The 228,591-nt window shown below is 46.7% G+C and overlaps 3 protein-coding genes and 1 non-coding gene across 9 annotated transcripts; 2 read left to right on the top strand and 2 right to left on the bottom strand.

The window, feature by feature from the left end:
• The first annotated feature begins 15,171 nt into the window (after nt 1–15,171).
• Nucleotides 15,172–159,471, top strand: GAB1 (GRB2 associated binding protein 1). 6 transcript variants are annotated; one of them, XM_060179030.1, is made up of 12 exons: nt 96,851–96,869; nt 98,390–98,471; nt 113,622–113,916; nt 128,109–128,334; nt 136,074–136,654; nt 139,540–139,625; nt 139,819–140,122; nt 151,575–151,664; nt 153,419–153,512; nt 153,935–154,058; nt 157,254–157,376; nt 159,259–159,471. In XM_060179030.1, exons 3-12 carry the CDS (start codon nt 113,859–113,861, stop codon nt 159,415–159,417), a joined length of 1,845 nt encoding a protein of 614 aa, XP_060035013.1. In that variant the 5' UTR covers nt 96,851–96,869; nt 98,390–98,471; nt 113,622–113,858; the 3' UTR covers nt 159,418–159,471. The 6 variants fall into 6 exon arrangements, with proteins under 6 accessions (XP_060035009.1, XP_060035010.1, XP_060035012.1 ...); XM_060179026.1 differs by lacking the exons at nt 96,851–96,869; nt 98,390–98,471 and adding an exon at nt 15,172–15,809; XM_060179029.1 differs by lacking the exons at nt 96,851–96,869; nt 98,390–98,471 and adding an exon at nt 37,931–38,085.
• Nucleotides 97,204–97,338, bottom strand: LOC132534794 (small nucleolar RNA SNORA70). The gene has a single exon (XR_009546495.1). It is a non-coding gene; the product is annotated as a small nucleolar RNA SNORA70 (small nucleolar RNA).
• Nucleotides 159,472–177,002: 17,531 nt separating the features above from the next.
• On the top strand, nt 177,003–208,251 carry SMARCA5 (SWI/SNF related, matrix associated, actin dependent regulator of chromatin, subfamily a, member 5). The gene is made up of 24 exons (XM_060179025.1): nt 177,003–177,615; nt 180,827–180,901; nt 184,389–184,555; nt 185,938–186,038; nt 186,546–186,646; nt 187,308–187,487; nt 189,343–189,498; nt 189,589–189,720; nt 190,933–191,001; nt 191,765–191,874; nt 193,121–193,347; nt 195,207–195,328; nt 195,402–195,554; nt 197,367–197,499; nt 199,460–199,608; nt 199,795–199,914; nt 200,873–200,983; nt 201,338–201,451; nt 201,993–202,115; nt 202,764–202,896; nt 203,894–204,012; nt 204,459–204,671; nt 205,898–206,005; nt 206,995–208,251. The coding sequence occupies exons 1-24, from the start codon at nt 177,460–177,462 to the stop codon at nt 207,058–207,060; spliced, it is 3,138 nt and encodes a 1,045-aa protein (XP_060035008.1). The 5' UTR covers nt 177,003–177,459; the 3' UTR covers nt 207,061–208,251.
• Nucleotides 208,252–219,135: 10,884 nt separating this feature from the next.
• Nucleotides 219,136–219,547, bottom strand: LOC103118114 (small ribosomal subunit protein uS15-like). Its single transcript, XM_060179199.1, has one exon. The coding sequence runs from the start codon at nt 219,524–219,526 to the stop codon at nt 219,137–219,139; it is 390 nt and encodes a 129-aa protein (XP_060035182.1). The 5' UTR covers nt 219,527–219,547; the 3' UTR covers nt 219,136.
• Nucleotides 219,548–228,591: the final 9,044 nt, after the last annotated feature.

The following is a 228,591-nucleotide window of genomic DNA, read 5'->3' as shown; positions in this document are numbered from 1 at the left end:
TCTCCCTCTCCCTCTCCCTCTCCCTTCTCTCCCTCTCCTCTCCCTCTCCTCTCCCTCTCCTCTCCCTCTCCCTCACTCTCTCCCTCTCCCTCACCCTCTCCCTTCTCTCCCTCTCCTCTCCCTCTCCCTCACTCTCTCCTCTCCCTCACCCTCTCCCTTCTCTCCCTCTCCTCTCCCTCTCCCTCTCCCTCTCCCTCTCCCTTCTCTCCCTCTCCTCTCCCTCTCCCTCTCCCTCACTCTCTCCCTTCTCTCCCTCTCCCTCTCCCTTTCCCTTTCCCTCTCCCTCTCCCTTTCCCTTTCCCTCTCCTCTCCCTCTCCTCTCCCTCTCCTCTCCTCTCCCTCTCCTCTCCCTCACTCTCTCCCTCCCTCCCTCTCTCCCTCTCCCTCACCCTCTCCCTTCTCTCCCTCTCCCTTCTCTCCCTCTCCCTCCCCCTCTCCCTTCTCTCCCTCTCCCTCCCCCTCTCCCTTCTCTCCCTCTCCCTCTCCCTCCCCCTCTCCCTCTCCCTCTCCCTCCCCCTCTCCCTCCACTCCCCCTCCCCCACCCCCTCCCCCTCTCCCTCTCCCTGACACTAGGAATACACTGTTCCTGGTGGTTATTCCCCCTCCCCTCATTTTTTTCTTTCTCTTTTATTTGACAGGATAGAGAGAAATTGAGAGAGGAGGGGAGATAGTGAGAGAGAAAGAGAGACACCTGCAGGCCCCCCTCTCCCTTTTCCTCTCCCTCTCCTCCCTCTCCCCTCCCCCTCCTCCCCTCCTCTTCCCCTCCCCTTCTTTCTCTCCTGCTCCCTCCCCCTCCCTTTCCTCATCTTCCTCTCGCTCTTTCTCCTCTCCCTCTCCCTCCTTTCTCTCTTTTCCTCTTCTTCCTTTCCCCCCTCTCCCTTTTCCTCTTCCTCCTCTCCCTTCTCCCTCTCCCTCTTTCTCTTCCCCTTCTGCTCTCCCTCCCTCCCTTTCCCCCTTTCTCAGTGGGGTTAAGATGAGGCTCAGAGGGTAGAGAACCTTGAAGATGGTCTTCTGCCACCTGGAGTGAAGATTCTAGTCCCAGATCTGCCCAGATGCCACCACCCATCAACTCCCAGCTCAGACTCAGCCTTCTCTATGGAGTCCACAGCCAATGCTACTCCCCAGAGCACTGAGTCCCAGCAGTTCCACAGTTCCACGCTCATTGCCATGATCTTCTCTCCTCCCTGTCCCTGCCCCAGGGGAAGCACACAACCAGCCTGAGCCCTGGGCACAGAGAAGAAGCAGGAAAAAGGCCAGCTTTGAGCTGTGACTCCCCTGAAGCTGCACTTCCACAGGGCTTTTCAAAATGAGATCAAAGAGTGGGAGAGATGAACAAAATGGTCCCCAGGGCTGGCTTGGGGCACTGATGCATGGTCAGAAGGACACAGGGATGGCACAGTCCCTGCCAGGGTGACACTCAGACTTGTGAAGTGTGGGCTAGTTTGCATCCATTCCAGAAGGGGCGGAGTGAGGCTCTGATAATCTTGTCTATTTGAGGGTCCTTCTGGGTTCAAATTCCATCCCCAAGTTTTTACCCAAGAGAAAAAAAAAACTAGATTGGGTTGGAAGGAAAAGTAGGCCCCTGACCTGTGTGTGTGTGTGTGTGTGTGTGTGTGTGTGTGTGTGTGTGTGTGTATGTGCCTAAGGCTCTAAAGTCACAGGTTCAATCCTCAGCACCACCCATGAGACAGTGCTCTGATAAAATGGATGGATGGATGGATGGATAGATGAATAGCACTGTAGCCCAGGAGGCAGCTCAGTGGATAAAGCATTGACCACTTCAGCTTAAGGTCACCAGTTTGATCCCCAGCATTGCCTTTGCCTGACTGGTATTCTGGTTCTCTCTCATAAATAAATAAATAAATCTTTAAAAAAAAAATCAACAAATTGCACTCCCTACTCCACCATCAGCATTCTCTCCATGTCCTGACCCTACTTACTTCCCTTTCTTCATAGCACTCATTCCTTCCAGCATCCTGTATGAATTGCTTTCTTTTTTTTAATATTTATTTATTCCCTGTTGTTGCCCTTGTTGTTTTATTGTTGTAGTTATTATTGTTGTTGTTATTGATGTCATTGTTGGATAGGACAGAGAGAAATGGAGAAAGGAGGGGAAGACAGAGAGGGGGAAAGAAAGACACCTGCAGACCTGCTTCACCACTTCTGAAGAGACTCCCCTGCAGGTGGGGAGCCGGGGGCTCAAACCAGGATCCTTAAGCCAGTCCTTGTGCTTTGCACCACGTGCGCTTAGCCCGCTGTGCTACTGCCCGACTCCTGTGAATTGCTTTCCTGTGTCCTTATTTATTACCTGTTTCTTCCCCCTTGAATGTAAACCCCGTGAAGGCAAAGGTCTTTCACTCTTTGGGGGGAGAAGGGGTCTGGTATGTTTAATTCCAAGCACCCAGATGAGTAGACATCCAATAAACATTTCATGGAAGAAGAGAGGGAGGTAATAAGGGAGAAAGTGGAGCAGAAAGACGTCCAGTGATGGAGCCATCAAGGAGGGGCTCTGTCAGAGGGTAGAGCTGACATGGGGCAGGAGTTTGGCTCAAACAACTGTGTAGTTTCACTGTCAATCTAAGATGCTCTGACTTTTGATCTATCATTTATCTATCTATCATCTATCTATCTATCTATCTGTCTATCATCAGCTATCAGCTATCACCTATCTAATAGCTATCTATCTAATATTTATTTTTCTAATATCTGCCTATCTAATATCTATCTATCTACCTACCTACCTACCTATTTATCTATCTACTCGCTAGCTATCCATTTTCTATTTTTTTATGAGAGAGACCTGCACTGCTGAGCTCTGGCAGATGGTGGTGCTGGGGCTCCAAGTTGGACATCCCAGCGTTCAAGTCCTGCATTCCAACGTGGTGCGCTATCTACCTGGGGCCCCACATATCTTTGGAAACATTTGGGTGCAGGGCAGAGAAGCCACCCCGGGGAACTGTAGTGAAATGGGACATTTTCACAGAATGCATGGAACCTCACAGGTCCCCAGGACAAGACTTCCAGGGTGACCCTAAGAGAGGGTGAAGCTAAGTCTGTTCCTTGCTCTGTGGGAGGTCCCGCACACCCCCCTCAGCAAGGGGCTCTGCCCTCTTCCCCTGGGAAGCCCTCCCAGCCCCAGGGCTCATCGCTGAGATATCAAGCACTGTTTGCAGTCCCAGGTCTGCAGGGGTGAACCTGACCAGCTTGACACTGCTTGTCAATCACCTTCCCATTCTTCAGGCGGTTCCATCAGCTGGCCCCAGACACAGGCCTCAGAGAGCGCCACAGTAACCCCAGCCCCCCAGCCCAGGAGCTCCACAGGGCCCCCTGGAATCTACCCACATTCACACACTGAACAATTTGATTTCATTTCCCCAGCAATTTCCTGTCTGGGAGAGGCTGTTGATTTCTTTGAAGCTAAAATAGGCACATCCCTCCCTTATAAAAATAATAAACAGCTTTCTGAGAAACTTGGGAGGAAATGTTTCTACCACCTGGATAAGCATGGTGTTGAGGGGGTACTAAAGGGGGATTCATCTCCCAGAAGGAGAGAGAGAGGCAGAAGTTTCACCCTGAATTCCAACTACAGCTTGTCAGAAAATCCTGCACCATGATCACGGATGTGCAAAGAATTGTCTATTTTAATTATAAATAAACTCCCCTTAAAAAATGAACTATAACATAAATACAGAAATGAGCACAACTCACAAAGGTTCAGCTGGATGGATTTCCACAGTGAAACAGCCCCCGGATGAAGCAGTGGACGTTGCCTTCCGATGGGATCTCTCCTCCCCCAGAGCCCTCCAGGTGGCCATTCTCCTGACTTCCATAGATCAGCTTTTCTGAGATTAGTCTTCGCTTACCTTTTATTTTCCTCTTGGGTTGGCGATCCTTTTATTTATTATTTATTATTTCTTGTTAGAGAGAAACTGAGAGGGGAGAGGAAGATAAAGAGGGAAAGAGGGAGTCGGGCTGTAGCACAGCGGGCTAAGCGCAGGTGGTGCAAAGCACAAGGACCGGCACAAGGATCCCGGTTCTAACCCCGGCTCCCCACCTGCAGGGGAGTCGCTTCACAGGCGGTGAAGCAGGTCTGCAGGTGTCTCTCTTTCTCTCCCCCTCTCTGTCTTCCCCTCCCTCTCTCCATTTCTCTCTGTCCTATCCAACAACAACAACAATAATAATAACTACAACAATAAAACAACAAGGGCAACAAAAGGGAAAAAATAAATAAAATAAATATAAAATAAATTTTTAAAAAGAGGGAAAGAGACAGAGAGACACCTGCAGCCCTGCTTCCCCACTCATGAAGCTTCCCTCCTGCAGGTGGGGACCAAGGGACTTGAACCCAGGTCCTTGTGCACCGTAATGTGAGCATTTAACCAGGTGCGCCATGCCCTGGCCCCAGTAGGGTTGGTGATCTTGTTGACATTTTTTTTTCAGTCATGGAGCAAGTGACTGGGGCACAACCAGCATGCAGTAAAGCACACAAACTCAAGAGCTGTGCTTTGGAGCTCCCAGTTGGTGATACATAGAGGTGCTAGGTCAATGTCCCCTCTGAGGGGGCATGGAAGCCCCTCTTTGCCCACACCTTGCCCTGCTCATCTTCTGGCTGGCTGGCTGGCAGCTTGGAAGGATGCACTTGGAGAGGATTTCATGGGAAAGGACGTGGCTTTGTCTAGGGTTGGGAATAATCAGTAGATTGTTCAGTCACCAGAGTGTGGTCTTCTCCTATCACCACCAGGTTCTAATGTCAAGAAGCAGCATGTATAGGGCTGGGCTGTGGTGAACCCTGTAGAGCACACATGTTGCAATGTGCGAGGATCCAGGTTCAAGCCAGAGGTCCCCACTGGTGTGTAGGGGGAAGCTTAACAAGTGGTGAAGCAATACTGCAGCTCTCTCGCTCTCTCTCTCTGTCTCTCTCTGTCTCTCTCTCCCTCTTTTTCTCTACCAGAGCACTGCTGAGCTCTGGTGTATGGTGTTGTACAGAATTGAACCTGGGACCTTGGAGCCTCAGGCATGAAGATCTCTTTGTATAACATTAAGCTATCTACCCCCCACCTACAAGTCTCTCTCTCTTTTAAAATTTTATTTATTAACATTTATTTTCTCTTTTTGTTGCCTTTGTTGTTTTATTCTTTCAGTTATTATTGTTATTGATGTCGTCATTGTTGGATAGGACAGAGAGATATGGGGAGAGAAGGGGAAGACAGAGAGGCGGAGAGAAATTCAGACACCTGCAGACCTGCTTCACCGCCTGTGAAGCGACTCCCCTGCAGGTGGGGAGCCGGGGGCTCGAACCTGGATCCTTATGCCGGTCCTTCTGCTTAGTGCCACCTGCACATAACCCGCTGCGCTACCGCCCGACTCCCTGCTTTTATTTTGTATAGTGGAGTGTATAACATTTCCTTGTTCCTTCTTTCAAAGAAGATTGCATTGTGTGTAATGGCATTGTGTGTAATAGAGTCCCCCGCTTCCTCCCACACACACCAAGTTTACATTTTTAAATTCATGGAATTTGGGTGGATTTAGCTGCCATTTTCTTTTCCTCTAGGATATAGAGAAACAGAGAGGGGAGGGCTAATGCTAAAGCATGCTCCGCTATTTGTGAAGCTTCCTTTCTGTGTGATGCTCATACGCAGTGACCAGGAGTTTAAATGTAGTCATCAAGCGTGGGAAGGTGTGCACTCTATGTGGTGAGCTGTTTCCTCACGCCTTGTCCACTTCTCTCCCTCACAGCATGGCCCTTATTCCCCTAATATCCAAATGCACACACCTTTATTATCTTATTATTACTTTTTGCCTCTAGGGCTATTGCTGGGGCTCAGTGCCTGCACTGCAAATCCTGGAGGCTATTTTATTTCTCCTTATGTTCCCCTTGTTGTTTACTGTTGCTGTTGTTATTATTATTGTTATTGTTGGATAGGACAGAGAGAAATGAAGAGAGGAGGGGAAGACAGAGACGGGGAGAGATTTGCTTCACTGTCTGTGAAGTGACTCACCTGCAGGTGGGGAGCCGGGGGCTTGAACTGGGATCCTAACTGGTCCTTGTGCTTTGCTCCATGGGCGCTTAACCCGCTGTGCTACCGCCTTTTTGGAGGCATTAAAAAAAAAAGAAAGAAAGAAAGGAAGGAAGGAAGGAAGGAAGGAAGAGAGAAAGAGAAAAAGAAAAAGAGAAAATGCAAACATTTCTAAGCCCTTTAGCGGTGACAGCTTGGGAACTCTGGATAAACAGGCAGAAATGCACAGTCTAGTAAATCTTGCCCTATGCATATAGCAGGAAATCATTACCACAGTCAGAACCTTTCCATCCCTCCCAGCCCCAGCCAAGCACTGACCTGCCTTCTGTCTTTGGAATTTGCTTTCAGTTCTTAGACTTCCACACGAACAAAACCATCCGGTGTGACTTCATTTGTGTCTGGTTTCTCTCATGAGCCATACTCATTTATAGATTCTTCCATGTGGTTACAGGTATCATTTACTCATTCCTTTTCTGTACGGAGTAGTAGCCCGCAGTACTTTGTTTACCCACTGGCCCATCCGTGGACATCGGAGTCATTTTCAAGAGGAGACAATTTCAGGTAAAGCTACTAAGACCACTTGTGCTCGAGTCTTTGTGTGGGCACTGCATTCATTTATCAAGTAGAGTTGTACTGATCGCATAGGTCCACTTGTGGGAAACTGACATCACAGAATCTTTTACTTCATGAACTCAGTCCAACTTACCTGGGTCTTCTTTTTTTTTTTTTTTAATAATTGATTTATTTATTAATCAGAAAGATAGGAAGAAAGAGAAAGAACCAGACATCACTCTGGTACATGTGCTGCCGGGGATTGAACTTGGGACCTCATGCTTGAGAGTCCAATGCTTTATCCACTGCACCACCTCCCGGACCACGTGGGTCTTCTTTAATTTCATCAGTGTTGTGTCTTGGATCTGTCAGTTTACATTTGAAACAAATTTGGAAAATTTTAGGTCATTGTCTTTTAAAATAGTTTCTACCCTACCTAACTTTGGAAACTCCAGATCCAAATATCTCAAGTTACCAGAAGAAGTCCCATTTTTCTGTTTTTATCTTTTGTTCACTTCCCTCTCTCTTATTTTCATAATGCTGTGTGCTCAAATTCTTCCATCTTTTCTTCTGCAATGTCTAATCTGCTGTCAATTGCATGCAATCTATTTTTCATGCCAGTCATTGTATTTTTTTCATCTTTAGAAGTCCAATTTAGATTGCTGTAATATTTTCCAAGCCGCTCCTTAACATGTTAAGTCACTTCTCAGAGTTCTTGAACATATGGGATACAATTATAACAACTGTTCTTTTTGTCAACTAAGTTTACCATCTGTGTCATTCAGGAGCAGGCATTAGTCACTTTTTCTTCTCATATTGGGTCAGAGTTACCTGCTTCTTTGTCATGTCTGTCAAACACTGCAAATTGTCCACCCTTATTATTGGATATTTTGATATTTTATAAATATATTGAGTCTGACTTGGAACAAAGCTAAGTCACTTGGAAACAGCTTGATCCTTGGGGATGTTGCTATTCATTTTTCTTACTGAAAAGCCAGGAACATACAGTTTAGGACAAGATCCTTTAAGACACTGCAACACCCTGTGACATGTGATGTTGTCCACTCTGGCTACAAAAGGAGGAATTATTTCCACTCTGTGAGAGTCTAGGGTGACTTTCTCCTGTGATTCCTTCCAATGCTGCTACTGCTTTCCATTCCACTTCTCCTCCTCCTCTTTCCTCCTCCACTTCTTCCTCTTCTCCTTCCCCTCCTCCTCCTCTTTGTTATTAGTGACTTAATACGTATTTACAGAATTGCAAGGTAAAAGGGGTGTAAGTCCATATAGTTCCCACCGCCAGTGTTCTGTGTCCCATCTCCTCCACTGGAAACTTGGTGCTTGCAAGGTCACTGATAACAAGCGAATTCTATAACTGTATCTACCTATCTATCTATTTCTGTATCTATATCTATAGATATACAATTTCCCCATTTTCTCCATGGTCCTACCTTCACTTCCTTTCTAGTTTACCTCTACATCTATTACTACTGCCTACTGTCTTTCCCTTTTCCCTTTTCTTACTCAGATAAGTGAAACTGTGCCTGGATTCCTCTGGTGTTTTCCAAATTTGCTTCTTTTCACTGATGGTATAAAAACATGCTTCTCTCAATTCACACCAAATGATATTGCATCCGCCGATCCCAACCTAATCAACGCAAGGAGTACCACCTCAGCATGCTTCACTGCAGACTGTGTCCAGAGATGCCAGTCATGGAATGTCAACCCTTCAGCCTCATTACACGGGTGAGACCTTTCCTTTCATAAGATTCTCTAATTCCATTCCAGGAGGTTCACTTCCTAACAAAGTCCCAAAACCTAGATATAGACCATAAGATAGAGCCTATGTTCACATGTATCCATAAATTAGGGCAAAATATATACCTGAAAGCATAAGTACACAATAGTCTGCAGTGAGTCAGTACAAGTTCCTAATGAAATAGTGTCTACTCAGACTACTCCTCACCTACTTCCTATTATAGTTCTCTCACTCACTCCAAGCTAACCTCATCAAAGCAAGGGCTGCAAAAACTGAATAAGGGCAAGAGACTGGCATACTTTAACGATGACTCTTTAGTCACTATCAGGCCACCCCATCAGCTGGGGCCCTAATCAGGGAGTCTGGAGATTCCCAAACAGACAGGATAGGCCTAGACCTCGAATAAATCCTTCTCTCCATTGTTACCGGTCATTTCTATCAGGAACAACACAGTAGACCCGTTTGTAGGCCCCCATACGACCTTGCCCTCAACTTGGATCAACAATGGTAGAGAATGTTCCATCCTCCAAAGGGAGGCTGGACAACATCCTCTATGCTACACCTGAGGAAGATGGGTCCTGATATTGGGGCAGCTTGGAACATTCCTACTCATGACCACAGAATGTGAGCTCAGATCTACAGGGATGCAGAGGTCACACAGGCTCCTAAGCTAAATATGGACCCCAGATCACATCAAATGGATGGGGTTTACAGTCAACAATATTTATACACCTTTCCCATATTAGGGATCTACTCTCTTCCCTGATTCAGCTTTCTGATCCTTTTTCCAGCCATGATATCATCTTCCCAGACAATAACTTGGATCCACATGCATATCAGATTTCAGGCTCAGGGGAAAGAAAGAAAAAGAAAAAGAAAAAAAAAATACTAGTATAGCCACAGGCCCTTTGGAATATAACTAAAATATGCCTACTAGCTATCTACAAAACAGACCCGCCCCCCCCCCCCCCCCCCCCCGACTCTTAATCTGCGCTATTCCAACCTTTAGGTCCATGACTGGTCAACAATTTGCTTGGCTTTGTATGTTAATTCTCTTTTCAACCACCAGGTTCCAGATGCTAGCAGGATGCCGATCAGACTTTCCTGGACAGACAACCCCATCAATGTGTCCTGGAGCTCTGCTTCCCCGGAGCCCTTCCACACTAGTGAAAGAGAGAGACAGGCTGGAAGTATGGATTGACCTGCCAATGCCCATGTTCATCGTGGAAGCAATTACAGAAGCCAGGCCTTCCACCTTCTGCACCCCACAATGACCTTGGGTCCATACTCCCAGAGGGATAAAGAATAGGAAAGCTATCAGGGGAGGGGATGAGATACAGATTCTGGTGGTGGGAATTGTGTGGAATTGTATGCCTCTTGTCCTATGGTTTAGTCAATATTTCCTTTTTATAAATAAAAAATTTAAAAAAAAACAGGACTCCTGGTGACCAACTCATCTGGTCCTGATGGCATTGGGGTACAAAGCTCTCTGGTTTACTTCTCTTAGAGTTTATCTCTCTGGGCGTATGGACCTTCCAATGTGTCTTTCCCTAATGCTAGATCCTTTTTTTCATTATATCTGCTCTGTAGGATTCAAACCAGGGGACCACTTGAATGGAGAGCTGCATACCTTTTCTGTACCTCCTGTAACTATTTCCTGTCTGGTGCCCTGTGTTGAGTTAGGAATTAGTTTCTCCTACTCCAAGACCCAAGAGAAAATGGTGTGTTCCCAGTAGTGTGTCTTATGGTCTCTGCAGAGCAAGCTGGGACAGTGGTTGAGCTCCCCTTGTCTGTTTCCTGCCTCTAACTAGCCTTGCCCTTTATTGTAATGTTCAAGGTCATGGACACTTGCTGAGGCACAGTTGGCAAATCTAGTCTCTTTTACTTAATCTCAGTTTGTTGTTTATTCCCTCATCCTAAACTTATAGTCACTTTAATTGTGTGCTCTATACCGAAACTGCGAATAACATTGATGCGTTCAACATCGCTTCCTTATTAACGTTGATGAGAAAAACAAATTGATTCTGGCCGGGCTCACTGTCTGTGTGAGTTGGCACCCTCTCCCTATGTCTGCCTGGGTTTTTCTCTGGGGACTCCGGCTTCCTCTCAAACCCCAAAGATGTGAGGTGCATTTGTGTCTCATTGATTCCAGCTAGAGTCTCTCTCTCTCTCTCTCTCTCTCTGTGTCCCTGTCCTCTAGAGAAAGGAATCCTATCCCAGGCTGGGTGTCAAATTAATATATTCACATATATGTTATATATAATTAATATATACTAATATATTCATATATATGTTATATAGAATTAATATATATTAATATATTCATATATATGTTTTCGGGGTCTTTATTTAGGAGTCTGCTGATGTCTTTATGATGCTGTCACAATCTGACTCTTGTTAGATGCTGCTGGAATCTAACTCTTGCTCACCTCAATGAGCCTGCAGTCAAGCTGGTGGTGTAGAGTTTCACCTAAAGTCACAGTTTTCCAGAACCTACCCAGCACAAGAAATGAGGACTTAGTCCACTCATTTCCTGAGGATTCTTAAGACTACAGCAGCGTTAGGTCCCTAGAGTCAAGACCTGCCCCAGTGATGGCAGAAGAAGTCGCCCAATGCCACCAGACAGGAAGGTCTAGCAAAGCCACACTGCAGTGTCACATGCTTCAAAAAGACTTGGTGGCTGGATGTGGAAGAAATAGTCAGGTGCAGCCCGACTGGGGGTTTGGGAGTGGAGAGCATGTTCTTAAAACTGAGGACCATAGAGTTGAAACTGAGTAAGAAGGGGTGGGGGTGAAGGCGGGAGGCAGGCAGGAGGCTGGTGAATCAAGAAAGCAGACATGCCGACAGGCACGAGCAGCTGATGGGAAGATTAGAGGGGAGCCTGGAAGATGCAGTTCAAAATGGAGAGATAGATGGTGAAAGGGAATGCTGACACAGGCCAGAGGGACGACTGTGTGGGGGTGACGTAGAGGTCACAGGTGATGACATGGTCATTTGCTCTGAGGAAAGGTCTGGACTTTAGACTTCAAGCTTCTGCACCTAATCTCACTGGGCCTGCCTTTCTCTCTCTCTCGCTCTCTCTTTTTTCTTCCCACCTTCCTTCCTCTCCTTTTCCTTCTTCCTTCCTTCCTTCCTTCCTTCCTTCCTTCCTTCCTTTCCTTCTTTCTTTTTCTTGCCTCCGGGGTTATCGCAGCCAGCACTACAAATCCACTGCTCTTGGGGGCCATTTTTTTTTTCCCTCCAGGGTTATTGCTGGGCTCGGTGCCTGCACCATGAATCCACCGCTCCTGGAGGCCATTTTCCCCCCTTTTTGTTGCCCTAGTTGTTGCAGCCTCGTTGCGGTTATTATTGCCATTGTTGACATTGCTTTGTTGTTGGATAGGACAGAGAGAAATGGAGAGACGAGGGGAAGACAGAGAGAGAGGGGAGAGAAAGACAGACACCTGCAGACCTGCTTCACCGCCCGTGAAGCGACTCCCCTGCAGGTGGGGAGCCGGGGGCTCGAACCGGGATCCTTATGCCGGTCCCTGCGCTTTGTGCCACGTGCGCTTAACCCACTGCAACACCGCCCGACTCCCTTGGGGGCCATTTTTATTCCCCCATTTTACTGGATAGGATAGAGGGGACTCAAGAGAGAAGGGGAAGATAGAGAGGGAGAGAGAAAGATAGATACCTGGAGACTTGCTTCACTGCTTTTGAAGAACCCCCCTCCCTGTGTAGGTGGGGGACAGGGGGCTCGAACCAGGATCCTTGAGCAGCAGGTCCTTGCACTTCGTTCTATGTGTGCTTAGCCCGGTGACCTGGTGAGCCACCACCCAGCCCCCTGCCTGCTCCTTAGGCATCTCCCTGGTGCCTTCCCTCACAACCTCAGAATCTCACTCCACCCAAGGACTCTTATCTGGGGCTTTGTCTCTATAACTTTGCAAGGATATTTCTACTCATCCAGAGTCCTCAGTTCACAGCTTTTCCTTAGGAAGTCTTCCTCCCACCTCCCCACTCTTCTCCCAAAGGGTAGCTTCTCCAGCTAGTTTTCCCAATCACACTAGTTTCATAGCACTATCTTGTGACAGTTGTGGGGTTTGTTACTAATATGTCTGTCTCTGGGAGACAAGAGTGCACGGCCTGGGTTTCTTCCCTAAAGAATCCTGTATCCAGAAGCCTTGCACATTCTAGACATTCCACAGATATTTGCTTAATGAGTGAAGTTTATGAGACAATATTTTATTCCAGTAAGCCTTTTAATATATAAAGACAGAGAATGCAACTTAGAAGGCTACTTAGTAGTGGCATATGCTGGAGAAATAATACAGGTTTCCTGTGCCAATGTTTGTGTCCCCTCAATCCTGGCTTGATCCCTAAATATACAAATCGAGAGGTCTTCGAGGTGGCATTGTGGATGGAGTGTTGGGTCCTCAAGTATGAGGGAGAGGAAGTAAGGTAGGAAGAAAAGATAGATAGATAGATAGATAGATAGATAAAGAGAGAGAGATAGAGAGATAAAGGCAGGCCCAGTGAGATTAGGTGCAGAAGCTTGAATCAATCCCTGGCCACACAAATGCCAGAGTGATGCTCTGGCATTTTATCTGTCTCTCTTCCTGGTGAATAAATATTTAAAAAACTAAATACAAATATCTTCATTTTGTTTTATTTTTTTTTTATTGCCAGCAAGGTTATTGCTGAGGTTTGGTGTCTTTAAAACAAATTCACTACTCCCTGTGGCCTCTTTCTTTCTTTCTTTCTTTCTTTTTTTTTTTTTTTTTCTTTTCCCTTTTTGATAGGATGGAGAGAAATTGAGAGGGGAAGATATGGAGAGGGAGAGACACAGAGGGAAACCTGCAATACTGCTTCAGCGCTTACGAAACTTTCCCCCCTGCAAATAGGGACTAAGGGCTTGAACCTAGGATCTGGTGCATGCTAGTATGTGCACTCAACCATGTGTGACAATGCCTGGTTCCAGAATTACAAATCTAAAACAACACAATAAGAGATGGGGATAAATACTTCAAGATTTCTTGTATGGAAATGAGACTATAGGATCTCTTATTTCAAAGGAAGAAATAAATCCACTGGAACCTTCAAAAGCTAAGTATCATAGAGAATTTCCAATGGTCACAATAACACATTTGCAAAAGCTAAATGTTAACTACACAAAGCTGGACTAGTCTCACTAATGCTGTTCATGAATATTTTTTATTTGGTGTACAGACGCACTGCTGTGGGAGAAATGGAAAGAAATGCCATGACTTAATTACATTTGGTTTTGTTTTGTTTTTTAAATATTTATTTTCCCTTTTGTTGCCCTTTTTATTATTGTTGTTGTTATTGTTGTTATTGATGTCATCGTTGTTGGATAGGACAGAGAGAAATGGAGAGATGAGGGGGAGACAGAGTGAGGGAGAGAAAGAGGGACACCTGCAGACCTGCTTCACCACTTGTGAAGGGACTCCCCTGCAGGTGGGGAGCCTTGAACAGGGATCCTTAAGCCGGTCCTTGTGCTTTGTGGCCATCTGCGCTTAACCTGCTGCGCTACCGCCCCGCTCCCACTTAATTACATTTGTATCACTGACACAGGATAAAAATAGTAGAGGTCTCAGGTACATAGCATTATGATTCCACCCCTGTGCGCCTGATAGCTGAGGTGTGGGTCCCATCCTCTACCAGGCAATTGGTTCCTCTCTGTCAATTTTCCTGCCTTTCACCCGCCCTTCTGGTAGCCAGCACTCAGTTCTAGTGTTCTTCATGGCTCCTTTGGTTTGATTTGGTCTTAGTTAGTTTCCACATTGGAGTGACATCATACTGAACTTGTCATTCTCTATCTAACCGGTCTCACTAAGCTTAATACTCTGAAGGCCAAAGGGCAAAAGCAGCCTATCTTTTTCCTTCTCTAGATTTACTGCAAGTGCAGAGACTAGAGCACCTCTCTGGCCAAATGTGGTGCTGAGGGTTGAATCTAGGGTTCAGACTGAATCTGAATGTCCTGTTAATTAAAAAAAAAAAAGTTACTATATAATAATATATATGTGATTTATTGCCATCTAAAATTTTATTGGGGGACTTTGCCACTCATCAATGGGAAAAAGTCACTTCCAGTACAAGAACATGTCCCACTCCGGGTCAGGTAAACTGCAGAACGCCCATAAATCAGCAACAGAACTAGGACACCCAGCAAAGTCTCCCTTTTCTAGTTCAACACCCCAAGGGCGGATTTTAAACAAATACAAAGTCCAGGCCACACAGAGGGAAACTGGGACTTTACAATCTTCCAGAGGGACTCAGTGGAGTCCGTTGGCCCAATGGGCTCCGCCCGCTGAGCAGGGCAGCTCCGGTGTGTGTGTGGGGGGGCGGTTTCCCGGGTGGGAGGGTCCCCCTTGTCCGCCTGTGTCCCCCGCGCCCTCCCCCGGCCGCTCTGCTCTCCTCCGTCTCCTTGTGGCCGCCTCGCGGGGCTTCCTCCTGGCGGCTTGGCTTTGCGGGCTGGCCAGGGAGCCCTCTCGGAGCCCCCAAACGGGCGATCCAGTGCACCGCACACACTGGGGCGAGGGTGTCACCCGGCTGAGCCAGGACGACCCGCCCCCCAGCGACCCCCGGGAGCGCCTCGCCCTCCCCGCGCGTACCCGCACCCGCACCCGCACCCGCACCCGCCCGCACCCCGCCGCCACCCGCGGCCGGGGGACCCCGCTCGCCTCCCGGACTACAGATCCCAGGGTGCCTCTGGCCGGCCGCCCCTCCTCCCGGCCCTGTTGTTTGGGCTGGAGGCGCCCCGCCGGAGTTTCTGAGAAAGTCTGGGCAGAAACCCGAGCCGCGCCGAGCGCGGGGAGGGAGGCGGGGAGCGGGAGGAAGGGCGCGCGGAGGCCGCGGGCGGAGCGCGCGGGGCGGGGCGAGGAGCGGGGAGCCGCGGGCCGGGGCCCGGGCCGCCCAGAACCCGCCGCGCCGGGCTGGGCAGGGAGGCGGCCGCGGGGCCCGGACAGCGCCCTCGGACCCCGAGCCGAGCAGCCGAGCGCCCCGGTTCCTGCGCGCTCCCCGCCGCGGCCGGAGCGGACCCACCCTGCGCGCCCCGCCTGCCGATCGGGGGGCGCCCTCGGGCTCCCGGCGGGGCTCCCTCCCCACCCCGGCCCCGGACGTCGCGGGCGGCGACCCACCCTCCCGGGAGGCGGCGGAGGCGAGCAGCCGCGGGCTTTGTGTGCGAGCCGCGCCCGGGACCCCGCAGCCCCGCGCCCCGCACGTCCCCGCCCCGCGGAGCCCGAGCGCTGCCCCGGCGGCCCGCTGGACGGACGGCGCGCGGCAGGCGGGCGGGGACACCCTGGGCCCGGCCGCCGCCCCCGGACCGGCGCGGGGAGCAGCCCGGAGCCCGCCCGCCCGCCCCGTCGGCGCCGCTCGCCCGAGCAGCCCGGCCCGGAGCCCCGGCGGCGCGCACCATGAGCGGCGGCGAGGTGGTCTGCTCGGGGTGGCTGCGCAAGTCGCCCCCGGAGAAAAAGTTGAAGCGTTATGTAAGTAGACGGCCCGGGGGACCCCAGCCGGGCCCCGCCTCCTTCCCCTTCCCGGGCGCGGGACCCTGGCGGCGGGCGCGGGCGCGGGCCGGCCTCCCTTCCTCCGCGGGGCCGGGCAACTTTCTTCCTGCAGCGGCCGACGACCTGGCGGGGAGCGCGGGGCCCTGCAGCCTGCGACACGCCCGCGGGACGGGTAGCCTGGAGCCCAACCCCGGGGTCCCCCGGGAGCCCCCTGCAGCCCCCTGCACCCGGAGGCGCCGAGCTTGCAGCGCCCCGCGGCGCGCTGGCACCCGCACCCGCACCCGCACCCGCACCCGCACCCGGGGCAGCCCCGCGGGGAGCTGCCTTCCCACCCGCGCCGCCCGCGGCGATCGAGCAAAGTTCTCAGCGGTCTCCTCGCTTTGCAGCTGGTTTGGCCCCAGAGCTTGGGGTTGGGGGGGACCCGGGGATCGGGGTTCCGGGCGCCCAGGGCGCTCTGTCACGGCGCGCGGGAGGGGACCTTGGGGACCAGGAGGGGTTTTTCTGTCTGGCCGCCCTCTCCAAGGCCTTCAGAGTGTTGGCTTCATTGGCTCTTTGTGTCATTAACGCAAGATGCTGATTTTTTCCCCCCGACCGTTTCAACCGTTCGGCAGAAAAACACTCTTGGAAGAAGGGGCGTCTCTTACTTGGGTGACAATCTGGGAGGTCCTCTTCCCGGGATCGTCTCTCCTCTGTCCTCACTGGGCTTTTTGTCCCTGATCCCCCTCCCGTCTGCCTCCTCCCCACTTGCAAAGACATGAAGGCTATTTTCGCCCCCTCTCCCTTGATTGTGGAGCAAGCAACTTTCCAGTAAATACCTTTTTTTTTTTTTTGCTTGTGTTATGTCTTGTTTGCTAAAGCAGAATTTCAGCCTCGTTGGATATTAATTTATTACCAGGGGCGGCTGCTTCTCGGGGGGAACTCGCTTCTGGTAGGATATCTACACCCAGCCTCTGAGCTCAAGTTAATCCCATTAGTCACTGTTTGCTTTGATAGTGCAGGCAGCGGTGCAGTATTTAAATTCACCTGAAGACTCAGAAGTGAGCTTCTGCTTCACTTTCTGCCAGGCTGTGTTCTAGACAAGCAATTCTCACTTAAGGACTTGATGCCACACACCCCGAGAAAGTTCTGCAGAGATCTTGAACCCTTCCAGATCCTGTCTCTCCACCTGCCTCGGGTTGCCCGGAGATTCTGAGAAAGATGGTTAAGCTCATCCCAAAATGTTGTACAGTTGTGATTTTGTTTGCTTCTAAACTTGTGGTTCTAAAGGGCAGGTTGTGTGGGTGTAAGAAGAGAGAGTAGGAAATTCTGAGAAGATTCAGTTTAGGAAGAGGCTAGACAAGGTGACTGACTGCGTTCTTGGAGTAACTTAATAATCTCTTTGCCTGAGCAGTGGGTAATGATCGCAGTGGTTTAGCACATCCTTTTACATGGCTGGTTTATAACTCTCTAAATAAAAATGTCGACCTCTGGATTACACACTGTGACAATAGAAAACGCAGTAGACAAAAAAAAAAAAAGCTGTGCTTCTTAATATGCAGTTTATTATTTTTTTCAAGTGCAATTGCATTATTTTTTTAACTTTCAAATATTTATTTCGTTCTTTGAGGGAGAAGGAGGGACAGACGGGAGGGAGGGAGAGAGAGAGAGAGACACGCCAGGTGGTGGTGCACTTGGTTGAGCAGACATGCTACAGTCTATAAGGGCCTGGGTTCAAGCCCCTGGTCTCCCACCTGCAGGGGGAAGCTTCACAAGTGGTCAAGCAGCGCTGCAGGTGTGTCTCTCTGTCTCCAGCTCTGTCTCCTTCTCCCCTCCTGATTTCTGGCTTTCTCTATCCAATAACGAGAATTTAAAGAGACCAGGCCACCTTCAGCTCTGCCATCTGCAGTTCCAGGGATTTGAACCTGGGGCCACAGGCACGCAGACCTTACACTTTACCACTAAACTCTCTCCTAGACTCCAAGACATGCAATTTAATATGATATAAACCAGAAAGAACATCAGCCCCAGAGACTGTCTTAGCAAGATCCAAATTAAAAACAAAAAAGGGAATCTAAATAAAAAATCCCTATGGTCTCATTGGATCAGTACAGTTTTATGAGATATGCATTACCTCTGGTTTACTCATGGGAAGACCGTGTGCTTACGTGGAGTGAGCCAGAAGCAGGACTTGAACCCAGACCTGCCTGCCTGGGCTCTTGGGCTCCTGAGCTATAAAGGTTAATGACGCATCAGCTCATTTCCAGTGGAGCCTGGACTGGACCGTGCCTGAAGACCTTCTGGAGGAGATTACAGTTCTGGGAGCGGAGGGTACACGGGATGAGGAGGGGCCGTGGACCACAGCATAGTGCCGGAGACTTACTTGACCTTTATGTTCCAGCATCCTGAGTCTTATTTTTTTATTTTTTCTTACCAGAGCACTGCTCAGGTGTGGGGGGATTGAACCTGTGATTTCAAAGCCTCAGGCATGAGAGTCTTTGCATAACCCTTATGCTATCTCCCCAGACCCCCCACTTGTTAAAAATATTTATTTCTTTAAATTATTGGAATTTCCACTGGAAGGGGATGGTGGACAGATCTCTGGTGGTGGGAACAATGTGGAATTACACCCCTGTTATCTTATGATTTTGTAAATCACTAATTTAAAAAAAAGATTGATTTACCCTTTTTAAAAAAATATTTATTTATTCCCTTTTGTTGCCCTTGTTGTTTTATTGTTGTAATTATCATTGTTGTTATTGATGTCGTCATTGTTGGATAGGACAGAGAGAAATGGAGAGAGGAGAGGAAGACAGAGGGGGAGAGAAAGATAGACACCTGCAGACCTGCTTCTCCGCCTGTGAAGCGACTCCCCTGCAGGTAGGAAGCCGGGGGCTTGAACTGGGATCCTTATGCCAGTCCTTCTGTCTTGTGCCGCATGTGCTTAACCCGCTGCGCTACCGCCCGACCCCCTGATTTACTCTTAATGAAAGAGGGAGAGTGAAAGAGAGGAAAAAGCAGAGCATCATCCTGGCACTTGCAATGCCAGAATTCGAATTCAGGACCTTGTACTTTCGAGTCCAGTGCTACGTCCAAGGACACCATTCTGAGTCTTAGGGAAGACCTTGCACTCCCGGGATGAAGAGGTGAACCCACAGTGCAGCCCGTTGATGACCGTGTGTGCAAGCTGAGTGATAGAATTTTTACAAAACATTTTAAGGGCTCAACTCAGTGTAAATTACAAGCATGGGAATACTTCAGAGAGAGAGAAGAAAAAGAGAGACGCTGAATTTGTTTGCAAGAAGGGTAAGAACATGCTTAACAGCTGGGGGTGGAGTGGGGAGGGAAAATTTGTCTTGCCTGCCTGAGCCCTGTGCTTCTTTCACACATGGAGGTGGCCCAGGAGTGCAGTGGGCGGGGTGGGCTGTCAGAGCAGCGGAGGGATGCAAGGAGTGTGTGATGTGGGGTGGAGAGGAAGCCTGCGTTTCCGCTGTCAGTCTGGCTGTCCAGAAGATTCTGATTTTCTGATCACTGACCCTTTGGCTTTGCTGTCCATCTTTGACCTGCTTTTGCAGCTTTTGAGTTCCAGAGACCCAGGCATGCCTGCATATGCTTCTTATGCCTGTTTTCTGTTCATGTAGTATCTTTCTTTTCTAGAGGGGAGGAAATATGGCTGACCCTCCCTGATCATCTAAAGGCGGCTCAGTAGTGGTTTTTGTTTTTTTTTTTGCCTCCAGGGTTATCGCTGGGGCTCAGTGCCTGCACTGTGAATACACTGCTCCTGGAGGCCATTTTTCCCATTTTGTTGTAGTTATTGTTGTCATAGCTGTTGTTGTTGTTGGATAGGACAAAGAGAAATGGAGAGAAGAGGGGAAGACAGAGTGGGGGAGAGAAAGATAGACACCTGCAGACCTGCTTCACCACTTGCGAAACGACCTCCTGAAGGTGGGGAGCCGGGGGCTCGAACTGGGATCCTTATGCCCGCCCTTGCGCTTTGTGCCACCTGAGCTTAACTCTCTGCGCTACCGCCCGACTCCCAGTAGTGGTTTTTGTTGAATGAATATGCCATGAAAAAAAAATTACCTGGAAACCACGGCCCTTCCAGGAGACCTCAGGGAGTCTGGGTCTTGAATCTGCCAGGAATCATTGGGATGGCCGGCTGAGCCCAAACCATGAGTCAGGTGATCCTTCAGGGCTTCGAAGTGCTAACCAGTACCTGCAGCTTCGCTGGAAAGTGCTGTCTGGTTCAGGGCCCCAGACTTCTCACGTCCAGCAGACTCCTTTCTGAGCTTTCTGCTTGATGGACATCTGAAGTGTTGTTTTTCCCGTTGGCACGGTCAGCTGATAGAGAAGCTTCTCTTGAATTTCCTAAAAAGAGTGAACGTGGGAGAAAGGCTTGACTAGGGAGTATCCAGTAGCCTTTGTCTTTAGTCACCATACTGCTTGGTTCTAGTTTATAGTGGTTCTGGGACTGAAATTATTATTATTTTTTTGTCTCTTAGATAACCACTATGCTATATCCCTGGCCTTAAAATTTCCTAGTCTGTCTCTGTCTGTCTGTATGTCTGTCTGTCTCTCACTCCCTCTTTTCTTTTTCTTTTTCTATTTATTTATTTATATATTTATTTATTCCCTTTTGTTGCCCTTGGTTGTTGTTGTTTTTTTTTTTGTAATTATTATTGTCGTCCTTGTTGGATAGGACAGAGAGAAGTGGAGAGAGGAAGGGAAGACAGAGAAAGGGAGAGAAAGACACCTGCAGACCTGCTTCACCACTTGTGAAGCAACTCTCCTGCTGGTGGGGAGCCAGGGGCTCGAACAGCATCCTTATGCATCCTTAGGCCCCCGCTGCGCCACCACCCGACTCCCACACTCCCTCTTTGTCTGTCAGGCCTTCATTGGGGCTCCATGCCACCATGATTCCGCTGTACCTGGCAATCTCTTCTTTTGTTTTTTTCAGGTAGAGGGTGAAATGCAGAGAGGGAGGGAGGAGGGAGAGAGAGCGAGCTGGAGAGACACCACAATACTGTTTAGCCTATCTTGAAGCTCCCATGTGGTGGCCAGGGGCTTGAACCCAGGTCCTTGCACATGGTAAAGTGTGTATTCTAGCCGGTGAGCCCTCTCCCAGCCCCCACTCACGTTGTCACTTTATTTCCTTTTTTTTCCTTAGAAAAGGTGAGAGCATCTTGTCTGCTGCAGGTGGGGGTGGCAATGCTCATGTTCCTTCTCAGTTTTGCTTCTGCGTGTTGCTGTTTTGGTCAGGTGCTATCGATGAGACTTTGTGAAAGACCTGAGTGAGATTGTAGCCTGTGCCTGCAGGGAGGCTGGGGTGGGGGCGGTCTGGGGAGCGGGCACTCAGGATCACGTCGCTCATTGAGGTGGCACCACATCTGCCCAGCCTGCAAGTTTCAGCTCAGCATCCTAGACCACGGCACGTCTCTCTCGAGTCTATATGTCAAGGTGCTCGGATTTTTGAAGACTTATTTGGAGGAAGGCGGGTGGGTGGTGGTGCACGTAGTATTTATTGCAAGGACCCACTCAGGGATCTGGGTTCAAGCCCTCCCACTCCCCACCTGCAGAGGGACACTTCACAAGTGACAGAGCAGGTCTGCAGGTGTCTATATTTCTCTCTCCCTTCCTCACTCAGTTTCTCTCTGTCCTCGCCAATAACATGAAAAAAGTGATCTCTAGGAGTAATGGATTCGTAGCGCCTTCACTGAGCCCCAGAGATAACCCTGGAGGCAAAAAAAAAAATGTTCTTTTCAAGGCCTGTCAGCCATTGGAAATAATCTTGGGGTTTCCATCAGGTCTTTTTTTTATTTTTTAAATGTATTCTTTATTTGTTTATTGGATAGAAACAGCCAGAAATCAAGAGGAAGGGAGAGAGAGAGAGGGAGAGAGACGGAGAGACACTTGGAGCACTGCTTCACCACTCATGAAGCTTTCCCCTTGCAGGCGGGCACGAGGGGCTTGAACCTGGGTCCTTGTGCACGGCAACATGCGTATTCAACCAGGTGTGTCACTGCCCTGCCCCACATTCAGGTCTTCAAACAAAAGCTCTGTCCCTGTCAACGGCTGTCACTACTCCCCCCACCCCCCCCAGGAGGGAGCACCCTGTGTCTGCTCCATGCCTAGACTCCGTGCTGGGCCTCCTCCCCGACCAGCTGGCAGCTCTGGACAGGGGGCCAGTCCCAGCAGGAGGATCTGCTTTGGAGGCCAGTGCTTGGTGGCCCAGTAAAAGCCGCCAGCATGGCTGCGGGCACGACCACGGCCAATTCTCGGGGTGTCTTCAGCCCCCAGCGTGGGCTCGCTCGCTTCTCAGCTGTCAGTTGGCAGGCTGGCTGCTGTCTGTACATCCGGCACACACCCCTGCTTCTGGAAACGGGCTGGAGACGGAGGGAGCCGCTGCCCGTGGTGGACACCTGACCCCTTACTGGAAGCAGAAGGTGGGTGGGCAGGTCCAAGGACCACTCAGGGACCCGCTGCGATCAGGCCTTTGGTTCCTGCCCCAGGGTGTCACTGCACCCAAGGGGACAGTGTCAGTGCTGTCTGCAGGCTCTTCCTGTCCTCTTTAGTCACTGCCGGGAGCAATCTGCAGACCCCAGGGCCACGCTTCCTCACAGACTAGAAGAGCTCCAGGCGTCTTTCTCTGCTGGGAGAGGTTTCTCCCTGAATTCTCGTGTCCAGAACACTATCTTCAAACCCCTCATGGTTTTTGTCTGTTTGTCTTCGCAGACAGGCAAGAACCTCGTTTCCACTAACAAAGCTGGTGAGCCAGCAGTTACATTAAGCCCTGATGAGAGTTAGTGAGAATCAGTTCTTTCCTTGTGCTTGGGCTTAATGGTAAGCACAAAACTTCCCTTGTGAAACTTGGAAAATCCCTTCATCTGCCTGCTGTTTTGGGGGGAGGGTGTTCAAAGCTTACCATTGGGGCTGTATGTCAGTGCGTGCGTGCGTGTGTGTGCGTGCGTGTGTGCCTGTGTGTGTGCGCGTGTGTGCGTGTGTGTATGCATGTGTGTGCGTGTGCGTGTGTGTGTGCGTGCGTGTGTGTGCGCGTGTGTGTGCGTGCGTGTGTGCGCGCGTGTGTGTGTTTTCCTCCACCTGTTTTGTGAAAATCTCCCCCCCCCATAGGGGGGCTCGAACCCAGGTCTTCGTGCATGGCAGAGTGTGTGGCAGAGTGTGTGCTCGGCCAGCTGTATCACCACCTGGCTCCTTTTGTGACCCTACTGTTTCACTCTCCTCCTCACCACCCCTCCCCTCCCTTCTCCTCTTCTTCCTCTTCCTCTGGTTTATGGTGGTGCTGGGGATCGAACCTGGAACCTGGGACCTCCTTTGTGTTAGGCATGAAAGTCTGTTGCGCTGCCTGTGGTGAGATAGCTGTCTCAAGGTCTTTTGCCTTCTTTTTTGCTTGTTGTTGTTTGTTTGTTTACCGTAAGACTGCTCAGTTCTGGTTTATGCTGGTTCTAGGATTGAGCCTCAGGCATGAGAGTTGTTTTTTTTTGCATACCACTGTGCAATCTCTTCAGTCCTCCTCTTGCTCTTTATTTTTTCCCCTTCTTTCTAGATTTTCTTTTGCCTCCAGAGTTTTAGGTGGAGCATTGTGCCTGCAGGATTTCACCGCTATGGTGGGCTGTTCTGTTTTAATTTTTTTTTCAAGAGAAAGGGTGTGAGACAGAAAAGAGGGCACTCCACCATTCACGGAACTCCCATGTTGTGGCCAGGACTTAAACCAAGGACATTATGCTCTGGAAATGTGTGTACTGGGGTGGGGGTAGACAGCATAATGGTTATGCAAAGAGATTCTCCTCCTGAGGCTCCAAAGTCCCAGGTTCAATCCCCCACACCACCATAAGCCAGAGTTGAGCAGTGCTCTGGTTAAAAAAAAAAGAAAAAGTTGTGGTCCGGGAGGTGGCACAGTGATAAAGCTTTGGACTCTCAAGCATGAGGTCCTGAGTTTGATCCCTGGCAGCACATGTGCCAGAGTGATGTCTGGTTCTTTCTCTCACCTCCTTTCTCATAAATAAATAAAATCTTTAAAAAAAAATGAGAAAGAAAAAAAAAATGTGCACTTTACCAGATGAGCTGTGCCTGGCTCCCTTTTTGTTTTCCTTTGCTTAAAAAAAAAAATCTCTGAATAAAAATGTAATAATATAGCAAGAATCAGACCCAAGACAATCTGGTTGGCAATCAAGTCAGTTACTTGATTGTGTTTTGTGGGAGTAATTCTGCTGAAAAGTGGGGGCAAGAGAACAGTCCTGTCAGTCAGCATCTCCTTAGTGAAGTCAGATGTGTGAAGGAGGTCAGGAGCTCAGTACGAGTGTGGATCTGATTCCTGTCACCACCAGCACCGCTGACCATGTGGGAAGGAAGAAGCAAAACAAGGGGCTAGGGAAATAGCATACTGGTTCTGCAAGACTCCCATGCCTGAGGCTCTGAGGTCCCAGGTTCAATCCCAGGCACCATCATAAACCAGAACTGAGCAGTGCTCTGGTCTTTCTATGTTCTCTCTCTTTCTCTCTCTCTCTGCCTCTATCTCTCTCTCTCTCTCTCTCCCCCATCTCATTTATTAAAATAAAAAAATAAAAAGAAACCTGTCAAGTTGCTTTCCAAGACTAAGTAGAGTTTCATATTTGAAAGTCAGCCGGAAAAGCCCATGGAGAAGGTCTTGTTTATTTGCAGATGGAGGCTTCTTCTGAGGTGGCTGAGATTAAAAGCTTGCATGCCGACATTCCTGGTTTCCTCACAGAGGCTGACTGACTGGAGGAGGTTCCCAGCTATGACTTGGTTATTGAAGCGATTGGGGTAAATTGTGTTCCACTTGTAAGGATCCCAGGACTGAGTGTCAGAACCCAGGATTTCACTTGGCTTTTGTGTCTCTTCATGTGATCTTTGGGCCTTTCCAATCCTCGGATCCCTTATCTGTGGAAGAGAACCTCACAGGGGTGAGGCTCGGGGAATGGTGCCGTGGGTTGAGTATAGGACTTGTGAGCGTGAGGTTTTGTAGTTTGACCCCTGGCAATGAAGGTGCCAGAGTGATGCTCTGGTTTTCCCTCCCTCCCTCCCTGACTCCCTCCCCTCTCCTAAATAAATCTTTTTTAAAAAATTTATTATATTTATTTATTTGATAGAGACATCCAGAAACCAAGAGGGAAGGGGGAGATAGAGAGGGAGAGAGACAGAGAGACACCTGCAGCCCTGCTTCACCATTTCCAAAGCTTCCCCCCTGCAGGTGGGGACCAGGGGCTTGAACCTCAGTCCTTGTGCACTGTAACATGTGCCCTCAACCAGATGCGCCACCACCTGGTCCCCTAAATAAATTTTTTTCAAATTTTTTTTTTTGGGAGTCAGGTGGTGGCGCAGCGGATTTATATACGTTTTTTTTATTTATTATTTATTTTTTAATTTTTTTTCTCCTCCAGGGTTATTGCTGGGCTCAGTGCCTGCACCATGAATCCACCGCTCCTGGAGGCCATTTTCCCCCCTTTTTGTTGCCCTTGTTGTTGCAGCCTCGTTGCGGTTATTATTGCCATTGTTGACGTTGCTTTGTTGTTGGATAGGACAGAGAGAAATGGAGAGAGGAGGGGAAGACAGAGAGAGAGGGGAGAGAAAGACAGACACCTGCAGACCTGCTTCACCGCCCGTGAAGCGACTCCCCTGCAGGTGGGGAGCCGGGGGCTCGAACCGGGATCCTTACGCCGGTCCCTGCGCTTTGCGCCACGTGCGCTTAACCCACTGCGCCACCGCCCGACCCCCAATATAAAAGGTTTTTTAAAGTATTTATTTTCCCTTTTGTTGCCCTTGTTGTTTTATTGTTGTAGTTATTATTGTTGTTGTTACTGATGTTATCATTGTTGGATAGGACAGAGAGAAATGGAGAGAGGAGGGGAGACAGAGAGGGGGAGAGAAAGACAGACACCTGCAGACCTGCTTCACTGCCTGTGAAGGTACCCCCTGCAGGTGGGGAGGGGGGGGGCTAGAACCGGGATCCTTATGCCGGTCCCTGCGCTTTGCGCCCCCTGCGCTTAACCCACTGCGTTACCGCCCAATTCCCTAAAAATGTTTTATTTATTTATTTGCTAGAGACTAATTAAAAGGGAAGGGGGAGAGAGGGAGAGAGACACCCGCAGCCCTGCTTCACCACTCTTGAAACTTCCCTTCTGCAGGTGGGGACTGGGAGCTTGAACCCAGGTCCTTATGCACTGTAATATGTGCACTTAACTGGGTGTGTACCACCACTGGGCACCCAGATAAATCTTTTTAAAAATGTGGCAATGGATCTCTGTTCTGAACTCTCTTGTTAATAGATGGGAAAGTTCTCAATAGGCTTCCTTTTGGGGGTGGGGAGCTTTCTACACTGTTCATCTTAAATAGTTTGGTGAACATTCGGATTTATTGAGGCAGAATTTTTGCAGGGGGTAGTATCATTCCCCCCCCCCTTTTTTTTTTCTTTTTAGAGTCTCCAATCAGGGTAGAAACTCAGCTACTAACTCTGCACTAAATGAATAAGCACGTCTCTCTGGAGCTTTCTGGATTCCTATTTCCTGCCCTCAAAGAGATTCTGATCTGTTTTGTGAAGACAAGCCTTACACGACCAGCAATCCTGAATTGGACTGCATCACAAGAGACGTGTTGTAAGACCGTCTGGGACTAGTCTCCAAGTCAGTGGTACAGGCCATAATTGCTTCAGAGCTCCAGACTTGAAGGGGGGGGTGGTGGTAAGAGTCATGGAAAACTTATGCATTCCAGCCTCCTTTCTCAGAGGGGTTTCTAGAGAGAGCAAGATCCCCTTGGGGAAGTCTGGCTGAGGAGAAAGAGCAGCTGCTGTGCTGATATCAGACATCCCGGTGAATCGAATGACCTGGAACATCTTGCTGGCAGCCTGGGGAGTTGGGGCGTTCACTGTCAGTCCCACTTTGCTTAGTTCCTCTTTTTACTGACCCCCCCACCCCCGGGGATTTTCTGCTCAGACTAGAAGCCCACACTCCCTCCAGTTCCAAGAGCTGATGTGCTGTTGAGTCCTATGTCTGTTTGGGAGAGAAATAGTTCACCCCTGGCAAGCACTTGCTTTACAACAGAGAGGGAGCATGTTCGGGTGGGAGGGAGAATAAAAGGCCTTTGATTTCCTGTACTCTCCCGAAATCCAGTGGGAGGAGGGGCCGGGCCTCTTGGGCCAGCATCTGACTCTGGATTCTGGAAGCCATCTTAGCCCAACAGTGTGGGTCCCAGCCAGGGCCGGAGTCAAGAGAGTAACCTGTTGGATCCCACAAAACCCTGACCGCTCTCATATCACCTTTCTCCTACTCGCACACTGGCTTACTTCCACCAAGCGCGCACGCGCACACACACACACACACACACACACACACACACATTCTCTCTCTTTCTAAGTTTTTATTATCTTTATTTTTTTATTGAATAGAGACAGCCAGAAATGGAGACGGAAGGGGCTAATAGGGAGAGAGACAGAGAGACACTTGCAGCACTGCTTCACCACTCACAAAGCTCTCCCTCCTGCAGTTAGGGACCGAGGGGATCGAACCCCAGGCCCTTTCCTATTGTAACATGCTTTCAATCAGGTCCACTACCACCCAGCCCCACCAAGCTCTCTCTTGAACCCAGAGTTGAAGTCACCAGTTCTTTGGACATTTTCTCCCAGTTCTGGCCTAAGAGCTGGAAGCTCATCCAGCCTTAAGTTTCTTTACTTGCCCCCCCCGTCCCTGTGCCCCCCTTTTGGGCAACAGAACACCTTCTCTTCTCCATGGCAGGCCTGGGAAATTGGTTCCTTGTACAATGGATTTCTAGTTTTATTTATTAATTTTTAAAGATATTTATTTATTCCCTTTTCTTGCCCACGTTTTTAAAAATATTTATTTATTTTCTCTTTTGTTGCTCTTGTTGTTTTTCATTGTTGTTGTAGTTACTATTGTTGTTGTTATTGACGTCGCCTTTGTTAGATAGGACAGAGAGAAATGGAGAGAGGAGGGGAAGACAAAGAAGGGGAGAGAAAGATAGACACCTACAGACCTGCTTCCTTCACCATCAGTGAAGCGACTGCCCTGTAGGTGGGGAGCCGGGGGCTCGAACCAGGATTCTTATGCCGGTGCTTTGTGCCACCTGCACTTAACCCGCTGCACTACCGTCTGACACTCCCCCCCTTGTTGTTTTATTGTTGTAGTTATTGATGTTGTCGTTGTTGGGTAGGACAGAGAGATATGGAGAGAGGAGGGGAAGATGGGGATAGAAAGACAGACACTTGGCAGACCTGCTTCATCGATTGTGAAGCGACTCCCCTGCAGGTGGGGAGCCGGGGCTCGAACCAGGATCCTTATGTGGGTCCTTGCGCTTTGTGCCAGGTGCACTTAACCCGCTGCGCTACCGCCGTACTCCCAATGATTTTTAGTTTTATATGAAAAGAAGTAGTAGCCTCTTCTGTTGTCAGACCTGGGAGGAACCTTCCTGAATTTTCCCTGCTATGTTGGGGCCTGTGGAATTAGTGGAGACAAAGCATTTTCAGGGGCTGAAAATTTGGGGGCCATTCTGGTATGGTTTGTGGGAACACCATAACTCATACAAGAATGCCTGGGGGAGGGGGGCCATGAATATTTTAAGCAGTTCTTTTGTTCAGAGAAGCAAACTTTGTTCTAATTGGAAAGAGGAAAAAAAAAAATCAAAATCAGTCAAACAAACCAAAAAAGCCCTCAGTGTATATGTGAGAAGTAGGATCTGACCACTTCTGACCCTTCCCAAGTCTACTTTGTGACAAATAGTTTAGCCGGCACACTGCAATGCATGTTGGTCCTTATCTCTGTTACTTTAGCTCTGGAAGCATTCTGATTACAACCAGTAGCTGCCAAGCCCTGTCCTGCAGCACTATCTAGAACAAAGTTTCCATGTGGCTGTTTTTAGCGGCATTTTACTTTGTGCAAACTGCATGAGAAGCAAAGTTAAGTGGGCACAGGAACAGAACTTCTCAGCCATGTGAGTGACCTTAACTCTCCACCTCCACTGAATTGTTCTCTCCTTTCTGTCTGTTTCATCATCTTTCTGAAGTTGGTTTTCTTTGACTTTCAGACACTCGAAAGAGTGCCAAGTATATTGTGAGTTTTCCTCATGGTGGTGTTTTTGTTTCTCTTCCTTCTCCCAGTTTTTAAAAAATATTTTATTGATTTATTTTCCCTTTTGTTGCCCTTGTTTGTTTTTTTTTATTGTTGTTGTAATTATTATTGATGTTGTTATTGTTGGATAGGACAGAGAGAAATGGAGAGAGGAGAGGAAGACAGAGAGGGGGAGAGAAAGACAGACACCTGCAGACCTACTTCACCGCCTGTGAAGCGACTCCCCTGCAGGTGGGGTGCTGGAGGATCGAACCCGGATCCTTACGCCGGTCCATGCGCTTTGCGCCACATTTGCTTAACCCGCTGCACTACCGCCCTACTCCCTTCTCCCAGCTTTTTACTTTGAATACTCAGAGAGAGAGAGTGTGTGTGAGTGTGTTCAAGTCCTAAAAGGGGGGAAAATGACTACATTGTTCCATGAATTAAAAACAATCTGCCAAAGAAGCTAAGCATTTCTTTTCAGTATAAACACCTGAGATCTCTCCCCCTCCTCCTCTCCCTCTTCCCCCTTCTCCTCTCCCTCTCCCCCCTCCCCCTCCTCCTCTCCCCCTCCCTCCCTTCCCCCTTTCTTTTTTAATGGAAGAAAACTACCAAACTACTTTTACTGGCTGTTTCATCATTTTTTCCTTTCCTTTTGAAACCTGTTTTCCTTTGTTTTGACTAATACCATTTAAAATTCACTGAAACCAGTTTCATATATTATTGTTAAAGAACATCACACTTGGCACTGGTGGTGGTAAGGGAGCCAGCACAATTTCATTTTACATTTCAAGAGAAAAGTAAAGAGAACATTGTCTAGTCTCCAAAAGGGAATAGTGCCAGCACCCAGCACCACGCCTGTGGAACTTAAATCCACGTGACTCGCTTGGGTCCATTATTGATTGCAATGGTTTTTTTCCCCCCCGAGACATTACCTAGCAGTTAACACTGGAATGGGTTAATGGAACTTGACTTGTGTGGAGTGAGAAGGCAGGGCTGTTTGAAAACTCGGTGGTTGTTTGTTGTTTTCATTGGCCAGTTGCTGTGACCTTTTTCTTTCTTTTTTTGAGCTTCTTGGAAGTGGGAGAAAGGTAAGAGCACTCTTAGGTCCCATGAATCCTGCCTGCCCGCCTGGTTGTGTCTTGTTCTCTCCCTAGCTTCCAACTTCATGGAGTGCGCTAGAATCGTCATGCACACACACATCCTTTCCCTCTCTCTTTCTGTCCCCCAAAAAGAGTGTGTTGAGGTGGGGCTGGGGGTGGGCTGCGCCTGTTAACTGGTCATCAGAGGCAGGAAGAATTGTGTCCTGCCCAGCTGGGCGAATTTTCTAATTTTCTCCTCTCCAGAAAGACTGTTGAATTCCCAGCCAGGTTCAGAAATGCAGAAATGCAGAAATGCAGAAATGCTGTCCTGCCACTTTCTGCTGAGCAGCAGAGCTCCTCCCTGAGATGACTACCTGATTCAAGAATTAAGTACCTGGTGTGGGCCCGCCCCATCCATCACACATTCCCTGGTCAGAGCCCTCTGTGACCTGAGCAGGATGAAAGAGGCCTTGTGGGGTTAGCAGGAGAGAACACCCCTTTCATCTCTGACTCCTGGAAGAGACGGAGGGGGTCTCCAGGGGTTTGAATCCCAGGGTTTTGCAGAGAAGAATGACCACCCTGCCTCCTCTCTGAACCCCAGCTCTCCTGGCACGGGAATCACTGTGCCCCGTTGTGGAAGGGTTGGCCCTTTGCAGTTTCTCCCTGGCAAGTTTCAGGTTTAAAAGACCCAAGTGGTAGAATGAAAGGTAGAATGAAAGACAGCCTGGAGAGAAGGTTAAGTATTTGGGATGATAACAGCTTCCTCCTCTGCTCCCAGGATACCTGCCTGCTCCTTCCAAATCCTCCCCTGGGTATAGAGAGCTCGCTTACCCTCCAAGAACAGCGCGCAGAACTAAACCCGCACCAGGGAACCAGGGCATTCTTCCCTTCTCTCTTTCTTTTTTTCTTTTTCTTTTTTTTAAATTTTCTATTTAAGAAAGGATTAACGAACAAAACCATAAGGTAGGAGGGGTACAACTCCACACAATTCCCACCACCCAATCTCCATATCCCACCCCCTCCCCTGATAGCTTTTCCATTCTCTAGCCCTCTGGGAGCATGGACCCAGGGTCGTTGAGGGTTGCAGAAGGTAGAGGGTCTGGCTTCTGTAATTGCTTCCCTGCTGAACATGGGCGTTGACTAGTCGGCCCATACTCCCAGTCTGCCTCTCTCTTTCCCTAGTAGGGTGGGTCTCTGGGGAAGCGGAGCTCCAGGACACGTTGGTGGGGTCTTTAATCCAGGGAAGCCTGGCCAGCATCCTGGTGGCATCTGGAACCTGGTGATTGAAAAGAGAGTTAACATACGAAGCCAAACAAATTGTTGAGCAATCATGGATCCCAAGCTTGGAATAGTGGAGAGGAAGTATTAGGGAGGTACTCACTGCAAACTCTAGTGTACTTCTGCTTTCAGGTATATATTTTGCAGTAGTTTATGGAAACGTGTGAACATAAGCTCTCTCTCACAGAAACTGGTGTATATCTATCTAGGTTATGGGACTTTGTTAGAAGGTGAACCACCTGAGATGAAATTAGAGTGTACTATAAAAGGAAAGGTCTCACCCGAGTAATGAAGCTGAAGGGCTGTCATTCCACACGTGAAGTCTCTGGACACAGTCTGAGGTGAAGCATGTTGAGGTGGCAATTGTTGCGTTTAATATATAGGCTGTGTATTTGATATGCGGACTCTCTCAAAAGCTTAGACCAAGTAGATTAGAAGCATCCAATAGCACAGCTATATACAAGATACTGAATACTGTACAGCAAACCCTAACAAAAGGACTTTTCAAAGTTAACCCAATTACCAAATAATGTGATGAGAACATTAACTATCGATTGTCTTTTTGAACCCTAAGACAGCAGGAACCTCACATCTCCACTATAGAGCCCCTATTTCCCCCAGTCCTGGAACCCTTGGATAGGGCCCACTTTCCCGTATGCCTCTCCCAATCCATACCAAATAATATTGCATCCTTCTTTCTTTTCATGCGAGCAGCCCAGTGCTTGAAACACGGAGAAGGCCCGTCGACTTTGTGTGCACACTTGATGCATTTTTCTCCCAAGCTTCTTCCCCCTCCCCAGCACAGGCTGTGCCTGCAGAGACAGCTGGGGCTGCATCCTCATGCTGGGAGGTTTGGAACAGCATGTTCCTTCCGAGAGGACAGAGATGGCGCTTACTCTCTCTAGTGTCCGGCTGACATCTTGCACAAGCTCTTGACCCATCCGACCAAATGGGAGCAGAGTTGCAGCCTGGAGCGACCAGAACCCTGCGGGGCTGCCTCTCTGGGGGTCCTCTAGGTCCTTGTCACGTGCGCTGAGCGTGTTTCAGCTAGGGAGGTGGGTTGGTTCCAGCTGTTCAGGTGGGTCCAGCTCTCTCACTTCTTAGGTCAGAGCCTGTTGGGGGTGGAGAAGGGCATCCCCACTGAGAACAAGAACTCAGGGGGACTGTGAACCCCATCTCAGTGTGTGTGTGCCATGGGGGACATCGGGCGCGCTGAACCCTGCACATCTGTCATGGTCTGTTGGCTTCTCTGCAGAGGCGCAGCAGAGGGAGGCAAACCAGGACCCAGTGTAGACTTCATGAAGGCATGAGAGAGGGTTCTTTTTATTTTGCTTATTTATTTCTTTAGTGAGACAGGTACTAGAAAGACACAGGCTGGGGGGCAGTGGCTATTTATGCATTGGTGCAAGGGCTCAGGATCAATCCCCTGGTCTCCGCCTGCAGGCAGGGGTGGGAGGGAGTTTCACATGCAGCGAAGCAGTGCTGCAGGTGTTCCTCTCTCTCTCTCTCTCTTTCTTTCTGTCTGTCTTTCTTTCTTTCCATCCTTCTCCCTTCCTTCCTTCCTTTCTTTTTTATTTATTCCCTTTTCCCCCTTGTTTTATTGTTGTAGTTACTGATGTCGTTGTTGGATAGGACAGAGAGAAATGGAGAGAGGAGGGGAAGACAGAGAGGAGGAGAGAAAGACAGACACCTGCAGACCTGCTTCACCGCTTGTGAAGCGACTCCCCTGCAGGTGGGGAATAGAGGGCTCGAACCGGGATCCTTAAGCCAGTCAGTCTTTCTGCGCTCCTGCCCCACTCCCCTCTTTCTGCCTTTCTATCTTCCCTCTCCCTCTTGATTTCTCTGTCTCTATCCAAGAAAATTAACATTTAAACAAAGAGAGAAAGACAGAGAGTGAGAGACGAAAACACTGCTCACCTCTGGCTCATGGTAGGTGTGGGGGATTGAACCTGGGACCCCGAGACTGAAAGACTTGGAGCAGGGGGAGGAGGAGGAGGGGGAGTAGGCAGGAGGGGAAGGAGCAGGGCGGTAGGGGGAGGAGGAAGAAAAGAAGAGGGAGGAGGAGGAGGGGAGGCAGGGGAGTAGGAGGAGGTGGAGAGGGAGGGGAGGAGAAGCTGTCCTGCACTGGAGTTTGCATGTTTGTAGTGGTGAGCACGTCCATCCCAAGCTGGCTTTACCCCGTGCTCCTTGGTCCCGCATTCTGCTCGCTTTTCCTTTCCGCTTGAGCTTGCATTGGCCCCCAAACTACACATGCCTTGTGGGTAACATAATCTCACATCCTTCCCTATTCACTTTTGGTTCTGATGTTTAACATGTCTCGGGCACTGAAACACTCCTTGTGGGCTCATCCAGGCCTCCTGCCACCCCCCACCCCCGAGCCTCCACATCTCTGGCGGGCAGGGAGCTTCAGTCTCTTGATGGACCTGCGTGGCCAGAGAGAGCTCACTGGGAAGGGCACCCACCTTGCCATGCCCATGTTTGAGGCACCGGGGGAAACTGGTGCTTTGGTTCCTCTCTCTCTCTCTCTCTCTTTCTCTCTCTCTCTCCTTCCTTATGAATGAAAGTAACCCAGGAGTGATGAATTTAGGCATGCCCAAGGCCCTGGTACTTGGGGAGTGTAGTGGACGCCTCTAAACATGTGGTGGTGAGGCCCAGCTTGGCCGTGGCTCGTGGCTCCATGCTTAAAGCAGTGGGAGGGCTCTGTACTTCAGTCGCTGGGGATGAAAATGTTTGTAGAAAAATAGGCGTGCCTGAGGCTGGGTGGTGTCACAGTGCACAAGGACCTGGGTTCAAGCCCCCAGTCCCCACCTGCGGCGAGTACGGGGGGGGGGGGGGGGGGGGTGTTTTGCATGTGGTGAAGCAGGGCTGCAGGCATCACTCTGCTTCTCTTCCTCTCTGTCCTCCTTCCAACGCGATTTCTGTCTCTATCCAATAAATAAATAAAGATAAAAAAAGAAAGGCATGCCGGGCAGAGGCATACCCAGTTGAGCATACTTGTGACTGTGTGAAAGGACCCAGGTTCAAGCCCCCGGTCCCCACCTACAGAGGGACAGCTTCATGGTTGGTGAAGCAGGGCTGCAGGTCTCTCTCTCCTGTCTCTTCTTTCCATATTTATTTGTCTCTATTCAATAAAATAGAAATAAAGACAAACAAAAAACATAGGGGAATCTGTGTGGAAGGCCCACATTTCTACATTCATACACCACAGAGCAGAAGTCACGTTGTGCTTTTTGTGCTGCTAGCATGCATCCCCTTTCCTGTCTGCGGGTAAGAATGTTCCTGATGGGACTCAAGCATTTGATGGGACATTTGTCATTGGGAATCTTATTTCTAGTCCATCACTGAAAGGGAAGCAAATCTGGAAAACACCAGAGGATCCAGGCACTGTTTCTTATCTAAGAGAGAAGAGGAAAAAGAGGAAAGACACCCAGAAGTAGTAATAGGTGACTTAGAAACTAAGAACTACAGGAAAAAAAATATGTATAGACATAAGGGGGCCAGGCAGTGGCACACCTGGCTAGGCACTCACATACAGTGCACAAGGACCCAGGTTCAAGCCCCTGGCCACCACCCGCAATGGGGAAGCTTCACAAGCGGTAAAGCAGGGCTGCAGGTGTCTCTCTGTCTTCCCCTCCTCTCTCGGTTTCTCTGTGTCTCTATCCAACAACAACAAAATGGAAAATGGTCTCTAAGAGCAGTGGATTCGTATTATCGGCATTGAGCCCCAGCAATAACTCTGGAGACCAAAAAAAAAGAAAGGAAGGAAGAAGAAGAATTAACCCATATCTTTGACCTTATTGCGTTTTCCAGTGAGGGCACAGAATTCCTCTGGAGTTGGGAACTGTGTGGAATTATATCCTTATTATCTCACTATGTTGTAAATCAATCGGAAGTCACTAATACTAATAAAAATAATGTTTCTGAAGTTTCTGTATAGAGCAGTGGCTGTGGAACTAGTGAACCAGTCATGTCTGACGACATTGAGGGCTGTCACTGGGGCTAGGGGTACCTTGTGGCAGATGGTTAGGGACGGGCATGCTTCTTAGAGCCTGGGTACCAAATGCCACAATGTCCCTAGTGCTCACTCTGACAACCCTCCACCCTCCAGTTGGCTTCCTACCCCTGCCTTATGTATCCATCCTCCCTCCCTCCTTCCCTCCCTCCCCTCCATTTTTGTGGAAAACCACAGAATCATGCGTAATCAGTTACCTCCCTGATATCAGGCAGGTCCAGCACAACCCTCATTGACAGCTGAGCCCGTTGGCAGGAGCGGCTGGGGCCAGGGCACCAGTTCCTTCCCCCAAGGCGCGTGTACCAGCCGAATCTGCCCCCAGTGGTCTGCTGTCATGGGAAGCATCACCCATCCACACTTTTCTGCCTCCTTTCTGCCCTCCCTAACCCCACCTCGCACACAACCAGTTGTTGCCTGGGTGGGGAGGGGGGTGCTGAGTCATTGATTCATGCTTTTTATTGCCTCTTGGCTGGAATATCCCCATTCATTGTTGGGCAAGCTTGTTTACTTTTTTGGAAATGACATGTAATCAGTCCTCCTGCAGGTCTGGCTACTGTAATTGGCAGTTGCCACGGAGCAGGGTGGATCCGTCTGCCTTTGTGCTGAGTCTCCTTTCGGTTCCTGTCCTTCTGTCTGTCTTCTTTTTTTTTAATTTTTATTTATTGATTCATGAGAAATGATAGGAGAGAGAGAAAGAACCAGATTGTCACTCTGGTACATGTGCTGCTGGGGATTGAATTTAGGACCTCATGCTTGAGAGTCCAATGCCTTATCCACTGTGCCACCTCCAGGTCTTCTAAAGGGGCGGAGTGACAGTACTGCCCTGTGTTCCCTTTTTCCCAGTCCCCAGAAGGGACTGGTGTAGAGCTTGATTCCTTCCTTTGGTTTAGAACCAGTCAAAGGTTTGGAGCCAGGATCATCAGACTGGAAGGCATATTACCATCATCCAGAAAATTCCAAGATGGAGAATCTTGAGCCCCACTCTTGATAGATTTAGGTAGAGGTAAATAGAGGTCCCCAGGCTCCACCCACCCCTTCAATTTACATCCCCCATTGACTCTTGAGATAGCCTTTTCAAATTCTGCCTGGAGAAATGTGGAGTTGGGCGCAGAAGGAAATGGGGAGAAGAAAGAACGCCCAGTAGGAGCAGACCTGCCTGATGGGCGCATCAGAAAAGGAAGAACTCAGAGACGTCAGCCTCCTTTTTGTGACGTAAAAGAAATATGCTGTGATACTGAAAGAAAATGTACTCATGTTTTTTTTTTTTTTCCTATCAATGATTTAAATCGAACTGGCCCCCAAAGAGGACATGCTTAGAGGGTAGCAAAAAATTAAAGGGAAAATTTCAAGAAAGATATGAGACAGTATCTTTCACCACCAAGAAGTTCAAAGGCGCTGTTTACTCAAGGCAATTATGTAGGTATCGATTTTAAGAAGAACGCAGCTTCCTGTGAGCCAAGAGTTTACAAATGGCTTAGAGATGAAGAGGAGAGCCAAGGGAGGCTTAGCTTGTCACCAGAAATTCTCGTTGTTCTCGTTATTGGATCTGAAGGCACATTGTTAACCCAGTCTGTTCTCCTGCAGTGGTTCTCACTTCAGGTGGTCCTTCCCATCGAGTCTGCTTTCCTCATTAGTTCAGGTGTGGCTGTAAATGAGCATCAGAGTAGTTGTGGCTGACTAAACAAATCCTCTTCCTCCTTCCTCTCCCCTCCCCCTCCCTCTCCCCTCCCCCCTCCTCCTCCTCCTCTTTAAGCTAGCTGTAATGCATGCGTTCTAACCTATCATTTCACAAAAACTTGGACGTTCAAAGACCATTTTAGAGAGAGAAAGAGAGCAGGAGAGAGACAGACAGAAACAGACTGCAGTTGAGAACTTTAGGGGCGGACCAGACAGGAATGGTTATTGAAGTCTAGCCGATTTTATTTCTGCTGAATAAAAGGTTTTATTTCGGGCCAGGTTGGTGGTGCACCTGGTGAATCATACACATTACAGTGCACAAGGACCCAGGTTCAAGCCCCTGGCCCCCACCTGCAGGGGGAAAGCTTCGTAAGTGGTGAAGCAGGGCTGCAGATGTCTCTCTGCCTCTCTCCCTTCTCTGTCTCCCCTCCCTCCCCCTCTCAATTTCTCTCTGTCTCTATCCAATAATAAATCAAGGATAAATAAATATATATTAAAACAGGATTTATTTCTAGTCACTTACTGAACTTATACTGCTTCTAGAAAGCTGTTTTGTTTGTTCAAAAAAAAAATCATTGTGACAAATTATTTCCTTCAGTTACCTCACAGGGTAATCTCCCCCACCCCAAGGAATTTGGGGTATTAATTACAAATAATGGCCTTCACCTGCCTTTGTTGAATCATTCTCTGCAGAGGAGTACTCATTTGGAATTCTCTGGAATTCCTCTCTGGGCTTGGCACCCCGCGGTAATGTTGATTATCTTGCTAGTCTTCCCTCTTTCCCCTCCTTTTTACCTCCCGTTGCTCTCTCTCTCTCTCTCTGCCTCTCTCGTCCTCCTCTTCCTCCCCCCCCCCAATAGCTTTCATCTCACGGAGTCTCTGCCCCTGCTTCTTCTGAGTGTCATTATTGTCATTAGTGTCATTATGTGAAGTGACTGCCACACCCTCCTCACCCAGGCTGTCCCAGGAAGTGTGGTTAGTGGAGCCTTTCCCTCCTGAAGTGACTAGAAGGGCTGTCGCTGGCTAGTTGGAGGGGGACCCAGAGCCAGCTTCTGCCGACTCCCTCTGGCCGCCCAGAAAGAAAGGTCATACTTGGCACCTGCACCAGCATCGACCCAGGCAGCCTCTCTCCATGCCAGGTGAATCCTCTCTCTGCTTTCTCGGCTGTCTTCAACCATGACTTAGTTAAAAAAAAAAAAAAAAAAAAAAAAAAAAAACTTCTGAGCTGCTTAGTGTTTCAAATTATTTTCTCAGGCTTTTTTTTTCTTTTTCTTTCCTTTTTTGGGTAATTCATTCTAATCCATAGGCTGTTTCCAGTGGGTGTTTACACTGGCTGATAGAAGTTTCCAGTGGGTATTTATTTACACGCACTAAAACAAGTAGAACTCTAGTCACCCAAGTACAGTATAAGAACGTACATTTTCAGTGGGAGTGTCTTAACACTTCGAGGTTCTGGTTTAACATATTAGAAAAAGTTATAAAAGATTAGGTAGGGGGAGCCAGGGGCTGGCATACCTGGCGAACTGCACAGATCACCGAGCTCAAGGATCCGGGTTCTACCCTCCACACACACCTGTAAGGGGAGCACTTCATGAGCAGTAAAACAGGTCTGCAGGTGTTTATCTTTCTCTCCCTCTCTGTCTTTCTGTCCTCTCTCCATTTCTTTTGTCCTATCTAAAACAAATTACAAGCGGTGGGGGGATGGGCTGCTGGGAGCGGTGGATTTGTAGCGCCCGGCACCAAGCCCTAGCAATAACCCTGTTGACAAAATAAATATACGAATTAAGATGAGGTAGGTAGATGTATTGCTCATTCTAGGTGGCTAAAGGAAAAAGCTTCTTTGGTAATTATGGAAGATTTTTTTTTTCACCAGGCTTAATGTATGTTTAGTTTTATACTATTTTATGTCAATGCATATTGACTTAAAATTCACAGTGTGTTGCTACTTTGATCATTCTGGTGTGTGGGTGATACTTGTCATACACAGGTGTTGAAATGTTTAATGTCCCCTTGCTCAGTTTACTGATTCCCCCTCCCCCCATGCACAAATGAGCCTCTCCTGTGGCAGCTTGCACTCTCCTAAGCTTTTCTTTGTTTCTTTTCTTTTGTGTGTGTGTGTTTTTCATTTATTTATTATTGGATAGAGGCAGCGAGAAATTGAAAGGGGATAAGGAGATAGAGAGGGAGAAAGAAAGAGAGACACCTGCAGCCCTGTTTCACCACTTGTGAACTGTTCCCCCCGCAGGTGGGGATCAGGAGCCTGAACCTGGGTCCTTGTGCACTGTAATGTGAGTGCTTAACCAGCTGCACTGCCGCCTGGCCCCTTGATAAGCTTTCTAGTAAACATATTTTATTTACTTATTTACTTATTTATTTCCTCCAGGGTTATCCCTGGGGCTCAGTGCTGGCACTATGAATCCACCGCTCCTAGTGGCCATTTCCCCTCCTTTTTCTCTGTTAGGACAGAGAGAAATTGAAAGAGGAGGGGGAGATAGATAGATAGATAGATAGATAAAAACACCTGCAGACCTGCTTCACTGCTTGTGAAGTGACCCTCCCCCCCCAGCAAGTGGGGAGCCGGGGGCTCGAACCAGGATCCTTGTGCTTAGTGTTATGTGCACTTAATCCGGTGTACCACTGCCCGGCCCCCCGTACATGTATTACTTTTCCTCCAGGTAGGAGAACTAGTGTGCTGCTCATCCATGCTCTGCCCACCTTGAGGGAAACTAGAACCTGGTTAGGGACAGGTTTTAATCTTTCCTGCGAGGTGGCAGTTTTGAAAGCGAAATTCAGGTCTGTCTTCAAGTAGAACCTGTCAAGTCTCTGAGCCACCTAGTTCCAAAGCATTTTCATCCCTTCGAAGTCTTTTACTGAGACATTTTCAGAAGAAAACAGCTCAAGGGAATAGAGGGGGCTGGGAGGTTGAACCCTGATCCTTGAGCATGGTAACTTGTGTGCTTTCCCGGTTGCACCACCACCCAGGCCCTTGGAACTTTCTAAAAGGGCTTTATCCTCACCCCCAGAGGAAGGCAGCTCCCTGGCCTGGGCCTCCTCTCCTGCAGTAGGGAACGACTGATGTGAGCTTTGCTCATCTGATCCACAGGCAAGGCCTCCTTCCCTGCACTTTTGTAAGTCCCCCCCTCCCCCATACTCCCGAGGGGAAATTCTTTCCTGATCCAGAGATGCACTGTTGATTTCCAGCCTGAGTCACTGGGGTGACAGTGTGACCCCAGTTAGACCGTGCCTCCACGTGCCCTTGAATTGCCAGCCTTCAGATTCTGGGTCCCAATGTCCTGCTTGAGGACGGGAGACCCTGCAGTGTTTCAGGGCTGGCACTTTCTGCCCCACTGAAAACGAGGCTTCAGCTTGGGATTTGGACATTCAGACTATGTGTGGAATGTGTGTGTGTGGAGAAGCCCAGTGCCTTTAGGGGAGGCAGAAGGACAAGGGAGGCTAGGGTGGTGGGGTGAGATGGTCTGATTCTGGGACTGGGCCCAGAGTGACAGGTTGTTGGCTCTGTGATCTCTTTATGTTCACAAAATCTCATGATGCTGCTGGAAGGAAAGAGACTCTCAAAGAGGAGTCCGAACAGGTCAAATCGCCGAGCTCTCTTTGGTCACGATTTCTATAAACTGCACCCTCCTGTCCTCTCACTGGGGAATTGTTTTTCCAAGTAGATTTGTGAGGGCCTTGCGAGGGTCCTTGAAGTTTTGGAATATGGTACTGAATGAATGGAACTCATGCTGTTCTTTCTTTCTTTTACATTTAGTTTATTAAGTGCTTTAATATTATGTGACGGAAGTGACATGACCATCCCAATACTTTTTGAATTTGGAAGGGGAGGGTCTCACACATGAAAAAGTTTGCTGCTCAAAAAAGAGAAAGAAAGAAACATGTTTGCTGCTCTGGAACAATTTTATATTGAGATAGAGACGGGGAGGGACACCACAGCTTCAGACCTTCCTCCAGGGCCGTACATAGTACTTACCAAGAGGTGCTGGCACTGCAGTCGGGGCAGATTTGTTGGTATGCAGGCATATTACCATGTGGGCTAGCTCTCTGGCCAAAGACCCATTTTTTTTTTTTTACTTTAAATATGTATATGTGACGAGACTGAGAGAAACTGAGTGGGAAAGGGGAGATGGAGTAATAGAGAGATAAACACCCGCAGCCCTGCTTCACCACTTATCAAGCTTCCCCCTTGCAGGTGGGGCCCAGGGGCTTGAACCCAGGTCCTTGCACACTGTAATGTGTGCACTTAACCAGGTGTGCCTCCATCTGGCCCCTGTAGATGATTATTTTTATGAGATGGAAAGAGACCAGGGCACTGATGAACCCTGGCGTGTTCAGTGCTGGGGAATGAACCGGGGACCCCGTGCATGCTAATCTGTGCTTTTAACCATCAGCTGTCTCTCTGGCCCCAAAGATCTCTTTTTCAGTCAACGCGCATTTGAGCAGAGCCATCCCCCCCCCACCGTGGCTTTTAAATTGGCCGTCATTCTGCCCACAGCCAGAGCTCACTTAGGAAGATTTTATGTATTTAAAAAAAGAACTTTTAAATCAACAAGAATTAAAAAAGAATTCATCATTATGAGAGAGTGAGACCAGAGCACTTCTCAGCTCTGGCTTGTGGTGGTGCTGGAGATTGAACCTGGGACCTTTGACCTGCCAATCTGGTGCTCTAACTAGCTTCCTGGAGGGGGAAGTTTAGAAGATGCTGTTTAAGATATCTCCCTTACCTTTCCAACACAGCAGACTTTTCTTTAAAAAAAAAAACAACAAATCTGCAGAGGGCCAGCAAAATAGCTCTGTTGCATAGTGTGCTGTGTTGCCATGGTTGCGTGTCAGGTTTAAACCCAGCCCCCCACTGTCTTAAAGGAAGCTTAGGTACTATGGTTTCTCTCTCAGTTTCTCTGTTTCTCTTTTATTTCTTTTTTGCTTCCAGGGTTATCACTGGGGCTCGGTGCTGGCACTATGAATCCACTGCTTCTGAAAGCCTTTTTTTTTTTGGATAGAACAAAGAGAAATTGAGAGAGGAGAAGACACCTGCATGGGAGAAAGAAAGAAAGAAAGAAAGAAAGAAAGAAAGAAAGAAAGAAAGAAAGAAAGAGAGATAGATACCTGCAGACCTGCTTCACCACTTGTGAAGTGACTACCCCCGCCCCACAGGTGGGGAGCCGGGGGCTCGAACTGGGATCCTTGTGCTTCGTACTGTGTGTGCTTAACCCAGTGCACTACTGCTCACCCCCCACACACCCCCCGTGCAGGCATGCCAGACCACCAACTCTTACACTGCCTTTGTGTTGGTGGTGGTATTTTGTTTTGTTTTGTTGCATTGTTGCAGGCTTGAGAGCTCCCCTGCTTGGAGGAACCTTCTCTGAGGAACCTCTTGCTCGTCTCTGCTGGACCAGTTTGGGTTTCTGCTCCGCCTGTTCCTGGGAGCCTGGCTGCCGGCCTCCTGGGCAGGCCCAGCCTGTGAACAGGACAGACGGGCTAAACCAGGGCGCCCAGCACCCGGCTCCAGCTCTAGGGCGCTGCTGAGCTCATCTCTGCTCTGTGAGGAGCACCCCCGCTTGGAGCACCTCGTGGCCTGCACCCGAGTCTGCCCAGAAAGAGTGCTGACTTGGCCCGGGCACCTGTCTGCCTCTGCAGGTGGGCAGGGGACTTGGAACCGGGGCTGCTCAGACATGCTGTGGGTCTGGGTTTTCAGAGAGCCATGGAGGTGTCATTTATCCTTCAGTTTAGTTTTCTCTCTCTCTCTCTCTCTCTCATCAGTCAGGCTTGGTGACAATTCACTTTCCACTGAGATTTTGAAGTAATGTGTTATATATGCATCCCAAGGCCAAAAGAAGGGTCCCCCTTCTCTTCAGTCTCCCATGCTTGGAAGTTAGCTTTTTTCTTTTCTTTATCTCTTTAGAGGCCCGCCCACCTTCCTTCCTTCCTTCCTTCCTTCCTTCCTTCCTTCCTTCCTTCCTTCCTTCCTTCCTTCCTTCCTTCCTTCCTTTTTAAAAGAGGCGTCTGCTGTTGTTTTACCCCCAGGGTTTTCACTAGGGCTTAGTGCCTGCCTGTGAATCCACCACTCCCAGAGGCCATCTTCCCCCCCTTTCTTTTTCTTTTCTATTCTTTTTTCCCCCTGTTTTATTCAGTCAGACAGAGAGAAATTGAGAGGAGGGGGGGAGGTAGAGAGGGAAGGTAAAAGATAGACACCTGCAGACCTGCTTCACCTGCTAGTGAAGCATCTCCCATGCAGGTGGGGAGCAGGGGCTTGAACCCAAATTCTTGTGTGGGTCCTCGAGCTTAGTACTATGTGCTCTTAACTGGGTGCACCACCACCTGTCCCCCTCCAGTTATTATTTATTGTTTTTATCTTTTTTCCCACCGGGGTTGTCACTGGGAGTCTACCACTCCTGGTAGCCTTCACTTCCTTCCCTCCTCATCCCTTTAACAATATATATATGGAGAGAGAGAAAGAGAAAGAGAGAGAGAGAGAGAGAGAGAGAGAGAGAGAGGCTCACAGCATTGCTCCATCGTTTGTGAAGCTTCTTCTTTGTGGTGTAATCCGAGCGCTTGCACCTGGGGACTAGAACTTAGTAAAATGTGTGCTCCACCAGGTGAGCAATTTATTTACCTGTTCGTTCATTTATTTATTTTACTGGGAGATAGACAGACAGGGACCAGAGCCCTGCTCAGCTCTGGCTTGTGGTGGTGCTGGGGACTGATCCTAGGGCCTCAGAGCCTCAGGCAGGCGAGTCCCATGTTAACGGGTTACAGGTCAGCTTCTAGCAGACCAGAACCATTTTTCTTTATTTTTCTTTTTTTTAATTTTTAATAATTAGTGATTTAATGATGAGTGAGAAGACTGTGGTATGAGAGGGGTACAAACTGGGAGTCAGGCGGTAGCGTAGTGGTTTAAGTGCACATGCGCAAAGCGCAAGGACTGGTGTAAGGATCCTGGTTCGAGCCCCAGGCTCCCCACCTGCAGGGGAGTCGCTTCACAGGTGGTGAAGAAGGTCTGTAGGTGTCTGTCTTTCTCCCTCTCTGTCTTTTCCCTCCTCTCTCCATTTCTCTCTGTCCTAACAACAGTGACATCAATAACAACAACTACAACAACAATAAAACAACAAGGGCAACAAAAGGGAATAAATAAAAGAATATTTAAAAAAAGAGGGATACAATTCCATACAATTCAGTTCCCACAGCCAGAGCGCCATATCCCATCCCTTCCATTGGAAACTTCCCTATTGTTTATCCTTCTGGGAGTCTGGACCAAAGATCTTTATGGGATGCAAAAGGTGGAAGGTCTGGCTTCTGTAACTGCTTCTCCTCTGGACATGGGCATTGACAGGTTGATCCATACTCCCAGCTTGTTTCTGTCTTTCCCTAGTGGGGTGGGGTTCTGGGGAGGTGGGGTTCCAGGACACATTGGTGAGGTTGTCAGTCCAGTGAAGTCAGGTTGGCATCATGGTGGCATCTGCAGCTTGGTGGCCGAACAACATTAAGACGTAAAGCAGAACAAATTGTTTAATAATCAGGAACCTAAAGATAAGAGTATAGCAGGTGAAATTTGGGGTCTTCATGTTGGAAGAAGCTAGGAAGTCTACTTAAAGTATATTCTAAGCAATTAACTCTTTTAAAGATGTATTCACCTTATGTGAGTGAGCGAGAGAGAGAGAAGGAGAAAACAGAGAGCTGGCTTGTATGCTGTTGAGGGCTGGTCTCAGGGGCTCACACATGCAAGTCCTGTGCTCTGCCCACCGCTCACCTCAAAGCTGCAAGACTGACATGGATCAAACAAATATGGGAAATCAAAAGCCAGGAAAGAATATATTTGATCATTTGCTGCTTAAATAAAAAATGTCATTTAAAAAACATGAGAACCTAGAGCAAAACTCTGGTCTGCTAAACTTTGCCCCAGAGTATTGACAGGTATTGTGATGTGCATGTAGAAATATCTATCATACATCTTTTTTTAAAAAAATCAATTTATTTATTATTGGGTAGAACAGATAGGGGAGGGGGAAGATCTACAGGAGCTGTGAGGATTGACTTCTATCTTTCTTAATGGTTAATTTTGGTGACTTACTAGTTGGTATTTGTGGAGAATACACATGATGTAATATACTTCTGATGGGGTAAATTTTTTTTTTTCCTGGATGGAGCACAGCTCAGCTCTGGCTACTGGTGGTAGCAGGGACTGAACCTGAGAACTTCTCGTGTGCAAACCCTTTGTGCTACTATAAGATGTCTTTCTAGCCCTTGTGTGGGTTTCAGTGTTCTCTGTCTCTCTCTCTCTCTGTGTGTATCCTCCAGGGTTGCTGGGGTTTGGTGACAGCACTATGAATCCACTGCTCCTGGCAGCCAATTTTACCATTTAAAAAAATGTTTATTTATTTATTCCCTTTTGTTGCCCTTTTTTAAAATATTTATTTCCTTTTGTTGCCCTTGTTGTTTTATTGTTGTTATTATTGATGTCGTTGTTGGATAGGACGGAGAGAGGAGGGGAAGACAGAGGGGGAGAGAGAAAGACAGACATCTGCAGACCTGCTTCACCCGCTTGTGAAGCGACTCCCCTGCAGGCAGGGAGCCGGGGGCTCAAACCAGGATCCTTACGCCAGTCCCTGCGCTTTGTGCCACCTGCGCCTAAACCACTGCGCTACCACCTGACTCCCCATTTTTACCATTTTTAAAAAATAGGACAGGATAGAGAGAAATGAAGAGAGGAAGGGGAGAGAGGGGAGAAAGACAGACACCTGCAGACCTGCTTCACTGCTTGTGAAGTGTCTCCTCCTATAGGTAGGGAACCGGGGGCTCGAACCGGGGGCTCAGACCGGGATCCTTGTGCAAGTGCTTGCACTTTGTATTATGTGCGCTTAACCTGGTGCGCCACCGCCTGACCTCTTGTGTGTATTTTTAATATCTTTATTTATTGATTGGCTAGAGACAGAAAATTTGATAAGAAATGAGGAATGAGAGAGAGGAAATGAGAGAGACTTGAAGCACTCTCTTATCACTCAGAAAGCTCCCACCCTGCAGGTGAGAACTGGGGTCTTGAACCTTGGTCCTCGTGCATGGTCATATGTGCGTTCAGCAGGGTGGGCCAGTGCTCAACTCGCCCACATTTTGTGTTGAAGAAGTTACCTATAGGTGCAGTATGGCCGAATTCATTTCTCCACTGTTCCTTTCTGCCTGGTGTGAGCTGGCTCCCGGCCTTGTCCACATGTTATATAACCCAGACTGGCTCGGCCTGTCGGGTAGGTTTGCCGTAGTAAACTGCAGAGCTGAGGAAATGTTCGCTGACCTTTGCAGTGGCACCAGAGCTCCCACAGTCCTTTGGGAGGGAGGCAGCAGAGTCGTCAGCTGGCAGGTGGCCTCTCTTTGTTGCCATTTCCGTTTTCATTGTATCCCCAGAAATAAACCCGAAACTATAGTGACAGCTGGCCAGGGGTCTTCCCCTGAGTCCAGGTGACATTTTTGGGGTTTGTGGCTGATGGGAGAGGAGCACAAGGAGGTGGGCATGAGTGGGACCAGTCCTGCTCCCCTCCCCACCCTGGGGTCTGATGCCTCTGGGGAGAGCTCCGGCAGACTTCCTCCAGCCGCCTCTGGCCTTGACCCAGTTAGCTCAATGCAGGGTGAGTGCTCGAAGTTCTCTGTAGGGCTGTGCGCCCCTTTCTCTGCCGAGTTTGCCTGCTTGTTCTTTCATCTTTGAGGTCCAGTGGTGGATTTGGAAGACTTTTGTGGGATGTTTCTGCCCTTCTTTTGGGGCTCTGTGGTTTGCAGGGGTCCCTGTGCCAAAGAGAGGGTGATGCCCAACTACTCTTTTCTTTCTCTCTCAATCTCTCTCTCTGTCTCTCTCTCTCTCTCTCTCTCTCTCTCATTCACTCGCTCTCACCTGTTCCCATCTCTGCACAGAGCCTGGGGGAACCCAACTTAGATTCCAGATTGACAGTAACCTAATTTTCCCACCATGAGTCACTCCTGGTTCGAAATATCCTAAAAGAGGCTCTCGTCTCTCTGGGTCAGGCAGGTTGCAGCCTGCTTGATTTTCTCTCCTGTGTCTGGTTTGTAATGGTTTTAGGGAGAACAGGAAATGGCCCTTTTATGAGTGTTGCAAAGAATGACACGGGCCTTGTTTAGAAATGATGTGACTTTATACCGATCCTGGCTTATCGACAGAAGCTTTCTTTGTGTAAGTAAATTCACCATTCTGTGTCCTGGTCTGAAATAGTGAAAGACCAATCATATACATATTTCACATATTTTAGTAAAAGAACCAGTGTTCAGAAGCAAGAACGTTTTTAAACAGTTCATATCCTTATTCTTTTTTTTTTTTTTTTTTACCAGAGCACTGGTCAGCTTTGGCTTATGGTGGTGCAGGGGGATTGAACCTGGGGCTTTGGAGGCTCAGGCATGAGAGTCTCTTTGCATCACCAGTATGCTATTTACCCCCACCCATTCTCATTTTTTAATGTCATATTCACTGTTCTAAATTTGCTGTTATTGTTTGAAATCGGTGTTACTTCTTTGACCTGAAGACTAAAATGAAACAAACAAAAACCAAACAAAAACTACACCCGTGAAATTATTCTCTCTTCAGGGGCTAACTCTTGGGCATTATAATCACTAGCTTGGGAGACTTTAGAGCACAAAGTAGAAAAGAAAAGGAAGTTGAGGCTAAGGACTTAAACTAGGACATTGCAAAATTAGCAAAGAAAAAAAGTAAATGGATAACTGGCAGCACAAACCATTTTTCCTGTAAGTTCCTTTTTCCCCAGTTCCTGCCATCATGCTAAAAAAAAGTCTGCTTGTGAGCTGGCTTTTCTCTGAATCCTCCTGGTCGCCGTCAGCAAGACAGTTTTCTTTTTCTTTCTTTTTTTTTTTTTCCTCCAGGGTTATTGCTGGGCTCGGTGCCTGCACCATGAATCCAACGCTCCCGGAGGCCATTTTCCCCCCTTTTTTGTTGCCCTTGGTGTTGTAGCCTGGTTATTATTATTACCATTGTTGATGTTGTTCGTTGTTGGATAGGACAGAGAGAAATGGAGAGAGGAGGGGAAGACAGAGAGGGGGAGAGAAAGACAGACACCTGCAGACCTGCTTCACCGCCTGTGAAGCGACTCCCCTGCAGGTGGGGAGCCGGGGGCTGGAACCGCTGGTCCTTGAGCTTTGCGCCACATGCACTTAACCCACTGCGCCACTGCCCGACCCCCCCCTTTTTTTTTTAAGCATTTAAAATTTTGTTTCTTAAAAAAAATGATGGTTTCAACTCCTGTGCAATATTGTGGTCAGAACTTGAAGGCATCACGCTGAATGAGACAAGCCAGAAAGAGAAAAAGCAAATGATCTCACTTATAGGTGGACCTTAAGAATAAAGGACAATAAGGAAAAACATAAGATTAAAACTGGAACTGGGTATGGTGTGTACCATCAAAGCAAAGGACTTTGGAGGATGAGAGAACGAGATAGGATGAAGGAACATTGAGATCCTGTAAACCATTAACCACCACCCCCTCGAAAAAAAAGAGTAGTGCTTGGACCCTCTCCTCCCCTCCCCTCTCCTCCCCTCTCCTCCCCTCTCCTCCCCTCTCCTCCCCTCTCCTCCCCTCTCCTCCCCTCTCCTCCCCTCTCCTCCCCTCTCCTCCCCTCTCCTCCCCTCTCCTCTCCCCTCCTCTCCTCTCCTCCCCTCCCCTCCCCTCCCCTCCCCCCCATCTCCCCTCCCCCATCTCCCCTCCCCCATCTCCCCTCCCCTTTTCTCTCCTTTCCTCTCCTCCCCTCCCCCCTCCCCCTGCCCCCTCCCCTTCCCTCCTCTTCTTTTTTTGCCTCCTGGGTTGTTGTTGGGGCTCAGTGCCTGCACTACTAATCCTTTACTTATTCACTTTTTCTTTTCATTTGATAGGACAGAGAAATGAATGGCAATTTTGATTTCATTACTTAGTCACACTTCCTTCATCCAACTTGTGCTGTGTTGTCCTCAGTGTTGTTGGTAGGGATTTGAGCTTGGGACAGCACTCTGTTATACAAAGCTCCCAGCACATGGTAGGCAATAAATGAATAAAGATAATACAAAAATTTTAAAAAAGAAGGGGATGTGACTGACTGAGTCATCTTAAATGGAGCAAACCTACATCTGCCTTTCTCCCTCCCCCTCTCTCTCTTTCCCTCTCCTTCCTTTTTCACTTTCTTTTTTTTAAAAACTCTTTTTCAAGTTTTTTATTCTTTTTTTAAATTTATTTATATTCCCTTTTGTTGCTCTTGCTATTTTATTGTTGTAGTTATTATTTTTGTTGTTATTGATGTCGTCGTCGTTGTTGGAGAGGATAGAGAGAAATGGAGAGAGGAGGGAAAGACAGAGAGGGGGAGAGAAAGACAGACACCTGCAGACCTGCTTCACTGCCTGTGAAGTGAGTCCCCTGCAGGTGGGGAGCTGGGGGCTCGAACCAGGATCCTCACACCGGTCCTTGCGCTTTGCGCCACGTTGGCTTAACCTGCTGCGCTACCCCCCAACTCCCTCTTTTTCGCTTTCTTTCTTTCTGTCTTTCTTCCCTTTTCCTTTTTTTTCTTCCCCTTTCTCTTTTTTCTTTCTTTCTTTTTTTTTTTAAATTATCTTTATTTATTGGATAGAGACAGCCAGAAATCGAGAAGGGAGAGGTAGAAAGGGAGAGAGACAGAGAGACACCTGCAGCCCTGCTTCACCATTTGTGAAGCTTTTCTCCTGCAGGTGAGGACTGGGGGTTTGAACCTGGGTCCCTGCTTACTGTAACATGTGCGCTCAACCAAGTGCGCCACCTCCCGGCCTGCTTTCTCTCTCTTTTTTAAGGGAGCAATTCAGCAGAAAGCCAGATTTATTTGGAGAGAGCTGTTGGACTTCTTGAGCACTGACATCTTAGCAATACAGGCAGGAGAGGCCGTGAATGCTTTTTAGGGCTGAGTAGTGCTCTGTCTGGTATGAAAAAAAAATCCTACTTTAGGTTCTGTTGTCCATACTGTATTCTGATGAGTTCACCTCCCCACCCCCCTTTTCAGAAGTGATTCCAGAGAGCCTCTGTACCATTTCATGACTTACTGGAAGGGTTTTACTATATTTGTTTAAAGTCATAAAATACGGCCTGACTTAGTGGATGGATCAGGAGCCACAGGCCCTGGGGCTGGTTTCACCAGCAGAGAAAGCCATGGAGGCTCCCTCTCCAGGGAAGCCAAGAACGCAGCTGGCTGGTGTCCCAGTGCCAGGACAGGGGACCTCCCCATGTCACCCCTGGAGCGCACGCCAACCAACACCAGTGACCTCGGTTCCCTACAACCCTGGTCCGGGCTTCTCTGTGATTCTCGTTCTTCATCATTTATTTCCCAAGATCCCAAATCTGAGCTGAGAATAGGAGACAAAGTCTCCTCCGTGTTTCTGATGGTGGTGCCTTGCACTCAGCTGCAGGGGCCGCTGAGAAAATAGTTCTGTCTGGAATGTTTGTGCAGGGTGAGGGTTAATGATTTCCCAGACGTGGGGAGGGAGCTCAGATGCTGACCAGCCACGAGAATCCTGTCTTCTGCCGCTCAGAGCTGGCTGGAGGAGGTGGAGGTGAGAGGCGAGAGGCTCTCCTGCTTGCCTCCTGCCCTGTCTGAGAGCTCGCTGAACCTGAACCTGGTTCTCTTGGCAGCTGCCTCCAGACCCAGGAGCAGGTGTTCTGTTTATTGTTCTGTGCTGCTTGAGGGTCTTCTGTGGGTTTTTTTTTCATCTCCAATCCACACACCATCACCCCCATCTTGACGGGGTGAAACCGATGCTTGGGGGAACTTCCTCCGTGAGACACAGCTGGTCCGAGGCAGTGCTGTGACCCTAAGCCGCGTGAGTCTGCGTTGACAGCTCTACTCTTTCTATGGGTCCAGGGCGCCTCCCCGCAGGGCACCTGAGAAAGGGCATAAGTAGCTGCCTATATGGTCTGTGTGGGGATGTGCTTCTGCTGCTGGTGTTTCCCCAGAGGACCCAGCCCTTCTCATTGACGGGGGTGTAGGACACCCTCTGGAATGCAGGAGTGGCGGGGGCTCTGAGCTATGGACCTGGAAGTCCTAAGAAAGTGAGTATTGGGGAGTCGGGCGGTGGCGCAGCAGGTTAAGCGCACGTGGCACAAAGTGCAAGGACCGGCGTAAGGATCCCTGTTCGAGCCCCTGGCTCCCCACCTGCAGGGGAGTCGCTTCACAGGAGGTGTCTGTCTTTCTTTCCCCCTCTCTGTCTTCCCCTCCTCTCTCCATTTCTCTCTGGCCTATCCAGCAACAATGACATCAATAACAACAACAATGTTAACAAGGGCAACAAAAGGGAAAATAAATAAATAAATTAATTAATTAAAAAAAAAGAAAGTGAGTATTGGATCCGAGGGAGATGGCTCAGCCTGTTAGAGCACCCCCATGCATCCCTGAGGTCGCCAAGGTCATACGTTCGATCCCCGGCATCAACAAATGCCAGAGCTGAGTGGTTTTCTTTTGCTACCCTTTCTCTCTTACTCTCTCATCAATTAATTGATTAAAAAAGAAAGTAAGTGACTGTGTGAAGAGTTTAAAAAAGGAGGAAAAGGCTGTGAAGGGGCCTCACAGAGTTCGTTTTGGGGACGAATTAGAAGGAGAGAAACCAGCAAAAGACACTGAGTGATTGTTCCTTGGTAGGAAGATAAGGACCAGCCGAGGGAGGAAGAGATCACAGGTTAGGAGGAGGTGTGGCCAGGACACAGGTGCTTTGAGAATCAGAGTGGGAGGGCTGCCCTGGCCTAGGCTGGCCAGCAGGATGTGAAGGTGGCATTTTAGAATTTCAGAGAAATACCCTGTGTGTCCGACTTCTCTGTCATGCAGCTGTGATGGGCAGGGAGAGAAGTGGCCCTGTAGTTTACACGGTGGACATATCCAGTCCCGTCCTTAATCTTTCCGTCCCTTTACTTTAAACAGATTTAATTTTATTTATTTATTTATTTTTAATTATTTTTTTTTAGATAGGACAGAGAGAAACCGAGAGAGGAGGGGTAGACAGAGAAGGGGAGAGAGAAAGACAGACACCTGCAGACCTGCTTTCACCGCCTGTGAAGCGACTCCCCTGCAGGTGGTGGGGAGCCGGGGGCTCGAACCGGGATCCTTACTCAGGTCCCTGCGCTTTGCGCCACGTGCGCTTAACCCGCTGCGCCACCGCCCGGCTCCCAGATTTAATTTTTTTAAGTGCCACTGGAGAACGAACTCAGGGCCTCACCCACATGCCTAGTCCAGCTTCATGTTTCCTTTACTTTGGGGTGTGTGTGGGGGGGAGAGATACAGAGAAGAAAAACACCACAGCATTGCTCCGTCATCCATGATGCTTCTGTGGTGCCAGGGTTCGAACCCATCCCGTGCCTTTCATTTGATAAGGAGTGGCTCTGCCGTGTGGATAGCCCTGGTTCCCTCCCGCCCCCCATTTTACCACCAGTGTTAACTTCTGAGGCTTGGTGTCTGTGTGACTCCAACATTCCCAGAATCCAGCTTCCCCTTCCTCCCTTCCTTCCTCCCTCCCTCCCTTCCTTCCTTCCTTCCTTCCTTCCTTCCTTCCTTCCTTCCTTCCTTTTTTTAACCAGAGCACTGCTCAGCTTTGGTTTATGGTGGTGCGGGGGATTGAACCTGGGCCTTCAAAGCCTCAGGCACGAGTTTGTTTGCATAACCATTATGGTATCTACCCCCACCACCTTCTTTTTTCTTTCTATCTTTCTTTTTAAGTGACTTTTCTTTTTTTAATTTTTTTTCCCTCCGGGGTTTATCACTGGGGCTTGGTGCCTGCACTACAAATCCACTGCTCCTGGAGGCTGTTTTCCCCAATTTTTGTTCCCCTTCTTGTTATTGTTGTTATTGCTGTTGTTGTTGGGTAGGACAGAGAGAAAAGGAGAGAGGAGGGGAAGACAGAGAGGGGGAGAGAAAGACAGACACCTGCAGACCTGCTTCACCGCCTGTGAAGCGACTCCCCTGCAGGTGGGGAGCTGGGGGCTCGAACCGGGATCCTTACGCCGGTCCTTGTGCTTTGTGTCATGTGCGTTTAACCTGCTGCGCTACTGCCTGGCTCCCTAAATGTTTTTATTATCATTATTTATTTGAGAGAGGCAGCCAGAGGAAGAGAGACACAGAGACACCTGCAGCCCTGCTTTACCACTCGTGAAGCTTTTCCCCTGTAGGTGGGGAGCAGAGGCTTGAACCTGGGTCCTTCTGCACTGTAAGATGTGCACTCAACTAGCTGTCTTTTCTTTCTAATAAAGGGTAAGAGAGGGAAGCAGTAAGGGAGTGGGAAAGAGAGAGAGAGAGACACCTCCTATTCTTTTCTTTTCTATCCTATCCTATCCTATCTTATTGCTTGAAGCTGCAAGAAGGGGTCATAGACTTGAACCTGGATCCTTACACATGAAAATGTGCTCTGCTAGGTGACCCACCACCAATTCCCAGTACTTCTAACTGATGCTTTGGTCAGGGTGATTCCTTGAGTCCACACCATCTAACGAACACTTTAAACAAAAGACACTGTTTTCTTTCTCTCATTCTCAAACTCACACTTGCTGGTGGACACTGTTGTCCCCAGAATGACTTAGCTCCTACCCACATGGAGCCCATATGTCCCCTTCTCCTCCCTCACAAGGCTTGGTGAAATCTTCTAGCCATTCCTGTGAATTGTTTGTTGTCTTGTTCAAGGACCCAGGTTCAAGCCCCTGGTCCTCGCCTTCAGTGGGGGAAGGTTCACAAACAGTGGGGCAGAGAGAATGAGACACCTGCATTCTTTCTCTCGCCCCCCCCCCCCACTTCCCCTTCCCTCTCAATTTCTCTCTGTCTGGAACCAAAATAAATAAACACACAAATGAAACAAATTATGTACTTGAAAGGAAGGAAAGAGGCAAAAAGAGAGGTGGAAAGACACCAAAGACTCCTTCTCCATCCGTGGAGCTCCCTTTATTGCTTTTAGGATTCAAACTCATGCATGGCGTAGGGTGTGTGCTCTACCCACGGAACTATCTCCTGTCTGCTGTCAGTATCATTCTTCATAGCTTGCTCTGGCTTGATAGCCCTCTCTCTCTCTCACACACACACACACACACACACACACACACACACACACACACACACACACACACCCTCTCTGCTGCTCAGTGTGCCTATTCTCTGGGCAATAGCAGGAAACTGCTTCCCACCATGAGACACACTGTGGGGACATGTTCCCACAGTTCGTCTTTCGGCATCGCGGTTGGAACCGTGTCTTTGGGGAGAGAGACCTCAGTAGGCTGGCAGAGAAGCAAGTCGTCCTGGGCAGCACAGTTCCTGTGGGAAAGTGCATTCTGAGCTCGGATGGCTCTGCCAGTGCTCAGGCGTTGCATCCCTTCTGCAGCCTGCCTGTCAGCTGGGGCCTCACCACCGCAGCTTTCCGTGCGGGCTGGGACCCACGGCTCTTCCACCAGGGTGAACAGCACCCAGTTTCTTTGTGGGAGGATCAGGACCAGGAGTCTTTCCTGTGTCCAAATGGGTCTCACTCATTCACCCACCACAAGTTTGCTATGAATGTATTTATAATAATAATAATAATAATTATTATTATTATTTTGCATCTAGGATTACCACTGGGGCTCTAGGGTTATCGTTGGGGCTCATGCTGGCACTATAAATCCACTGCTCCTGGAGGCCATTTTTTTCTGGAGGGAGGGAGAAATAGAGAGGAAGGGAAGATAGAGAGGGGCAGAGACAGACAGACAACTGTAGACCTGCTTCACCACTTGTGAAGCGAACCCTCACCCCGGCAGGCGGGGAGCCAGGGGCTCGAACTGGCATCCTTGAGTGGGTCTTTGTGCTTTGTACTGTGTGTGCTTAACCTGGTGTGCCACCGCCCGGCCCCTCTGAATATATTTATAGAGGACTGTGTGCACGCTGCCCTTTGTGGCAGGGATCCGCACGTGAGGAAGAGTAGGGACTCTTCAGGATCCCATGCAGAAGGGGAAGTGGCCTCACAGAGCCCCATGAGGTCACTTCCAGCTCTGCCCGTCTCAATCGCTCTGTTCACTCACTCACCCCCCCCCCCCCACCTGGTCCCATGTGGTTCATTTATAAATTATCTTTTTAGATAAGGGCGGAGAGAGCTGTTGGTCACAATAACTCTGGCTTTACTGTTTGTAAACATTCTACATTTATCTTCACTGTGATTTATGAAAAGTCCAGGAAGACACCATTCGTCTGCACGCATCCTTTGCTGTCTTTCATTTTATTTCTTATTTGTTAGTGACAGAAATTGAGAGGGAAGGAAGAGATAGAAAGGGAGAAAGGAAAGGGGCCAGGTGGTGGCGCACCTGGTTGAGCATACATGTTTCTGTGTGCATGGACCCTGGTTCAAACCCCCTACCTGACTCCCTCAAGAGTGTTTTGAACCATAAGCTTCTTGACCAAAAGATCTTCTTTATTTTTATTTAACATTTGTAATTCAAGTACTGTGCTAATGCTTTCTGAATTAGCAACTGTTTTCTCCTGTGTCTTATGTAGAAACAGGCATCCTATATCTAGCTTGATTAGAATAGCAGGTTCATCCTGAATTAAGATTTAAAATTGAGGGCAGGGGAGACAGCATAGGGATTATGCAAAAAGACTTTCATACTGGAAACTCCAAAGCTCCAAGTTCAGTCCCCACTACCATCATAAACCAGAGAGACAGTGGGGCTTTGGTAATAAATGAAAAAAAAAAGATTTGAATATGCATATACACTTCAGAACATTATTTTTCTTCCTTACGAAACTACTGGTGAAGTGGTGAAGTCCATATTTGATTGCCTTGGTTTCTTATTTGTCATTTTAGCAGCTTCTTTTAATGTGAATAATCCATCTCTGGCTAGAACCTGGTCTCTGTAATTATGGGAAGTTGAAACCCACATTGAGTAGTTGAGTTTTAGTGAAAGAACAATCCATAAATTATTCGGTACTTTGCTTCTGTGATCTGTTCAGTGTTCTTTGCTGTTCTGTCTCCCAGAGCGATAACTTGTGCAGGGATATTTCACAGTGTTTCTAGCACTACCCGGAGTTGGCAAGGATCCCACATTAGTCAAGCACTTTGAGCACATAGTAACTTGGCTTAATCCTTACTTCTTGTCTCTCTGTTATAGAAATTGCAAGTAGAGGCCATGCCACAAGTTTATTGGAAGATTTCTTTTTCTTTTCTTTCTTTCTTTCTTTCTTTCTTTCTTTCTTTCTTTCTTTCTTTCTTTCTTTCTTTTTAACTTTCTTTCCTTATTTCTTCCTTCCTTTTTTTCTCTCTTTTCTTTCTCTTTTTTGTCTCTGGGGTTATCACTGGGGTTTGGTGTCGGCACTATGAATCCACTGCTCCTGGTGGACAATTTTCATTTTATTGGATAGGACAGAGAGAAATTAAAGGGGAGGGAAGGAGGGAGGGAGAGAGACCTGCTGACCTGCTTCACCATTCGTGAAGCAACTCACCCTTGCAGGTGGGGAGCTGAGGACTCGAACCAGGATCCTTGTGTGGGTCCTTGTGGTTTGTACTATGTGTGCTTAACTCAGTGCACCACCACCCAGCGTCCCCGAAGATTTCTATTTTTTTGACAAAAAAAAAATTATGTTATTTATTTTAAGAAAAGAGAGAAAAACCAGAACACTTCTCAGCTCTAATTTATGGTGGGGCTGGGGATTGAACTTGAGACCTCAGAGCTTTAAGCATGAGAGTGATTTTGCAGAACCATCCTGATATCTCCTCTGTCCTGAATGTTTGCTTCTAAAATTTCTGTTCTTTGAAGAAAAGAATATGACTGCAACATTATGAGTCAAACTCCAAACCAAGGACATGATTTTCTTATACACTGGCCCTTTAATAGGTAAACAACGGTAGTGGAGAGCCACAGTTGTAAATTGGTGAGATTTAATGACCTTCCCCCTTCAGCAGTCTTTTTGTTGATAAAACTCAGACCAGAGTTGGCTTGTCAGCTGGCAAACTGCTGGACAGGTACCAGCCATTCCCAGGTAGGTTCAGCCTTTTAGCCCCAGAAATCTCTCTCTAGGTCCATGAGCCACACGTGTCTGTACTCACCCTTGGCTTGGAGGGTTCCCAGAGTAATCCTGGTCCTGTCTTGTTACGTTCTCAGGTGCTCCATGTTGCTATTCCTAGTTCAATGGGTGGGCAGTAGATAGTCATTTGGCTTTAGACAAAGCAGGTGAAACATTCTGACTTAGAAGTTAGGCCTTCATGCTGGGGGAACAGTTTTCTTTTTGCATCTTGTGGATGTGCACAGGGTGCAGGCTGGGTAGGCTTTATTGCTCTATGTATAGTTACACGAGTGTTTTCACTTTGTTTGCTTTAATACTTAGTAGAATAGACATTTAAGAAAGCTAGATTTTTGCTTGTGATGAGTCACTTTTGCTCAATCTTTTAAAATTTTTTAAATTTATATTTATTTTTCCCTTTTTGTTGCCCTTGTTTTCTATTGTTGTTGTAGTTATTATTGTTGCTGATGTCGTCCTTGTTGGATAGGACAGAGATAGAGAGAGGAGGGGAAGACAGAGAGGGGGAGAGAAAGGTAGACACCTGCAGACCTGCTTCACCACCTGTGAAGCGACTCCCCTGCAGGTGGTGGGGAGCCGGGGGCTCGAACAGGGATCCTTACGCCGGGCCTTGCGCTTCATACCACGTGCGCTTAACCCAACGCGCTACTGCCGACTCGCATTTTTGTTCAATCTTAAGCCTTCCCCCAAATTCAAGTTCATTGTATATGTAACCAGGAACACGTATGGTAAATCTGACCCAGAAGAGGAAGCTGTTTGCTTTCTAAAGTCTTAAGAGTGTGACTCAGAGGATGACGGAGTCAATCAAATGCTCTCTTTGTATCATTAAAAACAAAGAAATGAATTGGCAACCAGCATGCAACAAAAACTGCCACCTGAAAGTATATGATGTAAAAAACAAAAAAAAGATTTTTTTTAAATCCATTTTTATGATCCAGATAAGACCAGCTGCTAGGATGGAACCTGGGACCTCGGGTCCCATGCTGCACCACTGAGCAATCTCCCCAACCTTATAATCAGAAAACAGATCACTCACTACCCAAGGGGTCAAAGGGAAAAATTTAAGAAGGCACGAGCATTCGGTGGCATCTTCAAACAGGGAAATAGCACCGTGAGAGCCCAGCCCAGAAGGACATGGCCTGGGGTCTGAAGCTGGGGCCTCAGTTCATCCCCAGCCAGTTGTGTGAGGATTGCCCCAAGCCCTGCATCCATCCTGGGCTGCCTGGGTAGACCAGATGTCCCTGCAATCTGCCGGAGCGCCCCAGTCCTACACTGAACAGCTGGCTCTGGAAACGTCTCCACTCTCAACGTTAAGTTGAAGACGGCTGTCATGTCCCCCTAGACTATTCTTCAGGCCAGTCTGTTGGTCTGCTTCTAAATTCTGCTTCTAAGACCCCTTCTGTTTCATTGGTTTAATCCCCCCTGCTTGGCACTGTGTTACATAACCACTGTTAACTAAGCACCCCCTGCCTCCGGGACATTGGTTTAATCCTCACTGGTTCGAGCTTTTTCCTTCTCCCCACCCCCTATCCTACATACATCCTCTTCGGACCTGAATCTTCCGCCTCAGGATATATATGGACAGGATTGTGATTAGAGATAGCTTAGATTGCGCTATGTTCCACATGAATAAAGACTGAACTGCGCACCACTCAGCCATGAGTCCCTAGTCGTCTCTGTCTCCCGCCCACAAAGCTCAGCCCGACACCAGTCTCACCAGTTCTGTCAGGTTTACTGTATGATGTGAAATGTACTATGCCCCCCCCAACTTATATATTTATCTCTTAGGAGAAAAGGAGACACACACACACACACACACACACACACACACACACACACACACACACACACACCTCAGCCCTGGCCCCTTTGGTGCCCAGGATGGAACCTGGGACCTCGGGTGTACAAGTTGTGTGCGCTGACTCTGAGCAGTCTCTCCAGCTCCAGCTTCCTTAACCATCTGATATTTCTCCAGATGGTTAATTTCCTCTTCCGCTGCTGCTTCTGGAAAGTAAAGTTAACTCAGTTCTCTGGCTGTGGTTTTGCTTGGGCATCCCCATGTAGGGTTGGTCCTCTCTCTCTCTCTCTCTTTCTCTCTCTCTCTCTCTTTCTCTCTGCTTGATTTGCTCCATTGGTTTTGGGGATATAGTCCAGCATTGTTTCCTTTTTTTTTTTTGTTCAAGGCAGCATTGTTTTATCTGTCAGTATTGTGTGCTGTGACACCAGGCCCCCAGCATTTCTTTTGGGAGGATTTCTGTTCATACTTGGGGTGGGGGGGAGTGGAGCTCAGTCTGTCCTTCTGGAATTGTCATCTGCCCACATTGTCTTCCACCTAACGTCTCACCTTTGACTGGACTAAGAAATATATTCTCAGATGTGTCTGTGTAATTGATATAATCATTTTGAAGAAAAGATAATTTGTTTTCATGCGAGAGCAAAAGAGAGGTAGAGAGAAAGATGAGAAAGAGGAGAGACTAGAGCACTGTTTTGCTCTGGCATATGGTGACGCTGGGAATCCAACTTGGGCCCCTAGGTATGTTAAGTTCTGTAAGCCAAACACACTAGGGTTAGGGTTAGGGGTTAGGGGTTAGGGTTGGTTAGGGTTAGGGTTAGGGGTTAGGGTTGGTTAGGGTTAGGGTTAGGGGTTAGGGTTGGTTAGGGGTTAGGGTTGGTTAGGGTTAGGGGTTAGGGTTGGTTAGGGTTAGGGGTTGGGGTTAGGCTTAGGCTTAGGGGTTAGGGTTGGTTATGGTTAGCTCTCTCTGGCCCCTAATGAATGATGATCAAATTAAAGAAAGTTGATGCCAGCCCCTTCTTTTAGATTATAGAGGCACGGTCATGAAATCTCTCCTCTGGCGTTCTGGCTAATAGAGCCAGACTGTGTCACCCACCTCTCACCTCTTCCTTTTACTAAGATAGTTTGCGAGAAATGGAGATACATTTCTGCTTATGCTTTTTCTTCCTGATATCACCTTTATGAAAAGTCACATTAGGATAATTTGATGTGACATCAGCAACCCAGCGAAAGCCTTTGCTGCTCCTCCCTGTCCCCGGTCTGTGGAATCTGTCCTCTTGAAAACCAGTGGTGGGCTTGGCAGTACCACAGTGGGTTAAGTGCAGGTGGCTACAAGCGCAAGGATGGTGTAAGGATCCCGGTTCGAGGCCCACTCCCCACCTGCAGGGTAGTCACTTCACAGGTGGTGAAGTAGGTCTGCAGGTGTCTGTCTCCCCCCGTCTGTCTTCCCATCCTCTCTCCATTTTCTCTGTCCTATCCACAAACAACATCAGTGACAATAATAATAATAATGACAGCAATATGGACAACAAAAAAGGGGCAAAAAATCAAAAAAAGAAAAGCAGAGGTTGGCTTGTGTCTGACGCCAGGCTTGCCTCTCTCTGGCTTTATATCCTCCTTTTCCTTCCAGTCCTGAGCCTCTGCCCTCAAGTGTAGAGTGACCTCTTCAGCCGATGCTAATGCTGCCACTTAAAGGCTGTCTCTGCTCCTTCTTCCCACAGTCTCGTAGTGGGTAGAGTGTTTCTGAGTCTCTTCCTTGCCAGACCTGGACCACTGAGGTGAAGCTGAGTGACCTGCCTTCTGACAGTGTCCGGTGGCTGTGCCAACTTGTTCGTCTTTGTTTTGTTCAGAGCTGAAGACGAGGTGGGATACGTCTCATAGAAGGTTGCTGCTGGTGGTCCCTGAACTCCCTGGGCTTCCTCAGCTTACAGAAACTAAGCTCTTGCATTCAGTCTCAGGGATGTGCTGAAGCACTGGCGTGTGTTTCAGTCTGGTTTATTAGTGATTTAACAGTGATCAACAAAAATTATAAGATAATGGGTATAGTTCCACACAGTTCCCACCACCAGAGTTCTGTATCCTAGCCCCTCCATTGGAAGCGTCCCTATTCTTTATGCCTCTGGGAGTATGGATTAGCATCCTTTATGGGATGCAAAAGGTGGGAATTCTGCCTTCTGTAATTGCTTCTCTGCTGAACTTGGACTTTGGCAGGCCGATCAATATGCCTAGCCTGTTTCTTTCTTTTCTAATTTTATTTATTTATTTATTGGATAGAGACAGCCAGAAATTGAGAGGGAATGGGGAGAGAGAGATAGATACCTGCAACACTGTTTCACCACTGGCAAAGCTTTCCCCCTGCATGTGAGGACCAAGCACTCAAACCCAAGGCCTTGCTCACTGCGGTGTGTGTGCTCAGTCACATGTGCCGCTACTCGCCCCGCCTGTTTCTATCAAGAAAGATGTTTTCTTAGAGACATCTGGTGATTTGTAGGTAAGAAAAAAAGGAGATACAATTCCTTTATAGTCAACGACTGCCACCTCTCCAGATTCAAAGGAGGTCTCGAAACTTGACATCAGGCTCAACCTGACGCTGTTGACTGGCTACGGAAGAAGGGCAAACGCTAGAAGAAGAAAATTATTTTAAAATAAATGATGAACCATCTGGCCAGGAATTGTTTGTTTGTTTCAAGAGTTTAGGACAGGGCTTGCGCCTGGTTGAGTGTAAAAGTTACCATGTGCAAGAACCCAGAGTTGAACTTCCACTCCTCACTTGTACAAAGGAAGCTTCTCAAATAGTGAAGTAGGTCTGCTAATGTCCTTCTTTCTCCCTTTCTATCTCTCCTTTCCCTCTCCATTTCTCTAATAATAATAATAATAATAATAATAATATCTGTCTAATAGTAAAAAGAAAGAGAATAGGAAATTGTGGCCCCCAGGCGTAGTGGACTTGCCTTGCAGTCACAGAAATAACCCTGGTGACAGTTAAGGAAAAAAAAAAAAGTTTGGGTTCCTGTTTTCTAGGTTAAATAGACAACACCTGGAATCCACACAAACGCCCACATACCCACAGCCCTTGCTGGCAGTGTCACGTGGAAGGGGTACAGTTTCTGAAGCTGTTTCCTACCTGGTCCAGAAGGGCCTATGAACCCTCAGTACCGGGGAGGGAGACAGGAAGAGTGCGCTTCTCTCTGAGGGGATGGAGGGCCTGAGAGGCCTTTCTAGGACGGTGGGAAGGATCACCGCCACAGTTTGCTGCAAACTGCCAGTCCTTTTCTTTCTCAATCTTGTGATAATGGTTCCTCTTCACCTCAGCACTGTGGATTTTAAAAAAAAAAATATTTATTTATCTATTCCCTTTTGTTGCCCTTGTTTTTTTATTGTTGTAGTTATTATTGTTACTGATGTCGTTGTTGTTGGATAGGACAGAGAGAAATGGAGAGAGATAGGGAAGACAGAGAAGGGGAGAGAAAGACAGACACCTGCAGACCTGCTTCACCGTTTGTGAAGTGACCCCCTTGCAAGGTGGGGAGCCGGGGGCTTGAACTGGGATCCCTTCGCTGGTCCTTGTGCTTTGCGCCACCTGTGCTACCGCCCGACTCCCAGCACTGTGGATCTTTTGGCCAGATGATTTATGTATTTTAAGATTTTATTTGTTCTTCAGTTAACAAAAGAGAAAGAGCCAGAACATCACTTGGATCCAGTCGTCCTACTTCTGGATGTCTGTCTGAGGAATAGAAAAACATGGACATGAAGTGTTACCCGTCCACTCCACTAGTCATCTGTTACTGACAGTAGCTAAAATATGGAAGCAGCCGGTGTGCCTGCTGATAAATGAGTGGATAAGAAAATCTTCTGGTTCTGATTGTTTGTTTTTCTGCCACTAGGGTTATTGCTGGGCTTGGTGCCGCACTATGTATCCACTGCTCCTGCTGGCATTTTTTTCTGTTTCTAATTGCTATTCAATAGGACAGAAAGAAATTGAGAGAGGAGGGGGAGGTAAAGAGGTAGAGAGGGAGAGAGGTCGGGCGGCAGCGCAGCGCGTTAAGCATACATAGTACAAAGCACAAGGACCAGTTTCCAGCCCCCACCGGGCTCCCCACCTGCAGGGGGGATCACTTCACAAGCAGTAAAGCAGGTCTGCAGGTGTCTGTCTTCGCCCGCCCCCTCCCCTCTCAAATTCTCTCTGTCCTATCTCCCTCTCCCCTCTCAATTTCTTTCTGTCTCTGTCCAATAATAAATAAATAAAAAATTTTAAAAAAAGTTTCAAAAAGAGGGAGAGAAAGACAACAACAGACCTACTTCACAGCTTGTGAAGTGTTCCCCCTGCAGGTGGGGAGCAGAGGCGGTGGGGCTGCACTCGGGCCCTTGCCCATGGTAAAATGTGCAGTTAACCGGCTGCACCACTGCACGCCCCCCCCCCCCCAGTTCTATTGTATTTCAAGCAGTGAGCTACCAGTATAGAAAACACAAAACTTTGCTATTCTTGGAAAAATGGAAGGAGCTCCAGGCAAGGGTACAGAACGAAGTAAGTCTAAAGGGGAAAAGACAAAGACTGGATGAGTCTGCCTGTGTGTAAGGATAGATGGATGGAGAGAAACACAGTCAAGGCGGATCAGTAGGTGGTGACAACAGCTCTCAAGTAAAAGGCCCAAAGGACAAGAGGAGGAGGGTGGAGGGAGGAATACAAAGTGGGGAGATGTAAAAAGAAAAGAAAAATCTTCCAGGTTATAACTGATTTGGGATTGTAGGATCATTTGTTTCCAAACCCTGAAAGCCTGTCTTCTTGCATACAACTCAGAAGAAGCAAACACAAGGTTACAGGAATAGACAAGAGTCAGACCTCATGTTGCAGGTAAAACAAAAGAAAAAAACCGAAAGGGATAGAGGAGAGAGATAGAGATTGAAAGAGAGACACCTGTAGACCTGCTTTGCTGCTCATCAAGCGTCCTGCAGGTGGGGAGCGGGGCCTAGAACCCGGATCCTTGCGTGGGTCCTTGCGTTTAGTACTATGCGAACTCGCTATTAAAAAGATGTGCAAGTGAGTACATTCACCATTCTTCAGGTGACTAGGAGGCCCTCCCCAGGTGCGGGGCTGGCCCCTTGGCTCTGTCCTCTGGAGCTATGAATACACAGGTTCCAGATGAGACTATTTTTAAGAGCCCTACTCTAAAAAAAGAAACAGAAAGGGGTGTTTAACAATAATTTGCCTTAAATTTTTTTTTTCCCCAAAACTGACTGGCTTTTTATATTTAGATCTTGGAGATAATGACTGAGCTATTTCTGCTTTAGGTTATGTTTTATTTGGGGCCTTTTGTATTGTCCTAAGGACACTCACACAGGGGTTAAGAACAGCACATTAAGTATTAGCTGCTTGTGCTTATTTTAAGACTTATCTCACCAGCTAAGAGACTCGGGTTCTCACACTCTGTACCTTTTGATTAGGAACAGCCTTTCACAAAACGGGTTTCAGTTGTACTTCACGAAAAGGTAGAGAGGGTCTGGCAGTGAACTGAGGTAACTCAAGAGTTCACCAGGCGTGGAATTTATTTTTGTTCCCTGTCACTCCTGTCTGTCTGACCTGATTCTGCTGGAGGGACTATCCTCAGAGAGGACACCGGAGGACAGGGCAGGGACTCTGAGCTGAGGTCCATTCCCAGCCTGCTATTGGAGGTAGGGGGAAATCCAACTGACAAGACTTTTTTCAAGTCTTTTGGTTGACAGCAGCCGGATTTGGGTTTAGCTGGAGCGTCCTTTCTTAGTTTGGTTTGGGCTGGTGTAAGCATGTGTGAATGGAGTCCCGTGTGGACTGCACAATGGGATGTTTCTGAAAAGTCAGGGAGTTATTTGTTTTGAGGAGCCCTGGCCTCATACATGGTATTTTTAAACTCACGGGTGTTTTATTTCCCCAAGATCGGGGCTGGGAGATTACACAGCACTGCAGCTTCCTCTAATGGAAGGGCACCTCTCTTAGGGTGTTGAGGCTCAGACCTGGGTAGGGACTCGAACCCGGGCCTTGTGCGTGGTGAGACACTCACCCTACCCAGTGAACTGTCTCTCCAACCCAGGACCCATTTTCAATAAATCGACTAATGCAGAAGCTGCTAAGAGCACTTGTTACTTGGGTTAATCTTCTGTGTTCTGGTCTCTGTTTTCTTGAATAGACACAGTGATCATAGTTATTCTCTGATTTACCTCTCATTTTTTTCCCTGTTTATTAATTTATTTATGAGAGCTTGAACTTGAGACTCCGTGTTTCAGAGTCCAATACCATATCCACTGTACCAACTCCTAGCCTGTGATTTATCTCCTTAATACTGGAGATATATATTATTTCCCCCCATAATCCTGGCACCTGGCTTCTCTTTTTAAATATTTTTTATTATCTTTATTTATTGGATCGAGACAGCCAGAAATCGAGAGGGAAGGGAGTGGTAGAGACAGAGAAACACTCACAGCACTGCTTCACTATTTGCAAAGCTTTCCCCCTACAGGTGGAGACCAGGGACTCGAACCTGGGCCCTTGGGCATTGTGACATGTGTACTCAACCACATGTGCCACCACCCCCCCCCCCCCGAACCTGGATTCTCAATGAAAAACCCACAACCTTGTTTCTTGGTGAAAATTCCTAACTAGGGGGCCAGGTGGTGGCGCACCTGGTTAAGTGCACAAACTACAGTAAGCAAGGGCCCAGGTTCAAGCCCCTGGTCCCCACTTTTCTTTTTTTTTAAAGATTTTTGTTTTTTATTTATTTATTATTGGATAGAGACAGAGAGAAATCGAGAGGGGAGGGGGAGATAGAGAGGGAGAGAGAGACAGAGAGACACCTGCAGCCCTGCTTTACCACTCGTGAAGCTTTCCCCCTGTAGGTGGGGGTCAGGGGTTTGAACCCGGGTCCTTGTGCACTGTAATGTGTGCAATTAACTAAGTATGCCACCACCTGGCTGTCAATTTCTCTCTGTCTCTATCCAATAATAAATATAATTAAAAGAAAAGGAAATCCCTAAGTAAAAACCTTGCCATTTTGCTTGTAGTATTCTTAACCCTTTGAGAGGGAATCTTTTTTTTTTTTCCCTTTCGTCTTCTTTTAAGCAAATCTTTTGAGAGACTGCAAAAAAAGTTCATTTTGCTGGCAAGAAATCCTCTCTGAGTTTTTTGGATTGTGATGCTGTTGTGCTGGGTTATCTGAAACATGGGTTCTGCCTTGAATCGCTGGCAGACAGGAACGTGTCAGATGTCTTGGCGGAGTTTGCGGGGAAGGGAGTGGGGGTTTCCTGCTTCTTGATGTAATTCCCCATCTTAATAATGTGGGAGTCACATGAACTCTCCTCTGTTGTGTTGAAATGCTTAGCTTTTCATACCGGGCTGGATGCTTGGTGAAAACGTGTGTGTGTGTGTGTATGTGTGCGCGTGTGTGTGCGTGCGCGTGTGTGTGTGCGTGTGTGTACAGAGATCTAAATGAAGCAGAAAAGGAAAAGTGAAATCCAAGACATTCCTTAAGTTTGGAGTGGTGATTATTTTTAGGCCATGTCCTTGGACTCCCAGAAGCTATCTTTTAAGTCAGTGGGTTGGAACTTGGAACAGAGCAACCCACTAGAACAATAAGGTGTTTTATATGGTGGGGCGGCCTACAGGCTACTTAACCCATCTGGGTCTCTGTGTTTACAGCTCTGCCAACTCCTAGTGATGTCTTCAGATACTCAGCCTGCAGCCTCTTTAACGGGTGAAATACAGGCAAGTCAGAAAAGCAGGGGAACTACACTTTATTTATTTTTTGCTTTGTTTGTTTTTAATATTTATTTATTCCCCTTGTTGCCCTTGTTTTATGGTTGTAGTTGTTGTTGTTGTTGGATAGGACAGAGAGAAATGGAGAGAGGAGGGGAAGACAGACAGGGGAGAGAAAGACAGACACCTGCAGACCTGTTTTACCACCTGTGAAGTGACTCCCCTGCAATTGGGGAGCCGGGGGCTCAAACCAGGCGAACCAGGATCCTTGTACTGGTCGTTGTGCTTTGCACCACATGTGCTTAACCCCCTGCACTACCGCTGAACTCCTGGGACTACATTTTATATCTCTTTAAAAAAAAGAAAAGAAAAGAAAAAAAAGATGAATTTGAGCGGCTAGAAGATAGCTCAGCACAAAGAGCGCAGACCTTACTGGGCTTCGAACCTGTGTCTGTAGGTGGGAGTCCCGTGCGCAGCCCCAGGGGAGCCTCTGTGAGTGGTGGAGTGGTGGAGCAGAGCTGTGTTGTCTCTCTTTCTCTCTCTGCCTCACTGGCTCTATCTAAAATTACAAGAGAGAAAAGTATTTGCCAGGAACGGCAGAATCATGCTGGTGCAAGGTCCTAACGAGGCAGAACAAGTAAACAGATAAATAAGGTAAAGTTTAAGAAAAAGTCATGTTTGAAAAGAGACGTGGTATCATACTGGAGAAGCCCCAAGTGTCCCTGAAGATACGCCACTTAGAAGCCTGGGCATCTTGGACAAGCACACTGACCCCCTAAAGCCCCAGTTTCCTCAAATGTTTTTGTTTGTTTGTTTGTTTTTGCATTCTGTGAAGATCAGAGCTAGCAGTGCATGTGCAGATGATGCGAAGTCTCACATCCCACACAAGGCACAGCCTGTGTTCTGATTCTTTCCTTAACTAGGAGAAGCCTGACCTTTCTTTTTTCTTACCACACTGTGTTTTAGTGGCTGAATTCTTGATGCTTACAGCAGCGACGGGGGTCCCTGTGAACTCACAGACACAATAAAGCTGTTTTCACTCACTTGCAGGCCAGCAAGCTTCTCTAGAGGTGGGCAGCAGCAACTGGCAGGGCGGCCTCTCTGGCCAGTGCTCTCCTTTTTCTGGTCTCCTGTCTCCCCTTTTCTTTCCTTGTCTGAGAGACTCCTGAATCAACCTCTGCAAAGCTCAAGTTACATGCTGGCTGCCCTGACTGGCCTCCAGGGCCTGGCCTCTCTCTGCCCTGGGCCCCTGGGTCCCTGACCCCAGCCGGGCAGGGCCGGCTCTGTCCCAAGTCCTCTGCAGCTCACAGTCTCACTGGATACCAGCAGAGACAATCTCTGCAGAGAACTTGGGCCCACGGCCCTGTGTTTGGCCAGGCCCATCTGTGAGCCCTTGGGGTGCCTCTCTGGGAGGAATGGGGTGACATGGGCTCTGTACCCAGCCCGCAGTAGGATGGCCCAGCCCTGCCGGGGGGCATGTGGACACAGCAAACTCAGTCACCCTCCAGCCACAGAGGGCTCCTGACATCACTGCTTTGTGTACCAGAGCCGGACATTTCAACCTGGAGCTGAAGAGTCACAGTTCATATTGGAAGAGACCCACTGGCTGGGTTTGGAGTGGAGAAACTGTCTTTCACTCTCACTCTCATGTGGCTTGCATCTTCCACTGCTGAGTCCTCTCTTTTTATTGTTGTCAGTCTTCCAACAGTTTCTTAGAAAGACTGTAAACATTTCCCCCCTACTCTCATGTATATAAATGGAGGTTTTCAGCCCTGAGACAAAAATAGATAAATAAATAAAAGCAGGGACCTAGAGGTAGCACACCAGGTACAGCATACTCCTTGCTGTGTGTGTGTGGGGAGAGCGACGGGGGGGCTTGAATCCTGGTACCACATGGGAACTCCTGGATGGCGGGGCCTTGTGCTGCTGTCTCTCCTCTCTGTACATCTGTCTGTCATCTGTCTTTCCTTCCTGCCTATCACTCAGCCATAGTACATATTTGTGTGGTCCTGAATTCATTCTCTGGCACCACATGGAAATTATTTTTATTGGAGTTGGGTGGTAGCGCAGCGGGCACAAGGCTCAAGGACTGGAGGAAGGATCCCGGTTCGAGCCCCCGACTCCCAAAATATTATTTATTTATTTAGGTTAGATTTTAATAAGAACTCTTAAAACATTACATGGGGCAGATTCATCTTTTCTTTTACTTCGTGTGTGTGTGTGTGTGTGTGTGTGTGTGTGTGTGTGTGTGTGGTGCTTAAGCTTCAAGCATTCACAATTCTACCACTTCCTTACTTTCTTCCTTTCTTCCTCTCCCTATCTCCCTTCCTTCCTTCCTTCCTTCCTCCCTCCCTCCCTCCCTCCCTCCCTCCCTCCCTCCCTCCCTCCCTCCCTTCCTTCCTTCCTTCCTAGGAGCTGCAGCACCACAGAGTCCCAGGCATTCCCATGGAGTGCCAGAGCTCCAGTTCAGGCCAAGTGCATAGCAAAACATGTGCTCTGCTGGATACACTTTCTTCCTGGACCCAGGAATATGTGAACCCTAAAAAAAAAAGTTTAGGGATCAGGACATAACTCATCCTGTAGAGGACACACCTTACCAAGCGCAAGGTCCTGGGTTTGAGCCCTGGCACCACATGGGGACACCGAGAGAGCTCCCTGGGTGGTGGAGCAGCGCTTTGCTGGCATGCTGTAGTTCTCTAAATGGAGATATGAAAAAGCTGGACCTGGGAGGCCCCTCACATGGTGAGACCCTGTGTTCATCCCCCTGCAGAGACTGGGGAAAGACACTTTTAAAAACTAATAATAAAATGAGAGTCTGGCGGTGGTGCACCGAGTTAAGCGCGTATAGTACTCAAGGATCCCGGTTCGAGCCCCCGGCTTCCCACCTGGGGGGGCTCTCTTCACAGGCGGTGAAGCAGGTCTGCAGGTGTCTGTCTTTCTCTCCCCCTCTCTATCTTCCCTTCCTCTCTCCATTTCTCTCTGTCCTATGCAACAACAACAGCAACACAGATAAATAATAAATAAAAGCATTGCACAGAAGCATGGTGGTCTTTAAAAGGCAGCTGGTCCTTCTGTGGAGAAGGCTGCCCTTCCTGAACGGGCCTCCGTCAGTTCTTGAAGAGGAGAAAGACGCATTTGCAGAAGCGCTGGCCCTCTTTCCCTGCTCTCTCCCTGCATGCTCACTCTGCACAGCGTTTGTTATTCATGTGAGGTCACCCACTTGGGCGCCAGCCAGTGTTCCGTGTCCACAGATTACTTTCCTCAACTCTGGTCCAGGGCAGGATGGGGGTGTCCTCAGACCCAGCAAGCTGACCTTTCAGACAGCCTGCCTGCCTGCCAGGTGTGTTGGTGTCCTCCCAGCTTGATTTGAGATTGAGAGGTGAGTCCTCTTCAGTGGTCGAGTAATCATCTTCTCTTCCCTCCAGCCTCCATCTCTCTAAGCTGACACTGTGCTTGTTCTCGGCTTAGACGGACTCATGGGTGTCTCTCCATTGTTTCATGATTGAAAACCTTTGATTCTGCTCATTATGCAGTCAATTCATGGAGGGGAGTGATTGATCTCCTTAAAGCTGTGCATTCTTGGAGAGGAAGAGAGAAAGAGGGAGGAGAGAGGTGTGTGTGTGTGTGTGTGTGTGTGTGTGTGTGTGTATGTACACACTGGGCTCTTTTCAGTAGGTGTGTGTGTGTGTGTGTGTACACACTGGGCTCTTTTCAGTAGGTGTGTGTGTGTGTGTACACACTGGGCTCTTTTCAGTAGGGGTGTGTGTGTGTGTGTGTTTGTACACACTGGGCTCTTTTCAGTAGGTGTGTGTGTGTGTACAGACTGGGCTCTTTTCAGTAGGTGTGTGTGTACACACTGGGCTCTTTTCAGTAGGGGTGTGTGTGTGTGTGTATGTACACACTGGGCTCTTTTCAGTAGGTGTGTGTGTATGTGTGTGTACACACTGGGCTCTTTTCAGTAGGTGTGTGTGTGTGTGTGTACACACTGGGCTCTTTTCAGTAGGTGTGTGTGTGTGTGTGTACACACTGGGCTCTTTTCAGTAGGTGTGTGTGTGTGTGTGTGTACACACTGGGCTCTTTTCAGTAGGGGTGTGTGTGTGTACACACTGGGCTCTTTTCAGTAGGGGTGTGTGTGTGTGTGTGTGTGTACACACTGGGCTCTTTTCAGTAGGTGTGTGTGTGTGTACAGACTGGGCTCTTTTCAGTAGGTGTGTGTGTGTGTACAGACTGGGCTCTTTTCAGTAGGTGTGTGTGTGTGTGTGTGTACACACACTGGGCTCTTTTCAGTAGGTGTGTGTGTGTGTACAGACTGGGCTCTTTTCTTTTTTTTTTTTTTTTTAAAGAAAGGATTAATTAACAAAGCCATAGGGTAGGAGGGGTACAACTCCACACAATTCCCACCGCCCAATCTCCATATCCCACCCCCTCCCCCGATAGCTTTCCCATTCTCTATCCCTCTGGGAGCATGGACCCAGGGTCATTGAGGGTTGCAGAAGGTAGATGGGTCTGGCTTCTGTAATTGCTTCCTCGCTGAACATGGGCGTTGACTGGTCGGTCCATACTCGACTGGGCTCTTTTCAGTAGGAGTGTGTGTGTGTGTGTGTGTGTGTGTGTGTACACACTGGGCTCTTTTCAGTAGGTGTGTGTGTGTGTACAGACTGGGCTCTTTTCAGTAGGTGTGTGTGTGTGTACACTGGGCTCTTTTCAGTAGGAGTGTGTGTGTGTGTGTGTGTGTACACACTGGGCTCTTTTCAGTAGGTGTGTGTGTGTGTGTGTGTACACACTGGGCTCTTTTCAGTAGGGGTGTGTGTGTGTGTGTGTGTACACACTGGGCTCTTTTCAGTAGGGGTGTGTGTGTGTGTGTGTACACACTGGGCTCTTTTCAGTAGGTGTGTGTGTGTGTACACACTGGGCTCTTTTCAGTAGGGGTGTGTGTGTGTGTACAGACTGGGCTCTTTTCAGTAGGTGTGTGTGTGTATGTGTGTGTACACACTGGGCTCTTTTCAGTAGGTGTGTGTGTGTGTGTGTACACACTGGGCTCTTTTCAGTAGGGGTGTGTGTGTGTGTGTGTGTACACACTGGGCTCTTTTCAGTAGGGGTGTGTGTGTGTGTGTGTGTGTGTACACACTGGGCTCTTTTCAGTAGGTGTGTGTGTGTGTGTACACACTGGGCTCTTTTCAGTAGATGTGTGTGTGTGTACACACTGGGCTCTTTTCAGTAGGTGTGTGTGTGTGTGTACACACTGGGCTCTTTTCAGTAGGGGTGTGTGTGTGTGTGTGTACACACTGGGCTCTTTTCAGTAGGGGTGTGTGTGTGTGTGTGTGTACACACTGGGCTCTTTTCAGTAGGGGTGTGTGTGTGTGTGTGTACACACTGGGCTCTTTTCAGTAGGGGTGTGTGTGTGTGTGTGTACACACTGGGCTCTTTTCAGTAGGGGTGTGTGTGTGTGTGTGTGTACACACTGGGCTCTTTTCAGTAGGGGTGTGTGTGTGTGTGTGTACACACTGGGCTCTTTTCAGTAGGGGTGTGTGTGTGTGTGTGTACACACTGGGCTCTTTTCAGTAGGGGTGTGTGTGTGTGTGTGTACACACTGGGCTCTTTTCAGTCCTGGTGGTCTTTTCCCCCTCTCGCGATAACCCACCATAGACTATATTTACTGAAATAGCCACTGAAGGTAGCTTTCCCTTGGGAATCATGTAATAGAAGCACTCAGCTTTTCTACTCTGCTTTTGTCTTTGGGGCCTGGAAAACTACCTTTGTGTTGTTTTGGGAAAAGCTGTGGAATTTTATCAACCATTTTCCCCTGAAACTCCCTAACTTCACCTTTTCCTGAAATGCTTCCTTCAAAGTCCTGGTTTCCTCTGTTCAAAAAGATCATCATTGAAAAAGTGAAAGGAGTTCTTAGTTTGGTTTTTCCTCCTCCTCCTCCTCTTCCTCTTTCTCCTCCTCCTTCTCCTTCTCCTTCTCCTCTCCTCCTTCTCCTCCTCTTCTCCTTCTCCTCTCTTCCCCTTTCTCCTCCTCTCCTCCTCCTTCTCCTCCTCTCCTCCTCCTTCTCCTCCTCTCCTCTTCCTCCTCTCCTCCTCTTTCTCCTCCTTCTCCTCCTCTCCTCTTCCTCCTCTCCTCCTCTTTCTCCTCCTTCTCCTCCTCTCCTCTTCCTCTTCTCCTCCTCTTTCTCCTCCTTCTCCTCCTCTCCTCTTCCTCCTCTCCTCCTCTTTCTCCTCCTTCTCCTCCTCTCCTCTTCTTCCTCTCCTCCTCTTTCTCCTCCTTCTTCCCCTCTCCTCTTCCTCCTCTCCTCCTTTCTCCTCCTCCTTCTCCTCCTCCTCCTCCTCCTCCTCCTCTTCTCCTCCTCCTCCTTCTCCTCTTCCTCCTTCTCCTTCTCCTCCTTCTCCTTTTTTTTTTTGGATGGTCTGCTGCCTTTATCAAAGAAAAGACTGAGAAACAGCACAGCATTGATCCCATGACCATGAATGTGGAACTGGGGGTGAGGCAATGATTGGGGAGCTTAAGGTTTTCAGATTTTTTTTCCCCCTCACTATCTCCACTTAAGTATGTGACCTCGGACCTCGCTGTGCCTTGTGAGTGGGGGTGGGAGATCCGGTCTCTGGTGTTCGACTTCCTTCTGCCGTCTCTTACCCAGCTGTGGGGCCCTGCTCTGACTTGAGTGAGGCCCCTTGTGACCTACGCACTCCAGTTGCTACTGACTCGTGGCAGGAACAGGTTTCTATGTGGTTCCACAATGGTTTTCTGCTGCTGTCCTTCCGTTAACTTGCAGAAAGCAGTGACTGTGAGTGTGGAGAATTCCAGGACACGCTCTTGCCCTTCTTCCATGGCCCCAGCACCCTTTAGCTTTTAATGTCAGTGGAGGGAAAGTGGAGGCGCTCGCTGTGTATCGCCATGAGCCCGGCCCCCTTCTCAGCGTCTCTCTGCCAGCCCTCAGCTTCTCTGAACTGCTTGCTGTAGGGCCTTGAGAATCCATGGGGCTACTCGCCTGGGAGTTCCTGAGCTTCTAGATGTGATCGGGATGGCAAACAGCTCGCCTGGCTCCAAGACCACATTGTTCAGCCTCTCACAGAGCACAGTGAAAGGAGGAAGCTGTGTCTTTAGTGCCGTGATGTTCTTTCTGTGACCCGGTTCTTTTCAAGATGTGTGCTTTCACAGAGAGAGATGATGTCTAAAATGCTTTGAAGGAGTAAAAATCACCTGTCATCTTACCATGCAGAAGGAGAAAAAAAAAGCTGATTAGAATGTTGAGCTAGTTACTTCCAGGCTGATTTTCTATGCATACTTTATGTAGACAGGGAGTTAATTCTAGAGAAAGGAAAGAGCAGGAGGCACCAAAGCACTGCTTCACCATCCAGGGAGGTTCCTTTGTGCTCCCAGGGGCGTGTGATCCAACTGGGGCCTCACACCTTGTAAGATGTTGTTCAAGCCACTAAACCACTCCAAACTCCTCCTCCTCCTCCTGCTCCTCTTCCTCTTCTTTTAATCTAACAAGATAGGATTTTTTTCCATTTCCAAGTGTATTTATTTATTTAGAATAGGACTTTAAATGGCTAGATAGTTTGACATCACTTATAGTTTGACTATGAAAGATGTCATCTTCAGTGGACCTAGTGGGGGTTGTATTGTTATATGGAAAACTGGGAAATGTTATGCATATACAAACTATTGTGTTTACTGTCAAATGTAAAACATTATTCCCCAATAAAGAAATTTAAAAAAAAAGAAAGATGCCATCTTAAAGATGAGTCAAATAGGGGCCAGGTGGTGGTGCACCTGGTTGAGAGCACGTTACAATGTGCAAGGACTGGGGTTCGAGCCCTCAGCCCCCACCTGCAGGGGGAAAGCTTTGTGAATGGTGAAGCAGGGCTGCAGGTGTCTCTCTTGTCTCTCTCCCTCCCTCGCTACCTCTCCCTTCCTCTCAATTTGTTTATTGTTCATCTAATAAAGATAATAAAAAAGGAGTCAAATAAAAAGTTCATTTTGGCAAATTAGGTCCTTCTTCCTAGCTTCCTTTTTTAATTTCTTAGTTTTTAAATTTTTTTTTAATCATCTTTAGTTATTTACTGGATAAAGACAGCCAGGAATCGAGAGAAAAGGGGAGAGATAGACAGGAAGAGAGAGACACCTGCAGCGCTGCTTTACCACTTGGAAAGCTCTCCCCCTGCAGGTGGGGACTGAGAGCCTGGACTCGGTTCCTTGCACATGGTCACATGTGCTCTAAGCCAGGTGTGCTGTCCCTGTTTATTTGTTTATTTATTTATTTTGCCAATACAGCTGTACTGGGACTTCATATTGTGTGATTCCACCACTCCAGAAGGATTCTCTTCTTTCTTTCAATCTTTCTTTCTCTCTCTTCTTCTATCTTCCTGCCTTCCTTTCTTTTTCCACACGGAGGGTAAAAGGCAGAGAGGGACAGAGAAATGAGAAGAGAAGCAAGAGAGGCCACAATTCTTTGTGCGATGCTCCCGTGTGGTGCCAGGGGCTTGAACCCTGGTTCTGGGGCATGGTAAAGTGTAAGTTCTATTGAGTGTGCTGTCTCCTCGCTCCTTCTTCCTGCTTTTTAAAAAAATATTTATTCCATTTTGTTGCTTTATTGTTGTAGTTATTATTGTCATTGTTGTTGATGGCGTCGTTGTTGGATAGGACAGAGAGAAATGGAGAGAGGAGGGGAAGACAGAGGGGGAGAGAAAGACAGACACCTGCAGACCTGCTTCACTGCCTGTGAAGTGACTCCCCTGCAGGTGGGGAGCCGGGGGCTCGAACCAGGATCCTTACGCCGGTCCTTGCGCTTTGTGCCACCTGTGCTTAACCCGCTGTGCTACCTCCCGACTCCCATCTCTCTTCCTGATTTTAAAAATAATTGGGTTTAGAGAGCCAGGCAGTAGCGTAGCAGGTTAAGTGCATATGGTGCAAAGCTCAAGAACTGGAATAAAGATCCTGGTTTGAGCCCCCATCTCCCCACCTGCAGGGGGGTCGCTTTACAAGCAGTGAAGTAGGTCTGCAGGTGTCTGTCTTTCTCTCCCCCTCTCTGTCTTCCCCTCCTCTCTCCATTTCTCTCTGTCCTATCCAACAACGACATCAATAATAACAATAAGAACTACAACAGTAAAAGCAAGGGCAACAAAAGGGAATAAATAAATATTAAAAAAGAACAAACAAAAATATATATAAAAAATAAATGATTGGGTTTAAAGAGTAATTCTGAGGACATATTGATCCGATGCATTACTCAGGAGAGACGTTTATTCTTTCCTACACACCTGCAGCAAAAAACAAAAAATGTTAACAAGGGCAACAAAAGGGAATAAATAAATAAAATAAATATTAAACAAAATGTAAAAAAATTTTTTTTGACACTATGCGTCTCCAAGTTACTATGACAGTCTTTCTTTCTCCCCCTTTCCCTCCATCCACCCCCTTCTTTTTCATTGCTGCGAGGGTTATCACTGGGACTCAGTACCTGCATGATAAATCGACCACTCTTAGGGGCCATGTTTGTGTGTTTTTTTCTTTTATTTGATAGGACAGAGAAAAATCAAGAGGGAAGGGGGAGATAGACAGAGAAATACCTGCAGCACTTGTGAACGGTAACACTCAACTGTGTGCTCCACCTCCTGGCTCTATTTTTTAAAAATGCTTTTTGTACTTATTTATTTATTCCTTTTTATTGCCCTTATTATTTTATTGTTATAGTCCTTGTTGGATATGATAGAGAGAAATGGAGAGAGGAAGGGAAGACAGAGAGGGGGGAGAGACAGATAGACACCTGCAGACCTGCTTCACCGCTTGTGAAGCGATTCTCCTGCAGATGGGGAGCCAGGGGCTCGAACCAGGATCCTTATGCCGGTCCTTGTGCTTTGTGCCACATGCACTTAACCTGCTGTGCTACCGCCTGACTCCCTGTTTTTAGGATTTTTAAAGTAGCTTGTTTATAGCTGATGAAACAAGTGAAGTCTTCAAAATTCATCCCATTTTTTTTTAAAGCGTAACTAACTTTGAAACAGCATTTAGCAACTAAATGTTTGGGGTTCTTCTACCTTGATCCATTGGTGCCATTGTACTGTGTCTCCAGGGTGAACCTGACTTCCCTTGAGCCTCCAGGACAGGAAGGGTCATGGGCTCAAGGAGAAGAACCAGATGGCCCCATGCTGAGTGCCACACCCCCGGCAGAGACATACTGACAGACCGACAGACCGCGGTCAGCAACAAGTGGCATTGCTCACCGTTTTCCTGGAAAGCAGGCTTCTCTAAGGCTGGTACCTTCTGGAATTCTGTGCAGGCACTATTCAGCCTGGTATACCAGGTGTCTGGGCAGCTCACTCGTGACGGACAGTGTATGTGTGTGTGTGTGGTGGGGGTGAGGACTGGGGGGTTGTGAGGGCTCAGTTGGCAGCTTCTAAGACGGTCTCCTGAAACCTATATTCTGGCATCCTCAGTGTCGCTCCAAGGAATCTGGCTAAGTCATTTAGCCTTGTGTCATCCAGATACACTTGGCTCTGGCAGGGCAGAAGCGGTGACACCAGATGGAGCCGTCAGTTAGCAAAGATTCCAACCTGGAGTTCCAGGGCCACCTCTGGACCTGACCGTCTCCCTGGTCCTGACTGCTATGACGCGTCCTTGGTGGGAGAAAGATGGCTCGGGGCCGGGAGAAAGCATTTGCCTAGACTCAGCGTGGCTCTGGGCTGGTTCCTGACCCTCTGTGCCTCACCTGTGAACATCAGTCAGAATTGCTTCCCAGCCAAGTGAGAGTTTGTGTTTTTAAGACGGTACAGAAGGAATTCATTCTACATTGGTTCCTGTGGTGGAGTATTCCTGCCAGCTCACCTGGCCGCCGGGTGGATTTGTGATTGGTGATTGATCAATGCTTAGGCCGACAGGAAAGCCAGAAAGCAGGCTTGAGCTCAACCAGAAAAGGCAAGACTTGTGTTGTTGGAGGGGGCCAGTGGTGGAGCACAGGGTTTGCATGCCTGAGGCCCCAAGTTGGACCCCAGGTACTCTATATGCTAGAGTGATGCTGTGGTCCCCTCTCTCCTCCCCCTCTCCCCCTCTCCTCCTCTCTCCATCTCATTCATAAAATGAAATCATCCCTAGAAAAGGGCAATGCAAAGTATTAGGCAAAGATGTCTCACAATACAGTGGCTTTGCATTAAGGGCTTTGGGGCTATCTTTTTCCCTTTCTGTCTTAGAACAATCCAGAAATTTCGCTTCTTAGTACACATATCAACGTTCTCTTTCCACAGTGGACAATCAAAGGGAAGAAGAACTTGTATCCACAAAAACAAGTTGTCTGGAGCTCCAGCTTCTGTCCTTAATATGAGTGAGTGAGTGAGTGAATGAGTGACTGACTGAGTGACTGAGTGAGTGAGTGACTAAGTGAGTGACTGACTGAGTGACTGAGTGAGTGAGTGACTAAGTGAGTGACTGACTGAGTTACTGAGTGACTGAGTGAGTGAATGAGTGACTGACTGAATGACTGAGTGAGTGAGTGACTGAGTGAGTGACTGAGTGAGTGAGTGAGTGAAAGAGTGACTGAGTGAGTGAGTGACTGAGTGAGTGAGTGAGTGAATGAGTGACTGACTGACTGAGTTACTGAGTTACTGAGTGACTGAGTGAGTGACTGAGTGAGTGAGTGAGTGAATGAGTGACTGACTGAGTGAGTGAGTGACTGAGTGACTGAGTGAATGAATGAGTGACTGACTGAGTTACTGAGTGAGTGAGTGAGTGAGTGAGTGAATGAGTGACTGACTGAGTGAGTGAGTGACTGAGTGAGTGAATGAGTGACTGACTGACTGAGTTACTGAGTTACTGAGTGACTGAGTGAGTGAGTGACAGTGAGTGAGTGAGTGAGTGAATGAGTGACTGACTGACTGACTGACTGAGTGACTGAGTGAATGAGTGAGTGAGTGTGTGTGTGTTTGCCAGGGCTTCCCCATGCATGATTTTACTTCTCCTGGGCTGACTTTTCCTTTTTATTTCAGATCTGTAGAGAGACAGAGAGTGAGGGAGAGATAGATCCCAGAGCTTTCTCAGTGCCGTGCTACTCCCCCGTGATAGCAGGGCGTGAACCTCTGAGTCTGGATGGTGATGCTCACAGCCTAAGCCCACACTCAGAGCTGAGAGCCCGTCTGATGGGAAGGTCAGCAGGTCATTCAGAGAAGGATGGGGTTGTGCCTTTTGCAGTTATTTCTTATTTTTAAATTTAGGCATTGGGGCCAGGTGGTGGTGCACCCAGTTAAGCACACATATAAACGATGGTCTAGGACCCGGGTTCAAGTCCCCGCTTCCCACCTGCAGGGGTCTGCAAGTATCTATCTTTCTCTCCCTCTCTCTGTTTCTCTCTGTCCTATCTTATAAAGATTAGAAAGAAAAAGAAGGGGGGGGGGATTACTGCCAGGAGTGACAGATTCAAAGCTGCCGCAGTAACCCTGGCAGCAATCAAAACAAACAAACAAACAAACAGACACATTTAGGCATCGAATGCCTTGTTTTGTCTTTGGCAACCAAGATTTGCTGCGGCTCAGTGCCTGCCTGGTGATTCCATCACTACTCCCCACAACCAATTTTTTGTGTTCCTTGCTAATTGTTAGAGGGTTAGAAACAGATGGAGACAGAGGGAAACGCCCACAGACATGCTTCACCACTGGCGAAACTTTCCCCTTCTGCAGGTAGGGACCGAGGGGCCTGAACCGATGTACTGGCACATGGTAATATGTGTGCTTTTTACCGGTGTGCCATGGCGATTTAATTTCTCTTTGCTTTTATTTGTTATGGAGGTAAAACTGGCATATGATGATTTGATATCTGTATACATCGTGAAAGTATCCTCCGATAAATCGTACTAACACTTGTCACCATAACATACTCAACATGCAAATGTGTGTGCCTAGCACACATGCTTATACAAAGGTCATTCTTTTAAAAAGTTTTCCTTCCGGGGAATCAGGCGGTGATGCAGCGGGTTAAGCACAGGTGGCGCAAAGCGCAAGGACCGGCGTGAAGATCCTGATTGGAGCCCCAGGCTCCCCACCTGCAGGGGAGTCAGGTGGTGAAGCAGGTCTGCAAGTGTCTATCTTTCTCTGCCCCTCTCTGTCTTCTCCTCCTGTCTCCATTTCTCTCTGTCCTGTCCAACAACAACGACATCAATAACCACAACAATGTTAAACAAGGGCAAACAAAGGGGAAAATAAATAAAACAAATATAAAAAAATTTCCTTCCTTATTTATTTGTTGGCTAGAGACAGAGACATTGAAGGAGAAGGGAAGGATGAGAGAGAGAGAGAGAGAGAGAGAGAGAGAGAGAGAAGGACACCTGCAGCACTGCTTCCCCCACCGTGAAGCTTCCCCTGCTGCGGTTGGGAGCCAGCAGCTCCAACCTGCGTCTTTGCGCATGGCAACTAACGTGTGTGCCCCACTAGGCGCACGGCTGCTGGCTGCTGCTGCTGACTCTTCTCATGAGAACTTTTAGGAGGTATTCCTTTAGCATCTTTCAAACATACCATATTATAGTATTAAATCTAGCCAGTTTCAGCATTTTGTAATCATGAAAGAGCAAGAATTTGATTCTAGAATATATATATATATATAGAGTGTGTGTGTGTGTGTGTGTGTGTGTGTGTGTGTGTTTGTGAGAGAGAGAGCGAGAGAGGGAGAGTGAGAGAGAGAGAGATACCAAAACCAGAACACTACTCAGTTTTGGCCTACGATGATGCCAGGGTTTGAAGGTGGGCCCTCAGGGGCCTGGGCATGCAGTTCCTACGCTCTCTCCTGGGCTTTTTTTTTTTCCTGCTTTCTTTTTTTTTTTAAATTTTTTATTTAAGAAAGGATTAACAAACAAAACCATAAGGTAGGAGGGGTACAACTCCACACAATTCCCACCACCCAATCTCCTTAACCCACCCCCTCCCATGATAGCTTTCCCATTCTCTAGCCCTCTGGGAGCATGGACCCAGGGTCATTGAGGGTTGCAGAAGGTAGAAGGTCTGGCTTCTGTAATTGCTTCCTCGCTGAACATGGGCGTTGACTGGTCGGTCCATACTCCCAGTCTGCCTCTCTCTTTCCCTAGTAGGGTGGGTCTCTGGGGAAGCTGAGCTCCAGGACACATTGGTGGGGTCTTCAATCCAGGGACGCCTAGCCAGCATCCTGGTGGCATCTGGAACCTGGTGATTGAAAAGAGAGTTAACATACGAAGCCAAACAATTTGTTGAGCAATTATGGATCCCAAGCTTGGAATAGTGGAGAGGAAGTTAGGGAGGTACTCACTGCAAACTCTAGTGTACTTCTGCTTTCAGGTATATATTTTGCAGTAGTTAATGGATACGTGTGAACATAAGCTCTCTCTCACAGAAACTGGTGTATATCTAGGTTATGAGACTTTGTTAGAAAGTGAACTACCTGAGATGAAATTAGAGTGTACTATAAAAGGAAAGGTCTCACCCGAGTAATGAAGCTGAAGGGCTGTCATTCCACACGTGAAGTCTCTGGACACAGTCTGAGGTGAAGCATGTTGAGGTGGCAATCGTTGCGTTGGTTAGGTTGTGATCGGTGGATGCAATATTATTTGGTATGGATTGGGAGATGCATACGGGAAAGTGGACCCTATCCAAGGGTTCCAGGACTGGGGGAAGTAGGGGCTCTATAGTGGAGATGTGAGGTTCCTGCTGTCTTAGGGTTCAAAAAGACAATCGATAGTTAATGTTATCACATTATTTGGTAATTGGGTTAACTTTGAAAAGTCCTTTTGTTATGGTTTGCTGTACAGTATCCAGTATCTTGTATATAGCTGTGCTGTTGGATGCTTCTGATCTACTTGGTCTAGGCTTTTGAGAGAGTCCGCATATCAAATACACAGCCTATATATTAAAAAGATTCAGTTTGTGTTTTGAGAAACTTTGAGACGTACAACTGATTTTCCCCCTCATATTAATTAACTACTGATTTATATGTCTACATTTTGCTAGGAGTGTACATAAACACCATTCCCACCACCAAAAGACTGTGACCCATCCCTCCCACCCACTCCCACCCCCCACTATCCCAGGAAGCTGCATGTCTACCCCTCACCACAGGGTTTTTACTTTGGTGCCCTACTTTCTCCTAGGCTTTTGATGTTTAAAGTTGTATTCAGGTGTCTGTTATCCGTGTGTGAAACTTACTGTTCTACTTTGTCCCCAAATGCTCCTGCACGTGTCTGCTAGGGCTGCCCCTCCTTTTCTGTGACTTCACCTTTTGTGGCCAGCTATGTACCAATAGGTATACAGGGGGAAAACCAAAAACCACATTTACATAACTTTTGTCGTAGTCCCTTGTTAGAACTGCTCTGTTGGGGCCAGGCAGCGCAGCGCACCAGATTAAGCACACATAATGTGAAGCACAAGGACCAGTGCAAGGATCCTGGTTTGAGCCCCGGCCCCCTACCTGCAGGGGTGGATCACTTAACAAGCATTGAAGCAGGTCTGCAGGTGTCTGTCTTTCTCTCCCCCTCTCTGTCTTTCCCTCCTCTCTCCATTTCTCTCTGTCCTATTCTACAGCAACAACAACAAAGGGAAAAATGGCCACCAGGAGCAGTGGATTCGGAGTGCAGGCACTGAGTCATAGTGATAACCCTGCAGGCAAAAACAAAACAAAACAAAACAAGACAAAACCTGCTCTGTTGTTGCCAGTCTCTTCTGGTGTCTCGCTCGTGCCTTGCACTTTGCCACAGGTACGTGTGTTAGGCAGAAGCAGCGTAGGAAGGGCTCCCCCAGGTTTCAGGGGTCCAACGGGTTGGCGGGGGAGGGGTCTTGGGACGTGTCCCTCACAGGCGTGGGGGACTGATGTTTTCTGTGTGCAGTCACACAGCACATGTTAGATGTGTAGCTGGAGGGATTCTGATAATTATAGGAACTTTCTGGAAAGTTAAGCAGATTCTGATGTAGAGATACACTTTACGGAAGAAGACACATTTCCAAGATTGTTGACAAATCGTGTCTTTTTTTTTTTTTTTTTTCTGTTTGTTTTCCTTGTCCCCAGGACTTCACTGGGACTTTGCACCTGCCTGATTCCACCAGTCCAGGTGGACTTTTTTTTTTTTTTTTTTAACATAGTGAAAGGCAGAAAAGAGAAAGAGATGCCACAGCACTGCTTCACCACTCCTGAAGCTTCCCCTTTGCATGATGCTCCTATGTGCTGGCGGAGGGTTGGGGAGGGCTCGAACCTAAAGCCTTGTGCATGGTAATGTGTGTGTATGTGTGTGTGTGTACTCCACCAGGTAAGTCACCTCTCAGGCTCCAACTCACTTACTTTTTTTTTTTTTTTTTTTTTTTTTTGTATTTTTACCAGAGCACTGTTCCCCTCTGGTTTATGGTAACCGGGGATTGAACCTGGGACTATGGAGCCTCTGGCATGAGAGTCTCTTTGCATAACCATTATGCTATCTACCCCCACCCTCACAGTTTTTTTTTTTTTAAGATTTATTTATTCATTCATCAGAGAGGAGGAGAGAGAAGGGGGGAATCACTCTAGCAGATCTGATGCTGGGGATCGAACTGGGGACCTCACCCCCCCCAAGAGTCCAGATCTTTATCCCCTCTGCCAGCTCCCGGACCATGCCCAAATCGTCTATCTTTCTCTCTTCCTTCCTTCCTTTCTTTTTTCCTTTTCTTTTCTTTTCTTTCTTTCTTTTTTTTGCTTCCACGGTTACTGCAGGGCTCGGTGCCTGCACTACGAATCCACTGCTCCTGGAGGCCATTTTTTCCCATTTTGTTGCCTTTGTTGTTTTCGTTATTGTTGTCATTGATGTTGTTCTATAGGTTAGTGAGAAATGGAGAGAGGGGTGGAAGACAGAGGGGAAGAGAAAGACACCTGCAGACCTGCCTCACCCCTTGTGAAGTGACCCCCCTGCAGGTGGGGAGCCGGGGGGCTCAAACTGGAATCCTTACACTGTCCTGCTTTGCGCCATGTGTGCTTAACCCACTGCACTACTGCCCGACCCCCTCTTTAAAAAAAAAAATTTATTTCACACACCTCACTCAGCCTAAAGGGTAAATCAACTCATAATTATCAAATACCCCCAAAGAAATTCCTCTACTTGTTTATATATGTTTACATATGTTTGTATAAAACTATGGTTATGTATAGCATCTTATATCAATAAATATACTTTGGTGTAAAAAATATTATTATTGGATAGAGACGGAGAGAACTTGAGAGGGGAAGGGGAGAAAAAGGGAGAGAGACAGAGAGACACCTGCAGCCCTGCTTCACCGCTCATATGCTTTCCCCCTGCAGGTGGAAACCAGGGGCTCAAACCCAGGCCCTTGCACACTATAATGTGTGCACTTAACCAGGTGCACCACCACCTGCCCCCCCCCATCATTTTCTTTCTTTCTTTTTTTTAAAATACTTTATTTATTAATGAGAATTATAGGAGGAGAGAGAGAAAGAACCAGGCGTCACACCTGTACATGTGCTGCTGGGGGTTGAACTCGGGACCTCATGCTTGAGAGTTCAGTGCTTTATCCATTGCGCCACTTCCCGGATCACTCCCCAATCATTTTCTAAGGGCAGAAATGTAAAGACAAAAGCAGCTTATCTCTTTTTTGTCTCCCTCCCTTCTTCTCTCCATCTCCCACCTTGCACGCTTCCCGGGCAGCTCCCTGGGTTTCTGGTTAGAACATTAGGGAGCAGTGAATGTGTGTGGCCTCCTTACTGAAAGGGAAACCCCAAGTTGTGCAAGCTTCAGAGTAAACACAGCTTTGAGCTCAAAGTGAGGGGCAGCACTCACAAGGAGCTGGAGGTGAGTCCCTGGGCATTGAGATGGGATTCTGGGAGGGAGGATGCGGTTTCTGCCTGCTGTTTGTTTCTGCCCTGGCCTGCTGTTCTAGTCTATCAAAGTTGGTGTGTCCTGTACATCTTCAGCCCACATGCAAAGCAATTTCCAGTTCTTCTATTTCTGAACAATTAAAAAAAATATTTTATTTATTTTTAGGGAAGAGACAGAAATCAAGAAGGGAGGAGGAGATAGATAGACAGACAGACAGACAGACAGATAGACCTGCAGCCCTGCTTCACTGCTTGTCAAGCTTTCCCCTGCAGGTGGGGACCAGGGGCTTGAACCTGGGTCTTTGTACATGAAAACATGTGCTTATTCCAAGTATGCCACTGCCTGGTTCTGCAAAATTCACTCCTATTCCTTGCTTCAAACCTATAATACTTCTGTTCTAGGTATATGTGGTAACACAGATGCAAAATCTGTAGAGGGAGGTAATTTGCAAAGCACTAGGGTTTTATTTCAAAGATTATGTATGAGAAAAAGAGAGACACTAGAACACTGTTCCGGCATATCTAGTGCTGGGGATAGAACTGGGTGCCTCACCTGCTGTAGTCTTGTGATGAACCACCTCCCTGGCTGGGCGGCTCCTAGGTTTCTCGCTAAGAGACAAGACAGTGTAGTGGTTAGGTCTGGGAATGTGGTATCGCACAGATCTTCAGCTGCACCTGTCATGCCCGTTGCTACTCTGTATCCTTGGAGGAAAACCGCTCCACTCTCTGAGCCTGTTTCTTTGTCTGAAAAAGGGAGGGTCCTGGGAGCTTGCTCAGAGGCTCATTCCTTAATGAGATGAATTCTGTGCAGCACTCAAGACAGTGCTGTGTGTAGCCTTTGTTCCAGTGACCATCCGCCCTCTGCTTCAGCAGGGGAGACAGCAACGATGTTCATTGCTTGTTTTCGGAAGGGAGAGTCCCAGGCTTACAGAACAAGCATGATGGTGGTGTGGGGGATTGAACCTGGGACTCTGGAGCCTCAGGAGTCTTTTTGCATAACCATTGTGCTGTCTACCCCCATCCTAGGACAAGCATGATTCTTGCAGAAATTCAGGGAGCCTGGTTCCTTCTTCTTTGTTTCTCCAGCCCCCCCCCCCCCCACCATGGCAGACCAAAGTAGGGTGCAGAGCTGGGTTCATCTGCCTCCTGGTGTGAGGGGTGATCTAAGAGTGTGGGGGCCTCAGCCCAGAGACTCCAGTCCAGACCCAGCAAGAGCTCAGATCCCAGCCACTGGCTTTCCCTGCGGGAGACTGATGCCACTGCTCCATGGAGAACTGGATGAGCAGCTCCTAAGCTGGGACTTGCCTTGAATGTACCCAGGATGGTGTCTGGGGCTAGGAAGGCAGCTCAGTGAGGCCCAGGCGTGAAACTGCAGATCCCACCTGCCCAGCGCCAAAGACAGAAACAAGGGAACTCCAGAGAGGGGACCACTGTGCTTTGTGGCCTTTGTCTCTCTCTCTCTCTCTCTCTCCAGTTTTTTTTTTTTTTTGCAAAATTTACTTGTGCTTTAAATTTAGTGAGCTGTATGGTTATGTGGTTTGTTTAATAGAACACACTATAATTAAAAATACTTTATTATTGAATAGAGACAGAAATGGAGAGGGAAGGGGTGGATAGAGAGGAAGAGAGACAGAGACACCTGCAGCCCTGCTTTACTGCTTGTGAAGCTGGGGACCGGGGCCTTGAACGTGGGTCCTTGCGCCTCACTGTAATGCGAGTGTTTAACCAGGTGCACCACCACCTAGCCCCTTTCTCTCTCAAAATAATAATTTGGCTGAGGAAGTAGTTCAATGGTAGAGCACATGTGTGAGGCCCTGGGTTCAACTGCTGGGACCACATTTTTTTTTTTTTTAATGACAGTTTGGGTAGGGCAGATGTTTTGCCAGGCTCAGCGAATCCAGGTTGGAGCCCTGACACCACATGGGAGGGCCAGTGACACCAGAGAAAGCTCTAGCGTTGTGATATCGTGTGTGTGTGTTCCCCTCCCCTGTCTCTGTCAGAATGAGAAAGTGACCTCTTGTGTGCAGCCTGGGGAAAAAAAAGGGAGGGATATTTCAAGTAAGATTTTAGATATATATTTTTTTGGGGGTGGGGGCTTATGTTTGGTTTTAGAGAAAAGGATTCAAGGACTGAGGCAGCACAGAATTGTGTCTTCCTTAAAATAATCATTGTTTGGGGGGTGTGGGAGGAGGTCCTTTAAAATTGTGCCCTAAGCTTTGCAGAGAACCAAGAGGGTGGACAGGCAGGGCAGAGCAGGAGGGGCAGGGCTAGGAGAAAAGGACCTGGCTGCATGGCCAGTTCTTCCAGCCTCTCTGCAAACAAGGTTCATTCTGCCAATCACTCAGCCAGCCCCTGCCATGGCCTGAGGACGGCAAAGTCCACCCACCAGCCTCTGGAGAAACTGTCCAGGAGTGAGGTTTATTCCCAAGCCCAGGGAAGAAGGCAAGGAGAGAGGAAGTGCATGAAAGGAAACATTTCTCTTCACTTTTCTCTCTGTTTGGTACACTTTGTACTATATGAAGGAGGATCTGATTTTTTTTTTCTTCCATGGTTATCTCTGGGGCTTGGCGCCGGCACTACAAATCCACTGCTCCCAGAGGCCATTTTTTTCCATTTTATTGGAATGGACAGAGAAAAATCGAGAGAGGAGGGAGAGATAGAGTTGGGGGAGAGAAAGACACCTGCAGACCTGCTTCACCATTTGTGAAGTGACCCCCCCCACACACACACAGGTCGTGAGCTGGGGGCTGGAGCCAGGATCCTTGTGCTGATCTTTGCACTTCATACTTATGTGCCCTTTTCCCGGCACACCACCACCTGGCCCCCAGGAGGATCTGAATTAACAGACATTCTTTGAGGTGATTTCTGACTTGTCCTTTTACCAAAGGAAAAGCAAAATTGAAAACAAACACACATTTCTGTCTTTGGAAGAAAGCACTTCGGGGGAAAAAAAATTACCTTTTTTTCATACCAAAGCACTGCTCAGCTCTGGCACAAGGTGGTGTGGGGGATTGAACCTGGGATTTTGGAGCCTCAGGTGTGAGAGTCTCTTGGCAGATCCACTATGCTATCTCCCCCGCTTAATAATGACCTCTTAAGCCAGCAGCCTTTCGCAGTGGGAGGAACACACACCCCACTGGCTGTGAGTAAAGTTCTATTGAGACAGCAGATATTCAGTACGTTTGAAGGCTTACAGTTACCTCCTCTGTAGAGTGTTTGTGTTCTCACAGAGGTAGCAGTCACTAAATAGTGATTAGAAAGGATGAAATGATGGGGCATAAGGATCCTGGTTTGAGCCCCTGGCTTCTCACCTGCAGGGGAGTCGCTTCACAGGCGGAGAAGCAGGTCTGCAGGTGTCTGTCTTTCTCTCCCCCTCTCTGTCTTCCCCTCCTCTCTCCATTTCTCTCTGTCCTATCCAACAACATCAATAATAACTGTAACAATAAAGCAACAAGGGCAACAAAAGGGAATAAATAAATATTTTTTTAAAAAAGAAGGGATGAAATGATGTTCTGAACTGTCCCATAGTATTGGGGGGGGGGGGGACGCTGCCCCTGCGGCTCCAGACAGACTATGACCCACATAGTCAACGACTGCCACCTCTCCAGATTCAAAGGAGGTTTCGAAACTTTACATCAGGCTCAACCTGAGGCTGTTGACTGGCTACGGAAGAAGGGCAAACGCTAGAAGAAGAAGGGGGGGGCACTGGGTAGTGTGGTGCACCGCTGTGAGTTGAACTCACACATTATCATGTGCAAGGACCCGGGTTAAAGTTCCTGGGGGTGGGGGGTTGGGAAGAGGAAGCTTTATGAGTGGTGAAACAGGTCTGCACGTGTCTTTCTTCTTTACCTCCCCCTCCTCTCAATTTCTATCAGTCCTATCAAATTAAATTTAAAAAAGAAGAAAAAGAAAGAAAGGGAAAAAAGTTTGCTGTGAACACTGGGTCTGTTGTGTCGGCATTAAGCCTCAGTGACAACCCTGGTGGCAGTTAAGAAGCAACAACAGCTACCAAGGACAAAATCAGATTCCAGTTTAGCCAATAACAGGCCAGCGCTGGCCTCTTGCGTCTGTCTGCAAGCCATGCTCAAGCCGTGCTTGTGCTGGTGTGTTTGATAACGGGAGATCGTAAACAACAGGCATCTGGTTCTGTTTTCTTAAGCAGCCCATTGCCTCACTGCTGAAAATAGCTGCAGTTCTTTTCAACAGATGGTCCAACGTTGATGGGAAAGAGAGCAGAAGTGAGTCTGTTTGTCAACTTTTATTCTTCCCTTATTGATAGCAAAAACACTGAGCAGAACTTACTTTGAAGCAAACTTTATCTAAATGTCTCCCTCGAGGTGTAAGTTCCCTGAGAGGCAGGATTTGTAGACTTGACCTGTTTGATTCAGCGGAGAGAGGAAAGGTTAGCTGAAGTCTCTAGTTTGTATTCGTTTGAGTTTTGATTAGAGCTCCATTCTGCTCTGGACATGAGCACGCCGCTTACTCATAGGCTGATTGATGGTGAGGACTGTGCTTGTGTATTAGTTGTTTGAAGTAATGCCTGGTACTTACTGAGTACTCAGTAAATGGGTGAAGCTTCCTCCCTGCAGGTGGAGGGAGGATGGAACTTGATCCTGGGTCCTTGCACACTGTAACATGTGTGCTCAACCAGGTACACCACCGCCTGGTCCCATCCGCTTACTTTTTCAAGACAGAGAGGAAGGCAAACTTGGCTGTTTACAAAAGGCAAGAAATGCTAAAACAACAGAGGACAAGGCAGTGGCCTGGATCCATTCTTCCTTCCTTTCTTTCTTTTTCTTCTTTTTCTTCCTTCTTTGCTCAGTCTGTGGGTAATGAGTGGCTTGAGGAGACCACCATCCAGCCTGCATATTGAGTAACGTGGAGAAAGGAGGAATGGCCTGGAGGTCGTGGAATCCTCATATTGATTGTCTCCTGGGCTGACAAGGACCTTGGAGTAGACTGGGCTGCCTGCCCTTCAAGCCCACAGCCCCCCAGGGTCAACTCTTAAGACCTTCATAATCTGTAGCACCTTAACCCCCAGGACTATGTTCAGCACTGTGGAGGCTCAGTGTCTCAGCTCCTTTCTTCAGAAGGGGTTGCAGCGAGCCCTGCACACCAACACATTTGGGGTAAGGTCAGGGCCTCGTGGTCAGCTCGAGTTTGTGATCAAACCATTGAGAGTTTGCGATCAAACCAGTGAGAGACTCCTCCTCCAGGCAGACCCACAGGCTTCCATGCTTTTCATCTTCTCTCATTCCCTACTGTGATCGTGGTTCTCTCAGGGAGGCCAAGTCTCGTTTCTTCAGCTCCCGTTTCTCCCAACAGCCGGATCAGGGAGACGCTACATACTTCTCCGATGACTCGGTGATTAGACACAGCGACTCATTATTCCCACGGAAATTCACTGGAGTTGTGCCACCCCCCCCACCCCCACCCCCCAGCCTCAGGCGGCTTCCCAGTGGACGTCACTGTTCCACGTCCCTGTGCTGCGGAGAATCTCTTCCATGTCCGTGAATTCGGTTTGACAGACAGAGCCGAGAGACCTGTCTTGCTCTTTCTCAAGTAAGCACACCCGGCGCCCTGCAAACTAGCCCTGCCAGGGAGCTGCCACCCTTCCGATGTCTTGTTCCTACTCACTTCGACGAATAGCGTGAACGTGAAATGAGAGGGATAAGCGTTCCTGAGGGATTAGATCATGATGGTCGTGTATTTAAAACCTAGCAGTGAGATCACTCTCCAGAGAGAGCAGATCTCAAGAAAGTCAGTTACTGGAGCCGGCGTGGCCTTCTAGAAATAATCTGTCAGTGAGCCAGATGAAACACAGCAGGCCCAACACCCCTTTTCCGGTGTACAGAGCCCCCTCTCTCCTTCGCCCTCTCTGACATGTGCACCTCGTGGAGTTGGGGGTACATCTTTGTGTGGGGAGGGACAGGCCAGGGCAGTCCTTGGTTGGGATTTGCCTCACCTCGCTCTCTCTGTAGAGATTTGGGCAAACAACAGAGAAACGAGGAAACACATCCCCGGCCCGGATGGCTGAGGATTTTGTCCAAAGGGAGAGGATAAATGAACAGAGAGAGATGGCTGACAGCCGTCCCCTCTCCCTCCCTCTTTCTAGTGACAGTTAACAGTCAGAGGGCAGAAACACATGAGTCCTGTTATCCCTCTCTGCTGAGCTCCTGTTTGTGAAAATAAACCTTCCCGCACTTCAGCCCTGGTCCAGGCAGCTCCCATCTCCTCCATGAAGGAGCCGGGGAGGGTGTCTCCAGCCCCACGCCCGCCTGTCAGATGCGGACATAATCACAGGGAGCCGACTGCTTCTAGATGATTCTTAGGAATCATCCTCCTAAGACACTTTCTGGAAAAGTGTCAGGGGCATGGTGATCAGGTAAATTCTGTTCATCTTGGTGCCCTGATGCAGCATAGAATGTTTTGTCTGGATGCTCCTCCATGAGTCTGGAAACCCCAATGACTATTTTTTTTTAATATATAATTTCTTTTACAAATTTAATTTATTGGATACAGACAACCAAAAATTGAGAGGAAGGGAGAGAGAGAGAGAGAGAGAGAGAGGGAGACTTGCAGCACTGGTTCACCACTTGTGAAGCTTTCCCCCTGCAGATGAGGGCCAGGGGCTTGAACCGGGGTCCTTGCACAATGTTAACATGTGCACTCAACCAGGTGCGCCATCACCCAGCAACACCCATCCCCTCCAAGAAAAGAAAACCAATAATGCCACAGTGTGCTGGGCCTAAGTTTTTTTTGTCAGTATTTATTTATTTATGCATTTATTAATGAGAAAGGAGGAGAGAGATAATCAGACATCACTCTGGTACATGTGCTGCTGGGGGTTGAACTCAGGACTTTATGCCTGAGAGTCCAATGCTTTATCCACTGTGCCACCTCCTGGGCCACAGGATTTAAGTTCTTTTCTTTTAAAGATTTTTAAAAAATATTTATTTATCTATTTTTCCTTTTGTTGCCCTTGTTTTATTATTGTTGTTATTGATGATGTCATTGTTGGCTAGGACAGAGAGAAATGGAGAGAGGAGGGGAAGACAGAGGGGCAGAGAAAGACAGACACCTGCAGACCTGCTTCACCGCCTGTGAAGCAACTTCCCTGTAGGTGGGGAGCCGGGGGCTTGAACTGGGATCCTTACGTAGGTCCTTGTGCTTTGCGCCACCTGCGCTTAACCCACTGTGCTACTGCCCTACTTCTAGGATTTAAGTTCTTAAAGGCAGAAGGAAACCCAGACTTTCTGGAAATTGTCTTGTTTACAATCGTGTGAGATGTTGAGAAAGGGATGCCAGAAGCCCAGAAACTGTGTCATCCTCGCTGTCTCCCCTTCAGCCACCATTTTCTGAGGAGGACTTGCTCCTGTCAACCTCAGGTTAGCTGGCTCTAAGTGGGTGTCTCCCATCCTGAGGGGAGAGGGGTGTCGATAGAAGATGGAGACCTGGAGGTCAGCCTTTAGGATCTGCCCTCAGCATGTAGGAAGGACTATGAGAGTGAAACTCCAGGAGCAAACAGGCAGGCAGCCACTGTGCAGGACAGTCCCTGTGGCTGAGGATACAGTCAGACAACCTCCCCTCCATACACACACCCTTTTCTAGACTCTCCTGTGGAGAGTCACCCGCCCTGTCTGTCACCCAGATCCAGTGTCTCTTTTCAAGTCCTTCCTGGGGGTATGAAGCCAGAGGCTTCAGCTAGTCATCCCTGAAGACACCTGAAAAAAGCAGCATTGAAGGGGACTCACCATCGTAGCTTAGACTGTCCTGGTCTGTGGGTTGTCTTCTTGGTTTTGGAGAGAGTTAGGGTTAGGGCTAGTGGTCTAGAGAGGCCAACTTATCCATAAGCAGCAGTTGTGTCCCCCCCCCCCCCCCCCGAAGTTCAGAGGTGCACGAAGTAGTGTTAAGGAGATGCAACAGTTTTGTCCTGGGAACAAAAGGGTGTAATTGGAATTCCCTGAGTTAACTGTCTGTTTTCAGGTAACTGATTTGTCGAAGTTCAAAGTAAGGTCTTTGTGCTTTGTTCTGTGCTGGTTTTTCTTGATTTTTGTAGCACTTACCTTCTTTTTTTCTTTTCTTTTCTTTTCTTTTTTTTTTTAATGTGGTGCCAGGGAATGAGCCAAGAATCTTGTGCGTGTGGGGTACAGTGAAGCAGGTTCCCTTGGCAATTTTTTTTCTGCCTCCAGGGTTGTTGCTGGAGCCTCGGTGCCTGCACTATGAATCCACTGCTCCTGGAGGCCATTTTTCCCCTTTTGTTGCACTTGTTATTTTATTGTTGTAGTTATTATTGTTGTTGTCGTTGTTGGATAGGACAGCGAGAAATGGAGAGAGGAGGGGAAGACAGAGAGGGGGAGAGAAAGACAGACACCTGCAGATCTGCTTCACCGCCTGTGAAGCGACTCCCCTGCAGGTGGGGGGAGCCAGGGGCTTGAACCGGGATCCTTAGGCCGGTCCTTGTGCTTTGTGCCACCTGTGCTTAACTAACTGCTGCGCTACCGCCCGGCCCCCTCCTTGGCAGTTTTTAAGTGAATTTCTTTAGAAGGAGAGGGAGCAGCACAGAGAGGACAAATACTTAAAGCCTGACCCCACCATCCACAGAGTTCTCTCGTCTCTGCCCGTGTGGGTCAGAGGATTGGGCCTGCAGTCTCAGGCACGGTGCTGCCCACTGATCTCCCTTATCGACACTGAGTTAAAGTTTTATTTTATTTATTTATGTTGGATAGAGACAGGGAGAAATTGAAAGGATAGGCAGAGAAGTGTGAGGGAGAGAGAGAGACCTGCAAGGACTGCTTCACCCCTGGTGAAGGATCCAGGTTCGAGCCCCTAGCTCCCCACTGGGGTGGGGAGCACTTCACAAGCAGTGAAGCAGGTCTGCAGGTGTGTATCTTTCTCTCTGTCTGTATCTCCCCCTCCCCTCTCAATTTCTCTGTCCTATCCAATAAAATGGAAAATGGAAGAAAAAAAAAAGGAAAAAAATGGCTGCCAGGAGCAGTGGATTTGTAGTGTCAGCACCGAGCCCCAGTGATAACTCTGTAGACACAAAAGTATATAAATATGTAAGTCAAACAGGAGGTCACAAATTTTGTCTCCATTATTGAATGTGCTAGTGTAATCTGGTTTTTCATTCCACGCTCCTAAGTAGATGGACATGTCTTTAATAAAATAAAATGTAGAAGTCCGGGCAGTGACATACCTGGTTGAGTACACACATCACACAGTGCTCAAGGACCCAGGTTCAAGATCCCAGTCCCCACCTCCAGGAGGGAAGCTTCATGAGAGATGAAGCAGTGCTGCAGGTGTCTCTTTAAATACTCATATGACCTGTGTGATTTTATTCAGGAGAACATTTTGTTTGGTGTGAAGTGACCTCTGGAAGTAGCGGATTCCAGTTCAGAACTTGAAGGTTAAGAGCTGCTAGGATTCTTCCTCTCACCTATTTAATAGCTGCTACTCTTTTTTTTTTTTTTAATAGAAATAATTGAGTAGTTTTCTGGAAGTGAGAGAGGAAGAAACACCAAAATTCTCCATGGGGTGCAGAAGGTGGGATTCCTTCTTCTTAACTGGGGGGAGACCTGCTGTCTTGCTCCCCTGCCAGCCCCCTGCCTCCCCCCAGCTCCACACGCACCATTGTCACTTGAAGTCTCAGGGGCCACGTGCCATCTGCGGCCATGTGTGGGCTGGGTGGTGACGCGTGCCAGCCCAGTGCCCGCCCCGTGGGCCCAGGTCCAGGTTCCTGTTGAGGGCAGTGTGGATCCTGCCATTTGCAAGGGCTGTAAACATGTTTGCCAGGTTATTTTTAGCTCTCAAAGACCTGAGTGAACTTCCAAGTCGGCCTGGCTGACAAGGTCAGTTGTCATCTTGTCACCTCAGATGCCAGTGCTCAGAGTGACCTAGTGTCTCACGGGGTTTCTGCCATGTGCAGAGCTGGTGAGTGCAGACAGACGGCTCCTGTGTCAGCTAGATGTCCCTCCTCCTCTTCCTTCCCTCCTCCTCCCTGATTCCAGGGTACTAACCCAGAGCCTCCTGCATGAGACCACAGCAAAGAGTCCTCCCAACAGAAATAACCAATTTTCTTTTTTTTTTTTTTGGGGGGGGGTGGAGGAGAGAAGGAACCCATGGAGAGGGAGGCAGCAAGGGAGCGTACAGACACCACAGCACCATTCCACCATCCAAGGACCACCTCCATGCCACACGTCCATGGTGCTCCTGTGTGGGTCTGGGGCTCAAACCCAGGATCTCACTGAAAGGTGTGAATTTGATGTGTGTGTGTGTGTGTGTGTGTGTGTGTGTGTGTGTGTGTGTGAGAGAGAGAGAGAGAGAGAGAGAGAGAGAGGGACAGAGAGATGTATTCACTGGAGAATGGGACCCTGACAGATAACGTGCTATCACTACTGAGTGGTCTCCTAGGACCAGTTTTTTCATTTCTTTGTCTTACTGTGTGTGCTTTTAAGATGTGTTTTGTTTATTACATGTGAAAGAGAGTTTCACATGAAACAGAGAGAGAGACCAGAGCATCACTCTGATACATACAGTGCCTGGCATCGAACTAGCAACCTCAGATATGCAAGTCTGACCTCTCCTAGTTGAGACACTTCCCTGGCTGAAAGAGAGAGAGAGAGAGAGACAGACAGACTGACAGACCGAGGAGAGAATGAGAGATAGAGAAGAGACACTGGGGATGCATGATGGTGCACTTGGTTAAGTGCACATAGTACTAAGCGCAAGGGTCCAGGTTCGAGCCCCTGCTCCCTGCAGTGGGCGTGCTTCACAAGTGGTGAAACAGGACTGCAGATGTCTATCTTTCTCTCTCCCTTTCTTCTTTTTTTAATATTTATTTATTTATTCCCTTTTGTTGCCCTTGTTTTTTAGTGTTGTAGTAGTTATTATGTCATTGTTGGGATAGGGCAGAGAGAAATGGAGAGAGGAGGGAAAGACAGAGGGGGGAAGAAAAAGACAGACACCTGCAGACCTGCTTTACTGCTTGTGAAGCGACTCCCCTGCAGGTAGGGAGCCGGGGATTCGAACCGGGATCCTTCTGCTCACTGCGCTACCGCCCGACTCCCTCTCTCTCCCTTTCTACCTCCCCCTCCTCTCTCAATTTCTCTATTGAATTTGCCCTAATGAATAAAAAAATAGAAAAAAGAAAGAAAAATGGCTGGTGGGAGTGTTGGATTCGCAGTGCAGGCGTGGAGCCCCAGCGATAAGCCAGGAGGCCAGAGAGAGGGAAGAGCAGACTCGCTAGCACCTCCCAGCCATCCATGATGTGATGCAGGACTCAAACCCAGGGCCTCACACAGAGACCGGCGTGGCCTTTAGTGGGTACCGTGTGGGGTCCTGTGTGGGGTCCTGTGCAGGGGAGGGAGCAGTTTTGCCTAGAGCTCCAGAAGAGTTTCACCCTGCAGGTCACAACTCTTCTTCCTCTGGGTCTTCCTAGCCCTCCGGCCCCTTTCTCCTAATCCTCAGACTACCCCACCCCACCAGTCTCTCCATGTTATTTTCAGCTCATTGTATCTACTTCCTGTGGTCAGAGGTGATGGGGCTGGGGCGGAGGAGAGGGAGACGGGCAGGAAGAAGCATGCTGAGCTCATTTTAGGGCCCAACACCAAGGAGTGGATGAGATAGCCTGGTGTAGTTCACCTGGAGAGGCCAGAGGCAGCAGCTTCTTTCCTGTGAGGAGGCCGTTGTATACATATCACATGGGTGTGAAGTGTTTCCCCCAAGGAGCCTGGTTGTGTGGGACACCCCCCCCCCCAGGCACACCCTTCAACCCCGTACCCTGCCTGCCACATGAGAAAGAGGAGAGACCCAGTGGCAGCACATAGAGGGAGTCTTCCCTTCCCTCCCCTTCCCTCCCCTTCCCTTCCCTTCCCTCCCCTCCCCTCCCCTCCCCTCCCCTCCCCCTCCCCTTCCCCTCCCCTCCCCTCCCCTCCCCTCCCCTCCCCTCCCTTCCCTTCCCTTATTGGATAGAGACAGCCAGAAATTGAAAGGGAAGGGGAAGAGAGAGAGGGAGACAGACACCTGCAGCCCTGCTTTACCACTCGTGAAGCTTTCCTCCTGCAGATGGGGACTGGGGGCTTGAACCCGGGTCCTTGCACACTGCAATGTGTGCACCTAACCATGGGCGCCACCCCCTGGCCCCTGGGCGGAGTTTTCCACATTAAGGTCTTCAAGTCCAAGACCGGCCTGATCTCATTCTCCGTGGGGGTAGCGTAGCCCTTACCTCTCCTCTCTCCTCCCTGGATAACAGGGTCCCCTTCCCGCCTCTTCCGCTTAATGCGCTTTATCGTCAGTGATGCCATTATGCACCGTGGTCCTCTCCTTGGAAGCGTGTCTTTCTAAGGGAAAGCTCTCCTTGCTACACACGCCTTTTGTTCAGGAAGCCCTAGACTGTTAGGTTTACAAGAAAGCGACACTGTGCACCACTTGGCTTATTGCATAGAAATGCCACTATTGGAAATCTGAAACTCGTTTTCCTAACACCTCGGCGCGTTCCTGCCAGCGCCTGATGGGAAAATGTGGTTCCTCAGAAAGCGTTTTTCGACTCTGACTCCACACACCCGGGATTGGCTTCAGTGTAAATGGTGAATGCACGATAAGAAGTCTAGAAGAGGGGGTCGGGCGGTAGCGCAGTGGGTTAAGTGCATGTGGCGCAAAGCGCAAGGACCGGCCTAAGGATCCCGGTTCAAGCCCCCGGCTCCCCACCTGCAGGGGAGTCGCTTCACAGACGGTGAAGCAGGTCTGCAGGTGTCTATCTTTCTCTCCCCCTCTCTGTCTTCCCCTCCTCTCTCCATTTCTCTCTGTCCTATCTAACAACGACATCAATAACAACAACAATAATAACTACAACAACAAGGGCAACAAAAGGGAAAATAAATAAATACATATTTTTTAAAAAAATGAGCACAGAGCAGGACAGGCTGTCTCCAGGGTCCCTTAGGGCAGCCTATACAAGCAACAGGCTGCATGCACTACCCAGGGGGGCTGCTGTTTGCAGCCCCTGCTCACCGGGCGCCATGGGGAGGGCAGCACAGTTGGCTTAATTGGCGGCAGGTTTTTGGGTTTTTTTTGCTTCCAGGGTTATTGCTGGGCTCAGTGCCTGCACCGTAAATCCACCGCTCCTGGAGGCCATTTTTTTCTCTCCCTTTTGTTGCCCTTGCTGTTGTAGCCTTGTGATTATTGTTGTTGATGATGTCATTCGTTGTTGGATAGGACAGAGAGAAATGGAGAGAGGAGGGGAAGACAGAGAGGGGGAGAGAAAGATAGACACCTGCAGACCTGCTTCACCGCCTGTGAAGCGACTCCCCTGCAGGTGGGGAGCTGGGGGGCTCGAACCGGGATATTTATGGCGGTCCTTGCACTTTGCGCAGTTTTATTGTTGCAATTATTATTGTTGTAGTTATTGATGTCGTCATTGTTGCCTAGGACAGCGAGAAATGGAGAGAGGAGGGGAAGACAGAGAGGGGGAGAGAAAGACAGACACCTGCAGACCTGCTTCACCGCCTGTGAAGCGACTCCCCTGCAGGTGGGGAGCCAGGTCCTTACGCCGGTCCTTGCACTTTGAGCCATGTGAGCTTAACCTGTTGCACTAATGCCTGCCCCCCCCCCCTTTTTTAAGAGTGAGCTAGACACAGATAGCAGAAGGCACTTCTCCACCAGCCACAGAGTCCACTTGTGGTGTCTTTCTTGCTCCCACGAGGTAACTGAGATCGAACCTGGGACTTCACACATGCATGGCAGTTGCTCTGCTGCTGAGCTGGCACTCTTGCCCAGGAGATCAATTATTATTTAAAAAATAAATAAACATGCTATAGAAATGATCCCTGAAAAACAAACAAACAAACAAACAAAAAACCCTCCAGATTGTTACTGGTGATTGACATACAATTTATCTATTTGAGCAGGCATGCTGTTTGACAAAGATAGCATGTGACATACATTAGTGGGACAAAGTGTGTGGAACAGAGGAAATCAGTTCACTCACAGAGCTGTTAGCATCTGGCCCAACAGCTAATGGTAGCACTACATCACAGCACTGTGGTGGGATTCTTTAGCTAGAGTTGCAGTCTCTCAGTGACTGATTTGTCTCTTCCTCCTGTCAAAGGACGTGTCCAAAGGGGCCAGGCGAAGGTGCACCCAGTTAAGAGCACATAGTACTAAGCACAAGGACCAGTGCAAGGATCCAGGTTTGAACCTTGGGCTCCCCACCTGTGGGGGGTGGAGGTGGGGCATGCTTCACAAGTGGTGAAATAGGTCTGTCTCTTTCTCTCTGTCTTCCTCTCCTCTCTCAATTTCTCTTTGTCCTATTAATAAAATGGGGGGAGGAGGGAGGCCTCCGGGAACAGCGGGTTTGTGGTGCCAGCACCTGGAACAGGGAGGCGGCTGAGCTAGTTGAGTGCGTGATTTGCATGTCTGAGGCCCAGAGCTCTTTCCCCAACACCACCCACCCCTTCTCAAGCTCTCAGGCTACATGGACCCTGGCTGCTGTCATAGTCCATTCCAGAAAGTTCTGTAGGATGGCTCTGAAACCACACTTAGAATCTGCATCTGTGTTGGAAGATTTTCTTCCCCTCCAAGTGAACAAGAAGAATATCAGACTGAAGCTCTCGCCTCTTTTTTCTCCTCCTCCTCCTCCTCCTCCTCCTCCTCCTCCTCCTCCTCCTTCTTTCTCCTCCTCCTCCTTCTTTCTCCTCCTCCTCCTCCTCCTCCTTTCTCCTCCTCCTCCTTTGGGATAGGACAGAGAGAAATTGAAAGGGGGAGGAGGAGAGAGAAAGGGAGGGAGGGAAAGAGAAAACTAGAATCCTGAAGACCTGATTTTCTGCTTGTGAAGCATCCCCCCTGCAGATGGGGAGTAGAGGCTTGAAGTGGGATCCTCGCTCAGGCCTCTGCACCTCATACTACGTGCACTTAACCCGATGCACCACCACCAGGCCCCCTTGCCTCTTGTTCGTCAGGGAAAGGCCCACGCTGACTCTGCACTTCGTAGCAGGAGGCCCGTGTCCTTAAGCTCCCTGATGGTACAGTCACCAGAGACGGGAAGGTCGTCAGACACACAAGCAGAGGACAGAAAGCATGTCATAGTGTGTCTGTCAGCTGACGGCCTTCAACAATATCGCCCCACTCGCCCCTCAGACACTCTCAGTGTGGGGTCAGGACCCCAGGGTCTCGCCTCTGCACACCTGCATGGTTTCTGACCAGCCTCACCCGGATGGAGTCTGTGGAGGGCTGGGCCTTTCAGCTGTGAGGAGTCCTCTTGAGTCCTGTGCTGTCTGTCCACTTCGGTGAGGACTGAGTGAGGGACAAGAGCTCCGTCAGGATGACCCAGGGGCTCCAACTCATTCATTCAGGGGCCAGTTACTATGTGTGCCTGCTAAGCTGTGGCCACATCTTGGCATGCTCAGCACAATGCAAAATAAATTTACGGAGATAACTCATAGAGCATTTGCTCAGCTCTCTGGTCACCTGACGCCCTGGTCTGCTCTGAAGAGAGGAACTTTCCTGGGTGTGGAAGTTGGGGTGCTTGAGTGGCTCCGTGGTCCTGCTCACCTGCCCACTCTTGAATGGGCTGTCTCACACATTTACTTTTTGTTTTTTTCTTTATTTATGTATTTATTTATCTGCCAGTAGGGTTTTCCCTGGGGCTTAATGTTTGCACTGCAAATCCACCACTCTGGCAGCTATTTTCCTCTCCTCCCCTCCCCTCTCCTTTCCTTTTCCCCTTTTCTTCGATAGAACAGAGAGAAATTGAGAAGGGATGGGGAGATAGAGAGCAACAGAGAAAGAGAAACACATGCAGTAACTTTCTTCGCCCCTCAGGAAGCTTCCACCCCGCAGGTGGGGACTGGGGACTTGAACCCAGGGCCTTTTGTCAGCCATGTCTGACTTAAGGCCAAAGCTTGGAGGCAGTTATTGGTTTAGTGAATTCAGCAGCTCCATACACTTGTCCAGTAGCCATTTAAAGCTGAATTGTTTTTCCCTCAGCCTCCAGAATGGTTATTTCAGGGCTCAGTTGTATCTCATATGGGGTGTTTGTGTTTTAATTAGTCTCTGTCCGGGTGTGGAGCGGTGGAAGTCTCCCTGTCCCTTTGTTCTGTATTATTTTCGGTGCTGTCCCTTGTTTATAGCATTGCTAAGCTAAAGTTAGCACAGGTAGCACCGGGCGAGAAAATGGTGACAATGGTTTGAAAACAGGAAATTTTAGGCCTGTGTGTGTGTTTGGGACAGATGATGATAATGATAGGGTCAGTGGAGTGGAAACTTCCAGTGAGCCTGTTGTTCCCTTATTTTGCTCCATGAGAAAAGATGGTGCTTCCTGGAAAAAACAACTCAAGTCTTTTCAAGAGCCTGGCTTTCTTTTGTCCTGCTTGTGGTTACTTTGTTTTTCTTCATTTTATTTATGCTTGTTGGATGATTATGGAAATTTCTTCTTTTTCTTCTTCTCCTCCTCCTTTTTCCTCTTTTTTTTTTTTTTTTTAAATCATTCCCAAACTGCTTATTGTGGAGATCTCAGCCTGCGACCATTTTCTGGCATGACTTCTAAAGAAAACCAATCAAAATAATATGGATATTATGTCCGCTAGTCTTTATGGGAAGGAGAAGTGTCTTCTTCTATTTTTATTGCTCTCAATTTTCCTTGTACTTTAACCCCCTCGATTCCAGTCTTTAAAATAAAGTCACTACACTTAATTTGTCGAAGATATTTTCTGACTAGGACCCCTTTCAGATGTGCCCTGGAATTCTGTATTTAAAAGGACCGTGGGGCTCAGCCATGGACTGCAGGGCTAAGAGGAAGAGGTTATGGCAGAGTGAGTGACCTTCTGGCTCTTTCTCGTTTCTCCTTTTGCTAAGTAAATCCGTGGCAGGCGTGGTACCCCTGACTGAGTGCATATGCCACGTATCCAGAGAGTCAGGTTCAAACGCCTGATCCCCTCCTGCTGGGGGATGCTTCACAAGTGTTGAAGCAGTGCTGTGAGCGTCTCTCTCTCACCCTCCTCCTCCTCCTCCTCCTCCCCCCCCCCCTCCTCCTCCTCCTCCTCTTCCTCCTCCTCCTCTTCCTCCTCCTCCTCCTCCTCCTCTTCCTCCTCCTCCTCTTCCTCCTCCTCCTCCTCCTCTTCCTCCTCTTCCTCCTCCTCAGTTTCTCTCTGTCTCTTTCCAATAAAAAAGAAAGGAAGAAAGAAAGAAAATGAATACTCTGGATTCTTTGTACAGGCACTGAGCTTTAGCAAATTACCCTGGGGGCAGTAAAATATTTTTTAAAACGATAAAAAGAAAATGGAGAAGGGTGGTCAGAGAGATAGCCCATTTGGTGGCACGCGTTTTGCTCTACATGTGACCCAGGTTCAAGCCCTGGCATCATATGAGAGGGCCATATTGGCCCCTGGGGAAACTCTGGTGCCATTCATCCCCCCACCCACCCCCGTCTCTCTTTCTCTCTTTCAATGAAGTGTCCAGGAGCCAGGTGGTGACACACCTGTTTAAGTGCATATATTACAATGTGCATGGACCCAGGTTCTAGCCCTAGTCCCCACCTGCAGGAAGCTTCATAGTGATGAAGCAATGCTGTAGGTGTCTCTCTTTCCCCCTGCCTGTCTCCCCCCGCCCGTCTCAGTTTTTCTCTCTCTCTCTGTCGAATAAATAAAAGAAAAACTGCCTTGGGAGTGGAACATTCATGCAAAAAACAAGCTAGACAAAGAAGAGGTCACTGAGTGTTGAGGCACGAGTTGGAGCTCAGTGGATGAGAGAGCCGGCGTTGTGGTATAAACAACCCACATGGCAGGCCGTGGAGGAGTGGCAGGGCCTTGGGTGTGTCCGTGTCTCATAAGGAGACACAGGCACAAAACGTGTGTTTTTTTTTCTTCATTTTTTTCCATGTGACACTGAGATTTTTTTTTCCCTTTATTGAGGGGATTGGTGGTTTACAGTCCAGTCAAATGCAGTAATTTGTACATGTGTAACATTTCTCAGTTTTCCACATAACAATTCAAGCCCCTCTATGTCCTCCTCTGCCATCATGTTCCGGGACCTGAACCCCCCACCCCCAGAGTCTTTTACTTTTGTGCAATACGCCAAACCAAGAACCTTGACCCACCTCCTCTTCCCATAACGTCTCTGGACTCTGGACTGCCTCGCTCTTTCTCCTCAAGAGCTCTTCATTCTCTGCGACAAGCTCGTGGGCATTAAAATACCCTGGAAGCACCCCACCTGGCTTTCAGGGCTCCCCTGTGTGGGAAAAGCTGTCCCCAAGACCCAAACAGTGTGAGGAATGGTTTCGACTTTCAAGGAACTTCATGTCTGGGTGGGAAAACCACTCCCAAAGCATCCGGAGCATTTGGAAATGTGCACTGTCAGATGGCAGATGGCACCAGACTGTCCCCCCCCCCCCCCGCCATGCCAGAGAGATCTCGGGCAATGACGGGTCGGCTACCAAGAGTCCAGAGGGGGGGTGTGGGGTTGGAGTGGTGGTGGTGGATAGAATCCTGAGGGACAGATCTAGTTTCCTGGGGTGGGAAAGGGTACAGGTGTATTCCCTGGTGGGGTAAATGCTGAGAAGTAGGAGGGAGCAACAAAGCAGGCTAAGTGCTGCGAGAGAAAACAAGAAACAGGGTTTGCGGCCTGGGAGGGGGCACAGTGGCACCCTTCTGAGCACAAGGTCCCAGGTTGGAACCGTGGCATTGCATGTGCCGAAATGATGCTCTCGTTTTTGTGTGTATGTATGTCTCTATTGTGAGATAAATTTTATTTTTTTTTGAGTAGTGTACTGGAAAGGCTACTTGCATATTTTTCTTTTGAATATGTATTTATTTATTGGATAGAGACAGCCAGAAATCGAGAAGGAAAGGGATGATAGAGAGACAGAGAGATACCTGCAGCCCTGCTTCACCACTCGCAAAGCTTTCCCCCTGCAGGTGGGGACTGGGGGCTCGGACCTGGGTCCTTGCATATTGTAACATGTGTGTTCAACCAGGTGCACCACAACCCGGCTCCGTGAATTAAATCTTACAACTCTTTCTTTTGGGAGCTGTTTGGTGGCGCACCTGGCTGAGCGCACGTTACAATGCTCACAATGCTCAAGGATCCGGGTTCGAGCCCCCATTCCCCACCTGCAGGGGGAAAGCTTTGCAAGTGGTAAAGCAGGACTGCAGGTGTCTCTCTGTCTCTCTTCCTCCCTATCTCCCCCTTCCCTCTCAATTTCTGACTGTCTCTAACCAATAAATCAATAAAGATAATAAAAAATTTAAACTTTATTATTTTTTTTTTTAAACACGCACACAAACTCAAGCTCCCATCAGTGCAGTGCAACACTTATTTGAACCTGGGTCATACACATGGCAGAGCTGTCCGAACAGTGTTCCAGTGAATTATTTCTCTGGCCTCAAACTCTTTTTTTTTTTTAGGGATTGTACAGGCTGGGGAGAAAGTGTAGTGGTTATGCAAAAAAACCTTTCCATGCCTGAGGTTCTGAGGCCCAAGGTTCACTCCCCAGCACCACCATAATAAGCCAGAGCTGAGCAAACTCTGGTGTCTCCCCTACCCTCTCTTTTCCCCACTCCCCTCTCTCTATATAATCATTCTCTCTGTATCTCATTAAAATAAATACAATATTGGGAGGGAAAAATCAGGCACCAACTTGAAAGCACCTGTGATTTTTGTTTTAGTTTTTTTTTTTTTTTCCTCTGAGTTGATTAAATGTTTATTTGAAATGTCAAGACAGAAAACAATATGTCAACTGTAGTGGAATGACATTGAAGTATAAAATGAAAAGCATTATGGAATAAGTGAGTGGTGACCACTTAAGAAGGTTTAGGAAGAGGCTGGTTAGCTGGTTAGCATTATTCCAAAGAGTCTCTGCATTTTAAGAAAAGAGCAGCAGTTCTGTGAAGTTACTTACCGGAGGCCAGGTGGTGGTGCACCTGGTTAAACACATGTTAGAGTGCACAAGGCCCCGGGATCAAGCCCCCGATGAGAGTTATTATTTGCTGTATCTCAAATTCTAGTTACATTAAAAAAATGCATTAGTGACTTAATGACTTACAAGGTTCTAAGGTTACAGGAGGATAGGTCCACACCAGGCATTGCATTTAATCAGCCTCTGTTACCAATATGAACTGACAGGAAAAGAAACTTCCGTTTAAGACTTAGGATTCGCTCCAAGTGTTTTCTGCTAATTTTTTTTTCTTGTTTTCTTCTTAACTTTGGCTATGTTCTCAATTATACTATATTTATAGGTGTGCACCCACTTGGTTCTGCTCAAGGAAGAGACCAGGCAAGCTTCTCTTATATTTGTAGATTAAAGAACACAAAAACGTTGAAACTAAACTATGTTTCTAAAAGTTAATGTTTCCTGTGGAAACTATCATACCACATGTAATTTCAATATCTTGAAAAAAGTCTTATATATTTTTTCTTAAATATTAGAATCTGGTTTTGTTTTAATTCTATCGATATGAGGCGCCAGGGTTGTAGTGCACAAGGACCCAGGTTTAAGCCCCCAGTCCCCAGTCCGCATTGGCAGAGGGGAAGCTACGTGAGTGGTGAAGTAGGGATGCAGGTGTCTCGCTGTCTCTCCATCTGTCTCCCCTGCCCCTCTCAATTTCTTTCTGTCCTATCAAATGAAAAGAATAGAAAGAGGCAAGGAGGGGGTCGGGCGGTGGCGCAGTGGGTTAAGCGCACGTGGCGCAAAGCGCAGGGACCAGCGTAAGGATCCCGGTTCGAGCCCCCGGCTCCCCACCTGCAGGGGAGTTGCTTCACGGGCGGTGAAGCAGGTCTGCAGGTGTCTATCTTTCTCTCCCCCTCTCTCTCTGTCTTCCCCTCCTCTCTCCATTTCTCTCTGTCCTATCCAACAACAAAGCAACATCAACAATGGCAATAATAACCGCAATGAGGCTGCAACAACTAGGGCAACAAAAAGGGGGAAAAATGGCCTCCAGGAGCGGTGGATTCATGGTGCAGGCACCGAGCCCAGCAGTAACCCTGGAGGAAAAAAAAAAAAAAAGAAAAAGAAAGAGGCAAGGAGAGAGGGTTGAGAGGGAGAGGGAGAAGAGCATCCTGCCTGCTTTCGGAGCAGAGGTTCTCAGGTGAGAACATTGCCGCCTCCTGCTGAGACCCCCCCCCCCCCCCCCCCCCCCCCGCCGTGGAGCACCTGCTCTGTCCTGGGTGTCATCAGATTCTCAGGCAGAGAGGCAGGCATGCTAGTCTTATGCATAACCATTATGATGTCTTCCCAGCCCCAAACAGATAGGTTTTTCAGAAGGTGGGAGTTCTGGCTTCTGTAGTTGCTTTTCTGCTTGACGTGGGCATTGGCAGGGGGACCCACACCCCCAGTCTGTTTCTGTCTTTCCCTAGTGGGGTAGGGCTCTGAGGAGGTGAGGTTCCAGGACACATTGGTGAGGTCATCTGCCCAGAGAGTTCAGGGTGGAGTCATAGTAGCATCTGCAGCTTGGTGGCTGAAAGACGGACACAGAGATAAAGCAGGACAAAACGATGAATGAACAGAAACCAAAAAGAAGGAATAGAACAGATGAGAATAGGGATCTTTGGAAGTCTACTTTAGGTATGTTTCTAGGGGCCCATAACTTTTGTAGCTTTTGCTTGAGTTTCATAGCTAACGTGCAAGTGGACAAAAATATTGTCTGAGAAGATGGCGTCAGAATTGATAAAAGGGCTTGAAAGCTGGATTAGGGCAGAGAGTAACTCCTAAACTTGAAGAAAAATCTATGAATAAAATTAACTGTTTGCCCCCATCCACCTTACATAGGACCCATATATATTCAAAAATATCCATTCATTCATTCATTCATTCATCCATTCATTTTTGGATAGAGATAGAGAGAAATTGAGAGGGGACGAAGAGAGAGAGAGAGAGAGACAGAGAGAGATGCACTATTACTTTGCTGCTCTTGAAGCTCCCTACCCATCCTCCAGCAAGTGGGGCCCCGGGGCCTTGAACCCAGGTCCTCACACACTTTAATGTGTGCCCTCTACCGGTAATATGTGCCACTGCCTGGGGCCACAGGCACAGTTTCTTACCTCCCTGTAGTAGGTTCCTGGACACCACTTCCACCTCCTACCCAAGACCCGATTCACCTGGGGGCCCAAGTTCCTCTTCCCCAGTCATCTTTCCTTGCTTCTTAAGCACCACCCATAAGTGAGAGATGTTCAACAACAGATGATTGGTGAAGGAAATCGTAGTATGCATACACCGTGGAATACTACTCAGCTATAAAAAAGAGGGCATGTCCTCCTGGTCCATATCGCTGCTGGAACTTGAAGGAATCATGTGAGGTGAGATAGACCAGAAGTGGAAGGACAAAGACCCCCCCACACCCCCATGGTTCTCAATCAGATTGCTAGTTGGGGGCTGGGTGGGGGAGAGTGGTCTTGTCAGTGTCCCCGTGACACACAGAGAGTGTGGGGGCCACATCTGTGTCCTGGTCCCCTTGGACCAGCCTTCCCAGGAAGCAGCCACTCTTATCCTCCAGCAGCCCCGGGATATCGGAGCAGAACTGCTCAGAAGTCCGTCTCTAGGACACAGGTCCTAGTAACGTGGCACGTGTGTTGTGTTGAAGATGGCTTTAGAGTGTTTGCGGTTCAAGACTTTGGGGAAACAGCATCCCTCCAGCCCCAGCGTACCTGCCCCTCCCCACCCCATGGCTCCTCTCCTGCAGGAGTGATAAGAGAGTGGCCAGCCTGCTCAGGGTTACCAAGGCAGCAGGGATAAAAATAGGCCCAACTTTAAGAATCCCAGATATCTTCAGATCACAAAGGCTGGCTTATGCGGGCTCGGACAAAACACAGAGCCGCCTTTGTGCCGTGATTAGCCAGGGTGCTGATGTCAGTCCTCTTGTCAAGCAGCAGGCTTTATTCTATGGCTAAATTGTGCTTTGTGCCCTGATCCAGAGACCCTCTGTATCTGCCTCATTGGAGTGTGGCGTGTATGTCACAGCTTTTGTGTTCCAGTTCGGCCTGTGCCAGATCTAATGAGAGTGACTCATTCTCTGCCCGAGACAAACAGCCACATTCGGACCAGGTTGAAAAATAAATAAATAAGTGGCAGGTGCTCCTGGGGCTGCAGTCAGGGTTTTATGCTGTCATTTCCTGCCCCAGGGGGCTGTCACTTATATATACTATCTGCTCAGTGACCAGCGCTGGGCCCAGTCATCCTGAGAACCGAAGTTCACTGCCGCTCAGCTCTTAGCTGTTTGTTTTTGTTGCCAAGGGTCTTTCTGTTGGAACAATATCACTTTGATAGGGCAGCCGAGAAAGGCATGGGCTGCGTTAGGGTGGGCCAGAAGACAAAAACAAAACGACAGCAAGAAGCTGGAGCAGAAAGGACATGGTTCATTCTTTCCTAGTTCGGTCCCATTGCCAAGGTTTTTGGTGTCAGTGTTTTGGTAAAGCCGGTTCCCTGAGGTTTACCTTATCATGGTTACATTCAGCAGCATCAAGGCCTCTGTTCGCATGCTGAGATTTCAAGAGCACCCCTGCCATGAGGCCAGTGTGTCTGACCAAATAGTTGTCTGTTCTCATATCTGGGGGGTGGGGCAGGGCAGGGTGGGGCGAGGCAGGGGGACCCTGCTTATTTCTTGGATAAGTATTTCTGTGTATCAGGAGCTGTGGGCTGTGTGTTGAGGGTAGAATGGCAAGTATGGCAGATGGGTTCCCTGCTGTCTGGACTTTGCCGTCTGCTAAGGGGATGGAGTGCTAGACTGAAATAGGGGAGGGGGCGGTAGGGTGCAGGACTTGCTTGTATAAGGGCCCCAGATAATATCCCTGGCAGTGGCTATACTGGAACAATTCTCTGGCTTGTTTGCCTGTCATAAACAATTCTTTAAAACACACACAGGGTGGGGGTAGATAGCATAATGGTTATACAAAGAGACTCTCATGCTTGAGGCTCCAAAGTCCCAAGTTCAATCCCCTGTACCACCATAAGCCAGAGCTGAGCAGTTCTTCTTCTGGCGTTTGCCCTTCTTCCGTAGCCAGTCAACAGCGTCAGGTTGAGCCTGATGTCAAGTTTCGAGACCTCCTTTGAATCTGGAGAGGTGGCAGTCATTGAGTTATGTGGGTCATAGTCTGTCTGGAGCCGCAGGGGCAGTTCGGATCGTCTCTGGCTCCCCAGCGGTGGAACATAGCGGCGCACCGGCCATGGCCTGTTCGATAGGGATTGAGGAGGGCCCAATCATAACGTGCCAGGTCAAAGCCGGGTTGACGCTTGCAGGGGTCTGTGATGAGGTGTTTGTTCTTTACCTCAGCTGACTGCCAACTCTGTTTCCAAGAGTCTGGAACAAAGAAGTTCAGTGTAGGCGTAGGGGACCAGATTGGGTGACGAGACGTCAAGCGTTGGACAGGGTGGGCGAAGATCTCCGCGTATATTGGCAGGTCCGGTCGAGCGTAGACGTGGGAAATGAACTTAGATGATGCCGCATCCCGATGAATATCTGGCGGGGCGATGTTCCTAAGAACTGGCAGCCATGGAACCAGGGTGGAACGGATGGTTCCAGAAATGATCCTCATGGAGGAATATAATTTGGAATCGACCAAGTGGACATGGGGGCTACGGAACCATCCTGGGGCACAGTATTCTGCAGTGGAATAGCATAATGCCAGAGAGGATGATCGTAATGTGGAAGTGCTCGCGCCCCATGAGGAGCTGGCCAGTCTTGCAATGATGTGATTCCTCGCGCCCACCTTTGCTGCAGTTTGTATGAGATGTTCGTGAAATGACAGGGTGCGATCGAGAGTAACGCCAAGATAGACTGGCTGGGCTTCATGCCGGATTCTCGTATCGCCAAGCTGCACATTAAGCTCACGCGAGGCCGAGGCATGGTGTAGATGGAAAACAGATGATACCGTTTTTGCAGTGCTAGGGATTAGTCGCCATTTTTTACAGTCATCAGATATCAGAGACATGTCTTTCGTGAGTGTTTCCTCGAGGATGTCGAACTTGGATGCCTGAGTTGCACAGCAGATGTCCTCGGCGTAGATGAACTTCCTTGAAGAAGTTTCTGGGAGGTCATTGATGTAAATATTAAATAGCGTAGGAGCCAGAACAGAGCCCTGGGGGAGGCCACTTGAGACAAGTCTCCATCTGCTAGACTTGTCACCCAGATGCACCCGGAATCTTCTGTTTTGGAGAAGAAACGATATAGTGTTGGCCACCCATGGAGGCAGGCATCTTGAGATCTTGACCAGGAGACCATGGTGCCAGACCGTGTCATAGGCTGCTGTGAGATCAACAAAGACAGCACCCGTCTTAGATCAACAAAGACAGCACCCGTCTTTAAATTCTTCTGGAATCCATTTTCAATGTAAGTTGAGAGGGCCAGGGCTTGTTTGCAGGTAGATCTTCCTGGGCGGAAACCAGCTTGGGCGGGTGATAGGAATTTCTCTGTAAGAGGAGCTGAGCAGTGCTCTGGTGTCTCTCTCCGCCCCCCCACCTCTCTCAAAAATAAAATATTAAGATACACACACTCATTGGAGATTGGTAGTTGATAGCATAGCGGTTATGCAAAAAGGCCTGAGTCTCCAAAGCCCCAGGATCAATCCCCATCATCAACATAAACCAGAGCTGAGCAGTTTTATGGTCTCAAGTCAGTGGCTCTCTCTCTCCCCCGCTCCCCCCTTTTTGTCATTAAGAACAAAACACAAAGAAAAAGTAGGTTGTTCAGTGAGGAGAATCTCCGCATAGATAACAGGGTCCTTCAAACTGTTCTGTTTTTTACGTTAAGGGTGGTTGGGTTGAAGGGGATCAGGAAAGGGAAGGCCTGAAGGCTGGAGCTGAGCAGACCAGGGCCTGGTGGTGAGCATTCAGGGTCAAGCTAGCAGCAAGTGCCAAGTGCCTGTGGCAGACGAGTGTGGCGTCTTAGACGTGATCACTGGTCAGCTGGTGGGAGGAGACAGACAAGCGTACTAAAATGATGGTTGGTGAGCTCCCCGAGCCCAGCAGTCTGGCACTGCTGAGTATGAGGGTCGGTCGTTCCACCCCCCTTCACCCCACCCTTGCTAAGGCCAAGTATGGAAATTGATGCCTGAAATACTCTTGAGTCTTTGGGGAATAGACAAATTCTGTTTAATGAATTATGTAGGAAGGCATTTTAGAAAGATTTCCATGCAAGACATCAGTGTTTTTTAAAAGTCATTTCTGTACTTAAAGATAGAACCTTTCTCCCCATCTGGAGAAATCACTTACTAAAACATAGCCTTCCTGGGTGGCCTCGGATAATTGCTTTTTGCTTTCCCTTGATTTCGTGATTACTTGTGAAACTTTACTGCTTGGTTTTTTTTTTTCTCCTCCAGGGTTATTGCTGGGCTCGGTGCCTGCACCATGAATCCACTGCTCCTGGAGGCCATTTTTCCCCCTTTTTGTTGCCCTAGTTGTTGCAGCCTCGTTGCGGTTATTATTGCCATTGTTGACGTTGCTTTGTTGTTGGATAGGACAGAGAGAAATGGAGAGAGGAGGGGAAGACAGAGAGAGAGGGGAGAGAAAGATAGACACTTGCAGACCTGCTTCACCGCCCGTGAAGCGACTCCCCTGCAGGTGGGGAGCCGGGGGCTCAAACCGGGATCCTTACGCTGGTCCCTGCGCTTTGTGACACGTGCGCTTAACCCACTGCGCCACCGCCCGACTCCCTACTGCTTGATTTTATGGGAGATTGTTGTTAAAATTTTCATATGGCTCCAGCCGGGCGGGTTAGCTTCGCGGTGGTGAACAGAGACGCGGAGACAACGGCTGGGCAGGGAAGCTGTATTTCTTTATTCAGGAACAACGATTCATAAACTAAGACAAACTAATCACCAAACAGAACTCTGCTGTCTCTTTGCGGAGGCGCAAGCACTCTCTCTTACTCTGCAACTCAGGAACTCTCCAACTCTGGAACTCTGGAACTCTCGTACTGGGGAACCCTCTGAAACTCTTCCACTGTGGAACTCTCTCTCACTCTGTAACTCTGAAACTCTCGAACTCCGGAACTCAGGAACTCTCTCCCTTACTCTCGAACTCAGAAACTCTCGCACTCTCGAACTCAGGAACTCTCTGAAACTCTGGCACACTGGAACTCTCTCTTACTCTGTAACCCTGAAACTCTCGAACTCAGGAACTCAGGAACCCTTCCACTCTGGCACTGTCGAACTCTCGGACTCAGGAACCCTCTCTCGGGGTTCCTTGGGGCGGGGCCAAGCAGGCCCGCGAAATTAACAGGACTCATCCAATTCTCTTGGCGGGGGAGGGCTAGAACAAACCAATGTAAAGCATACGACAGGAGATGATATTTATTTTGATGCAGATATATTCCTTGCATATTAACTAGAGGGATTAAACAAACAAAGACGAACAAGGGAGAGAGAATGAACCAGAGGGGCGTACTCTGCACTTGCAAGACCAGGAACCAGACTGGAGACTAGGACTCTACCTGTTGTAAATGGGTTCTTATAATCCAGAAACTTGCACTGACTTCATGCGAATTGAACCCTTTGTGACTTGTCAGAGTTAGCTAGAGCATCTGCAGAACCCTCCCCTGACTTCCCCTTCTGGACACCCTGCCTTTCCTTGACTTTCCCTTTGAGCTGCGGTCACGCTGAGCCGTGAACTTGAAATCTTGACGACACTGGTGAACTTGGCTCTTTTTAGGCCTCTGTGATCTTTCTGGTAACCTTCCTGTTAACAGACTGCTTAAGTTTCTTTCTTCCTTTCCTTTTCTGGTAGAGGGATGTGCCGTCCTCCTAACATTCGCTCTACAGACATTTTGCCAGAGTTGCTCTAGTCCCAGATGTCTTTGTGTCTGATAGGCATTTTCTTCACAGACTGGGAGGTGGTACCATAGCTAAAGTGATTTCTGCTGTAGTTGCTTGATTTTTCCAATCCCAGCGGCGCTACCTAAGGGTTCCCGTTTCTTCCCATTGTCATCTACTCTCTCCACTTGCTGCTGTTGTGGGGGATAGTCATCCTTTTGGGCAGACAGACAGACAGCTTGTGGTGGTGACAGACACTTTTTCATGGTGGTGTTGAATGTCATTGCCAAATGCAAGGCCTCAAGGCTCTCTCTTGGCTGCTTTCCTATAAGTTTTTTTTTTTTTTTTTGCCTCCAGGGTTATCGCTGGGGCATGGTGCCTGCATTACAAATACACTGCTCCTGGAGGCCATTTTCCCCATTTTGTTGCCCTTGTCGTTGGGCTTGTTGTAGTTTTAATGTTATTGTCATAGCTGTTGTTGTTGTATAGGACAGAGAGAAATTGAGAGAGAAAGGGAAGACAGAGAGGAGAGAGAAAGACAGACACCTGTAGATCTGCTTCACCACTTGCAAAGTGACCCCTTGTAGGTGGGGAACCTGGGGCTTGAACCGGGATTCTTACTCCAGTCCTTGAGCTTTGCCCCATATGTGCTTAACCCGCTGCGTTACCGCCCAGCTCCCTTTCCTATGAGTTTTATCGTTTCAGCTCGAACATTGAAGTCTCTGCTCCATTGCTGGACTGAGTATCTGTATATCTAACCACCCAACTTCATTCTTTGGCGTGTAGTTACCCTGTCTTCCCAGCACCATCTGCTGAAACCATTGCTTTTCTAGATTGACTTTAGTAAGAGCTTGGCTTTCCTTGTTTCAGTTATTACCTACCAGCATACTATCTTCTAATATCAGTCAAGCCTTCTAACAGAAGTGCCCATGGGAAATATACACATAGGGGCCGGGTGGTGGTGTGCTCACTTGAATGCACAGGTTAAAAGTGCACCAGGACCCAAGTTCAACCCCCCAGCCCCTACCTGCAGGGGGAAGCTTTGTGATTGCTCAAGCAGGGCTGCAGGTGTCTCTGTTTTTCTCTCCCTCTCTATCTCTCCTTCCATCTGTTTCTTTCTGTCTCTATCCAGTAAATAATATATATATATATATATTTTTTTTTTAAAAAAGTAAAGAAAATATACATGCACAGGTGAGGGAGATAGCGTAATGGTTCTGCAAAAAAGACTTTCATGCCTGAGGCTCCAAAGCCGCGGTTGACCACCGTAAGCCAGAGATAAGCAGTGCTTTGGTCTCTTTCTATCTTTCACTCTTCCTCTATCTCTCTCATTAAAATAAAACAGATAGAGTATATATATTTTTAAAAAAAAAGGAAAGAAAATACACCCACACTATTAAGTCATCAAAGTAGTGGAGGGATCAGTAAGCCTTGCTTTTCATAGTGGGAGCTTTCTCCAAGGAAACAAGCAAAGCACTGGACTTGACTTTCTTTAGATAAACTAACACATTGATGAAAGCGGTTTGATCACGGGACATTTTCTCACACCTTCCTGAAAGGTGTACTTGTCCCCAGTGAACACTAAGTGGGTGTGTCTGTTTCGGTTCCAGGCTTGGAAGAGGAGATGGTTCGTGCTTCGCAGTGGCCGTCTAACGGGGGACCCGGATGTCTTAGAATACTACAAAAATGATCATGCCAAGAAGCCCATTCGTATTATCGATTTGAATCTCTGCCAGCAAGTCGACGCCGGACTGACGTTCAACAAGAAGGAGTTTGAAAACAGCTACATCTTTGACATCAACACCATCGACCGGATCTTCTACCTGGTGGCGGACAGTGAAGAGGAGATGAATAAGTGGGTCCGATGCATCTGTGATATTTGTGGGTTCAACCCTACAGAAGAAGGTACGGCCAAGGGTTTCTGGCTCACTCCCTGTCCTCTCTCTCTGATGCAGGTTTGGAACTGCCATAAATAAAGCTCTTTGTCCTCTGCACCGTACAACATGGGTTCTTCTAAAGGTCCCTGTGTGTATAGAAACGCTGAGCTTGCGGTTGAGCGGAGAGAGTTATGTTATCTGTTTTAGGGGGGAAGACTTCACTGTGGAGGAGCAGTGTCTGACCAAGATTCCAGAAGGAGGCGATGACAAGACGTCCTTGTTTAAGGACATTTATTGAGTTTTCCTAGAAATGGGAAGTCAGGCCAACTCTGGCTGATAACTGCTTCTGACTTATTAATATCTGCATTTTTATGTCTTTTAATTTTTTCTTGGCACTGTATTTAAACCCCTATTGAATTGCAGAGTTAAGAAATAGCCAAGAGGGGGCCAGGCAGTGGCATACCTGGTTAAACGCAAACACTATATAGTATGCAAGGACCCGGGTTCAAGCCCCTGGCCCCCACCTGCAGGGGGGAAAGCTTCATGAGTGGTGAAGCAGGTTTGCAGGTGTCTTTCTGTCTTTCTCCCTCTCTATCTCCCCCCCCCTCAATTTCTCTCTGCCTCCATCTGATAATAAATTAAATAAATAAATTTTTAAAAATTAACCAGTAAAGGGGAGTCGGGCTGTAGCGCAGCGGGTTAAGCGCAGGTGGCGCAAAGCACAAGGACCGGCATAAGGATCCCGGTTCGAACCCCGGCTCCCCACCTGCAGGGGAGTCGCTTCACAGGCGGTGAAGCAGGTCTGCAGGTGTCTATCTTTCTCTCCTCCTCTCTGTCTTCCCCTCCTCTCTCCATTTCTCTCTATCCTATCCAACAACAATAACAACAATAACTACAACAATAAAACAACAAGGGCAACAAAAGGGAATAAATAAATTAAAAAAAAAAAAAATTAACCAGTAAAAAAAAGAAATAGCCAAGAGAATAGCAATGTCTGCGGAGGAAAGTAGTCACACAGAATCTTGACTACCAAATAATCATTCTTAACATGGAGCTTCTAAAGAGAGCCTGAAAGGAATTTGGACAAAAAGAAGCATGTGGACCCTTCTAGGCAAAGGAGCCATGGAGAGATAGGACTCAAAGGGGGACTGAAATTCTACTTGACTGGGCGGCAGGGGGTGATAGCCACAAAGGAGAGTGGAGAGAGTGGCCGAGGGAGGGGAGTGTGTGTGTGTGTGTGTGTGTGTGTGTGTGTGTGTGTGTGTGTGTCCTGGCAAGAGCTGAGAGGTCTCCCAAGGAAGCTATAGGCTGGAGAGATAGCTCAACCTGTTAGAGCCCAGGACTTGCATGCCTGAGGCCCCAGAGACTAGGGATTCAATCCCCAGCACCACTCTAAGCCAGAGCTGAGCAGTGCCTCTCTCTCTTTCTCTTCCTCTCTCCCTCTCTCTCCATATTTATCTTTCCTACTAAGAGAGAGGAAATTCACCACCATTATTCCTCTTTGGCTGTCTTCATCCAGCTGTACTTCCTTTTGCCCTTCTCTGCATCATTCTGCTTCTTCTCCTCTTTGGACAACACTAGAAACTCTGTCAGGCAGGGACTTGCATCCAGGAATCAGAAAGATAAACCTGACGTCTGACCTTGCCATGGTCTTGATTATACATGCATTCGTGAGTAGGTATTTTCTTTTCTTTCTCTTTTAAAAATTTCCTAATTAATTAATTAGTTTGATGGAGACGGAGAAAAATCCAGGGGGAAGTAGGAGAGACACTTGCAGCCCTGCTTCATTTGTCATAAAGTCTCCCCTGCAGGTGGGGACCAGAGTCTTGAGCCCAGGTGCTTGCACATTGTAGCCTGTGCACTCAACCACCCGGCCCCAGGAGTATGCATTTTCAACGTCTCCATTACAAGCATTGCAACCTTAACAAGGGCCGGGAAAAAAATTACATCAGCAATCCCACATCCAGTCTGGGATTGAAGAGAAACAGGAATCATCTCTCACTGGCTGAAATATACTGCTTCCCATCTGGCCATCAGCAGCCCTGGAAAAGGAGCCGGGATTGGGCCTCGGGCTGGAGAATCATCCAGAATTCAATCCGAGTGAGGGCAGGAGGCAGCTAATCAAGTCAGGTATATAGATCTCATGATTCAAGGCCTTAAGAGAATTGAGTTGCTTTGTGCAGCCAATGTTTTGTTGATGGGGGCAGGGAGGGGGGCTGTAGTTTCTTTAAAAATTTTTTTAAAAGCTTTTATTTATTAATGAGAAATACAGGAAGGGAGAGAGAAAGAACTAGATATCACGCTGGTACATGTGCTGCCGGGGATTGAACTAAGGACCCCACGCTTGAGAGTCCAATGTTTTATCCACTGTGCCACCTCCTAGACCACTCTTTTTTTATTTTTATTTTGCCTCCAGGGTTATTGCTGGGGCTTGGTGTCAGTGCCGGCGCTATGAATCCACAGCTCCTGGCGGCCTTTTTTTTTTTTTTTTTTTTTTCATTTTATTGGATAGGACAGAGAGAAAGTGAGAGAGGAGGAGGAGATAGAGAGGGAGAGAGAAAGACACCTGCAGAGCTGTTTTGCAGCTTGTGAAACGTCCTCTCTGAAGGTGGGGAGCCGGGTGCTCGAACCCGGATCCTTTCACCTAGTACTATGTGCACTTAACCAGGTGTGCCACTGCCTGGCCCTCAGACATTCTTCTTCTGACATCTTATTTATTTGTTTGTTTGTTTGTTTGTTGATCTATTTATTTATGATAAAGAGAGGAGTGAACCAGAGCATTAGTTGGTATGGGTGACACTAGAGGTTGAACCTAGGACATCATGCTTGAGGGCCCAGTACTTTCTCCACAGTGGCTGTGCTCCCCCCCAACCCCCAAGATGTTTAGCCTATCATTTTGAAGACTTGAATTTCTTGAGGTAGGGGTGGGGGGGAGACCAGTGGAAGAAGAGCAAAGTCTTATCAAGGAGCCACCAAAATATTTTACATGACTCTCTAATTTTAGCAAGACTAGAAAGAGGCTGTAACATCAACCACTGGATACCTTGTTTCATTTATGGTGAGTGACATTGGGAGATGCCTTTCAAAAGATCCATGCGCGGCGCAAAGACTCCCTCCCACCCCAGCTCGGAGCTTCATTTCACAGGGGACACATCAGAACCCCTTTGTTCCTTCCATGAATCCTCCCACCCACTTCATCTTCTCCTGCTTTGAGAAAACTCTTCCCACCAGCCACTCAGATCAGTCAGAGATGTTTTTGTTTTTGCCTTGATCTCTCCTGGAAGTCTATGCTCGTCTCCATTTCTGAAGAGTTGGCTTCAAACTGATAACACAAGCGTGTGTGTGTGTGTGTGTGTGTGTGTGTGTGTGTGTGTGTGTGTGTGTGTTCACTCTGCTTGGTTCAAGCTGGATGTGGGAAGGTTTAGACTATGTTTGTATAGTTCAGTCAGAGAAAATAACTCTCCCTCCTGAGAATAACTCCTTTTCTCTCGAAAACAAAGGAAAGGAGGTGAGCGGGGCAAAGTATGGCCTGTGTTTTGGTTCCAGGAACCCCTGAAAATGTTGTGACCATGTTATTCCCACTGGCCCAGGTGGACAAGGCTGTTATTGAGTCCTGGGCATCCTGGCCGGCGGCCCTCCATGGCTCAGAGTGTGTGTGATTCCCCTCAAGGCTTTTATTTAGAAGGTTGCAGAGGAGAGATCCAGTCCTTTTGTTTGTCTTGGAAGCACGAAGATTTATTTTTGTTTCTGCACTGAGGCAGAAGTCGTTAAGTCTGCTCACCCAGGGCCAAGAAACACAGCCCTTGGGCTGGCCTCAGCTGGCGGACTGGCCGCAAAGGCTCCTGGTTGGGGTCAGGCTCCAGGTCCGTAACTGACCTCCTATCAATTGGGCCACGTTGCTCAAAAAGCCCAGCAAAAATGGTTTTTGGATTTTCTGGGTTTTGCTTCTTGCATCAAGCATGTGAATTTACTGCTCCAGGCCACTTTTTTTTTTTTAAAGAGGCAGAAAGAGGGAGAGATACCACAGTATCAGAGCTGCTTCTGGTGCCATCGTAGCTCTCAGGTGGTGCTGGGGTTCAAACCTGAGCCACATGCCTGGCTAGGAACATGCCTGACCTGCTGAACTATTTCTTTGGCCTGAAAGACTTTTTTTTTTTTTTTTGCCTCTAGGATTATCACTGGGGCTCAGTGCCTGCACTATGAATCCACTGCTCCTGGAGGCCGTATTTCCCCATTTTTGTTGCCCTTGTTGTTGTTATTGTTATTGCTGTTGTTGGATAGGACAGAGAGAAATGGAGAGAGGAGGGGAAGACAGACGGGAAAGAAAGATAGACACCTGCAGACCTGCTTCACTGCCTGTGACCCCCCTGCAGGTGGGGAGCTGAGGGCTCGAGTCAGGATCCCTTCACGGGTCCTTGCACTTCGCACCATGTGTACTTAACCCACTGCGCTACCACCCAGCCCCCCGAAAGACAGGTTTTAAGTGTACAATTCAAGATGGTTTTCTGTGTCAAGCCTGGGAGCTACTTCAGTGGGTGAATGCATGTGTTACCATGTGTGAGGCTTTGTGTTCTACACCTGCTACCACGTGTGAGATCTGTGCATGAGGCGGGAGTAGAGAGGGGCTGCATGCATGGTAGAGTGTTGGTGTGGTCTCTCTTGCCTCTGTCTCGTCTCTCTAAGGTTATTACAATTTCAAAACATAGGCCAGGGATTGTTGAGTATCACAGATGAACAAGGCCTTTAATCCCTGTGTATGTCCCCACCCACCACCACCACAGATACATGGTTTTATAGATGCATATTTTTATTTTTACTTTTTGCTTCCAGGGTTACTGCTGGGGCTTGGTGCCAGCACTAGAATCCACTGCTCCTGGCAGCCTTTGTTTTTTTCTTTCCATTTGACTGAATAGGACAGAGAGAAATAGAAAGGCAGACTCCTGCAGACCTGCTTCACCTCTCATGAAGCATCCCTCTGGCAGGTGGGGAGCCAGGCGCTCCAATTGGGTTCCTTGTGTGAGTCCTTGCACTTCATACTATGTGCGCTTAACCTGGTGAGCCACTGCCAAGGTCCCTGGATCTATCTCTGACCTCTGTCTACAAATAGAAATAGACCCTGTGCAGCCTAGGCTCAAATGGAGATGGAACCCCCTCCCACCCCACATCCCCTAGAGGCTGTCAGTGCTTATTCCTAGTTTAAAAAACAAACAAACAAAAAAATACTGCTAAAATCTAATTTTGGGAGATTTCTTATATTTATTTTGCCTGAACTTGAACTACATACACATCAAAACTGCTGATCTGTTTGAATGTCAGTGGACCTTTGGGCTGACTCCAGATTTTAGTTAATTCTACTTTGTGTTGACCAAAGCAGCAGAGTGCTCAGGCAGGTGGAAGTGCTGGGGACTGAACCTGGGATGTTCGAGTCCTGTGCTCAAACACTGAGCTGTCTCTTAGTCCTGACCACATTTAAACGCAGGACAGGATGTTAGCAGTCACAAAGTCAGAGCCTATGTTGTCAACTTTGGTATTTCCTACATTAGCAATAACTAAAAATGTCAAGTGGCTCCCTTGGTTTATGCTTTTATACCATTTTGTTACTTTAAAAATGTTTGTAAGGGGTAAATAGCATAATGGTTATACAAAGAAACGCTCATGCCTGAGGCTCATAAGTCCCAGGTTCAATCCCCTGAACCACCATAAACCAGAGCTGAGCAGTGCTTTGGTAAGAAAGGGGAAGGGAAAAAAAAAAAGGTGAAATAGATACATATACATTCCTAAATTACAATATTGTAAATCTGTGTTAAATTAAGATCGTTTTTAATTTAGGGGAGAAAACACTCAAAAGAAAGAAAAGAAAGCAGAATGTTTATATTGAATATTTAGAGACAGGATTTGGGGACCTGTGCTTCTGTGTTGATTTTGGCTCCAAAAAAGAGTAAAAAAAACTGTGCATTAAACTAGAGATCACTGATCTAATGAATGGTCTAAGCAGGCAGAGCTAGTCGATAGGGATACAGAGATTGAAACCCAGGCTCACCAGCTGCCTAAGTGAGGATGACCATCTAAGTATTAGCTTCACTCCTGACAGTGTTTTCAGGCATTTCTAGTTGCACAAGCAACAAAAGCACAGATTGCTACTTCTGTTTGTTTGTTTGTTTTTGGCCGGTACAGTGGAAATTTTTCACTCAGTGTACAAATGTGATCAGAACCTGTGGAAACCTCAAAGGGGAGGGGAATAAACACCCTGCTTTTTGTGCACAAAGGATTCATTGAAGAGCCTTCTATCCACCGTCAATGTGTAGCAAGAAACCAGTGGTTCTCAGTAGCCTGGGAATTGGTGCAGTGGGTAAAGCAGTGAAGTCTTAGGCATGAGGTCCTGAGTTTGATCCCCAGCATCACATGTGCCAGAACAATGCTCTGTTTCTCTCCTTCTTTCTTAGGTTAATAAGCAAACCTTTTTTTTTCTTTAAAGAAATCAGTGGCTCTCAAACATGGATCTTAAAAAATTATTGAAGAAACCTCAAATGGTTAACATATGTCAATAACAAATAACATTTGGTGTGAGAGAAATCATATCAGAAAATTTAAATCAAGACTTACTGATTCATCATTAAAAATAATAAGTGTAATATTTGTTTGTTAAGACATTTTTTTAAATAAAAACTACATTCTGGGGCTGAGGAGACAGCATAATAGTTATGCAGAAAACTTTCATGCCTGAGGCTCTGAGGATTCAGGTTCAATCCCCAGCACCACCATAAACCAGAGCTGAGCAGTGCTGTGGGCTCTCTCTCTCTCTCTCCCCCCCTACTCTCTATCCGTCTATCTTTCTCTCTGTGTCTTTCTCTCATTAAAATAAAGTAAATAAAATATTTAAAAAACTACATTCTACAAATTAGAAACAATACCACCTAGTCACCAGGCATCCATATATTATCTGTGGCACTCCTGTAATCTACTTCTCTTCACTGAAAGCTCCTTAACATTTTCCTTGGCAGCACTTATTAGCTTTTTAAGTCAAATTCAATTAAGAGTTTGCTCCAGCCCCTTATTAGCTCTCTAATGGGGGCTAATTATACTCTTCCTCTTTGTGCCTTTTGAATTAAGAGACAGGAAATAACTTCACACACAGAGAAGCAAGCCCCTTAGACTGATGTTGGGTTCTCAGAAACACGACACCAGCGTGACTTAGTCCTAAGGGGTGTGAGAAAGCAGCATGGTGTACTCAGTGACTTCCAGGGCAGACTGGGGGTGAATTGTGTCTTCAGAAATTTCTCCTCCTCCTCCTTTAATAAAAGTACTGTTTTGGGAGTCGGGCAGTAGCACAGCGGGTTACGCGTACAGGTGGCACGAAACGCAAGGACTGGAGGAAGGATCCCGGTTCGAGCCCCCTGGCCCCCCTACCTGCAAGGGAGTCACTTCACAGGTGGTGAAGCAGGTCTGCAGGTGTCTAGCTTTCTCTCCCCCTCTCTGTCTTCCCCTCCTCTCTCCATTTCTCTCTGTCCTATCCAACAATGACAACATCAATAGCAACAACAATAATAACTACAACAACAATAAAAAAGGGCAAAAAAAGGGAAAATAAATTAATTTTAAAAGTACTTATTTTATTATTATTATTATTTATTTTATTGGACAGAAACAGAGAAAGAAGGGGAAGAAACAGAGATGGAAGGGGAAGAGAGAGAAAGAGAGACACCTGCAGCACTGCTTCACCACGACATGAAGCTTCACCTCCTGTAGGTGGGGACCAGGGGCTTGAGCCCTCGATCCTTGCACACGGTGACATCTGTGCTTAGCCAGGTCCACCACCACCTAGCCCCTGAGAAATGTCTTTCAGGAGCTTTAGCCAGTAATTTTGTGCTCGAGAATTTGTAGACCTTGCAATGCTTGTGCTATAATTTGCAGAACTGTGTGTGTGTGCGTGTGCGGATGTGTGTCTAAGGATGTATACATAAGTATATTCAAATGGTCATGAGCAAAGTAGTCTCCAAGGTAAAGCATTGACGATGGGGCATGCTCTGAGCTCAGGGGCAGAGCAAGCGGCCTCTTCCCCTGTGACAGCTTTGTTTACACCACTCTTGGAATGGTTGGGTTGCTTCTCCACCACCACCACGCCCGCCCCCCACAGTAGGAGTCTTCTCTCATCAGCCGGAAGTTTTCTTTGCTTTGTGCCTTATATTGTGAACAGGATATTCAAAGGGAGTTGGAGGGCAGGAGATAGTTTGTTTTTTTAATTACTCTATTGGGGGATTAATGTTTTAAAGTTGGCGGTCAATACAAAAGTTTTTATGTGCATAACATACAACCCCCACTAGGCCCTCTGCTATCATGTTCCGGGACCTGAACCCCTCCACCCCACTCCCCACCCCAAAGTCCTTTACTTTGGTGCAACACACCAGCTCCAGTCCAAGTTCTGCTGAGTGTTTTCTCTTCTGGTCTTGTTTTTCAACTTCTGCCTGTGAGTGACATCATCCCATATTCATCCTTCTGTTTCTGACTTAATCTCATTTAACATGATTCCTTCAATTTCCATCCAGGATGGACTGAAAAAGGTGAGATCACCATTTTTGACAGCTGAGTAGTTTTCCATTGTGTATATAAACCACAACTTGCTCAGCCATTCATCTGTTGTTGGACACCTGGGTTGCTTCCAGGTTTTGGCTATTACAACTTGTGCTGCTATGGACATAGGTGTACACAGATCTCTTTGAATGGGTGTTGGGCTCCATAGGCTATATCCCCAGGAGAGGAATTGCAGGATCATAGGGGAGGTCCACTTCTAGCCTTCTGAGAGTTCTTCAAACTGCTCTCCACGGAGGTTGGACCAATTTACATTCCCACCAGCAGTGCAGGAGGGTTCCTTTGTTCCCACAACCTCTATAGGAGCTAGTTTACCCAGTAGATTACACACATGGCTTTCATGATTGAGACCCTGGGTTCAAGCCCATGGTACTGGGATTTGAACGCATGGAGAGCGCTGGGGAGCTCCCGGATGGTGGATTGGTGCTGTGGTGAGAGATCCCTTCATCTGCCTATCTGTCTATCCTTCTGTCTTTCCCTAAGAGAGAGGCAGGCTGGGAGTATGGATCGACCTGTCAATGTCCATATTCAGCAGGGAAGCAATTACAGAAGCCAGACCTTCCACCTTCTGCATCCCATAATGACCCTGGGTCCATACTCCTAGAAGGATAAAGACTAGGAAAGCTATCAGGGGAGGGGAGGGGATGCAGAGTTCTGATGATGGGAATTTGTGTGGAGTTGTACCCCTCTCATCCTATTGTTTTGTCAATGTTTCCTTTTTATAAATAATTTTTTTAAAAGAATAGAATTTTTAAAAGGCCCAGGGAGGCTGCTCAGTTCTAGTCCCTAGATTTATTCTCAGCGCTGCATAAAAGTGGGGCAGGACCTTTGGCCGCCTAGCCTCCCTGCAGAAAAGTCATAGGGTCTTGCAGCTGCACCCTAGGCGGAAAGTAGGGGGCGACTCATCGTTCACAGGTGCAAGCAGTGGGAGGTTCCGATGGACTGGTCCCATTGTGTTAATAAAATGACCTCAGACCATCATAATTGTCTAGTGAGGTGATTTCTTTTCCCCTTCACTGAAAATGAATCACCCAGTTCATTTAGTATGTAGACATCAAGTTCAAAACAAACAAAAAATGGTAAAGGAACACTACCTATAGAAACAGCCATCTGGAAAAGTTATTTTGGGAGTTACAGTGGAAAGAACCAGAATCTATACCATTTCATCTGGTCACGTATTTCCTTCCTGTGCAGAATTCCGTTTTGATTTGGGCCGGAACTAGAAATTGAGTTGGATCATAGAGTCTGGTCGTGCTTCAGATTATAGAGGCCTAGAGATTTGTGTAAAATACCTTTGTGAGTAGAGCCCACGGCCTGCAAGCTGCTCTTTGAAAAGCAGATCTTTGTTGTAGTTTTCTTAAGGATAGTTTGTTTTATTTAGTAACAAAAAGAGAACCAAAGCATCACTTTGGGATAAAAGATGCCAGGAATCCTGGTGCCGTGATAAAGCTTTGGACTCTCAAGCATGAGGTCCCAAGTTCGATCCCCGGCAGCACATGTGCCAGAGTGATGTCTGGTTCTTTCTCTCTCCTCCTATCTTTCTCATAAATAAATAAAATCTTTTTAAAAAAAAAAAGATTCCAGGAATCAAATTCAGACCTCACACTTGTTCTGTGGTAATAGCTTCAGCTAAATCTGACTCCTGGCATTCTCTTACTTTTTTTTTTTAACTGTATTTATTTTAGGGAGAGGGTAGATAGCATAATGGTTATGCAAAAGATTCTCATGCCTGAGGTTCCAGAGTCCCAGGTTCAATCCCCTGAATTCACTTAACCAGGTGTGCCACCTCCTGACCCCTTACTTTTTTTTTTCTTGATAGGTGAAAAACAAAGTGAGAGAGGAAAGAGAGACAGAGGGAAGTAGAGACACCTGCAGCACATCTCCACCATTCATGAAGCTCGTCCCTGCAGGTGGAGACTGGGGTCTTGAACCCAGGTCCTAGCGCATGGTAACAAGTGCGCTCTACCAGATGCACCACCACCCAGCCTTCCTCGTGGTTCTCCTGACGTGGACAAACCCAAGCATTTATTCTGAATCACTGATTTACACATAGCACCTAAGTCCTTTTTAAGTAAATCTCTGTATATTTACAACCAGATCAGAACTGTAAAGTTTTCCACTACTTATAATAGACATAGATGTATAATATATTGATATAATACATATTATATTTTATATTATATTATATTATATTATATTATATTATATTATATTATATTATATTATATTATATTATATATTGGTATGATATATATTGAATATAATATAATACAATATATCAGTATAATAGACATCTACCTAGAAGAGATAGTTGTGAGTTCCCACTGAAATAGCAGGCATGTTATATAAATGTTCAAAAAGTCCTCCCTCTGCCATCTTTCATTAATTAATTAATTCTTTAAGCTCCTGACAGAAAGGGCTTGACCTTGTCCCATGAGCTGCTTGCTTAGCTGGGTTATGAAGATTTACCATTGTGTAGAGTGTTGAGAGCACATGTTACAATATGCAAAGACCTGGGTTCAAACCCCAAGTCCTCACCTGTATGGGTGAGGTAGTGAAGCAGTACTGCAAGTCTCCATCTCTCTCTCTCTCCCTCCCCTCTCAATTTCTCTTTGTCTCTATCCTAAATAAATAAATAAGATCACTTAAAAAAACAACAAGCTTGATCATTCTAATTAAAAGTAATAATAAAGTGACTTTTTTCTTCCCCATTACTGGGAGGGAAGAGAATCTGGAGAACACCCGAGGAAGTCCAACACTGTTTTCCTGACCTGAGAGGGAAGAGGAAAGAAGAGGCACACCTGGAAGTTGTAATAAGTGTAGGCGTGGCTTAGAAAGGAAGTGAAGGCAGGGCCTTAGAAGTGAATAAAAACGGAAATCAGCTTCCACATGGGGTCCGCCACCTTTGCCCAAATGGCCCAGGCACTTCTCTGGTGTGTGCCATTTCATTTTCCTGAGAAAAAGTTCAAAATATCTGGGGACAAGAGGGGTAGCCTGTGAGGAGTACTTTGTGGGGGGGCGGGGGGCAAAGGCCATTAACAATGGAATAAAGATCACTCATTTGAGTCTTCCAGATACTAAATAAATAAATAAATAAAATGTCATGGGACACACATTTCAGCTTAGCAGTTGAAAAAAAAAAAGACGATTATTGTGTTCTGTGGGACAAAATAAATGGAACTCGTGGTGATTATGCTTAGTGAGGTAAGTGAGGAAGTGATAGACAACTACCAGATGATTTTGCTCATGCGGGATATAGAGGATTGAAACACGTGAACTTGGAAAAAGTGTGCATGAGTACACATGCACATCACACACACACGCACATCACACACACACGCACACCACGCACACACACACCACACGCACACATACACACACACACACACGCGCACACACACGTCAACCCATATCTGCGACCTTGGGAGAGCTCTGGTGGTTACCACTGGAGGGGCTGCACAGGACTTTGGTGGCAGTGCTGATGTAGAATTATACCCCTATTATAATCTTGTAAATGACTAATGAAAAAAAAACTGAAGTGACCAACTTTTTAAAATAAATAATCTTAAAAGTTAGGCATGAGCTCGGCTCCCGTGTACTCAGGCTTGCTTCCCCACCTGGAAGAAACTGTCAGCCTTCACTGGCACCTCATCTCGGCCTCACCGATTTCTGGAGGAGCAGAGTCCATGTCGCAAGCACAAAGGTGAACGTGCCTTGCACATTTGAGGGTGAGCCTTGCTTTCATCTCGTCCAGACTGACCCAGGCTGAGAAAGTGCCAGTGTGTTTCTGTTGGAAGACAAAATGTCTCTGAGTGTCAGCACATCAGAGGCTCCAGGGAACAAAGGAGTTCAGGTCCGGTCAATAGTTTGTTTGTACCCATAGGTAAAGTCGGCAGATTGCTGTATTGAGCTACATTAATGGGTCACGCAGGCTTAGCGATTAGGATTTGAGCTTCGATGACTAGGAAGAGGGCTGAGGACACAAACTGAGTCGGTTTTATTGTGCATACATGGACATTTAAATTGAATAGGTAAAGACATTATCAAGGGGCCATGTGGTGGCTCAGCTGTATAAGTGCACACACCACAGTGTGCAAGGACCCAGGTTCAAGCCCCTAGTCCCCACCTGTAAGGGGGAAGCTTCACAAATGAAGGATCAGGGCTGTAGGTATCTCTCTGTCTCTCTCCCTCTCTGTCTCCCCACCCCCTCTCAATTTCTCTCTCTATCCAATAATCAGTCAATCAATAAATATTTTTTTAAAAGCCATCAAAAACAAGTGGGCTTTTTCTGTAGTGAATAGAAAAGACAGAGCTGACACAGCTCTCCCCTGGTGAACAAACAGGCCAAGGGACTTGTATTTTATTCTGTATGGCGTTAGACATATTAACTCCTTCTTCTGGTACATCTTAGCATCTTCTAGGCAGTGTTTTGTTCTGAAAAATCTGCCTCATCCAGCCTTATCTGTTGTGATGTAGATAAGCAACAGATCACCCATTCAGATGTGAGCTTGTACCTTCCTGTGGATTATTTATAACTTTGTCTTCCTAACTAGACTCCCAGAATGAGAATGCCTTTCGGCCTTTTTACGTTTACACTTGACAGTGGGTTTTTATTCCTGGGTTTTCAAATGATTTCATGCCACATCATTTCCATGGGTCTTCTCAGAACGCAGTATAGTTGCTTAATCAATTCTTTTTTTTATACTTGCTGACCCCTTGTGCAGGACAGTTCTACAGAAATTCACTCTGTGCCCAATGAGGCTTTGAGCTGAGTGAGGAGCAATGATGCCCTGAAACACTCTCCCTGAGTGGGAACAGAATTTATTTTCCCCAGCCCTGGAATTATGGAACTACCCCCTAGTCTACTGAGAACTAGAAAAAGAATGAATATTAAAATATATGTAGGAGGAAAAGGTGGCATGTCCAGTGGAGAAGCAATTACAGAAGCCAGAATTCCCACCTTCTGCTCCCCCCAAAAAAGAATTTTGGTCCATAGTCCCAGAGGGGGAGAAATGTTAGGGGAAGATGACCAGAGGACTCTGAACTCTAATTCCATCAAGACTCAGAGGGAGAAGAGGATAAAAGGCCGAAGTAGTAGTAGGTGTAGGTGTGACTTGGAAAGGAAAAGGAGTTGAGACTATGGGAAAAAAATGGGAATATTAGTTATCTCCTATCTGTGACCTTGGGAGAACTACTTTAGTTTCAAATGGAGGGAATAGGAACACAGAACTCTGACGGTGGGAATGGTATGGTGTTATACCCTTGTTATCTTACAGTTTTGCAAGTCAGTATTCAGTCACTAATAACTTTAAAATAGAAGAGGTGACCCTGCCATCCCCAACCCTGTGACCTCAGAGATGCCACAGGATAACTTGGCTCTTCTTGGAGGGGTGGCTTGTTTACTGTCATGGGGAGAATCTTTGAAAGAGAGAAAACGCACTCCTCTTTCCTAGAAACCCAGCCCTCTATGATGTCACCATCTGGGCCATGTTATTTTTCGAGTGGCATTGTGCTGGTTGATGCTGTTTTCGTGTCTTTGAACCTGCCAGTAGCTTCGCCAGTGGCTTTGCTGGCAGTTTAGATGAAGACGACCAGCGTGCCAGGGGCACTCACCCTTCTACTTTGGTGCTGCAGATCCTGGGAAGCCCCCGGGCAGCTCCTTACAAGCTCCAGTGGATTTGCCGTTACCTGTGAGCACAGTTCCACCACCCCTGCAGGTGGACGCCTCTTCCACGGCTGCCCCGCCTCCATACCAGTTCATCAGCTCACCACCACACCTGGAAACGCTTGGCCTCCAGGAAGACCCTCAAGACTACCTCTTGCTCATCAACTGTCAAAGCAAGAAGCCTGAGCCTACCAGGTAACTGAGAACTCAGGTGTGTGTGTGTGTGTGTGTGTGTGTGTGTGTGTGTGTGTTTTCCAGAATCAGAGCCATCATCCTTCTAAATTGCTTTTACCCTTTTGCTTTTAACCCTTTGAAGACTTAACCATCTTTGGCATCTAACTCAGTCTTATATTGGGGGGTTTAGATTGTGCGCACACACACACTAATAATTCCTAGATTTTATTGAAGAAGCATAGTTCCCACCATCTTTGTCCAAGAACACTTGAACAGGAATTCCATCTCCTGTCTCACACGCTTCCTTACAGACAGACTCCCAGTGTTAACGCCCCATCCAGTTTCCCCGATTTATAATCGGTGTTCTTACTCCATTTCTTATGTGACCATAAACCAGCCAGGGGTCGTCTTTCGTTTCGGAAGAAGGGGAGGACTACCTGCTGCTGGAAGCCTTTGAAAGCAAAACGAATCCATTGCAGTGAGTGTGTTGTGGTTGCTTTGGGTCTGTGTGAGACTTTGATCATACAGGTAAAATTCCAATGTGGCAGATTCCCTGTGATGCCAGCAAATAAACACGGGTTTGTGAAGTGGCGTGAAGTCTAGCCTGCTACTCCGAGGTGAAACTCGCATCTCAATAGGTCGGTGGGGGAGGATTTGAACTCCACCTGCTTTTATTTTATTTTATAATTTATTTCTTTATTGGGGAATTAATGTTTTACATTCAACAGTACCACCTGCTTTGAGGGCAAAGACTTAGCAGCAAGGCAGAGCTTGGCCCAAACCCTGATGTCACAGAGTTCTGAGTACAAAGAAGCACACAGATGTGGTCCCAGATCTCTCAACAATCCTTTTCCAGAGCCTTGGTTTCCCTGCCCCCACAAGCCTATATCCTGAGCTGTAAGATAAAGTTTTAATTTGATCATTCTTGTCATTTGATGTCGCAGTTGAAACAGAGAAAAGTGAGAGTTGAGTGGAGAGTGGGGTGGTGTTTCACTAATTGAAGAGAAAGTTAGGGTCACGAGCCTGTCCGTCCATCATCAACAGCTGCGTGACAAATGTCATTAGTCACGTGCATGTTTATTATAATTTTTATAAGCTTTTTAAAAGTATTTTTATTTGTTTTTATTATTGGAGACAGAAAAATTGAGAGGGGAGGAGGAGATAGAGGGAAAGAGACAGAGAGACACTTGCAGCCCTTCTTCATCACTCGTGAGACTTTCCCCCTGCAGGTGGGGACCGGGGACTTGAACCTTTGTCCTCATGCACTGTGATGTGAGCACCTAGCGAGGCATGCCACCGCCTGGCCCCTTTACTATCATGATTTTGTAGTTTGGAAGCGGGGTGAACTGCATAATAAAAAGTTCTTTCTTTTTGCGGTCATCACTGGGGCTTCTTTGCTCTGGGCAGACCTTTTCCAGCTAGAAAGAAACAGAAGGAGAAACGCCATGACATCTGAGCTTCCCTCTGTGAGGTGGAGGCCAGGCTCCATCCTGGTGAGTTGTAGCTACAGCAGAGCAAGCACATTATCCAAGTGAGCTGTCTTGTTGGCCCTGAAAAAAAAATTTTTTTTTAAATTTTTTTATTAATTTTTTTATTTTTGAGAGAGATGCGGAGAGAGACACACACAGAGAAACACCAGAGTACTGCTCAGCTCTGGCTTATGGTGGTGTGGGGGATTGAACCTGGGACTTAGGAGCCTCAGGCATGAGAGTCTGTTTGCATAACCATTATGCTGTCACCCCCACCCAAAATATTTTAACAGTTAGAAGAAATGAAGGGTTATTTTTACAAGGAGAAAAGATGTTTTTGTCTAGAATAAACTGACCATTTACTGGGTTCAGTTCCTACAAAGCATGCATTGATAAATGTTTACATAGTTTGTGTTAAAACCAACAAAATAGTTCCCCTGACCCCTTTCTCTGAGGGAATAGCAGCAGCTTATAGACTTTGAAGAAACAAAAGATGAGAGGATGGGTTTCTGTATATTTGTTGTAATGGGATTTTACCTGTAAGGAGGAAAAATCCTTTTTTTTCCCCCTATAAATCGACACTTAGTTCATAATACCCAAATCTAACCTGATCTTGCTTGTTTGTTGTGAGCATCTCAAGTCACACACTCGCAACGTTGCCCCTTGCTACTGCTAACTGAGGTTCCAGCTTCCCAGGGATTCACAGTTCTTTTTTCAGATATAGCTTTCAAAAGGCCAGAAGCAAAATGGCTGTTTTTAGTGCATTTTTTAAAAGTAGATGATCTTATTTATTTGTTATTGGGTAGAGACAAAGAGAAGTGACTCAGGAGGGGGTATAGTAGATAAAGCATTGGACTCTGAAACATGAAGTCCTGAGTTCAATCCTTGGCAGCACATGTACCAGAATGATGTCTGGTTCTTTCTCTCTCTCCTGTCTTTCTCACTAATAGCGAAATAAAATCTTTAAAATAAAAAAGAGGGAGACAGAGAGAAATTGAGAGGGGTGGGAGAGATGGAGAGGGAGAGACAGAGAGACACCTGCAGTACCGCTTCACTATTTGTGAAGCTTTCCCCCTGCAAGTGGGGACCAGGGTTTGAACCTTGGCCCTTGAATACTGTAATGTGTGTGCTTAACCAAGCGTGCCACTGCCTGGCCCCCATTTTCTTTTTCCATTGAACGCCTCCTGTCGATCTTGATGGTGTAGCAGAAATTCTGCCCGAATCCGATCTCAGATATACTTTGACCTGTTATGGAAGTGACAGATATATACTAAGCTCCTGTCCTACTCTTCACCTGCTAATTTGCCAGGCTAAAGAACCAGACCACTCATGTGTGACGAAAGCCCCTCACACTCTCATCTCCACAGTTCTTAGATAAGTTCTTGGAGACGTCCAAACATTGAGCCTTAGGTGTCACTAGGGGGAAGGCAGGAGCTGGGCTGTGGCCCTGTAGATCTTGTTCATCCCAGAAGACAGCTCAGACAGACGTGTGTTCCTGTAGAAAACCCGTAGTGCCCCAGGTTGGGAGAAACACCAGTCAGGGTCCTCACAGTAGCCACATTGTTCCCCTGTAGCTGTTTTCCACGAGACGAGAAATCGCTTGGTCTCTCACAGAGAAACCATGAGAAATCATATTTGATTTTCTCTCCACTGCAGTACAAGTTAGCCAAGAGCTGGGACTGTGCTGTTCACTCATTCCACATCTGGCTTCTCTTAACTCACGTGTTTGAATGAAATAAAATGCACATTTTGGAATGGGGGGGTGTTAGAAGTTTCTGGAAGGGATCGTGTAAGTGTTTTGTTTTTTAAAGATGGAAGGTGAGAAGCTTCATAGGTGGGAAAGGATTGGAACTCCACTTGGCTTGTGAGAGGAATTTGATACTCATTCATGAAATTCAGTCCCACTCGGGACAGAAGAGGAGAGAATTGGCATGATGGAAGGGAGATGTTAAAGAGAAGAGAGAACTTTGGAGACGAGGGTCTGGTTGAGGAAGGGAATAGTAGACGTGAGATAGGACATAGGGGCTGGCCTTACCTGGGTGCGTGTCTGCTTCACGTGCCGTGCTGCCCAGCCCCCCACATGGGAGTTCTGCATCACTGAGGGAAAACTTCAGTGCTAGGGTTTCTTGTTGTCCCTGGGGCTCTGTATTGGCACTACGAATCCACTGCTCCTGGCAGACATTTTTCCCCCCATTTTATTGGACAGGGCAGAGAGAAGTTGAAAGAGGAGGGGAAAGTTGAGAGGGAGAGAAAGAGACACCTGCAGACCTGCTTCACCACTCATGAAGCCTCCTTTTGCATGCGGGGAACAGGGGCTCGAACCCTGATCCTTGCACTTAGAACTATGAGCACTTGACTGGGTGCACCACCACCTGGCCCTCTTAGTGCTGTGGTTTCTCCCCATCTCTACCTCTCTCTCTCTCTCTAACTGAGAAAGTTCCCCTCAGAGTAGTGAAACTTAAGTGATAGCCAATTAAAAAAAAAAGAAGAAGACAGGACACAGGAAAGGGAGCCAGTTATTTCTTCACAGCTTCAGTGCCCTGTGGAGTCATTTGTGGCCTTCTTGTACCTCCCTTGGTCTTGGCAGGCCATTAATGGGGTTTCCTCTGAGAAGGTTAATGCTTTGAAAACTGTGCCGTCAAGATATTGATCCTTGAGCCGCAATGCAGTGTGGTCCCATGCACAGATGCACAGAGGGGAGAAGGGAGGAATTAGAAGAGGGATGTGGTGGTGCACCAGGTTAAGCACACATAGTACGAAGCACAAGGACCCTGGTCCTATGGAATGGGAAAAAAAAATGGCCACCAAAAACAGTGGGTTCGTAGTGGCAGCACTGAGCCCCAGTGATAAGTCTGGAGGTAAAAAGAATAGGGCTGTGCACGTGTGTGTTTGTCGGGGTGGGGGTAGTCCTGTGGTGTAGACCTCAGGAGGACATGGACTTGAATCTGAATGCAGAGCATAGGAATGGAAGGGTAAGGGGGAGGCTGGAAGCTTAGGCAGGAAGAAGGGTTTTGTGCCTGAGTGATGGTGGAGATAGAAGAGAAAAAAGCAGAACAGACACTTGCAGAGCCCGGAGAAGCCGGAGAAAGACTTTTGCCTCTACACAGAAAGTTGGGAAGGTGGTCCGGGATGTGGCGCAGTGGATAAAGCATTGGACTCGCAAGCACGAGGTCCTGACTTCGATCCCTGGCAGCACATGTACCAGAGTGATATCTGGCTCTTCCTCTCTTTTGCTATCTTTTCTCATTAATGAATAAATAAAATCTTTAAAAGTAAAGAAAGCTAAGAGGTCCAAGATTTGGCCTTTTGGGCCAGTGAGATAGCTCACGTGGCAGAGTGCCTGCCTTGGTGTTTGTGCAAACCAGGCTCGAGCCCCCGGCACATCATCTGGGAATATCTCAGCACTTCTGTGCTGTGGTGTCTCTCCCTCTCTGTGTCTCTCGGTGTCCCTCTCTCAATGTGTATTTCCTTTTTAAACCCACATTGCTGGAATTGCTAGTGTTCGAGGTCCCAGATAGGCTAAAGAAATAAATAAGGAAATAAAAAGAGTTTGCCCTGTGTTGGTAGAGCATAGAACTTACATGTATGAGGTTCCAGGTTTGATCCTTGACACCGCATATGCCTGAATGCTGCTTGGTTCTACGAGAGAGAAGGAGGGAGAGAGAGAAGGGGAGAGGAAATTTGGTGTGGGAGAAGGAAGATCGAGGTTCACTGTGGATCTCTTGAGAGCAGAGCAGGAGAGACTCAGTGAGTAGACAGACACCCAATGCTAAATGTTACTAAGAACTCAGGGGTGATAAACTTTCAAGAAGACTGTCACAGCTATGTATTTTAAACATTGATGCCTCTGAGTCTTTCTGTCTCTCTCTTGCTTGTTAAATTAATATTTTCAAAAAGAGGGGAAAAACACTATTCTTAGAGAGCATCACTCTGACACTTTGCCAGGAAGCCAGCTTAGCACTGCACACTTGGAAGCCCGATACTTTGCCCATCTCCCTATCTAAGATATGCTTCTATTTCCATTTTCTCTCTCTCTTTTTTAAATTTATTACCTTTATTTATTTATTGGCTAGAGACAGTCATAAATCAAGAGAAAGGGAAGATAGAGAGGAAGACAGACAGAAACATCTGCAGCCCTGCTTCACCACTCACAAAGCTTTCCCCCCTGCAGGTGGGGACCAAGGGCTCGAACCCAGGTCCTTGTACATTGTAACATGTGCTCAACCAGGTGCAACACCACCTGGCCCCTCTTTTCACCAGAGCACTGTTCTGATCTGGCTTATGGTGGTGCCAGGTATCAAACCTGGGACCTTGGAGCCTCAGCCCATGGAATTCTTTTGCGTAACCACCATGCTATTTCTCTGACCTCATACTGTTTTTAGAGGAAGGGAGAGACACCACAGAACCATAGCTTCCCCTGAGCTGCGGCACTCACATGTCGGGGCATGGCAAGGCAGATGCCCTACCTAGTGAAATATTTCTTGGACCCATGTTACTTTGAAATTTTTAAATTCCTCAGAGCTTTGGACAGCGCCCATAGGAGGTCAGGGCATCCTGTTTAGCATTTAGGAAACACTAGCCTGCTAGCTTTGCTGTAGCTTCTTTCCAAAAGTTTGTTATATCACAAATTGTGAGGACTCAGAAGGAACCCAAAGCCCCAGACACACTCTACTGCGTCTACTGCAGGCCAACGATGGTCTGGAACTGGGTGATTCTGTGGCTTGCAGTTTCACCTTCTTGATAATGTTGACAAAATGTTTGCTAGAGAAACATTGATAGGAAAGAAGATAATGCAAAAGCTTTCAAGCTCTCACTTCCTTGTAGCTGACAACATTGAAGATATTCAAGCCTAGGTAAGCAGTAGACTGTGAGTGTCCGTGAATGACAAGTTTGCCGCAAGTTGGTTAAAGAGCAGCGCAGCTGCCAAGGAAGAAGCTGGGCTGGGAGCTCAGGACTTCCCTGCGTGAGGGTCCCGTTTGATCCCTGCCACCACTTGTGCTGTTGTGATACTCAGGCTTCTCTCTCTCTCTCTCTCTTTCCCACTCTCCCCCTCTCCCCTTCTCCCCCTCTCCCTCTCTCTCCCTCTCTCTCCCTCTCTCTCTCTCCCCTTCTCCCCCTCTCCCTCTCTCTCCCCTTCTCCCTCTCTCCCTCTCCCTCTCCTTCTCCCTCTCCCTCTCTCTCTCTCTCCCCTTCTCCCTCTCCCTCTCCCTCTCCCTCTCTCTCTCCCTCTCTCTCTCTCCCTCTTCCTCTCCCTCTCCCTCTCCCTCTCCCTCTCTCTCTCCCTCTCTCTCTCTCCCTCTTCCTCTCCCTCTCCCTCTCTCTCTCCCTCTCCCTTTCCTTTCCCCCCCTCATATTTTTGTCATTACTAAAACTTCACAGACTGACTTTTGTTAGATAGAAATAGCAGAGAGACAGAGAGATACCACAGCACCAGACTCAAACTGGGTGGCATGATTCGCAAAGCAGGTGCACTATCCAGGAGAGCTATTTTCCCAGCCTTCTCATGTGACCTAAGTATTATTATTTATTATTATTATTATTGTTATTTTATTTATTTATTTTTTTACCAGAGTACTACTCAACTCTGGCTTATGATGGTGCTAACCCTGGTGTTACCTTAGAGTCCACAAGTCTATTGCCCTACTGTTGGAGTTATATCCACAGCTCTCAATTAAGTCATACATCTTAAAGGAATAAGACAAAGAGCCGTGGACCAGCTCTGCCATCTATGTTGGCACAGTCCCTGCATGCTCCCTGAGGGAAATGCATTTTCCCATCACTGCACCTTCATTGTGCTGAGCCTGAGCGTCCCTCCCCCACCCCCATTCAAATACTCGAGGGATTGTGTTGGGGGGTGGGATAGATTGAATGGGTGGTGTTGGTCATGCAGGCGGCACCAGGCAGGAATTAGGGAGAACGCTTTGAGCGAGTTCCTGGTGGCGCTTTCGAGGCAATGTGTGCCTGGCGTGCAATCAGACAAACTCACAATCAGACAAACTGCAAGCTTTGAATCTTACAGATCACAGGGGGTGGGGGAAGTTGAATGGGAAAGGCCAGGCCTTCTGATCACTGAGATCGAGTGGACAAGGCCAGGCCTTCTAATCACTGAGATCGAGTGGGAAAGGCCAGGCCTTCTGATCACTGAGATCGAGTGGACAAGGCCAGGCCTTCGGATCACTGAGATCGAGTGGACAAGGCCAGGCCTTCTGATTCCTGAATTTCTGGAGCAGGTGGCTTGACAAAAACCTTGCCTTGTGTCTCCTTTCCTGCTGGGCGTCACCCGCCACCCAGGACGCACACGGATTCTGTGAGGTCCACCTCCGAGACAGACTGCAATGACTTCGTGTCACAGAAGGGCCTGGGGACGACCACCGCAGCCTCCTTGCAGAGCAAGCCCGGGGTCAACGGCTTCTTCCCGCCCCATGGCCGGGGCGACCCCAGTCTCTACTATCTGCCTCGCAGCTTCTCCCACGACGTGCTGCCCCGGGGGGTCTCCCCATCTAGCACCGAGGCCGACGGTGACCTGTACGTCTTCAACACCCCCTCGGGGACCGCCAGCCTGGAGGCGCACCTGCGGCACGTGTCCCTCAGCTACGACATCCCCCCCACCCCCGGGAACACCTACCAGATTCCCAGGACCTATCCCGAAGGGGCCCTGGCACAGGCGTCCAAGCTGGACCCCATCCCGGACATCCCGCCGCCGCCGCGGCCCCCCAAGCCTCACTCCACTCACGACCGGGTGCCTGGGGAGCCTGGTGGCCTCGCCCGCACAGCCTCAGACACCGACAGCAGCTACTGTGTCCCCACCGCCGGGGTGCCGGGGTCTCGCAGCAACACCGGCTCTGCCGCCGACCTCAACAAGCTGCGGAAAGGTGAGCTCCCCAGCCCCCACAGGGACTCTGTGATCTTCGAGGCTCATTTATTTATTCTGTTATTATTATTATTATCATTAGTAGTAGTAGTAGCAGTAACACCACCAGAACACTGCTCAGCTCTGGCTTATGATAGTGTGAATGATTGAATCTGGGACGTTGGAGCCTCAGGCGTGAGAGTCTTTTTTCTAGAACCATTAGGCTGTCTCACCTTCAAGTCTCGTTTATTCTTTGGGTTGGCAAAATAGCTCACTCGGACAGTGTACTGCTTTGCCAGGAGCAACACCCAGGTTCCAGCCCCGACCCCCACCGCACTGACAGAAGCTCTAGGGCTGTGGTCTCGTTCATCCCTTCTCTCTGTCTCTCTGTCCGTATCTAATGGATACGATGACGGCGACGATGATGATGGTGGTGGTGATAATGATGGCTCACTGATTTATTGAAAGGGGGGGTCCAGAGCATCACTCTGGCACATCTGGTGCCAGGGCTCGAGCCCAGGACATCACGGATGTGAGTCCAGCGCTCTGACCTCTCTGCCCCATTCCAGGAAGCTCTACTGTGTTTCAGAAATTAAGGATTGTGGGGCTGGAGGTTCCTCACCTGTAGAGCCCTGGCCTGCCGCATGACTGGCCCAGGTTTGAGGTACCACAGCCTCAGAAGAAGCTCCACTGCTCTACCCCCCCATCTGTCTCTGTCTTTCTCTCTCTCTCTCTCTCTCTCTCTCTGAATTGAAAAGAGGAGGCCCATGTGTGAGGCTCCAGTCACACCATGCCAGTGGCCCAGCACTGAGTCCTGAGACTACCTGGGTGGTATCCCAGCACCAGAGGAAGCTCCAGTGCTGTGCTGTCTCTCCCCCACCCTGTGTCTACCTCTCTGTATGAATGAAAAAGCAGCCTTGAGAGGTGGGACTGTGCATCATGGGGCCCCGACTATACAAGAAGGCAGGAGTCTCCCTGGCAGAGCCTAGTCTCTGATGTGTGTGGAGGGTGTTTGTGCATGCTGTCAGTGTGTGCTGTGTGGTCCCTGGGCTGGGAGGGGGAAGCAGCTGGACCTCTGGGGTGCTATCCACCCTGAGAATATGCAAAGCTCTCTCCCACTCATTCTCTCTTTCTCTCTTTCTTTCTTTCTGTCTTCCTTCCTTTTCTCTTTCCTGCGTAACTCCACCTTTCCCAACCTTTCTTTGTCTTTGCTAGAGACTGAGAGACAGAGATGAGGGTATGGGGACAGAGAGAGAGAGGGGCCTGCTTCACTGCTTCACTGCTTGTGGAACTTCCTCCCTCCAGGTGGGGCTGCAGGCTTGAACCTGGCTCCTTGTGCATATAACCTAGGCTCTCAGCCAGACAAGCCACACCCTAGCCCCATCTCCGCTGTCTGTCCCTGTCAGAGGAGAGTGACAGAGGAGCAGGATGTGGAGCTGACAGAACGCCTCAGTCTGTCCCTGTCACCACCCCCTTTATGCTCACAGCCACAGCTACTTCTGTGTCCCACCCTGCCGGGTAGATGGCTTCTTAAGATTCATCCCTCCGGTAACACCCAATTCCAGCCTAGCCACTAGACTTTTTGTTTGCTCGCTTGGTTTTATTTTTCAAATCCTTTAATCTTCTCTCCTGATATATATATATATGTATCCATTTCCCTCATTCCTATACCATCTTCTTTTTTTTATTTGATTACAAACTTTTTTAAAATTTAATAATGATCAACAAGACTGTAGGATAAGAGGGTTATAATTCCACACAATTTCCACCACCAGAGCTCCATATCCCACCCCCTCCATTAGAAGCTTTCCAGTTCTTTATCCTTCTGGGAGTATGGACCCAGGATCATTATGGGGTACAGAAGGTGGAAGGTCTGGCTTCTATAATTCTATAACACTCCCAGCCCTACATCATCTTCTGGAACCTGCCAGAAGTTACAGACCTTGAGAGGAGAAGTGTTGAGTCTGAGTTATACTCTGAGATTCCTCAAAGACCTTAAAATAGAAAATTCATGTTTCAAATGCACAGAGGCTAAAAGTTGTGTGTTACTCTTTCTGTATCTTGTGGCCCAGTTTTCTAGCTATCCTAAAGGAGAGACAGATACCATCATCGCAAACAGCACTTCCATCAATTGTTATTTAGCCAGGGGGCTGGGTCAGGTTGTGCCCAAGAGCCCAGGTTCAAGCCCCCACTCCTCACCAGCAGGGAAGAAGCTTCATGAGCTTCAGGTGAAGCAGGGTTGCAAGTGTCTCTCTGTCTCTCTCCCTCTGTATCTCCCCCCTTCCTCTCCATTTCTGGCTGTCTCTATCCAAAAAGTAATTAAAGATAATTTAAAATCGTTTTAAAAATTATTATTTAACCATCCAAGGCCAATGACTGACTTTGTCAGAGAGAGAGAGACAGGGACTAGGAAGACAACACAGTGCTGGAACTTCCTCTAATTCTTGGGGGGCTGGGCTTGGATCTGGGTTATATGCACAGCAGAGCAGGTAAATCGGCCAGGTGAACAGTTTTGCTGACCCTCTTATCTCTTTGAACTGACTGTATAAGCTAGTTAGCAGTGAGAGATAATTCAGATCCAAGGTGGTGCAAAAAAATAAGGCAGTAGAGGGTTAGACATAGGCTTTCACTCGTTGTCTGCAGAGTGGCTCAGACATCATCATAACCAAACGCAGATACTGAGTGTCTGCACTGCTTGGTGGCTCAGCATGTCAGTCAGTTCAAGAAGGATGTTCTGTGAGCATCCTTCCTAAAGCGCAGTGTGTGTGTGTGTGTGTGTGTGTGTGTGTGTGTCTGTGTATGCTTGTCTGTGAAGAGAGACAGACAGACAGACACTAGGTCCTTGCTGATGGCTCTGGGAGCTGGCAAATATGAGGAGAAATGTCCATCATTTGTTCTCTGTTCTAGATGCTAGTTCTCAAGACTGCTATGATATTCCACGGACTTTTCCAAGTGATAGATCTAGTTCACTGGAAGGCTTCCATAACCCCTTTGTAAGTATGACTGTTCCCCAAGACTCTCCAGTGCATGTCCTTGTCCGCAGTCTTTGCACTCACTGTCCCCAAGACGCGTTGATGTCGTGAAATGAGACTCCCCTTAGATCACTGTGAATAAAGTGACTTAGATTGTGTTCTCCTGTCCAGAAGCCATTTTGTGTATTAAAAGGAATGTGTGTGTGTGTTTTAGAAAATCAAAAATGTATTGACAGCGGGAAGTGTGTCAAGCGAAGAACTGGAGGAGAACTATGTCCTGATGAACCCCAACTCTCCGCCACGACCACATTCCAGCGCTGTTCCCGAGCCCACCCAGGAGGCAAACTACGTGCCAATGACTCCGGGGACATTTGATTTTTCGTCCTTCGGAATGCAGGTCCCTCCCCCTGCTCACATGGGCTTCAGGTCCAGCCCCAAGACCCCTCCCCGAAGGCCAGTTCCCGCTGCAGACTGTGAACCACCCCCGGTGGACCGGAACCTCAAGCCCGACAGGAAAGGTAAAAAGTGGGCAAGGGGCAAGAATTGGGGGAGGTCGGGGGTGGGCTGGGGCAGGGGACAGTGGCTGTCAGTTTTCTTCTGAATGGACTGTCAGGGGAGCCTCATCAAATTCAGAACAGGAGGTACAGGAAGCACCTCAGGTCACTATAGTTATCAACTCCTTCAAGTATAGATTGGTTATTACTTTTATCCTGTCCTGTGTTGCTGCCCTGGTGAGGTTTTCTAGACTGTCTCTAGAGTGGAGGCTGCAATCTAAAATGCTCCTGAGTGCTGGTGTGCAGCAGGGTGGAATCTAGAGAGAAGGGGATGGCTTTACCCCCTACACAGTGACTAACTGCTCCTGAGTGTTACCCGTGGATAGGCTGTGCAAATAGCACGTGTCCTCTTGGGCAGGTCTTCAGGTGCACCAAGAGGACCTAGAAATCTCAGATTTTATACTTACTACCTTTGGCTTTTTAAGTTTGATCAGCTAATTTAATTATTTTTTAAATTTATTCTTTTTAAAAAATATTAATTTATTCCCTTTTGTTGCCCTTGTTTTATTGTTGTAGTCGTTGTTGGAAAGGACAGAGAGAAATGGAGAGAGGAGGGGAAGACAGGGAGGAGGAAAGAAAGACACCTGCTTACCTGCTTCACCGCCTGTTTAACGACTCCCCTGCAAATGGGGAGCGGGAGGCTCAAACCGGGATCCTTAGGCCGGTTCTTGTACTTTGCGCCACGTGCACTTAACCCGCTGCGCTACCGCCCGACTCCCACATTTAATTATTCTTAACTGAATTTTTTTTCTTTTGTTCTATTTTACTGGATAGGACAGAGAGGAATTGAGAGAAGAGAAGGAGGAGATAGGGAGAAAGAAAGAGAGACATCTGCAGACCTGCTTCACAGCTCCTGAAGTGCCCCCGGCTCCCCACCTGCAGGGGAGTCGCTTCACAGGCGGTGAAGCAGGTCTGCAGGTGTCTGTCTTTCTCTCCCCCTCTATCTTCCCCTCCTCTCTCCATTTCTCTCTGTCCTATCCAACAACGAACGACATCAACAACAATAATAACCACAACAAGGCTACAACAACAAGGGCAAAAAAGGGGAGGAATGGCCTCCAACAGCAGTGGATTCATGGTGCAGGCACTGAGCCCCAGCAATAACCCTGGAGGCAAAAAAAAAAAAATGCAGGTTTTATATCAGCCTGGCTTATTTTAGTCTTGACAACTGAGTAACTTAGTCTGTGCTGGCTTTGTGGTGGTGAATAGCCCTGTTTCTGGGAATTTCAGCCCATTTTGTGTTCGCTTTTGAAGGACAGCTAGTGTTTATGGAACTTGCTCCTGGACTCAGCTCATTATGGTTGGTTCTAATGAAGTTTCAGAGAACGAGCTTTGAAGCTTCCGAAGAAAAAGAGGTTCCGTTTCATTTCTCTGTTAAAAGGGGAGCACCCCCTGTGCAGAGGAGAGAGAGAATTCCCAGAACCAGAACCAAGGGGCAGCCTCGTCGCTCTCCCCTGGGACCTCTCTGCATCTGCTCTGTTTTCTTCTGCATCCCCTCCTTCTCTGCCTTTCCCACTGTTCTGGGTCTTCTGAGGAGCTCTGCCACCTAGATCCTGACTCCTCTTCAGATCTTTGTGAGTTCTGCGCCTGTCACTAAGTGCCTCCTCGCTCACTGACCCTCTTCAGAAGCTTGGGGGAGGTTCGTTCAGCCCATTCGCCTTTCTGCACTGCATGATGGCTTGTACACCAGCTTGTAGACTGGCTGCGGGGACAGGGAGGCCATGGGGACAGAGGCCATCTCTTTGGTCTCCAACTGGAAATGCATCCTGTGTAAATTCCTCCCAAACAGACACCAGCATCAGGGCTGGGGAGTGCAGTGTCTTAGGGGTTGTCTTAAAAAGGACTATAAGTGGGGGTCGGGCGGTGGCGCAGTGGGTTAAGCGCATGTGGCGCAAAGCGCAGGAACCGGCGTAAGGATCCCGGTTCGAGCCCCCGGCTCCCCACCTGCAGGGGAGTCGCTTCACAGGCGGTGAAGCAGGTCTGCAGGTGTCTATCTTTCTCTCCCCTTCTCTGTCTTCCCCTCCTCTCTCCATTTCTCTCTGTCCTATCCAACAACGAATTGCGTCAACAAGGGCAATAATAATAACCACAACGAAGCTACAACAAGGGCAACAAAAGGGGGGAAAAAAAAAAAAAAGGCCTCCAGGAGCGGTGGATTCATGGTGCAGGCACCAAGCCCAGCAATAACCCTGGAGGAGGAAAAAAAGGGGAAAAAAAAAAAAGACTGTAAGTTTCACAGTTTTGTTATTATTATTATTATTATTATTATTATTATTATTATTAATTTTATTTATTTTTTTTACCAGAGCACTTCTCAGCTCTGGTTTATGGTGGTGTAGGGAATTGAACCTGGGACTTGGGAGCCTCATGCATGAGAGTCTCTTTGTATAATCATTATGCTACCTAGCCCCACCCCACAGTTTTTTGTTTTTTAGATACATTTATTTACTTTAAAAAATATATCTTTAAAAGATATATTTTTAAATATATTTATTTATTTTGGATAGAGACAGAAATTGACAGTAAAGGGGATGGCTGTGTGTGTGTGAGAGAGAGAGAGAGATAGAGAGAAAGGGACCATTTGTGAAGCTTTCCCTCTGCAGGTGAGGGCCAGGGGCTTAAACCTGGGTACTAGTCTACTATGATGTGTGCAGTCTACCAGTTGCACCACTGCCTGCCCTCCAGAAGTTGTATTTAGTTATTAGAGAGGACGAGAACCAGAGCACCACTCATGTGCAATGCTCTGGACTCTGCACCACCTCCTGGGCTACCTTAACAATTTATTTATTTATTTATTACTTTCTTTTCTCCCAAAGACTTAAAAAAATTTTTTTTTATTTATAAAAAGGAAACATTGACTAAACCATAGGATAAGAGACATACAACTCCACACAATTCCCATCACCAGAACTCTATATCCCCTCCCCTCTCCTGATAGCTTTCCTATTCTTTTTTTTTTTTTTTTTGCCTCCAGGGTTATTGCTGGGGCTCAGTGCCTGCACCATGAATCCACTGCTCCTGGAGGCCATTTTTCCCCCTTTTGTTGCCCTTGTTATGGTTATTATTGTTATTGTTATTGTTGATGTCGTTCATTGTTGGATAGGACAGAGAGAAATGGAGAGAGGAGGGGGAGAGAAAGATAGATACCTGCAGACCTGCTTCACCACCTGTGAGGCGACTCCTCTGCAGGTGGGGAGCTAGGGCCTCGAACCGGGATCCCTACGCCAGTCCTTGCGCTTTGCGCCACATGTGCTCAACCTGCTGCGCTACCGCCTGACCCCCAGTTTTCCTATTCTTTAACCCTCAAGGAGTATGGACCCAAGGTTATTGTGGGCTGCAGAAGGTGGAAGGTCTGGCTTCTGTAATTGCTTCTCTGCTGAACATGGGTGTTGACAGGTTGATCCATACTCCCAGCCTGCCTCTCTCTTTCCCTAGTGGGGAAGGGCTCTGGAGAAGCAGAGCTCCAGGATACACTGGTGGGGTTGTCTGTCCAGGGAAGTCTGGTTGGCATCCTGCGAGTATCTGGAACCTGGTGGTTGAAAGGAGAGTTAACATACAAAGCCAAACAAATTGTTGACCAATCATGAACCTAAAGGCTAGAATAGTGCAGATGAAGAGTTGGGGGGTCCTCCATTTTGTAGATAGCTAGTAGGCATATTTTAGTTAAATTCCAAAGGGCCTGTGGTTATACTAGTTTTTTTTTTTTTTCTTTTTTCCCCTGAGCCTGAAATCTGATATGCAGGTGGATCCAAGTTATTGTCTGGGGAGATGATGTCATGGCTGGAAAAGGACCAGAAAGCTGTATCAGGGAAGAGAGTAGCTCCCACATATGGGAAAGGGGTATAAATATTGTTGACTGTGAAGACTTTTTATTTGCTAACTGTCCCCACCACCTCTTTCGATCCTCTCTTGCCTTTTGATCTATTTCAAGCTCAATGAGTCATTTTCTTCCTTGCAAAATAAGCAAGAGTGTGTGTGTCTGGGCATGTGTACATTCGTAGTCGAGTTCACCGGATGCTGAAGGATTAAAATAGCACGTGCCACAAGCCCTTGGATAAATTCATTTTGAATGCTCAGTGCCTTCTGACCTGTAATCAGCGTAGAGGAGCCGCAGAATGCAGCTTTTTTGGCCCCAAATGTACTAGCTGCTTGTGTTGCAAACCCCACATGGATGAGGTGGTGTGGCTGGGCTGTGCCTGGGTGCGTGCTCTTAGGACTTCCTGCTTTGCTCCTGCCTGGTCCTCCCTGTCCTCAGGCTCTGCACAATGCACTCTGAAAAGCCTCTGCCTACTTAGTATGCAGGTTCAAGCCCCTGGCTCCCACCTGCAGGGGGAAAGCTTCATAAATAGTCTCTCTCTCTCTTCCACCCGTTCAACTCCTTTACTCTCAATTTTTGTCTTTATCCAAAATAAATAAGTATATTAAAAAATACCCTATCCAAAATAAGTAAGTATATTAAAAATTAAATACATCTTTTACAGATATTTTTTAAAAGTAAATAAATAAATGCATTCAAAATGTTTTTTCCTAGTTGATGGTTCCACGGCTAAGCACCATGAGGAGTCAGTCACAAAATGCCTCTATCTGGCTGAGCACTCAGCCTGCGGTGCTTGAACTCAGCTTTAAGCCTTCATCCCCCACCTGCAAGGGAGAAGCTTCATGAGTATTAAACCAGTGTTGCAGGTCTCTGTCTCTCTCTCTCTCTCCCCCCTCCCTCTCTGTCTCTCTCTATTTTACTTTCCCCTCTCAATTTCTCTCTGTCCTACCAAATTAAATAAATACTAAAGAAAAAAAAAAAGAAATCTTATTAGAAAATAAAAAGATCTCTTTATGTTAGAACAGTTGTACACATGTGATAATCACAGACTCTTATGCCCTACATTATAAAAAATGTTTGTACATGGGTCATAATAATGTCGCTGTAATAATGTTTACCACGTGGCACGGCATATGGCACTGCTACATCCCTGTGAATTGTGCAGAGAGACACGTAGGACCTGGGATAGAGCCTCTGCTCCCCACCTGCAGCGCGGACACTTCATCAGCGGCGAAGCAGGTCTGCAGGTGTCTTTCTCTATCCCTCACTATCTCCCCATCCCTTCTTAAGTTCTGTCTGTCCTATCAGATAAAACATAAACAAACAAACAAACAAATAAATGGGCTCGGGCGGTAGGTAGCGCAGTGAGTTAAGGGCACATGGCGCCAAGCGCAAGGACCGGCATAAGGATCCTGGTTCACGCCCCCGGCTCCCCACCTGCAGGGGGGTCGCTTCACAGGCAGTGAAGCAGGTCTGCAGGTGTCTTTCTCTTCCCCCTCTCTGTGTCTCCCTCCTCTCCCCATTTCTCTCTGTCCTATCCAACAACAATGACATCAATAACAACAATAAAAAACAAGGGCAACAAAAGAGAAACAAAAATCAAATTAAATAAATGGGAAAAAGTGGCCACCAGGAGTGATGGATTTATAGTTTCAGCACCAAGCCCCAGTAATAACCCTGGAGAGAAAAATTAAAATAAGGAAAAGGGAAGGGGAGGGGAAAGGCGAAAATACTGTATTTCCTATTTCTTGAGAGGTTAGTCATCCTGGTTCTCCAAACCAACCCAAAGTGACTTCAGAGAAGAGGACAAAGTAGGCTCTAGGTTGCTTCAGGAGATGGTGCCTTGCTTGTAAAACTTAAGTGCTGACGAACAGCCCCGAGCTTATTGGCCAGACGTGTTTGGCATCTTTGCTTAGATACTAACTGAAGTGGGAACCCCCAGCCAGACATACCAACACTCTTTCTGGCAACACTGAAGAGAATAGGTCTCGCAAAACAATATAGAGGTGGCTAAAATTGTGGCAATTTAAAAAAAATATTTATTTATGCCTTTTTATTGCCCTTGTTGTTTTATTGTTGTAGTTATTATCCTTGTCGTTGTCGTTGTTGTTAGACAGGACAGAGAGAAATGGAGAGAGGAGGGGAAGACATTGAGGGGGAGAGAAAGACAGACACCTGCAGACCTGCTTCACCGCCTGTGAAGCGACTCCCCTGCAGGTGGGGAGCCGGGGGCTCGAACTGGGATCACGCCGGTCCTTGTGCTTTGCGCCACCTGCGCTTAACCCGCTGCGCTACCGCCCGACTCCTGGCAGTTTTTTAAAAAGGGACTTGGCTCTTCCTTAATACTCTTTCATTTTTTAAATAGATATGCTACTTCCAGAGAGAAAGTACTTACCATTATAAGGAAACCTGGTCAACACACTTTAGAAAGTGATAGACATTCAGGGAAAAGGCACATTTAAAATCCCAGCAGCAAAATTAATCGAGAAAAACTTAAAGTGTTCACAGTTCTCCTCAGACATAGTGTAAGAGGAGACGGTTGAAAAGTCCGGAGAAATGACTTGGGCTGGGGTACTAGTCTCCCTCTGAGCTAAACCTCTTCATAAGGAGACTTGAATTTCTCAGATATGCCTGGATTGGTTCCATAGTCCAGCATAACTGGTCCAGTCCTCAACGTGAGCAGTCTCTGTGATTGTCCATTTCTGATGGGTCTCTCCTAAGTGAGTGACATTCTAGTCTTGTTTTTACGCACCCCCCCCCAGCCCCCAGTTTTAGATGCCAGCTGCTGCTGTTTGCATCACAGATGAGTTTTTCAAATTCTTCTGAATAACTCTAGCCCCAGAAATAACATCGATGTTGTCATCTCTTACATCGATTCTATTTCCCTCACCCCTTTGCCCCACCACCCAGTTTGAGGGAGCTATATTCTCAGCCAACAGTTTGTCTGTCACCACAGTGTTTGTTTGGATCAAAGCTTTGTGTAAATCGAGAGGGAGGATGCTACAAGTTACATGTGTGCTGCATGAAAACTTACAGAGAACGTGTCGCATTGGAAATGCAGAGCAAATGCTTCCATTGGAAGCTTTTTATTTCTTTTTTAAATTTTTAAATTTTTTTCCCTCCAGGGTTATTGCTGGGCTCGGTGCCTGCACCATGAATCCACCGCTCCTGGAGGCCATTTTTCCCCCCTTTTTGTTGCCCTTGTTGTTGTAGCCTCATTGTGGTTATTATTATTGCCATTGTTGATGTTGTTCGTTGTTGGATAGGACAGAGAGACATGGAGAGAGGAGGGGAAGACAGAGAGGGGGAGAGAAAGATAGACACCTGCAGACCTGCTTCACCGCCTGTGAAGCGACTCCCCTGCAGGTGGGGAGCCGGGGGCTCGAACCGGGATCCTTACGCCGGTCCCTGCGCTTTGTGCCACAGGCACTTAACCCGCTGCGTCACCGCCCGACCCCCAAGAAACTTTTTATTTCTGATGAAAGGCAATATTGTAAACATTTGGGAAGTTTCTCTCGCAGGTGCGTCCTGTGTCTTGTCCTTCAGTAAGTCGTCTCCTAAAGGGACCATGTTTCTCCCTGGCGCTCGTCTCCATCCTGTGTCCCCCAGCCAGTCTTCTGGTATAGGTAGGGGAGCAGCCTCACTAGGGGCCTGTGTGTCTGGTTCCTCAAGCAACTCTGGGCACTTGTTATAAGAGAGACTTGGAAGGAGCAATGCAGGGCCACGTCTGGCATTTGTTGTCCATTTGCTTGGTTAAATTATCTTCAGGCCCGTCATCCCTTAAGTTCAGGGAACACCCTAGAGACCAGCTCCCAGGAGCTTCCCTTGCTGGGTCTTTTTTTTTTTTTTTTTTTTTAAGCACACTAGACTTGCTTTAAGCAATTTTTTTAGGGATGAAGAGAAACACGGCACCAAAGCTTTCTTCAGTGCAGTGCGGGCCAGACATGAACCTGTGTCGTGCACACGACGAAGCAGTACATATCCAGCTGTGCTATTTTTCCAGGCCTCTCACTGTTTTTTTCACTTCAGCTTCCAAAGAGAATTTTGAATGTGATTAAAAATTAACATGTTGGGGGCTGAGTGGTAGCGCAGCAGGTTAAGTGCACATGTCACAAAGCGCAAGGACCGGTGTAAGGATCCCGTTTCGAGCCCTCAGCTCCCCACATGTAGAGGTGTCGCTTCACAAGCAGTGAGGCAGCTCTGTAGATGTCTGTCTTTCTCTGAAGATGCCTGTCTTTCTCTCCACCTCTCTGTCTTCCCCTTCTCTCTCAAGTTCTCTGTCCTACCCAACAACAACAACAACAACAATAATGATAAATAACAAGAACAACAAAAAAGGAGGAAAAATAGCCTCCAGGAGCTATTCACTCCAGGAGTGAATTCGTAGTGCAGGCACCGAGGCCCAGTGATAACCCTGGAGGCAAAAAAAAAAAAAAAAAAATTAACATGGTTTTAAAAAATCACTCTCATACTATAGTCAATATTTGGACAACAGCTAAAATGCAACCTAGTAAATATATAACTGGCTTAATAAGCACGTATAATAGTTTGAATCTTTGGGGCTAGGGAGAGACAGCATGATGGTTCTGCCAAAGAACTTCCGCGCTTGGCGCTCTGAGGTCCCAGGTTCAGGATTCAGCACCAACAAAGTGAGAGTTGAGCAGTGCTCTAGTGGGGGGTAGGGTACGTATTTATAGCATAACTGAATGTGCGTTTTTGCTCTTCCAAAATAACTATTGTGATTGCATTCCTCTTTGTACCATGAGACCAAACAAATCAAGTATCAAAGCTTTCCAGGGGGCGGGAGACAGCTCTAGGTGGAGCACCCTCGACCATGTGCAAGGAACGGCCTCAGAGCAGTGGAGCAGTGCTCCGTGCTCTCTCTCCCGGGGAGTGATGCAGGTGCAAAGCTCAGGCCCAAACCCCAGTAGCGGGTTAACAGAATAATCATGTGAATTCCTCCCCGCCCCCCTTCTTTTTCATTCTTGGTGTTTGAGATGCCTGCTAAAAATAGTACACTTTTGAAAGAGTAAATCTCTTAAGCTATGTTAGACGTATATGGGAAATGAATTTTTCACTTGGAATTGAATTCTGTTGGTAAGCAGTACTTAGTACCTAGTACCTAACATAGTGAACATAGTGAAAAGGGCCACATCTATTCATGTGAAGTACAACCTCTATCTGAAGCCTTCTATGAGCTGCTTGAAGCCTTGACCATATTTGGGGAGACTGCCTTTTGAAATAGCATTCATTTCCTCTTAAAGGATAAGTGAAAACAGAGGGCCTTCTCAAGGTCCCACAGCCCTGCCTTTCAGAGAAAAGTAATTGAGCACTCCTCAGCTCAAGCCTTGCCCCTCTGCATTGAAAAGCTTTGAGGTTATGAGCTCTCTCTCTCTCTTTCTCCCTCTCTCTCTTCCCTTCCCCCCCCCCCCACCTCTCTTTTGAAAAAGAAAGAGGCAGGAAGGAGCCAAGAGCAAGAAGGGTCAGGCAGTGAGCGCCCTGTAGAGTTCAGGCTACCATACCCGAGGGCCCAGGTTTGAGCCCCTGCTCCCCACCTGCTGCAGGCAAGCTTTATAAGTGCTGAAGCAGTGCTGCAGTTATCTCTCTTTCTCCCTCCCTCTCTATCTCCCCCTTCTTCCTCAGTTTCTTCTTGACCTATCCAAATAAATAAACAAACAAAACAGCTAGAAAGGCAGCAGGTCTGCACCGATTTGGGTCCTGCCCGTTTTAAACTGCACATTCTTGGGAGAGAGCTCACGGCTTGATGGAAGAGGTACAAAGAAATCCCATTATCCTCGCTGGCATGGACGGGAGGGGGCGTGGCTGAGGGAAGTACTTGGCACTGTTGGAGCGGCTCCCGTGGGGAAAGTCTGAGAACGGGAGGGCGGATAAGTGATGGCAGAGGAGCCGGCAGGGATGGAGAGTCACGGCTATCAGCAGTAGAAAGAGCCCTCCAGAGCCTTCCCAAGCAGGGCTGGTGGAGCTGCTCGGAGTGGGTGGGAGGGAGTACGTGACGAAGGCAGGGAGCCGCGCTAGAGGGCTAGCAGGTGCCCTCTGCAGAGGGTATTCAGAGCCATGCTCGTGAGTCTGAAAGGGTTTCTGCTGGCAGGGGTCTCGAGCTGGTTGAACCATAGGCAGTGCTCCCTCAGTTTGAAGGCTGCCTTAGGACAAAAGACCCCTTTTTTAATGGACACTGGTAGAAAGTCACTCTTTTTTCCTTTTTCAGGCTTTTCCTCCGTCAAGGGTTCTGGAAGTCTTATTTTAGAGAAACTTCCTTTCCTGGCTCTCAGTGATTCCTTCAACATGGGAGCTTCCTAGTGATTTTATTTATTTATTTACTTTTTTAATGGAGTAAGGAGGAGCACCAGAGTACTGCTCAGCTCTGGCATAGGATGATGCTGGGGATTGAACCTCTGGCCTCTGAGGACTCAGGTCTGCAAGTCCTGTGCTCTATCAGGCTGAGCTATCTCCCCTACCCCTACCAAAAGTAAATATAAAGGCTGTTCATGTGGGCTGGGTTGATAGCACAGGAAGCCTGCACACAAGAGGTCGTAGGTTTGATTCCCAGCACGACAGAGAGCCAAAGCTGAGTGGCACTCGATCAAAGCAAAGAGCTGGAAATAAATAAAAGTGGTTTGTGATGATGAAATTCATGTCGTCCACATATTGACCATACTCAACATTACTGACTCATTCCAGTGTCTGTGGGTCCTGTGAGTGAGATCTCAGACTGAACTGAAAAGCTGAAGGCTGAATTCTAGGCCCTGAATGTCCTAAGCTTTCCTGTTGCCTCTCTTGATTTCTCTCTGTCCTCTCCAACAACGACAGCAGTGGCAACCATATCAGTAACAACAAGGGCAACAAAATGGGAAAAATGGCCTCCAGGAGCAGTGGATTCATAGTGCAGGCACCGAGCCCAGCAATAACCCTGGAGGCAAAAACAAAAAAAAAAAGGAAGAAGAAGAAGAAGAAGAAGAAGAAGAAGAAGAAGAAGAAGAAGAAGAAGAAGAAGAAGAAGAAGACGACGACGAAGGGAGGCCTTTGGTGCTTTTTCTAAAGCAATGATGTACTTTAAGGGGGGCTTGGGAGACAGCGTATTGGTGATGTCTAAAGCTACAAAGGCCCAGGTTCAGTCCCCTGCACCACCATAATCCAGAACTGTGCAGCTCTGGTAAAAAAATAATAATAATAAATAAATAATAGTAAAATTGACTGAGGGGGGGTCTTATAGTTTTCTTTTTATTTGATCCAGTTTTCTAAGACATGTTAGAAGAAAAGAGCTAACCTGCTATGTGTTTCTCCTCTCTCCCCCCAAATAAAGGTCACTACTAACTAGGCAGATCTCCCACTAAACCCAGCCAACTCCTTGGGCACTTCACTTACAGCCCCATCAACACCTTCCTCCTCCTCTCCACTCTGCCGAGCATGGACATCTAGAAAGATTAAAATAGACTCCACCGACTTTGTTTATGCCTTTAAGATGTAGCAGTTCTGCTTGCGATTTCTTTGCTGCCTTTTTTGTTGTTGTTTGTTAAGAGTCCATTTTATCCCCATTAAAAAATAACATTCTATTAAGAGAGTCTTCTTTTTACCAATTAGGTCAAAGCCCTAAAATTTTAAGACCCAAAACCCATGGTTTAGAGCGAACCGATTCACAAACCATAGGGGACTTTGCTACGAGAAGAAAGGGTATGTACGTTAGCTTGCATGCCGGCTGGGGACGGGGTGGGGCTGGGTAGGGGGGTCCTGCTTAATCTGTGGTGTCTTTCCCTTAAAAAGTGAGGGAGAAGAGCCTTCAGAAGTCCAGTTATTGTAAATAAAGCTTCCCAGCATGCTCTTCCTAAAGGAATGCTTCCCAGAATACACCACAGGTCTACTTGGTAGGCCATTAGCTGCAGCCTGTTGAATATTTAATAGCCTTGTCCATTTGCATTACTTTTTAACCTTCTAGACATTTGTATGTTGTTTTCTTTAATCTGTTTTGTGAGTTCCAAGTGTCTCCTATAGTTATATATATTGTATGTATTGTGCTGAGACAGTCTAGCCTTCAGAAAATCACATCAGTTTTTTTTTTGGGGGGGTGGGTTCTGTATTTGTGTAGACAAAAGTATTTGCGAGTTCTAGTGAGTACATATAGTCCTTTCTTATACATATAGTCCTTTATGCTTTGATGGCATTTTTAACAGTTCACTAAAATTATACACACATCGGGCTGGAAGATGGCTCAGCTGGCAGAGTACACAGATCTGCATTTGAGCCCAGGCCCGCACATGGGAGCCCTGCCAGGGGAGCTGGGGGTGGGGAGTTCTTCACAAGCAGCGGGCAGTGCTACAGTGTCCCCCCTTCTCTCTGTCTCTTTCTCTTCTAGGCTATCTATCTTTTTTAAGTAGAAACAATTTTTAAGACTTTTAAAAAAAATTTAATTATTATTTGATAGAGACAGAAATTGAGAGGGAGGGGGAGATAGGGAGAGAGACAGAGAGACACTTTCAGCCCTGCTTCACCACTCGTGAAGCTTTCCCCCTGCAGGTGGGGACCAGGGGCTTGAACCTAGATCCTTGTGCATTGTGATGTGTGTGCTAAACCAGGTGTGTCACAGCCACCTGGCCCCTGCTGTCTCTCTCTCTCACCTTCTGTCTGGAAAAGAAAAAAAAAAAAAGACTTCCAATAGTGATGAGGTCAAAGGGTGTTGAGCCACAGTGCCTGGTGGGAAAAAAGGACAGGAGGAAGGGAGGGAAGGATGGAGGGAGGAGTCAGGAATAACTAGAAGGAAATCTGGAGAAATTATTTTTTTCCTTCAGAGTAGCTAGATGAAATGTCACTAAAATACCCACCACGTGTTAAGTTGACTCGTAAATTAATCAATATTAACAGACAGTATTATTTGTTTCATAAATTTCAAAAAGTCACTACTTAGTCTTAACCATTAGAGAGAGGACTGAGAAGTCTATGATGTGTACTAGTCTGGAAATTCTTACTGTAATGACGTTAATATGGAAAGTTCACACGTTATTAAAAGTAATGAAATATTGGGGTTGGTTTTGATTTGATATGTGTAGCTGTCTAACTGAAGCTTTAATATTGAATAATAGAAATAAGCCTATACAAACTGTATTTTGCATAGAAATATTAAATCAAATGCATGTAAAGGAATTTAATTTCAGTATTCTCATTTCTCCTTTATTATAGAATGCTTGCTTAATTTTATTATCAAGCAATATGAAATGGAGCAAGCTGTCATTATCATGAGCTAATCTGATTTAGTTTTTGTCCCTGATCATTTAGCCATGTGAGCTTGGCAATATATACCATTTCCCCTCCGTAAGCCCTGTATTATCTGGGGTCTTGGGTGAATTCTACTAGAGCATAGAAATAAGTTTATAAAAAGAGGATCTTGTTTTCCATATCTATGTATGCTAAAATAAATCCTTCTTCTTTTTCAGCCAAGCCAGCACCTTTAGAAATAAAGCCATTTCCAGAATGGGAAGAATTACCAGCCCCAGTCAGATCTCCCATCACAAGGAGTTTTGCTCGAGAGTGAGTCTTTGTTCAAAACATGTACCTTTATTGATCATTATGAGTATATGTATATGTATATATCCAGAACAGTGGTTTTCAGAGGAAGTTTGGGGAGACCTTCTGGGATTCTGAGAAGTCAAAACTATTTTCATTAAGATAATGAGGTTGGGAAGTGACTGTGCTGTATGCAGAGCTTACCTTGAGGTCCTGGTTTCCATCACAGGCAAGGCATAAAAACAGAAACAGGGCAGGCAAGATAGTTCAGCTGTTTTGCCTTTGCACAAGCCCCAAGTTCAAGTCCAGCCCTACTGCATAACCCCCAAGTCACTAGCAATACAGGAGAAAGAATCTGTAGGCTCTCACTTTTGCCTTGCACGTGATTTAAGACTTTGCAGTTGCCATGCAGAGAAGATTGTAGTGACACTGATATCTGTGGTCAGCTCTTCCAGATTCCCCATGTCCCCTCGGCCGGACTCTGTGCACAGCACAACCTCCAGCAGCGACTCACATGACAGCGAAGAGAACTACGTACCCATGAACCCGAATCTACCTGGTGAAGACTCGGTATGGGATCTCCCCTTCTGCACTTCGCTCTCCTGAGCTGCCTTTCCCATCACTCAAACTGAAAAAACACACACACACACACACACACACACACACACACACACATCTCCAGTCTGTTGATCTTGCTGCCCTGACATCTGTCTTTGCATCCTAAAGGGGAGAGGTATATAAGATAACCATTTAACCATTTGAATTGTTTGCCACTAATTGTTTCATAAAGTCTACAGCCAAAGCAGCAAAAATCTATAAGGTCGTATCTTATAAATTAGTTAAAGATCAGTTAGACAGAAAATAGTTTAGCTAGCAATTCTGAGAAGTTGTCCTTGGGGACAGCTTACTTAAATCAAATGTGTATGTCACAAAAGTGTTCCTTATGGGAGTCGGGCGGTAGCATAGCAGGCTAAGCGCAGGCGGCGCAGAGCGCTAGGACCGGCATAAGAATCCCGGTTCGAGCCCCGGCTCCCCACCTGCAGGGGAATCACTTCACAAGAGGTGAAGCAGGTCTGCAGGTATCTGTCTCTCTCTCCCCCTCTCTGCCTTCCCCTCCTCTCTCCATGTCTCGCTGTCCTATCCAACAACAAGGACATCTATAACAACAACAATAACTACAACAATAAAACAACAAGGGCAACAAATGGGAATAAATAAATAAAGAAAATTTCTTTTAAAAAGTGTTCCTTACACAGCCTTAAAAAAAGAAAAGAACTGTGACCCTCCTCCCCATCTAGATGCTTCTAATGAGGAGCATTCCGGGTGTGCTTTCTTTCAGTTTGTATTTGAACATGAATTTATACACACTTACACATGTGTATTCACACCTGTGTGTGACTTTTAATGTAAGAATGAAGTCTGGGGTCATGCAGAGGGAACAGTTTCAGTTTCTAAATGAATGTGATCAAAAGGGACAAGGGGGTGGATATTTGTATTGACTTGAGCAGAAAAACATACTTGCTTTTCTGCCCTGCATGTCATTACCAATATTGTCCATGTTTTATTAGTAGTAGCTGATCATTTTGGATTGACAAATAAGCTACATTTTAAATGTAAATAAACCCCCTTCTAGACCAAGTAGGCTATATTTGAAGGTCTTCCTCTCCAAACAGAATCATGGTATTTAGTATTTAGTTTCTCTTGCTTTTTTCTCCTGTCTCAAGTTGTGTGTGTGTGTGTGTGTGTGTGTGTGTGTGTGATTTAATAGTAATTTACAAAATTATAACATGACAGGGGTATAATTCCACACCTTTCTTACCACCAGTGCTCTGTGACCCCATTCCCTCCATTGGGAACTGCAGTCTTTCTCCCAAAGTCACAGATATGGGTTGACTATTGTTTCTGTAACTATCTATATTTATATTTATTTGCTCATTTTTCTTTTTTTTAATATTCATTTATTCCCTATTGTTGCCATTGCCCTAGTTGTTTTATTGTTGTCACTGTTGGATAGGACAGAGAGAAATGGAGAGAGGAGGGGAAGACAGAGAGGGAGAAAGACAGACACCTACAGACCTGCTTCACCGCCTGTGATGGGATGCCCCTGTAGGTGGGGAGCCGGGGGCTCAAACCAGGATCCTTAGCCGGCCCTTACACTTTGCGCCACGTTGCTTAACCCACTGTGCTACCGCCCGACTCCCTATTTGCTCATTTTTCTTTTTTTTTTTTTTAATATTTATTTATTTTCCCTTTTGTTGCCCTTGTTTTTTTTATTGTTGTGGTTATTATTGTTGTTGTTGCTGTCATTGTTGTTGGATAGGACAGAGAGAAATGGAGAGAGGAGGGGAAGACAGAGTGGGGGAGAGAAAGATAGACACCTGTAGACCTGCTTCACCACCTGTGAAGCAACTCCCCTGCAGGTGGGGAGCCGGGGGCTCGAACCGGGACTGTTACGCTGGTCCTTGTGCTTTGCGCCATGTGCGCTTAACCCACTGCGCCAACGCCCGGCTCCCTTTGTTCATTTTTCTATGGTCTTCTCTTCCTTTCTTTTTTTAATGTATGTATGTATTTATTTATTTTTGCCTCCAGGGTTATTGCTGGGGCTCGATGCAGGCACTATGAATCCACTGCTCCTGGAGGCCATTTTTTCCATTTTGTTGCCGTTGTTGTTGGATAGGACAGAAAGAAATCGAGAGAGGAGGGGAAGATAGAGAGGGGGAAGAAAGACGTCTGTAGACCTGTTTCACTGCTTGTGAAGCGCCCCCCCCACACCCCCCGTAGGTGGGGAATCAGGGGCTTGAACCAGGATCCTTATGCCAGTCCTTGTGCTTGGAGCCGCATGCGCTTAACCTGCTATGCTACTGCCCAGCCCCGCCCTTCCTTTCTAAGTCACATCTACACCTGTTATGACTTCCACATGTCCTTCCTATTTTTGCTCTTCTCTCTCTGGGTACTGGTGGAATTAGACTTCCTAACCCTTCTTGCTGAGTATTTTTTGCTGCCCTTTCTTGTCCTTTTTTATGTGTATCTTTTGTTGGTGTTGTTCTGACCAGGGCCTCACTGCTATAGACTGACTTTTTCAGGGAGATAGAGACACAGAGATTGAAAGAGAAAAGGGGAGACACCAAAGCTTCCCCCAGGGCTGTGATGCTCCCATGTGGTACGGCGAGGGCTCGAACCTGGAGCATAGCAAGCAGGCTGTGAGTTATGTTATGCCCTCCCTTTTTTTTTCTTAGAGAAAGTAGTCCTTCTTACACTTCCTGTTAGGAACTGTGACATGGGGGCTAAGAGAAGACAAAGGAAATTAAGTAGTAAAAATCCCAGATGGTTGAAACAAAATAGACTTTGCCAATAGACTTGCTTTCCCGGCCTTCCACTGGCATGATTATTCTAAACTAATTTTAGCATGAATGCCTTAAAATTAGATCGCATTTCTGTGAAAATTCGATGTGGGGGGCCTTGCCATTAAGTGTTAAAATGGAGTGCTGACAGCATTTTAATAATGTTCAGGTTGCACATAGCTTGGTGTGTCTTGTCTTAGTAGTAGTTCAGCCCAAGTTTGACTTTAGAAACTGTTGGGGTTTTTGTTTGTTTGTTTAGTTTGCTCTAAACTCAAGCTCAGTTCTGATCATCAACTTATTTCCTTAGCTGGGCAGACATTTCTTCAAGCTGTGTTCAAGCTGTGTAAGACAGAGTTAAGTTTGCAGGTGGCTAACCAGAGAGGTGGTGTTTTTGACAATCGATTTTATTATCTCGCGTTTTCAGAATCTTTTTGGCAGCAACAGCCTGGATGGTGGAAGCAGCCCTATGATCAAGCCCAAAGGAGACAAACAAGTGGAATACCTGGACCTTGACTTAGACTCTGGGAAGTCCACACCACCACGGAAGGTAAGGGCAGCCTCCCTCTAGAATAATTCAGCTCACATTTCGAGTCTAAAGACTCACACCTTCACAGACATGTCATGAGTTGTTGTTCTGAAAGTTACTTCTTTTCTTTTTTAAACTGATTTGGTAGGACAGAGAGAAACTGAGGGAGAGAGATACCGGCAGCACTGCTTCACCACTTAGGAAGAGCCCCCTTCCTGCAGATGAGAACTGGGGGTTTGAACTTGGGTCCTTATGTATGACAATGTGCATGTTCAGTCAGGTGTGCCACCGCCCAACCTGATTATTTATTTTCTTTATAGAGGGGAGCGGAAGAGAGACCAAAGCATCACTCATTCCTCCCATATGTAGTGCCAGGGGATGGAGCCTGGGGCCTCAGTCATGCAAGTCTTAAGCTCCACCACTGAGCCATCTTCCTGCCACATTCAGATGTTTTACTGAAATCTAATAAAGTCTGAAGCTTAGTGCTGTTGCCTACATCCCCCCTAACAGAGTGAGGCAAACAACCCCATATTCCCATCCTGATGGCCTAGAAGTCATATAACCCTGGCTACTTGGGCTAGTGGTTACTATGGAAACACTCAGCGCATCCCAAAATCGAGTCATAACACTAGCTCCGATCAGTCTTCTTCTGTCCAGAATGTTAGGTTTTTCCTCATGTTGATCACGCTCAGAGTGTTCTCTCTATGATCGCTCTTATTATATAAGACTCATCACTAATTTCAAAATCTGAGGCCCTCAGAGAGATGGGAGCTCATTTACTATCATTTCTATCATTGACACTCTTAGAGCTTCTCACTTTTTTTAATATAAATTTTTTTTTGCTTTTTTAATTTTATTTCTCTTGCGTTTGAGAAGACAGAGAGAAACTGAGAGGAGAGAAGCAGAGAAAGGGGAAGAAAGGCAGCTACCTGCAGCCCTGCTTCCCTGCGCATGAGGCTTCTCCTCACAGGTGGGGACCAGGGACTTGAACCGAGGTCCTTGTGAACAGTAATGTGTGTGTGCTCAAACACCTGTGCCACTGCCTGGCCCCTCAATTTCACACTTTAAAAGTCTTCTTTCCTATCGTGAAACTTTTCTCCCATTTTGGTTCTTTTTTTACTTTGACGTGAGGCAGTTTAGTGACAATGGCAGTGACAGGCTTAATTGAATAATTATTACTTTTTAAAATTTAATAATTACTGCTTTTTATATATTTATCAGTACGTGTGCTGCTAGGGACGGAACTCAGGACCTCATGCTTGAGAGTCCAGCACTTTCTTCACTGTGCCACTTCCCGGGCCACTAATTATTGCTTTTGAAACACTATATTAAGTGGTGTTGCATATGTAACAACACTTTTTTAGTAGGGGGCCTCTTCAAAATTTTTAATTATCTTTATTTATTTATTTGATAGAGACAGCCAGATATCGAGAAAGAAGGGAATGATAAAGAGGGAAAGAGAGAGATACCTGCATGACATCAGACCTCTGTGACCTTGGAGCATGGAATCTCTCTGCCTGAAAGCTTTGCGAGTGGTGAAGCAGGATTGCAGGTGTTTCTGTCTCTCTCCCCTCTCTCACCACTCGCAAAGCTTTCCTCCTGCAGGTGGGAACTGGGGGCTTGAACCTGTGCACTGGGTTAAGCTCACATGGTGTGAAGGATTGGCGTAAGGATCCTGGTTTGAGCCCCTGGCGCCTCACCTGCGGGGGGCGGGGGGGGGTCACTTCACAAACAGTAAAGCAGGTCTGCGGGTGTCTATCTTTCTTCCTCCCATCTTCCCTTCCTCTGGATCTCTCTCTGCCTGACTGTCCAGTCCTTGCTCCTCCGTTTCATCATCCCTTTCTGAGAAACGCTTCTTTACACGTGGGACTATACGGTTGGTTTGTTTTCTCTGCTTGTCCAGCAAAAGAGCAGCGGTTCAGGCAGCAGCGTGGCGGACGAGAGGGTGGACTACGTGGTGGTGGACCAGCAGAAGACTCTGGCCCTGAAGAGCACCCGGGAAGCCTGGACCGACGGCAGGCAGTCCACAGAATCCGAAACACCTACCAAGAACCTTAAGTGAGATACGGCTCTGCTACCGCTGAGCAAAAGAGAACTGAGCAGTGAGGGGGGAAAAGCAAACAGAAAAGACCTGTGTGACTGGAGATGCTGTGATGGAATGTTCTCAGTGGAGCCTCAGCTAAGGGGAGGGGGCGTCAGAGGCCCTTCCAGAGATCATCCAACAGCCGAGACTGTGACTGGTGCTTTGTGGTATCTGGACAATTCATAAGCCTGTAAATAAGGCAGGCAGAGTCTGGCCTCGCTTCCCCCAGAGAAAGTCTCCGCCCCACTAGCTAACACACTCTGTAGTATTACTCTATTTATGCACTTTTTCCTTTAAACCGTTCATTTGCGTTTCCGCCAGATGTTCCTTAACCTGATTCCTTTGAAAGTCCTTGTCTTCCCTCACACTACCCCATGTAACAACACAAGTTAACTAAGCTACTTTTGGATTTGGAAATTGCTTTATCAACGACGGCCTAACCACGTGGACAGAGGGAGTAGACTCACGGTTGACCTTTCCACCTGGAACTCCAGGGATCGATCCTCAGCTTAAACACGGAGTCTCACCATGTGCTGCCTTGTCAAGTGCTGAGGACGATGTGCTGGTGTCTGCTGGGGCCTGTTGTCCGGCACATGGACCTTTGAGTTTTTAGTGGTGGGACTTGATTATATTTTGTTAGTGACAGTGTTCTGGGTTGCCTGAGTGGAGATTGTGCTGCGTGGGATCTTGCAGCTTGGAAAGACTGAATCATTACACTGTGGAGCAAACCCACACTTCACAGGTGGCGGGGGGACGTGCCCTCCACACTCGTTAACATGTACCATTAAACTTTGCATTACTTGGGAAGAAGTAGATCACATGACGAATCCAGGTACGTTCCTGCACTTTTGTGCTACTGCTCTGGTCAGGCTTGGACAGTGAGCCCTAGTTATGTTTGTGTTAGTTCTCATCTTGATTTCTACTTGGGAATAAATGAAACAGTTGACATTCACTGTTAGTTATAGCAACATACTGTGATTTTTTTAAAAAAAAAAAGTGAGACAGTCATTCAGATTTATTGCTGTAAGAATGAAATTCTATCTCTTAACACCATGTAAGTGCCCTTTCTATAACTTTTTTTTAAACTTTACTTAACATTCTTCTTGGCCTTATATTGATAGCCCTATGCAATTAATATTTTATACCTGCATTTTTTAAAAAAGCTAGATGTTAAGTGATTCTCATATGTTGTGCCTGCTGCTTTTACAGCTGAAGATTTGAAGGGTTTTGTACTGTGATCTCTATTCACCGCCTCAGTTCAAGAACTAGTGCAGTCTTGCTACAATGTGAAATCCTAGAGTCATGGGCCTTTTCCAGCCAGATTTCTGAAACCATCAGGGTTTATCCGCCATTTTCTGTCTCACCAGTTACATGGCCCTGTGGCTGGAACATCATAGACCACACATGATCTGTTGTGAGGCTATAAAATAGGCCTTGACTGTGCGATTTAGAAGCAGGTAGAGTCAGTCGGGTTTGTTTTTTTTTTTACCTAGGTGACTGCATGGATATTGATTTGAGACTAACAAATTTTGGGGGGGGGGGCCTCAAGACAGGAGTGCAAACAACTGAGCTGTGCCTCCAGCCCTCCACACACACACCCCAATTCTGACCTCTAACTATTGGCTAAGTACATGGAGGTGCCTCGATTTCGGGCCTTGTGGCCCCAGAACTGTACCTGATTAATGTAATAGTTTTGTTTCCCCAGTCCATGAACAACTTAAAACTGTTCCTAACCAGATGAATTGTAGACTAGTAACTTGATACTTTTAAATGTTTTTCTTCTTTTTAAACAAAAACTAAAACCTCAAATTGAATTTGGAGGTGGACTTTTCAATAAAAAATAATAAGAAGAAGAAGAAGACTGTTCAAGTTTGGTGTGTGCCAGCTGTTTGGTAATGAAGCAACAAAGCAAAACCAGACATCACCAAGATGTTCCAAAGGCGACACAAAACACAGTTGACATATAAAGACACTAAACTGGGTTACCTGGAGAATCAGAGAAGCAGTGTCCCGGTCAACACTGAGATTTTGAACACCGCAGCAATCTACTACTATTGGTTCAGAAATAGAAGTTTTGTTGTAAAGCCCATCACAGGAGTTTGAGGCAACTACGACGTTGCCAATGTAACTTCCCCTTGAGAACTTACAAGTTGCTTTCCATTTTTTAAGAACCACAACACTGGTTAAGAGTGTATTACCATGCACAAAGCCCTGGGTTCAAGCCCTTGCTCCCCACTTGCAAGGGGAGAGCTTCATGAGCATTGAAGCAACGTTGCAGGTGCCTTTCAGTCCCTTTCCCTCTCAGTTTCTCTCTGTTATATCAAATAAAATAAAGTTTAAAAAAACACAAAACAAGGAGCCAGGTGGTGGTGCACCTGGTTAAGCATTCATATTACAGTGTGCAAGGACCCAGATTCAAGCCCCTGGCCCCCACCTGCAGGGGGAAAGCTTCACAAGTGGTGAAGCAGGGCTGCAGGTGTCTCTCTGTCTCTCTCCCTCTCTATCTCCCCCTCCTCTCAATTTCTCTTTGTCTCTATCCAATAATAAATAAAAATATTTTTTTAAAAAACCAACACAACACTGATCTGTAGAAATGTTTTCCATTGTATAGAGTAGGTTAAGACTTGAAATGGGAGGCGGTGCAGTGGTTCACATTACAGTGTGCAGGGACCCAGGTTCAAGCCCCTGGTCTCCATCTGCAGGGGGAAAGCTTCACAAATGGTGAAGCAGGGCTGCAGGTATCTGTCTCTTTCCCTCCTTATCTCCTTTCCCCTCTCAGTTTCTCTCTGTCTCTGTCCAATAATAAGTAAATAAAAATATTTTTTAAATGAAGGAAGGAAGAAAGATGTGGGCCCTGGTGGTGGCACACTTGAGTGCCACCATGCACTTGTGCCACCATGCACGAGGACCTGGGTTCAAGCCCCTGGTCCCCACCTGCAGGGAGGAAGCTTCATGAGTGGGGAAGCAGGGCTGCAAGTGTTTCTCTTTCTCTCTCCATCTCTATGTCCCCCTTCTTTCTCAACTTCTCTTGGTCCCCATCCAATAAATTAAAAATTATATATTTTTAACATTTAAAAAGAGAATTGAAATGTATTTGGCATCTTGTTTTAGAAGAAACAAAATTGCCATAGAAATTGGGCCAGGGAGGCAGCTTGGGGTAAAGTGCAGGCCTTGTGTCATGCCTGTTGCAGGGGCTTCAATTCTGGGCACTGTATTAAAATGAAGAAAAAGGGAGGGAGGGAGGAAGGGAAGGAAAACTGCCATACGCATGACCCAGGTCTGACTCTGGCCCCTACCACATTCAAGAAAAGTGCAGTATTGTGATCTCTATCACTGTCTTTCTCCCTCTATCTCTGCCTCTAAGAGAGAGAGAGAGAGAGAGAGAAAAGGGGGGAAAATCACATTAAAAATCAAATAGAGGGGCTACGCAGTAGTGCAGCAGGTTAAGCGCACATGGGGCAGAGTGCAAGGACCAGAGCAAGGATCCTGGTTCAAGCCCCCAGTTCCTCACTTGCTGGGGGTCACTTCACAGGCAGTGAAGCAGGTCTGTAGGTATCTGTCTTTCTCGCCCCCTCTCTGTCTTCCCCTCCTCTCTCCATTTCTCTCTGTCCTATCCAATGACAACAGCTATTAACAACCATAACAAGGGCAACAAAATGGGAACAATAGCTTCCAGGAGCAGTGGATTTGTAGTGCTGGCATCGAGCTCCAGAGATAATCCTGGAGGCAGAAAAAAAAAATCAAATGGGAGTCGGGCGGTAGTGCAGCAGGTTAAGCGCAGGTGGTGCAAAGCGCAAGGACCGGTGTAAGGATCCTGGTTCGAGCCACCGGCTCCCCACCTGCAGGGGAGTCACTTCACAGGCAGTGAAGCAGGTCTGCAGGTGTCTGTCTTTCTCTCCCCCTCTCAGTCTTCCCCTCTCAGTCTTCCCCTCCTCTCTCCATTTCTCTCTGTCCTAACAATGACGATGTCAATAACAACAACAATAACTACAACAATAAAAAACAAGGACAAGGGGGAAAATAAATATAAAAAAATATTTAAAAGATTAGGTAACATTCTTTCCAATAGTTGAAAGTCTTCAATGCTACTCTGTATTTGTACAGGTGTGGGGAGTCAAGGAACTGCTGTCATATTCTGTCTGCCCTGGGGAGCTGGTGTGACTGTCTCTAAGCGCATCTAAGGATTCAATTTAAAGTCGTGAAACTCCTTAACCGTTTTGCCTGGCAATTGCATTCCACCCAATTAACCCTTCAGAACTAATCAAGGGTGTCACAAAACTTCCCCCTCGAGGTGTTGAAGGATAGCCAGCTGCGGAGGGCAGCATAAATGGCACATGCATATGGATGGAGCTGTGCAGAATGGAATAGCAGTTCTCAAGTGTCTCTCTCCAGTGGAAGAGGCCTCGGAGACAAAAGGGAGCCCAAGTCCTTAGGAGAGCCGCCTTTTTCCTTCACCCGGCTTTTATGAGGGTGTGCCCACTTTTAGGATTCCACACTGGAAGAAGACAAATGTAACAGTTTACTTAAAAAAAAAAAAAAAGCAAAAGAAAAGAGATTATACAGGCTGCTGGGTGGTGGCACACCTGGTTGAGTGCATGTTACCGTGCACAAGTACCTATGTTCAAGCCCCCAGTCCCCAGTTACAGGGGAGAAGCTGCCTGAGAGGTGAAGTAGCGCTGCAGGTGTCTTTCTCTCTCCCTCTCTATCTACCCCCTTTCCTTCTTGATTTCTTTCTGTCTGTCACTATCCAATAAAATAAAATTTAAAAATTATGCTACTGGGGGGGAGTTGGGCAGTAGCGCAGCGGGTTAAGCGCACATGGCACAAAGCGCAAGGACCGGCGTAAGGATCCCGGTTCGAGCCCCCGGCTCCCCACCTGCAGGGGAGTCGCTCCACAGGCAGTGAAACAGATCTGCAGGAGTCTGTCTTTCTCTCCCCCTCTGTCTTCCCCTTCTCTCTCGATTTCTCTCTGTCCTATCCAACAACGAACAATATCAACAACAACACTAACCACAACAAGGGCAACAAAAAGGGGCGGGGGAATGGCCTCCAGGAGTAGTGGATTCATGGTGCAGGCACTGAGCCCAGCAATAACTCTGGAGGCAAAAAAAAAAAAAATGATGCTACTGGACAAAGGTTGGTTGTAATGGAAGAATGACTGATGACGTGCATGTTCCTACTGCTGTCCTGTGAAAATTAAGGAGAGATCATTGGATGTAGGGTTTTTCTGTGGCTACATGTAACTAACAGGATTACAACAGCAGGGTGTCACTGGAAATATTGGACATTAAGTGATAATTTTAAGAGAGGCAATACAGACAACCTTAGACCAGTAGATCTGAAAATTATTATAAATGAGTGCAGTGCTAAAGGCATGGGGGAAACTTACCACAAGATGAAAGAGGGAACACTGAATAGTCCTTTCTCCACTAAAATTAATTTTATAATTACTTTATTGTTCACAGAAAAAACCCCTGAGTTCTGATTAAATCTCTGGTGAGTCCTACCAGACATTTAAACAATAAATTACTGCCAGTCTCATACAGTTCTGGAGTGCAAGTTAATATTCTATATCAATAAAATGGTGAGGTGGGGCTGGGGAAGCAGCATAGTGGTTCTACAAAAGACTCTTGTCTGATGCTCTGCGGATCCCAGATTCAACCCCCAGCACTACCATGAATCAGAGCTGAGCAGTGTTCTAGTAAAAAATTAATTACATAAAAATTATTATTTAATGAAAATAAAATGGAGAATTTGCAAGATCCTCTCAATTAATGCCCAAAAGTGCCCGATAAATCAATGTCCACCCATGATGTTAGAAAACACAATTCTCTGAGGTGAAGAGTCTATTCATTTTATTTATTTATTATTATCTTTTTTCCTCCAGGGTGATTGCTGGGCTCGGTGCCTGCACCATGAATCTACCACTCCTGGAGGCCATTTTTCCCCCTTTTTGTTGCCCTTGTTGTTGTAGCCTTGTTGTGGTTATTATTATTGCCATTGTTTAAGTTGTTCGTTGTTGGATAGGACAGAGAGAAATGGAGAGGAGGGGAAGACAGAGAGGGGCAGAGAAAGACAGACACCTGCAGACCTGCTTCACCGCCTGTGAAGCGACTCCCCTGCAGGTGGGGAGCCAGGGACTTGAACCGGGATCCTTACGCCGTCCCTGCACTCTGTGCCACATGGGCTTAACCCGCTGCACCACCGCCCGACCCCCATTATCTTTCTTTATTGGATAGAGACAGCCAGAAATCGAGAGGGTAGGGGAGAGGGAGAGAGAAAGAGAGACACCTGCAGCCCTGCTTCACCACTTGCAAAGCTTTCCCTCTGCAGATGGGGACGTGGGGACGCGAGCTCGAATCCAGGACCTCGAGCACTGTAACCTGTGCGCTCAACCAGGTGTGCCACCACCCAGTCCCAAGGGTATTCATTTAAAAAAGATGACTCTTGAGGACTGGAGAGAGAGCTCACTGGGTAGAGTGCAGGTTTGGTCATCTGTGTGGCCCAGGTTCAAACCCCAGCATCACCTGGGATGTGCTTCAGCACCAAGAAAGTTCCAGTGCTACAGTTTCATTCCCTCACTCTCTGACTGTTTCTCTTTACCTGAATAAAAACAAAGCATGGCATGGGGGCCTGCTGGGCAGTAGTGCAGCAGGTTAAGCGCACATGGCGCAAAGTGTCAGGACTAGCAGCTTAAGGATCCCAGTTGGAGCCCTCGGCTCCCCATCTGCCGAGGGAGGTCACTTCACAAGCAGTGAAGCAGGTCTGCAGGTGTCTGTCTTTCTCTCCCCCCTCTGTCTTCTCCTCTCTCCATTTCTCTCTGTCCTATCCAACAACAAGAATAGTAATAATAATGATAAACAAGGGCAAAAAAGGGGAAAATAGCCTCCAGGAGCAGTGGATTCATAGTGCTGGCACCGAGCCCCAGCGATAACCCTGGAGGCAAAAAAAAAAAAGAAGCCTAGGGCAGTGAGATTGTGCATGCACACAAGGCCCTGCCTGGCTCCACAAAAAAAAAAAAGAATATATTAATTAACTCGTGTATGTTCAAACTCCGTCAGGAGTCTCACACTAAATAGTGGTACATTGACAACTTTCTCTCTGAGACTTAAAACGAGAGAAGGCTGTTCACTAGTATGTTTTTTTTTTTTTTCTGTTCCTTTTGTGCTGTAGGGCCATAGTTAAAAAAGCACAAGAACTGGATAAAAATAAGGAAAGCTGCTGTTATTTACAGGGGATTGTGAATATGGAAAGTGCAACCAAACCCAGATTCATTTTAATCTTTTATCTATTTATTTGTTGGACAGAGACAGAGAAATTGAGAGAAAGTGAGAGATAGAAAGGGAGGGAGACAGAGAGACATCTGCTGCCCTGTTTCGCCACTTACAAAGCTCCCCCCACCCCACAAGTGGGAACCAGAGGCTTGAACCCAAGTCCTTGTGCGCTGGTATCGTGTGCTCAGCCAGGTGCGCCAGTGGCTGGCCCCCAAATCCACAGATTCTTTTTTCTTCAACAGAACTTTTTTTTTTTTTGACACCTGTTGACCCTGTTTCACCACTTGTGAAGTGACTCCACTGCACATGGGAAGCCAGGGGCTTGAACCAGGATCCTTTGGCTGGTTATTGTGCTTTGTACCATGTGCACTTAGCCACTGTGCTACTACCCAACCCAGATTTTTTTCTTTTACTGAAGAGTTTGATAGGAAAAAACTGAATAATGATGGAACAAATAATCCCTTCCATACAAAGAGAGAACTGAGTGGTAAAAATAAATGATCTATGGGGAAGAAAAGTGTTTGTGGAATGTATGAACTGTTAATCTCTTAAAAACATTTTGGATTGGGGGTCAGGCGGTGGCGCAGCGGGTGAAGCGCACGTGGCGCAAAGCGCGAGGACCGGCATAAGGAACCCGGTTCGAGCCCCCGGCTCCCCACCTGCAGGGGAGTCGCTTCACAGGCGGTGAAGCAGGTCTGCAGGTGTCTGTCTTTCTCTCCCCCTCTCTGTCTTCCCCTCCTCTCTCCATTTCTCTCTGTCCTATCCAACAATGAACAAAATCAACAATGGCAATAATAATAACCACAACAAGGGCAACAAAAGGGAGAAAAATAACCTCCAGGAGCCGTGGATTCATGGTGCAGGCACTGAGTCCCAGCAATAACCCGGGAGGCAAAAAAAAACCAAAAACATTTTGGATTGGCCATAGAGCTGCTCTGTCACATGAGCCACCAGGGTCAAGCCTAGTCGCCACTGAACGAGGGAAAGCTTTGGCGCTGTGGGGACTCTCCTTTTCCCCTATCTGTCTGTCTGTCTATCTACCTTAAAAAAAAAAAAATCAGCCTGTTGTAGTGAAGTCCAGTAGCAACAGCCAATTTATATTTTGTTTAAATCAAGTATACATTGCTTTTTACCAAATTAATACATAATACACAGTCAAAATAAGGGCACAAATAGTCCTTATAAGGCATATCTTTTTAAAAAATATTTTTTCTTTTTTTTTTGAAATATGTATTTATTCCCTTTTGTTGCCCTTGTTGTTTTTATTGTTGTCATTGTTGTTGGATAGGACAGAGAGAAATAGAGGAGGCCAAGACAGAGAGGTGGAGAGAAAGACAGACACCTGCAGCTACTTCATGGCCTGTGAAGCGACCCACCTGCAGGTGGGGAGCCGGGGGCTCGAACCAGGATCCTTAAGCCAGCCCTTGCACTTTGCGCCACATGCGCTTAACCCACTGTGCTATCACCAGACTCCCAAGGCATATCTTCCTAATAGTTCAGTTAAATAACACAATCACATAGCCGAAAATTTAAAAGGATCACTTAGAGCAGGGGTATATAAGCATAATGGTTATGCAAAGAGACTCTCATGTCTGAGGCTCCAAGATCCCAGGTTCAATCACCCATACCACCCCAAACCAGAGCTGAGCAGTACTCTGGTAAAAGTTAAAAAAAAAAAAAAAAAAAAAAGGGCCAGGTGGTGGTGCACCTGGTTGGGCGAACATGTTATAGTGAGCAAGGACCAGGGTTCAAGCCCCCCTACTCCTTCCCTACGTGCAGGGGGAAAGCTTCACCAGTGGTGAAGCAGGGCTGCAGGTGTCTCTTTGTCTCCTTCTCTCTCTGTCTCCCCCTTCCTCTCAATTTCTGGCTGTCTCTATCAAATAAATAAAGATATAAAAAAAAGTTTTTTAAAAAGTCAATTATACCACAAAATTTATTCCACTCATGTTATCTCTCTAGATATTGTGGACTCATTAGAATATATATATATATGACTTATCACTTACAAACTTCAGGGTTTTTTTTTCCCAAGACTTCATTTACAGACTTCCAGGAGAATGGAGGGACACAGGTACATATGTTAGTTAGTGGACAGCGCCCTCTTGTGCAGAAAACTGAACCTGCAAGACAAATGATGAAATCTAGATGTTCTTAGACAGAATCACTATTGTAAAAGTTCCTAGAAGTCGTCTGACCCATCACTATACTTTCAATTCCTTAGTTGTGACCTGCTACCACATATCATCCTTTATCTTTATTCCCTGAAAAAAGGTGTCCCTGGGACCAGGCGATAGCCACCCAGGAGAGCTCATGTTACTATATGTAAGGACCATGGTTCAAACCTCCGGTCCACACCTGCGGGGGGGGGGGGGGGGTTCATGAGTGGTGAAGCAGGGCTGCAGTTCTCTCTCTCTTTCTTCTTCTTCTTCTTCTTCTTCTTCTTCTTCTTCTTCTTCTTCTTCTTCTTCTTCTTCTTCTTCTTCTTCTTCTTCTTCTCCTCCTCCTCCTCCTCCTCCTCCTGCTCCTCCTCCTCCTCCTCCTTCCTCCTCCTCCTCCTCCTCTTCTTCTCCCTCTCTCAATTTTTCTCTATTCAAAATTAATTAATTGATCAATCAATTAATATCATTTTAAGAGGTGTCATACATTTGCCTGCATGGTATCATACAAATATAGCACTTTTGGGGCTTCCATATTTTATTGGATTAAAACAAGAATTACTGTTGGTGGTAATACAAACCTGTGCAAGCCCTATGGAAACCAGTGTGGAGAGTCCTCAAACAGATAAAAATAGAAATTCCAATACCCCTCCAAGAATATATCCAAAGGCCAGGAAAACCTGAATTAGAAGGGGTTTCTGTGCTACCCTTATGTTCTAGCTCTTTTAGCCACAACAGCCAAGAAGTGGGAGCAGCCTAAATGCCTGTTGACAATCTGAGGACTGGCTAAAGAAGGAAGGGACATGTACTCAATAATGCTGTTCTGCAGTTATAAAATGATACTGTGTCCTTAGAGAGGAAGGAAGGAGATAAGGAAGGAAGGGGGGGAGGGAGGGAGGAAAGGACAATTAACAAATTGCTTGACTCATGTGGAATATAGAGAACTGAAACATGAATTTGCAAAAAAAAAAAAAAAGTTAAATTGCCTCTAAGACTTTGTGAGCATCTGGTGGCTATTGTGAGGGGTGGGGGTGAGGGTGGGACAGAGGTGTGGTGGTGGGTGCAGTATCTATTTTTAGTGCTCTCTATTCTTAACACCAGTATTGAATTGCTAGTCAAAAATGCTTTAGTTGTTGAATTTTTTTATCCCGAGATGTAACTTATACACCATACAACCTGCCCATTTAATGGGTAGTTTGCAATCAAATGCATTTTTATTTTTACTTATTTTGAATAGAAACAGAGAAGTTGAGAGTGAAGGGGGAGAAAGAGAGGCATCTGCAGCACTGCGGATGGCGACAGGGGATTTGAACCCAGGTCCCTGAGCATTGCAAGGTGTGCTCTCTACTCAGTGCTCCACGCCCAACCCCTCAAAAATAATTCTATTGTAGATGTAGATAATTTTATAGTCTTCACTTTTAAAATTGTAGTTATTGGTTATATAGTAAAAACATCCATGAATGTCAACTGAGACTCAGCAGTACCACTGGCGACCTTGAACAAGTAGGATAGCTAGACAGCTTCGGGAATTAATCCATCTGGTCTGGGCCAGCCAGAGATTTTTTTCCCACTTTTTTTCTGGGACTTTTGAAATATTTGATACTCATTCTACCACACAGAAAAACAGCTCTCTACTTAAAGCACACACACACACACACACACACACACACACACACACACACACACACACAATTTGCCTCCAGGGTTACTGCTGGGGCTCAGTACCTGCATAAAGTCCATTTAAGTATTAGAGACAGTCAGAAATGGAGAGGGAAGGGGGAGAGAGAGAGACAGAGACAGAGACAGACACCTGTAGTCCTTCTTCACCACTGCAAAGCTTTCCCCCTGCAGGTGGGGACCAGGGGCTTTAACCTGTGTCCTTGCACATTGTAATATGTGCACTCCACCATGTGCGCTCAGAGTCACTTGAAATTAGCTTCCATGAGATTCGGTCAGAATCATCCAGATTCTACTCTTTGCAGCAACAGTAAAAGGCTGACGCTCTCGGGGAGCCGCGCCCTGAGCCCTGAGCCCTGGGTCACCTGCCGGCTCATTCCCACACACTCAGAGTACTCGCCCATCCCTCCATTATGCTATCTTCAGAGCTACGTCTTTCATTCTTCTCTTCTGTGACCCTTGCAATTATACTCTCAAATAAAGTCGCTACTCTTGTGATTTCTATTTTTCTGCTCTAAACTGCATCCTTAGTTCTGTATGTGATAGTCTCTGGAGTTTCATTTTAGCTATGTGCTCTTAAAGAAGTGATGTCATTGAATTTCCTCATCTACTTCTTTTTTTACTGGAATAGAAAAAAGTACATATAAGTACTTAAAATTTTTTTTTATTTATAAAAAGGAAACATTGACTAAACCATATGATAAAAGGGGTACAACTTCACACAATTCCCACCATCAGAACTCCGTATCCCATCCCCTCCCCTGATAGCTTTCCTATTCTTTATCCCTCTGGGAGTATGGACCCAACGTCATTGTGGGATGCAGAAGGTGGAAGGTCTGGATTCTATAATTGCTTCCCCACTGAACATGGCTGTTGACAGGTCAATCCATACTCCCAGCCTGTCTTTCTCTTTCCCTAGTGGGGCAGGGCTCTGGGGAAGCAGAGCTCCAGGACACATTGGTGGGGTTGTCTGTCCAGGGAAGTCTGGTCACATCCTGCTAGCATCTGGAACCTGGTGGTTGAAAAGAGAGTTAACATACAAAGCCAAACTAATTGTTGACCAATCATGGACCTAAAGGCTGGAATAGTGCAGATGAAGAGTTGGGGGCCCCTCCATTTTGTAGATAGCTAGTAGGCATGTTTTAGTTATATTTCAAAGGGCCTGTGGCTATACTAGTGGTTTTTTTTTTTTTTTTTTTGCCTGAGCCTGAAATCTCATATGCATGTGGATCCAAGTTATTGTCTGGGGAGATGATGTCATGGCTGGTAGAAGAACCAGAAAGCTGGATCAGGGAAGAGAGTAGCTCCCAAATATGGGAAAGGAGTATAAATATTGTTGACTATAAACCCCATCGATTTGATGTGATCTGGGGCCCATATTCAGCTTAGGAGCCTATGTGACCTCTGCTTCCCTGTAGATCTGAGCTCACATTCTGTGGTCATGAGTAGGAACGTTCCAAGCTGCCCCAATATCAGGACCCAACTTCCTCAGGTGTAGCATAGAGTATGTTGTCCAGCCTCCCTTCAGAGGATGGAACATTCTCCACCATTGTTGATCTAAGTTGAGGGTAGGGTCCTATGGGGGCCCACAAAGGGGTCTATTGTGCTGTTCCTGATGGAGATGACTAGTAACAATGGAGAGAGGGATTTATTCGAGGTCTAGGCCCATCATGTCTTTTTGGGAATCTCAGGACTCCCTGATTAGGGCGCCAGCTGGTGGAATGGCCTGATAGTGACTAAAGAGTCATCATTAAAGTATGCCAGTCTCTTGCCCTTATTCAGCTTTTTCAGTCCTTGCTTTGCTAAGGTTAGCTTTGGAGTGAGTGAGAGAACTGTAATAGGAAGTAGGTGAGGAGGGTATCTAAGTCTAAGTAGACACTATTTCATTATGAATTTTACACTGACTCACTACAGACTATCATGTATTTTTGCTTTCAGATATATATTTTGCCCTAATTTGTGGATACATGTGAGCGTATGTATGCTCTATCTTACAGGACCTGGTCTATATCTAGGTTTTGGGACTTTGTTAGGAAGTGAACCTCCTGGAATGGAATTAGAGAATCCTATGAAAGGAAAGGTCTCACCCGAGTAATGAGGGTGAAGGGCTGACATTCCATGCCTGACGTCTCTGGACACAGTCTGCAGTGAAGCATGCTGAGGTGGTACTCGTTGCATTCCTTATCTACTTAAGTATATATTTTTAGGAACTCTACCAGCTCAGATACATTTTCAAATTTATTGGCAAGATGGCTCTCAGCATGCTTTTCCCCATCTTTATAATGCCACTTGGCTCTGTAAAAATGCTCTTAATTTTCATTCCTCAGATTTTGTTTGTGCTTTCTCTTTTCTTTGGACTTTCCAGAGATTTATTTAACTCAAACCCCCCCCCTTTTTTTTTGTCAGATAACCAACTTTTGACAGTGCTGATTTTTTTCTGTATATCTCTTTTTCTTTTATTTGGTGCTATTATTGCCTTCATAACATCCTTCATTTTTAGTTTATTTGGATTTGTTATTTGTGATTTATATAGATGAATACTTGGCTTATTGATTTTAGCTTTCCCTATGCCTCAGAGTTTTTTTTTGAGTGTTATATCTTTACTACCATATAGCTTTTTTTTTTCTTTGATTTCTTTGGTATTTTGATGGTTAACATCTCCAAACATGAGGAGTTTGTATTGTTTATTTAGCAGTTTCTAGGACTAATCTCAAAATAGAGACACTTCTTCTTCTTCCTCTTCCTCTTCCTCTTCTACTTCTTCGTTTTTTACCAGAGAACTGCTCAGCTCTGGTTTATGGGGGTATGGGGGATTGAACCTGGGACCTTGGAGCTTCAGGCCATTATGTTATCTACCTGCTAGACACTCTCCACAAGAGTCCAAGTGAACAAGTTGAGCAAGTTTCTCTGTTGCTCTCAATGTGGTGGGGGTGGGGAGAATGGTAGGGGTGGCAGGGAGAGCTCTGTGATTCTGCTGCCAGCCTGGGGTCCCAGAATCGCTGTCTAAAGAAAACATGTTTTGGGCTCTGTCCCAGGAGGACAGGCAGATGTCTGTCTTTCTCTCCTCCCCTCTCTGTCTTCCCTTCCTTTCTCCATTTCCCTCTGTCCTATCCAACAGCAAAAACATCAATAACTACAACAACAATAAAACAAGGGCAACAAAAGAGAATAAATAAATCTTTAAAAAAAAAAGAAAGTAAGAGAGGAGTTATTGGGGGAGGGGAGAAGGACACACACACACACACACACACACACACACACACACACACACACCTGCTCCAGCTAGTGCCCCACTAACTCCCCAGGTGCCCTGCTCTGTCCGCTTCCCTCTTCCTCTCCCCCCCTCCATGTCCAGACCCTGCTCACAATCTGCTTCTGCCTCTGATGCTCTGATGTCAGATAAGTATAGTCAAGCATTCTGTCCTTACTCCCTCCTTCCTTCTAAGAACCCTCATCATTTCCCACAACATAATTATCTTTACTGCCAGTTCTTGCATATTTGAGATGCCACTGATCCTTGGCTGCCTTTCTCACTCTGTGTGTGTGTGTGTGTGTGTGTGTGTGTGTGTACCCAAAGGGAAAGAGAGGGAGAGATGCCACAGCACTGCTTCACAATTCATGGGAGTTTCCTCAGGTGCTTGCTCCCATGTGGTGCCAGGTTCGAACTTGGGGCTCTGTGTGCAAGCCGTTAGCTGAGCTATCGCCTATCCTTCTGACATTACCTTTACACAGCTGTCATATGCAAATTCACAGCATAAATGTACCCACTGAAAGAACACTGTTGGGCCTGAAAGGTGGCACGATGAGCCGAACCTTTCCAGAAACATGAGATCCCAGGTTCAATCCCTGGCATCCCTTGTACTACAGTGATATTCTGGCTCTCTCTTCTCTTTCTCTCCCTGTGGTAATAAGTAAAGTCTTTTTTTTTTTTTTAAAGACAATAGCTATTTCTGGAGGCAATATTATTAAGGAAATAACAATATTGTTTTCCTTAAGTAGTTGTGAGACTTAAGATTCTTTCAGCTGGGGCTGAGTGGTGGTTCACCTGCTAGAGCTCATGTTACCATGTACGAGGATCCAGGTTCAAGTTTCTGGCCAAGCTCCCTGGATTCAAGCTTCCACACCTGCAGGAGGAGAAGCCTCAGGAGCGATGGAGCAGTGTGATAGGAGACACCCCTTTCTGGTGAAAGATTAGAACAAAATGTTTCCCCAAGTGGTAAATGAATAACTCATCAGGTAGGGTGTCTGCTTTGTCGTGCACCCAGATTCAAGTCCCCACACTGGGGGCAGTGATGATGCTGTGGTCTCTGTCTCTTTATGTTTGTCTCTATCTGAATGAAAAATTGACACAGAAGTGACCCAGAAGGGGTAAAATTATAGATGCATGAGGCCCCTGCATGAAAAAAAAAAGTTTTATGATTGTAATAATATACACCTTCATTTTACAAAATATAAAAACTGAAGCCAGCAAAAGTGAATCAGGAAATACAAAACACACACACACACACACACACACACACATATATATATATATATGTAATTTTTATTTTATTTTTTTTACCCAGAACACTGCTCAGCTCTGGTTTATGGTGGTGCAGGGGATTGAACCTGAGACCTCAGAGCTTTAGGTATGAGAGTCTGCATAACAATTATGCTATCTTCCCCTCAATTTTGTTATTTGCTGATTTGATTCAATAATTTTGAATTAAAAACGTTTATTTTTTAAAGTAAGATACAGAGAAAAACCGAGAGAGAGAGAGAGAGACACCAGAGCACTGCTCAGCTCTGGCTTATGGTGGTGCTGGGGATTGAACCTAGGACCTCAGGACCTCAGACATGTTAGTCTTTTGTATTACCATTATGCTGTCTCCCCAGGCCCACTTCCAATACTTTCAAGAATAATTTTCCAACCATTTTATCCATGCTTTTGAGCTATAAAATATCTTTTTCCTGTTAACACTGATGAGCACTGGTCTACCCTAACGGTTACTGAAGAAGCATACTTTTGCAGGTGTGCAAAGACAGTGTTTTTAGAGATGGCAGCAGCGAGAGCAGTCTACCTGCTGAAAACCACTTCCCGCCGCCAGGCAGCGGTTTAAACAATCACATTCAATGCTGGGCTCGGAGCCTATGGCGGGCCGATTGCAGGTACAGTGCTAGTGAGAATAGAGCTGGATTAGCACCACTGTAGATATCTATCTACCTTTTCACTCAGAAAATAGACTCAGAAATAGCATTTCCGACGGGCTGGAGGACTTTTCCCCCGGGGTTCCAGTTAAGGACTGCTCCTTCCCTTCAGTTTGGAACGCGACACAATCAACCACTTAGCTTAAACCTTAACTCTTACTAAGCAACCGTGTGGCTTTTACTCCACCGACCCCGAGAGAATACCGGACATGGGAACAAGATGCCCTGAGAGCCTGTGCTGCGCAGGCAAGGCTGATGCAACCAACAGACTTGTCGACTCCCCATTTTAAACAGAGCATTTGCCCGTTGAGGAGGCCAACACCCCATGCCTCTCTCTCTCTTTCATTCCCCCCCTTTTTTGTTGCCCTTGTTGTAGCCTTGTTGTGGTTATTGTTGTTGATGATGTCGTTCGTTGCTGGACAGGACAGAGAGAAATGGAGAGGGGAGGGGAAGACAGAGAGGGGGAGAGAAAGACAGACACCTGCAGACCTGCTTCACCGCCTGGGAAGCGACTCCCCTGCAGGTGGGGAGCCGGGGGCTCGAACCGGGATCCTTACGCCGGTCCCTGCGCTTTGCGCCACGTGCGCTTAGCCCGCTGCGCCACCGCCCCCCATTTTAATCTGATGACTCATGCTTGTCACGTGCACACGGCTGGCTTCCGTACAGCACAGCTCAGGCAATCTCGCATTCCACTGTTACTATTACTAAGACGGACTAATTAGTTTTTTAAAAATCACTTCCTTGGGGGGAGTTGTTTATTTTCCGGCATTCTGTTGTCGCCGGGGCACAGTTGCGCATCCCCCCCAGGCAGATGTCAGCATAATTCGGCTCTCAGGTGAAGTACAGGGCATTTAAGAGCCCACAGGGGAAGGCGCACGCTCGCTCAGGGAAACTTCTCCCTAGCAACCGAAAAGCCAGACGTCACTGGCGTTAAACACTACGTCGCCGACGTGATGGCGTCACGCCTATAAACACCGGCAGCAAGACGTTCTAAGGCGCGCTGGGCCTCCCTGTTTCGGCAGGCGGCGCACAACACGGCCCGGGCCCCAAGGGAGCGCAGGCGACACGGGTGGTACCAGACCCAGAAGCCCCGGCGACTCGGCCCAGGGAGCCGTTAAGAAAGCGCGTCGGCCGCTGCGCACGTCACTCGGGGGAGCCGACGCACAGTCTACGTATCCCTGCGCTTTCCCCCGAGGTCCCGCCCACCCGGGAATTCTCCAGCCGATTGGAGGCCCGAGAGGGGCGTGGCCAGGGCTGGAGGCGCGCACGCGCTCTCTAGAGTCCCGTCAATGAGCCGACTCTCCATCTCGCGAGGGTTGAAAGTCGGTGGCGTAGGTAGTTAGTGGTCCTGGAGGCCGGGCGGCGGCGGCGGCGGCGGCGGAGCCGGGTCCCTGCTCTGCGCTCTCTCGGGCTTTCTCTCCCTTAACCCCGCCCTCGGCCCTCGGGCGCACCCGCCCGCCTCCCCTGACCCGGTGACCCCGCTGGCCCCGCCCCCCCGCGACGTGCTTCCCGCCGCGGGCCGTGCGCGGCTCGAACCCCGACCCGGCGGACCAGGCGGCCGCGACGCGGAGGACGAGGTCGCGGGCCCGGCGCAGCGGCGCGCGTTCGGCAGGGCCTCTCGCCCCCCTTCCGGCTCCCGGCTCCCGGCTCCCGGCTCCCGGCTCCGTGGCCGCCCGCCCGGGCCCAGGTCTCTCCGTCGTCCGCGCCAGGTGACGCAGCCGCAGAGCATGGCGAGCGCGGCCGAGCCGCCGCCGCCGCCGCCCGCCGAGAGCGCGCCCTCCCGACCCGCGGCCCCGGCCGGCGGCGCCAACAAAGGCGGCCCCGAGGGCGGCGCGGCGCCGGCGGCTCCCGGGGCGGCGGGCCCCGCGGACTCGGAGATGGAGGTGAGTGCGGCGCGGGCCGGCGCGGGCCGGGGGCCGGGGGCCGGGCGGAGGGCAGCGCGGAGAGCGGGAGGCCCCCGCCGCCGGTGCTCCCAGACCGGGGGATGCAGGTGGGCGGCCGAGGGGGTCTCCCCGCGCCCCAGGCTTAGCCGCCAGGGGCTCCTCGGCGCTGGGAGGCGCAGGTGAGTCAGAGAAGCAGCCCAAGGGGGTCTCCCCGCGCCCCCCGGACGGGGAGATGGAGCTGAGCGGGGAGGACCGGGCGGCCCCTGGCTCCTCTGTCAGCCATTAGCTGCGCCCTGGTGCCTCCGGGCTGGGCGATGGGGCCGGGCGGCGAGGGGTCCCCTGCGCCCCAGTGTTAGCCGCCAGGTGCCTCCCCCGTGTCCCCAGGCGGGGCGCCCCGATGCCCCCCGCCGGAGCCGCGCCCCCTCCCCGCGGCCCCCCCAAACTGGACGCGGCGGTTCCCGCGGCCCGGCGCCCCCGCCCCGCGCTCCGAATCCGGCCCCGAGTTTCCCCCCCAGACTTGCGGCCCGAGCTCGGGGCCTCCGGGCGCGCAGACAATGGCGGCGGGGCCGGGGCGCAGCTGCTGGGGACGCGGCCTGGGGCGCCGGCTCGGGCTGTCAGCCCAGCCTCTTCCTCTTTCGGGGGCTTCGGCTTTCCCCCCTTTTCTCGCTGCCTCCTGCCACCCCCGGCTGGTGACAAGGAAGGGCAGGGGCGCCCGGGGTCTGGTCCTGGAGGGAGAGTTTTCATGTTGGGGGGGGGGGGAGGTTTCAGTGGAACCAGATGCCCCCGGCCTACTTCGAGTTGGAATTATTTTGTGTTGCCAGTTTCTCCCTTAAGAGCGGGGGAACCAGGGCAGGTTACCTGGGGTCCCTGCTGTGGTGTGGAGCGAGGCACCCAGCTTTCTCCAGCTCTCCACGGCCTCTGTCGTCCATTCGGAACAACAGCCTCCCGTGGAGGTGTCGACCTACCACAGCGGAGTGGTTTAAACCCCAAACCTTTAGCTTCCACTTAACTGTTTTTAAGTTCGGGTCTGAATATTGCTAGGATCGCAAGTGGCCTGTGAAGCTCCGAGCTGGCTCCTCCCGCAAGGAGTGTGACAGTTCTGTTTGGTGACTAGTGATTTGGTTATTTTTATCTTCTTGATGCAGGGACATCAGTAATTAGGTGTTGTTGCTGTTTTTTTTTTTTTAAAATCAATTGATATGTCTCTCCCTCTCTTTTAAACCAGAGCACTGCTGAGCTCTGGCTTACGGTGCGGTGCCAGAACAGCCTGAGAGCCGTGAGCCTCAGGCCTGAAAATCCTCGGCACAGCTGTGAATTCATTTTCTTCCACTCATTGGTTTTTAGCTTTGAATTTTTCCCCCTCTTCATGTTTGAGGTGGGTGGATTGAAATGGATGTATCCTCCGTCTGATATGTCCTCCTTAACTGAGTTCAGAGATGATCACAGTTCATATGAACACACATATTTTGCAGTCTTTCATAGCCGGGAAGGGAAATTAAAATTTCTTTTTGTTTGAAAGTAGAATTTTAGTGTTTTTACAAAAGCTGAAAACGAGTGGAATCTTGCATTTTTTTTTTTCCTTACAAAGTGGACTTTTCCAGAAATACTGGCTAGCCTTCCTGTCTTTCCAGTAAACCTTTCCTTTAAAAAAAATTACTATCTTTATTTACATCTTTATTTATTGTCTAGAGAGCCAGAAATTGAGAGCGGGAGAGAAATTGAGGGGGAGAGAAACAAAGACACCTGTAGCACTGCCTCACCACTGGCAAAACTTTCCCCCCTGCAGGTGGGGACCAGGGGCTTGAACCTGGGTCTGTCTTTGCTCATTGTAGCGTGTGCACTCAACCAGGTGCGCCACGACCCGGTGTCTCAGTTAACTACTCTTTTTGCCTTGGTATGCTGGTGGGTCAAGGGAGCAGTCTCTCCGTTACTGCACTTACCGGCCTTTTGGAGTCTGTCCTCCGTCTTCGACTCTTGCTGTTGGCACACCCATGGCTATACCATCTGCCCACAGGTTAGTCTGCCAGGCACACCGGAGTGATGGTGTGGGCTTCTGCCTCCCTTCTATTTTAAGACTAGGAAAGAAAGGACTGCTGTTTGAAATTCCACTGTAATTTTTTAGCGTGTATTTGCCATTGGGGTATTTCAGTGAAGTTTTGAGGAGTAGATTGGGTAGGTGGCTTTGTCGTTTTTACTTGCTCAGTCACTAGAACTGTCTCCACAAGGCTGCAAGATGCCTAAAGGCCTTGGAAGTGAAGTTTAACTTCATCTCGCCATTTCCTCTTTTGTTCTAGGACTAGCTCCTTTTACATCACAGGTGGTTTTATTATAGTGTATGCTGCCAGGCATAAGCTTTTTTTTTTTTTTTGCCTGCACAGTTGTTGCTGGGGCTCAGTGCTGTGCACTATCCACTGCTCCTGGAGGCTATTTTTCCCACTTTGTTGCCCTTGCTGCTGTTGTCGTTATTGTTGCCAGTGATGTTGTTGGACAGGACAGAGAGAAATGGAGAGAGGAGGGGAGACAGAGAGGGCAAGACAGACACCTGCAGACCTGCTTCACCACCTGTGAAGCGACGACCCCCCTGCAGGTGGGGAGCCGGGGGCTCAAACTGGGATCCTATGCTGGTCCTTGAGCTTCGCACCATGTGCACTTAACCTGACTGTCTGTTGTTGTTGTTGTTGTTGTTGTTTTAGTGGATGAGTAGAACTTTGCAGTTTAGTATCACTGATTTTTTTTTTCTGTAATTTGTAAATACATTTCTAAGACTAACACATTTATTACCAATGTAGAAACCAGATTGCAGCTTAAAGTCATTTGATTTTGGTTGCACTGTGTGTGTGAGATATTCCATATTCCAGAAGCTAGATATCAGGTTGCAATTTATGATAATGTCATCAGCTTTATGACCTGTTTCATAGTTTTCATTGATGAGGAAAATGAATTAGCTGAAGGGAGTTTTCAGCTAGGGCTCTGGTGTATGAGTCTTTGGCAGTAATCATGGACTTGACATACTTGATTGAAGCAGATGTTCTCTTTTACAGCTTTTATTTCATGTTAGAGCTTTCCTGTCAGGTTCGATGATGGACTTGTAAATATGTAGGGAATTTGGGACAGGCATATATTATTTGAAATGTATTTTGGGCAAAATCAGCTTAGTATTGGTTTATTTACTATTTTTGAAGAGTAATTCCTTAATTTTCCTCCCTATCAGGAAGTATTTGATGATGGGTCTCCTGGAAAGCAAAAAGAAATTCAAGAACCAGACCCGACATATGAAGAAAAAATGGTATGTTCTAGGCATAGAATGAGCCTTAAACTTTAAAAAAAAAAAATTTTTCTTTGTAAGAGAAAAGTGAAGAAGACTGCCCAGCTCTGTCATAGATGTGCAGGGTCACAGCTGCGCCCTCAGGCAGGCACGCCCTGTGCTGGTCTGTCCTCCCTGTCCTTGGCACTTTGCATTCAGTGGTCAAATGCACCAAACTTGAGTTCTTCATTTGGATAATCAAGACACAGGTGTCCAGCTGAAACGTGTAACAAGCAACACTGTAACTTGCTTGCTCAAAATTTTATGTATCATGCATTGTGTAGACACCATCTTTTGAGATTCTGCATCGACACTGAACTAGAAAGCAGAGAAATAGACCACTCAGGGTTCGTAGTCTACTGGTTATCAAGAGACTAACATACTGTTGCCCACGGCATTCTTAGACTATGGCAGGGGGAAGAGGACTTGATGTTTTATTTTACATCATCATCATCATCACCATCATCATCGTGCCTGTGTGCTAACTCCACCACTCCAGGTAGCCGTTCCCCCTTTATTTGATAGGATAGAGGGAGAGAGACAGACACTTGTAAGACTTGCTCACTGCTCTCGAAGCATCCACCCTGCAGGTGGGAATCTGGGGCTAGACCCCCGGTCGTTGTGCACGGTAACCTCCACCGCTGCCCAGGCCTCTCTCCCCCCCGTAACTTTTTGTTTTAATATTTATATTTTTATTTATTCCCTTTTGTTGCCCTTGTTGTTTTATTGTTATAGTTATTATTGTTGTTGTTAGTGATGTTGTTGTTGTTGGAAAGGACAGAGAAATGGAGAGAGGAGGAGAAGACGGGGAGAGAAAGACAGACACCTGCAGACCTGCTTCACCACCTGTGAAGCGACTCCCCTGCAGGTGGGGAGCCGGGGGCTCGAACTGGGATCCTTAGGCCGGTCATTGTGCTTTGTGCCACGTGTGCTTAACCCACTGCACTAGTGCCCGACTCCCTGTTTGTTTTTTTAGCCATGACTTAACAGTACCTTCAAGGAGCTTTACATTTAAATTCAGATTTAATAGTAGAGGTTAACAGTGAATGCTTACCTTGTACCAAGCCCTGTTCTAATATGGATTAAACTCGTTTACTTGTATTCAAATCTTGAAACACTAAAGCTGCATGTTAAATAATAATCCCTCTCACAGCACAGTGTGCTGCCTGCTGAAGGCCAGGTCAGCTTCCTTCTCTAGTCTTCAATACCCAGAATAATATTGACACATAGTAGATTTTAATACATTTTTTAGAAATAAGTTTTCTCATTGTTCTTTGACATTCTCTTTAAAGTCAGCATAGTTGGCTCTTATAAATAGCTTCAGAATCCTAAAAGCACCATATATATATGTGTGTGTGTGTGTGTGTGTATATATACATATACACACACATATAATACACATGATATAAATGCCTGTAAAGTGTAACAACTTTTTCTATATTTTTCTGTTCTTTTACATGTCAGTGCAACTGTCCCATCTCCTTTCTTTTCTACTAGGCTAAAATACGTGCTTGTTCATTTCTTTTTGTTGTTTTACTAGCAAAATTACCAGCACATCTCATAGCTAATTTTGTGACTTAATTTTAGTTTATTCTCTTTGGTCTCACTTGTATTTGCCTTTATTCACTACTCAGTTTTCACTTTCCCAAGAGAATTTTTTCCCTCATGATGATATCTTATTTACTTGACTGTTTCTTTGTTCTTTGTAAATTCTGAGCATTTCTTCTTGGACAGTTTAGTTCTTATCATTGGTTTTCCAGCTGTAGTCACTGTGCTGGACACTCCTGAGTCTTTATCTTGAGCCACCAGTATCTTGATTCACTCATTACACATCCACTGTGAGTCCCCTTTGCCCACTCCCTTTGTTTCCTCTTAGGAATCTCTGCAGCTGAATTCATTATCTCTGCCCCTGCGCCTACTCTGCACAGTGTCTTGAGTGAATGCTTGCAAGTTCTTAATATGTTCCCAGACTGTCCACGACAGTGCCTCAAACTGCACGTCTAACTGTGTAAATATTTCCCTTGTCTTTTCCCCATCACCCTTGTTGAGTTATTCCTCTGTGGCTTGGGTTATTTTGTTGGCTTCCTCACTTGCATTCGTCCTTAGGAGCTAGCCTCTTTCAAATCTCTTCCTATTTTTTGCAAAGTAGTATTTGTGACACAGTCTGATCGAGCAGTGGATGATCTCAGTGGTTCTTTAACAGTGCTTTTCATCTCCATGGTGACCTTTATGGCAAATCTTTACCCATCCTAGCTCTTCAGTCTCTTAGCTTCATTTCCTGTGTCAACACTACCAGCATTACTTTTACGTGAAGCACTCTCTGGTCACCTGTTCTTTTAACCGGTGTAGTACTTGAAGCCAGAATGCTGAGTCCTATTTGAGAAAACCAAATAGTGCTAATTGGGAACAAAATAAATATATGGCTTTTACTTTCTTTGGCTTCCAGCACCAGCACCTGCTTGCTGACTGCCCGTAGCTTTTTATTATATGTGAATTAAGATAACTGTGTAGCACAGACGCATGTGTAACTTAGTTTACTGCTTTTAAAAGTTTGTAATCTCCAAAATCAGACAACTGAAACTGTTTAGTGTGTAGGGTCTTGTGGGGGCGGGGAGAGCTGTTATTAATTGAGCATATCAGGCTACTTTGATGATTCATTTGTGGCCCAATAGAACATTATCATTGTTTTCCTGATAACTTGATCTTTAGTTTTTGCACTGGTGTGATTTTAGAAAATTGTTTTCTTTAGAAAATAAAGCTTTGGGAGTCGGGCTGTGTAGCACAGCGGGTTAAGCGCAGGTGGCGCAAAGCTCAAGGACCGGCATAAGGATCCCAGTTCGAGCCCCCGGCTCCCCACCTGCAGGCAGGTCCCTTCACCGGCGGTGAAGCAGGTCTGCAGGTGTCTGTCTTTCTCTCCCCCTCTCTGTCTTCCCCTCCTCTCTCCATTTCTCTCTGTCCTATCCAACAACAATGACATCAATAATAACTACAACAATAAAACAACGAGGGCAACAAAAGGGAATAAATAAATAAAATAAAATAAATAATAATAAAGCCTTTACAGCAGTGTGCCTGAGTACCTCTAGTGTTTTGTTTTGCTATGTCAAATGCTTTTTTTAAGAAAAATAAACTCATTCTAAAAGTGATATTTTAAACAGTTAGCTTCAGAGATGTTAAGCAACCAATTCCTGTTTAAGAGCCCAACTTGCTGTCTTGTTTCTCCTGTTTTGTAACCAAACTGTCAGTATGTCTATAAAAATGTTTGTGATCTGGAGACTAGTGCATTTCAAATCTGCACAACGCTTTTGGAACTCATATTGGACCTGTTCATAGTCCCTTTTCAAATGTTGTATTGATTTTATTTCCCTTTTTACTGCTGAGCTTATAGTGTGGAAGTATTTTGTAATGTTGGTTTCTGAAGTTATGTTAACATGCTGATAAAATACCTTTTTTTTTTTTTTTTTTACAGCAAACTGACCGAGCAAATAGATTTGAGTATTTATTAAAGCAGACAGAGCTGTTTGCACATTTCATTCAACCTGCTGCTCAGAAGACTCCAACCTCACCGTTGAAGATGAAACCAGGGCGCCCACGAATTAAGAAGGATGAGAAGCAGAACTTGCTATCAGTTGGAGAGTGAGTTATAGTTTATGCTTTATAATTGAATCAAATTTATTTCTGATGGTCTTCACTAGAGGTATGTAATCACTTCATTGAAAACCATTTTAGTGCTTCTATTAATTTGACTGCGGGTAAATTGGAGGCTGTAACCACATGTAAATATGTAAGTAAGAATATTCATGGTGGCTTATTCTTCATAGCACTAAACAGTGTGTATGAATTGCAACAGTCATTGAGTACATAATTCAGATTTAACTCTTAACAAAGGAAACATGCAGAGGTTGTTAAGTGTCCTGTTTTACTTTACAGAGATGACTAGAATAATCCAAGCTTAACTTTAGATCTGACTTGGGGATGCTGTAGCTTCCTGACGGCATGTGGATCTGATGCACAAAGCACCGTGCTATCTCCCCGACCCTCCAGAAATGCTTTTAGAACCACAGTGTTCAGGTGCTGAGAACTAGCTAGCTCGCTCCTCTCCCCTGTAGAGCATGTACTTTGCCATGTGCGTAGACCCAGGTTCAAATCCTCCGCCATCGAGTTGGGAGTGCCACGCAGAGAGGAGGCTTCACGGGCAGTAGCTGTGGTGCTGTGGCATTTCTCCTCTGTCTCTGCGCCCTCTGTCTGGGAAAAAGAGCAGGGCATCGTTCAGGGCTGTGGGGCATGCAGGCACCAGACCTGGGCCTGAGACCCAAGTCTAGACTCAAGTGTTGCCATTTCCAGAGGTGAGCAGTGCGATGTGTCTCCCGCTTTGTCACATTCAAAGAAAGTGTTAGGGGAAAAAAATCTGCAACCTTTTTCTGTCAAAGCATTTTAAAAGGCAGCTTTCAACTTATCTTTTTTATTTTATTTTATTTATTTATTCCCTTTTGTTGCCCTCGTTGTTTTATTGTTGTAGTTATTATTGTTGTTGTCGTTGTTGGATAGGACAGAGAGAAATGGAGAGAGGAGGGGAAGACAGAGAGGAGGAGAGAAAGATAGACACCTGCAGACCTGCTTCACCGCCTGTGAAGGGACCTGCCTGCAGGTGGGGAGCCGGGGTTCGAACCGGGATCCTTATGCCGGTCCTTGTGCTTTGCGCCACCTGCGCGTAACCCGCTGCGCTACAGCCCGACTCCCAAAAGGCAGCTTTCAAATACAAATTAGTAGCTTTTCAGATTGCAAAGTTCTTAAAAGTAGGTCATCACATTTGAAGTTTTCAGGTTTTGTTCTTTTATAAACAGTTGCACCTGTGTTTTAGATAAAAAGGTGAAATATTTCAGGTTGAGGTTTTCTAATAATTTCTTTTAAATTATTAATGTGAAGTTTTTGACAGCCACTGTTAGTTGAGATAGAAGTTGGGTGGTTGAAATTAAGGCCTACTCTCAGATCGGTCAATTTTATTTTAATCTTGACAGCTACCGACACCGGAGAACAGAGCAAGAAGAAGATGAAGAACTATTAACAGAAAGTTCCAAAGCGACCAATGTTTGTACTCGATTTGAAGATTCTCCATCATGTGCGTTGATCAGAGTACTCCCCCCCCCCTTTTTTTTTTTTTAAATTTAATATCACCTATTGAGAAAACGATACACTTCACCTTCCATCAAACCATGGTGCTTCATTTTAAACATCTTTTGGCGGCCCCAGGAGGAGGCATGGTGAATGAAGTGTTGGGCTTTCAGAATGAGGTCCTGAATTCAGTCCCCAGCATTACCTGAGTATTTCTGAGTCACCAAGGTGAACACACATGGCTAGAATCGCTCATAGTAACATTAAAAGTGGAACTAAAGAGCCGTTCAGCCTCTAGCCTGTGAGTACTTAGGGCCGGGCTGGGTTCCCTGGTACCCTCCGTCAGGCTTCCACATCCTCATGCTCCAACTCTGGTGACTGGGGTGTGCAGAATTTCCATTCTGAAGTAAATGGGAACATGAGCCCAGGCGAGACCTCTGAGAATTAGACAGTCAGGACTGTTTATTTGTTTTGCTTGCCTTTAATGTTACTCTGTTTTTCCTCCTGTTCTTAGATGTCAAATGGGGGAAATTAAGGGATTATCAGGTCCGAGGATTAAATTGGCTCATTTCTTTGTATGAGAATGGCATCAATGGCATCCTGGCAGATGAAATGGTATGTGCGTGGCATTTTTTTTAGAAGACCAGAGTTTCTAATCGATAATATTCATCGTTAAATGCAGAAACATTTAAGCGGCATAACAGTTTCGTTGATTGCAGTTTAAACTTAGCAATTGAATCATCTGTAAAATCAGTATAAACAGCTGGTGTTGCATAAGTGGGGTCTATGCGTCAGTTGTAAAAGGTTGTTGTCTTTGAGAGATAATGAATGCATTTTGAGGAATGGGCTTTGTAAAAGCGATCGAGGTATCTCTGCCCACCACTATAATATGCAAAATGAGGTATGCGCTCATCCAATGTTTGCTTTGTCCGTAATAAGCATTTCCCAGGTACGAGCTGTGCTGTTCTGTCCTACTTTAACTTTCTTCCTTACTACTTACTGGTTATACAGTCATGTTTAAAAACAGGTTTCACTGCTTTGCTGGGTGACCTTGGGAAAGTCACTTAAACTTCGGAGCATAAGAGGCTATCATGAGTGATGGGTGATAGCTCTCTACCATAGACTCGGGGAGAATAAGAATGTGACGCAGACTGGCACATACTAAGTTCTTGTCGTATACTAGCAATCATGGTTTCTCTTGTAAATAGTTTCTGTGTATGTTAGGAAATACAGCTCTCTAAGTCTGTTTTGTTTTTCATTTTTCTGAATCTTTCAGGGTCTGGGGAAGACTCTTCAAACAATTTCTCTTCTTGGCTACATGAAACACTATAGAAACATTCCCGGCCCTCACATGGTTTTGGTTCCTAAGTCTACGTTACACAACTGGATGAGTGAATTCAAGAGATGGGTGCCAACGCTGAGATCTGTTTGCTTGATAGGAGATAAAGAACAGCGAGTACGTCGTCTCTGGCATTTTTGTACATATTTGATATTAAAAGAATTTGAACTTAAGTTTGTGGAGTGAGATGACCAGAATGGGAAGGATCAAAGAGATCTAGTGATAAATTTGGTTCTCATAAATATTAGGAATTTTAAAATGCTTTCATTTGCCGTTTATAAATTAAGAGTTTATAAATGCCTCAGTGATTAGGAAGCATAGCAGGGTAAGGGAATGGTGAAGGAATTGTAAACTGTAGAAAGTGATAATTATATATCTTGTTTCTCCTGCTTTAAGGAGTGGTTATATTCTAACCAATGGTTCCTTTTTCACTCTGGGAGGGAGGGTTGTTTTTCTAAAGAAGTTATTTGTGTATCAGGGGGTTGGATATTAATTTAGCCAGATTTTTAGATTGATATTGTTAATGGTAACAATCACAGAAATGTAACTTTTAAAAAGATAAGCTGCACCAGTTGTAATTCAGTGAGTTGGTTAAGATACCTATTAAGTGAAGTATTGATCAGTTGATGCTTTTTGAAGAAAAATAATGATAAGGTTAAAGATATAGGCCTCCCCAGCCCACCTGAAATGTATATGTATATATCTTAGGTTAAAAAGCTTTTGGGTGAGACAGAGAGAATTTACCTGGTAGTGCACACAGCTGTGCTTTACTGTGTGAAGTCCTGGCTTTTAGTCCTAGCCCCCTGTGGGAGCACCATGGTGCTGGAGAAAGCTGCTGGTGGTGAGGTCCTGCTGTAGTGTCCTCAGCCCTCTCCATTTTGTATAGATAGGAAATTGAAATAGCTGGAGGTGGGGGAGATCTAATTTTTTAGTACCATACTGAAAGATTATTTGTTTTCCTTTCATTTGAATATTAGTGATGGTTCTATATTTATTTTCTCCCATTAGGATTGTAGTTCCCAGATTGCTTTTAATGTTTTGGAACCTGTTTATTTAACTACTCCTTTTAAATTTTTTTTTTATTACCTTTTTTTTTAAATTTTTTTTTTTTATTCATTCCCTTTTGTTGCCCTTGTTGTTTTATTGTTGTAGTTATTATTGATGTCGTTGTTGTTGGATAGGACAGAGAGAAATGGAGAGAGGAGGGGAAGACAGAGGGGGAGAGAAAGACAGACACCTGCAGACCTGCTTCACCGCCTGTGAAGGGACCTGCCTGCAGGTGGGGAGCCGGGGGCTCGAACCGGGATCCTGACGCCGGTCCTTGAGCTTAGCGCCACCTGCGCTTAACCCGCTGTGCTACAGCCCGACTCCCATTACCTTTCTTTATTGGATAGAGACAGGCAGAAATCAAGAGGGAACAGGGTGGTAGAGAGGGAGAGGGACACCTGCAGCCCTCCTTCCCCACTCGTAAAGCTTTCCCCGTGCAGGTGGGGACTGGAGGCTCAGGCCCAGGTCCTTGCGAATTGTAATAGGTGTGCTCAACCAGGTAAGCCACCACCTGGCCCCCTAACTACTCTTTACTTGGCTTTCCTCACCTGTAAAATAACAGTAACAGTGCTGATACAACTGACTTTTAGAAGAGTGAAAATGCCCACTGCAAACTTCCCCTTAGTCCCCTGGTTTTGACTTAGAAACTTCCCTCCCCTCTGCATAAGCCTATTTCCTTAGAGTTTCATGACCTGGTGGGATAAAATAAAGAAGACATTTTAAGAGATGCCCTGTTGGGATTTGCCATTGTTTCTTCACTAGGCTGCTCTGGTACTTAATCATTGAAGTTACTCTTGCAGTAGGAAAGCTGTTTTCTCCATGTCTGATAATGTACTAGCTGTAGCACTTGGATATTTCCTGCCCTTTTTACTTCCATACTTGGTATCAACACATGTGCAGTGCTCAGTTTCGGTTTGTTCCACAGGCTGCTTTCGTCAGAGATGTCTTACTGCCGGGAGAATGGGATGTCTGCGTGACATCTTACGAAATGCTCATTAAGGAGAAGTCTGTTTTCAAAAAATTCAATTGGCGGTACTTGGTTATTGATGAAGCTCACAGGATCAAAAACGAAAAGTCTAAGGTGATGTTTAGTTGTGAACGTCATGCGTGCCTTAACTCGGGGCTTGATTAGTGTGTGCAGCACTTTTGACGGTGGGCTCGGTTCTTTCAGCTGTCAGAAATAGTGAGGGAGTTCAAGACTACGAACCGACTGCTGCTCACCGGAACACCGCTACAGAACAACCTGCACGAGCTCTGGTCGCTTCTTAACTTTCTGCTGCCAGATGTCTTTAATTCAGCAGATGTGAGTATTTCTGATGTGTGTGTGTGTGTGTGTGTGTGTGTGTGTTTAAAATATATTTTATTCACTTCATAGGATATTTTTGCACAGGTGTGGACCGAATCTTTAGGCTGATAGAAATGGTTAGTTAGCTATTTGAACTGCTATGGACCGAATCTTTAGGCTGATAGAAAAGGTTAATTAGCTATTTGAACTGCTGTGCCTAAAGAACTAAATAACTGGTTTTCTAGGGCTCCAGCCTTCTTTTTAATGAGGTATTGGAATGAACTCAGGACCTCGTCCATTTGCCGTGCCAGCTCTACTTCCTAGGCACGGTTTTTGTTTCATTTTTACCGGGATACAGCTTAATTCTGTTTTATAGTAGTGCTGGAGATTAAACCTATAATCTTAGAGAGGCAGGCATGAAGGACTCACATTTTTTGTTTTCTGTTGACTTTGTTTTGAGAGAGGGATGGAAGGAGAAATATCAGTGCACCATCCGTCATCCATGGAGTCCCTTGGTGCCGACTGTCAAGCCCCAGGCACTCACGTGTAAAGCAGCCAGCCCTGGCTACTGAGCCAGCTTCTAGACTCAGTTATTATGTCCTCCCCCAAAATGTTAGCTTGGGTTTATTGGTTTAAACATGGTTTTTAAAAGAAGGACAAGTTTGTGTTCTTGTAGTGTGGTGGATAAAGCACAGTGGACTCTCAGGCATGAGGTCCTGCGTTCAGTTCCCAGCATCGCATATGCCAGAGTGATGCTCTGGTTCTTTCTTCCTTTTTCACACAAATGAATAAACGAGTCTTTAAAAAATGGAAGGGGAGGGGTGGTGGTGGCGCGCTCAGTTGAGTGCGCATGTTAACAGATGCGAGGGTATGAGCTCGTTGACTTCTGCTGTTCACCACTTAAGAACTAAAGGGATCCATCCGGAGGGGCTGGGAGACATAGCTCACTCAGTAGAGTGCATGGTGTACATGCAAGGGTGCTGAGTATCAAACATCACAGACACGCGCTGTGATGTCTCCTTTTCTCCGACTGACATCTAAAAAGGGGGCGGGGGAGGCCAAGTCTGCTGGGAGCAGTGAGGTGTGCACAGGTGCATAAAAAGGCCCAGTGTGCCGGCAACTTTGAGAGAGCCCGAACTGAGAAGTTGTTACTAGATCTGGCCTAATGGGGTATTTGGCATTTATATGAACTCTGATCCTGATGTATTTATTCTTTGTTTTCTAATCTAGGACTTTGATTCTTGGTTTGACACAAACAATTGCCTGGGGGATCAAAAGCTTGTTGAGAGACTTCATATGGTAAATATTTTGGAGTAGGGCTAAAACATATTTATAGTGGGAGAATGAGAGAGATTTAAAGCAATGGATTTTTAGTTAACAAGCATAATGACTTCAGAAAAATCATATCTTTGAATCCTGGCACATAACTGCTTGATCTTACAGGAGGGGAGGGGAGAAGTATATTTAGCTTTAGGATCTAGAATAGAAAGCCTAACCTAATGAAGAGAAAGTAAAAAGTTGTTCGTGCTGATTTGTCTTTAAAGTACAGTATGGGGAGAAAAGGGGGGTTGGGGCCCAGTGTCCTGTGGTGGAGGGAGATGAAAATTTGCTGGCGGGCTTGTCTTGGGGAGATGTGAAACTATACCCCTGTAAAAACAGTTGAATAAATCAACGTTCCCTTAGTGTGATTTGGGGAAAAACAAACAAGAGTGTAACTGTAAAGGCATCTTGATGTGGGCTTAGCCGTTCCTTAAGTAGGTAGCCTGAAACAACCTGCTTGCAGGTAGCTGGTTTTAAACCTGAAAACCAGTGGATGCTGAAAAAGCATGCTGAAAGCTTGTTGCTGATTCCAGTTTTGATGACAGTAGCACCGGTTATGTGAACTGAATGACGATCCCGTAGTAATACTCTTCAGAAATGTTCAGTAATGGTTCATTGTACGTTTGGGGGAAGCTCTGAAAAATCACTTGATACTCAAGCAAATATTTTTGTGTTTAAGACCATCTTTGAATCCTGGGATAATGTATAAGGTCACATCCATTTTATCCTTTTGATTCTTCAGGTTTTACGTCCATTCCTCCTCCGTCGAATTAAGGCTGATGTTGAAAAGAGCTTGCCTCCAAAGAAAGAAGTAAAAATCTATGTGGGTCTCAGCAAGATGCAAAGGGAATGGTATGTGTTTGGAGACTTCTGACTGTCACCTCGGTTTTCCACTTTCACTTGTGTTTTGTTTTCCATGTGCATTTAAGGCATTTTTGCTTACTGGATTGCGCTCAGGCTAGTGCAGAGTGTTCTGACATAAACAGAACTTGCTGATCACCATTTTGATGTGAATCCTGAAGAATCTGATAGAAGACAGAATCGAGGTGGGAGGCTTATGAGTCTGAAAGTTAAACGGGGCATTAAGTTTAAACAGGAATATATAAAAGTCTTCTCCGTGCCTCTTTAAAAAAAGCAGCTGTAGGAACAAGATTTGTGTGACATGTGTTGACCTGATTTGTGAAACAGGTCATGGATTTAAAAAATGTAGAAACCACTGACTTAGTGTTATTATTGTTATTATTTTGGCAGATAGTATGGTACAGTATTAATATTATTAAAGTGTACTATTCAGAGTTGGGAAATGGTTTCTGTACTCTTCACTAATTGCTTCAATCTCTAGTATTTTTCTGTAATTGGTATTGATTAACCTATGTACAGGACTGGAGTTATTGCTACAGAGTAGAGTTGGTGCTGTTAGCAGACTGAACTATCTGACCCAAGGGAACATAACATAATATTTTTTAGACAGACTTGCTTATGAACAGCATATTAATCAGAATCACCATGGAAAAGAATAGTTTGTGCTCTACAACTGGATTTACTTAAGTCATTATTTTAAGACCCTTTAGCTTAGGATGGTAGCTTCACTGTACAAAGCTTGCACACACATCCCCCCCCCACACACACACACATTTACCATCACTTTAAATAACATTCTTACCCTCAGCATGGTTTGTCCTTGGTGATTATTCCTCCTCCCTTAGATCTCAGTGTTATTACCAAATACTGTACCAACTGTCTAGAATATAATTCTCTAAAAAGTGATGCTCTTTTGTTAGAAAAAACTACAAATTAAATTTACATTTCAAGTTTTGTTCATTTGCGTTCCATTGTTGTATTAAACTGCTTTGTTCTAAGTCATCTGAAGGCCCAGTTAGTGGAACTGAACAGTAGGGGGTAATACACAGTGGTGGGGGGGCTGGTGTAAAATTTCTAACACCTTGGAAGTTGATGTGCTGTGGTTTTTGTTGTTGTTGTTTTTGTGTTTTGACAGGCATTTTTGGGTTGTGATGGAGAAAGGAGCTATGTCTGTACAGTGACAGGAGGTGGTGAGAGGCCATTTCAAGCTTCTTAAAGATACCCTTTCTTCCCGTAGGTATACGCGAATACTGATGAAGGATATAGACATACTCAACTCTGCGGGGAAGATGGACAAGATGAGGTTACTGAACATCCTGATGCAGCTGAGAAAGTGCTGTAACCACCCGTATCTCTTCGATGGAGCCGAGCCCGGCCCTCCGTACACGACGGACATGCATCTAGTCACCAACAGTGGCAAGATGGTGGTGCTGGACAAGCTGCTTCCTAAGCTGAAAGAGCAAGGTATTCGTGTTAGGCAGCAAACCAGGAAACGGCGGGGTCGTAGACTTCTTACGTTGAAGTCGGGGAGAGTCCCACTTTGAAATAACCTCTCAGGCACTTTCTGAAGTTGAGTGAAGACTTTTGTTCAGGCCAGGTGGTGGCGCGCCTGGTTAAGCGCATACACTGCTGTCCGCAGGGATGCAGGTTCAAGGCCCTCGGCCCCACCTGCAGAGGGAGAACTTCACAAGTGGTGAAGCAGGGCTGCAGGTGTCGTCTGTCTCTTTCCATCTCTTATCTCCCCGCCCCTCTCGATTTCTGTCCCTATCCAATAGTAATTACAACAAACAAACAAAAAGATTAAGAAAACAACTCCGGCTCATTATCTGAGCTCCACCTCCCAAGTTTAAATCTCACCATTTATCAGGTCATCAGAAAAGTCATGGCACATTTTTTACATAGAAGAACAAAGCTGTGCCACGACTTTCCTTGATAACCCAAAAGAAGGTGACCAGTAGCGAGGGCGTCCCAGTTCCATGAACCCAGGAGTTTACACACTTGCCCAGAAATAGCCAGCAAGCATACCCTTCCCATCTCCCTCCCACCGTAAGTTTCCAGATCTTTTGGGTGATGGTGGTGCTGTGTTTGTGGGTGTATTACTTTTCAGTTGTTTGTGTGGACATTTCATTAAACGTGCATAACCCCCAGACAGTTACATCTAACATGCTTGCCTTTTTATGTTCAGGTGTATTTAAAGGAATGTAGAATGAACTTAGTGTGAAGCTAGCTTTAGCAGTTAATAAATTGTAAACTCGTGGCAGAACTTGTCTTCACCTGTCCTTGTAGCTGCTTTCTTACTACTAAGATTCTTTGGGTGCAAATTCCAGGCAGGTGCACATTATCTGTCGCCCTGTCATAGGAAGCATAAATGGTGCGATTTCAGATTTCTCCTGATACGTTTGCCTGATGCTTTTATAAGAAGGACGCATGTAGCAGTGGATAGATACCCTTGGGGCATTCTAACTGCCAGCGACATCTGTAGAGTCTACTAGTGAGTTGATTTACTTTTTTGTCATTTCATTCTTCATGAAAATATTTTCTAGAATTTTTTTCCTTAAAAGCTAATTGCTAGGCAGGAGTTACAGGGTCTTGATAGCAACTCTCAGCAGTAGTGGAATCCACTCTGTACTTTGCAGAGAAAACAGTCTGCTGAGTGTCCTTACACTTTCCTGGGACCAGAAAGAGGGACTGTGGCAGATTAATCAGCTTGTGAAACAAGATACTTTGTTCAGCTTTTCATGATCGCCTTTTTTTTTTTTTATAGGGGATGCTCTTAAAAATATTTTTATTCTTTATTTTTTTATTTTTATTTTTTTGTTTACCAGCGTACTGCTCAGCTCTGGCTTATAGCCATGAGGGAATTGAACCAGGGACTTTGGAGCCTCAGGCATGAAAGTCTTTTTGCATAACCATTATGCTATCTGCTCCCGTTCCAAAATATTTTTATTTTTTATTGAGTAGAGACATAAAAATTTGGGGGGGGGGGACACCAGCAGCACTGCTTCACCACTCATGAAGCTTTCCTCCAGAGGCTTGAACCCAGGTCCTTGCACACTGTAACCATGTGCTACACAGCCTGGGCCAGATTCTTGTTTTTATGCATTCTATTGAAGACACTGCAGTTGAATGATTTGAATCCCTGCATAAGTGGAGTTCTCGCCTTGTGGATGTGAAAACATGTTTGTGGTTATTTAGTCTGGGATGAGAAGGGGGTTCCTGGGACCCACACACATAGAGTGTGGCGGTAGTGATCACTTCAGCCTTAGGTTTTAAAGAACTTACCTTTGAAGCTTCTGATAACAGGTCACTGTATTCTCCAACAGGTTCACGGGTACTAATCTTCAGTCAGATGACAAGGGTATTGGACATTTTGGAAGATTATTGCATGTGGAGAAACTATGAGTACTGCAGGTTGGATGGGCAGACACCCCACGACGAGAGACAGGTGAGTCAGGTTCAAGGAGGGGAGACAGACAGCTGTCAGAGAAACCTTTCTGATGTGCTTCTCTTCTGCCTAGGATTCCATCAATGCCTACAACGAACCAAACAGCACGAAGTTTGTTTTCATGCTGAGCACACGAGCTGGTGGTCTTGGCATCAATCTTGCTACTGCTGATGTGGTGATTTTGTATGATTCAGACTGGAATCCCCAAGTAGATCTCCAGGCTATGGTAAGAGGACAGATAGAACCTGAAGTGATTGTGGCTGGTGAAATGAGGTGAAAGACAGCTACTGGATGGCTTAGCTCTTGTGTAGTAGGAGGGAGTTGATACATGAACTTTGCCGACACCCCCGTCTCCCCAGCCCCAAAGAAGTAACAGAACTACAAATTGCCTCAGACTTTGTGAGGATTCTGTTGATTATCAGTGGTGGGGTAGAACACAGCTTTGGTGGGTGTGTTGTGGAGCTACACCCTGTAATCTTTAAGTCTTACCCAAAAAAAGTTCACTTAATGTGAATAAACTAAGAGCTAAATCAAGGATTTAGTTAAAAATAGATGTATACATCCCTCCCATCTTAGTAGATGTTTTAAGAGGAACAAACATCCTAGACATGACAGTAACTTCACTGGAGAAATTTCATTTCTCTCTGACCCCAGTAGAGGGTCTTTGCCAGGTGACCGCCCATCTGCGTCAGGACGTCTCTTTCTCACACCCTCATCAGCTGCTGCTGTGGCCTCTGCCGAGTGCCAACAGTGACGCACTGACCATATGAGCTGTTTCACTGCCCCCCCCCAATTTTTTTCTTTCTCTTTTATTTATTTTTCTTCTTTATTAGATAAGACAGAGAATTTGAGAGGGGAAGAGGAGAAAGAGAAAGAGGGACACCTGCAGACCTGCTTCACTGTTCAGGTGGGGAACAGGGACTCGATCCCAGGTCCCTTGTGCGAGGTAACATCGGCACTTAACCAGGTGTACCTCTACCCAGCCCCAACTTAAACATTTTCTTTTATTTATTTATTTTGAATTTTTTATTTATAAAATGGACATATTGACAAGACCATAGGATAACAAGGGAACAATTCCACACAATTCCCAGCACCAGATCTCCATATCCCATCCCCTCCCCTGACAGCTTTCCTGTTCTTTATCCCTCTGGGAATATGGACACCCAGGGTCATTGTGGGATGCAGAAGGTGGAAGGTCTGGCTTCTGTAATTGCTTCCCCGCTGAACATGGGTGTTGGCAGGTCGATCCATACTCCCAGCCCAACTTAGACATTCTTAACCGATACTGCTCACGTGACTTGTGTTGTGGCTGACCATAAACTCCAGTTAGATCTCAGGTGTTGGGTCACTTTTATCTTGCTCTCTTTGTGGAAGGACTGGAAAAAGTTGACCAGTTGGGATGTGTGTGACCTTAGTTGAGGTAAACAGAAAGTGGAATTCAAATTAATTTGACTACTTCTGTGTACTTAACTGAGTACTTTTTTATATGGCTAAGGAAATTCATCCATGTTACGTTCTCTGAAAGTGCAAATTTAGGTAGAAAAATATTTGGGGGCGGGGCAGATAGAATAATGGTTTATGCAAACAGATTCTCATACCTGAAGCTCTTAAGAGTTGCAGGTTCAATCCCCTACACCACCATAAGCTAGAGCTGAGCAGTGCTCTGGTGGTTCACTCTCACTCACTCTCTCTCCATCCCTCTCAGAAATAAAATTTAAAAAAAAATTGAGGGGGGCCAGGTGGTGGTGCACCTGGTTAAGTGCAGACTATAATGCACAAGGACCCAGGTTCAAGCCCCTGGTCCCCACCTGCAGGGGGAAGCTTCATGAGTGGTGAAGCAGGGCTACAGGTGTCTCTCTCTATCTCCTCTTCCCCTCTTAATCTCTCTGTCTCTATCCAATCATAATAATAAGTAAATTTTTAAATATAAAGAAAAATATTTTTAATTAAAATCTAAGAAAATCAACTACATGAAATTTTAACTGACACCAACTTACATGAAATTTTAACTGACAAAACAACATCGTTTTCTTAGGACCGAGCACATAGAATTGGCCAAACCAAGACAGTCCGAGTATTCCGCTTTATAACCGACAACACGGTAGAGGAGAGAATAGTGGAGCGCGCAGAGATGAAGCTCAGGCTGGACTCCATCGTCATTCAGCAAGGTGAGCCTGCACGCCAGGGACAGCACGCGGCCAGGGTGGGGCCCAGATTCTTGTCACTGCTGAACCAAGCTGCAGCCAGTGCTCTGTACATTACAGTCTGTTCCTCTCCAGAGATGGGAAGTTTTCGTGTTAAGAAAGGATTGAGTTTGGCCTCAGGAAGATTTTGAAGTTTGATTGTTGGCTCTGTCAGTTAGCAGCTCCTTCTCACTCTGCGAGTCCTGTTTCAGTTGTTTAAGTGGCGGGGATAGAGGAGCCTATTGCTTAAGCTTTTTTTGTATTAAAGGGCATAATGCATACAAAATACCCAGCATTAATCTATAAATTAAATAGATCTTGAGGGATTTTTGTGGACTGATTGATGGGCACTTTGAAATACTAGTCAGCAATTTTAAGGCAGAAATTTTTAAGAAAAACCCAGTAACCCCACCTCATGTTGGTTCCTTTAATTCTCAAGTCATGAGATTAAAGAAGGCTAGGCATACAATCACGATGTTCCTGATTTAAAAAATATGAGAGCACACAGAAAAAAACCCCTGTTCAGCACGGAAGTAGTTTCTGTAAGCCTAGCGTTTATTGTGGGCATACCTTCACTTTGAATGTCTCTGTAGGTTGGCTGTGCTTTCTGTAAGGACCCACAACCATGCCCAGGGTAACTTCAGGAAGCTGTAGAGAACTTGGATCTTTATCCACTTACTACAAGTTAATCAGAATTCTAAGCACAAAGCGAGGGTGAAGACTTTGTGATAAGTTTTGTATTTTGATGTTTGTGGGTTTTTTTGTTTGTTTTTTGCCTCCAGGGTTCTCACTGGGGTTCGGTGCCTGCACGACAAATCCTCTGCTCCTGAAGGCTATTTTTTCTCATTTTGTTGCCCTTGTTGTTGTGCCTGTTGTAGTTGTTATTGCTATTGTTGTCATAGCTGCTGCTGTTGTTGTTGGATAGGACAGAGAAATGGAGAGAGGAAGGGAAGGCTGGGATGGAACCTGAGATCTGAAGCCTCAGGGACGAGAACTTTCTGCATAACAGTTACGCCATCTCCCCCGCCCAATGCTTGTATTTTTTTTTTACACATTCTTGCCATTTGAAGATTTTAATATTGCTATGTAGAATTTCCTCTTCATCAAAATAAGCTTTGAAGATTTTTAGTTCCTAAAATTAGGAAGTTTGCAGAAATTCACATTATATATTTAGTTCTTATGAAAGGTTTGGGGCTATGCGGGATCCCTCCTCTTCCTCTTCCTTCTCCTTCTCAGTACCTTCCCTAAATAGAAAAACCTAAGGTAGAAGTTTGGGTTTTAACATTTTTTTTTTTTCTTACTTATCAGAAACTCCTAGTATTTACAGTATTCTCAAAGTATCTGTTGAGTGGTCCCAGAAGTGACTCAGTGGACAAAGCATGGAACTCAAGCACAAAGTTTCAGATTTGATCCCTGGCAGCACATGTACTAGTGTGATGTCTAGCTCACTCTTTCTCTCTCCCTTTCCTGTCTTTTCCATTAGTAATAATAAAAAAAAAAGTCTCATTAACAGTTTTGGTTTTATGATATCTATACTCTTCACCCCATCCAAGGCAGGTTTTATTAAGACAGTAGACTGCCTTCATTACACAGTAAGTATGCTTTAGAAGCATTATTATTATTATTATTATTATAGATAAGAGGAGGGAGAGAGGACCAGACATCATTCTGGTACATGTGCTGCTGCTGGGGATTGAACTGAAGACCTCATGCTTGAGAGTCCAATGCCTTATCTACTGTGCCACCTCCCAGACCACAACCTTTCTAATTTTTTCAGTTGTAAAAGTTTGGTGTTAAATTTTATGTGAAAACAACAATCAGCTGTAGCAGATGAAAGATACTTGAGGCAGGATGGTGTGCGGTACTGCATGGAACACTTAAGCCCGCCAGGTTTCCAGTAAAATAAGGTTTATCTAACATACAGTGCAACTTCTTTTTTTTCCAGGAAGACTTGTGGATCAGAATCTGAACAAAATTGGGAAAGATGAAATGCTTCAGATGATCAGACATGGCGCAACACATGTGTTTGCTTCAAAGGAGAGTGAGATTACTGATGAGGACATTGATGGAATTTTGGAAAGAGGCGCCAAGAAGGTGAGCTGGAGGCTGAGTGGCAGTGCTTTCAGAGGTGTGGCTGCAACCCACCAAACTACTGCAAGTGTGGTGCATGATTCCCGGGAAGTTCTCTGGTGTACAGTACTGACGGCCGTTTGCATTTTGACTACAGCCCCCCTGTCCTTTACATTCTTACTCTAGTGAGGCCTTTCTTTGATTCCCCAGACTGCAGAGATGAACGAGAAACTCTCCAAAATGGGCGAGAGCTCACTGAGAAACTTCACAATGGACACTGAGTCAAGTGTTTATAACTTTGAAGGAGAAGATTATAGAGAAAAGCAGAAGGTAATTTAAATTGACACTTTGGCTATCTGGAGGTTAGTTTTATTGAAACGTGGAATTTTAAGTGCTGGTTATAGCAGCATGCAAATTTGTTGCAAAGCTGTTTCTGTTTACTGGCCAGTGAATTATTGTCACTTTCGTGTTAAATTTAATGCCAGATTTCCAGTTGGCGTACTTTGAGAGATTATATTACCAAGTTTACTAAATATTGTTATAGAGAAATATATTGAATGAAGGAGCATAATTTAAATATAGCAAAGTCACAACTTTATTAGGTTTTCCTTAACTACAGAGTTAATTGTGGGGCTGGGTGGTAGCACACTGCTTGAATGCACATGCTACAACGTGCAAGGACCCAAGTTGAAGCCCCTGGTCCCCACCTGCAGGGGGAAAGCTTTGGAAAGTGATGAAACAGTGCTGCAGGTGTCTCTTTATCTCTCCCTGTCTATCCTCCCATCTCAATTTCTGTCTTTTTCTATCCAATAAATAAAGATAATTAAAAAAAAAAGTTAAAAAAAATTTAACTGGTACCAAAGGGAAAAAAATTCTTATTTCATAAATATGCTGCTGTGTAGGGAGGTTGGGAAATACCTGTGGGGGAGAACAGCAGAAAGTTCTGTCAGGTGTTTTAACATACAGACATGCGTATCAGCTTTTTCTTTTATGCGGCACAACACACACACACACACACACACATACCCTTCTAATTTGTGTTGCAAACACTTCACACAGAATTATCATTCTGGCACAGCAAAACTGATGCCTGCGAGTGCAGCAGATGCCCTCCTGTGTGTTGACAGTGCTGCAGTGCTGAGCGACTTAGTCCCATCCCGGTCGAGTTCATAATTCAGGATTTCCTAGGATCCTCTTCCCATTCGCAGACAGCAGTTATGGCTATTCTTGTAAGATTGGTGACGGTATTTGATAAAGTTGGTGTTCTGCATTGTTCCCCGCGTGCTAGATCGCATTCACAGAGTGGATCGAGCCTCCTAAACGAGAAAGGAAAGCCAACTACGCGGTGGATGCGTATTTCCGGGAAGCCCTGCGTGTCAGTGAACCGAAAGCACCCAAGGTAAGTCGGCAGCACAGAACGAACTGTACAGGAGTATTGGGACCGCCGGTTACTGTGGACTGGAAACGGGATAGGAATACGGTGCTGCGGCCAGAACTGCTGGGCCCTTCTCCTCGCCCACAGTTTATTCTCCTGAGAGAGAGAGTGGAGACCGTAGACTCACCCCACACTCCATGGAGCTCCTGGGCATTGAAGCTAGGGCCTCCAGCAGGCAAAGCTCCTCTGCATCTTAAAACTCACTGTCCTTGCAGTTTTACTGGGCGTTTCACTTGCTTGGAGAATTACTTATTTCTTCATGGAGTGGTTTAAGATATAAACGGTTTTTGGTGACAGTTCTATTTTCCGCTTTCTTAGGCTCCTCGACCTCCCAAACAACCCAATGTCCAGGATTTCCAGTTCTTTCCTCCACGTTTATTTGAATTATTGGAAAAGGAGATTCTGTATTACAGAAAAACTATTGGGTACAAGGTAATGGGAAATTTCCTCTTTATATTCTCTCTTTATGTAGGTAACATTGAAAGTGTCAACATAATTATTATTAATACTTACCGAACTAACTCAAGCCTACTGACAAAAGGTAATGACATATTCTACTGTAATTGTGTATGTTAGGTAAATAAAGTTATATCTGTTGCTTGTGACACACCCGTGAGGTGCACCTATTAACCATGCACAAGGACCCAGCTTCAGGTCGCAGGCCCCTGCCTGCAGGGGAAGCTTCACCAACTGTGAAGCAGGTCTGCAGATCTCCTCCCCTCCCCTTTTCTTCTCCCTCCTCCCCCCTACCTCTCACCTTCTCTATCCCCCTTCCCTCTCAATTTCTCTTTCCTATCAAAGTTTTAAAAAAAAAAATCTTAAAAAATCTGTAGCTAATTTAGTTTGTTTTTAGTCTGAATATATTCAGGGTGTCAGAAGAAGGTTTTCTTCCACAGTTAGATTAAAGCTTGTGAACTTTCATAGCTAGTTAAGAACCTCATGCTTTCTAAACTTTACTGGCAAATATTTTTAGGTACCTCGAAATCCCGACCTACCAAATGCAGCCCAGGCACAGAAGGAAGAACAACTTAAAATCGACGAAGCCGAGCCACTTAATGATGAGGAGTTAGAGGAGAAAGAGAAGCTCCTAACTCAGGTACAGAGTCTGACGAACAGCTCAGCGGCTGTTTCATGTTAGGTACTGACCTTGGGCTGTTTGGCGTATAAAGAAATACACTTGTGTCTTCAAAAGTGGAGTCACTGGAGACGTGACCTTGCCGTGCTGGTGCTGCAGGGATCCCGATGGGCCTAGATTGCACCATACTCGATGGCTCAGCTCTCCAGCTCTCTGATATCCCCTCAGTCGGCCACGTTGCTGCCGGCTCATCTGCCTTTAGATCTTAATCTTCCCTCCCATTTCATCTTGTCTTTAAGCCTGAATGTTCATTTTCCAGGCCAACTCCCACTTACTATTCAAAACACCGCAAATGACATCACCTGTTCAGCCCAGAATTCCTTACTCCTTTCACTCAGATTTAATTGTTTGAGTATCTGAGCTGTGTGCACATCTGTGTACATGAAAAGTTACTGCTTTCAAAGAACTTAGCTGAAATAAGGTGGTCTTGGAGCAACCAAAAATGTCCCTAATACTTAGAAGCATTGCTATATAGTGAGTTGTTGAATAGCATCTTTTCCATCCACATTTACTGTATGGTGTGTGTGTGTGTGTGTGTGTGTGTGTGTGTGTGTGTGTGTGTATGTATGTATGTACACACATGCATTTGTTATTTCTGTTCCTTTAAAGGGATTTACCAATTGGAATAAGAGAGATTTCAACCAGTTTATCAAAGCTAATGAGAAATGGGGTCGTGATGATATTGAAAACATAGCGAGAGAAGTAGAAGGGAAAACTCCAGAAGAAGTCATCGAATACTCAGGTAAGTTGTGTTTTTTTTTTTAACCTTTTATTTGGGGTGGGGGTAGAGCATCATGGTTATGCAAAGAGACTTTCATGCCTGAGGCTCTGAAGTCCCAGGTTCAATCCCCCACACTGCCATGAGCCAGAGTTGAGCAGTGCTCTGGTTAAAAGAAACCAAAAAAACTATTTTCCCTTTTTGTTGCCCTTATTTTTTATTGTTGTTGTAGTAGTTATCACTGGTGTAGTTATTGATGTCATCGTTGTTAGGTAGGACAGAGAGGGAGAGAGAAAGATAGACACCTGCAGACCTGCTTCACCGCCTGTGAAGCGACTCCCTGCAGGTGGGGAGCCGGGGGCTTGAACCGGGATCCTCAAGCCAGTCCTTGCGCTTTGCGCCACATGCGCTTAACTCACTGCGCTACCACCCGACTCCCTCAGGTAAGTCTTTTAACAGATAGGAGTGTTTTTAGTCTTTCGAATAGCTGATGGAAAACTTACGTTTTCTTACTCTGAATTATGTTTTAATAAGTTAAATTTTTCCACCCCTAGTGCTTTGTTCTTTTTATACTTTTAAAAAACTAGAGTCAGCGAATGTTCCTTTTAATCTCACAATTTTTAAAAAAAATTTTACTTTAGCTAGTTATTGTCAAGAAAGTAAAAATAGGTCACTGAATAATTGTGTTTTAACTTCATTTCTTTTATTTCACCTTAATTATTATGTGCCTATGTTTCCTGAAATGTGTTGGATTGTTGATGAGTTTGTAATTGTGCCTTGATGGACTAGTTTGCTTGGACTTTCAGAAGAGCTCAGATTTTCAAATTGGGACATACTCAAATCATTGGGTTTTTTAGTTGAATGGAGAAATGGTGTGCTTACATCCTAGTATTAGAAATTTCACTTTCCCTAAGCACATATCTTAATTCTTAGCCATTTGGCACGTACAAGAAGGAAGTGGTTTGTATCTCACCCCATCCTCCAAATTCCTCTTATCAAGCTGAGTTGTGTTGTCTTGCAGCTGTGTTCTGGGAGAGATGCAATGAGCTCCAGGACATAGAGAAGATTATGGCTCAGATCGAAAGGGGTGAGGCGAGAATTCAGAGAAGAATCAGCATCAAAAAAGCACTTGACACAAAGGTATCCGCGTGTGATAAGCGTAATAGTTAATAAAGCAGCCTGACACAAAGGTATCTGCGTGTGATAAGTGTAATAGTTAATAAAGCAGCCGCTGTAATGAGAACGAGAAATGTGGCTTAACATTCTCTTCAAAGTATCCAGATGTTGGAGGTATTGTAACAGCATTTGCTGTATCACATCTGGGTCAGGCACTAGGGCTGTGTCTCCCCCCCACCCCAATCCCCATCAGACATTTGAGTCTGGTTCTCTTTAGAATAATAAAGACTAAGCTGTTTCAGGATAATGTATATAAAATGCTTTGACTAGAAACTTTTTACTTGAAATACATTTATAACTAATTTTACTAAAATTGAGTTTGTAATACAGATTATATTTAATGCAAATTATATATAATTCTGTCTGTAGGTTTTATGTTTTACAAAATAAAATAATCTGATTCTTGACAGATTGGACGGTATAAAGCACCTTTTCATCAACTGAGAATATCATATGGTACTAACAAAGGAAAAAACTATACTGAAGAAGAGGATCGTTTTCTGATCTGTATGCTTCACAAGCTTGGATTCGACAAAGAAAATGTTTATGATGAACTGAGACAATGCATTCGCAACTCCCCCCAGTTCAGATTTGACTGGTTTCTCAAGTCCAGAACTGCTATGGTGAGTGCCAGGGCCTTCCAGCTCAAAGCAATGAAAGTCTCTAATATTTGAGACATTAAAGTATTATTTTCTCTGAGGAAAAATTGTGGTTCCACTATTTCTTTGAGGTAAATCTTTGTTCCAGTATTTGACCGCTTCTGATCAGGAAGTTGGTACACTGACAACCTAAGAATTCAGAAAAGTTTAGCTTTGACTCTTTTTTACATATTTTATCCATCTTTGAACTTTAAAGCCTCAGCTTGTGTTCTTCCAGGTGATGGCAATGCAAAGAATGTTGTGTAATCTGAGTTTAAGATGTACTACACAGCATAGAGGGAAGAGATTTATCACTGTAGGTTTTGTGTTACGGTCGGAGTAGTTGAGACAGCTTACTCTTGCTTTTGTAGTGAATAAAACGATATAATGCCAGAGTGATATGTCAGCTAAGTAAGCCTGAATCACTTTAATCTTTTTTAAATTAATTTGTTGGCATCAGGTTTATTGCTGGGGCTGTTTGCACAATGAATCCACCACTCCTGGCGGCCGTTTCCCCCTCCCTCCATCCCTCCATCCCTCCATCTCGCCATCCCTCCATCCCTCCATCCCTCCATCCCCAGATACATAGACAGAAAGGGTGAGAAAGAAAACACCCGCGCACTGCTTCACTTCTGCGCACATGGTAACACGTCTGGTCTACCAAGTGTGCTACCAGTCAGCCCTGCTGAGTAACTTAATGCTGCCTGTGAAGGAGCACATGACAGAGAGGAGTCAAGTGTGCACCCTTTGTGATAATGCAAGCATGACCCTTGCCTGAGAGCCAGCCAGGCAGGTCATGCTGTAGCATCTGAAACATACCCTGGCGTGTGTGCCTCAGGACATCCAGATTTCATATTTGAGGCTTTGCAAGAAGGAAACACAGTCTTGCATAGTAAGTAGCTGGCACTGCTACAAACACATCCCTATCTTCTTTAGAGCGACCTCCACACGTGGAGGCAGTGCTGCACATACAGGAGGGTTCCAGATCCTTCCCTCGGGGCTTATAAGAACTCAGGGCTTACACAGCAGCTTGACTCTAACATTAAAGTAAAGACAGTCACACACATCTTCCTACTGTGGGTTGTAAATGAAAGTTCCTTTTTGCAGCTTTTTTCTGTTGTGAGTGTGATTTCATATTACAACAGCTTTATTTAAGAAAATGTGACAGATGGAAAGTAACGTTAGCGTGTAAATGTGTTTTCACAATGAAGGAACTCCAGAGGAGGTGTAACACCTTGATCACTTTGATTGAAAGAGAAAACATGGAGCTGGAAGAAAAGGAGAAGGCGGAGAAGAAGAAGAGAGGACCAAAGCCTTCGGTGAGTCTCCAGCCGTGCGTAGACTTTGCTTAGAACGTGTAGGTGTTCTGCTTAAGCTTTGGGCATTGCAGTCTTGACTTACTTACTGAAAAGCATAAGTCAAACTACTATAGTGTGGGAACAGTGTTAGAGCAGTGTTTGTTATAGGGGGGGCTTCGGGATGACAAGGCAGTGAGTCCAGGTCTGAATTTACAATACAAAAGACAAAACGGGGTTGGGTGGTAGCACAGCGGGGTTAAGCGCATATGGAGCAAAGCTATGGAGCAAAGCGCAGGGACCGGCGTAAGGAGCCCAGTTTGAGCCCCCGGCTCCCCACCTGCAGGGGGCTAGCTTCACAAGCGGTGAAGCAGGTCTGCAGGTGTCTGTCTTTCTCTCCTCCTCTCTGTCTTCCCCTCCTGTCTCAGTTTCTCTCTGTCCTAGCCAACAACAATAGCTATAACAACAACCACAACAAGGGCAACAAAATGGGAAAAATAGCCTCCAGGAGCAGTGGATTTGTAGTGCTGGCACAGAGCCCCAGCAATACAAAACAAAAAGGAAGGCTTATTTATAATCATTACCCTTAACTTTTTTAAAAAATTCCTTTTTAACTTTTTTAGGGGTTTTTATTTATTTTGGATTGAGGCAGAGAGAAGGTAGGGGGAGAGGTGGAGGAGAAAAAAAAATTGAATAAGTTTCTGGATAATATTTGGTATTTATGTACCTTGACAAAAGCAATTCCTTGTAACTCCCCTTGCTTAGAGGGCGTGTGGACATTTGGTGTGTTGATTGACAGTTGGTAGTCAGTTATCTCATTAGTGAGCATCATCAAGTTTTACTGTTAGTAAAATGAGTGATACTACTCTGGGAGGGAGAAGTGAGGCTATTCTGAGTAACAGATGTCTACACTTGTTATTTGGCAGTTACCAGTATAGTGCGTGTGCGTCTTGTCTAGCTTCCACCTGCTTATCAGACTTGTGATGTGAAGTCATACTTCTCTTTCTTTCTAGACACAGAAACGTAAAATAGATGGAGCGCCTGATGGCCGGGGAAGGAAAAAGAAGCTGAAGCTATGAGTGCGGATCTGTTCTATACTTGCTGCCCTTCAGCCAGTAGCAGTTTACTTTACGGGTCTGGATGAGACGTGCTGTGCAAGGCTCTCGGGTGTCATCAGAGACACCGGCTTCATCTGGTCACTGAGCTAGACACACAGTATGTAGTTTCACTTTTTAAATGCCAACAGCTGTGCTGAAATTGTTTTTTTTTTTTTTTTTTATCATTAACACTTGAAGTAATAAAATAGGCTTCATTTCTTCGTAAATGTTTCATTTGGTTTATTTTTCTATGATTGTTCCATTTGTGACAACTGTGCCTGTGTATCAACTATAATTTCTAGACCCGAAAAACAGAAACCTGAAAATTGAAATAACATTTATCCCCTTCATCCTTAGCTGTGATTGTTTCGATACACTTTGCCTTTGCAGGAGTTTGGGTACCTTCTCAGTAGTGCTGTGGAGCCTCACCTGGGAAGATTATTAGCTCGCGTTTCCCTTCTCATGTGGCTACAGTGGGCAGAAACAGGCAGATGAACCATCATTAAGTCCTGTGCATAGTTCTCTTGCAGTTTGTTTCCTGTAGTTGGTTCTGAAGTAAACATGCCTAGTTCTGTTGAAAGAATGGCCTGTTAGTTGTATAGCCAAAGACATGTAGTATTTTCTTGTTTCTTAAGGTGTTGTACCATTTTGTAAAAGGAGTATTATTATTTTTTCATGTTTGGTAAATATTTTGACAGATTACCTTCTGAAGCAGCCACAGCTTACAAAGATAATGTTCAGATAAAGGTGGTTTTTGTTTGTTTGTTTGTTTGTTTGTTTTGTTCGGGCAAAATAAGGTGTGAGTTTGAGTTTGTCAGACTGTTAAATTGAAACTGGTAACAGAATTTATCCCCTTCTGGTTTAGCTCTTTTGAGTTTTAGAGTAATTGAATATTTTACTACAGTTTAAGATAATTTCTAAGTCTGAGCAGCAAGAATGACTGAACTTCCAGTTTAATTTTGTACGAATAGACTCGCAACGCTGGAGCCCCGGCAGCAGGAGCACCCACATTGTGGTGTCAGGATTTCAGCTGTGCCAGAGGCCTTTATGTGCTGCGCATACTTTGTATAAAGTTTTATATGTGCAAATTGGGCACATGAATAGTTCTCCATTTTTCTAAGGGAATGCAATAAATGTAGCATCGTGAATAAATATAACTTTTGTAATCCTAAAGTGGTCTTTTCCATTTCTTTAACATTTCCTTCTCATATGATTTTTACTTTATTTCCCTTTAATTATATTCCTTCCACTATGTTTTCTGTAAATTCTTTTCATCTGCCTTGTACATAATTGAGATTTCTATTCAGTGGTTGGTTTCTATGGTGCTGCTAATACTGTTTAATTTCCTAAACTCTAGGATTCCTGCTTTCAGTGCTTGATGACAGGCTTTGGAGTAATGGGAATTTTTGTGCTGCCCAGATTCATTTCTATATAACTTTCTTTCCCTTTAAACAATTACAGCTGGGGCGAGACAGTGTTAATCATGCATACCAAGGAAAGGAGCGGCTCAAGCCTCCACTCCCCAGCTGCAGGGGGCCGCTTCACAAGTGGTGGAGCAGGTCTGCAGGTGTCTGTCTTTCTCCCTGCATTTTTCCCTGCCCTTTCTCAGTTTCTTTGTCCTGTCTGATAAAAATTAGGGAAAAGGGAAAAACGGCTGCTGGGATGGGAGTGGTGGATTTATAGTGTTGGCAGTAACCCCCAGCAATAACCCTGGTGGCAATAAAAAAAAATACATTAGAGCAAGGGCTCTAATGTTGATAAAACTTGAGGAACACCGATGCTTTTCTTGAGAGTAAGGGACTTTTTTTTAAAACCTTATTTTGAAAGTAATAATTGGAAAATGTAAAGCTGAAGGCAATTTACAAAGAAATGTTTTCAAGAGGAGGAGAAACAGAATAGAGCTGTGGGTGGTAGAAGACGTCCATGTGGAAATGCTCAGGGGCTCAAGTATGAGGGGAACACAGCAAGCCCTGGGGAAATGGGGGATGGCCCCGTAGAGCATTGCACACGGGTGAAATAGTACTGCATACTGACTTAGAATGACGCCAGCTGGCCTGCACTAAGAGACGGGAGACACACACATCTGCTTTCAAAGACGACTTCATGGTGAAGAAATTCACATTTTTTGAGCCCAAAGTCTAATGGCTTTCCTCAGTTTTCAGTTGGGGGAGAAATGTGTGGGCCGCAGGCTGTGGTGTCTGAGAGGGGAGACTGATGGGAGGGTGGGCAGATGGGCGCCTCGAGGCTACTGGCTCACAGCAGCCTGGCGGTTCAGCCAGATCTCACTGACTCGGTCGGGTCTTCAGCTAGGAGGAGATGCAACTCCAGCTTCTCTTCTGATACATTTTTTTATCACTTCCTGTTTATTACCTTACAAGGGCATTTACAAGAATTGATAACAAGAATTTCCCTACCTGGTTGATTCTGATAAAAACTTAACAGAAGAAAATTGAGCACTGGTCAAAAATGGTGCTTAGAATATCTGCAGTTTTTTTTGAATTTTATTTTGATTTTGGATAGAGACAGAGAAATTGAGAGGCAAGGGGGAGGTAGGGAGAAGAGAGAGACACACCTGCAACACTGCTTCACTGCTTGTGATGCTTCCCTGCACTGGTGGGGCCGGGGGTTTGATCTTGGATCCTTGCACATGGCCCTGTGTAGGCTCTACCAGATGTGCTATTGCCCAGCCTCCTGCAAATTTCAGGGCACCCCTCACAACCTGTAGAGCTGGGAGGATGCATATAGAAAAGCCCTTTACGGGGCCAGGTGGTGGTGCACCTGGTTAAGCGCTTACATTACAGTGCACAAGGACCCAGGTTCAAGCCCTTGGCCCCCGCCTGTAGGAGGAAGCTTCATGAGTGGTGAAGCAGGGCTGCAGGTGTCTGTCTGTCTGTCTCCCTATCTCCCTGTCCCTTCTTGATTTCTCTCTATCCAATAATAACGTTGTTTTTTAAAAAAGAAAAGCCCATCACACTCAGTATTAATCAGCAAAGAGGGCTCAACCCTTGTGTTCTTAACTGGTAGTTTAATGACTGTGGGTTTCAGTGGACTCAGAAACAGTTAAAGGTAGAAAACACTGTATGATACTTTGTGGGGTCAGTTCTTTCTCTGTACAGATCTCTATACTGATATCCACTAGTAGCTGACAGACTGCACCTGTCACCAGGACATACAGAACACCAGTGACAGTATGGCAGGGCTGTCCCAGAATCGTTACGATCTAGAAAGAGCAGGGCCATTCTACGGTGAGATGTCTGGACTGTTTCCTCCCACTTGACGCCTTCCCATCGAAGGAACCAAATGTGTTCTGCCTGTGGTTAGTCATGGTGTCGTCCAGGAGAACAGTGGTCTCCTTCCCGGCACTGTACCCACTGGCATCTGGGGAAGGACTTCAAACCTGTCTGTTCCCTCCAAGGTGGGCTGTCTGAGGTCATCGAAGATTGTCACTTGGCACAGCTAACTGTGATCCTTGTTGGGCAAAGTCCAGATTCCGGATGATGCCAGTGTGTCTATTCCAGCAAGTGTGGGGGGGGGGGGAGTGTGCAAATCAGGTGGGAAACGCTAGGATTCTCTGCCATGGTTTCCTGCAGAGAAAAGTGAGTTGAGTGTCATGTTTACCACTCGATTCTCTGATGTGAGCTCAGCCTCAGAAAGGAGGAATCGCCGTGTTCCACTAGAAGCCAGAGGCGGTCACTCTGCTTGTTGTCCAGTACTCTGTGGGGGCCCCAGGCTCTAGGCTCTCATTCCCACCAAAACGCCACTGCGCACACTGAATCAGTGGGGAGTGAAGGGGTTCTTTTCTTTATTGCATAGACAGCCAGAAATGGGAGGGACAGGAAGCAGAGACATCTGCAGCCCTGCTTAACCACTTGCAACGTTTTCTCCCTGCAGGTGGGAACTGGGGACTTGAACCCAGGTCCCTGTGCATTGTAACATGTGCGCTCAACCAGATGCGTCCCCTTAACAACCTGCTGGGCTGTGCTTTTTGCTGAGACATGAAATCCTGCCACTCTCTGGGCTATTCTACTATTTAAAGCGTCACTAAGATAGCACTGTCATTGGAAAGTTTCTTTGGGTCAATGACAAGTGGTTAATGAATCAACGGTTTGAATACTATTAGTATTGAGTTTGTATAGAATTAGGACTTGAGCCTCTCCTTGTAAATTGAGGGTTTGTGACCACACAAACCTCGTCTGGAATGTCCTCATTGGTAATAGATGCCAGGCAAAGACCAAAGAGGTGGGCTGCGCTTGTACCTGATGAGGTGATCAAGAGGACACCTACATCTTCCTGTCCCTTTAAAAAAGGTTTTTACACTTTTCTCATTTGGGAGCTACTCTTCCCTGATGCAGCTTTCTAGTCCTTTTTCCGACTATGACACCATCTCCCCAGATAATACCTTGGGTCCACCTGCATGTTAGCTGTCAGATTTGGGCAAAAACTAGTAAAGCCACGGGCCCCTGGAAATAGACCTAAAATAGGCCTACTAGCTTTTCCCAAAACAGAGACCCCAAATCTTCATCTGCAATATTCTCGCCTTTAGGCTCATGATTAGTCAACAATTTGTGTGACTATATGTTGACTTTTTTCAGCCACCAGATTTCAGATGCTAACATGGCGCCAACCTGACATCCCTGGGCAGATGACCCCACCAATGTGTCCTGGAGCCCCACCTCCCCAGGACCCCAACCCACCTAGGGAAAGAGAGAGGCGGGATGGGACTATGGATCGACCTGTCAACGCCCATGTTCAGCCGGGAAGCAATTACAGAAGCCAGACATTCCACCTGCACCCCACAATGACCTTGGGACCATACTCCCAGAGGGATAAAGAACAGGAAAGCTATCAGGGGCGGGGATGGGATACGGAGTCCTGGTGGTGGGAACTGTGTGGAGTCGTGCCCCTCTTATCCTATGGTTTTGTCAATGTCTCCATTTTATAAATAAATTTTAAAAAGTGAGTTCAACCACACACCTGCAGAGGAGAAGCAGCACCATCTCCCACTCCTCTCAACTACCAAATAAAAGCAAGAGAAAAGTAAAAGGCAAGTATTCAGTTGGGGGTGGGGTGGGGGGATGTAGTTTTCTATACAAAAATGTGCCATGGCTTTTCTGACAGCCCAGTAAAAGGCCACTGGGAGTAGTGGATTCATCATGCCGGCACCCAGCCCCAGAAAAACAAAAGCCCTGGTGGCAAACACTCTTGGGAGAACTGTACTCTCACCTCCCCTCTATTAATAGAGTTAAAATTTTCTTACTGATTTTATTTGATAAGACAGAGAAAAATGAGACGGAAGATCAGAAAAGGAGAGAGCAACCTGTAGCACTGCCCATGAAGCCTTCTGCCTGCAGGCAAGGACCAAGGGCTTGAACCCAGGTCCTTGCGCATGGTAACACGTGGTCGTCTAGGGATGCTTCTGGTCCTTTCAAGCTTGGGACTGGGGGAGGGCAAGCGAGGACCAACGTCCTGGGGCTCACACACTCCATGCTTCACACTTGGAGGGGGGAGAAAAGCTTTCTCCTGAGCACTCTGGTGCCTTGCTCGTCAGCTTGCTCTCCCAGCTGGACGTTTCTCTGCTGCTCCTTTGAGGGGAGGACCTCTGCCTTCTGGCTTGTTTTATATTTCTGCCAAGGCCTGTCTTGCCCCCTAGATGGCGATCTTGGACAAGACCTAAGATGCCTCCATTCTTAGTTGGTCAGAGAAGATGGAGACAGGGAGAGGGAGATAGGGAGAAGCTCTGCTCTGGTATATATGGTGTTGGGAATCTAAGCTGAATCCAGTCATATTTATTTTTTGATAGAAGCAGAGGGAAAATGGCGGGGGGGGGGATGAGAGATACAGGGGGCCAGGCAGTAGTGCAGCAAGTTGAGCGCACGTGGTTTGAGCCCCCAACTCTCAGGTTGCTTCACAGGCAGTGAAGCAGGTCTGCAGGTGGCTATCATTCTCTGCCCACCCCTGTCTCCCCCGCCTCTCTCGATTTCTCTCTATCTTAGCCAACAACAACAATGGCAGCAATGACAACTACAACAAAGGCAAGAAAATGGGAAAAATGGCTACCAGGAGCAATGGATTCATAGTGTGATAACTGGAAGCAAAAATAAAATAATGAGAGATATATAAAGAGAAAGACACAGGGAGAAAAACCAGAGCACTGCTCAGCTCTGGCTTATGGTGGTGTGGGTGGTGTGGAGGGTTGAACTGGGGACCTTGGAGCCTCAGGCATGAGAGTCTGCATAGCCATATGATGTGGTCATTTATATGGTAGGCATTCTTAAAATGTTTTGGGGGTCACAGATTTCTCTGAGTCTGTGAGAGTAAACTCTCCTCAAAATGCACCCACTCACCACAGTCTACATGCAAGGAGCTTTACATTCCAGAAGGGGCCACAGAAACCCTTCAGCCCACTTTAATTAAACGGGCTCATTAAGAACATCATGCTCAGCCAAGAAATTGACAATGTACAGAAATTGTCTATTGGTTCCCAGGACAATGAAGACTCTCCATATATATATATTCTGTATTTATTGGATAGAGACAGCCAGAAATTGAGAGGGAAGAGAGTGACACACAGGGAGAGACACCTGTAGCACTGCTTCACTTGAAAAGCTTTCCCCCTACAGGTGGGGACTGGGGGTTTTGAATCTGAGTCCTTGTGCATTATAACGTGTGCACTCAACCAGGTCCACCACCACCCGGCCTCCCCCACACCCCAAGACACTCGGTATTTCTCTAGTGAATTAACCAGAATGAATCAGTTAATATAGTCACCACATACTTGAAAGAAAATTCTGCCGACCTATGGTCTATGAAGATTGAGGGCTAATAGGCAGTTCTCTATTCATTTGTCTAAATCTTCATCTCTTGCAGTGAAAGTCTGTTTGTCTTACGTGGAAGATCTGAGTGCCAAACATGCATCTTCCCTGAAAGAGTAGCCTGCTAATCTAAAAAATGCCCCTGGTGGCCTGTCAGATTCTTGGATTCCACAATTTTTTTTTCTTTTTGGTGGAACCCAGGCCTATGGGTGCACAGTTTCACTGTTCTGAGCTACTTTTTCACTCAGCTATGGAAAGAGAGGTAGGTAGGTAGACAGACAGACTAGAGAGAGCCGGAGTCCATACTAGCCTAGCGTCAGTACGCCTAGCAGAGTGGGAAACCATTCCATCAAAACTGAACTCAGTGGCTCATGAGACTGGAGGTCTTTTACATCCAGGGAATACCTTCCCGGCTCTCTTCTCAGCGTCCCAAAGTGAGTCTGGGGGTGACCGTCCATTGTTCTGGTCAGCTAGGGGGAGAGAGGCAGAAGAGTGACAGATGCCAGGTCTTCTGACAGAGGGCGCCAGGCAAACAAGTATTTCCAGAACTCTTTCTCCCTCCCCCTCTCTCCCCCCCCCCCCCATCTCCAGGGTTATCAATGGGACTCCATGCCAGCACTAGGAATCTCCTTCTCTTGCGGCCATTTTTTCCATCTTATTGGATAGGACAAAGAGAAACTGAGAGAGGAGAGGGAGAGAGACAGAGAGACACCTGCAGACCTGCTTCACCACAGCTATACACTTTTTTTTTTTTTTTACGGTCACTATTTTTTTATTTTTTATTTGAAAAAGGAGACATTAACAAAACCGTAGGATAGGAGGGGTACAACTCCACACAATTCCCACCACCTGATCTCTATATCCCACCCCCTCCCCTGATAATAGCTTTCCCATTCTCTATACTTCTGGGAGTATGGACTCAAGGTCATTGTGATAAGGTCACTATTTTAATTATAAAAGACAATACAATCTTAATTAGCATCTTCAAGCATTATTTATTTTGTACTATCTCAAAATAGTCCCCCCCAGATTCATTTTTCTTTTTTGTTTTATAAGTCCCTTGAGATGTCTTACACAAATAATAGTGACAACCTGTTGAAATGCTAATGGAGATTAAATATATCTTGTTTCTCTTCTTATACTCTCCTGAAAGTACACTCTGATTCACTAATCACTGTTGTTACTACATCCAGGGGTTCCTCACAGACCTTTGAGAATTTTTCCTCATCGACTTACTGGTCATTGATTAAAGATAGCTCCCTCTTATTATTTTTTTATTTTCTTTTGGGGGGGCTAATGGTTACAGTGGGCAGTGAATGCAGTAGCTGGCAGAGTCCTTACTTCAGTGCAGGGTTTGTTCTTTTTAGATAGGACAAATAGGACAGAGAGAAATGGAGAGAGGAGGGGAAGACAGAGAGGGGGTGAGAAAGATAGACACCTGCACACCTGCTTCACCGCCTGTGAAGCGACTCCCCTGCAGGTGGGGAGCCGGGGGCTCGAACCGGGATCCTTACACAGGTCCTTGCGCTTAACCCACTGCGCTACCACCAGGGCCCCCTTTTCCTTTCTTTTAATGTACTTTTCTTTCTCCCTCCCTTCCTCCCTCCCTCCCTCCCTCCCTCCTTTGTAAATGGGCCAGACACCATAGCACTGAAGTTTCCTCAGTGCTGCTGCCGGCTCTGGGTTGCACCCTGGGCACCATTCAGCCTGGATCACACACGGCAAAGCAGAGGCTCTCCCAGGTGAGCTGTGTTGCAGGCTCCAGATTTCTTTTCTTTTATAATTTTTCTAAATATTTACTTTCCCTTTTGTTGCCCTTGTTTTTGTTTTTAATTGTTGTTGTAGCTATTATTGTTGTTATTGATGTCATCGTTGTTGGGTAGGACAGAGAGAAATGGAGAGAGGAGGGGAAGACAGAGAGGGGGAGAGAAAGACAGACACCTGCAGACCTGCTTCACCGCCTGTGAAGCGACTCCCCTGCAGGTGGGGAGCCGGGGCTCGAACTGGGATCCTGACACCGGACCTTGCACTTTGCGCCACATGCCTGACTACCCAGATTTCTCTTCAATGACTTCCTTTTAATATAACAACTATTTATTTATTGATACAGAGAGAGAGAAGCAAAGAGAACCAGAGCATCACCCTGACACGTGCAACACAGAGGACCAAGCTTGAGACCACATTCTCATCACATCACTGTGAAACCTCTGAGTCACATTGCAATCTCAAAAAAGAAAAAGAAAAAAAAAAAGCTATGTGCTGGGTGGGGGAAATGATTTACAAGGTAGTTGTGACCCAGTTTCCATTCCCCGGGGTTAGGATGTCTGTAAACCATGCCCACCACCATCTGACACCTTCCTCCAGGTGGAGCCATGAAGCCCAACCCCTGACCAACCTCCTTTAGAAAGGCATTTCACAGGGGCTACAGAAGGCTACCCATGCAAAAAGATCTGTGTACACCTGTGTTCATAGCAGCACAAAATCTGTAATAGCCAAAACCTGAAAGCAACTCAGGCGTCCAAAAACAGATGAGTGGCTGAGCAAGTTGTGGTCTAGATACACAATGGAACACTACTCAGCTATTAAAAATGGTGACTTCACCTTTCTCAGCCCACCTTGGATGGAGCTTGAAGGAATCATGTTAAGCCAGTAACAGAAGGATAAATATGGGATGATGTCACTCACAGGCAGAAGTTGAGAAACAAGATCAGAAGAGAAAACACTCAGCAGAGCCTGGACTGGAGCTGGTGTGTTGCACCAAAGTAAAGGACTCTTGCGGGGCTGGGGTGGTGGTGGGGGGTTTCAGGTTCTGGAACATGATGGTGGAGGAGGATGTCGGCTACGGGGTGGGATTGCTTTCCAGAAAATTGAGAATTTCTGCACATGTATCAACAGCTGTATTTACTGTAAACCATTAATTTCCCCCCCCCCTCCAACAACATTAAAAAAAAAAAGTCCTGGGTTCTAGTGCCAGTGAAGTAGCTCACTGAGGTAATGAGCTGCTTTGCCATGACTGGGACTCAGGTTCAAGCCTAGTCATCACCTCATGGAAGGAAGTTTTGGTGCTGTAATCTCTTTCTCTGACTCTGACCAAAACAAACAAACAAACAACTATGTTCTTAAAGTGAAGAGGCAAGTTTCCACAGAGAAATAACAATTCCTCTCCTCTCTCTCTCTCTCTCTCTCTCCTCTCGTCTCTCTCTTTTGCTCTTTCCTCTTTTTCTTTCTCTTTTCTTGTCCTTTTTTGGTTTCTGGGATTGAATCCCAAACCTCACACCTGTGAAGCTTGTGCTCCCTGACTGAGCCACATCCTGACCTTGACCAAGAGAAAGGAAACTGTATCTCCACACAAAACTGCTCATGACCATTCCTGAAAACATTATTTCTCATAACCCCAAAGCAGAAATCCCTCCCTCACCCCCCCTCCCCCCCCCAAATCTCTCCACTGACAAACAGATGCCTGAAGACCGGCATTGTCATTATAGTAGCAGACGGTGTGGGCAGAAGACGGCAGAGCTGATAAATGCTGCCCCAGGATTTCCCGTGGCCTCAGTCTACATTCCAGAAGCGTCAGCCCAAAGACCACAGGTTAAATGATTCCATTTACATGAGGAATCCAGCCTGGGCAAAGCCACAAAGACAGGACAGATTGGTGGTTGCCAATGTGGCTATAGGTGAGGGAGGGGAAGGGAGTGACAGCTAATAGTAGGGGGTTTCTTCCTGGGGAGAGTGTTCTGCAGCTGGGTTGCGGTGATGGCAGCCTGATTCTGCAAATACATAAAAATCAACAAACTGTGTACATGAAACTGGGGGATTGCATAATAGATGAATTAAATCTCAACAAAACTATTATACTGTTACATGCTACGCACTTCATATAAATAGATTTTTGTAAAAAAAAAAAAGATTTTTTTTTTTTTTTTTTTGCCAAACCCCAAACTAAGGGAGAGATGAAGCCTCAGGAGAGGCTGATTGTATTCAGTGAGGCAGAGTATGAAATAATCGGGAAGGGAATCGTTTGGGGGCTTTACACATTTTCTGTGGTTTGCAATTAAGGGCGCAAGGGAAAAGCAGGTCTTATGTATTCCTGTCATCTCCACACAGTGAGATTCAACCAGAGATGTTAGAGTTCTCTGCTGCCTTTCTTGACTGTTGGCTGCAGCAAATCCGTCACATCTTAACAACCCCCAGGGGTCCTTTCCACACATCCACACTTATCAAGGAAATACTAATCACAGAAGGAAATGTTTGCATGATGGTTTGTTGAAAAGCTTTTGCCCTTTTTTCTCCCTCCACAAAGTGGGTTTGTGCAGACGGAAAAGTCTTCTTGAAGTATTTTCCCCGGGCCTGGCCGGGGGGGCATCTGGTAGAGTGCACACGTTAGAATGCACAAGACCAGGGGCTGGGCAGTGACACACAGGGTTAAGTACACACAGTGTGGAGCACAGGCAGCAGCACGAGGATCCCAGTTCGAGCCCCCGGCTCCCCACCTGCAGAGGAGGGGGGTGTCACTTCAAAAGCAGTGGAGCAGGTGTGCAGGTGTCTTTCTCAGTTTTCTTTCTCAGTTTCTCTCTGGACTATCCAACAACAACAAATGGACAAAATGGCCTCCAGGAGCAGTGGGTTTGTAGCATAGGCGCAGAGCCCCAGTGATAACCCTGGAGGCAAAAAAAAACAAAACAAAACCACAAAGCCCCAGGTTCAAGTCCCTGGTTCCTACCTGTAGGGGGGAAGTGTCATAGTGTCATGAGCAATGAGGCAGTGCTGCAGATATTTTCTCCCTTTCTCCCTTCCCTCTCCATTTCTCTCTATCTCTAGCCAATAAATAAGTATAAAGAAATGCTTTCCCTAAGACTGATCCACTTAGATCTGTTGGGATCATATTAAGTAGTCAGAAGGACTCAGGAGACTAATTAGTAGCATTCTTAGAGTTCCAGAACTGGAAACACCTTCGGGGTTTAAGTGTTTGATGCCATTTTTCTGGGAAGGACACATCCTAGACCACAGAACTAGCAGGCAGGAGAGCTGGGCTGACCTCCTCACTAAGCCAGTCTCTAAAGAATAACTCAGATAGCAACAGTAACACTAAACAGGCTAGTCTTCTGTCAGTATAATTCTTGATTCTTCTTCTCCTTCTCCTTTTTCTTTCCAGTTAAAGACCTTTATTGATCGGGTACACGCACATTTAAGCAACCAACGCGGAGGCTGTGTATGATTAATGTTTCCAGTTGGGGTGGGGGGAGGACTCATTTGGTCTTGTAATAGAGAGGCAGCCAGTGAACACGACTCTCGATCAGAATCAGATGAAATTTGGCATCCTTATCCTTTCTTTTCCTCTCCAGATGCTTCCTAAGGGCAACAGCTTTCTTAATTAAATGGTAGAGGTCTTCGGGAAAGTCAGGTGCAAGTCCCTTGGTCTTCAGAATTCTCAAGATCTTATTGCCTGTCACAAAGCGCACTTGAGCGATGCCAGGGGAGCCTCGCAGGACCACTCTGATTTGGGAGGGTGTGAGACCCTTCTCGGCCACTTCGTGGATCTGCTCCTTCAGGTCGTCAGAAGCCAGCTTCAGCCAGGTGGGGACACTGCGGCGATAGGGTGCCACCGACTGGGACAGGCCCTTCCCGGGAGCGTGCATGTGACCCTTGATGGAGGTGGAGAGGCATGGAAGAACTTCTTATTCAGCTATCGAGAATGACAAATTCACCTTCACCTCATCTAGGATGGAGCTTGAAGGAATCATGTGAAGTGAGATCAGACAGAAAGAGAAGGATGAATATGATGAGATGATTTCACTCATGGACAGAAATTGAGAAATAAGAACAGAAAGGGAAGACACACAGCAGAACTTGGACTGGGTTTGCTGGATTGCACCAAAGTAAAGGGCTCTGGGGTGGGTGGTGGTGGGGGGTGGTTCAGGTCCTGGAACATGATGGCAGAGGAGGACCTAGTGGGGGTGGTGTTATGTGGCAATGGTATGCACGTGCAAACTATTGTATTTCGCTGTCGACCGTAAACCATTAATCCTCCCAATAAGGAAAAAGAAAGAGAAAAAGAAAGGAAGAAAGAGAGAAAGAGGCTCCAGAAGGTTCTAGGATTTACTGAAAACCAGAGGCTGGTCAGTACTGGAGCCCGAGTGAAGACTTCACACTCAGCTTTCCCAAGCTGACTTCCTTCCCTTTCAATTTCTGGCTGTCTCTATCCAATAAATAAAGAAAATTAAAAAGAGAGAGAGAGAGAGAGAGAGAATGTCCTTCCAAACTAAATACATACATATATAACAAAGGATTTAAGAAAACAAAACAAAAAAAGGTCTTGGCTGTCTAAAAAAGACCCACTAAGCCTCCACTACCACCAAGCTTTCTTTTTAAAAATTAATTAATTAATTAATTATTTTCCTCCAGGGTTATCATTATGAATCCATTGCTCCTCGTGGCCATTTTTTTCTTTTTTCATTTTATCTTTTATTTATTTATTTATTATTGGATAAAGACAGAGATAAATTGAGAGGGGAGGGAGAGATAGAGAGGGAGACAGAGACACCTTCAGCTCTACTTCACCATTCCTGAAGCTCTCCCTCTGTAGGAAGGGACCAGGGGCTTGAACCTTGATCCTTGCACACTGTACTTAACCAGGTGCACCACCATCTGGCCCCGCAGCCATTTCTTCCATTTTATTGGATAGGACAGAAAAGAAGGGGGAGATACAGAGGGAAAGAGAAAGATAGACACCTGCAGACCTGCTTTGCTCAACCCCCGGTGGAGAACCGGAGGCTTGAACCCGGATCCTTGTGTGGGCCCTCGCCCTTTGGATTATGTGCGCTTAACCCGGTGCGCCACCGCTTCCCTCCACCAAGCTTTCTTGCGCTGTCGTGGAGGTACTTTCTCCAGCCTCCTAACGACTTGTTTGGATTACCCTCACAGTCCCAACCATTCATTTCCTTGTAAGACTGGCTGAATCTGCCCCTGCTTGTGCTTTGCCGTTGGCCTTCTGTTTAGTGTCTTGGATTTCACGGCACTGTACTGTTTGCTAGCAGAAGTCACTCAGTAAATTCTTACTGACTGATCGTTTCTAATAAAGAGAAATAAACAGTCACTTACCTGCCCATTCCTTCACAGAGGTTTAGGCATAGGGATATACTAATTACCAAGGGCCAACATTCTCCAGCACTGTAAATAAAAATTTAAAAAAATGAGCAAGGTCAGGGTCTTGGCGGTGGCACAGCGGGCTAAGCGCACGTGGCGCAGGGACCTGCGTAAGGATCCCGGTTGGAGCCCCCGGCTCCCCACGTGCAGGGGAGTCGCTTCACAGGTGGTGAAGCAGGTCTGCAGGTGTCTGTCTTTCTCTCCTCCTCTCTGTCTTCCCCTCCTCTCTCCATCCTATCCAACAATGACGACATCAATAACAACAACAATAATAACTACAACAATAAGAAAAAACAACAAGGGCAACAAAAGGGAATAAATATTTTTAAAAATGAGCAAGGTCGTGCGTGGTCCAGGAGGTGGCGTAGTGGGTAAAGCATTGAACTCTCAAGCATGAGGTCCTGAGTCAAATCTCTGGCAGCACATGTACCAGAGTGATATCTGGCTCTTTCTCTCTCTCCTCTTATAGTTCTCATTAATAAATAAATATTTAAAAAAATGAACAAGGTGGAGAGAAGATAGCATAATGGTTATGCTAAAAGACTTTCATGCCTGAGGCTTTAAAGTCCCAGGTTCAATCCCCTGCACCACCATAAACCAGAGCTGAGTAGTGCTCTAGTAAAATAATAACAATAATTAATTCAAAAAATGAGCTAATTAAGTATCTGTATTTGATATAAGTAGACTCCCCCCCCCCCGCAAAGATAGTGATTAAATCTGCTCTAAGAAGCCAGTGGTAGTGGTCTCATCTTAAATATGAAAATCATGATTGCAACTGTGTGTTCCAAGTGGTTTGCTCTTGACACTGGCAGCATCTGCTTGTCCCTTGTTATAAGAACATCACTCATGAAATTATAAGTTGGGGGAGTCAGGTGGTAGCACAGCGGGTCAAGCTCAGGTTGCACAAAGCGCAAGGACCGGCTTAAGGCTCTCGCTTCGAGCCCCAGGCTCCCCACCTGCAGGGGAGTCGCTTCACAGGTGGTGAAGCAGGTCTGCAGGTGTCTGTCTTTCTCTCCCCCTCTCTGTCTTCCCCTCTTCTGTCCATTTCTCTCTGTCCTATCCAACAATGACGACGACATCAATAACTACAACAACAATAAGAAAACCAGGGCAACAAAAGGGAAAATAGGGAGTCGGGCTGTAGTGCAGCGGGTTAAGCGCAGCTGGCGCAAAGCACAAGGACCGGCATAAGGATCCCGGTTCGAACCCCGGCTCCCCACCTGCAGGGGAGTCGCTTCACAGGGGGTGAAGCAGGTCTGCAGGTGTCTATCTTTCTCTCTCCCTCTCTGTCTTTCCCTCCTCTCTCCATTTCTCTCTGTCCTATCCAACAACGACAACAACAATAATAACTACAACAATAAAACAACAAGGGCAACAAAAGGGAATAAATAAATAAATAATAAAAAATAATATAAAAAAAAGGAAAAATAAATAAAAAAAAAGAAGTTGGCAGACTGTCAATCTCTTCTCAGGTTCATTTCCCCACAATAATAATAGTAGTTCTCTTGCTTTCCTGTGGATATCTGACTCTTTTCACCTTTCCAGACTATGTCATCCTCCAGTCAGAGCTAACTGACCTTGCTGAAAGTCATTCAAGGGGCAACCCGAGTTTTCAGGCTTTTGTCCTCTCACCTTTAGCAGAAGCATTCACCTCTCATTTCACTGAAAATCTCTCTTGCCAAGGTCGGCAGTGACTCTTACTTTATTTATTTATTTATTTATTGCCAAGTCCAGTGAACTCTGTGAGGCTTTATTTAATCATTTGGCCTCTTTGCAGGATTTGGCTTTGCAGACAATTAGCCCTTTCTGGAAACACTGCCATCCTTTGGCATCTGGGAACGTTGCACTCTGTTCTCTGGGTCTCTGGAGCCAGGCTGTCAGGATGAAGTTCTTGATGAATTAGCTACTCGACCTTGGGTAAGCCACTCAGTGGTTTTGGGATTCAGCCTCCTTATGGTTAAAGAGGGGATAATAGGGAGTCGGGCAGTAGCACAGCGGGTTAAGCGCAGGTGATGCAAAGCACAACGACCGGAGTAAGGATCCTGGTTGGAGCCCCCGGCTCCCCACCTGCAGGGAAGTTGGTTCACAGGTGGTGAAGCAGGTCTGCAGGTGTCTGTCTTTCTCTCCCTCTCTGTCTTCCCCTCCTCTCTTGGTTTCTCTCTCTCTGTGCTATCCAACAACGACGACATCAAGAACAACAATAAAACAAGGGCAACAAAAGGGAATAAATAAATAAATGTTTTAAAAAGAAAGATGGGATAATAACAACCCTGTCACCCGGGGCAGCTGGGAGCATTCTATGTAGATGATACCTGGGACTTTCTCACCACGTCCGAAGCAGCTACTGTGGAAAACAATATGGCAGCTGTTCAAGACACCAGAGGGAGAACTTCCACATGACCCAGCTTCCTACCTCTGAGAATTCCTCTGACAAAAAGCAAACATAATGTAGTGTTCTATGCATATCTATTTTACCACATGGTCCCGGAGGTGGCGTAGTGGATAAATCATTGGATTCTCAACCATGAGGTCCCAAGTTCAATTCCAGGGTAGCACATGTACCAGAGTGATGTCTGTTTTTTCTCTCTCTCTCTCTCTCTCCACCCATCTTTCTCATGAATTAATAAATAAATTCTTTAAAAAATATTTTTTAAACATTTACCATATAGTTTTAGCTAAATGCTAATCATTTGGCTTATGGCAAGGAATTGAAATGTACACAAAATGAAATGAAATGTATACAATTCCACTGAGGTCTTTCTCAAGGCATTTTTTTTTTTTTTTACCAGAACACTGCTCAGCTCTGGCTGATGGTGGTGCGGGGGACTGGATCTGAGACTTTGGAGCTTCAGGCATGAGAGTCTCTTTGCATAAGCATTATGCCTATCTACCCCGCCGTCATGGCAGATGTTTAAAGACGTTTAAAAAAATTGACACTGAGAGACACAGCTCATTCATTTTTTTTATAATAAAAATAGGTTTAAATCTTTTAAAATTACTTTTATTTATTGGACAGAGACAGACAGGAATCAAGAGGGAAGGGGGAGATAGAGAGGGAGCGAGACACCTACAGTCCTTACTTTGTGAAGCTTTCCCCCTGTAGGTGGGGACCAGGGGCTCAAACCCTGATCCTTGGGCATTGTAATATGTGTGTTCAATCAGGTGTGGTACCACTCTGCCCCTCATTCACTTATTTTTTTTCCTCCAGGGTTATCACGGGCTCAGTGACTGTACTAAGAATCCCCTGCTCCTAGAGGCCTTCCCCCTCTCTCATTTTTGTTTGCCTTGTTGTTATTATTGCTATTACTGTTGTTGTTGGATAGGACAGAGAGAAATCGAGAGAGGACGAGAAGACAGAAGGGGGAGAGAAAGAAAGACACCTGCAGAACTGCTTCACCGCTTGTGAAGTGACACTCCCCCCCCCCCCCCGCAGGTGGGAAGCTGGGGACTCGAACCAGGATCCTTTGCATGGTCCTTGAACTTCGTGCCATGTGCGCTTAACCCATTGCACTATCACCCGGCCTCCCATTCGTCTTTAAGATACTACGCTAGCACACTGGTGGAATATTATTTTGAGAAGGGCTCAAAGTTTTTCTGTATTGACTTATAGGCTGATTGCCTTTCAAAGGACAGGATGCTATAGGCCATGGTGTGACCTGGCAGGCGGGGAAGCATCCTGGATGAAAGGTATCTGTGACCACGTGAGTTATCAATCATTCACCTTGCCACAGCGGGCAAGTCATCACCTCAGATAGTGCCAGCTGCTTTCCAGTCGGGTGTCGCTAAGGACAGCCATTCATTTGTTCAAATGCTTTGTCTGAAAGGATGAGAAACAGTTGTATTATCTTCCCGGGCTGGAAGGTAAACAAGTGTCAGAATAAGAAATACTGCTTTTGCCGACATGAATTCAGATTGATCCAGGATGGATTCCAAAGCAGCAGAGAGCACGGCACTTTGAATTCTAGAGGCAAAGTGTATTGGGTTTAGCATGGATTTTCCCCCATGTAATTTTTCTTCTTCTTCTCCTTCTCTTCTTCCTCCTCCCACTCCTCCTCGGCTCCAGGATTATCACTAGGGCTCGGTACTTACACTACAAATCCACTGCTCCTGGAGGCCATTTGCCCCCCATTTTTTAGTTGCCCTTGTTGTTGTTGGTACTGTTATTGTTGTTATTGCTGCTATTGTTGTTGTATAGAACAGAAGGAAATCAAGAAATGAGGGGAAGATAGAGAGGGGGAGAGGAAGAGACACCTGCAGATCTGTTTCACCGCCTGTGAAGCGACTCCCCTGCAGGTGGGGAGCCGGGGGCTCGAACCGGGATCCTTAAGCTGGTCCTTGCGCTTTGTGCCATGTGTGCTTGACCTGCTGCGCTACCGCCTGACTCCTCCCTTCTTCTTTTTAATAGAGTGAGACAGAGAGAGAGAGAGAGAGAGAGAGAGTTAGATCCAAAGTGAAAGAAAGACACGTGCAGCACTACTCCACTGTTGGTGAAGCTTCCCCCTTGCTGGTGGAGACTGGGGGCTTGAACCCAGGCCCTTGAGCATGGTAGAATGTTTGCTCTGTGGGGTATGCCACCACCTGGTCCCTCCGTCTTCCTTTAAAACCGATCGTACTTTTCAGAGTATGAGATGGCCTCTGAAGCTGTGTGGGTGAGCTGCTCAGTTACCCTGCCCTCTTGTTCATAAGTTCATGGGTTACAATTGCGGTGAGCTGCTCAGTTACCCTGTCCTCTTGTTCATAAGTTCATGGGTTACAATTGCGGTGAGCTGCTCAGTTACCCTGCCCTCTTGTTCATAAGTTCATGGGTTACAATTGCGGTGAGCTGCTCAGTTACCCTGCCCTCTTGTTCATAAGTTCATGGGTTACAATTGCGGTGAGCTGCTCAGTTACCCTGCCCTCTTGTTCATAAGTTCATGGGTTACAATTGCGGTGAGCTGCTCAGTTACCCTGCCCTCTTGTTCATAAGTTCATGGGTTACAATTGCGGTGAGCTGCTCAGTTACCCTGCCCTCTTGTTCATAAGTTCATGGGTTACAATTGCACTACCTTTCATTTTTTTTCTCTTATTCGTCTCTCTGACACTCCTTTTTTTTTTTTTTTTTTTTTTAAATTATCGGCGCCAGGGTTACTACTAGGGCTTGGTGCCTGCATGATTAATTCACTGAACCTGGCAGCCATCCCCCCCCCATTTTTATTAGATACAGCATACAGAAATTGAGAGGGAAGGGAGGCATAGAAGAGACAGAGAGGGAGAGAAAGAGAGACACCTGCAGATCTTCATCACCAATGAAACTTTCCCCCTGCAGGTAGGGAACAGAGGCTCAAATCCAGGTCCTTACATACAGTAACGGGTATGTCACTGCCTGGCCCCTTCTCTAGCACTTGTTTGATTATTTGTTCAGCTGAAGACCCAGAGGGCTCAGGATGACCATACATTTATTTCTTTACTTACTTTAAATATTTATTTATGTATTCCCTTTTGTTGCCCTTATTGTTTTTATTGTTGTGGTTATTATTGTTGTTATTGCTGTCATTGTTGTTAGGACAGAGAGAAATGGAGAGAGGAAGGGAAGACAGAGAGGGGGAGAGAAAGATAGACACCTGCAGACCTGCTTCACCGCCTGTGAAGCGACTCCCCTGCAGGTGGGGAGCCGGGGGCTTGAACCGGGATCCTTAGGCCGGTATTTATTTATTTGCATCATTGCCACCGGGGTTATTGCTGGGGCAAGATGTCTGCATGGCAAATCCACTGCTCTTGGTGGCCATTTTTCCTTTTGCTTTTCTTTCTATTTTATTTGTTCGGACAGAGAGAAATGGAGAGGAGAGTGGTAGACAGAGAGGGGGAGAGACGGAGAGACACCTGCAGACTTGCTTCACCACTTGTGAAACTTCCCCCCTCTACAGGAGGGGAGTGGGGGCTTGAACCTTCGTCCTTACTTGTGATGATGTGTGTGTTTAACTGGTGCGTCTCTGCCCAGCCCAGGCATGATTTCTTTTGCAATAGCAAATCAGGCTTTCGACAAGTGCCGGGCTAGCCTGAGGTTGTTTCTTCCTGGGCACGTGCTCTCTGGGTTGGAGAGAACTCGAGCCAACCTAGGCTGCTGCTTACTCAGCCATGCGGGAGAGGAAACAGGAATGCTCGTGGCTGAGTGGGAACGCAATGCAATGCTGCCTTTTATATCTTCTGAGATGGAAGTGGCAGGTTGGAAAAGGTAATGGCTAGGAGAGGGGGGCGGAGAGGAAAAAAGATGGGGAAGGTAGCAAGTTTCCATCTAACCAGTGGGGATTAAACCAATGCCCTGCAGGCAGGACAGGTCTCAGGCAAAACAATGATTATGTAAATAGACCATAGCATCAAGCAGTGCAGGGGACCTGGTGTAATGACCAGCAGACGAGTATCTGCTGAACGAAATGAATGGATGTTGAGTGCCCATCACTTACCTCCACCAGTGACTGGGTAGCCATGGTCTTCGGAGCCTCTAATTAGTTTTCCTTGATCAACAGTCATGAGAGAGTGAAGGTGGAGGTGTGGGCGGTGGAGGTGCATGAGTTGACTGAATGGAGGAGTTGGAAATGGGGGAGTGGCAGGGCTCAGGAGCCTCTCTGCAGCAAAGCCAGGGTTATCTCTGGGGCTCATTGCTGGCACCACGAATTCACCACTTTGGGGGCCATTTTCCCTTTATTTATTTATTTATTTATTTATTCTTCTCTCTCTCCTTTTTTATTTTATAGAGAGACACTGAGAGAAAGGAGAGATAGAAAAGGAGAGAGAAAGACACCTGCAGACTTTCTGTTACAAACATTTCTGCATTGTTTTGTTCAGCCTGGTCAGCGCAGCAGGACTCTCAGACAAACTGCCTTCAGGTTTCTGTGCAGCTCAGAAGTGAGGTGAGTCGTGCAGCCATCAGCATGGCTGTCTTTCTCTAAAGGCAGTGGTAGATCACTTTTATAGAATTGTGTTGCAAGGGGAAGTATCCCTAAAACACTCTTCTGACTCAACTGAAATATGTTCTCAAATTATTACTACTACTACTACTACTACTACTACTACTACTACTACTACTACTAATCCTACCACTACCACTACTCCTACCACTACCATTACTACTATTACTACTATTTCTACTACAACTACTACTGTTTTAACACTGCATTAAATTGTTAGGGGAAGGGAAGGACCAGGGAGGACCCTGAACTCCAGGACCTGGAACTTTTGTGACCAGGAGCTTTTGTTTTGCGCCATCACTGAGAGGAAGAGAATTTGGGAACATCTAAGGAAGCTTTGTTTTTCTTTTCTTTTATTTATTTTCCCTTTTGTTGCCCTTGTTGTTTAACATTGTTGTGGTTATTGATGTTGTTGTTGTTGGGTAGGGCAGAGAGAAATGGAGAGAGAAGGGGAAGACAGAGAGGGGAAGAAAGACACCTGCAGACCTGCTTCACCACCTGTGAAGTGACTCCCCTGCAGGTGGGGAGCTGGGGCTCGAACCGGGATCCTTAAACCGGTCCTTGTGCTTTGTGCCACATTCGCTTAATCCGCTGCGCCATCGCACAGATGTTTT

The sequence above is a fragment of the Erinaceus europaeus genome, chromosome 19 (genome assembly GCF_950295315.1).
Source record: "Erinaceus europaeus chromosome 19, mEriEur2.1, whole genome shotgun sequence".
In the NCBI taxonomy this organism is placed as follows: domain Eukaryota; kingdom Metazoa; phylum Chordata; class Mammalia; order Eulipotyphla; family Erinaceidae; genus Erinaceus; species Erinaceus europaeus.
Note: the sequence above shows the minus strand (reverse complement) of the source record. Positions and strands in the feature narration are given on the sequence as shown.

Coding starts and splice junctions, on each gene's coding strand:
- GAB1 (XM_060179026.1), top strand. CDS start 15,738: ATGAGCGGCGGCGAGGTGGTCTGCTCGGGGTGGCTGCGCAAGTCGCCC. Junction 15,810..113,621: donor AGAAAAAGTTGAAGCGTTAT/GTAAGTAGACGG, acceptor TTTCGGTTCCAG/GCTTGGAAGAGGAGATGGTT. Junction 139,626..139,818: donor AAGGCTTCCATAACCCCTTT/GTAAGTATGACT, acceptor TGTGTGTTTTAG/AAAATCAAAAATGTATTGAC.
- SMARCA5 (XM_060179025.1), top strand. CDS start 177,460: ATGGCGAGCGCGGCCGAGCCGCCGCCGCCGCCGCCCGCCGAGAGCGCG. Junction 187,488..189,342: donor TAGGAGATAAAGAACAGCGA/GTACGTCGTCTC, acceptor TTTGTTCCACAG/GCTGCTTTCGTCAGAGATGT. Junction 202,897..203,893: donor AGAAGTCATCGAATACTCAG/GTAAGTTGTGTT, acceptor GTTGTCTTGCAG/CTGTGTTCTGGGAGAGATGC.
- LOC103118114 (XM_060179199.1), bottom strand. CDS start 219,526: ATGCACGCTCCCGGGAAGGGCCTGTCCCAGTCGGTGGCACCCTATCGC.